Below are 243,793 nucleotides of genomic sequence, written 5' to 3' on the forward strand. Positions count from 1 at the left end.
GAAATGATTTTAAAATCAGGATTTCTTTTCAAATTGCTTCAAATTTATTTTTTCAATCCATTCCAAAATCACATTGACTTTGCTAATGGTAGCCCCTTCGCTTCCAATGCTGCTATTATTTCGGCAACTCTCTCGAAGTACGATGTTATATATATATATGCTTGATGTAGTTGTGGATTTTCTACCAGCTTAATGGATTCAGCATCTTCTGGGTTCAGTGTTTCAAGAACCTAAAATGCAAATTTTGAATCTTTTTTTTACCAAACTAAAATGTTTTTTTTTGTTGACAAGCATAGTACCTCTTTTATTCCCTCCATGTTATCTGCATAAAATGATGCCGCCTTCAACCATGTACCCCATCTGGCTATGATCGGTTCTGGTGGTAACTCCTTATTGAGTATTTTTAGCGTTGTACTCTAAGCGGAGCTTTGATGAAAATTTTGTTCACACAGGATATAAACGAGTTAGCGACATGAAACGATGTTCTTACTTTTTTAGCTATTAAATTTAATCCGTCTGGTAAACAAGTAATATGTATGAGATTCGGATAAAAAACTTTTAAATTTTTACCAGCTTTTATCATATATGCCGCAGCATCAGTTAAGAGTAACAAAACTTTTCACTCATTCCCGTGAGGCCGCAATATACGAATGCTGTCGTTCACAAATCGAGAAACAGTTGCATTATTTACTTCTTCCAACTGTTTACAGGACAAATAAAATGAGGATGAAGATTCCTTTTCGCTTAATGTTCCTACAATCAAATTTCCGACATATGAGAGGATTCTAAACCATTAAAAGCGTTAGAACGTACGCAAAAGACTGAATAATGAAAATTCACCTTTTTGTCACAAGTAGCACAAATTATATCGTTTCCAACAATTTTAAAACACTTTTCAGAAAGGCTGTTAAACCATATTCCTAACCAATTTCTTTTGTACCTGTTGATTTTCGGCATTTCACTACACTTCACTTCAAAGACTGTAGAAAAGTAAAGCAAACGCGCAAATCAATAGCTTAAAATAACGCCAGAGATCAAACTGACAAGAAATTACAGTAACAATATATTACAGAGAGACTTCATATAAAGAAGCTGCACATCTTTGGTGCTCTGATTTAAAGTCGGGCTTGCGATAAGAACAATACAACAATATATGGTAGAGCGTTGGACAAGGCAAAGTAGTATTGCTTTAATTCTTCGATGAAATTCGTGTCCATATATTTTGCATATGTTTTGCATATTTTCGATATGCATTCAAATTCGTTATATTTGAATGATCAAACGTCTAAATAAAAATGTTGGTAACAATCTGATGAAAATATGCAAAATCCGCGATCTAGTAATCATCAATCTTTGACTTTTCTCCGTTAACGGTATCTGTGCAATTTGTCGGGTCTGTCCGTTTCTACGAACTTGTATCTTGACTAGAATTTATCATGGACATCACATCATCATCATCTAATTTGGTGCCTGGAATCGTTCCTAGTGTTCATGTCAAACCGAGTTTGGAACCTGAGCAATAATAAATAATTATGAATGATTCTTATGCAGTCGGAAACGCTTCATTTCAGCTGCTATATATGTATGTACTTATATAAATCTTCACGCACTTATGTATATATGTATATGTATATAAATATGGTACATATATAGAAATTGTTAGATATCTTGCTTACTGAGATTGAACATATGTACACACATATGTTATGTGCCATATAAGTATGTATGTACATATATGCTTAACACAATCAGAATCAAAGAATTATCCAGCTCTCAAAAACTACACACTATTGGAGTGTATAATCCATTTTTTTTTTTTTTTAAGTTAACGCTCAGTGCCCGCATTTAGTTTCTTATCTATTGTTTTTGTTTCATTTAGAATTTTTATTATGAAGCATGAAACAATTTCATCCGTTTGGTTTTGAATTGCATCTGACAGTGGCTTTTGTTGGAGAAGCTGCGTGATAACATCCCGCCATCCTCTCGTAGCCACCCGATGCATTAGCAGCGCTCAACGACTAATGATGACTGTAAAATTTCATCTAACCGCGTTCTCGCCTTGCATTCGATCCCCGATCCCCTTCCCTCTTTCTATCTGGCTCTGCTGTTTCCTTCTTTTTGCCACTTTATCTAGCATGCCCTGGCTGTTGCTGTTAGGGCTGTTGCTAGACCATTGCATTAGTGCGGCAGAGCGCAACATAATGTCGTTGTGCACTTGCCGCGGCTCTTTTTGTGGAAAATGCGGCGTTATTCGAAAGGGAGTCAGAGAAATGGGCTGGTAGCTCTGGCTGCCAGTGCCGTGGCAGGAGCTCTATGATGTGGATTTCATAATTACGTACGCTGAGTGCGATTATTATGATTGTTTCTTAATTCAAGGATTTACAATGTGTGTGCACCAGGGCCGGGCGTATGTATGCGAGGGAGTGGTATACTCGTGGCGCGGGTGGTTTTGTGCCAAGCACAAAAAAGCCAGGACTTTGGATGTGCATTTAATGTAAGTTACAAGCATTTTTATTCATATTAAATAAATACACTTTCTGTGAATATGGAGTAGGTAAATTTAAAAAGATTTCTTTAACTTGGAAGACTTAAAGCTTATTAACGTTTAACTTTCTTTGTATGACTATTTATGTACATGGTCACCTACTTTATGTAGTATATTACGTACATATGTATGTACATGTAATATGCCATGACACATTTACCTTCCTATGTACATACATATGTATATGTGTCGTTTGGATATTTCCTGTGTTGGATTCTTGATTTGCTCATCCGAATAAACATGAAAGCTGGTTATACCACTCCAGCGAATGGAAACCATTCAAACTGTTTAAATTGCCAAGCAAGCGTAAACGTTGGTGTAACATCCCAGTTTAAGCCATCTCATTTGCAAATGTTGATTAAGTACTATCTCTCTAATATCAACGAATACACGAAACCATAGCTTTTTGTGTGGGGTTGGAATAACATCCTGTGACAGACTAGTATTATCTATCTTTTTCACTGATACTCTTCATTGCAAACGAAGATGAGGTTGGCCAATTCGACGTAGTCCACCAAGCCCCCGAATGGTCTTTCTTTTGGTTTGGCAATAAAAACACAGCCCAAACAGAGAAAGAGATTTCAGTTCGGAAAATGCGAGAGAATTGGAACGATGGTGCTTTTACGTAATACTTTTTCTGCTATATTTGTTCCATATCGAATTCAAACCCAGTTCAAAGTTGGGTGTCGAGGGTGTGGTATGTGGTGTGGAGTACCGACAGTCGAGATTCAAGGAATTCTAAAACAATATTTTGGTACCCTCGAGTATTTTTTTATTTAATTATATATGTCCATTTGTATACTATTTATATAGTAATTTACGACGTCGGATACATTTTACAATGTATATATGTATGAATGAGAAATATATGTAATTTTATTTCATATAAAACTCTTTTGTAGCTTTAACTTACCGCCTGGAAAATGTTATTCTTTCAAATTAAGAATTTATAATTTTTTGCAGAATTTTTGATAAATTGATATTAGAAACTTATCAAATCTCTGTACAATTTTATTTGGGAAGGTACCGGACGGTGTTTAACCGCAAAATGCGGTTTTAGGGGGTTTGGTCAAAAGGCTGGACCTTGGGCGTTTATCCATAGATTTTTACGATATTTCACTTTACGATTTCAGCTTGCCTAATTAATAACTTCTGAACGAACAAAGATATCTTCATTAAATAAACTGCATTTGAAAGAAAAATGTTTCTGTCTGCACAGTTACACTGTTCTACGACGTCTAGAGGCTTTACAATATTGTGTCAAAATCTTCCGTCAAATGTTTGCTCATATCAAAATTTTTTTATACTCTAAAAGATTACCGGGATATATTCGATTTGGGAGAAAAATGGATGTGTGTAACGACCAGAAGGAAACATTTCCGAACCCATAAAGAATATATATATTCTTGATCAGCATTAATAGCCTTAATAGCATTAATATCGGATCACTACCTGCGACAGCCCTTTTTTGGCAGTTTTTCATGCAAAACCTTCGTCTCTTAAATCGATCTACAAGCTGAACAACTCAAAAGCACAGAATGCTTAAACTTAGGTAATGGAATATTTAAAGAACACATACAAAAAATATAAAAATTTATTTTTGTTAAATCAAAATAAATGGTTTGTTAAATTAGTTTGTATTTCGAACTGTCTATTTAACGGATCAGTTTTTTTATTGAATATTGATATGTGTACATATGTATATGTACATATAATATGATATGATAAGAATGAATACACCTAATAAAAGATACCAGGAACACAACCACCGGAAAGAAGAAGTTGTGAAGAAAAGTTGAATAAATTTTGGCACACTGAAACAATTTCAAACTTTCAGAGCACATACTATCTCCTAAACTAAAAGTCAGATTATTTCGAAAATTTCAATTTTTAAATGCACTGGAAATTCTCTATTCTTTATAAGATGCGTGCATTCATTTTATCCAAAGCGCTCATCGAATTCATTGAATTTTACCAACTCTTTTCGTCTATAAAAGAGTCACGTAAATTACATGAAAAATAGGTTTTTAAAGTGCAAAACTTTAAAGAAGAAAAATTTAAAGAAAAATATACCGCCATGAATTATTGTATTTTAATTTGAAAAAATTAATACTTCTTGGCGGTAAACTGAAGCTATAAAGATTTCGTGTTTTGTATAGCTGCACTTATCAGCTTTTTAGAATTGCAAAGTTCAATACAACTAGATATCAGATACTTAAATTATGTGAAAAATAAAAGCACTGCTCACAAAAAAATTAGAAAAAAAATATTTCTAAAAATTACCAAAAAAAAAATTATGACACCATAGAAAAAACAAATTTTTTGTAAGCTTTTAAATAAAAATCACAGGTCTAAACGCTTTTTTGGTAATTCTGAGCAAACTGAAGAAATTTTCCAATTTTTTTAATAATTTAATTAATTTAATTCCTTTATGTAACTAATATATATTTACCTTGCTTATTGTTTGGAGTTCAATGGTCAATTAGAATTTACAGGACAAATTTACAACATAAATAACTCTACAAGCGGCAATGACAATTTCTATGATATCAAAGGAAAACAGATGGACAAATTTAATGTAGTTACGGGAGAGGCCACGGAAAGATTCATGATCAGAATAGTTAGAAAGACAGAGTTGAAGATGAAGAGTAAAGTAATCCCTAGACGGGCGGGACGGAACAGCAATATTTATAACACTGATGAGGGCCGTTGATTCAACCCCACCAGAGAGAAGTTTGTGGGGAAAGAGAACTCCATGGCAGATCCTTCGGGGTTTCAGAGAATGGATTTTAATTAGTCGTGGCCGTCTTTCATAAGAAGGATGATGTATAGAAGCGTCCCAATTGATTCCACGGAGCGCAAAGATGGTAGTAGGAGACCAGACACAGGAACCACACCCCAAGATAGGCCGGACATGAGAAACACAAAGTGGTTTTGTGGTATAAGAGTCAGTGAATGTCTTAGACCATCTTTTGATAAAACGAAGGACCCCTTTGGCTTTATTGGAAATAGTTCATTTATGGGAATTAAATCATAAATTGGGTACAAAGACAATGCCCAAGTCATTAACTTTATGCAGACGTTGTTAGGAAATAGTATCGGTTGAGTACTCGGAATGGTATAGCTTGTAGCGAATGTTATGACATTATGTACATTTGGAAATGTTAAGAGTTAGAAGGATTATCAAACACCAATTATTAAAGCGTCAATATCCAATTGAATATATAACGGTGACTCGGGTCCACTATAGGAGAGAGATGGCTACATTGAGGCACAGCCGAGGAGACAAACACCGGATCAAGAGAGAGGAATTAGTGAAGAAACGCTGAGAAAGATTTCAAAGATATGCATTAATCCCGCGAAGAGATAGGTAATGGATAAATCAATTATGATTTGCTGAATCAAAAGCTTCACTTAAATCACCATAAACTATGTTACATCAGTTTGACACTGTTTTAGGAATCCGCCAGTTACACGGGCGGAAAACTCAAGCAGTTTAGTAGAGACAGAGCTACGTTTCACTAGTCCGTGCTGAGATTGCGAAAACAAGAAACTACGGAAGTGTTGGATCTGAGACGTAATAATTTTTTCAAAGAAATTAGAAATGGAATGTAGGTTGGAAATACCATGGTAATTTGAAACATCCTATGTAGACCCTTGTATGTGTATAGGGATTTTGATTGGTCCGCTTTGTACTTGTGCACTGATGTCACAAAAGGCACAAACATTTTTTACAATGCTTTTGGCACATTTTTTGATTCTTGTGTCCCGCTTTCTTGTCCGATTAGATCTGGAAAACCCCCTTGGTTTACCAAAGAGTTATCCAGTCTAAAAAACATAAAATCAAGACTTTATACAAAAATTTCAAGAAGTGGGCTCTCCTACTTCTCACTCTCGTTATGTAATAGCTCGGTCAAACTTTTCAGTTCTTAATGCTCGATGAGAACTACCTATCTCGTTGCAGGATACGTTTTTCTCAGGACCCTAAACAGTTGTACTGCTTCGTAAACAGTAAGCGTAGAACGTCCGCACACCCATCCTCGCTATCATTTTGTAATACGTCGGCAAATAATGATATGGCAATTGCCGATCTTTTTGCCCAGTTTTTCCAAACCACCTATTCTGAGGAAAGCTACTCTGGTCAACCGTACCCATACGGACTACCGAGGTCGAACGCCATTTTCAGTCCCTTGTTAAATGAATGTTCCCTACTTCATGATCTTCGACTAGTTAAGCCGGTGTTTGCACCGGGTCCAGACGGGGTTCCAGGTTGTGTACTCAGGTACTGCGCCGAGGCTCTGTGTGGACCTTTGCTTAAAATATTCACCCTGTCTATTGATTCCTCTTGCTTCCCCCAATCTGGAAGGAATCGTTTATAATTCCTCTCCATAAAAGAGGTAGCAAGTCTGATGCAAAAAATATAGAGGTATAGCAAAGTTATCCGCTATTCCCAAAATGTCTGAGAAGGTTTTAACTCCGGACTTGCAACATCTCTGCAAGTCACTTATATCTCCAACTCAGCATGGCTGCGTTTTGCCTGGGATCGTAACATCGCGCACTGAAGAATAATGAAGAAGGAAATCGGGAAGATTTACATATGTAATTAACAAACCTAAAGAATTACTTAGGAACATGCTTGAAGCTCAAGTTTACATTTGGTCAAGGATGTAGTATTAAATTTAAAAATCTAGACTGTGCAACTGAATTGTTATACTTTAACAAATCCGACTTCGAACCAGATCTTTTAAACTTCTTATACAAACGAGATTTAATATTCCGTAGGTTTATTAAACGCAGAGTGAACCAGCTAAGTTTATTGAAGGGGAAACTAAAGGGAAGTAAGTATTGAAAATGTAAAATACAAAGCAATTGTGACTGGCTCAAATTCTTGAAAGTCATCGAGGAATGGCCAATCGATCTGAGAAAGTGAAGGACTTAAGGAGAAAGTCTGCTTTGTAGCCATTTGAGTCATATTCCATTTACCTGACCCAACGATTAATCGGTAACCAATAAATATTTAACCAACTTGCCTATCTATTTGCGAACGTTATAATTGTACGGTTATTTTTATTTTGTAGGTTAGACTGAATTTTTGTTAAAAACTCTGCTCAATGTTTGGATGTATATCAATAGAAATGCTTCCAATATTGTTAGCTTGATATTTTAGCAACTGCAGATATATATTTAACTCAGCTTGTAGAAAAACGATGAAATAAGTAAATATATTGATTTATCAGAAATTCAAATCGAAGTGAGCTTGCCAAAATGCTGTAGAAATATGAAAAATTTAAGGAGATTCATTTTGATTGGCTATTGTCTTAAGTAAGCATTAATAGAAGAAATATATAAATACTCATCAAATAATAACGTCAATAATACTGTATTACTCAACACAAACAACTAGTAAAAATTGAACGTTGTATGGACAGTAGGGGTGGGCGTTGTCGGATCGGTCTGAAGTTTATCTCCAGACCTATATATACATACATAAATTTATCAATACAATCAACTGTACCTAGTTTCAAGTCTCTAACCTAATTTTTCGAATGTGCATTGGCGCCATTTCTGGAGCATTTTTAGGGCCAAAAGTGGTACTTTTGCTGTCTTCTGAATACGCTACCCTCACAAAACCTTAGGGTGGCGTGCTGATATCGCTAGCTACCGACTAAAAAAGCTTCCTTCCAAAATCGTATGCCACTTTAAACCGATTTGCTCAAGCGTTTAAGAATACTATCCTACTTTGATGGTCGTTTGGGAGGTCTTTCTTTTACTTACTGAGGTGAGGGTTCACTTTACTGAACCGCGTATTTTCGAAATTCCGTATAAAACTGTTTTAAAAAGACTGAATCATGGTGCTAATAATGCCATATCGGCTTTAGTATTTATTGAAATTTTTAAAATTTGTATGAAAAAGAGACGTTAATTAACAGCTAATGAATGTGTTTACACTATAAAAAGGTTTACCGACTGACTTTAAAGATTTGAATTACGCGCGATCAGTTGGTTAACGGGCAGTTTGTTTCCCGTTAACAAGCAGTTTCATACTTGGTTCACATGAGTGTCCAAATTTCACTGTCCGCTACTGTAAAAAATATACTGACTAAAAGTATAAAAGTAAAGCCGCGGCCCTTGCCGTCACAACGTTCCCACTCGTTTTAACTTTAAATGTTTGCGAATGTCCCGTGCTACATCATGGAAATGGCCAGTAATATACTTTTTTTAACAATTATAATTTATATTACAATAGTACAATACAGTACACATTACAACGGGGAGAGGCAACATACAAATTTATATTACGAAAGTATTTTATAGTGCAATATGTGCAAACTATGAAATTACAAAATAAAACTAAACATAAGCCACAAGTTTGATTAAAAATAAGAAGCTTAATTAATTACAAAATCATTTACCATATCAAAGACTCTAAATGTTAGGAATGTATGTGCAATGCCATTATTTGCGTAGCGATTTCTTATTTGTTTTGTAAATGTTGTGGGTAAATTAGACAAAAAAAAATATAACAATTAACTCACTTGGGGCATTAAGAGTGGGGACATTATACTGTATCCATCTGGGGTTATGGGTGTAAACGAACCAGTATCACAAAGAGGTTTGAATATTGTATCGGGCTTAGTATTGGCCGAAGAGTTTAAATTGCTCAATTCCTCACATTCCTGTATTTGATCAGATTGACTTTCCGGCAATTCAATAGAAGTGGCAGGGACTTCAAGAGCAGGAGTTAATAGTCGAGGGTAGTTGGAAATGTACTCCACAACCTCCAAAGCAGTAGGACGTTTGCTTGCTTCCTGGCTCCAGCATGCCTTTAAGAGACCCTCTAGTTGGGGCTTAACACCTAAAGGTATATGCATCGTTTTACCATTCTTAACATATTCAAGCACCTGATTATTTGTTAAACCCTGGTATGGATATGAACCGAATGAAATTACTTCATAGAGTACCACACCGAATGACCATATATCAGAGGCTGGAGTAAACAATCCTAGGGCTAGTGTTTCTGGTGGCATCCAACGAACAGGAAAAAGCTTACGAGCACCCTTTCTGTTATACCTATAATAGTCACTCTCAAACGTTGGACGAGCCATACCAAAATCTGCTATTTTGACAACCCGCTGGGCATTAACTAGGCAATTTCTAAGCGCGATATCACGATGAACGTACTTCTTTTCTGCCAAGTAAGCAAGACCACATGCAACATCCATAGCATACAGCGTAAGACGCTTTGGCGAGATATCAGATTCATCAGTAAACTTCTCTTTCACCATATTCCTGCGAGCCAATAGATAAGTTTTTAAATCGCCGTATAACATGAACTCCATTATTGTATATATTGGTTCATTCTGCAAGCAAACGCCTAGTAGCTTTATAATGTTTTTGTGATCAAATTTCTTCATAGCCTCTGCTTCTGACAAGAAGTCCAATCGATCTTCCATAGACTGCCCAGACTTCAGCGTTTTTACAGCTACAGCAGTCCACTGACCAGAAGTTATCTGTGCTTCTCCACCGTAAACCATTCCAAAAGCACCCTCTCCTAACCGACGGTTAACCACAACATTCTCCTTTGGAATTTCCCATTTATCTAAAGTGTTAGTTTTATTCTGCGATGGAGATAGCAGGTCTATCCCAAACATTTTCATGATCTGTGCCGATCGTTTCAGTTTCCGGCTATATCGTTTCTTCCAAAACCAGAATGACGTAAATGATATTAAAGATATTGCAAGTAAACACAATACTATCGCGAAAACCATAGCAGCAATATCACAGTTCACTCGCAATGTACGAGCTAATCTTGAGAACCGGCAGTCATATCTTCCATCCTCTGGCACCACACCCTTTAACCATAATATATTGTTTAAGTTCAACGATAAATTACCTCCGCATACATGCATACTGGCTCCCTTACCATTTACGCTAGGCTTAAACTTTCCCACTTTTGCAAGACTCGAATTTTTCCACTGTAAAATGTCCAAGTCGATAATACGGGATCCCCCAAGCTCTCCTTGGGCAAAGGACACATTACCGGACAACCCTTCAAAATTAGTTTGCCCAATTAATTCCCTGAACCGATTTACAACCTCAGTATTTCTTAAATAATTGACAGCATATTGGTCCTTAAGGAGCAATTTGTGTGCGGCGATCGCATAGGCCCAAACAGCATCGTACGTAAAGCCCGCATAGTTCGAAGGCTCTCCAGATTGGTTTCTATATTCATCTAACCAAGCCCTTATAGGCTTTCCTTCCTGCATTAGTGCTTCAGGGTTACCAAATGGAGAGTGTCTTACACTAAAGTGACCTTCGATTGCCTGTAAAGGATGTTCATTAAGTAGTTGATTTATTTATAAATAATATATACATCATAATTACATTTCTCAGCTCACTAGCAGTACAGCTATTGTTAACCATTCTTTGCCACATTTGAAAATCTTTTGGAAGCCAAGGTGGGAGAAACCAAATATAATCATCTTGTTGGGTCATCTACATATAAAAGCAACAATTTAAACAAAGTAATTTATATAAACTAATTATACAAACCCCTAACTTGTGCGCTTCACAAAATACGATCGCAGCATTTTGTACATGTACAATGTCTGCAATTATAATTTTAGCATGAGCTTCTTGTAATTTATGTAGATGCTAAAAATTTCAAAAATTTATAGTTATCGAATAATCATCAGTAACACAAACATATGTACCTCTTTCATTTCCATCGGTGTGACAACAGGTTGTAACTTTCGATTAATAATAAGAGTAAAATTTCGAAGTTTTAATTTCTTCTCCATGTGGGACGTATTATCATTGGATTCATTTTCCGTTAAAGATGCAACACGACTCCATTTAAATTTCTCCATGATATCGAGATATGCATCAATAAACAACCGATTTGAGCCAATTGTACGAAAAAAATTTGGATAGGCTTCGCGGTTACTAAAGGTAGCACCTTCTGCTGAATAAGACATTATCATCATATTCATGTGTTTTGAAATACCAGCTATTGGTTCTACAGTTTCGCTACACGCCGGTCCTAAAACACCCAGAATATTTGGAATACTGTAATAGTGTATAAAGGACTTCATAACCATATCCGACTTGCATTGCCCATTGTTTACTAAGATTTCCAAATGATAGCCAGGCAGTATTGTTTGGTCTTTATTAATTGCTGATGCAGCATGTTTTGCTACATTCATTACATTTTCATGTCCTCTATAGGTTATATTAATTGGAAATATACCACCAATCAATAGAGTAATAGGTTGATTGCTTTCCTTCCACAAATTGTAATAGTTTCTATTTTCCAAAAGCCAATGGCATGCAGCTTTATCGTAAATTTCAGTAGCAGAAATACTCAGATCCTTTCGATAATACTTTAGATCCATTCTAATATTTGACAAATGTTTGTCAGATAAATTAAAATACCGTAGTGCATACATAAGTTGCTTGTCAGATGCCAAACTCTTAGCGTAGTATTTTAAAATTGGAGTAAGCTCATATTTGCAACCTGAGCGCTGTAAGTACGTATAATCTTCACATCTTGGCATTGTGATTTGTTGAAAAGTGTTCTGGGCAAAAATTATTTCGGATGGGGTCCAATGCAAAATAATCAGTCTTTTGGATCCATCGGAAAATTTCTGTTCGTACTTTCTGATAAGCCAGTCAATTGTCTCTCTAAACTTCTCACCAATCCAAAGTACATTAACCATCATGGCAGTTTCATCCAACTGATCCTCCACAAAACTAGAATCGTTTCTGAACTCTGCTAATATTGTTACACATTTGTATCCATCGCAGTTCGGATTTCTATATACCTGAGCGCTTAAAAAATTGATAATAATAAATACGTATGATTTAAAAAAGCAGCTATAGTAAAACATGATTTTGTGGAAATTCTGGTGCGTATATGTATTTGAATACATATGTATTTCATAGATAAATAACAAAATATTCCCTGTTTTGATAGTTTTAATTGGGGATATTTTTAGAGCTCTGTGCTTATTTTGCAAGTACATCAGGGGGAACAGAGATCATTCGGCACGAGTGATTCTGGTATTTCTACCAGAAAAAACTAAACAAAACTGAAGTCTGTAGCTAAGAAAAATTATAAACTGATTACTGATTTTATGCCAAACATATATGCTATGTTTTTTCTCAATTTCGTGCTTTCCAATTTACTTTTATTTGTGAATGTGGATGGCGTTCTAGTGAAACGCCCTTAAAGTTAACAAATTATATTGTATAATAAAATTGGATTTTGCTCAAGTTATGTTGGCGGGAATTTGTATATACATAACTGTTTTCAGCCATATGTAAGCACATACATATGTGAGAAACTCATACGGACCAGAACAACTGAACAGAACAACTCCTTACGGCAAAGTCTTAGACAGGCAGGCTCCGGCTTTCACTTACTTTTGCGTGTTCAGCAAAATCGTTTCGTTTTCATTTTTAAGTGCTCCCGTTTTTACAAATTCTTGTCACATTTTCTCATTTGCTGTTAAAACGACAATTTAGTGTAAATTAGGAAAATTATTGCGAAAGTAAAAACCGGAGCCAGCTAGAGAGTGTATTTAAGGAAATAAAATATTTTCAAACCTGCTTATTTGTAGAAGTTCATTTAGTACATTATCTTCCATTATATAGAGATCATAATACGTATTGTTGACATGTTGAAAGATTTCGTAATGTAAGCTTTCGTATGGTAACATGTCCTTTGTACCTTTTGATATCGGTACAAACCAGCCAAACCGACCAAGCGTTATTGAAGCACCCGCATCTAAAACATTCTCAGGTAAGGCACCAAAAGTATATGGCATCCAAGCTTGTAAATTAATCATACTGATATTTGGGTACCGATTATCTCGCCTAGGATTAAAATAACAAAATAAGAAAAATATTACATTTACCACTTAGCATATGACGCATTGTTTTACCTAACTAAATCCAACGTCGTCCAGGCATCATAAGTATTTATCGGAACAATTCGAACATTTCTGTAACCTAACACATCTTTTAAAAACATGAAGAATATACGCGTGATCACCTGGTGTAATGGTCGATTGGTCATTTGTAGTCCAATTTCCAATTCATTAGTTTTTGGGTCATTTGAAATAATATCTAAAAATGAATAATCCATCAATATAATCTTAGTAAATGAGCAAGTTAAAGCTGCGGCGCGCCCACAACAAATACCGGAAATTTTAATATTTTCACATTAAAATATTTATGCCATTGATTTAGAGCCAAAAGTCTAAATATTTAAAAACAATTAAATTTTATATATTTCCTACAAATGTAATATAATATATTTATTTTAAATTTTTTTGTATTTAGATTAAATATGGGCCTCTAAAAAGTGACTTTAATACATTTATACTTTAATCCAAGTGAATTCCTTTCAATTTTACTATGTTTATTTTTGAAAGCCACATATTTCCCTTATGCATGAGTGCCCTTCTTTTTACTACTAATACTTTTTTTCTCTCAGTGCACTCAGACCACTAAATGTTATTTCCTCTACGTAAGGGGCCATGAACTTCTATTACACCATTGAATCTAATATTAACTACCACAAATGTATTACATATTTTAAAAGGCCTTCAAGGAAATTTACAGATGGACTTCATTCTCTTGAGAGACTATATAGACTGTATATGTATTGTAAATAAACTTCGTTTTTCAAGTTTAGCAGCCTTAGAGCCTTTTACGCGGCCTATCGATAGTTGGAAAACACATTGAAGAAAGTAGAGACGAAGAAAAGCTATCAGCTAGAGGTTATGGCGAAAAGAAAAAACGGAAAGACTTTAAGAAGACTAAATGTTTATATCACAGAACCGGTAGACTGCACTACCTTGGCTGCTGCATTCCACACCGTTCTACCATCCCCCAACCTGAAAGGAACATTCACTCGGCCCGCCTAGTAGCAAAATCATTATGATTTTACATTTTTTTTCGTAACTTCAAAACTGGAGATGCCACTGTATTGGTTGACGCTTCTTCCGAGGAAACAGACCATACATTCACATGTACTTAAAATACTCCTATCAACATAGCAACTTTGAGTACAGGGTATAAAACTATTTAAATACTCAATACGCAGGAATGAAGAAAAATTGTCAGTACGTACCATTGTTGTTAACGCAGTGAAATTTAGAACTATCTATTCCGGATGACACCAGAAGGATCACGAAAAATGGTAAAAGGCCAATCATCTTAATGTTACAAATATTTTGAACAATAAAACCATAGCACTGCTCTGTAAAAATAAAAATAAATTCATTAAGAATCCGTTGATCAAAGCTCAAAATGAACAAAAAATTAATTTAAAGTAATGTAGGCCGAAGTAAAAAAAATAATAACTCTAGGTAAACAATTCTAACTTTTTTCATGAACCAAATCGAGTTTTTCTGATATATTTTAAACACAATTGTTTACTAAATTATAGAAATTTTTTCTATAAAATGTTTTAAAAATATAAAATTTCACATAACTTTAACATTACTAAGCTTTTAAATGCAAAATTGATACATGATCAATACATATGTAGATTTGTATCCCAAATCACTTTTTTATCATACAAATTATAATGTACGATCTAAGAAAATATATTTTCATTGAATGGTTTTACATAAATATATCTCAAATCAATTGTCAATCACGCGCTTTGCGTTGGGAATGTGCAAAGAAAATATGTAGATGCATGTCGCACCTTGAAAACTGCCATCGAGAAAATATGGACATAGATATATTGGTTTATAACAGTGGTATATTGAATATGCTGGAAGCACAAATGAAAATAAAAACGAAAAAAGCATTCTAAACGCTGAAGACGAGAATGCATACATCAGAGCCGAATTCCCTGGGATCTACCTTTGAAGATTAGCTATGCGACATGTTCGTCACTGGCACATCTACATACTGTAGTGATTCCATATACATAATAGCTTTATCTTCATATGTCTCCTAAAAGTATGCACTCAAAAGCGGGAAGGGTGGCCATTCTGACTTCAGTGCTGGCACAGCAATAACTTTTCAGTTTAGTACTACGATAAATGAATCCATTTATAGTTATAGTTATAGTTATTTGTATTTTTTGGACATGGACTCACACTTGTTTCCAGTTCTGTGGAACTGTCCAATATTTAATCTCGAATTACCTACAATGGTCGCCAAATCGCTCAAAACCACAGAATCTCAGTATAAAATCATTCTGCATTTTCCCAACCAAGCCCAATCGCAAGATGGAATTGTGGAAATTAAAAATAGGGGTACCGACTTCCAATCGGCTCATCGTTCAATGGTTCAAAAGAGCTTCAAAGCTATAAACTTCGAAACAGCAGTAAACTGAAAAGTTATTGCTGTGCCAACTTTATAGTCAGGCACTCTACATACATATATATATATATATATATATACATATGTATATATATGTATATTATGGCAATATAATATACACCTGTTTTTATACCCGATACTCAAAATGAGTATTGGGGTATATTAGATTTGTGGTATAAGTGGATGTGTGTAACGTCCAGAAGGAATCGTTTCCGACGCCATAAAGTATATATATTCTTGATCAGCATCAATAGCCGAGTCGATTGAGCCCTGTCTGTCTGTCCGTCCGTCCGTCCGTCCGTCCTTCTGTCCGTCCCCTTCAGCGCCTAGTGCTCAAAGACTATAAGAGCTAGAGCAACGATGTTTTGGATCCAGACTTCTGTGATATGTCACTGCTACAAACATATTTCAAAACTTTGCCCCGCCCACTTCCGCCCCCACAAAGGACGAAAATCTGTGGCATCCACAATTTTAAAGATACGATAAAACCAATAACGCAGAGTCGTAGAGAATGACCATATTTTTGTAGACTGCAGAATCTGAATTGGATCGTATTATTATTATAGCCAGCATCAAGAAAACAATTTCATTTTTTCTCGCCCTGACTCCCTCTAACACACACGTAGCATAGGCGGCTTTTCTTAGAGTAAAACATTAGCGCCTAGATCTCAGAGACTATAAATGCTAGAGCAACCAAATTTGGTATCCACACTCCTAATATATCGGACCGAGACGAGTTTGTTTCAAAATTTAGCCACACCCCCTTCCGCCCCCGCAAAGGATGTAAATCTGGGGATTTTCACAAATTTCAGAGACTATTAAGGCTAGAGAAACCAAATTTAGTATCCGCACTCCTGTTAGATCTCACTATACGTATATCTCAAAATTTCGCCCCGCCCCCACAAAGGACGAAAATATGTTGCATCCACAATATTGCAGATTCGAGAAAACTAAAAACGCAGAATCATAGATAATGATCATATCTATCAGATTGCTGAATCTGGATCAGATCAGATCATTTTTATAGCCAAAAGGAACAAATCAATTTGCAGTGGCTACGCAGCGCCCGACGTCACGCTCAGACTGATTTTCTGTCTCTCTCGCACGCATTCTTTGTCGTGTCGTTCAATATTAGCGGCGTCTGCCGGAGGAGAGCCATACTGACTTAGTATCGGGTATAACTGTAGAGTTGCGGTGTCCGCAGCAACTCACAACGTTCACCCTCGTTTTTTTTTTTGATTAACGGATATAATGTCGCTATTTACCAAAATTAAACCGATTAAACGCACTGTACATACTATAAACTACAATTTGCCATTGTTCTGCCACCAGCTAGACAGAAAGCAAAACAACAGCTCACACAGCTTGCATTTTACATAAGGTTTTTATTCCAGGTCGCACCAATCTTCCAGTTAGTGACAAGTTTGAAATACGGCCATTATAAGAGCGCGACTAAATGGAACTAAATCGAAAAACAGGAAATGAATGGGATTCTTTCCAGCTTGATTTAATTTAGAACGGTTCTCTTGGATGCAAAAGAAAATGATCCATTACGTATGTATGGGACATATTTGCACATATGTACATAGTACAAACATATGTGCAAATCTCATAGTTTATATGAATTATTTATTTATTAAAATTCACATCACATATATGTATATATACTATGTACATATATGAATATACGTAATTTTCACCGTACCGGGAGAAAATGAATATATATATATATATATAATATATGAATTATATATATATACATATACATTATACATATAATATTATATAAAATATTATTATTAAATATATAATTTTATTATACTGTATTATATTAGTATGAAGCCAACAAAAAATTAGGTACTGGTGTAGGCTCCCGGCACGGTGACAAAGAATTAAAAATTTTTGATTGACCGATAGATACTAGCAATACTTGTGCAAAGCTTTATCTGGATATCTAAGAAATGAACATAAACACCTTTTGGAAAACCGAAGATTGTGTTTTTGCGGACGCTCAATGAGTAGTGCCAAAATGTTTAAAAAATCTTTTTCGCGGTCATTGTAATAGTATACACACTAAAAAAGTTGTGGTATCTTGCGTCTTAGCAAAATTGTACCGCATTTTTCCAATTCAGTTTATATTTAGAATGAAGAGACAATATTCTACGTAATATACATACATATATATGTACATATGTATATTATCGGATTAGCTGGTGTTTTACACCGAATAAAATATTAATAAATATATACATATGTATGTATGTGTGTCTTCAAAGTATAATTTGTTTATAATTTTTCTTTAAGTTTTGAAATATATGATTTCCACCTTACCTCATAGTAACTCAATTGGTTCTTACCCGTCTAAGGACGGGTTGACTCAAATCAAAAAACTATATTCAGTGACGAAACTGCTTCCATGTGGGAAATGTACGTATTTTAAATATACTACGTCACTATAATTTTGTATATGTCAGCGTTTGTGATCTTAATAAAAAGACAAATAAAATGTATAATAAGAATTTACATATGTGCAAATTATAAATAAACAACATTTTCTTTGTGCGAGTATTTGTGAACCGTTTAATCTAATTTGATCAAAATTATATCCACCACCTATGAATGTCACTTGAACTACATATATATGAAAATATACTTACTTAATTGCGTTGTATTGTTTTATTTATTTAATATATTACTTAATTAATTCTTTTATTTTTTAATTGAATCTGTCTTGACAACTACAAAATGTGGTTAAACCTTTATTCTGTTGAAAAAATATTCAAATAAACACTCAAAATATTTTTTATTGATCGTATCCAAGATTTGTTGTGTTAAAGGTTTTTTGTTCAGTTTTGTTGTATTTGATCGCTGTCGGTGCGAATTGAACGATCAAAAATTAACCATATACATCAATATGTATCATCTGTTTTTAAATATTCATCTTTTTTTTATGTTTAAAGATTTTTTAACATCGACAGAGAGATACGAAGTGGTATGTAGATTAAACCAACAATAATTTTATCTTAAAAAATTAATAATCGGATTAACGCAGCAAGCCACAGATATTTTCAAATGACACTATTTATGTACATATGTATGTATATACTTCGGTTTTAATAAGTATGTGCTTTCGACAAAGCTTGAAAAGTGACTGAAACTGAAAACGCAGAAGCATCTCGCTGAAGCTAATAACAGGCGCATTTTGTCCATGTTTTGACGATCACGAGAACCAACGAAATACTCTTTGTTGTGTTGTTGCATTTCGTTGCTAAGTAAACAAATAATTTGTTTGCTTCAATCAGTTACAAACCATTAGATTTGGAAGGAATTTTAACAGCCAACCACTTTCTAGTAGACTTTTATTAGTTTATTTAAATTCTTGCAAGCTGTGTTCAAAAATGCAAATAGTCGTTGCTAGAGTATAAAAGAAACATAATCATATTTATAATAAAAAATTTGCTTTATATGCAATTTCAAACATTTCAGCTAAGTATTTTGATGACCATTTTCACAATGTTAATTGCTCAGAAGAAAATTGGCATAACATGTATACATACATATGTTGTTAGATGTGCTAATCGAGACTATAAATAGCTGTTACATCCAGTTTGACCTTTATCCATTCATGAGTACCGTGTATAACTGTTACAAAATGAGGATGACAGTATATTGAAAAAATCTTTATTTTACTTTCACGTGACACTTATGTATCATGCACGTTTTCATATATTTCTGTATTTGTATTTCTTGTAATCATTGTTTCTCGTTTCCTGGTCTTCCTCTGACATATCTCAAATTGGCATGTTAAATGAAAATTTTACCATGGTCTAAAAAATTATGAATCGTAGAAGTAAGCATTTTTCAGGATATTAAAAAAAGGCAGATTCTGCTGTCTTTAAAGCCTGCGCCAGCCCAGTTTTTGTATTGAATAATATTAACAATGAATACACCTAATTAAAACACTTAATCAAGAATTATACGTTACATAATTTACATTTATTCTATCTGAAAGATGTAGTGTGTAAGTAAATACAAATTGACCGAATGGTTGCTCTCCAACAAAATGAGCAACTTGAAATACTCATATCTCCTAAATTAAAAATCTGATTTCCTTAAATTTTGCATTAACCAAAGCGCGTGTAAAGTTTCCGACTTTTGTCACCTGATTTCGGCTGAGGCCTCACTGTGCGACGTGTACTCGTACTGCATTAACTTCCCGGTACAGGTTCTTGTCTTCTTGGTCAGGTTGGATTAACACTTCACGAACGCCAGCTCGTTTGTCAGAGAACTGGAAATATTTTCAAGCGTGCTAAAAGCGGCCCATACAAGAACCTTACCGTTCGTGAAGATTGGGTAAACACACTTATCACCGCCGAGGTCATCTTTTATAATTGGTTGGCTAAGCGCCGATTTCAAAGTTCTCTTAACGTAATGTAACTGTTTATTATTGTTTCGTTGCTTCTGCCCACGCTCTTAATTGTTTGGATCGCCTTTCTCGACGTTCGTCATCCAGCGAGAACTCTGAGGTACGCTCGTCTACATAACAGAAGGCCCTTTAAAATCGACGATCATCGTAATCAAACGTCTCGATGCCCATCCCAGTGACCTGGCTGCCACAATTATCCTAAACTAAACCAAAACTCATTGCTATCGCTTTAACACCAAGTCGGTGTTTTTGTTTCAGTGCTCGTAGTGTGCATAGTTGTTGACGGCTGCACATGTTCAGTGCGCTTCAAACTTTGAAATCTCGCTGGGGGCTGTTAAACTGGAAGGCCCGTGAGGCTGTAAGGCTGACCGTAAGAATAACGAGCATCATAACGACCTGGAAAGGGCTCTCGATAAGATCGGTAGTCCCGTGAGAGACGAGTTTGACGGGTGTGTGATTGTGCAAGATATTACCATGAAGTTGGAATTCAATAATGCGGATGCACCAAATCGAAGAGCTCTAATACGGTCACAGTGTATTGCCGGGTTCGCCAAACGGAGTTGACACAGTAAGCACAATATGCCACCTTTTGGGGCATGCCTTCCTCCTTTGTGGATAAGGATCCTGACCTTAAAAAGTGTTGAATCTGCAGCACCTATGGAGCTCCTTCTGGCTATAATATAGATTTGGCTCTTCTCTTGCATTTGTGTGTGTCGCACAAATGTAATCCGATTCCATGCATACAACAATCCTTTAATATATTTTAGTAACCAATTCGTGCGTTATTATTTAAAATCAAGTTGATATAATCGATATCTTCTACCAAACATTTTTGTTACCAATAACGTTCAGGCAATTTATTATTCGCATGCAGTCTAGTGCAAAGTGTATGTATATATGTATATACATATATATATTATACATATTTTATTACTTTATTAATATATATTATATTATATTATATTTATATTTATATTTATTATATTACTAGCTGACCGGCAAACTTCGTACCGCCTAATAGTCGGATTTTTAATTTTATTATACCCGATACTCAAAATGAGTATTGGGGTATATTAGATTTGTGGTTAAAGTGGATGTGTGTAACGTCCAGAAGGAATCGTTTCCGACCCCATAAAGTATATATATTCTTGATCAGCATCAATAGCCGATTCGATTGAGCCCTGTCTGTCTGTCCGTCTGTCCGTCCGTCCGTCCTTCTGTCCGTCTCCTTCAGCGCCTAGTGCTCAAAGACTATAAGAGCTAGAGCAACGATGTTTTGGATCCAAACTTCTGTGATATGTCACTGCTACAAAGATATTTCAAAACTTTGCCCCGCCCACTTCCGCCCCCACAAAGGGCGAAAATCTGTGGCATCCACATTTTTAAAGATACGATAAAACCAAAAAAGCAGAATCGTAGAGGATGACTATATCTTTTAGAGTGCAAAATCTGAACCAGATCATATAATTATTTTAGCCAGCATCAAGAAAACAATTTCATTCTTTCTCGCTCTTTCTCTCTCTAACACACAGGTTTCATGGTCGGTTTTGCCAATTGCAAAATATGAGTTCAAAGATCTCAGAACCTATAAAAGCCAGAGCAACCAAATTTGGTATCCACACTCCTGTGATATCGGACCTTGACCGTTTCGTGTCCAAATTTCGCCACACCCCCTTCCGCCCCCGCAAAGGACGAAAATCTGGGGCATCCACAAATCTCAGAGACTATTAAGGCTAGAGTAACCAAATTTGGTATTCGCACTTCTGTTCGATCTCACTATAAAGGACCCCCAAAAAGGACGAAAATCTGTTGCATCCACAATATTGCACATTCGAGAAAAACGCAGAATCATAGATAATGACCATATCTATCAGATTGCTGAATCAGATCGGATCATTTTTGTAGCCAAAAGCAAGAAATCAATTTGCAGTGGCTACGCAGCGCCCGACGTCACGCTCAGACTGATTTTCTGTCTCTCTCGCACGCATTCTTTGTCGTGTCGTTCAGTATTAGCGGCGTCTGCCGGAGGAGAGGCATGCTGACTAAGTATCGGGTATAACTGTAGAGTTTCGGTGTCCGCAGCAACTCACAACGTTCCCTCTTTTTTTTTTTTTTTAAATTTAAAATTTAAATAATTTAAATCGGTTTAACAGCGGCCCCGAGCAGCTCTAACGCTCTCGGGCTATCCTACTCTCTCGCTCGCGTCTAAGCTTGCAGCATAGAGCCCGGCAATTTGGCCCGTCAGCCCTTGCATGGGCAGTCTTGAGCTAATCGTCGCAGCTATTAGATTAACATCCTCGCATCAATCGATCGCCCAATCATCCCCATATTGTTCATACGCGATAAGTTGGTTTACCTATGCAAATAAATTGTGAATTAAATAGAACCTCTCGACTTTCATTAACTTCAAAAATTGCAATAGTTATTAAAAACGCTTAATAGCTTAACAGTCACTAATAAATCAAAATGAAAATTAAAATTTCAGTTTTCTTATTCTGGTAGGTAATTATTATATTTCATATAATATAAGCGATGTGTTTTCTTAATACGTTGTAATTTATTATTTCGACGATGTAAAACAATATCACGTGACTCCAAATTCTCTCCAACCACAACTATGGCAACTTAATCGATAGTAGGTGCATTAAAACGACCTGCATATTTCATCTACTCTAATAAGAATTTTGTGATCATCAGCAGGAATCATATCCATTGCACTTTTAAATAATGTAATCAATTGAGTGTGTTTTATGAAAAAAGTTTTGTAATTGTTCAACATTCACCTTTTCACTGAATTTTTATGTGCACAACGTAGATTGATTTCTTGTGGACTATTTCTCATAAAATAAAATTTTCAAAAATTCGTAGTGACTATCTGGCACTAACAAAGAACCTGCTCTGTGATATATTTGACATTGTATCTGTAAAAGGAAAAAAATGTATTGTAAAAATATATATGGGCTATAATAGTAATGATTAATAAACATACAACTGCATATACTATTACAAACTATGAAAGTTGGCATGAAATTTTCGGAACTATATTTATTGCTCCAAATTATTGTCATTTAAAAGCAGTTATTTTATTGTTGAATATTCTTTAAAAAGTGTATGGAATTAGGAATATAGGAATGTATAGGAATCCTATTTCTAAAACCAATGAGTATAATGGCTCTGGAGGTGGAAGCAATGCTATCAATGTCACCTTTCCATTTGCGCAACACAATACATTTGCTTCATTTTAGTATTTCAATGCCTTACAATATTGGAAAATTGAGCTCATAGGTCCAATAGCAACATAGAAAACATCGTAACAGAAAGCAGCTCGATTCAAATTTGCACCATTATTAGTCGAATGTCGTGCTTCACGTTCTTTCACGTTCATTGCGATCTTCACGTTCCTGGGCAGTACGATTAGATTGATAATTAAATTTAATCGTTGCATTTCGGGTTCTTCTGCCTAAACTTGTCCGCCGCCCTATAAAGGCATATTTAGTGAGGCACAAACACACAACCCTTTTTTAAATTTATAGAATTTTGTGGCATTTAGATTTAGTCATATAGATGCACAGAAAACAGGCATTTACAGCGAAGAGACGTTATAGAAATTATTGGCTTTTAGATTAAGTAGTGTAGATGCACAGCAAAGAGAATTTAAAATTTTGGAATTTTTCTCTCCGTAAGGACCATCTTCGTACATCAAGAAATATTATAAAAAAATAATAAGCAAAGTCGGTTCAGCTGCTTTCTAGATTTGCGCTTATCAGCACATTCAGCGATTCATTTTTATATTATAGACAGATAGATATGTACATATATATGTATATAAAAGAAATTCGTGTTAGTTACGATGTTAGATGTTAGTTAGATATGTTAAAAACGGCTAAACCAATTTGGCTGAAAATTGGTGGAGCTACCTAAATTTATAAAACTGCTGTAGGATTCTGGGGGATATCCCTTGCGACCGCGATCCCGTGTGACCGGCACCATATTTAAAAAATTCTTAAAATTGGAATTGATTTTGATTGCCGCTTCTTAATAAACCTTTTTTCGAAATAGGATATTTTTTTAGAAAAAGGATAATCATTGAGTTATAAAGTAGATTCGATAGCAATGCGGAAGTATCATTTTCATCTTATCTCAAGTCGTTTAATCGATATTGTAACTGTACTCAGAGAAATAAGCCCTGACCCCGAATATTTACACTTATATTTAAATACTTATGCATTATATTTACTCCGACAGTGGAGATATTTAACAAATATCCTTCACATTGATTTATTTAGATAAACGTTGCATTCATAACTCTTATTTGCGGTCCCTGTTTTTTTATACCTGATACTAAAAATTAGTATAGGGGTATATTCGATTTGTGGTGAAAATGGATGTGTGTAACGTCCAGAAGGAATCGTTTCCGACGCCATAAAGTATATATATTTTTGATCAGCATCAATAGCCGAGTCGATTCAGCCCTGTCTGTCTGTCCGTCCCTATCAGCGCCTAGTGTTCAAAGACTATAAGAGCAACGACATTTTATATCCGGACTGCTGTGATATGTCACTGTTACAAGAATATTTCAAAACTTCGACATTTTTACATTTTGACACTTCGTGCGGCTCGGAGTTTGGCATCATCAGAGGAAATTTTAAATGGGTTTTTTAGGAACTAGGGTTCACACAGGCTGAGTTCGGCTGAAGTACAGCCAGATAAGGCTGAGGCGCGGACAGATAAGGCTGCGCGGCCAGTCGGATAAGGCGAAGGTCAGTCCGGATACCCGCGATGTAACCGTGGGCTCCCAGAGAGGAGAAGTAGCCCGCTCTTTGAGAGGAGGACGGGCAAGATGCAGACGAAATGGTGGGATCGGGCCGGCAGTGGCCCAATGCATGACCAAATCGCCTGTCCATCAGAGTGATTTCAAATTGAGTGGTGATCCACATCAACCGGCGGGAACCAACAGGGAAGGGCGAGTCGTAGCATGCGGATTGGAGTGTCGGGCCAAAGCAGACGCTGAAGTCAATTTGCTCCTAATCAACAGCACCAACTCTGCCGCACCCAGGGAGAGCCCCGAGTGTGGTGGAAACCCGTATTTAAGATAATATTGTTATCCCTAGTCGTAAGTCCTAGCATAACGTAAAATAAATAAAATACAAAAACAAAAATGTCATTAATTTTTAAGCTGGCCTTAGTTAGGCACTTACAGAACATCAAATTGTCGCCACTTTGGTGTCATAAATCATATCTTATTACATTTAAACGGTGGTTCTCTTGAGAATATTAACGCCAAGTTAAAGTTTCAGAACACATTTCTACCATGGTAAATTAGGTCATAGGAGTGTATGGATTTATAAAAAGGTGGTCAAAAGAATTTGATTCTCGGATTATAATTCCATCTACCAGATTATATGCACATCTAATTCCCTTCCTCTTGTTAAATTAATAATACTCATATACCTGTCTCGTAATTAGTAATTTTAGTTGTATTTGTATTTTCTCTTAGAAAGTTTATTTTCGTCGCATATTAGTCTACCATTTAAGAGCGGACTACTCATATGGTGTGGCGCTACATTCCTTTCAGAACCCAGCGGATATCTTGTTCTGAGGCGCTCTGCCATCAGAACTTCTGGAATCGCATCTTTAGTCCCACGGGTTGTTGGTTGTATGTAGATTGGTATGTATGTGAACGATCGATGAACAACGATGTGATTTTGATGGCTACGAAGATCAGCTCGAAACGAAATTCCGTAAAGTGAGAGAACGAAAAAGGGCAATAGAAGGAGAGCGCTAGAGCAGTTCTATTGGTAGCTAAGCCGACAACGAACGATACATAGAGCGTGAGAGAACTGCAGGAAGGAAGCAAGTGGATAGAGAGGCGAAAGAATGGCCGATACCGAGCGTGCAGTGCAAATAGCGTACAATATTGGTGGATTTATGCTACTCTGCTTCACTGGCTACTATTTAAGGAATTTGTTGACTAATATCGGGCTGGGAGACCCAACCCCATCTGCCTGCACGTGGATAGGTACTGCCTATCCATATATGACATGGGAAAGGTGACAAAGCTGATCGTCGGAAAAGATCACATTCGCAGGGCAACCGAACTAGAAGTGATTTTTTGAAGAACAAGATGCTAAGCGCCTGCCAACAACAAGTTGGCAACAAAAGTAAGTAAAAATCGGAGCCTGTATTTCTTGCGCGTGCTCGATAGCTTTGCTCTATTTTCGCTGTGCCTGTTATGCGACGAGAGATATTTCTATACTTCGCTCGTGCCCAGGAAATACCATCGGTTGTTTGCCCAGTATTAATCGATAATTTGTTCGAATCTGAGCAAAAAAAGCAGCTTTTCGGCGAATAGCAGCAAAAGATTTGGTTGACCAAAATACAGGCAGGATTTGAAATCTTTTCCATACAAAAATTATCCCTGATTTGACCGGTGAAAATTTTCGCTCTGAATATAATTCTAGCCTTTCCGCTAGCGGGAGAAAGTGTTACACTGTTTAATGTTTTTTTTTACCAATTTATTCTGTTAGAAACTCAAATTGTTTATGAAAGCAAGAATTAAAACAAGTAAAAATGTATTCATAAGAAGATTCTTCTCGGTTTTTGGTTAATGAAATTTTTGTTGCTGTTGTTTTATTGACCCCCAATACTCATAGTAGTGTTTGAAAACTTGCAGTAAGTTTTATTATTCTGCCTCTACTTACACTTCTGAAAATATCTTAGGTCGAAGCAGCAGCCTGCAATACGAACAATTTTTATCACAAAAACCACTTTGATTCCATAGCAAGAAATATGGGGCCGCTGAGTTTAATAAACATGGTAAACGTCAATTACAAAATATATATATGTATGGCTTTCAGCGAATAGAACCAGATAAAAATGGCAAGAAAAATGACATACAAGATAGACAATGCTAGGGGATTTTCCGTTGCAAAAGCCATTCGCCATGACAGCCAGGAGTGGAAGTTTCCTCGCAGAGACGGTAGGTAATATTATACGCAATACTGTTATAAATCTCATACATGCATACTGATTGTCGATGTCGACTCTTAGCACTGTCCTTAGAGGATATAGCCGCAGTGTAAGAAAAAGCTACCCAGTTTATATAGACCGAGAAAACGGAGTTAAGCAAAGCTACAATTTTGTATCGAACCTAGCGGTTGTGATTTCTGTCTCTCTCTATGTTTATCCCATCTCTCATGACAAGTTTAAACAAAATTGAGAGAGCTCGCTGTCTGTGTTGGTTGTCCAACCAAAATCCCCCTTCCCCGCATAAGCCAACAAAATCGAAGTTTACCGGCAAGGCCTCTAAAAATGGCATAATAAATATCGAACAATAACAAAACTAAATTAAAACTAAACAACGGAGAACAACAACGAATAAAACTCGTAAGTGTGGAGTCAGAGCTGCCGAAAAAGCTCGGTAGCTTCCAACTTTTAGGTGACCCCGACGTGATCTCTGTGGACTTAAACGTGTTTAAACCAATAAGTTAATCAAATCAAATTAAAACGAGGGGGAACGTTGTGAGATTCTGCGACGAATCTCCTCCACAGGATGGCGCTAACATTGCACGACAAAGAGTGGGTGATAGAGCGAGACAGAAAATAAGTTATCACGTGGACGTCGTTCAGTAGCCACTAAAAATTGATTAGACTATTTTGGTTATAACAATTATCCGATCGTATCTCGTACGATCGTTGTATCACTGGATACAACATGTCGTTTCTCTATCACCTATGGTCTCTGAGCATTAGATGCTCATAGGGATGGACAGACAGACATGACTCAATCGACTCGGCTATTGATGCTGATCAAGAATATATTTACTTTATGGGGTCGGAAACGCTTCTTTCTGGGCGCTACACACATCAAATTTCATCACAAATCTAATATACCTCTATATATAGGATGTAAATCCTCTTTAAGATCCTCTCTTTCGCCGTCTGCTTCAGCCTGCACAACGCACTGTCGAGATCAGCTGCATGGAGTTCTAAGCGTGGTTCGTTAGTTTTCTTTGCCTCTTCTTTCGGCTGCATTTAGGTCTCTCTAAAATTCGAGCTCGGAACAGAGAAAAATTTCAATCGTTCGCTCGTGCATTTGGTTTGTTTTTGGGTCGTCACTTCGTTGCCGCAAAAGTGTACATAGAAACATTTTGAACTCGACTGAGCTAACGCGTTGCCTAATTATATGCACTCAAAAAGAAACGTTCGCGTTGCTTCCCAATCTCGCAATTTGCAAAGGAAAAGAGAACGAAAGGGGATCGTCCCGTCTAACTAAAACCAAATTTGAAGTTTTCGCATCGATTGTGCTTTTTGTGAAGTGAAGAGCTTTGTGTTTAAAGACTCTCTGCTGTGCAGAACGGCCTGGTCAGGGCAGAGCTGGAGGAGTTCAAGAACCGTCGGAGGCCTCGCCAGTTCCCACTGAGCCACAAATAAACCCCTTTGCGTGGCACAAAATCGAACATGATAATTATGAAGATTACCTGGGCAGTGACAGGGAATATGAATATCTGATGAATGTGGAGAACGATGATCCCGATCCTGGCAGGATCATTCTCAAATGGGCTAATTCCAATGCAATCAAAAACGATTCTTCGCGCCAAATGCGCTCTGCCAAAGTGGACCACAATGAGGAGTCGGACCAAGAGGGCGACGATTGTACAATCGTAGATCTGGACAATCTCGACGAGTCGACGACAAAGAAACCACATTCCTGCTGGCACTGTGACAAGACCTATCAGGAGCAGAAAACTTTGGATCGGCACATGGCACGCCAGCACGTTGATCCCGAGGTGGAAACAGACTACGGGTTCCGTATTCACCAAGCGCCACATGCGCAATTACTCCAAAGTCCACACGGGGGAGAAGAACGTCAATTCTGAAAACTGAGGCTACAGCTGCCGCATCAAGAAAACGCTGCGCGTTCACAGCTGGGTGCTGGTTTGGGTGTAAGGTGTGCGATAAGCGATTCGCATCTCATTTGGGCCTGCGCAATCGACAGATCGGCCGTATGTGTGCAATGTCTGCAATGAAACCTTCTCTCACAAGTTCCTGCACTCGGATACAAACCAGTTTGTTTACAAGCTGTGCGGAAATACCTATGCCTAGGGCCAGGCGGCCGGATTGTCTGGTCATATGCGCAAGCATCGCAGCGAGGAGCTTAATGGTCGATCATAGAGCGAACAGGAAAGAGATAAATATAGAGAACATACGATCGGAGGGATATGGGATTAAGTTACACACTTTATATACCTTCCAAATCATTTACGACTTTTTTTTGTTATAATTTTCGACTACGTGTAAGAACTCAGACATAGTTTTTATACCCGATACTCAAAATGAGTATTGGGGTATATTAGATTTGTGGTGAAAATCGATGTGTGTAACGTCCAGAAGGAATCGTTTCCGACCCCATAAAGTATATAAATTATTAATCAGCATCAATAGTCGAGTCGATTGAGCCCTGTCTGTCTGTCCGTCTGTCCGTCCGTCCGTCTGTCCGTCCCTATTAGCGCCTAGTGCTCAAAGACTATAAGAGCTAGAGCAACGATGTTTTGGATCCAGACTTCTGTGATATGTCACTGCTACAAAAAACGAAAATATGTGGCATCCACAATATTGAAGATACGAGAAAAGTAAAAACGCACAATTATAAATAATAACCACATCTACCACATTGCCAAATAGAAGAAATTAATTTGTGGCTATGCAGCTCTGACTAAGTATCGGGTATATATTGACGTTGACGTGCAATGACTGCATCTTACAAGAGGCGATGCAATTACTGCACAGTCAAGTAGCCCGTGTGACACCAGCAGATGGCTGTTAGGCGAGGGTCCCAGGCAAAACGTAGCCGTCCTGCCGCCCAACCGACCGAGGAGCGGTTAACTAAGGATGGGAGGTTTACTAATAGCAGTCTACTAGAGTAAGATAGGAGTCTCACACCCGCATCCCAGTTAAGGCCCCGCAGAGCAAAGAGTAAAAAGTTTTTCTGTACTGATTCTATACGGTCCTGGTGTACTTTGTACTGAGGGCACCATAGACAGGAGCCGTATTTTAAGATCGGACGAAGAAGCGAGGTATAGAGAGTCTTTGTTATATAGGGGTCGTCAAATTCCTTTGACCACCTCTTTATAAACCCAAGCACGCCCATGGCCTTATTTACCATGGTAAAAATGTGTTCAGAAAACTTTAGCTTGGCGTCTAATATAACACCAAGATCATCCACTAAGGTAATTCTCTCAAGATAACCACCAAATAGTGTATAGGAAGCCAACAAGGGGCTAGAACGAAGAAATATCATAACTTTGCATTTCGAGGCATCAAGGTGTAACAAGTTTGCACATCATCATGACTGAAAGTTATTGAGATTGGATTGCAAGCGAGAATGAAATGAAATGTCCTTGTACTGGACACAGAGTTTAACATCATCCGCATACATAATTACTCGAGAGTATGTTAATACCGAAGGCAAGTCATTAATAAAGAGTGTGAAGCGTAAGGGGCCTAGATGGCTGCCCTGTAGTACTCCCGAAGAAACCTTTACTGGTAAAAACAGGTGTTGGACAGAATTTCGCTGCCGTTGCAAGGGAAGTTCTTGTACCAAAAAGTAAAAACGCAACCATTCATATGTAAGGTTTATTTGTGACTAAAAAAGGCTCTGCTCGCAGGCAGATAGAGACCGAACGAAATAGAGAACAAAAGGGAGATAAGAGAACGTCGCTTCGTTAGTCTCTCACTCATACATACGTCTACATACTCATATGTCTGTCAATACATGCGGGCATTGCTAGAGATGGTCATTCTTCAACACCCTTCCTCAATGCGTGCATGCTTACAAATTCCATTTAACTCAATTTAAACTTAACAATTTTGTAAATTCGACATGCTTTCTCTTAGGGAGATTCTTGGTCAAGATATCTGCAATCATATCTGTTGTATACTTTAACTTAACTTGACCTTCTTCTACAATCTGTCGTACAAAGTGATATCTAATATCAATATGCTTGGTCCTTGAGTGTTGCACTGGGTTCCTAGCCAGCTCTTGTGCGCTCAGATTATCGCCATATAAGGTAGTTGAGGTAGCTTCATCTCCACAGCCAATTTCGATGATTAAGCGACGTAAGAATATGGACTCCTTACAAGCAGCCGACAGTGCCATGTATTCTGCCTCCGTGCTGCTAAGTGCCACGCTGCGTTGTTTCTCAGATCGCCAAGAAATTGGGCCACCTGCCAAAAAATAAACATAGCCCGTATACGACTTCCGGTTAGTTCGATCGCCGCCCCAATCCGCATCCACATATCCAGTAAGTGGCTGGTGACACCGTTTGTAGTGTAGTTTGAAGTTCATCGTCGCTGCCAAGTACCTCAGAACGTGCTTCACACCAGCCAGATGCTCTGCGTGCGGATCTCTGGGCCAACATTGCAACTGAATGCAAAATGTCGGGTCTGGTTGTGAGTGCCAGCCACATCAGGTCACCAATCATGGATTGATACATGACAGGATCAACCTTTTGACACTGCTCATTAGTACAATCCACCTGGAACCCCGCATCCAACGGAGTAGCCACTGGTCTACATTTGTCCATGTCGTGAGCTTTCAATAGTTCCTTGATGTATTGCGAGTGGCCTATGGTGATAGGACCAAACTCACCTTCAAGGTGCACCTCCATGCTTAAAAACAGCTCTGGAACACCTTTGTCGATACATTCGAACGCATTTGAAATAGCCGATTTGATACCGAGCATGTCCTCTTTGGACTGGCATGCTATAAATAAATCGTCAACATATACCAAGATTAACGATAAGTTAGCTTTCCCTCTCTGCTGGTAGAGACACGGCTCGTTGTCACAGGAAACAAAACCCAGATTAGTCAGGACGCCATTCAGCTTTGAATTCCATTCCCTTCCTGACTGCTTCAATCCATATATTGCCTTTTTAAGCAGCATAGCCTTCGCTGGATAAGCTCGATCAATGTACCCTTGTGGTTGCTTCATGTACACCGTATCGCTCAGGTCACTGTTGCGGTATGCCGTACATACATCCATTTGGTTGACATATAATTTCAATTCTGCTGCTAGCGCAAGAATAAATCGCACGCTCTCCAGTCTGCAGACTGGAGAAAATGTTTCCGCATAGTTTACGCCGTACTGCTGGGAGCAACCTTTTGCCACCAGCCGCACCTTGAAAAGTTCGATTTGACCATCTTTGTCGCGTTTCAGGCTATATACCCATTTGCATCCAACTGCTCGTTATCCTGCCGGTAAGTCTGCCAACTGACATGTCTCGTTTGCCAATAATGCCTCATATTCACGTTGCATCGCTTCGGACCAATGTGATGCATGAATACTGATCAACGCCTCCTCGTAGGATACTGGAATCTTTACGTCGCTGGCAACCAGAGCACCAAGAATGTTGTACTCCTTTCTCGGACGGCCAGGTTTGCCGGTCTGAATCAGCCTTGGTCTACCAGGTCCAACGCGAGGAGCTGGCTCATCTGACTCAACCTTTTCTGTTGCGCTCTCGTACCCATCAGTACCGCTGCTACTGGGATTCTCCCCGTCAACGCTTGCACCATGGCTGCTGTCTCCACCGCTGCTGTCAATGTCATCAGTATCGCCGCCTGACTGCATGCTAACTTCTGCCTTCGGAAGTTCGAATGTGACTGTATCCTTGTCGTCTTGGAGCTCGTCAAAGAGAACATCTCGCCTCTCAATCACCTGATGAGACACAGGGTCATACAGTCGATTGCCTGTTGGTTGAAGTTTACTCTTCCTTGGACCCTTGTCCAAAGCTACTGCAACGGAACCAAAAACTTTTAGATGACCTAAATAAGGTTTCTTACCAGTCCACGCTTCCATAGGCGTCATACCGGTCAGCGCCTTGGTCGGTGATCGATTCCGTACATACACAGCTGCGTTGAGTGCCTCAGCCCACAAGGATTCGCCTAATCGTGACTGGACCAGCATACATCTTTACATTTCCACCAGAGTGCGGTTTGCCCTCTCAGCAACGCCGTTTTGCTGTGGAGTGTACGCCATTGTCAGCGTCCTCTCAATCCCATTAGTTTTCAGAAATTCATCAAACGATTTGTTGACAAATTGAGACTGTTGTTGAGACTTTTTCCCGTTTGCCGTTCAACCAGGGTTTTGAACTCGACGAACTTCTGGAAGACTTCATCCTTTGTCCGCAGGAAATACACAAATATACGCCTTGATTTCTCATCGATGAAGGTTAGAAAATACTTTGATCCAGCAAGAGACTGTGTGCCAAAGGGCCCGCACACATCTGCATGAACTAGTTCCAATATATCTTGAGCTCTACTGGTGGTTGCAACAGGAAATGGTTGCGCATGAATCTTGCTGACCATATATGTTTTGCAATTCATATTCGCCGGGAAAACCATATTTTCAATGCCGCGCACCATTCCTTTGCTGATCAAATCTTTCATACTGCTGATGTTCAAGTGGCCGTACCGTTTATGCCACAGGGCACCATCAGCCTTAACCGCCGCAAAACAGTTGTTTTGTTTTCCTCGAAACATATACAAGTTTTCAACTCTGCCAGACCAATCATTTCTGTGTGTTTCTCGAACTTTGTGAATAACTGTTTCTCACAACACATGTGGCTTGTGGCACCACTATCCAAACACCACATACTATTTTTCAAATTATCTGCGTCCAACGCATTTAATAGACTGCACTTCTTGTTTTCCACTCTTGCTGCCCTGTCCACATTTGCGCTCTCCTTCTTACACTGAGCCTTCATATGCCCGCGCTCAGCACACTTGAAACATATCATTGTATTGTTTCTCTTCTTTTGCGCTCTGTGCGCGGCCGGCTTATGTACTGCGGTATATGCCTTTGCGTATTCCTTTTGATCTTCTGTGTTTTCCTTTCGTTCGCCTTCTTCCTTGAGTTTTACGCATAGAACATCGAAAGTCGGCAGACTGTCGCGCGTCTCTATGGCGACAACGAAATTTTCGAATTGTTCTGGAAGGCTTGACAACAAAACAATTGAGCGCAGTTTATCAATTAGCTCGATTCCTACTGACCCAAGGCCATCAAGAATATCCACGAACTCATTAATGTAGCTTGAAATGCTTTGCCTTTGGTCCATGCGCTTGCTTAGCAATTTATTGTACAGTTGAACCTTTCGTACAGGTCTACTTGGTTGATGAACACTCTTTAATTTGTTCCATGCTTCGGACGACTTACTGCAATTTTTAATGTATCCCAACTGTGAAGTTTTCACACTCAATGTGATCATGGCCAGCGCCTTTTCATCCTTGGCCTGCCAATTCACACCTTCGGGAACATTCGTTGGTAGCAGGTCACCAGATGCCACACTCCACAATTCAGCGTGCACCAACACAGACCTCATTTGAATACACCAGGAGTCATAATTTCGCTCCTCTAATTTGATACATCCCGCTCATTGCTGATTATCGTTTAGTCTCTGAGTCACACCGATGTTAATAGTTCGTAACTAAAACAATCACTTTACTTTTGATTTACAAAATCCGAACCTGGGCCCATAACCTGTTGGACAGAATTTCGCTGCCGTTGCAAGGGAAGTTGTTATACCGAAAAGTAAAAACGCAACCATTCATATGTAAGGTTTATTTTTCTGACTAAAAAATGTTCTGCTCGCAGGCAGATAGAGACCGAACGAAATAGAGAACAAAAGGGAGATAAGAGATCGTCGCTTCGTTACGTCTCTCACTCAATGTGATCATGGCCATATGTCTGTCAATACATGCGTGCATTGCTAGAGATGGTCATTCTTCAACAACAGGGAGTTTTTGAAGAGGACTCTGTGAGACCTAGAACAAAGATAGCTAGAAATCCATCTCAGGAGGTTGGGCGGAAACCCTAAAAGGTCAAGTTTATGCGCTAAAAGGGAAATGTTTACAGAGTCGAATGTTTTACTAAAGTTGGTGTAAATAATGAAAGAGGTAAATTCTAACAAATTCGTGGTGGTTGATCACCGCCTTATAAATCCATGCTGAGTTTGAGATACAAGTGACTTGTGTGTTTCAAGTGCGGAGTTAAGACTTTCTCAAACATTTTAGGAATAGCGGTTAATTTTGATATAGTTTTTTATATAGTTTTTTGCATGAGACATGCTACCTTTCTTATGAAAACTAATTATAAACGATTCCTTCCAGATCGGGGGGAAGCAAGAAGAATCGATGGACAGGGTAAATAGTTTAATCAAGGGTCCAGACAGTGCCTCGGCGCAGTACCTGACTACACAGCCTGGAACCCCGTCTGGACTCGGTGAGAACACCGGCATAGCTAGTCATAGATCATGAAGTAGAGAACGTTCATTTAACAAGGGACTGAAAATGCCGTACGACTTATATAAACCGTATGGATATGGATGACCAGAGTAACTTTCCTCAGAATAGGTGGTTTGGAAAAACTGGGGAAAAAGATAGGCAATTGCCTGATCATTATTTGCCGACGTATTACAAAATGATAGCGAGGATGGAAAATGAGCGAAAATGAAACCGAGCTATTACATAGCGAGAGTGAGAAGTGGGAGAACTAACATCTTGAAAATTTGTATAATGTCTTGATTTCAAGTTTTTTAGACTGCATAACTCTTTGTTGAACCAAGATGGTCCTATATCTAGCGAAACGTCGAAGGTAGGATGGTAGGCGTCTTCAGGTATAGTGAGCGGAAGAGCTCAGGTTAACAACACTTTTTTCACATGATTGACTTGAGACAAGGACAGGTCAATCAAGCCGTCAACAAAGTCATGTCGTGACATGGGAACTAGGTTACTATACTCGTTTACCGAAGACCAAACAATTCCTGGCAAATTGAAGTCACCACGAACTTTCGTGTGATCTTTAGCTGATAGCGAGGAAGAAACAGCGGTTAAAGCGGACAAGTGCTGCTCATATATAGAGATATCCCAACAAGGTGGAATATACGAGCAAGTAATGAATATAGCGAAAGCGGGAAGAATCAGTTTTACACACAGAAATTCCAGTTCCTGTTGAACTAGGACTGTGAAGTTAGAGTCCACTGCAATCAGAACCCCTCCTGCACGTCGAGTCGAACGGTCTTTTCTTAAAGTTGTGTACCGCCCCCCTGAGTTTAATACGCAAGACTCTATCATTCTGATAGGTTACTAAAAGAGAAGTTAGTTTTTTGGAAGGGTGGAAGCAGGACGGGAAGATGAGGAAGTTGAGGCTGAGGTTGACGTTGGCACACTGGCATGATTTGTAGGAGTTATGGGGGGCCTCTTCTTCTTCTTAGCCTAAACTCCTTCACCAAACTGAGTTGCGGAGATGCTTATCTTAAACGAGGCTAACTCCCTGGTATAAGAGAAGTTAAAATGTTTGCTTTAAATAAAAGCAATTACATCATTAGCTGTGAGGTCAGGGGCCAGCCGTGAAACAAAAACTTGTCGTTTTCGTGGGACTCCCACCACTGTTTTGGGCACCACAGGCCTAGTACCTGTGGCAATATCCGGAGGTCCGGAACAACTGATCACTGGTGGGATCGGAATAGACGGGACAGCTAGCATAAATGCAGAGTTGCGGTCACAGCAGCAACTCAAATCGTTCCCCCTCGTTTTTTCTGCTCTTAAAATTTTTGAATTGACAAAAATATATAATATATATATCTACCTACTGTACTATATTTAAATGTGATCGACTAATACACTCCGCGTGAAAGTATAAGTGCGAACGCAGCCAGAACCCAGATCGCTGCATCTCAGATTTCCTTCATGAGGCTGAAGGCTAGAGCAATTTTTGATAGGCTAGAGTTCATACGCACAGAGATGGATAGAGAAAAGCTGAGTCAAACGGATGAATATGACTTGTGAGGACCATTGGAATCATTCGCGGACCTGAAATCAAATATTGCTGTGCCACACACCAGCTTGCCACAGCTGCAGCTACCCAAGTTCAGCGGAGCCTATGCAGAGTGGATAAGCTTCTATTCCATGTTAACAGTATTATTAATAGTGAAGCAGAGCTGACTTCTATGGAGAATTTACAGCATTTGCGCTCATGTTTGAGCGGAGCGTCTCAGTTCGTTGGAGATGGGAGAGGCTAACTACAAACGCTGGCAACCAAGGAAGAAATTGCGGATTGCATAATCCTCCACGAAATTTGTCAGAATTTGGACAGGGCGATTCAATCTAAATTGGAAGCAGCTTTGTCAAATCACCATCTTCCATCCTGAGAAAAATTATCTGCCTTTCTGCAACAAAGAAAGCATCATCATCACTGATTCATCAGCGTGCGCTCCCGTTGCACCCGGGCACAAACCATATGATTGCCAGTTGTCAACGGTTCAAAGGATTATTGCCGAATGATCGTCAAAAGGAAATAAAGAGGCTCTTTCTATGCGTTAATTACCTACGAAAGTGACGTGAAAGATTGTAAATCAGGTCCCTGCTGTACTTGCCAAATCATAACGCCATGGTTAAATTGTGTGTCTCCTTGCCTTAAGCTCTTATATCCCAGAGTCCGTCTGATCCTGTTCGATTAGCCACCGTCGTCGTACTGGTCAAAAACAGCACTGAAACTTTCTTGCTATGTCTTGCACTGTTGGACTCGGGATCGCAATTGCATTTTATAGAACTCGTTTAGCTCGAAAAACTAAATCACTTACCACAATCTCTAGCATAGGAGATGTTATCTTTTCAACTGAAGGTATCTCGGTGTATCTCGTTCTGAAATCGTGGATTTCAGATTAAGCAACTAGCATCACTAGGCTATGTTGCCCAGAAAATTGTGAACAATCCACCTTGGGTCTCCTTTAGCACCGCAGTGTATTGATTCTCTTTTCGGAGCCGGACTTTTCTTCAAGTTGTGTGTGCGACAAATTACCGCCTGGACGGGCACTCGGCCCCAACTTCTCGTCGCTAATGGCAGCCCAATATTCGGCATTTATGAAGGAGTACCTGTCCCTCGATCATATGTTTCTGGTGACCAATGAAGATAGGTACAAGTGCAAATATGTCTTGCCATATCATTATCAGGACGGCTTCACAACAAAGCTGAGCATCATGCTCGACGGCTCTGCAGCTAAGGTGTTTCACACACTGATTTCGTACATTTTCGTTTAATCACATAATCTCATTAATCCGCGGCATGAAAACTGTTGCTCGCGCCTTGCTGTAAAGCGGCCTATCCAGACCTCATCTTGTAAAACACATCATGGCTGACCTACCGAAGGATCGAGTACAGGATATGCCTGCTTGCAGTGTCACTGGAATTGACTACTGCGGTCCTTTCTACTATCGCCTTTCTATCGCTCTGTGGGATCTTCACTATTTTACTGTAATCAAATCTCGTCCGAAAATTGTTTAGTCGGTGGTCCGCTGATGTAGTTTCCTGATCCAGACGTTACGAGTCTTAACTTCAATTGACTTGGTTGCTGGCAAATAGTTGGAGTGAGGAGTATTCGATTCTGATCAACGACGTCGTTTTGTATCAAGGACAAAAACTTGCCGCCGTTAAAGTGACACTTAGCTCGTGTGATCGAAGTCATCGCTAGAGCTGATGGCGCTGTGCGAGTTGCCGTCCTGCGGACCCTATCTGGAACCACTCGTCGAGCTATCAACAAGCTGTGCGTCCTTCCCGTTGAGGGTCTTGTAAATAGCCCTGGTCTTTCAACCGGCGGGAAGTATGTTCGGAGCAGCAGCTGTTATTAGCTCTGAAGACATTTAAATAATCTCTTTTTATATGCATGTGCACCCATACACTAAAACATGCTGGTGGCAAAACAGAACCAGACCTGAGAGAGTTCAAAAAATCCGAAAAAAACTTACAATCACATATTTTTGTCGATGTTCTCTCTGCGCTCTCTCTCTCATGATGACGTCACTCTGGGGTATTGATCGCGCAAGCCAGTGTGTGACGCTTTCGTTGTGTGAACTGGCACATCTATATACTGTATGGTTAGTGGTCCTAGTTACCTAGTAACTATCAAAAACGAGGAATATAATGGAACTTGAATACAAATGGTCCGTAAGTATATTTACGGTATATTTTGAAACTTGAGACGTATATTTCGGTATATTTCTAAGGGTCGGTCACACTGCTCATATGTCATGAAAATCCGATACACGCATTCTTCATACACATTCCCTCAGATCAACCTTAGTATGGACTTACTAAAAAATATAGATAACAAAGAAATCTTTGTCGAGGTAGACCTATGATATTAAAATTTGTTTACCTTATTTTAAATATTTTTACAAGGTTCTTCATTTGGCTGTAGATTACCTTATTGGAAATATAACAGAGAAACAGACGCTCCGGCTGTCGCACAAATATGGATTTCAAAACCCATACGATTTTTTGCTGGCCATTCGAAGTTTATCGGCTTACTACATGAATTACAACTTAGATATCAACAGAGCCGAATCGTCAATTTTATTTTCCTACTTTAGTCCTGAAATGAACCGGCTTGTGCCCGTAGTGTTTGCAGCACGACAACCAGAAGTAGCAACACACAAGTTAAAGTGCTCCAAAGACACCATGTTTTTCATGGAGTCCTTTTCGTGGGATACACGTTTAATATTAGGAGACAGTAGATTCGGTGAAAATGTACATCAAGTAATAACTCTAAATTTGAGCTGCCGGCAAAATAAAACCAAAAGAATCGTATTTTTTGAAATGAATAAGATAAATCTGAACTCGTTTATATGCTTATTAGAGAATATGCTTGAAAAATAAAAAGCACTGAACAAATTCAATTGGAAAAAAAGTTCATTCAATATTTAGAACCATCTTAATGTTATACTTATTGTTTATTTGTAATATTTTTGTTCGTAAAAACAAATAATTATTCACTATTATTTACATTCATACGCCCAAAAAAGATAAATTCATTCAATTTAGAATTCATAAAATCAACTTAAGCACACTTATTTAAAAGATAAGAATTCTTGGCCAAGCCAATTTTACCTATTTATTTGAAAGGCATTAAGACGTTAAAGCGAAACCTCAGCCATACAAATCCATTTCGGACGAATGGGTTCAAATCGGACTATATATCTCGGGACTAGAAAAAAATAAGCATCCGAAACTCAGCTAATCCCCGCCGCCAGATACTGGTTCTTGTAGTAATATGCACAAACTCCAACTACAATAGAAACAGCTGTTGTCACTAGCAAAGACTTTGGTGTCAATAAGTTTGGGAACCAGTGGCTCAAGCTGTAGCTTGGATTTTTGGACACAGAGCGCGTAAGCTTCTTTCGTCGCTCCAGAAGCAGCTTTTCTTCGACGTTCCTCTGTTCTTTTCTATTGTCAGAAGTGAAATATTATAATTTTATTTTGATTCAGAAAGCTGTACTTACTCTTTAAGAATTAGAATTTCAACTTCCTTTTCTATTACAGTCAAGCTGTACTTATCATATAGCTTGCTGGAAGTTTTCAATAGAACTTCAAATGGCAAATCTTCTGGTAGCTGCAAATATTAAAATAAACTTAAATTTCTTTGACTTAATTAAATCAATCATACCCTTGATAAAAGACAATGCACTGATGCCATATCACAGTCCTCCTTAAATATTTCATTTGAACGATGCAGTAAAATCGCTGCCGTCACGAAGATTGGTGTGTACATGGGTGATGCAAGAAAGTAGTCGTATAGACGGACTACAGCTTTGTATGAATTTAAACTGTGTCCAAACCAGGTCAAGTACCACGGTAAAGCGAACAAAGTGCCTACCGTAGAACGTTGAAGAAACTGGTAAAGTTCTGGGTTCTCAAAATTTACAACAGGCCAGATAAACATCAGCCGCCTTTGGGTGGCCTCCATTGTCTCTTGCATGCACTCGGAGAAGTGCGTGGTGGACAGTTGCTCCATTATAGCATACGCCACTTCTTCTCCAGCAACCAGGAGAAATGTAACTGCCACATCATGATAACCTTGATAGTAGCGCAGATTCGGATACTTTTTAATAACCCGTAGTATTAGAACGGTAAGTTGGTCCTGAAGTGCAATACGTTGTTCATATGGTATTCCAGGAGGAAATCTTTTCAGAGACCGATTTACATCCAAGACTACTTGGTTGTATTCAGGGTGGTTTTGCAATTCATGAAGAGTTGGAGCTCGCTCTAACGTAGTCACATCAACGCCAGCCAACTGAGGCCACAGAATCCGTCGCAAATTATCGTTTACCAATCCATAGGACGTCAAGGCTAACTTTTTTAGAGTATTCAAAGATATATTTTGGTTGTCGCTCTGAGCAATTAATTCTTCTATCTCCAGCCGTTTTCTGTGCTCATCATCGTTCTCGGGTGCTGTTCGAAGAGATAGAAATTGTTATTGGATGTTCAATTACATCATTTTAATAATTTCTCATACAATTTTCAAAACTAAGAGCAGGCTGATCGATTTTTATTTCATCAACATTGCTCATTGTTCCCAAATAAGCAATTTCCGTAATGCTCTCGTTAATATAATTTAATAATTTTTTTTTATTTTGCTTTGCAGCAATTTATTTTTATTAATACATTCAAATTTAACATTCGTGAAAACATAAAACATAGGAGATTATATTTATGCAAAAAACAAGATGTGTTAAAGTACAGAAAATTTTTATCGATGTTTAAACGCTTCATCGATACCATATAATAAATGTTCTCACTATGAGAAGATATACTAGTTGCGCTTAAATTCTTAATTTCTTCAGAGTATATACTTTCGATATAGAATAGTGCTCAAACAAGATGAGTTTTACTGGCGAAAACAGGGAAGATATTCGTATGAAAACGATTAAAAAGCATTTCCTGTTTTTAGCCAGTAAAAACCTTTGTTGTCTAAATTACCTTAGAAACCAAAACATATGTAAACCTGGTCATATTCTACAGTCGCCTAAATATACGGCGATTTCGCTAGAGAGATATGTATCTTATTAAAGTATTACGCTTAACGACAGGCAAAAATTTATATTTTCTACGTAGTAAACCTTTATATGCAATCGGGTCGTGTCGGGTTTCGTTGCCCACGCACCTCTAAATAAAAACTGCGGGTTTCATGCCTTTGAACTCAGGAAAGAAATCTGTCTTGTTCTCTTGGAGAATTTTTAACTTGTTAAATATCAAAAATTTTTGTTGGTCAATTTTCTTTCACATTTTTTTAAACACGTTTTGCCTTTTAGTCAATATTCCTGACTGTTTAGGTCTGCATTTCAGATCTGCGCCACGAAGATAACACCTTTTGACGAGCATGGCGGCGTTACCATAGACATGGACAGTTAATAACCACAAAAAAGATTGTATGCATTTCTACTACGTGGAATTAGCGGCTCTTGCTGTGGAGGCGAAGGTCGAATTGTTTTTTATAATAATGTAAGTGAATATAATTAATTAATTATATTATCCATACAGTTGTACATTTTACTGCTTTAATTGTCCCAACATCCTTAATATTAGTCTTAATTCTTTAATTCTTTACTACAAAAAAACATCAAAACAATCAAACCTAACGAAAATCCGTATAATTGTTCACTATTTGCACGGTCCACTGTAGCAGTTTCTTCGTCTACCTATCGAGCTATCTTCGTTTCGTTTCTAGAGTTGTCTCATCAAGTATTGTCGTACGAATAAAATATATAATATGTACAATAAACGTGACGTTTTAAATTCCTTAAGAATCGCAGCAGCTTTGCTTGGAAGTTCGTTTGAACGTTTTGAAAATTGAAACACGATTTGAAATATGTCTAGGCGCGAACTACTAGGCCCCTTACTCTTCACACTCTTTATTAATGACTTGCCTTCGGTATTAACATACTCGAGTAATTATGTATGCGGATGATGTTAAACTCTGTGTCCAGTACAAGGACATTTCATTTCATTCTCGCTTGCAATCCGATCTCAATAACTTTCAGTCATGGTGTTGTGCAAATTTGTTACACCTTAATGCCTCGAAATGCAAAGCTATGACATTTCATCGTTCTACCCCTTGTTGGCTTCCTATACACTATTTGGTGGTTATCTTGAGAGAATTACCTTGGTGGATGATCTTGGTGTTATATTAGACGCCAAGCTAAAGTTTTCTGAACACATTTTTACCATGGTAAATAAGGCCATGGGCGTGCTTGGGTTTATAAAGAGGTGGTCAAAGGATTTTGACGACCCCTATATAACAAAGTCTCTCTATACCTCGCTTGTTCGTCCGATCTTAGAATACGGCTCCTGTGTTTGGTGCCCTCAGTACAAAGCACACCAGGACCGTATAGAATCAGTACAGAAAAACTTTTTACTCTTTGCTTTACGGGGCCTTAACTGGGATGCGGGTGTAATGCGGGGTGTAAGACTCTCATCTTACTCTAGTAGACTACTATTAGTAAACCTGCCATCCTTAGTTAACCGTAGAAAAATGCTTGGTGTGATATTTATGCACAACTTGATCAGGGGTGACATAGACAGCCCTGATCTGTTGAGCCGCATAAACTTCACGATTCCTATTAGCTTACTTGAAATTGTATACCGTTGTTCCTTCCACTTTGTAGATCGAATTATTCCTTGCATGAACCGTTTATAGGCTATTCACACTGACGACCATCCACCATCCATTTCGGGGATGGTCCGTAAGGTTATGCCGTTCTGAAAATTTCCCAGTTAGTCCACCATCCAGCTTGGATGTTCCTAAACCGCACGTTTTTATGCGATAGTTAGCCGATGGTTTTCAAATGCAACTCTGTAAAATTGTCACTCACAACGAAAAAATGGTATTCACTGCGAAAACGTAAACAATGATTGTGACACAATAATCAAAAAACAACAACAATCATGCCCAATGGCTCGGATGCATTCAAGGCTGGCGATGAGATTGAATGCGGCATGGCCGAGACTGCCAGGCTGAAGTTGCAAGTGTGTGGCGAATAAATGGCAGACGACTGCCAACATAGAACAAATATTTGTATGCTCTGTAATTGCTTTGTTATGCATAATTTATTCTTTAATAATGAGTTTTTTTTCGGACATTATCGAGTCGAATCTGGACGGATCATGTACCTCTAGCACCTTTTCTGGCTACAAAGGCCCCCGCAAAAGCGAACCAAAAAAGTCGACACTTCTTGGATGGCAGAGATCGCCAGAGAGCGGTTCGAAGAGCAGAAGGACCTTCACAGGAAGAAGGAAGAACATGATATGAGGCATGAAAATATAGCCTCATCCACACGCAAAAAAAATTCCAGAATTATTTATTGGAAGTGCTGAGAAATATAAATAAATAAGTTTATAATTTGCATTATGGTCTAAACAATATTTTGCGATTGCAGATCGTATCTGTTCTGCTGACTGATTAAAATCACCACAACTGTTGCTGCTATCGGGCTCTTCCGCGCAAATTTAATGTACTTGTTTAGGCATAGGCATTAGATGTTTTTGACGGATGGTGCATGGTGCCAGTGTAAATCGGAGTTTCACATCTGTCAAAAAATCCCACCATTCCCCCGGGATGCACTCAGTGTGCAGAGCCTATAAATATCCCATAAAAACGTACTGCCCACACAGTAAATCTACAGGAAACGGTGGTATTTTTTCACAGATGTGAAACCTCTATTACCACTGGCACCATCCACCATCAGCAATCCATAAGAAAAAACTGAGGACGAAGACAACGTTTTTGGCTAAATTGTGATATATCACATATTGAAAATAATAAATTGGCGATTTTTTTGGCTATAATAAAACTATACACATAAGCTCTATATAACGTTACTCTTTGGAATCCCTTTAAAATTGCAGCAGGAAGTTGGCTTGGCCTTGGCTGCTTCTAATTTGTTGGAGTATCTCTTGCTTTTTTTATGAGAGTCCAACGGATAACGTTTATTGTACATATATGTTATGCTTCATTATATCGAATGAAATGACCAATTTAAAATATTTGAAGTTTCACAATTGAGACCAAAAATTGGTTGTTTTATGCTCATGACTGATGATGCCAGTGTGAATCGGCTCTTCACATCTGTAAAAAATCTCCCCGGTCCGCCGTTCCGTTCACACACATACCGATTTGTGTACATAAGTTATATAAGTTTTATATTTAAATCGAACTAAAAATCAATTCGCTAATGCAATTTAGTGCAACGGAACTTTCGAAGCGGAGCATTGAGATCGGCAAGCTCTTATTTAAGCAGGGCAAAAACACCAGTTCGTACGTGCGAACAACACTTGGGTCTCCTTGGAAAAGTCGGAAAAACGGAAAAATCCCATCCAGCTCTTCCTAATTTTTATACCCGATACTCAAAATGAGTATTGGGGTATATTAGATTTGTGGTAAAAGTGGATGTGTGTAACGTCCAGAAGGAATCGTTTCCGACCCCATAAAGTATATATATTCTTGATCAGCATCAATAGCCGCGTCGATTGAGCCATGTCTGTCTGTCCGTCTGTCCGTCCGTCCGTCCGTCTGTCCGTCCCCTTCAGCGCCTAATGCTCGAATACTATAAGAGCTAGAGCAACGATGTTTTGGATCCAGACTTCTGTGATTTGTCACTGCTACAAAAATATTTCAAAACTTTGCCCCGCCCACTCCCGCCCCCACAAAGGGCGAAAATCTGTGGCATCCAAAATTTTAAAGTTACGAGAAAACCAAAAACGCAGAATCGTAGAGAATGACGATATCTTTTAGACTCCGGATCTGAATTGGATCGTATTATTATTATAGCCAGCATCAAGAAAACAATTTAATTTTTTTTCTCGCCCTGTCTCTCTCTAACACACACGTAGCATAGGCGGCTTTGCTTAGAGTAAAACATTAGCGCCTAGATCTCAGAGACTATAAAAGCTAGAGCAACCAAATTTGGTATCCACACTCCTAATATATCGGACCGAGACGAGTTTGTTTCAAAATTTCGCCACACCCCCTTCCGCCCCCGCAAAGGATGCAAATCTGGGGATATTCACAAATCTCAGAGACTATTAAAGCTAGAGTAACCAAATTTGGTATCCGCACTCCTGGTAGATCTCACTATAAAACGTATATCTCAAAATTTCGCGCCACCCCCTTCCGCCCACACAAAGGACGAAAATCTGTTGCATCCACAATATTGCAGATTTGAGAAAACTAAAAGCGCAGAATCATAGATAATGACCATATCTATCAGATTACTGAATCTGGATCAGATCAGATCATTTTTATAGACAAAAGGAACAAATCAATTTGCAGTGGCTACGCAGCGCCCGACGTCACGCTCAGACTGATTTTCTGTCTCTCTCGCACGCACTCTTTGTCGTGTCGTTTAATATTAGCGGCCTCTGCCGGAGGAGAGCCATACTGACTTAGTATCGGGTATAACTGTAGGGTTGCGGTGTCCGCAGCAACTCACAACGTTCCCCTTCGTTGTGTCTACATCTTTTCACTGCATTAAGATTTGTCTTTAGTTTTTTAAATAATACAAATCGTTTGCATAAATATGCTAAACTGAATAATTTAACAGATCGGCACACTATTAGTAAACACAAGTTAATTTACGTTTCCATTAAAGTTGTGTGGTTTTTGTGTATAAGGTAAATCACAAAAATTTGCTCTACGAATCAGGCAAAGTAGAAAAATGATACGAGAGTATATACATAAGAAAGCATTAACTATGAACGACTAAATGCTAAACTAAGCAACTAATTTTGAATGCGCATGCAGAACATGTTTGGTTGACTAGAATAGTGAATAGTGAAGTTTATGCGGCTCAACACATCAGGGCTACTTACGTCACTCTTGATCAAGTTGTGCATAAAAATCACACCAAGCTTTTTTCTACGATTAACTAATGATGGAAGGTTTATTAATCTACTATAGTAAAATGGCATTCTATCACCTGCATCCCAGTTAAGATCCCGCAGAGCAAAGAGTAAAAAGTGTTTCTGGACTGTACTTTGTACTGAAGGCCCAATAAACAGGAGTCGTATCCTAAAATCGCCCGAGCTAGCGAGATATAGAGAGTTTTTGTTATGTACGGAACGTCAAATTCCTTTGACCACCTATATCAAATCGTACACGCCCATAGTCTTATTTACCATGGTAGAAATGTGTTCAGAAAAATCTTAGCTTGGCTTATAATATAACAACAAGAACGTCCACCAGAGTAATTCTCTCAAGAGAACCACCAAATTGGGTATAGGGAGCCAACAAAGGGCTAGAACGATGAAATGTCATAACTTTGCATTTCGAGACATCAAGGTGTAACAAGTTTGCACAACACCATGACTGAAAGTTATTGAGGTCGGATTGCAAGCGAGACTAGAATGAAATGTCCTTATACTGGACTCAGAGTTTAACATCATCCGCATACAGAAGTACTCGAGAGTATGTTAATAAGTAAGGGGTAAGGGGCCTAGATGGCTGCCCTGTGGTACTCCTGAAGAAACCCTTACTGGTAAAGAGAGGGAGTTTTCGAAGAGGATTCTTTGAGACCTGGAACAAGCTAGCTAGAGATCCACCTCAGGAGCTTGGGCGGGAAACCAAAAAGGTCAAGATTATCGGCTAGAAGGAAATGGTTTACAGAGTCAAATAGTTTACTTACGTTTGTGTAAATAACGGCTGCAAGTTACTTTAAAAGCCTTTAGTAATGAAAGACGTGGTTGATCGACGCCTCATAAATCCATGCTGAGTTGGGGATATAAGTCACTTGCAGAGATTTTGCAAGTGCGGAGTTAAAACCTTCTCAAACATTTTAGGAATTGCGGATAACTTTGATTTACTTTTATAATTTTTTGCGTCAGACTTGCTACCTTTTTTAGGAAGATTCCATCCAGATAGGGGGCAAGCAAAAAGAATCAGTGGACGGAGTGAATAGTTTAAGCAAGGGACCATAGAGAGCGTCGGCGCAGTACCTGAGTACACAGCCTCTAGCCCCGTCTGTGCCCGGTGAAAACACCGGCTTAACTATACGAAGGATTGCAGGCGATGAAGTAAAGAACATTCATTTAACAATTAACAATATTTCGACCTCGGTAAAACGTATCAGTACGGATGACCAGAGTAGCTTTCCCCAGAATAGGTGGTTTGGAAAAATTGGGCAAAAAGATCTGCGATTTCCTGATCATTATTTGCCGACGTATTAGGTATCATTTCCTAATTTCCGAGGATACTGTTTACGAAGCAGTAACAGTGCTTAAGGTCCTAAGGAAAACGTGTCCTGCATCGAGATAGATAGTTTGTAACGGTTGCGGTTGGACAATACCGATTCAAAATAGGTTATCGCTATGGTGCTCGGATATCGCATGCAATAACCTTGGGCCAATTATCGCTGCAGGGCATAGTATAGTTGGGGTGGGTGCAAGCAAGCTCGAGGTAGGGAACAGCTGAGCTGAGCTGCCGTAAGTGCTGTGCAGCGCATCGCAACGGAGCTTTCGAAGCCGAGCTTTAAGATCGGTAAGCTCGTATTTAAGCAGTGCAAAAGCACCAGAACGTTCTCGTTCGAAAATTTGAATCTGTGCAGCCGGTGGCTATCTCCGCTTCGGTAAAAAAATATATAACTAAATCGACCACGTGTAATCCCAAAAGAAAAGAAAAGTAAGAAAATAAAACCCAAATAAGTGCCACAAAGACAAACCGAAAAGAAATAAAACGGAACGGGGAAAGTCCCACACGGTGGGCGCGCCGCAAAAATCGGGCGACAATTAATAACCGTGCGCCGAGAAAACTGGCAAGAAACTACCCTGGCGAAAAGTGCATATTTGCCTCGCCTCGCCAGCAAGTGTTGTTCTTGGTGCAAACCCGTGCGTCCCACAACTCGGCCAGGAGAACCCAACACTCGTGTCTCCGTGGAAAAGCCCGCAAAAACCGGTATGTAAAAGTGCCCTGTAGGGAAAATTTAGATTTTTTTCTTAGCCCTCGTGGTTTTGGTTCTGTTTCGCCCATAGGGCCCTGGCCCCGAGCGGTAGCCACCCGGCTCTACCAAAGTTCTGCCCCCACACCAAACTCCCACCCTTGACGGGAGTTCTCTTCGGGAGCCGACCTTGGTGTGGGGCCGAGATTATACTCCTGCGGAAATCGTTGGAACAGCTCACCTTAAGCACTGTTACTGCTTCGTAAACAGTATCCTCGGAAATTAGGAAATGATACCTAATACGTCGGCAAATAATGATCAGGAAATCGCAGATCTTTTTGCCCAATTTTTCCAAACCACCTATTCTGGGGAAAGCTACTCTGGTGACATAACCTCCACCGGTCTGAGCCCTTGCCCCATACATAACCTATGCGCCGGCCCCATGCGCCTGATGTTGCGGTGCATAGAGGGCATAGAGAGCACCCGCCTTCCACCGTATGCTCCACTAACTCACTTTCGATCCGTTACGGATCCTGATGATGCGTTGTAGCGTAGTGTAGCTTTAATTTTCTTTTTTTGTTTGGTTCCTTCTGAACCCTGCTATTCTATGTAACTTTCATTAACTCTGCGTCACAGTCCTGCCTCGATAGCCGTGAAAGTTCTCCAAACTTAATTTATTTTGATGGTTGAAGAAAAAACACTTAATAAGAGATACAACAAAAATAAATAAAAAAAAGAAAAAAACCCAAACCTTTCAAATATCATCTCGACTTCCATCTCGAGACCTCATGCCAGCGATATTTTTGGAACTCACAGACGAAAGCCCCTAGTATTTTCGGGTACGCCCTACGTATAATTGTGCAGTGTAGTTTTCGTGGGGCAGGTTTTTTTTCTCCAATTCCCACTACTGTCTCTACCCAGTTGCGCGCTGGTGTGTAACGTTGTTACATAACTTTTTGGCGCCCAACGTGGGGCACTAGAAGAACATTTATAGATATTGTAACTTTAGCAACAATATCAGCGATCGGCTCGTTCCACATTTTGCTCGTTTGTATTCATATGCTTAATGCTGACTTTAGTTTTCTCCGAACGATCTTATCATCGCTCCGATACAATTCCAGAATATTGCGGATTCTGTTTGGAACCCAATACTTATTGTTCCTCTGAGTCTTGTTTTGTTCTTAGACCTTGACAAGCAATGAGAGCATCTTTCAAGAGGCGATGCAGTTACTGCACCGTCAAGTGGCCCGTGTGAAACCAGCAGAAGGCTGTTACGCGCGGATTCCAGGAAAAACGCAGCCCTCCTCCCGCCCAACCGACCGAGGGGCGCTGCCGCATGACGCACGGTGCGTAGCCGAACCGAACGTGAACATGCAAGAAAGATAGCTATTAGACTAACATTCGAGGAAAATTAGCAGTAAACTTACTAAGAAACTAAGAAACTAAGCATGCAATCAAAATACAAATACCACTACAATTACTAATTAATAGAAAGGTGTGCAAGGATTAGTAATTTAATAAGAGGAAGAGAATTAGTGGTGGATATAATATGGTAGAGGGAATTATAATCCGAGCATAAGACCCTAAACGGTTCATGCAAGAAATATTTCGATCTACAAAGTGGAAGGAACAACGGTATAAAATTTTTAGTCAGTCTAATAGGAATAGTGAAGTTTATGCGGCTCAACAGATCAGGGCTGTCTATGTCACCCGTGATCAAGTTGTGCATAAATATCACACCAAGCATTTTTCTACGGTTAACTAAGGATGGGAGGCTTACTAATAGTAGTCTACTAGAGTAAGATGAGAGTCTTACACCCGCATCCCAGTTAAGGCCCCGTAAACCAAAGAGTAAACATTTTTTCTGTACTGATTCTATAAGGTCCTGGTGTACTTTGTACTGAGGGCACCAAACACAGGAGCCGTATTCTAAGATCTGACGAACAAGCGAGGTATAGAGAGCCTTTGTTATATAGGGGTCGTCAAATTCCTTTGACCACCTCTTTATAAACCCAAGCACGCCCATGGCCTTATTTACCATGGTAAAAATGTGTTCAGAAAACTTTAGCTTGGCGTCTAATATAACACCAAGATCATCCACCAAGGTAATTCTCTCAAGATAACCACCAAATAGTGTATAAGAAGCCAACAAGGGGTAGAACGATGAAATGTCATAGCTTTGCATTTCGAGGCATTAAGGTGTAACAAATTTGCACAACACCATGACTGAAAGTTATTGAGATCGGATTGCAAGCGAGAATGAAATGAATTATCCTTATACTGGACACAGAGTTTAACATCATCCGCATACAGAAGTACTCGAGAGTATGTTAATACTGAAGGCAAGTCATTAATAAAGAGTTTGAAGAGTAAGGGGCCTAGATGGCTGCCCTGTGGTACTCTCGAAGAAACCTTTACTGGCAAAGAGAGGGAGTTTTTGAAGAGGACTCTTTGAGACCTGGAACAAAGATAGCTAGAGATCCATCTCAGGAGGTTGGGCGAAAACCCTAAAAGGTAAAGTTTATGCGCTAAAAGGGAATGGTTGACAGAGTCGAATGATTTACTAACGTCGGTGTAAATAACATCCGTCTGTAAGTTACCTTGAAAGCCTTTAATAATGAAAGAGGTAAACTCTAACAAGTTCGTGGTGGTTGATCGCCGCTTTATAAATCCATGCTGAGTTGGAGATATAAGTGACTTGCAGAGATGTTGCAAGTGCGGAGTTAAAACTTTCTCAAACATTTTAGGAATAGCGGAAGTCGTCGATTCTAAGACGAAGAGAATCTGAATCAATTCCGAATTGATAAAGTAAATCCAATGTGGACACATCTTTGTTGTCTGGAATGTGTATATATGCTGCTTGCGTATTCATACCGAGATTCAAGCGTATTCAAGCGAGATTGGTTTAGGTCGCGTTCTCCAAACTACAGTTAATTCAGCGGATTTTAGCTTCAATAGATTGAATTGTGAGGTTGATTCGGATTTGGTATTCGGATTTCAATCGAAATTGTTTCCAAACAAGCCGCAGCCGAAACCAACGGAATTACCAGGTCCCTAGCAGTCTCGCCAAAGCTTTGGAGGTAGCACAGACTCCGGCAAGTGGACATGGTCACCCAGAGAAGGGATAGGTATCCGAGGGTAATGGCCACAATACCCAACTGGGCCAAATTCCAACTGTAGGTTCAGTCCCGGTTGAACGAACCACCAGGCCAACTCGTTCTAAAAGAACTCGAGTGGGTTTGTCGGGATTGGATGCAAGCCATAGCACCAACCAGACTGAAGCTCCGTCAGCCAATGTCGCTACTCACTCTAGCCCTTGGGAAGCGCTCAATGCACGGACAGCCCCTCCAAGCCAGGGCATGGACTTGAATGTCCTCCGCACTGTTGCCAGAGCCATATCCACTTTGCGGATTTAGCCGCCAGCGAGTCCGCAGGAAGTCTATGCTAGGCCAAATATCGCATCACCAGTTTCATGTATAACCAGCAATTTTTTCCTGCGAACGGCCAAGACGGCCGACATTATGCAGAAGTGGAATGTTCCTTTTGATGGTTCTACCGAAGGGTTAAGGGAAGAAGAATTCATTTACCGAGTCAAAATATTAACAGATGAAACCTTGGATAGCGATTTTCTCGGCCTTTGCAAACATTTGTACATCTTGCTGGCTGGCAATTCGCGCGATGTGCATTGCAGTATCGATGGTATTTTTGCCCGGTTGCCCAAGGCAAATATCATAACCAAGCTGGACCTAAAAGATGCTTACTGGCAGATCGAACTCTCTGAGGATTCCAAGTCACTAACTGCTTCCACGGTCCCGGCAAGGCTTTTATACCAGTTTAAGGTTATGCCTTTTGGCTTGTGTAACGTTCCGTCCACTATGTGTCGTTTGATGGGTGAGATCATTCCTCCGGACTTGCGTTATTGCGTCTTTAGATACTTGGACGATCTTTGCATCGTATCTGCAGATTTATCTTCCCATCTAGCAGTCCTGGTACGACTCGCTGAACAGTTCAGAAAAGCTAACCTGACTCTGAATATTAAGAAGAGTCAGTTCTGTGTCACAATCGTAAATTATCTTGGATACGTCCTCAGTAATGGAGGTATTTTCACTGATCCCTCCAAAGTGGCTTGTATAGTGAACTGGCCCCCGCCGAGGAATTTAAAACAGATTCGCGGCTTTTTGGGGTTTGTGGCTGGCATCGTAGATTCACCCTGAATTTCTCTGAGCTATCCTGTGCTATCACCGCTCGGTGACCATTTCTTCTTTCCAACACGAAGGAGTTTTTTTGGACACCGGAAGCCCAAGTCGCAATGGAATCTTTCAAAACCGTGTTGACTTCTGCTCCGGTGCTCGAAAACCCAGACTTCGAACAGAAATTTTTCCTCTACTGTGACGCTAGTGATTTTGGTATAGGAGCGGTGCTAGTGCAATTAGTGGATCTGCAGGAAAAGCCAATAGCGTTTATGTCGAAAAAACTAGGTCGTGCGCAACGTAACTATAGCGTTACGGAGCGCGAGTGCCTGGCCGTCATTTTGGCCATCGAAAAGTTCTGTTGCCGTCTGGAACTACAAGAATTCGATGTGGTTACTGATCATTCAAAAATTAATGTGGTTAATGCGCCAGAAAAACGTGTCGGGAAGGTTAGCTTGATTGATAGTTAGATTGTAGCAATTTAAATTCTCGATATCGCACCGAAAAGGAAAAGATCACATTGTCCCCATGCTCTATCCCGATTACATCCTTCCTTTCAGGATGAGAGCTACCAACAGTTAAAAGAACAGTATAAGAAAAATTCCGATCAACTGACCAATCTGAAAATTATCGATCAATTTCTGTACATTCGAATACAGTCGAACTTGGAAGATATGGGCCCCCGAGCGATTGAAGACCGACGTTCTTAAACAAGCACATGGCAATCCTACCTCAGCGCATGCCGGCATGCAAAAGACCATAATAAAGTTCGAAGGAGTTTGTTTTGCTTAGCTAAAGATGTTCGAGAGTATATTCGTAGTTGTGATGTGTGCAAAGCATGCAAAGCTCGTAATTATACTCTGCGGCCACCCATGGGAAGCCACATACCAACTTGTCGACCATTTCAACGATTGTATATAGATCGGCTTGAACACCATCCACGCAGCAAAAATGGACATGTTGGTTTGCTAATTGTTTTAGATCACTTCAGAAATTACCATTGGCTACATCCTCTAAAGAAATTTACTTCCGTAGTAATCCAAGAATTTCTGTTAAAGCTTATTTTTCATGCATATGGTGTGCCTATTGTTAGCGACAATGGAAAACAATTCAAAGCTACAGAATTCAACGCGTTCTTGACACAGCTGGGAATTAAACATTCGTGCACTGCACTATACTCTCCCCAAAGTAATGCGGCGGAACGAGTAATTCGTTCACTGTTAGCTGCAATGGGATGATAGGAGGAAAATAACAGCCTATGCAGACGACATAAGCATACCTATTACGGGTGAATGTCCATCGACCCTCAACTTTTCAATTTTTTTTATTTTTTATACAAGATACTCAAAATGAGCATTGGGGTGTATTAGATGTATGGTGAAAATGGCTGTGTGTAAGTATATGTATGTAAGATATTATTTAGAGTATTGTTTATTCGTATTATTATCGCGGTGGCCTGGTATGTGTGCTTACAAAAGTTCTTAATGTTACGGCTTATTTCTGCTGATTTTCTGCTGCTCCTTGAGTCGCGTCCGTATGCTGATGTTCTCTCCTTTTCACTGCTTCGCTCGGTTCCTCTTCTTCTCTGTCCGCTGTTGATCTGCTGCTGTTACAACTGCTGTTGCTGCTCATCAGCTGTTGCTCTGCTGCTGTTATTACTGCTGTTGCTTATCCCCGCTGCCCCCTCAATAGGCCAGCTGGCCCACTCCTTCTTACACTCGGTCATCCTGATTAGTCATCAGTCCCTGATGACAATGCGTCCTCGTTTTCTACATAAAAGCTCCATAGTTTCATGTTATCATTGCTTGTGGTCGTGTTGCTTGGTCCTTCGACGTCTGCTGCCTTCCGAACAATATAGCGTCCGCCTCGTTTCACGTTGGTTATTTCGTATGGCCCTAAGAATTCGCTGGCCATCTTTCTTCCGGTTACAAATTGTGTTCTACGTATGGCTACGAGATCTCCGACCTTGTATCCGTATTCGCATTTCCGCTTTTTATCGAACTATTCCTTGTATCTGTCCTGGGCCTGCTGAATATTTTCTTTTGCCTCTTGTCGCATCTTTTGTCTCTTGTCTTCAAAATTATCAACCATCTCTTTTTCTATTAGCTGAAGTATGTCGCTATCCGGTCCACAACGTATTTTTACCCCGATCATCAGCTCAAATGGACAACGCTTTGTAGACACATGAACAGTGCCGTTAATAGCCCTCTGAACTCCAGGTTCCTCCGACGACAATTTGGAAATGATGCTCAGAATAGATCGGTTTACGCGTTCAATTTGTCCGTTTCCTCTTGGTACCCCTGTGGTGCTCCATATGTGTTCGATGTTCTTTTCCTTGACAAACTCCTCAAAGCTTGAAGATGTAAATGTTGCTCCACGATTGCTTACTATGCGTGCCGGATTACCAAATACATCAGACCACTCCCTTAACTCTTGAGAACTTCGTCTGCTCCTGTTGTTTTTGTGGGATACATCCATACTGAAGCTATCAACCATTGCGAAGATGTACTTGTACTGCTTTGAAGTAGCATCCATAGGCCCAAGGTGATCCACGTGTATAGTATACAGCGGCTGTGATCCTTTGTCGATTTGATGCAGAAATCCCTCTTTTTTGCCAAGCTTTTTGTTGTAGATTATACATTTCATACAGTTTCCTATGATCTGCATTACTTTTCCTTCCAGATGTGAAATCCAATAGCTCTGCTGTACGGTATGCATTGTTTTTTGAGCGGCAAAGTGTCCTGCGTTGTGAGCGTCGGTTATTATTTCTTTTTCGAATGACTTCGGTATTGCCAGAAGTCCGTGCCTTGCACCACTTTGTATACGAGACCAGCTTTCAACTTAAAGTTGTCATATGGTTTACTTTTCAAAATTTCGGAAACTGCTTTGATCATCGTATCCTCCTGCTGGGCTTTCTCAATTCTTTCTGTGACTTCCCAAGATACCATCATGACATCAATTGGGTACCTACTCAGGCAATCATGCTTCAGCCGTTCTCCTGGTCTGTGTTCCACTTCAAAGTCGTAGTCCTGCAAGTACAGGACCCATTGGGCTACCTCCCGCGGAACGTCCTTCTTGCTTAACGTGTGCTTGAAAGCAGCGCAATCCGTTAAGAGCTTAAAGTTGGTTCCAAGTATGTACTGACGAAATTTTTTGCACGCTAGGAAAATTGCTTTGGCTTCCTGTATATAGCTATGCTGTCGTGCTTTAGACTCCGAGGTTTTCTTACTCCAGAATAAGATCGGATGCAATTGTCCTTCGTGCCATTGTAACAACGCCGCTGCAAACCCGTCCTTTGACGCATCAGTGTGTATCTCGGTTTTTGCATTCCTGCGATAAAGTTTCAAGACCGGCTCTTTCACCAATGCTTCCTTTAATGTAGCGAACGCCTGCTGCTCCTCCAGACTCATTTTAAATGGGACATCTTTTCGCAGTAGATTGGTCAGTGGTTTGGCGATTAGCGAATAGTTTCTTATGAATTTACGGAAAAACCCAGTTAATCCTAAAAACGACTGCACAGACTTTATGTTTTTCGGCATCGGGAACTTGCTGACGGCTTTGGTTTTCTCCAATCCAGGCTTGATTTCACCTCCTTCAACTTGATAACCCAAAAATGTAATGGTCGACTGCAGAAATCGGCACTTCTTCCACTTCATCTTCAGCCCGTATTCAGCTGCAGCATCAAAAACCTTCTTCAGCTTTCCCAGGAATTCGTCGGCGGTTTCAGCGTGTATAACGATATCGTCCATGTACAGGTCAAGAATGTTTTCATTTATAAGGTTTTGAAATACAAAACTTATAAAACGGATGAAAACTGCTGGCGAATTGCAAAAACCGGAAGGCGCACGGTTGAACTCAAAGAGGCCTTCCTTCGTTATGAAAGCCGTATATTTTTTGATGCTTTCTTCCACAGGAACGTGGAAAAACCCATTTTCTAAGTCCATGATGGTGAACACCTTAGCATTTTCCAGTTTTTCCAGCACCTCTTGAACGATTGGAACGGGAAAGCAATCTTTCAAGACCATCTTGTTCAACTGACGATAGTCCACGCAGACCCGGCTGCTCCCATCCTTTTTCTTGACAATAACAGTCCGACTGGCGAAATTTGATGATGAGCGTCGTATTTTCCCAGCGTTGGCCCATTCATCGATCTGCAGCTTGACAACGTCGGCCTCGCTGATGGCCACTCGACTTGGCGAATGTCGAAACGGCGCTATTTTCTCGTCCGGTACGATCTTCAGCATGATCGGGCACACTGCTCTCTGCTTCTTTTCAGTAATCCTGAATCATTGATTGGTCGGCATCTCCGAGCTGCGATGGAAGGTTTATGTCAGTATTTGCTTCGACCACTTTGTAAATACTTATCTGTTTGGTGTCCTCAGTTTCCTCCCCCGACAGGGGAGAAAACTTATATCCTCCTGGCGTTGTTGTCATTGTGAACTTGGATATAAAGTCGTGTCCAAGCAACAATTCGCATCCGACGGCATAATCAGCCACCACAAGGAATTTGTGTGCCAGTCGCATTCCGTCGATCTCCACTTCTGCCGTAAACTGCCCAGCGGAGCGTGTGATGTTGTTTCCAGTCTGATTGCAGCGGAAACACTGTAATGCACCTCGGCAATCCTTGCGTAGATGCTCCTGGGATCCACAATTGTAGCAGTGTTGCTTCCTTTCATATTTGGTGAAATTGGACTTCTTTCCGAACGGCTGTGAGTCTTTTTGTTTCGGGGCAAAACCCCCATCTACCGCGAGCGCTCTTTCGTAGATTTCTTACTTCTCTCGCAGCTGCTTGTATGAGCTGCATCCATACAAGGTGTACTTATAATCCGTTTTTATATTCAGTCCGTCGACAATGTATCGAATGTCTGTTGTCCCACGTGCAGCAATTCGTTTCATATGTAGTATATATTCGTGAAAATTTTCGCCGGCAATCTTCACTCGCATAGACAATTGATTGTGAATTTTCGCACTGCTGACACGCTCACACTCGAACTCCTGTAAAAGTTTGTGACGCAATTGGCCGTACTCATTCACTGCTGTGGACTCGAGAAAAAGAGCGGCTGTACCTGTCATTTTTGCTCGGGCTTGCACGTATTTTTGTTTGTCATTTAGTCCGTATGCTTCAGCGTTTAGCTCGAAGTTAATAAACCACTGCTGTACCGACATATTTTCTCCGTTGAATTCTGGAATAATTTTGGCAAAATTTTCCACTACCAGCCTTGCATCATTTTTCTTGTCTATTTCATCAGCATTTATTTTCATCGAGAGCAGTTGAACCAGCTGTTGGAGCGTCTGTGTGTTTTCTTTTAGGAGTGTTGACCTCATCGCTTCCTCGTTCGCGTTTTGCTGGCGATTGATCCTGTTTGCTTCTGATCCACTTGGGCCTTCGTTTTGCTGCATATTCCCGGCTGGTGGTCCACTTGTATTTTCCATTATAATTCTACTGCGCAATACTCTTGCGGGCAGCCGGCTTGAAACAACCCTTTTTTCTCGGTTATTCTTTTCACCCACTCGCTGTCTCGCTTCCTCTGCTTGCTGCTTCTGAGAGTCAAATGCGCAGTTTTTTGCACCGAATTTTTGCTTTTCCGTCTTGCTTCGTCTGCTGCCGGCTTCTGAGACATGATTTTTTCCACTTTACACAGCCAGTACGCGACTGGTTGAGCCCCCAAATGTAAGATATTATTTAGAGTATTGTTTATTCGTATTATTATCGCGGTGGCCTGGTATGTGTGCTTACAAAAGTTCTTAATGTTACGGCTTATTTCTGCTGATTTTCTGCTGCTCCTTGAGTCGCGTCCGTATGCTGATGTTCTCTCCTTTTCACTGCTTCGCTCGGTTCCTCTTCTTCTCTGTCCGCTGTTGATCTGCTGCTGTTACTACTGCTGTTGCTGATGCTGTTACTACTGCTGTTACTGCTCATCAGCTGTTGCTCTGCTGCTGTTATTACTGCTGTTGCTTATCCCCTCTGCCCCCTCAATAGGCCAGCTGGCCCACTCCTTCTTACACGTATATATTCTCAGTATATACTATAATACGGTATATATATACAGTATAAGAGCTAGAGCAACGACATTTTATATCCGAACTTCTGTGAGAATGACCGTATCTATGAGATTGCTGAATCTGGATCAGATCGGATCATTTTTAAAGCCAAAAGGAGCAAATTAATTTGCAGTGGCTACTCAGCGCTCGACGACATGTTCAGACACGTTCTCTGTCTCTCCCGCACTCACACATTGTCGCTCAATGTAGCCATACTGACAATGTATCGGGTATAAATGTAAAGTCGCGGTCTCCGCAGCAACTTACAACGTTCCCCCTCGTTTTTTTTATTATTATTAGTATAATTTTTTTCATTTTTTATTAGAAAATAATATAACTGATGCAAATTATGTTGTTTGCTGTTACTGATAGAGAAACTTATATAACAGTCAGAGGAAAATTTACGATGATTTAAAAAAAACAAAAAATAAATAGATCCGTGCCATCATGAATGCGGTCGACGAATTTTGAGAGGGATATTATTTGGTTTAATTATCTGTCCAGGTCCAGATCCGCTCCATATTGGAACGTACACTCAGGGAGTACTCTTAGGGATCCCGCGAGATCGATTAAACTAGGCTCACCCCAAAAAAACACAATTCAAAAAGTACAGCAAGTAGTAGAAAGGCTGAATAAAGCGCTTTACGCATCCAAGAAGAAGCTCAGCAACACGTGGGGCCTGTCACCTGCTCCAATGCACTGGATCTGCATATCCGTGTTGCGACCACCTCTGCTGTGCTGGCAAGCTACCGAAAATAAGACGTACCTTAAGCTTTTGGAAAAGACATCATGGACATCCACACTCGTCTGACTCGCCAACTCAGCAAACGAGCGGTTGTTCAGGGTTTTCGTCCTCTTGGCCTGTTGGACTTCGGTGGTGGTGTCTTCCGCCAAGCGTTGCCGCTTGCTTGGGGCCTTGGCTGCGCCCTAGCTGGCTTTTTCTGGGTAGTAGTCGGGGTGGACCGTTTTGGCCCACCGCACAGTGGGCGAAACGGCCAAACTAGTGACATTAAATTAATAACAAGCGTAACTTAAGAGAATCTTAATGAATGTTGATTTTTGAATGTTAGCATGGTTGTAAATAGCCGGATGACTGTACCAAATTTCAGTAGAATCGGTCAACTATATTTTCTGGACGTTGACATGCAATTGCTGCATCTTGCAAGAGGACTGCACCATCAAGTGGCCCGTCTGAAACCAGCAGAAGGCTGTTACGCGAGCATGCAGGAAAGATAGCTGTTAGACTAATATTCGAGGAAAATTATCATTAAAGTTACTAAGAGAACAAGGCATGCACTCAAAATACAATACCACTACAATTACTAATTACTAGAAAGGTGTGTAAGGATTAGTAATTTAATAAGAGGAAGAGAATTAGTGGTGGATATAATATGGTAGAGGGAATTATAATCCGAGCATAAGACCCTAAACATTTTTCCCCCAAGCATTTTTCTACGGTTAACTAAGGATGGGAGGCTTACTAATAGGAGTCTACTAGAGTAAGATGGGAGTCTCACACAGTTAAGGCCCCGCAGAGCAAAGAGAAAAAAGGTTTTTCTGTACTGATTCTATACGGTCCTGGTGTACTTTGTACTGAGGGCAGCATACACAGGAGCCGTATTCTAACATCGGACGAACAAGCGAGGTCAAATTCCTTTGACCACTTCTTTATAAACCCAAGCACGCCCATGGCCTTATTTACCATGATAGAAGTGTGTTCGGAAAATTTTAACTTGGGGTCTAACATAACACCCAGATCATAGACCAAGCTAATTCTCTCAAGATAACCACCAAATAGTGTATAGGGAGCCAACAAGGGGCTAGAACGATGAAATGTCATAACTTTGCATTTCGAGGCATTAAGGTGTAACAAGTTTGCACAACACCATGACTGAAAGCTATTGAGATCGGATTGCAAGCGAGAATGAAATGAAATGTCCTTGTACTGGACACAGAGTTTAACACCATCCGCATACATGTTTACTCGAGAGTATGTTAATACCGAAGGCAAGTCATTAATAAAGAGTGTGAAGCGTAAGGGGCCTAGATGGCTGCCCTGTGGTACTCCCGAAGAAACCTTTACTGGTAAAGAGAGGGAGTTTTTGAAGAGGACTCTGTGAGATCTAGAACAAAGATAGCTAGAAATCCATCTCAGGAATTTGGGCGGAAACCCTGAAAGGTAAAGTTTATGCGTTAAAAGGGAATGGTTTACAGAGACGAATACTTTACTAAATTCGGTGTAAATAACATCCGTCTGTAAGTTACCTTGAAAGCCTTTAATAATGAAAGAGGTAAACTCTAACAGGTTTGTGGTGGTTGATCGCCGCCTTATAAATCCATGCTGAGTTGGAGATATAAGTGACTTGCAGAGATGTTGCAAGTGCGGAGTTTCCAAAAAACTATCTGCTCTTTTAGAAACTTATCAGAATTTTAGAGACTTACGTAGAAAGCTCAGAATTCTTTTCCGGGATAGTGTTGTATTTGCTTCCTACGTTATTGTGTTTACTGAAACCTGGTTAAAGCCGGACATTCTTAGTTTCGATGTTTTGGCAGGTCGGTACACAACTTTTAGAAAGGACCATTCGTCTCGACGTGCAGGAGGGATTCTGATAGCAGGGGACTTTAATTTCACGTCAGAACACTTCACTGTCCAAGTTAAACAGGAACTGGAATTTCTGTGTGTAAAACTGATTCATCCCGCTTTCGCTATATTCATTACTTGCTCGTATATTCCACCTTGTTGGGATATCTCTATATATGAGCAGCACTTGTCCGCTTTAACCGCTGTTTCTTCCTCGCTATCAGCTGAAGATCGCATGATAGTTCTTTGTGACTTCAACTTGCCAGGAACTGTTTGATCTTCGGTAAACGAGTCTAGTAACCTAGTTCCCATGTCATGACATGACTTTGTTGACGGCTTGCTTGACCTGCCCTGTCTCAAGTCAACCATGTGCAAAATTCCTTGTGTCGATTGCTTGATCTATGCTTTGTATCGGATCCGACCTTAGTGTTGTTAACCCGAGCCCTTCCGCTCACTATACCTGAAGACGCCTACCATCCTATTTTGGAATTGTCGCTAGATATAGGACCAACTGTATTGGATCGGTCGAGTAGGCTACGTGAACGTGTCCGATGCTTTCGTAAAGCCGAGTTTGCGAAGCTTAATAACCTCATACTGACAGAAAGCAACACACAAACAACAACGCAAACGCACAGAATTTATATAAAAAATTAAGCAAAACAAAAACACGTCTGGTCACTACGAAAGAGAACGGACCAAATGAATAGTTCTGATCCTTCAAAATATTTAAAGATTTTATCATACCATTCCAAGGATAGTTTACCATTGTAACTTATGTAATTTTAAATTTATTTATGTCTTCTTCAAAGTTGACATCAAATAGCAAATCCTTAACTTCTTTATCCAACTCTATATTTTCTTTGGAAAGCATCGACGACCATTTTGATAACTTTGAAATTATAGGATCAGATGTAAATAGAAGAGCATGAATTCCATCGTATTTTTTTGTGAAAACTTTCGGGTGTGAGCATTTTAATTTTGCGTTTCTCAATAAATAGCTTGGAAAAATATTTGCGTTTTAAAGTTTAGTTTTCGTTTTTACTATCTTATACATATGCATTTTTCGTGAAGCGCCCATCTACATTAATCGCCAAAGCTTCCTCAGAACTGAATTTAATAGGAAGTTTGGGATCACTGCTAGCTCACTTTATTGTTTGTGCCACGACCTCTTCATCTGAACTGAGCAATGATATAACTTTAAAAGCTCTGAATAAATGTTATTCACAAAAAAAAATGGTATTCACTGCGAAAGCGTAAACAATGATTGTGACCAAATGCCCAAAAATAACAGCAATCACAGCAAAAAACAGATGAAAAAAGTCGAAAGCTGGAAAATAAATATAAAATGGAAGAAAAAGGAGCAGCAAATTCGAGTGATATATTAAAGATATATTGTTTATTTATTTATTTGATTATAATATATAATAATAATACACAATTCAATAAATAAGAGAACAGCAGGCGGCAGGCTGATATGTAGTGCCACTTTAGAGACCTGCTAATAGACATTTGGCAGGAAATCATATAAGATTTGCGTGGAGCACGACTAAATTTGGACCGAGCGGGGGTGCTCCATCTGAGTGGCAGCACTACGAAAAGCTTAACTGGTTTCTGGGATGCTACCGGATTAACAACATGGAACAGAGCACATTGGACAACCATAGTAAGTTAAATTGAATATATTTTTTAACAATACACTAATAAAAGGTTTTCATTGCATTTGTTAATGAGTTTTTTTCTGACATTATCGAGGTGGATCTGGACGGATCATGTAGCTTCAGCACCTTTTCTGGCAAAAATGGCCGCCCGCCAAAACGAACCAAAGAAGACGACACTTCTTGGATGGCAGAGATCCCCAGAGATCGACTTGAAGAGAAAGAACGACCATCACAGGAAAAAGGAAGAGCATAATATGAGGCAGGAAAAGATGGCCGAGGAACTCATCAACACGCAAAAAAAATTCCAGAATGATTTATTGGAAGTGCTGAAAAATAAAAATAAATAGGTTTCTAATTTGCATTTCTACACAATATTTTGCGATTGCAGATCGTATCTGTTCGGCTGACTGATTAAAGTCATATGTTCACATATTTTTCTGTTGAACAACAGCCGAAATAATTGCTAAATCTTCATCATCCTTATAATGGATACAATGGATGTAATGGAACAAAAATTGTATATCTTCCGCGCAAATTTAATATACTTGTTAAGGGCATCAGCTTTTTTTGACGGATGGTGACAGTGTGAATCGGAGTTTCACATCTGCTAAAAAATCACATCATTCCCATCAGTGTGCAGAGCCTATTAGCTTTGTTGAATTTGGTTTTTAATGAACAATCTGCCAACCATTGCTTGTTATGTTTTTCGAAATGTGGCAATGTTACATTAAATATTTTCCATTTTTGCAGCAACGTTCTTAAAAATGTTTTCTTGCATTTTTTTTTTATTGTAGTTCTTGTGAATTATCATTATTATTAAATACATTTGAAAATATGTAATTTTCAATACCGAAGTGAAAAAATGGTTCGTCTTAGCACGGACATTTTCCAAAAATTAAATTAATATTATTTTTATGCAGATCATTTTGGGCATCCAAATTCACAATAAATTTGAGAATGTGTATAATAAAAACAATTGAAACCAGATCGCACCCATCTCACAAAATGCAAGCAATGCAATATATGAGAGAAAAACAAAATTGCAATTACTTTCATATTCTGTAAGGTATTGAAAATTGATTCCACACAAAAGTTTCAACAGACGCTAGTCCTGGAATTTGGACCAATCTTTCGAGGCAGAGGCTCCAGTTGCCAGGGTTGTTAAGGGGTCCGCGGCCGCAAGGCGTCTGCCAGCCGCGATATCGCTCTGCATGGCAGCCACCACGGGGCTGAGGCCCCTGGGATCCCACACGTGGATTGGCACAATTGGCTTTTCGGACCTCTCCTCGCTGCGGCTACTGCTTGAAGACGGTGGTCCGACTGAGTCTTCTTCCCCGTTTTCCTTGAGTCTGGTTTCCCAGGCGTTGATGTAAAGGGATGGTCTTGTCTTTCCGGTAATTTAGAAGGAGTACCTAGGTTCTTTGCGGTGTTTTTAGCTTGGCATTGTTGGTCCCACGATTAGGCGGGAAGGCGTTAGTCATCCGAGGCATAGCCCGCTTGCCCTGGGAACCCTAATTTAAACTGGAGGTCAGTAGGTATCCAGAGTCCGCATATTTTCGACCGGGCACCCCTTCGGCCATGCATCCCTCGGCATATAAGAGTGTCACCTTGGATTGTGGTAATTTCACTAAGAGTTTTCTTCTCTCCGCCCGACTACCATTCGCCAGCATCCTGACAGAGACATGACCATACCAGGACCTATTTCCAGCCGCCCTCACGGGAAGAGTATAGTCGCACTTCCTCCGGAGTTTACATTTACGGCGGGTGACGGTTCACTCGCAACCCTCTGTATCATAGGGGTGTGGGACACAGGGGAAACCCTAACTCGGAGAGGCTGCGCCTCATGCCGAACTTACAGTTGTGCAAGACGACCCGCCATCCGTTTATCCCCCTGTAGCATCCAATGGCTGACGGCCTGGTATTTTGTAAGGCACTAGCAAAATATAAAAATATTCTATATTCCGCTGCGGAATACGGCGTGTGGTTGGAAGAATTCTGAGTACTAAGCTTAAATAGACAGAAAAAAAAAACAAACGAGGGGGAACGTTGTGAGTTGCTGCGGACACCGCAACTCTACAGTTATATCCGATACTAAGTCAGTATGACTCGCCTCCGCCAGACGCCGCTAATATTGAACGACACGACAAAGAGTGCGAGAGAGACAGAAAATCAGTCTGAGCGTGACGTCGGGCGCTGCGTAGCCACTGCAAATTGTGGTGCTTCTTTCGATATAAAAGTGATCTGATCTGACCCAGATTCAGCAACCTGATAGATATGGTCATTATCTATGATTCTGCGTTTTTAGTTTACTCGAATCTGCAATATTGTGGATGCAACAGATTTTCGTCTTTTGTGTGGGGCGGAAGGGGGTGGGGCGAAATTTCGAGATATACGTTTTATAGTGAGATCTAACAGAAGTGCGGATACCAAATTTGGTTACTTTTTTCATCCTTTGCGGGGGCGGAAGGGGGTGTGGCGAAATTTTGAAACAAACTCGTCTCGGTCCGATATATTAGGAGTGTGGATACCAAATCGGGTTGCTCTAGCTTTTATGTTCTCTGAGATCTAGGCGCTAATGTTTTACTCTAAGCAAAGCCGCCTATGCTACGTGTGTGTTAGAGAGAGACAGAGCGGCTATAATAATAATACGATCCAATTCAGATTCTGCAGTCTAAAAGATATGGTCATTCTCTACGATTCTGCGTTTTTAGTTTTCTCGTATCGTCGAAATTGTGGATGCCACAGATTTTCGCCCTTTGTGGGAGCGGAAGTGGGCGGGGCAAAGTTTTGAAATATTTTTGTAGCAGTGACATATCACAGAAGTCTGGATCCAAAACATCGTTGGATCCAGAGCTTAAGGAGCCCGGACCTTCCAGATCATCTTCCACCACTGTAAAGTAGCATCCGATACCCTCGGGGGAACACTTGACATCTGTCCGACAAAAGCTCGCAGACTGTGATTCGATCGAAATGGAACTCGATATATTTTGTAAGTAGAAGATTCCACCTCTCCAGCCTTCTAACTAATTGATTTCATTATCTCCTTCAGCAACAGTGGTAATTAATTAGGGTTGGTAATTGACAAGAAGTTAACTGGAACCTAAATGTCAAATAAAGCTCGCTATACGAGCTGACTACAAACAACATCCAAGACAGGGAGTATATTTGTTCGCCAATGGCGACTTGCAAGCTTATTACACAATACAACACCATATTTACACTTCGGGCCAAACCTACTTTTTCTGATAGATTTATGGCTTTAAATTTTCTAAACGAAATATGGTTTTTTTATACCCTCTACTCAAAAAGATTATAGGAGTATATTAGATTTGTGGGGAAAGTGATGTGTGTAACACCGAGAAATAGGCGTTTCTGACTCCAAAAAGTTTCCGATTGAGCCATATCTGTCTGTTCGTCCCCATGAACGCCTTGCTCTCAGAGGCTATAAGAGCTAGAGAAACCAAACATTGTATCCAAATTCCTTTGATATCTCACTGCTACAAATGTATTTTAAAATTTCGCCCCGCCCTCTTCCGACCCCACAAATAACAAAAATCTATAGCCTCCAGAATTTTTAAAAATACAAGAAAATTAAAATTGCAAAATTGTTCTCAAATGTATTTATTTCAGAGTTTGAGCTTCTTATTTCACTTAACTTTAGTATCTTTTATCTGTTTTTATTGAACATTGCCATTCCGGATAGCTGATAAGTGCAGCCCAAACACTTCTTAGCTTCAGCTTATTAATGTTCGTTCGCTCATCCTTGTTATTGACACCTAATTCGACGCGACCCATGTAGATGATTTTATGATCGCTTATTACTATTTGTGTCCTTTTTCTCAAGTTCCTCCATCAAATGGACTGTATTTTTTATGGGATGATCTGTGTCGCATCTTGTTCATGCTCATGAATATCTCGCCCGCGGTCCGCTTGAGATGTAATTACGCCGTTACGTACCTTCCAAAATTCCATTTTACCTGATTTAAAGAAACCTGATTTTAAAAAACTTAAGTATTCGAGTTTGAAACGATACCAGAAACGACGCCTAGTTAATGTTTAATGTTTAGAGTTCAACTATGTAGAGTTAAACTGTATAAAAATTGGAATGTAAAAATTATAAAATTATCATAATACAAGGCAGAAGAAAGCTAACTTAAATTATTCATTAAAGAAGATTTGACTTTAGGAGCGCAAGCATCATAGGAAAAACGGTGGAAAAATTTATTGTAATCAGAGAAGTTTGAAGGACAGAGAGGAAGACGGTGAGGAAAGTAATGCCTAGTCGGGCGGGATGGTGGGATGACAGCAATTCTGATAAGGCTAATGAAGGCCGAGGATTCAACCTCGCCTAGGAGAAGTTTGTGGAGAAAGAGAATTCTATGACAAGTCCTACGGCTTTCAAGCGAGTGCAAGTTAATGAGACGCAACCGACTCTCATAAGAAGGAAACTGACGAGAGGGGTCCCAATTAAGTCCGCGCAGGCCAAAGATAAGGAATTGTTTTTGAACGAACTCAAGCATATCTTGATATTTTTGGTAATGGGGAGACCAGATACAGGAACCATATTCCAAGATATGCCGTACAAATAACACGTAAAGTAGTTTAGTGGTATAGGGGTCAGAAAATTCCTTCGACCATCCAAATAGCGGATATATGAGAATTAAAACATAAGTTAGGTACGAAGATAATGCCTAAATCATTAACTTTGTACAGTCGTTCCAAGGAAATGTTATTAATTGTGAAGTTAAAAAGGTAAGGCTTGTTGCGATGGAAGGTCATGATGTTACATTTGGAAATGTTTAGAGGAAGAGCGTTAATAGTACACCAATTGTTGAGAGCGTCTAGATCCGATTGAAGAAATAACGGGGACACCGGGTTGCTGTCGGAAAAACATAGCTTGACATCATGAGCATACATTAGAACTCGAGAATTAATTAAAACTTTGGGAAGATTATTGATAAAGAGGTTAAATAATAAGGGCCCGAGATGGCTACCTTGCGAAACACCCGAAGAGACAAAAACTGGTTTAGAAAGAGAAGATTGGAAGCAGACACGCTGAGATCGATTGCAAAGGTACACACAGAGAAAGCAAAGATAGTTTGTGGATGGGGAGATTATGATTAACTGAGTCGAAATCTTTACTAAAATCAGTATAAACTACGTCAGTTTGGCATTGCTTTGCAAATCCGGCAGTTACATAGGAGGAAAATTCAAGGAGGTTAGGCGAAACTGAGCGACGTTTTACAAATCGGTGCTGTGATTGTGATAACAGGGAACTAAAAAAGTGTTAGAGCTGAGAAGTATTAATTTTTTCGAAGAGCTTAGAAATGGCAGATAGATTGGAGATACAACGGTTGTTTGAGACGTCTGATTTAGACCCCCTTTCAGGGGTCTCTCAGCAAGCTCGAGAGAGAGGTTGAACAGTTTTAAGAGAGGCACGCAAAGTGAATCCGCACTAAGTTTAAGCACGGCACTGGGAACCAAATCTGGACCAGTGGAGAAAGAAAATGTACCCGATTTTCAATTAGTTAGAAGGCCATCATAATCGATAAAGGGGGGATGGATACAACTTGTGCCATTTAAAGGGATATAATGAGTGCGCGTCAGGATAGTCGTTAGGTGAAGCGAGAATAGAGGCCATGTTATTAGAAGGAGCAGAGTAGCAACGTTGAAAAAATTAAGGAAATAGGTTAGCAATATCGGAATTGTTATCTGCTTAAGTACCATTTAAGTGTAAAGAAGAGGGATATTGTGAAGAATTAGGTTTAGAGTTAACAATCTTAAAGAATTGTTTAGGATCTCGTTTAAAGTTGAGCTTGCATTTAGACAAATAACTGTTATAGCATAGGATATTACAAATGGAAAATTTAGATTTAGCAATTGAATACTTAGAAAAATCTGACTGAGAGCCAGACAGTTTAAACTTCTTGTCTAAACGAGATTTTATATTCCTTAGGTTTATTAGCCGCAGAGTGAACCAAATGGGGCCAGAAAGATTCTGAGAGGGGAAACTAATGGAACAAAGGTTGTAAAGATGGAAAAAACAGTGCTGTAGAATGCGTAGTGGCGGGTTCGATCTCAAGAAAGTCGTCGAGGAATCCATCAGAGAAAGTGCGCTGTTCAAAGGGATAAAATCAGCCCTCTTAAAGCAAAATATAGCCAAAAGCTTTATGCAGCATTGGTGGGACCAGGAGAAGGCAGCTGAACATCAATTTCCAGGGTGGGATGGTAAAAGTCTTCGGGACCGTTTATTTGACCCAATGATGAGTCGGACAGAGAATCAACGAAATTATGCTGCTTGAATGGGAACATCTGGTTGAAGTCTTCGGATGAAGACCAGGAAATATTTGGAAGATTGAAATCTCCGAGGACGATAGAACAATCGGGAATTAAGTTGGGACGAAACAGTTTGAAAATGGACTGCGTTAATCATGTAGGTTGAAAATTGAGAGGACGGTGGGATGTAAGAACACGATATAGATAGATTTATTGAGGAGAGTCGTAGTTTAACCACTATAATTTCAATATTGCTATGAGCTTCGACAGAAAAAAGTTGGGATGTTATGTCAAAGCGGACAGCAATCAGGACACCTCCACCACGAGATGGACGATCCGATCTATAAATGTCAAATTTGTCAATAATGATCTCGGAATCAGAGATTGAGGAATGAAGCCCGGTTTCGGAGAAAGCGTTAATGTCGGCCTCAAAAGTTGCACTATCAGTATTTAACTTGTTGAGATTGCTGCACAAACCACGAACGTTCTGAGATTGTTGAGACGGGAGCAGTGGACGGAGAGGTGTTAGTTGGAAGAGTAGTAGTTATGGAAGTTGAGATTGAGGGAGCCTCGACATTCCTCCGGACGGCAGCGTTAGCGGCTTCAAGTATGACCACAGAAGCGCTTGCGACGGCTTCCTCGTTGACTTTCGTTCATAATGTATCTATCAATAAACAACGAGGGGGAACGTTGTGAGTTGCTGCGGACACCGCAACTCTAAGGTTATACCCGATACTAAGTCAGTATGGCTCTCCTCTGGCAGACGCCGCTAATATTTAACGACACGACAAAGAGTGCGTGCGAGAGAGACAGAAAATGAAGGACGGACGGACAGACAGACAGGGCTCAATCGACTCGGCTATTGATGCTGATCAAGAATATATATACTTTATAGGGTCGGAAACGATTCCTTCTGGACGTTACACACATCCACTTTTACCACAAATCTAATATACCCCAATACTCATTTTGAGTATCGGGTATAAAAATTAGGCATTACCTAAACTTAAGACCACCGAAGAAATTTTTCCTCGTGAAGGAAATTTTCTTGGAATCATTTGTCTATAAGAAAATTTATAAAGAGAAATGGCTATGTAGAAGTGCAAATTTTAAGGTTTAGCCTTTAGCACTATCATGAGTTTAGTATTTGACAAATTTATTTATTTATTTGTTGGGTTTCAAAGTAATAAAAAGTTAGACTTAGTTGTAGAATAAATCGTAAAAATATCTAAATATATGTATATACAGACGATAACGGTGTTTCATAGAAAAGTCTTCTTTCTTGTGTAGTTTTTTTTGTAGTCTAGGAATGATTTCTTCCTTCGAAATATTGCAGCAATTAAAAATCATTATGGAAATGAACAAGGCAAAACAATGTTATGATTGGTACTACGTAACACGTTTTGATTGGCATCCATAGAATTTTGTGGGTCTTTGTATAGGAAACGAGGGGGAACGTTGTGAGTTGCTGCGGACACCGCAACTCTACAGTTATACCCGATACTAAGTCAGTATGGCTCTCCTCCGGCAGACGCCGCTAATATTTAACGACACGACAAAGAGTGCGTGCGAGAGAGACAGAAAATCAGTCTGAGCGTGACGTCGGGCGCTGCGTAGCCACTGCAAATTGATTTGTTCCTTTTGGCTATAAAAATGATCTGATCTGATCCAGATTCAGCAATCTAATCGATATGGTCATTATCTATGATTCTGCGTTTTTAGTTTTCTCAAATCTGCAATATTGTGGATGCAACAGATTTTCGTCCTTTGTGGGGGCGGATGGGGGTGGGGCGAAATTCTGAGATATACGTTTTATAGTGACATCTTAAAGGAGTGTGTGCACCAAATTTGGTTACTCTAGCCTTAATAGTCTCTGAGATTTGTGGTTGCCTCAGATTTTCGTCCTTTGCGGGGGCGGAAGGGGGTGTGGCGAAATTTGGACAGGAAACGGTCAAGGTCCGATATCACAGGAGTGTGGATACCAAATTTGGTTGCTCTGGCTTTTATAGGTTCTGAGATCCTTGAACTCATATTTTGCAATTGGCAAAACCGACCATGAAACCTGTGTGTTAGAGTGAGACAGAGCGAGAAAGAGTGAAATTGTTTTCGTGATTCTGGCTATAATAATTATACTGAAGGGGACGGACAGACGGACAGACGGACGGACGGACAGACAGACAGGGCTCAATCGACTCGGCTATTGATGCTGATCAAGAATATATATACTTTATAGGGTCGGAAACGATTCCTTCTGGACGTTACACACATCCACTTTTACCACAAATCTAATATACCCCAATACTCATTTTGAGTATCGGGTATAAAAAGACGTCCCCAACCACCGGATATTGCCATCACAGGTACCAGGCCTGCGGTGCACAAGATACTGGTGGGGGCCCCACCAAAACGAAAAGTTGTTGTCTCACGGTTGGCCCCTGACCTCTAATGATGTAACTACTTTATAAATAAAAGCCGTCAGATTAAATGTGGAGAAGATTATTTCCTCTTATGCCAGGGAGATAGCTTCATTCAAAATAAGTGTGTCCCCATCTCATTTTGACACCATTTGCTCTGACTGAATTTTTGGACCTCCGAATGTTAGAGGCTTACGTAGTGAGCTGAGCATTATTTTCTGCTTCCCACGTTAATGTGTTTACCGAAACCTGTTTAAAGTCAGACATTCTTCTAAAAAGGACCGTTTGTCTCGACGAGCAGGAGGGGCTCTGATTGCAGTGGACTCAAATTTTACGTTGGAACACTTTACAGTGTAAGTTTAACAAGAGCTGGAATTCTTGTGTGTAAAACTTATTTTTCCCGCTTTCGTAATATTCATTACTTGCTCGTATATTCCACCCTCGACATACATCTCAATTTATGAGCAGAACTTGTCCGCTTTAACCGCTGTTTCTTCCTCGCTATCAGCTAAAGATCACATGATAGTTCTTGGTGACTTCAACTTGCCAGGAACTGTTTGGTCTTCGGTAAACGAGTTTAGTAACCTAGTGCCCATGTCACGACATGACTTTGTAGACGACTTGCTTGACCTGTCGTGTCGATTGCTTTATCTGAGCTTTGTATCAGATCCGACCATGGTGTTGTTAACCGAGTCCTCCCGATCACTTTACGTGCAGACGCCGACACAAATCCGAGCTTGCGAATCTAAATAACGTCATTAGGGATTTTAGGGATTAGTCCGCCTTGTACTTGTGTACTGATGCTATAAAAGGCACAAACATTTTTTTGTGTCCCGCTTTCTTATCCGACTATATCTGGAAATCCCCATTGGTTCACCAAAGACTACTGTAACTGTAACTACTATAACTTGTAACAATTCCACGATATATTTCTATACGTGAGTAGGGGATGGATTGGAGGGGATGTCGAGGTCACGGCCGGTGGGGATTCTTTGGTTCCGTGCTCATTCGGTAACTTGGGGGGGTTCGTTTGACCGCGTCTCGACTCCTACTACATAAACTTCAAAATGTTAGAATCCCGTGACTCTACAGGGAGCGAACTCCGAAAACAACACTATGCCTCTTCCGAGCATAGCGGACATTACATGGCACAATCATAGGGCGTACCCGAAAGTACCAGGGGCTTTCGTCTGCGTGTTCCAAACTCTCGCGGGCGTGAGGTCTTGCAATGGAAGTCGACCCACACGATTCTATACCCACCCTTCCATGATTTCCAGGGGTGCGAAGGTTCTGGAAATCCCTAATATTCTTACAATACCCCATTAGGTCACCCTGTCCCTAGGAAATTATAAGTCTACTCCATGTTCATTGCTAATACAATTCAATATATTTCGTTGTACTTCATCATAGACATGTTGCTTCAATCAAAACTAGCAAACCAAGTTTCACTTCTTAACATAACAGGCTTAATCCCTAAAAAAATTTTATAGATATAGGTATACATAAATGGTGGAGTATAATTAGATAAGATAGGAATATAATATAAGATATTAGAAATAAGTAAATTAGGTATGTATAAAGGAAAAAAAATAAAAATCAAAAAAAATTATTCAAAAGCAGCAGGGGTCATACCAGCGATCAGCAACGGTGAGCCAAAACGAAATTTAATTTAACTTTATAAATTTATTTAAATTTTTTTTTTCTGGGTTGAGGAGATTTTTTTTTATGTTGGTTAGTGCATTGCTTGGCTACGTCTCCATGCATTAAAAGAATGCAGGGAATGCGAGCAATGCAAGCTTAGCAGCATTGGCACCGAAGAGACCGAAAAGCTTCGAGCGTGTGGAACGCAAGCGTTGCGCTCTCTTATCAGCAGCGGCTGGCCGCTTTATGATTAAATCGTTCGGTCTCCAACACGCAAAAACAAATTCCGTTTTGGGAACTGGCATCTCTATGGGGGGGTGATCTCTATGCCCTCGATGCCCTCTATGCGCGTACATTAGATATGGCGGAAGGGTTAGGGCCGGTGGAGGTTATGTCTCCGGGCAGGTGGATGCTTCAACGACTCCAAAAGGGGAAAAAAAATCTCGGCCCCACACCAAGGTCGACTCCGAAATGTACTCCCGTCAAGGGTGTGAAATTGGTGTGGGTGGGGCAGAACTTTGGTAGAGCCGGGTGGCTACCGCTCGGGGCCAGGGCCCTATGGGCGAAACAGAACCAAAACCACGAGTTCTAAGAAAAAAATCTAAATATTCCCTACAGGGCACTTTTACATACCGGTTTTTCCACGGAGACACGAGTGTTGGGTTCTCCTGGCCGAGTTGTGGGACGCACGGGTTTGCACCAAGAACAACACTTGCTGGCGAGGCGAGGCAAATATGCACTTTTCGCCAGGGTAGTTTCTTGCCAGTTTTCTCGGCGCACGGTTATTAATTGTCGCCCGATTTTTGCGGCGCGCCCACCGTGTGGGACTTTCCCCGTTCCGTTTTATTTCTTTTCGGTTTGTCTTTGTGGCACTTATTTGGGTTTTATTTTCTTACTTTTCTTTTCTTTTGGGATTACACGTGGTCGATTTAGTTATATATTTTTTTACCGAAGCGGAGATAGCCACCGGCTGCACAGATTCAAATTTTCGAACGAGAACGTTCTGGTGCTTTTGCACTGCTTAAATACGAGCTTACCGATCTTAAAGCTCGGCTTCGAAAGCTCCGTTGCGATGCGCTGCACAGCACTTACGGCAGCTCAGCTCAGCTGTTCCCTACCTCGAGCTTGCTTGCACCCACCCCAACTATACTATGCCCTGCAGCGATAATTGGCCCAAGGTTATTGCATGCGATATCCGAGCACCATAGCGATAACCTATTTTGAATCGGTATTGTCCAACCGCAACCGTTACAAACTATCTATCTCGATGCAGGACACGTTTTCCTTAGGACCTTAAGCACTGTTACTGCTTCGTAAACAGTATCCTCGGAAATTAGGAAATGATACCTAATACGTCGGCAAATAATGATCAGGAAATCGCAGATCTTTTTGCCCAATTTTTCCAAACCACCTATTCTGGGGAAAGCTACTCTGGTCATCCGTACTGATACGTTTTACCGAGGTCGAATTACTAGAGAATTACCAGTCGAATTACCAGAGAATTACTCTGGTGGACGTTCTTGTTGTTATATTATAAGCCAAGCTAAGATTTTTCTGAACACAATTCTACCATGGTAAATAAGACTATGGGCGTGTACGATTTGATATAGGTGGTCAAAGGAATTTGACGTTCCGTACATAACAAAAACTCTCTATATCTCGCTAGCTCGGGCGATTTTAGGATACGACTCCTGTTTATTGGGCCTTCAGTACAAAGTACAGTCCAGAAACACTTTTTACTCTTTGCTCTGCGGGATCTTAACTGGGATGCAGGTGATAGAATGCCATTTTACTATAGTAGATTAATAAACCTTCCATCATTAGTTAATCGTAGAAAAAAGCTTGGTGTGATTTTTATGCACAACTTGATCAAGAGTGACGTAAGTAGCCCTGATGTGTTGAGCCGCATAAACTTCACTATTCACTATTCTAGTCAACCAAACATGTTCTGCATGCGCATTCAAAATTAGTTGCTTAGTTTAGCATTTAGTCGTTCATAGTTAATGCTTTCTTATGTATGTATATACTCTCGTATCATTTTTCTACTTTGCCTGATTCGTAGATCAAATTTTTGTGATTTACCTTATACACAAAAACCACACAACTTTAATGGAAACGTAAATTAACTTGTGTTTACTAATAGTGTGCCGATCTGTTAAATTATTCAGTTTAGCATATTTATGCAAACGATTTGTATTATTTAAAAAACTAAAGACAAATCTTAATGCAGTGAAAAGATGTAGACACAACGAAGGGGAACGTTGTGAGTTGCTGCGGACACCGCAACCCTACAGTTATACCCGATACTAAGTCAGTATGGCTCTCCTCCGGCAGAGGCCGCTAATATTAAACGAAACGACAAAGAGTGCGTGCGAGAGAGACAGAAAATCAGTCTGAGCGTGACGTCGGGCGCTGCGTAGCCACTGCAAATTGATTTGTTCCTTCTGGCTATAAAAATGATCTGATCTGATCCAGATTCAGTAATCTGATAGATATGGTCATTATCTATGATTCTGCGCTTTTAGTTTTCTCAAATCTGCAATATTGTGGATGCAACAGATTTTCGTCCTTTGTGTGGGCGGAAGGGGGTGGCGCGAAATTTTGAGATATACGTTTTATAGTGAGATCTACCAGGAGTGCGGATACCAAATTTGGTTACTCTAGCTTTAATAGTCTCTGAGATTTGTGAATATCCCCAGATTTGCATCCTTTGCGGGGGCGGAAGGGGGTGTGGCGAAATTTTGAAACAAACTCGTCTCGGTCCGATATATTAGGAGTGTGGATACCAAATTTGGTTGCTCTAGCTTTTATAGTCTCTGAGATCTAGGCGCTAATGTTTTACTCTAAGCAAAGCCGCCTATGCTACGTGTGCGTAAGAGAGAGACAGGGCGAGAAAAAAAAAATTAAATTGTTTTCTTGATGCTGGCTATAATAATAATACGATCCAATTCAGATCCGGAGTCTAAAAGATATCGTCATTCTCTACGATTCTGCGTTTTTGGTTTTCTCGTATCTTTAAAATTTTGGATGCCACAGATTTTCGCCTTTTGTGGGGGCGGAAGTGGGCGGGGCAAAGTTTTGAAATATTTTTGTAGCAGTGACAAATCACAGAAGTCTGGATCCAAAACATCGTTGCTCTAGCTCTTATAGTATTCGAGCATTAGGCGCTGAAGGGGACGGACAGACGGACGGACGGACGGACAGACGGACAGACAGACATGGCTCAATCGACGCGGCTATTGATGCTGATCAAGAATATATATACTTTATGGGGTCGGAAACGATTCCTTCTGGACGTTACACACATCCACTTTTACCACAAATCTAATATACCCCAATACTCATTTTGAGTATCGGGTATAAAAATTAGGCATTACCTAAACTTAAGACCACCGAAGAAATTTTTCCTCGTGAAGGAAATTTTCTTGGAATCATTTGTCTACGATTCTGCGTTTTTGGTTTTCTCGTATCTTTAAAATTTTGGATGCCACAGATTTTCGCCTTTTGTGGGGGCGGAAGTGGGCGGGGCAAAGTTTTGAAATATTTTTGTAGCAGTGACAAATCACAGAAGTCTGGATCCAAAACATCGTTGCTCTAGCTCTTATAGTATTCGAGCATTAGGCGCTGAAGGGGACGGACAGACGGACGGACGGACGGACAGACGGACAGACAGACATGGCTCAATCGACGCGGCTATTGATGCTGATCAAGAATATATATACTTTATGGGGTCGGAAACGATTCCTTCTGGACGTTACACACATCCACTTTTACCACAAATCTAATATACCCCAATACTCATTTTGAGTATCGGGTATAAAAATTAGGCATTACCTAAACTTAAGACCACCGAAGAAATTTTTCCTCGTGAAGGAAATTTTCTTGGAATCATTTGTCTATAAGAAAATTTATAAAGAGAAATGGCTATGTAGAAGTGCAAATTTTAAGGTTTAGCCTTTAGCACTATCATGAGTTTAGTATTTGACAAATTTATTTATTTATTTGTTGGGTTTCAAAGTAATAAAAAGTTAGACTTAGTTGTAGAATAAATCGTAAAAATATCTAAATATATGTATATACAGACGATAACGGTGTTTCATAGAAAAGTCTTCTTTCTTGTGTAGTTTTTTTTGTAGTCTAGGAATGATTTCTTCCTTCGAAATATTGCAGCAATTAAAAATCATTATGGAAATGAACAAGGCAAAACAATGTTATGATTGGTACTACGTAACACGTTTTGATTGGCATCCATAGAATTTTGTGGGTCTTTGTATAGGAAACGAGGGGGAACGTTGTGAGTTGCTGCGGACACCGCAACTCTACAGTTATACCCGATACTAAGTCAGTATGGCTCTCCTCCGGCAGACGCCGCTAATATTTAACGACACGACAAAGAGTGCGTGCGAGAGAGACAGAAAATCAGTCTGAGCGTGACGTCGGGCGCTGCGTAGCCACTGCAAATTGATTTGTTCCTTTTGGCTATAAAAATGATCTGATCTGATCCAGATTCAGCAATCTAATCGATATGGTCATTATCTATGATTCTGCGTTTTTAGTTTTCTCAAATCTGCAATATTGTGGATGCAACAGATTTTCGTCCTTTGTGGGGGCGGATGGGGGTGGGGCGAAATTCTGAGATATACGTTTTATAGTGACATCTTAAAGGAGTGTGTGTACCAAATTTGGTTACTCTAGCCTTAATAGTCTCTGAGATTTGTGGTTGCCTCAGATTTTCGTCCTTTGCGGGGGCGGAAGGGGGTGTGGCGAAATTTGGACAGGAAACGGTCAAGGTCCGATATCACAGGAGTGTGGATACCAAATTTGGTTGCTCTGGCTTTTATAGGTTCTGAGATCCTTGAACTCATATTTTGCAATTGGCAAAACCGACCATGAAACCTGTGTGTTAGAGTGAGACAGACGAGAAAGAGTGAAATTGTTTTCGTGATTCTGGCTGTAATAATTATACGATCTGGTTCAGATTTTGCACTCTAGAAGATATAGTCATCTTCTACGATTCTGCGTTTTTAGTTTTCTCGTATCGTCGAAATTGTGGATGCCACAGATTTTCGCCCTTTGTGGAGGCGGAAGTGGGCAGGGCAAAGTTTTGAAATATTTTTGGAGCAGTGACATATCACAGAAGTCTGGATCCAAAACATCGTTGCTCTAGCTCTTATAGTCTTTGAGCATTAGGCGCTGAAGGGGACGGACAGACGGACAGACGGACATGGCTCAATCGACTCGGCTATTGATGCTGATCAAGAATATATATACTTTATGGGGTCGGAAACGATTCCTTCTGGACGTTACACACATCCATTTTCACCACAACTCTAATATACCCCAATACTCATTTTGAGTATCGGGTATAAAAATTAGGCATTACCTAAACTTAAGACCACCGAAGAAATTTTTCCTCGTGAAGGAAATTTTCTTGGAATCATTTGTCTATAAGAAAATTTATAAAGAGAAATGGCTATGTAGAAGTGCAAATTTTAAGGTTTAGCCTTTAGCACTATCATGAGTTTAGTATTTGACAAATTTATTTATTTATTTGTTGGGTTTCAAAGTAATAAAAAGTTAGACTTAGTTGTAGAATAAATCGTAAAAATATCTAAATATATGTATATACAGACGATAACGGTGTTTCATAGAAAAGTCTTCTTTCTTGTGTAGTTTTTTTTGTAGTCTAGGAATGATTTCTTCCTTCGAAATATTGCAGCAATTAAAAATCATTATGGAAATGAACAAGGCAAAACAATGTTATGATTGGTACTACGTAACACGTTTTGATTGGCATCCATAGAATTTTGTGGGTCTTTGTATAGGAAACGAGGGGGAACGTTGTGAGTTGCTGCGGACACCGCAACTCTACGGTTATACCCGATACTAAGTCAGTATGGCTCTCCTCCGGTAGACGCCGCTAATATTTAACGACACGACAAAGAGTGCGTGCGAGAGAGACAGAAAATCAGTCTGAGCGTGACGTCGGGCGCTGCGTAGCCACTGCAAATTGATTTGTTCCTTTTGGCTATAAAAATGATCTGATCTGATCCAGATTCAGCAATCTAATCGATATGGTCATTATCTATGATTCTGCGTTTTTAGTTTTCTCAAATCTGCAATATTGTGGATGCAACAGATTTTCGTCCTTTGTGGGGGCGGATGGGGGTGGGGCGAAATTCTGAGATATACGTTTTATAGTGACATCTTAAAGGAGTGTGTGTACCAAATTTGGTTACTCTAGCCTTAATAGTCTCTGAGATTTGTGGTTGCCTCAGATTTTCGTCCTTTGCGGGGGCGGAAGGGGGTGTGGCGAAATTTGGACAGGAAACGGTCAAGGTCCGATATCACAGGAGTGTGGATACCAAATTTGGTTGCTCTGGCTTTTGTAGGTTCTGAGATCCTTGAACTCATATTTTGCAATTGGCAAAACCGACCATGAAACCTGTGTGTTAGAGTGAGACAGAGCGAGAAAGAGTGAAATTGTTTTCGTGATTCTGGCTGTAATAATTATACGATCTGGTTCAGATTTTGCACTCTAGAAGATATAGTCATCTTCTACGATTCTGCGTTTTTAGTTTTCTCGTATCGTCGAAATTGTGGATGCCACAGATTTTCGCCCTTTGTGGAGGCGGAAGTGGGCAGGGCAAAGTTTTGAAATATTTTTGGAGCAGTGACATATCACAGAAGTCTGGATCCAAAACATCGTTGCTCTAGCTCTTATAGTCTTTGAGCATTAGGCGCTGAAGGGGACGGACAGACGGACAGACGGACATGGCTCAATCGACTCGGCTATTGATGCTGATCAAGAATATATATACTTTATGGGGTCGGAAACGATTCCTTCTGGACGTTACACACAGGCGTTATGCCTGGGGCCAAAAGATGCTGAAGAAGGACCGCGAGATGCGGAATCTGTGCCATCAGCTGCACTCCAGTCAAGAAGCTCTGGCCAAGCTGAAAGCGGAATCAGAGCCACGGCAAGGAGCGCTGAACGACTCAGTCAAGAATCTGAAGAAGGAATTCATATTTGAATTCGACTCTATTCAATCAATCGATTACAAAGTTGGACTTGGTCTAATAGAACCATGTTCATATTTGAGTGCGATTCTATTCAATCAATCGATTACAAAGTTCAAAATTAAAAAAATTAGGCATTACCTAAACTTAAGACCACCGAAGAAATTTTTCCTCGTGAAGGAAATTTTCTTGGAATCATTTGTCTATAATAAAATTTATAAAGAGAAATGGCTATGTAGAAGTGAAAATTGTAAGGTTTAGCCTTTAGCACTACCATGAGTTTAGTATTTGACAAATCTATTTATTTATTTGTTGGGTTTCAAAGTAATAAAAAGTTAGGCTTAGTTGTAGAATAAATCGTAAAAATATCTAAATATATGTATATACAGACGATAACGGTGTTTCTTAGAAAAGTCTTCTTTCTTGTGTGGTTTTTTTTTGTAGTCTAGGAAGGATTTCTTCCTTCGAAATATTGCAGCAATTAAAAATCATTATTGAAATGAACAAGGCAAAACAATGTTATGATTGGTACTACGTAACACGTTTTGATTGGCATCCATAGAATTTTGTGGGTCTTTGTATAGGAAAAAATAACAAACAGATTTTATGCAAAAATCTAAACCATACATATATAAAGAAAAAATATAAGTAATAATAATTTCACAACTATTAATTTGGGTTCCAGAATTCAATAAACGGAAAGCACCAGTTACTGTTCATTCAAAATAAATTATTTGCATTATTTAGGCATTTTAAGCTTACATAGTAACTAAATTTATATATTTTGATAAGGTCCTTTGGTATTGGAATGCAATCATTTGCATGAGTTTTAAAATAACAGCAATTCTTAGTCTAGAAGTACAAAAATGAATGCTATCATTGGTTTCATCCCAGTTTACAGGTCAGACAAAGCTTATATTGACATTAAGAAATCGACCCCTATTCTTTTTTGTGTTTCATATTTGTACATACATACATACATATATAATATAAATTATTGTGCAATTATTTGGTATTACACTAGTCAGCAGATAAATGTTATAATCGATCTCGTATAGACTTATAAACATTTTGGAGGAGCTGATTTATAGAACTTGGGTAAAATGGTACACTGTTTTATTTGAAAAGTTTTCCAAGGATTTTCCTTTTTGAAAAATTGGTTACATAAATAATAGAAATGATTTATATTTCGTTTTTAAAGAATAGAGTAGAACCCCAAAATATACGTTTTCAGTCAGAGGGGGTACTTTAATTAATCAGTATAGGTCCAGCTTTCCCGTTCTGATGCAATTTTTGTTACACTGCATTTGGAAGTCGCATGTATTCATCACAGATTTGCTTTCCATATTTATCGGCAAACTCGGCTAACTTCCCAAAAGCAGTGTTATAATCCCATAGTATTTTTCCGTTCTGTGCGCTAATCTTCGCATGATTCCTAATCTGCAGTAATACTTCATTGTACAACGCATTCAGCAAACCCGATAAATAATTTTGTTTTAAAATTAAAATAGTTAATAGAATCTTAAAGTCATAATATAGTATTTTCAAACATTTAAATGTTTTGACGGATGTATGATTGAATATAGACATACACGTGGGTATAATGGCCATAACAATAGTTAGCTAAAATGTCTTTAAAAAATTGTTGCAGTTGATTATACGCCATAGGTATGTATCTTTAAGCTGTGTAAATAAGGAAAAATTAAGTAAGTAAGTGTTCTATATTCGTGTTATATTGATTGCATCAGTAATAGACTCCCTTCTTAACAGCTGTTTCGTATCATTTTCTATTTCAATCGGCGATATTCCTGCACTTCTGTCATTTAAATAGGGAGTATCTTCCTCTACAATTTTTTCGAGAAGTATATCACCAGAGTTATTCATACCTAAAACATAAGTTCAATAAATAAATTGAATAAAGGATAAAAGCGATATACGCTAACAATTACGTCCAACTATCGGTCCGTTAGATAAGTTATCCGAAGATGCGCAGTTTACGACTGCGACATCTGTGGGCGAGTTATTGCGGCCGCTTTTTTGTAAGGCTACAGCTTTGCGAGCATGGCGCGTGGTTAGCACACCAGTTTCAACATCTCTTTCAAGGCGGTGCCCTGAAACACATATGCATATGTATATCTTAAAAAAGTAATATAAAAAAACTATGTCTTACCAGAACGTGATCGAGTAAGCTGCCGTTGTACGTAGTCTTCGAGATCCTCCTCTTCCTTTCTACTTATGAGGCAATTCAAAACTAACAAAAATAGTCCAAGTCCAAGGGAAAATAATCCTGTGCAAGTCACCTCATTCCACCACGCAGAGCTGGAGCCTGAAACAATCCGTAAAGCTCAACATATACTCGTATCCGAATATTTTGAAAATATATGTATGTATGAGTGAGTATATTACTTACTAAACACATTCCAGGACATTGTTTCATCTGGAATAATTCCTGCCCCGATAAGAAAAACTCCAAAAACAATGAACACAATACCAATATGAAGCATTCCAATACTGGTGACAACCTATTATATAAAGAAATGCATTATACTTGTGTTATTAAAACATTACTTTCTAAAAATCAACCTGGCTGTCAAGCATTCCTGGTCCAGGCTTGGCCGCATGATGGTGATGATATTTGCGTCTCACAGACCCACTGGGTGAATGGAATGTTTCGCCACTCTCGGAGCTTTGAGTGCTATACCTCCGTTCTCGAGCTCTTTTCTGTTCATCTCTTCTTTTACGCTGGCGCTTAATAGCCATAGCAGAATGTATTCCAACCGAATGCATATTCGTCCTACAAATCGGGTAATGTTTCAAATATTTGTATTTTACTCTTAGATGTCATTTTTTCAATTGGGAGCAAAGTGTAATAGCCTTCGTTCTTGTGTCGGTTTCACGTTTCGACAAATAGATTGTGTTGTGCCAATTAAAATATTTTCAGAATGGTTAAATACGGAGAGGTAAAAGTTGAACAGTTGAAAAGGAATTGTCTGAGCGGGGCTTACCGACGAGCGGCTTGAAAGCCGAACTGCAGCTGCGGTTGGAAGCTGCAATGGAGAGAGCAGGCCTCAACGTCGACAAGAAAATCTATAAAAACTCAGAAGTAATTCAGCGTTTGGATGAAGAGATCAAGCAAGAGATCACACGTCTTGATGAGAAAATTCGACAAGTGGAACATCGTCTCGAAGATCGGCTCGAGGACCGATTCCGTCGATTGGAGTTGGGTGTTCCTGTCAACAACATGACAGGACAACAACCGAAATTCAGTACACCTATTTTTGGGGGCACAACAACATTTTGCGTTTTCATGACGCGATTCGAGATGTCAGCATCGAAGAATAATTTGATGGAAGCTGACCGCGCGGCCTCTTTGGCGCTTCCTTTGAAGGGTCTTGCTGCTGATCTGCTATAATCGATTCCCGACGCAGATAGATTAAATTACGAGGCTGTTAAGCGTGCCCTGGAGCGTAGATATGGAGGTGACCACATGCGGGAAGTTCCCTTGGAGCTGAAGGGCAGGAAACAATATTACCGCGAGTAGCTTCAAGAGTTCGCGAGATACATATAGCGACTATAGCGACAAGAGGTGTCAAGAGGTATTTAACGGAAGATGCTTCATTTGCAACCAAGCGGGTCATATGTCGCTGTATACAAAAAGAACGCGATCCTGGCCCATGGAGCGGAAATCATCGCAGGAACAAAGGCATATACAAAAGTTGAAACCAGAGACCCCCAGACAGATTTCTTAAACTAAAACAAGCCGGTACAGAGGGCAAGGGCTGACTCATACTACGAACTGTCCCACAATTCTCGTTTCCTAGTTGCAGCGAAACTCGAATGACGTCATGGATAGAACCGAGCTGTTACTAACTTTGAACACAGGTGCATCTCATTCTATAATAAAGAGAGGTATTGTTAAAGGAGAGATATTGTTAGAGCCAAGAGGAGTTCAGCTATAGCGTTATAGAGTTAGAGTATAGAGTTATAAACAATTTTCGTTTCCTAGTTGCAGCAAAACTCGAAGGACGTCATGGACAGGTGCATCTCATTCTAAATTAAAGAGAGGTATTGTTAAAGGAAATGTGGAGCCAAGTGGTCAGCTATAGCAGCGCCACGATGAGCTCAATCAAACGAAGGAGGCCATTGAGAAGCAAGAACAGCAACTGCAGCAAGTGGAGCATTAGTTTTCTGAAGTTAGGCAATTGGCGGATCAGGTTTCAGGCTTAAGCAAGAGCAAAGTCTATCTGAACTAGAGGGCTGCCGAGCCACAGTCCCAGATACAAAAGGATCTTCAGCTAAGCGAAGGCTAAGGCTGAAGCTGGAAAAGCAGTCCGAAGCAAACTAAATCCTGCTGACGAACTTCGCATTACTGGGAAAAAACCACGAATCGACCATTGGGCAAATGGAGCTAGAACTGCAAGTTCCAATCACAGTCGGACAGAAGTAAAGAGACCTTATAGACGGTCGAAGACGAGCTGAAGCGACTGCAGCAGCAGTTGGCAGAGTCCGGTGAGGAGGGCAGCATACAGCTTGCCAAGCTGGAGAAGGTCGCTGAGCTGAATGTTCAAACAAGAAAAACTGAGGCAGCTCTCGTCTCCAGCCAGGCAGATATAGAGTCGAAGAACAGGATGCTGGAAACCACAAATGCGGCACTGGAGAAGATCAACAAGAACTATGCGGAAACTCGAGCAGAGGCCTCCCAGTTGGAGGAACGTCTCCAGAAAATCTAAGAGCAGCTCCAATCCAAGCTGCAGGCAGAAAGAACTTCGTCGAGCATCCTTCACATCAAGAGGACTAAATTCAGCGAACAAATGGCCAGCAGCCTGGAGGGTCTGCCCATTAAGACCGATGCCTGGGGCCAAAAGATGCTGCAGAAGGACCGCGAGATGCGGGATCTGTGCCATCAGCTGCACTCCAGTCAAGAAGTTCTGGCCAAGCTGAAAGCGGAATCAGAGCCACGGCAATGAGCGCTGAACGAGTCAGTCAAGAATCTGAAGAAGGAACTAGCCAAGATCCAGGTGGACCAATATCAGTTGAGCTGCGGCACCAAGGAGACCATCAGGGAGCTGAAAGACCGCCTAGAAACCACCAACACGGATCTCCAGCACAAGCAGAAAATGGCACTAGAAGATGCTCAAAAGATCAGCGATCTAAAGACACTGGTGGAGGTCATTCATATGGCCAATTCTACTACGTTCGGGACGTGCAATATTAGGCGGAGGGCAGTGTAACAAATGGAAATTAAGTAGGCACGTAAAATCCCCAGTACAATAAAGCCTCCGTTTAGTAAAAATAATTTATGGTTTTTAGGAAAATATTATATTAGGAAAACATTTTAGTTTTACCGTTAATTACGCCTGTTTTAACGCCCAGTCCACTTTGGCTTTTCTTCCAAAACAATTTTTTAAGGTCTGAGAATATATAAATATATTAATTTTCATATTCATAAATATATTAAGTTGATTTCTAGCTTAGTTCAAAAGTTATAAGCCCCTGTGCAACGTCGTATTTCGTAGCTTCAAACTGATCTGAAGTCTTCCACATCGTAGCGGATTTTTGAAGGCTCGATTATTTAAGAGCACCACAAGAAAAAGTAGCGGAATTTCTGGAAGACATTTCTGGTTCACTAGTTGCTTCCAGTTCGCACAAGTATTACCGACTGCTTGAACGAGTTTTTTACTTTTTTACTCATTACTCACGCATAAGTACTAAGTACGTCACTAAAAAGACATGCCATTGAGGATTTCCAAAGCTTTCACAGAGTAGGGATGGATTCTTGTATCGCTATGAAAATTATAAAAATTAACTGAAGCCCAAAATACCAAACGCCTTTCGAGATGAACGATGCCGAAGAGCTTACTTCAGATAAGACTGTTCGGAGCGGCAGCCGTCAATAGCTCTTAAGACATTTCAATAATATCTTTTATATCTTGTTTTCTAATTTTCTTGAATTGTCTATTATGGCGCTCATCCTAAAAACAATAAGCAATACGTGCTCCACCATAGAGCTTTATACCACTTTCTACCACTAAAAAGGGATCAAAATGCGACAAACACAATTGGGATCTCGTCTCTTATGGCTCAGGGGCTCTACCTTATGTGTGATGGGGAAAGTGTATTTTCTTGGCAAATATGCAACAAATTTCTTTGAACACAGTAGTGTTGTGTTGCTCATGACTCACGAGTGACTGAACAGAGTTCTTTTTTGTTCACTTGTTCTTCTTTGCTCTTTTGTTCTTTGTTGTTCACTTGATCATTTTTGCTCACTTGTTCTCTACTCACTTTTTGCGCAATTTTCTCCTCAAAGGGCATTTTGCGTTCTGGCAGTTGTTGCTCATATTTGCTTTTACTTCACACTTTTTGTATTACCGGCAAAACTGTTTATTCTTTTGAAAATTCAGATTGTCGCTAATTCGAAGTATATTCGATACTTCGAAAGTATAGTAAAATTTGGAATCATTGCAATTTTTTTTTTAGTTTTAAATGTTTGATTAAAATTAAAATGTAACGTATTTTATTTGTTTCAAAATCTCTGGTGCTTAGTGATCTGTGCGTGAACAGTGAGCAAGTGAGCAACTGAGCAATCTAGGTGAGCAAGTGAGCAATATGAGTGAGTTGACTCACTAACTCACTTACTAAAAAAGAACAAGTGAACATGTTCCCCAAAATGTGCAATGTTGACCCAATACTAGAACACAGCCAACTCTATGTCGTAGATCCGCAACCAAGGAAAACTTCTTCGAAAACTTTTATCCGAACCATATAGATCAGATAAACCAAAAAAAAACCCTGGTTGCAGCCTAAAAACTTGAAAAATAGCACAGTGCTACGAAACGAATTTATTTGAATGTAAAATTCTAAAAATAGTCATAAGACCAGGCTTACAATCTAAAATTGGTCAAGTTGAAATTACAAATCAACTGTAGCACGGTTTAATCTGGCCGAACTAATATACATATGTACATATATACATACATATGATGTGAAATATGGTAGCTGAAGAGATCCCCAAATGCAACGATTTTACTTTATAAATCAAACCAAAACTGCAGCTACAAAAAAATTTCAATCTACACATATACATATGTATGTACATTTGCGTTTTGGTCTTTTACAACTTACACTTTTGACCTACTTAAAGCCTTGTTCTGCTCCAGCCACACCCAAGATCAAAATATCAAATTACTAATTAAAAGTTTCCAGGTCTTGGGTTTGCCAATAATTTCAACAGGTTTAACTGGGTGTTGAACTTGTTGTGTACTTATGTAGGTATGTACTAAATTAATAAACGCAATATTCCGTAACGCAGGACACTTCTGCATGTGGATGTACTTGTACACATGTACATAAATACGAATTACTAGTGAATCGCATTTATGAACCAGACGGTAATTCCAAACACAAATACAAATACTCACAAACATAAATATAAAATTTATAATGTACTCCCAATTTCAGTTTTAGTTTGAAAGACCCATAGCTATACACCAGTATGAGTAGGTATGCATACACACATACATAATTGGTGGTGGTTTCACCACCCCCTTGTACCGTCCTGTGAATTGCATTCTGGCGCTTTTTCCTTTGTACCAGATGACTTCAGCTATCCCACTATCTCACATTCGTTTATTCTCACCTTTTGTGCGTAATTTCCTTTGCCTAACAGAATGAAGAACTTTTTTTTAATTTTTGATCAATATAATAATGCATTATACAAAACATAGCACGACAGTCCCAATCACATTTTATTACCGAGTAAATAGTTAAAGTTATTATTTATATTTTATCGATTTTTGCTATGTACCAAAGTTGTGTGACCCTTTTATGTGTGATTCTGTATTTGGGCGAAATTTCTTGTTATCAAAACATGCGGCTTTGACATAAAGCAGGGGTGTAATTTTTATTAGTTTTTTATAGAACGGAATAATTATTTGTTATATTTTTTTATTGAGTGCAATTTATTTATTTATATATATTTTATTTACAAGCAAGAACAACGGTTTATACATGACAAATATGTTTCACTTGCACTAGTGTGCATTTTTCCCCAGAACTGAAAGTGAAATATCCTTTAGTATTAAACAAACTTAAAGCTAAATAAAATACCATTGATAAACTTCAAAGCTCTAAGAGATGTTGGTTCTTATCCGAACTTAAAGAAGCTTTACTCTCATACCCATTTAGTTCAATCAAAAACAAAATTACATACATACATATCCATAAATGGTGACACTACAATTAAGAACTATTTACAACTGTGACGAATTAAAAATGAAACCTTTTATTACAAATATATAAATATAAAATAAGTGAATGCATATGGTCTAATTTAAATCAAATACTTGTTTAGCACAATGGGTGGCACTTTCAAACGAGAGTATTGTGCTTTGAAACGTCCTTAGCTTCTCAATGTATAGTTTGTGGAGTTTCGTATTGGCGCTCTTATAGTAAACGCCATCAATTAGTTTTGCAGTTACGTAGGAAAGCCAAAGCACGTTTGTTTTAGGGGCAAATGAAGCCCAATTGTTTCTAAAAAATATAATCAGATATGATTGTAGACTAGTTTCCTTAGTCCATTACTCACTTTAGCTCATCCCGCATCAGTCGGTAAATATCATATTGATAGTCTCCTGACGCCGCAAACAGTTCCTCATCGGAAGACAGATCGTTAAAATTGCAAAATTCGTCTATAGTTATTCTTGATAGAGTGTAGTCAATGATTGTAACTTTCACCCCCTTCGAAAATACTTTCAGATCCTTGGTGTGAAATTTATAAGAAATTTCCTTCTTAATAGTTGGTTCAATTAATATGTTGCCCCAATGAAGATCACGATGCTCAAATTGGCACTCTTCTTCTCCAACTGCCAGGGCCAACATTATCTTAAAATAGTTAATATTAACCACTAGTAACAATCGAAGTATTTCTATAATCTTACCTGTTGCAATACATAATACGACTGTTCAGCATTTACAAATTTAAAACTGGACATGTCTTCTCCAGAAAACTTCAATTCTAAAACTATAAATAGTTGGTCATCTGCAAAAATTCTTGGGTGATCATTTTCAGACTCCTTTTCCTCGTCGTAACTTTCCCAAAGTTTTATCAAATGTTCCGGGTACTTTCCTTTAACTAAAGATACCTAAAAACAGGTTTAGTTATCCAAATATTATCCTAAACTTGTATTACCTTGTATATATTTGCATATCCATGAGTAGTATTATTTTTTCCTAATCTTAGGCTGCACATTTTCTTAGAAATTAAAATTTCTGGCAAAATTTGCTCAAAGGTCTTTTGCAATTCTCCGTTAACTTCAGTAGAACCTTCAATAGGTATTACCTTTAGGACAACGTCACAGTTACGCGTATCTCTTTTTTTCCGTTTCATAGTATACTTAAACACTTCGCCATAAGCACCTTCACCTATTTTCTTGGTATTCATCATTTTTGATGGTGCATAGACAACTTCAAATCGAAGCGGCTTACGCTGATCGCAATGTTTCAGAACTTGGCTCTCATAATCAGTAATTATATTATTGCAGTCATTTAAAAATACCGATTTTCGTCCTTTAGAAGGGCTGACTTGTCTAGATGCGCGGGCAGTGAGTAATCGGGAGTTGTCGCTTCTGTTTAGAGTAGGTTCAACTACTTGCGTTCGACGCCAAGAATTAAGAGATTTTCGCCACTTTCCTGGCTGTAAAACAAGGGAAGACCGAATTCCAAGTTCGTCAGACTTCTTTTTCGAGTTCCTAATCGTTTCGATCGTATTCTTGGATTCTACTTCGAAGCATACTCGTTTTTTTATGTGCAGTTCTACAAAGTCCTCCACACGGTCAGTATTACGGTTCAGAATCCACGGTTTTTCAGTATAACCACCAAAGCCGTCAAGTTTCATTCCCGTGATAGGTGATATACCGCAGTGAAATAAATCAGTTCCTAAACGTTTTCCAAACGGCGTTGAAATGGAGTTACAGCTCGTTCCAAACTTTTTTAAGACATCACAGCCATCTAAAATATGTTGCTCAGACCCGGCCTTCTTGTCGTTTTCTAAAATACTGTGGTTGCTGTTTTCTACACTGGAATCAAGGTTAAATGATGCTCTAACATTCGTTTTAATTATGTTGAGCAGTCGCAGTTGCCTGTATGAAATTAAAAGAATGATTGTTCTGCAAGATAACTAAAAAAACACAATTCTTACGGCCGGGGTTCCAATAACTTATCAAATGAATCTTTCCATGCTTCATCCTGCAAAGTATCCTCCATCTTGACTATGTTTCTATAAATCTAAAGTCTACTATTTAAATTTATCACTTCAATAGAGATGTGAAATACATACTTCGATTATTTAATGTCTTTTTGTCGGAGCCGCCATATAAGTATTTAGATCATTAGGGTGCTCCCGTACCTGTTTAATTGATAAATCACATATCCGTCAGCAAGCAATAATGGTATTCTTGAAAGTGCTACCAATATGCTTCTGACTTTTCAGAACAACGCCCCGCAGTTGTTTTGGTATCTACAGCGGAAAAAAAACTAAAAAACGAAACAAACTGATATTACACCAATTCTTTTCTACGGCATAGGTAGTTTATTTGATTATTGTTCTGGTTTAAGTTTGCTATCGTGAGTTTTTTCCGCGAGTTTACTATCGCTATCGAAATTAAGCAGTAACGCAAATGGAGTGGTAACGCTGGCATTAGGTTGTGTTCTAGCATTATGAAAACAGCAGATCTGTGTTTTGATGGCAAGCAACCGAATTTTGCATATAAACCAAACAAAAAGGACGAAATATGTAGGAGTACCAAAGAAGGGTCTAAGAAATACTCTAATTATATGTATATTAATATCCATTACTTACTTATGTACATAAGTAATCTTTTCCCCCAGGCACAATTTAAGGTGCCAAAATGGCACTAGCTTTGGTACGCGTCATACAGATCTATTTAATATTTAGCATGGAAAAATATGTTATCCAAAGGAAAATTAAAAAGCCTAATGACGGTGGTCACGGTTAGGATAGGTTAGGTCACTAACCATACAGTATGGTACATTTACATACATACAGTACAGTACAGTACACATACTGTATGGTTAGTGGTTAGGTATAGATGGCTGCTAGGCTCGTTACATTTCGGTCAGATTCGGCCAGTGGTGGCACCGCTTGGGGTATACCCTTTCCTATCCAGATGTTCTTAAAAGTTTACAATCTTCCAAGGCATTTCTGAAATGTCGGCTAAGAAGGGCGAGCCCAAGTATTGTTGACTTCTTCTGCTGAAAGCTGGACAGGAGCCGAACAGGTGTTTCACCGTGTCCTCTTCTCCTTTGTCTCTATAGATACGGCAATTGTCATTATATGGGACACCCATCCTGTTTTTCAATATACTGTTAAAAAACGTCTGCCTGGTCTGCATAGCTCAGAGTGGTCCTGTCTATGGTCGGCCAAGTTTTCCGAGTTATGACACATCGTGGCACTAATTGCCACGTATTGTCTATTTAGCACTTGTATTGGATTTTTATGAGCCATATGAGGCCAATGGACATAATTGGCATTCGAATATCTTCCTTTTCTTGGTGAAGGGGGCAGAAGCAGCTAGTCTGCTATACAGTTGCCCTTCAATATCCTCCTGACCCGAGGCTGATAACAAATTGCTGAGCTATCTCGTGAAGAGATTTGCCGAGTTCGAGGAAATCGTATTTTCCGATTTTATCGCATCTTGGCTGTCGCTATGAATGTTTATCCGAGTTGCCATAACGGTAACAGCTTAAAGGAAGTTCGGAGCTTCTCTGATTAAAATGACTTTCGCTCATGAGACGCTACAGTGATCGGGAAGCCTGAAGATTTGCCCTTTGTTTAGCTGTTCGGAGTAGATTCCTCCTCTGACCCTGTTGTCCAGCTTCAATCCATCTGTAAAGATTATAGCCACATCTTTGCCCCCGTCTCTGTGAGGGATGATTGTATTGGAGGCTGTCACTGTGTACTCCCTTGGAACACCGTAGTCCATTTTTGTAATGACTGTGTGCTGCGATGCCCGTTGTTTGGTGATCGTCGGTTTTGATATTGTAAGCTACCACTCAGTAACTCCGTAGAGTAGCATTTATCTAACTATTGCTAGATATATCCATTGGAATATTCTTGGGTTCATGCCCCATTTTAGGCTTTTTTGCATGTTTTAAGGGGTGTCATAGCATTCTTCACTCTGTCTTTGATGTTCAGGTTACAATTAAGGTAATAACCAGTCCTAACGTAAGTAGCTGGCACTCTTGACGAAGGGAGCCTGCTTCCATTTATTGTGCGGTAAAGAGGTGGAACCTTGTATTTATTTGTGAATAGCACGAGTTTTGAGGGATTTACTCACATTCCGCGGGATTCTGTCAATTCTGACAGTCGCGCGAGCTTTGCGATCGCAGAGTGTTTGAAGGTATTTTTCCGATGGAATAATTGCAATGTGGTCGGCGTATGCAACAACAATGCAGCCTCCCTTCCAGGTCGCATAATATCTTGTTGCTAAGTTCCACAGAGAAGAGATAGGAAACCACCTTGTGGGGTATCTTTGCTGACAACCCTTGACTGTGTGGACGATCCCATCGATGTCACCGTCCTGAATATAAGCAATTGGTCTATGAGCGTCACGAAATTATGGTCCTCCAGGACCGTCTGGACTTCCGTAGTGGCACCCGGTACGACGTTATTAAAGACCCCGCGATATCGAGAAAAAATATTAATGAGTATTCTTTGAGATGCCGAAACTTCTCTACCGGTAAGCAAGTGGTGCGCATGACAGCATCTGAAGACTTATAGTTGTCCTCAGTAGTAGCCCGACGACTCCCTCAAGAGCTTTGAGAAGGAAGGACGATGGACTTATTGGTCTAAAGTCTATTGGAGTTAGGTATGGACCTTTTTATACGCGAGACTCAAAATGAGTATAGGGGTATATTAGATTTGTGGTGAAAATGGATGTGTGTAACGTCATGAAGGAATCGTTTCCGAACCAAATATTTTTGATCAGCATCAATAGCCGAGTCGATTAAGCCCTGTCTGCCTATCCCTCCCTATGAGCGACTAGTGCTCAAAGACTATAAGAGCTAGAGCAACGAAATTCAGTTCTTGTAACAGAACATTTCAAAACTTCGTCCCGTCCACTTTTGCCCCCACAAAGGGCGAAAATTTGTGGCATCCACATCGTATCAAAGATACGAACAAACAGAAAACGCAGAATCGTAGAGGATGACAACTAGAGTGCAAAATCTGAACCAGATCATATAATTATAGCCAAAATGAAGAATACCATTTCATTCCCTCTCGCTTTGTCTCTCTCTAACATACATGTTTCATGGTCGGCTTTGCCTATTGTAAATGTGAGTTCAAGGATCTCAGAGACTATAAAAGCTAGAGCAACCTATTTTGGTATCCACAGTCCGAGTTGACGAGTTAGTTTCAAAATTTCGCCACACCCCCTTTCGCACCTGGCAAACCCGAATATCTGGGGCATCCACAAATCTCCATCCACAATATCCACATTCCTGTTAGATCTCACTATAAAACGCATATTTCAAAATTTCACCATACCCCCTTCCACCACCACAAAACAAGAAAATCTGTGGCATACACAATATTAATAAAAAACGAGGGGGAACGTTGTGAGTTGCTGCGGACACCGCAACTCTACGGTTATACCCGATACTAAGTCAGTATGGCTCTCCTCCGGCAGACGCCGCTAATATTTAACGACACGACAAAGAGTGCGTGCGAGAGAGACAGAAAATCAGTCTGAGCGTGACGTCGGGCGCTGCGTAGCCAGTGCAAATTGATTTATTCCTTTTGGCTATAAAAACGATCTGATCCAGACTCAGCAATCTGATAGATATGGTCATTCTCTATGATTCTGCGTTTTTAGTTTTCTCAAATCTGCAATATTGTGGATGCAACAGATTTTCGTCCTTTGTGGGGGCGGATGGGGGTGGGGCGAAATTCTGAGATATACGTTTTATAGTGACATCTTAAAGGAGTGTGTGTACCAAATTTGGTTACTCCTTAATACTCATTTTGAGTATCGGGTATAAAAAAATACGAGAAAACTTAAAACGCACAATCATAGAGAATGGCCATATATATCAGATTGCCGAATCTGGATCAATTTGCAGTAGCTACGCAGCGTCTGACGACACGCTCAGACTGATTTTCTATCTCTCTCGCACGCATTCTGTGCCGTGTAGTTTAATATTAGCGGCGTCTGCCAGAGGACGTCCATACTGACTAAGTATCGGGTATAACTGTAAAGTTGCGGTCTCCGCAGCAACTCACAACGTTTCCCCTCGTTCTGCTTTGGGAATGAAGACTATTTTTGCCTTAAGCTAAGCTTATGGTATTGTCCCCACTGCCAATATCTTCCTCAAGATACATTTCAGTCAGCTTATGTTCCCCTTTGTTAGTTAAATAAATAAGGATGTGATCAAAGTTATCAAAGTTACCGACCCTTCACTACAGAGATATGTGCCTTGATGGTTGTTCCATCAACCCCCATGGTACACTCTGAGGGGTTAGTTTTCGAGATGATCTTGAGAAGACTTGCCTCCTCTGACGTTCCCTCGATTTCAAAGCAACATTTTTGACAATAGGACCTGTTTACTTTCCGGGTTTCCCGCCAGGGGGGTTTCTTTTCCACATAGGTTTGTTTGGGGGGCAAGCTGCCAGTCCAAAAAATTTGTCCCAGTTGGCTTTCCAATATAGTCAGTAGATTTTGGTCTTCCGAGGGATAACATCGTCTCGATATACATGGGGTCATGGAAGGAGTGGTCCTCTAGGACTGTGCAACTCTTGACTATGTCAATAAGTTTGTGAGAGACTAAGGTGGGGTCAATGACATCCTGTCGGTTTTTTTTTTTAATAAACGTAGCGTCGTTGCCCCGAGCACAAATTAATAAATTAGATTTTAGGATGAAGCTTAAGAATAACTCACCGCTTACATTTGTGTCGGAGCTTTCCCATTGGTTGTAGTGAGCTTTGGCATTGCAGCTTATTAGTAGGCCTTTTATCTCGTGAGGCAGGATAACATCCGACTTCATGTGCAGCTCTAGCTCACCGCCATATTTTATCCATTACTTAAATTACTCACACATTACTCACATCCAAGCGGATTATTTGGCCAGAAGATGCTGGCTCCAGCTCGTTATTAGGCGCTTCGATCTCCGAGCCAACGTCCTGCTTAACTGGGTTGTCGACTGGTCGCGCCCCGGCCGCTTCGTCCGCTCCAGTCTACTGCACCGAACTTCGCCCCAGAGTTGACCTCATCGATTTGAGCTACCGCTGCTTTATAAAGCTTCACGGAGCGGTCGTCTTCGAAGGCAATGATTTTATTATTGCCCTGCAACCAGCCCATGTCTTTGGTGGCTCAATGGCCCACGCTCTTTACCGAGGATCTCGGAGCAGCGGTTGGCCAATGCCGCTTCCACCCAGTTCCACTGACTTCTGGGTATCCTCCACTCCCTAGGGGTCTCTTTGGAAAGTGGCCTTTTCGCTTGAGGAGCCACCATTACCGTAAATGGCAAATCATCCCCCGGCACTTTATCAGAAAGTCGGGCAGCTGCAATGTTGCTTAACTGCCACTCCATGGTGTCAGTTTTGGGAGGTGCTGACTAGGTGATTAGCCCAGTCGTTAACTGGGAGCTCAACTGGGATGCCTTGCCGGGCAACGTGAATCTCTACCCGAGCTAGCCGTTCTCGTTTTCTGCAATTCGTGGGAGTGTCACTCCCCAAACAGTGGGTCGAATAACACACTTAGTGCGGGCCGGTGTGTAGTAGGTATGGTTGGGATTTGCTAGGTAGTGTGTACGGACGGGAGTGTGTGAGCTACTTATTACGAGGCAGCACTAGAAGCGCATCGTCTCTTTTGCTTTTTTGCGAAACCCCACTGTCTGCCCGGGAATGCTTATTTTTGGCACTTTCCCTAGGGATGTCCGCTTTTTCGTAGCTGACCTACCTACCGAGGTTAAAGAAAAATTGGCGATGAACTCGACGACTGAGCGACGAGCCGACAAATGAAAGAATGCGCAAGCAGCGGACAGTCGCTGATAAGAGAAGCGAACGCTCTGATGACAGGACCGAAAAAACGAGACTGGATCCAGCTCATGCTGACATACGGAGTATAAGATCACACCATCGGCCAAGTATAGTTCGGAGGAGAAAAGTAATGACCAAAGCCTCTCAAAGGTATTCTGTGAAGCGCGTGAAACTAAAGCAAAGCCGGGGACAGCACCACAAGTACCGTCTGAACCTTGAGGAGAAGTCTAGACTATACAGAAGAGAGGGCAAACATAGAAATGACAAAGAGAACCTGCACCCGGGTCTAAGGATGATAACCCTTGAAAGCGATGACTGAGGCGAGAGACCAGCATCGTGTAAGTACATCATAAAGGAACGACGCACAGAATGATAAGCTGAAGATGGACGCGGTTGCAGGCAACGTCGGTAGTCTACCAGAGGTTGAGGCTCAGGAACGGCCAAAGATCAGAAGATAAGCTGCGACTATCAGGACAGAACTCAATGAGTCATAGGAAGGTCAAGATGGAGGAACAAGCGTAGTAGTGGGGAAAGTTTTTTGTGCGGAATTAGCCGGAAATATCCGGACTAGCGGTAAAAGTTCCAAACAGTTCGAAAATACCAAATCATAGTTCACACTACCGAAAGAGAATCATTGAAAGGACGAAAAATAAACATCTAGGTTAGAGACGTAGGAAAGAAAAAGAGTCAACGGTAATCAACGTAGCATGCTTCATTGACCGTTCAAAAAAACCAACAGACCAGCTATCCCTGTTTTTGCAGTTAGTCACTTAGCAAAGTCTGGTGACATACAGCTTTGATAGGCAATACACACTGGCGACCATACACTATGTCCGTAATAGACTATTCCCAAAGGCGATCATCCACCATTCATTTCTGGGATGGTCAGTAAGGTTTTGCCGCTCCGAAAATTTTCCAGTTATTATACCCGATACTCAAAATGAGTATTCGGGTATATTAGATTTGTGGTGAAAATGGATGTGTGTAACGTCCTGAAGGAAGGACCCCATGAAGTATATATATTCTTGATCAGCATCAATAGCCGAAGGGATTGAGACCTGTCTGTCTGTCCGTCCGACCGTCTGTCCGTCCCCTTCAGCGCCTAGTTCTCAAAGACTATACGAGCTAGAGCAACGATGTTTTAGATCCAGAGTTCTGTGATAGGTTAGGTTAGGTTAACCCGGACGGCCCTCAGCGGGGCCACGCATATGCCAATATGAACCGTCGCGGGAGTATTTATGTGGTTTTAAAGTCCCCGAGAATCGAGGTGTTTTTAGCATAGGCCAGCAGTTTCTGTGGCGTCCTTTTGGAGGCATCTTCCAGTGATGCCAGCACTGGGGCGCCCAGGTATCTCCTCCTTGCCCTTGAGAGAGCCGGACAGTAGCAGATGAGATGTTCTAGGGTTTCGATAGCCCCATGTTCATCACATTTCCTACAACTGTCTCTGTTGGTGATGCCTAGCTTAGCTGCATGTGCAGCAGCCAGACAGTTACCTGTAAGTATTCCCACTAGCAATATACAGTCCTTTCGTGGTAGGTGAAGTAGGTAGTGGCTAAGTTTCTCGTTGCGGTCCTTGCACATGATTTTCGATGTTCTGCAGGCAGTGGTACTCCTCCACCTACTTACGGGTTGTGATCCGGCCTGCTTTTCTAGATCGCTTTGCAGCGCTCCAAGGGAGACAGGCACGTTCTCGGTTCTCGTATTCGCCAGCCCGACGCCTTCCTTAGCTAGTACGTCCGCCGTCTCGTTTCCTTCGATGCCTTGGTGGATGGGAATCCAGTAGATCCTCACTGACTTTGTCGTGCTTAGGGTATCTAGTGCCTCCCTGCTCGCCAAGACATTTCTGGAACTGACTGCGGACGACTGCACGGATCTTATCGTCGCTTGGCTGTCGACGAATAGGTTGACCGCATCGTGTGCTCGTTCTGTGAGGAGAGCGACCCCCGCTGCTTTCCCGATGGCAAAAACTTCTGCCTGGAATATGCTGCATTGGTGCGGTAGCTTATACGACAGCCTTATCTCAGGGTCTGTACAGTATAGGCCCGCTCCTACTCCTCCGTCCATCTTGGAGCCGTCTGTGTATATATTGAGGTGCTCAGTTTGGTCCCTTCCAATTTTCCAGTCTTCAGGTCCCAAAGATGTGGTTGTTTTGACGTCAAGGCAAGTTTGGGGGGTCATGTAATCAGTTGATATGGACATCTCCCTGCCAATTGAACTGTGCCCGTATCAGGCGAGCGTGAATGTCCAGGGGGTCGATTCCGAGTACAGTTTCGAGTGCTTTTGATGGGGTTGACCTCAGCGCCCCTGTAATACAGAGCAGAGCCTGTCGCTGAGTCTGTTCCATAAGCTTATGGTATGTCTTCTTTTCAGTAGTCTGCCACCACACTAAGGCTCCAGCAGAGTTGATTGAACCACCGAGATGTAGATCCAGTGCATTAGAGCAGGTGACAGGCCCCATGTGCTGCTGAGCATCTTCTTGGATGCATAAAGCGCAATGGTAGCCTTCTTCACCCATTCCACAACATTGGGCCTCCATGCCAGCTTGCTGTCCAGTACTGTGCCTACGTATTTCACCTGTGATTTTGGAGTCAGCCTAGTTTGGTAAATTTTCGGGGGGGTCCATATCGGTACCTTGTACATCTTGGTAAAGAGGTTGAGGACCGTCTTGTCCGTGTTGATACTGAGTCCTACCTCTCCCGCCCACTCACGTATCTCCCTGAGTGTACGTTCCATTATGGAGCTGAGGGTCGATGGACATACACCCGTAATAAGTATGCTTATGTCGTCTGCATAAGCTGTTATTTTTGGGGCCTTCCTTTCAAATCTCTTAATGAGGTCGTCGACCACCAAATTCCACAGTAGTTGCGACAGGACTCCACCTTGAGGTGTGCCTCTGTGTGCCCCCTTTACCATGGAAGCAGTGCCCCACTCCGATTGCACCCGTCTACAACTTAGGAGGTTTTTGATCCAGACGTTGATTGCAGGGTGTATGTTATTCGCTTCTAGGCGACTTGTTATTGCGGTTGTGGCCACGTTGTTGAATGCTCCTGAGATGTCCACAAATGCTCCCAAAGCATACTTTTTGTTGTGAAGGGCGCTCTCGATGGTGGCTACTAGCGAGTGTAGTGCCGTCTGCACTGATTTCCCCTTGGTGTAGGCGTGTTGGTTTGTTGACATCAGTCCCCCTACCTCATTCCTGATGTGTAAATCCAACAGCTTTTCTACTGTTTTTAGTAAAAAGGGGGTAAGGCTTATCGGTCTGTAATCCTTGGGAATCACGGGGCTGCTTCCGGAGCCGAGCGGTTTCGGACACTTTCTCAATGTTGGAGCAGAAGTTTCTCCACGAGTTCCTTTGTGCCTTACGTATTTCCTTCTTGTAGCTCCTAAGTAGGATTTTATATTCCTCATTGACAATCTCTTCGTTCGCTTGTTTGGGGATCTTGAAGAATTTCTTGAGGTTGTTCCTGTGGAGAGAGAGATCTCGGTTCCACCAGAGTGGCTTGGACCTCCTCTTCGTTCTCGAGGGTTTGCACGATGCATGGTAGGCGATCAGAAACTCGTTGGATAGAGTCTTTGGGGACTTCTCTATATCCTCCGCGGATTTCACTGAGCCCGGACTCGCGAGCTTCGAAGTAACTGTCTTTTTAAACTTTTCCCAGTTTGTATTCCGGGGGTTTCTAGAGACTATTACCTTCGGAGAATGTTTGAAGTTGCACTTAAAATGAATGTACTTGTGATCTGAGAAGGTGGGTCTTTCAAGGACCCTCCAGCTAGATACCGTAGTACTGTTTCCCGTTGCAAGTGTTAGGTCTGTTAGAGTACTTTAGTCCGACCACAGAGTTGCCTGACGCAATCCACGGCTCCTGGACTAAAGCTATGTCGGCGGGTCCATTGCTCCATGGCAATGAGGAGCTCCGCCGACGCTACCTTACTTTAATGAATATTGAGTTGCAGCACCCTTAGCGTCATGGGTGGCTAACTCAACCTCGCACGACGGGTTGACTATGATTTTCAGGTCACCGTCCTCCTCCTCCTCCGAGTCGTCCAGCGCAAGACCCTGGGCGGCCTCCACTATGGTCTCCAGACCTAGGTACTTCTCGACCTCGCCTGTCTGGAGGGTGTGCGCATCTTTGTCCTCGGGGTGGCGCTTTTTCGGCATCTTCCCGAGCTTGGGATACAAAATGTCCTCCGCCTCCTTGCTGATCTAGAGTCATTATCTCGTCATTACACTTGAGGATTTTTACCCCGTTCAGCCATCCCGCTCCATCGAACGTGGGCATGGGAGCGCTAGGGTCCTCCTCCATTCGCGAGAACAGTGCCTCGACGAGCTGCGCGTGGACTAACTTCCACTACGCCGCCGTCATCTTCCCGTTCTCGTCGCTGCGGTCGATCAAGGCCACAATGAGATGTCTCTTGGACACCTCGCTCATGGCCTTCTGTCTCGGCTTCCTTGTCTTCGGGGTCTTCTTCCCCTTTGGGAGGTGGCCACCTTGGGCTCGCGTTGCCGCTTGGTCGCCGGAGTGTCTTTGGCAGCACTCTCGATCGAGCGTTGCCTCTTGGTGGCCAACATCTCCTCCACCTTGTTGGCGAATCCACCGTTTGTTGCCTTCATCTGGGGCAACTGCGCGTAGTGTTCGCGGCCCTCCTGTACCCGTTGCTCAGCCCAGGCTAGCTTGGACTTCTCCTCTTGGGAGATATCCGCCTTGCCCCGGAGCCGGCTCAGTAACTTGAGGGCCGCCTTATACTGGGCTTTTACCTTCAACCCCTCCCTGGAAGGCTTCGGCCCTTCCCTACGCAGGGAGCTGGTACCTGGTTCCGGCGAGCGGAGAAGGCTTTCCTCTTCGGTCTTGCTAATGGATAGCACGCTCTCAAGGTCAGAATCTGCGTCGACAACGGCACCCGTGCGGATCATTTTTGTAAACAAAAGCAACAAATCAATTTGCAGTGGCTACGCAGCGCCCGACGTCACGCTCAGACTGATTTTCTGTCTCTCTCGCACGCACTCTTTGTCTTGTCGTTCAATATTAGCGGCGTCTGCCGGAGGAGAGCCATACTGACTAAGTATCGGGTATAAATGTAGAGTTGCGGTGTACGCAGCAACTCACAACGTTCCACCTCGTTTTACCTTCAGTCTGGGATGTTCCTGATGGACCTAGCAAGAGTTTGGGCTGAGGTTCAACAACAAAATAATTTCTTTTACCAACTTATAATGTTTCTATAAATAAATAATGATGATTATGATGACTATAACTTAGACGAGGATGAGATGCTTGACTGGTTATCGGCCTGGGTATCTGCCCTAAAAAAAAAACAAAAGCCATTAAAGCTGTGGTCGTTTGTGATTGCTTCTACTTAATTCAACCAAAGTTTAAAGTACAAGGACATATTTTATGTTTTTAAAAACCACGAGGCGTTCTCCAAAGAGAGTTTTTGAATGGAGAGGCCCTGCTTTGATATTTTAGTGAATCGGCTGGAACTGCTGCGGAAGAAGGACACGAGCTGACGAGCTGTAGTTCCATTGGAAAAGCGCATCACCGTTGTGCTATAGACTGTGGGCTCGTTCTCTGAGTCCCGAACCGTTGGCAGGCTTTTCGGTGTGGCTTCAAACAGTGTGTAATATCCTGCAAGAATTTGGCAGAGCACTCGTCCACGAGTTTTTGGAGGAGTGCATGTCGGCCAATTACCTAACTTCCGACAAAATTAATTAGTGCGTAAAGGAATTTGAGGCAATTGGGTTTCTAGTTACCTATGCGTAATTGGTAAGAAATCTACAGATGCTGATGATCTCCATAGATGTCAGATCAAAATAAAACCATCAGCAGCTAAGGGCTACCATAACAATCGATGATACACCAAAAGTCAAGCCTTGGAAAACGGATCGAAGCATCGGCATTACTCCAAGAGAAAGCTCCAAGCTCCAGCCCCTTCTGTGGAACAGCGCTGGAAGGCGCTGGTAGAAAATACGTTTGGACATTTAAAGGCCAGACCTCGAATAATCGGAAAAGGCCTTGAAAGCCACCACAACTATAATCAGTCAGAAGAACAGATTCGATTGCAATCGCAAAATATTGTGTAGACCATAATTAAAATTAAAAACTTATTTATTTTTTAACAGCTGACTTACACTGAAACTACGCCCTTTGGAAGCTGACAGGACGCTACAAGCGGCAATCTACACCTTCTGGAAAGGAAGGCTGCCGGACGACATATAATAGAAGAGCATTGATGGATCTCCCTGTGGCGCCAATCACTTTTCAAGAAATCTCGAAAGACATAAAGAAACTGAAGTCCAAGAAGGCCTCTGGCGACGATAGGATTGGCAATGTTGTGGCAAAGGCGCTACCAAACAGATCTGTTGTTAATATTTAACGCGTCGCTAAAATTAGCAATTCGGCATACCCGAACTGCACATACTAGACGGCTTCCAAAGCAAGCATTACACTGTAGCTTACCTGGATATTTCGCAGGCTTTCGACCCAGTGTCGCACGAGAGACTACTCGCTAAAATCAAAGTGATGCTCAACCCTCAGCTGTATGAAGCTATCAAAAGCTTTCTGCCGGAGAGGACCTTCCGTGTATGATTCCGTCCAGGATGGTGTAGCTTCTTTGACCAAGACCATCAAGGCAGGAGTACCGCAAGGCACCGTGCTTAGGCCGACACTGTACTGCTTATTCACCCACGACACGCTAAATCCGACAGTAAATCTAGTACTGACGACACAGCAGTACTCTCGTGGGCATGTGCATGTGATTGCCGCCAAAACTAACCTTGCAAGGATCATGTCGTTCCAGAGTTTATTTCTACGTAGGATCTCCGGAGCTGAGTGGTATATCCGTAACCAGGACATTGGCAAGGACCTTTTTTTATTATCTTTTTTTTAAATCATCATAATTTTTCCTGACTGTTGTATAAGTTGCTCCAAAAGTAATAGCAAACAACAAATTATATTATTATTATTATTTTATAAATAAAATACAATTCTAAAAAAAAAAAAAAATAAATAATATACGAGAATCATCTCTAAAATAAAAAAATATTCTATAAGAAAATATATTTCATTTAACTTTCTGTGGTTGCCTAATGTGTTCTGATCAATGAGTTTAGCTTATCATAATTCTGCCTTCCAGATGGAGCACCTCTGCTTGGCCCAATTTTTTTTTTTTTTTCAAGCCTGCAAATATAGTAGGTTTCACAATTTCTTGTTTGCCAAATAAAATAATACCTACTTGTATTTTTTGGTCATGTTTTCCAATTTGGTTCTAATTTCTGACCATCCCAGATCAAGCCCAGCCTCCTTCATGAAAATGAACATCTCCATATACACATGGGAATTCTTGCGAGCTCCCCCCATACGTAAAATTTGTCTAGCCAAATATCTATGACCAAAAATGTGCAAAATGTTGTGATCAGAAAATGGCAGTAGTTTGTTAGCTAAACATAAATGTGTATGTACCTATGTATGTGCTATATAAAACTATTTAAACTATATAAAACTAACAATACACTCATATTGAAGTGGACTGCGTGGATGGAAAATCTCGTTATGAGCATTTGAGATGATAATACTAAGGATTTAGGGGAGGAGAAAAAATTCCGTCAATGTCGACCAGGACAGATTCAAAAGCAGTTTTAGAATTCTTTCTGCAACCAAGGAGCATTAAACTACTTCTGGAGATTCTAGATCAGACGCGTTTTTGTTTTGCGCTCCGCATATTTTCCCTTTGTTTTGCATAAACAACCGGTGTTTTCATAAATACTTAGACTTTAATTAACTTCCTAACCGGCCCACAATCTGGAAATCTATTCTATTCCGCGAGTGCATGCCTTTTGATTTGTGTTTAAACATTATTTATTTAACTTCTAATTTTTCGGCGTCGGCTTTCGTGTTTGTGTTGTTGCCGTGAGTATGCATTACATTGCATTACAGCTCTCATCTCCCGTCTTGTAGCTTTTGTTGTTTTATCACTCTCTTGCTATCACCTCAACTTCAATAACTGTTCTTTCTTTCTCGCTCTCATAACTTTCTGTTCAGTAGCTCTCTCTCTCTCACTAGCTGCTGCTGCTGCTGCAACTGTTCTCCTCTCCTCCTACTAGCGTTGTCTGGCACACTGGTTTGATAGCCATTTGTTTTGGAATATTATTTGATTTTAATTATGCTCAGATTTTGTTTAATGGAGTTATTTCTGGTATGTGCCATAAAATCGTGTCGGAAAGAGATCACCCATGATCAGCCGAGTTTACCCTGCTGGCTCTGCGATAGCGTAGTGCACGCAAAATGCGCTGGGTGTACGGGCCTCGTGGGCGGTGCCATATGAGTCTCCGAGGCGTAAAAGGGTCACTCCACGGGATCTGCAAGTGCCAGCCGCCACTTCGCAGCCGTAAAACTGACTCCGACCACTCCAAGTGTGCAGCAGTTGATCTCGTTTGCCACTCCAAGGGAAACGACAGCTGCTGGCGATGCAGATTCGGTAGCCGAATTCATCGCTTCGGTGAACGTGCAGCCAAGTACATCTGTAGCGTCCTTGTCCATGGTGTCCGCAAGTTCGTTTTTAGTAACGTATCAGATAGTCAGAGGCTTACGTAGTAAGCTCAGCATTCTTTTCCGGGATAGTGTTGCATTTGCTTCCCATGTTATTGTGTTTACTGAAACCTGGTTAAAGCCGGACATTCTTAGTTCCGAGGTTTTGGCAGGTCAGTATACAACTTTTAGAAAGGACCATTCGTCTCGACGTGCAGGAGGGATTCTGATTGCAGTGGACTCTAAATTCACCTTGGAACACTTCACAGTCCAAGTTCAACAATAACTGGAATTCCTGTGTGTAAAACTAATTCTTCCCTATTTTGCTATATTAATTACACTCGTTTTTCTCTGGGCCATAAACAGTTTTACTGCTTCGTAAACAGTAAGCGTAGAACGTCCGCACACCCATCCTCGCTATCATTTTGTAATACGTCGGCAAATAATGATCAGGCAATTGCCGATCTTTTTGCCCAGTTTTTCCAAACCACCTATTCTGAGGAAAGCTACTCTGGTCATCCATATCCATACGGTTTATATAAGTCGTACGGCATTTTCAGTCCCTTGTTAAATGAACGTTCTCTACTTCATGATCTTTGACTAGTTATGCCGGTGTTCTAACCGGGTCCAGACGGGGTTCCAGGCTGTGTACTCAGGTACTGCGCCGAGGCACTGTGTGGACCCTTGCTTAAACTAGTCACCCTGTCCATTGATTCCTCTTGCTTCCCCCCTGGAAGGAATCGTTTATAATTCCTTTTCATAAGAAAGGTAGCCAGTCTCATGCAAAAAATTATAGAGGTATATCAAAATTATCCGCTATTCCTAAAATGTTTGAGAAAGTCTTAACTCCGCACTTGAAACGCACAAGTCACTTGTATCTCAAACTCAGCATGGATTTATAAGGCGGTGATCAACCACCACGAATTTGTTAGAGTTTACCTCTTTCATTATTTACACCAACTTTAGTAAAACATTCGACTCTGTAAACCATTCCCTTCTACCGCATAAACTTGACCTTTAAGGGTTTTCGCCCAACCTCCTGAGATGAATTTCTAGCTACCTGTGTTCCAGGTCTTCCAGAGTCCTCTTCAAAAACTGCCTCTCTTCACCAGTATAGGTTTCTTCGGAGCACCACAGGGCAGCCATTTAGGAAACTTACGCTTCACACTCTTTATTAATGACTTGCCTTCGGTATTAACATACTCTCGAGTAATTATGTATGCGGATCTCTGTGTCCAGTATAAGGACATTTCATTTTATTCTCGCTTGCAATCCAATCCCAATAACTTTCAGTCATGATGATGTGCAAACTTGTTACACCTTGATGCCTCGAAATTCAAATTATGACATTTCATCGTTCTAGGCCCTTGTTGGCTTCCTATACACTGTTTGGTGGTTATCTTGAGAGAATTAACTTGGTGGATGATCTTGCTGTTATATTAGACGCCAAGCTAAAGTTTTCTGATCACATTTTTACCATGGTAAATAAGGCCATGGGCGTGCTTGGGTTTATAAAGAGGTGGTGAAAGGAAATTGACGACCCCTATATAACAAAGACTCTCTATACGTCACTTGTTCGTCCGATCTTAGAGTACGGCTCCTGTGTATGGTGCCCTCAGTACAAAGTACCAGGTCCGTAAAGAATCAGCCCAGAAAAACTTCTTACTCTTTGCTCTGCTGGGCCTTAACTGGGATGCGGGTGTGAGACTCCCATCTTACTCTAGTAGACTGCTATTAGTAAACCTTAGTAAATCCTTAGTTAACCGTAGGAAAATGCTTGGTGTGATTTTTATGCACAACTTGATCAGGGATGACATAGACAGCCCTGATCTGTTGAGCCGCATTAACTTCACGATTCCTATTATCGAATTATTCCTTGCATGAACCGTATAGGGTCTTATGCTCGAATTATAATTCACTGTACCATATTATATCCATCATTAATTTTCTTCCTCTTATTAAATTACTAATCCTTACAAACCTTTCTAGTAATTAGTAATTGTAGTGGTATTTGTATTTTGAATGCCTAGGCCTAGGTCTCTTAGTAACATTAATGATAATTTTCCTCGAATATTAGTCTAACAGCTATTTTTACTGCATGCTCGCGTAACAGCCTTCTGCTGGTTTTAGACGGGCCACTTGACGGTGCAGTAATTGCATCGCCTCTTGCAAGATGCAGTCATTGCATGTCAACGTCCAAGAAAAAAATTGCTAGCAGCCAAGGCCAAACCAACTTCTATAAAGAGCAGAATATAACATAAATGGATTGATTTATCAAAGCCAATTAAAAAGCCATATCACAAACATAAAATTGTTGAAATTTTGATAATTCCGACCAGCTGCTTAGAAAACCCTCACTGTTCCTCCAGGATGTGCTCAGGGGGCGAAGCGTATTACTAGTACATGCATTCTTTACCAGAATACCATTAACATTTAAAGTATCGAATTGTCGTCATACAAATTGTCCGTCTGGTACTCTTTTTCGTTCACGAATTTTTCATCGCAGAAATGTCCTTTTTCAGCGCAATAATGTCTCTACATTCTTTCCTTCCTTCAATAAACTTACGTTGCATTCCATACTCACTTACGTTTTCTGTATTAACTTTTTGTTCAAACCTTAATTTAGCCAATCTTGTAGAAAATTGAATCATCAATCGGATAAAATTATGTGTTCAGAACTGAAGGGTCTATCTAGCTAATAATATTAAATCGAATATCAAAATCGAGAAATATGATTTCCAATCATGGGCAGAGAACGATTAGCCATTGTCCACCAGTGGGTATTAGAATACTCTCCACGAAAATTATGAATCTTAAATAATTTTAACGCAGTTTAGGTGAAAAATATAGTGGTCTTTCTTATGCAAAGATAAAGAAGAGTTATTATTATTAGTATTATTTTCCGCGGATTAACTAGAACTGTTATCATCTTTAAATAAAGGGGGTTTAAGTGGGCTAAGTTCGTTTTTTCATTAGTATATTTACGCTATATTTTGAAAATGAGCGGTATATTTGTGAGGTTCAAACGGTATATTTGATATCACTGATATCTACAGAGTACCATCCCTAGTCCGCGGACACTTGGTGCACATGTATATTTGTTGAAATGTGTGGAATTTTTTGTGCAATTAATCAGAATACAGCTGGCTGTCTTGATCTAACTGATACACTGAAAACTGTCTTAAATAACCGTGGCCCAGATGTGCAGGATGAGCTACGGCTGGATAACATTCTACTCTCCGGTAGTGTCTTGTGGCAACAAGGAGAGAGTATACAAAAACAGCCCGTAATCGAAGGGGATTGTGTATTGTTGTTTAATGGAGATTTGTATAACTTGGAAAAACCAGACTCAATGGCAGACACATTTTGGTTAGCTAAGAAGTTGTCTGATTGCCACTGTGATGAAGAGATACTTTCTGTGCTCAAGGTGTTGGAGGGACCATATTGTTTGATAATATATAACCGGCGTGAGGAAATGCTTTACTTTTGCCGGGATGCTCTGGGAAGAAATTCATTGATTATAGAGCATAATCAGCAAGAATTGCATTTACTGAGCACCTCATTTTACTCGGATATCGATCAGTTATCAACACTTGAATTGCCTCCGTTGGGACTGTACAAATTAAAAATTGATAACTTGAGCAGCTGTGTACTATATCCATGGCAGCCCCTGAATGCATATACACATCAGCAACTCATCACGCTTGATTTGGCAATGGGCTGGAAAACGATAATCAAACGTACAATATCACCAGATTGGTTGTTAAAAAGCAAACTGGATTTCGGCTATGACTTTTACAAAGTTCCATATGTCGAAAACCATGAAACACTTTATGAAAACCTGCTTAGTACTCCTCAAGTCCAATCAGCATTAGCAACATTTAATAAATTACTTCAAAGTTCTGTAGCATCACGAGTTCAAACGGCCCCTTTTTGCCGTAATTGCTTAAAGATTGGCCAAAACACTAGCATATGTACACACGCGAAAGTGTGTATCCTTTTTTCTGGTGGCATCGATTGCACTGTCTTAGCCATCCTGGCTGATAGATATGTACCAGATGGAGAGCCGATAGAACTTATTAATGTGGCGTTTGAAAGAATAACTGCTCCAAATACAGCTGATACACAGGAATATTGGAATGTTCCTGACCGCAAGACTGCGTTACAATCATACAATGAGCTAAAACGTATCTGTCCCAAGCGGTTCTGGATCCTGATAGAAGTCAATGTGACACGCCAGGAGTTACAGCTTCAACTCTCACAACATATCCGTCATCTTATATATCCGCTGCAGACTGTTTTGGATGAGAGTCTAGGCTGTGCGTTTTGGTTCGCTACCCATACTGTACTATCATCTGCCAGAGTTGCTCTCATAGGTAGTGGTGCCGATGAGTTGTTCGGAGGATATACTCGCCACCGAAACGCTTATAGACATTGTCTGGGCGACGAAATAGAGCGTCAGCTTGTTGTACAGAATGAACTTGAGAAGGATTGGCAGAGAATACCTGCTCGAAATTTGGCGAGAGATGATCGAGTTATTGCGGATAATGGGAAAACAGCACGTGCACCTTTCATTGAAGAGAATGTAGTTCGGTTTGTTCGGTCTCTAATGCCGAAACAGAAATGTTGCTATAGCTTCCCTGAAGGGGTCGGTGATAAATTGCTGTTAAGACTGTATGGATACCAATTGGGTCTGCGGGACGCGGTACTGCTGAAAAAGCGAGCTATTCAATTTGGTTCACGAATTGCTGACAAAAAGCAGCACGCAGCACAGAATTCTATTTTCTTAAAGTTCAATCTTGCTAATTCGTTGGAAAATACCTGTTGAAATAAAAACGAACTTCACAAATTGCACCAGAGTTACATCTATGTTTATTTATTTTCAGTCGCTTGGAGCTACGATGTTTACACATTCGGGGCTATTTACATACATATGTAGAAACAAACGGAGGCACTTTGCTATGTCGATTTAGCACGGATGTTGATTAATAATATAATCGGTTTCTCATCCGATCAAAGACCTGTCTGATATGTAGGAACATAATACCCCCGTATTAACCCCTCAATTTGTTTATTTATATACATATTTATTTGCTAATGAATTTCGGGGAAGACTTATTATCTATCGCACCTCATAATGATCAGCAGGTGTTACCTTCAGGACCCACAGGGAACGCGTTGGACGCACAGCCCTCCGGATCATCTCGACAAAACGTGTTATTGTTACTGTCATTTATGTCAATGGAAGAAAAGCTTTCAAGCATTGATGGATTGGGCAGGCTGTGGTAAAGTCCTTTGTTTTTACTTTCAAGACCAAAATGAAGTTGTAACTGATGACGAATACTCTCTTTTTCATTTGCACGATTGCGTTGAAAATCTTCCTCCACTCTAAAATGAGAATGATTAGAAAATGATTTATAAAATATAAGACAATTACCTTTTTAAAGCTTCAACCTCGCTTCTGTGAATATTTTCAGTATCGACATCTCTTGTTGATCTATCTGAATACAACTTCTCCAATAAGCGGACTGGATTATGAAATGTAAATCGCTGATGAAACCTATCAGCTAATTTTACATTCGTTTCAGTTGCACTCTGAAATTATACTCTTTATTTTGAGGAATTTTCATTTTTTTTTTTTTTATACCGTAATTGGATATATTGGAGTTCTATCTTGCAGGTTTTCAGGTACGTGGCGTTGTCGGCTTTGGAAATGACGACTGGGTTTTGTTTTGCAAGTTTCTAGTTCACCTCTGGAGCTATTGTAAGCGGGCTTGTCGTTGTTTCCGGGCAAATACATTACGTGCTTTCCCCCAGCTAGTGTTTTTAGTGATTGTTGTTCAATAACAGGCAATTCCTGGCTATTATTTGTATCCTTAATTCTATTCAAGCCAACTCCATTTTTGCCGACATTTTTATGCAGCATCCAGTTCTCGAAGCCATCAATTTTTGTTGTAGAAATACCCGTAGTCGGAATATTTGAGATGGAAGCCTGACAACCCGGCCGTTTGCTGAAAAAAAATTCAGGCTTTCTCTTCCGAAGGCTTTTGTAAATGCATACCTATAAAAAAGGATCCAATTAATTAATGTTGAATCGTTTGTATATCTTAGAATACTAAACTGACATCATTTGACTTTAAATTATCAAGCTTCCGCGCATGTTGTAAGTGACCATCTCTAGGCAGGGAAAGACTAAAGGTGTGGAGGGGTGATACCGAATTATGGGAAGATATTTTTGACTTGCTACCGTAGAATAATAAAGCTTCTCCCTCACATTTAGAGCGATAGTCGTCCGAGCTCGAGTCTGAATCTGTGACGAGATTCCCCGCTGTATCATCAATTTGATCGCACAGGTCCTGTTCAGGCGTCCATGCATTTTGCAACTTGTTTATTTTGCGCACATGTCTTATTTCGTAAATAATGCTCGGTTGAATTGGTAACTCGTTTTTTTCCGTTTTTTGGTAACCATTTGGATCTGATATATTAATTTCTCTATCAATCTGAACGTCATCATCAAGAAGAGTGCGCCAAGCTAACGCCGGGCTAAAGGACGGCGTATCAAGTTGGCGACGTGGCAAAGTAGGACGGATGCAAAGCCGCAAGCCGTTATCATCAACGCTGTCCTCTTGACTTGTTGACTTTTTATACTCAATATCGTAATTTGGAACGAAAAGCAGCGATGTACCTTCATTTGAATTCAAGTTTTTCTCGGTATTATGAGCAGTTGGGATAGAGACGATATTCTTCCCGGTAGAATCTGGCTGAAGTCCATAAATTGGTTGCATAATTTTGTTTTCTTGAGAATCTTGCCGAGTCTCTGTGATAGTGTTGACATCCATGCCGAAATAAAATGTTCGCCTGTGTTTTTGAGCTTCTGTATCTTTTTTATTCGGAGCAGGATTCATGGATGATTCTTTACTTGAATGGTTATTGTGTTTGTAATGCGTTTTCTTTTCTCCAGTGCTTTCTGTGTTAACATTAGCCTCCTTTGCATTTTTGCTTCTTATTATAATCGCGTCTGAACTTTTTTCACGCCTGTAAGCCAATTTCGACTGATTTATGGGTACATTTGGCCTGCAATTTCCACCAACAGAGTTTCGCTCCGCACTTTTCCTCTTAAATGATAAATTTGAACCTTTATTTACTGTAGGTAGTCGATCTGTATTTTTCGAAAAATGAGTTTGTCTGCCCTGTTCATTTGTAATCCTCACACTTGTAGAGATATCTTTTTCCGCTGTTTCTGGATGAACGGCTGGTACAATAATTATTGATTCGGTAGGCACTTCTGGAGCCCTACGTTTTTTAGTATACTTGTTCTTTTTCTCCGATCTAGCTATGGATTGATTCGTCGCAGTTTCTTTATTATTTTTGTTCACGAGTTCCGGTTCTGAATATGTGTGGCGTTGCATTTGGGTCAAATTCGATTTTGTATTTGATACTAAATTGTCTTTTTTGTAATTAGCTTTAACATGATGAAGCGTTTGTGAACGGGTAAACTCTGTCTGCAATGAATGATTTGTAGATCCGGCTATGAAGGTCCGCGATCGTTGCATTGGCGCATTCGTTGGGCATGAAATAGGGTTTTCACTCAGCCTTCGACCGCTGATCGTACCTCCGGAATTGAGTATTGCTCCATTTGTAGTGGCTCGTAAGTGAAGGCTCTTGTCAATCCGTGGAAGTACTTTAAATTGGACATTTTCATCTGTTTTATACTTTATTACCTTCTGACTGTTTGACGTCGGAAACGACCTCCGCCATTGCTGGCTGTACCCTTTCTGTGGAGTAGGACTCGACCTTATATCAGGCTTTGAATAGTCGTAATGACGATGTGAGCTTTGCCGAAATTGTTGTGAGAGATTTTTAGCATGTGGGCTGGGGTCCGTATTTTGTCTCTGGATGTTTAATTGATGGGAGCTGCCAGAATTGCCCATTTTAATGTGCCTACAAAATATAAGTACGAAAATATGTTTTTAGTTACTTGTTGACCTTATGTGTTGTATTTTGTGTTTACGCTGTATGTTCAACTTATAGGTGTAAGAAACGCCCTACTATACTATTCGTTCCGATGTTCCGAGCTACTCAATCATCCCAAAAAATCCCAAAAACCAGCTAAATACAAATGCTTTTGGATATATGTATGTATGTATGTAGCTGGTTTCTTATCAAGTACCTAGTGTGTAAATATGTATATTGGTGTTATACCATAAGTGTTTCACACTTAAGGTCAACAACATTTTATTGAATCCTATTTTAATACATGACAAGCCAAGAGTTTTTTTGGCCTCATCTTTATTTTCATCCGTATCATTCACGAGTGCGTACATATGTAAACAAACATATACATACATACATGCTTAGTAGTTGATCTTTAGAGAAAGTAGGCTATACGCATGTATGTATTTACAGATATGTACATACATATGTTGACACGAACTGAAAACTTCGGTTTCATTAACTATGAATATCTAATGTATAATAATGTGTATAATTGCAAATAATTTAGTCATTTTGACGCAATCTTTTGATCAAGAAAACGAAACTACATACACATGCACATGCGAATAAGAAGACTTGTGTAAACATACATACATACATACACAACAGAATGTTGGAAATGGTTACATTCTGTGCCAAGTCAACAACACAAATAGTTCCAGTTCGGGACATTACTCACAAATTTAAAAATATATTGTAAATGGAAAGACTCACAAAAATCTTTCTCATGAACTACATATGTATGTATATGCACAACTTTCTTTTCATTTTCACCAAAAGTTTTTATTGCAAGATTCGCTGAAGCCGCATTTTTGTTTTGTATTAGAATATACACCAGACTGCATTCCATATTGGATTTTTGTAAAATTTATTGTCGAAATAATAGCAAGTGGTTAGCTGGGAAATAAATACAAAGTAAATAAAATGGGAAATTTTTTTACGTTTTGTTTGGAACGACCGCCAGTGACCGCACTCGCGCATGCGCTTTCACAACACGTTGATCTCGTTTGATCAAAGCTCAGCGCTCCACTGTTATTAGGAGTGAAAAGCTTTTTTTCTCTAAGAAATACCAAGTTTTTTTCGAATAAGATATCATTTCAGTTGATTTTACCAATTGAAACAATTGTTTTCAAAATTGAATGTTAAGCTAAAAAATAGTTATGTCAGCTTTTTATGATCGATTTTTCATTAAAAACTTAAAAACGCACTAATAACTGTCAATTACTGGTTTCCGCTATTAATGGTTCTGATTTGGAATTTATTAAATTGTTATCTTCTTCTTTTATATATGTACATTTGTAAATAAAAATATTAATTTGGTTTATTTAGATTTCAAAAACTCGCAGTTCTGCACCGATTGAGTTAAATATTGAAAAAATATATGTATGTCGACAATAAATCGTTAATTTCACTGTATATACATACATATGTACACATTTTCATCAACCTAACATCAACCGCAACAATAACCTAGCACCATCACAGTCGTTAATTTTAAGTTTTAATATTTTGTCACCGCTGTATAAATAAATAAATAAATTTTCAAAATATATATAAATACATAAATAATTATAACATAAATAGATAAATTCAAAGGGCATCGCATTTTGTTGAGTGTCATACTTGCGCATCAAATTTTAAATCATTCGTCCGTTTCTCTCTTTCTGATGCGAATGAAAAGAATGAATGAAGTTGCACGTGGCACCTGGAATTAGCAAATACAGGATATACAAAACAACAGTTCTTCTGATATTGCGGGGAAAACTTCTAAGAAACATTTCATAATTCTCCAAAAATTATAAGTTAAGGGTATGTGAGCCCAGAAAGCGGCAATGAAATATAAATGCCAGCAATTCTTAAAACGTAAAATACACGAAGATTACGAGAGAATACCCATAAATTAAAGTACGCTGGAACATCAAGACAAAACATCAACATAAAAGGAAAAAATTAAAAAAAACATCCCTTTAGTACCAGGCAACTAGTTCCGCACTGGTTCCGCACTAGCTACCATTCTCACCTCCCTGGTTCCAGATCGATTACCCGCAATGTATTTCAGCGGAGAATTTAACCACTAACCATACAGTATATAGATGTGCCAGTTCATACAACGAAAGCGTCAGACACTGGCTAGCGCGTTCAGTACCCCAGAGTGACGTCATCATGAGAGTGTTCTTTGCATGTGTTAGTACACACGCAATATGTTTGGGGACAAAAATATATATTTTTTTGACTCTGGGGTTCCAAAACTAGTAGCCCAGCGTGTGACAAATTCTTGTATGAACTGGCACATCTACATATATACTGTATGGTTAGTGGTACTCGTCTACAAAACAAGCCTTTTTATCGTTTCCGTTGTTCTTGCACGCTACGACTTTTTTCGGTTCTGATTACTCGTCTTATTCTACTTGATATTACATGTCTTACATTACAATTGTCTGTCCGTGAGTAAACACTTCGAAAACAGATTAAATATCTGCCATCTCTTATACCGGTCGGTATGAAATATTCGATATATTTATATATCAACAGTGCAGCAGATGATCTACAAAAATATTTATTACGCAATAGGTTGGACTTAAGTTTGTCTACATAGCTAGTCTCATTCAAATTTGAAAAAATGAGAGTTTCTAAAGCAGCGCGCTCCTGTTTTAATACATTACGGTTAAAAATGAGACCGCCTTCAATGACCCGGTCACATTTTACGTATTATCCCACAGCTGCGGGATCTGGCAATGCGAAAAAAATGAATATGTTTAGCGCAATAAATAATGCCATGGATTTGGCTCTTCAAGAAGACAGCACGGCATTGCTGTTTGGAGAGGATGTGGGCTTTGGTGGAGTTTTCCGGTATTGAAAAAAAATGTTCAGCAGTTTTTTGTACCTACATATATCTAAATATTTTTGTATCCAACAGTTGTTCTGTCAACCTGAGAGATAAATACGGAAAGGATCGAGTTTTTAATTCACCATTGTGTGAGCAGGGAATCGCAGGGTATTATAATATAAGATAATTTCAATTGTACTTACATATATTTCAAAACAAGACATTAATATGTCATATTTTTCAGTTTTGCAATCGGTGTAGCTAACGCTGGGGCTACTGCAATAGCTGAAATTCAATTTGCGGATTATATATTTCCAAGTTTTGACCAGATCGTGAATGAAGCCGCTAAATATAGATATCGAAGCGGCGGCCTTTTCGACTGCGGTTCATTAACCTTTCGGGTTCCGTGCGGAGCTGTGGGTCATGGAGCACTCTACCATTCCCAAAGTCCTGAAGCATACTTTGCTCACACGCCAGGTCTTCGCGTTGTGGTAACTATATAAACTGTAGCTTACAACAAGGAAAACTAAAACTGGAAGTATATAAATGATTTAAAATAGGTTCCACGTGGACCGATTAAGGCAAAGGGTCTGCTGTTAGCCTGCATTCGCGACCCAAATCCCTGCATAGTTTTTGAACCAAAAACATTGTATCGTGCAGCTGTTGAGGAAGTGCCTACAGAATATTACACCTCTGAGCTAGGCCAAGCGGATATTTTACGGAATGGAAAAGACGTGACACTTATTGGCTGGGGTACACAGGTCCATGTTCTTTTAGAAGTATGTCCCAATATATGTACATGGTTATTTCATTTTCTTCGGATTGTTTAATTAAATTGTTCTTTAGGTTGCAGAGTTGGCAAAAGAAAGACATAATATTGACTGTGAAGTTATAGACTTAGTGTCAGTTTTGCCTTGGGACACTAATACCATTTGTAACGTAAGCAAGAAACAGTATTGTTTTAAAACTTTTCATCAATATGTATTTTAGTCTGCAAGAAAAACCGGCCGTGTTGTAATCGCACATGAAGCTCCGTTTACCCAAGGATTTGGCTCTGAGATAGCTGCATACATTCAAGACAAGTGTTTTTTGAACCTTGAAGCGCCAGTTAAGAGAGTGACCGGATGGGATACCCCATTTCCACACGTTTTTGAGCCTTTTTATCTGCCAGACAAGCTGCGTTGCCTGGTAGCTGTAAAAGACATTGTCAACTATTAAAGCTTCAGAAGCTTCAACAACATTTCAATCGAAACGGATGCATTTATTTACCCTTATTTTTTACTGTAATTGCTATGTAACAACATGTCTGCCTCACATGTGACAAATAAAATGTTTGTTTTTAAAATGTATTGGAGCTGCCCAGCATTTTTTAAAGATATTTAAAGTTCCAAAAACCGCGATTTCTGTACCGAGTTAAATAATTGGGTTTCTTTAAAACTTTTTAATGTTTAGTTATGCTTGCATTTTAGAGCTGAATGTTATAGATAGGCTAGATAACACTTATTATTAGTAACAAGAAAGACAATCTGGCATAAATTCAAAAATTTAATGGAAACAAAGTCTTTTTTGAATGATACGTAATCTTAATGCAGCAGCCCTTCAAATCCAGATCTTCGATCTGCTACGAGTTGGTACTCAAACAGCGGGAAACTTTTTCTTGTGTTTGTTAGCTGGAAAATGTAAATTTAAAGAAAAAGGGAATGTACAAAATGCATCAGAAAGGCCAGAGTATGTAGAATGTCTATATGAAAAAAGACTGTTAGTTTTGTTTGTGCCTTGCAGAATTGGAGAAAACTTATTGCCTGTCTATTGAGGTCCACAACATTTTTCGTGCCATCTTGTGCCACTTACTAACTATTTTAAATTAATGTTAAAATTATATATTTACTAATGTGTGTTAAATTAACTGCGAACCTTTTGCGACCGTCATACCTTCATGGGTATTTTCATTTTTTAGGTTATGCTGAATTTTCTAAGAAACCCTGCTCAATATTTGGATATACGAGTATATCAATAAAAATGCTTCCACTGTTGTGAGCTTGATATTTAAGCAACTGCAGACATAAACTTAACTCAAGCACGGCACGGAGAAAAACGATGAAACATGTAAGTAAAAATAATGATTTATCAGAAATTTAAATCGCAGGAGCTGGCACAAAAAGCTGCAGAAATAAGCAAAATTTAAGGAGATGCATTTATAATGTGTAACGAACCTAAAAGGTTTCGATACAATCCGTACCCCGACTTATAATGAGAGCATCGCACCACACCCCGCAACCAACGCCCCCCTCCGCAAGCAACCACCGATCAACACGCGCCAACTCCATAACGATGACCAAAGACATCAGGTCACGGGAACTTTCCCCACTCCAGGCGAAGCCATCGGCCGAGTGCGGTCTTCCGGGTTCATCGACGGAGGAAAGTCGACGCCGCGAAAATCTGCGACGATCACCAAGAACGGCAAAGTGCCCCCCGACGCGGAAGTGCATTTGTCAATCCCGCAGACCCAGCAATACGGGCCTATAAAAAGACGGCGACGAGAACCAAAGAGCAACTTACGCGGAGACCCGGTCCGGAGTACAGACGCGGTACCCGGAATTCACGAGAAGACATCCGCGACCAATTAAAATAAGTTCATTTAAACTGCTAAGAAGTACAATAAAGTGTCGAATTATCAAAGTAAAAACACCCGATTGCGTAAGTTCACTCCAATTAGTCGAGGCACGAGTCCGAGTCCACGCAGCTGTTTCGTATGCACGACGAGCGACGCCCATTCTAGCCCCGATCCACCTCTCTACGATAGGCCGCCCCCGACGCCGCCCTTAAGGTTCCATCCATTTCTACAAATTTCTTGTGGATTGACCCCTGGACGGGACTGAGCTTACCTCAGCCTGAAATAAGTCTATCACAAATGAATATTGTCTTAAATAGGCATTAACAGAAGAAATCACGATAATAATATACATATAACCCAACAAAAAAACAACTAATACAAATTACACTTTACATGGGCGGTAAAGGTGGGTTAAAAGTGATCTCAAACAGCTTTGTTTTTAATTAAATGAAAAATCGGAATACCAATGATTGAACGCATAATTAAAGAAAAGTCAGACGTCATAAAGCGTATGGAGGATCTCTCCTCAACTCAACTGACACTCATGTTGTTAATGTGACGGAACTTACCCATTACCAGTGCCATGAATTTCAAGTCTTTCCGGATCTGGCTGGACTGTAATCCAGGAGGAGTCAACGGGAATAAGACTTTAATCGCAATTGGACCCACTACAGAGTAGGGTTCGGAAACATACGAGAGAGCTTCTTCCTGGTATTGGAAAAAATTCATTTCAGATTTTAGTGGAACAACGCGCTAATGCTCGCTATATATGAACATATAAATACAAATTTGTACAAAAACAGAAAAAAATTGTACATGAAAATAGAAACAAAAGTTTTTTATGAAATGTATATGAAAATATAAATACAACTTTGTATGAAAATAGAAACAAAAAGTTATATTAAAATAGAAACAAATATTTAAAAAAAAATATATAAGTATTTTTTAAGAAAATACGTTGCTCCAAAGCTGTTCCGGGCGCCGGAACCTAAGCGAACCGTCCCGGAGTCCCCACAGCGCGTCAATCGTCCTGGTCCGCAAAAAGGACGGGAGATGGCGCATGTGTGTAGATTATCGGCAGCTAAACGAGCGTTCTATCCCGGACGCGTACCCGCTACCCAGGATCAACTACATATTAGAGCGACATATCATCACGACCCTAGACCTGAAAAACGGGTATTGGCAGATACCACCAATGGCCCGCGATAGCCGTGAAGCCACGGCATTCACGATACCCGGCCGAGGATTATACCAATGGAAAGTAATGCCTTTCGGTTTACATTCCGCGGGAGCCACGTTTCAACGGACCCTCGACGCCGTTATCGGCGCAGACATGGAACCATTCGCGTTCGCATATCTCGACGACATCGTCATCGTCGGGAAAAGCTTCCAGCAACACCTGAACAACGTGAAAGAAGTTTTCGCACGACTGCGGAAGGCAAACCTACGGGTCAACACGGACAAGTGTGCCTTCTTCCAACGCCGGATAAAATACCTTGGCCACATGATCAGCGAAGAAGGTATCCACACTGCCGGGTGGTACCGCAGATTTGTCCCAAACTTTGCCACCATAGTCCAACCAATGTCACTGCTGCTGAAGAAAGGGAAAGCATGGACATGGGGCCAAGAACAACAAGGCGCCTTCGACGAGCTGAAAACACTGCTCACCACCGCACCGGTACTCGCCTGCCCAGACTTTAGCGTCAAATTTTCCCTGCAGACGGACGCAAGCAACCTTGGAGTAGGCGCGGTCCTCCCCCAAGAGATCGAAGGGAAAGAGCGGGTCATCGCATACGTCAGTCGACGCCTCAACAAGGCAGAAGAAAACTACTCGGCACCGACAAGGAATGCCTCGCCGTCATCTGGGCGATCCGAAAACTGCGATGCTATCTCGACGGCTACCGATTCGACGTCATAACCGATCATCTCGCACTAAAGTGGCTGAATACCCTCGAGAGCCCTTACGGTAGCGTAGCAAGATGGGAGCTCGAACTACAGCAATACCAATACGACGTGCATTATCGGGCCGGCAACCAGAACGTAGTCGCGGACGCACTGTCAAGACAACCATTGGAGCATCGAGGAAGACGACACAGCATGCACCTGGCTGAAACAAAGGATCCAACAAGTCCAAGACGAACCCCAGAAGTACCAGGACTACACGCACGAAAATGGGCATCTATACCGCTATCTAGGACACGGAGACGACGACGACGACCACATACCGTGGAAACTATGCGTGCCTAAAAACGGCCGGACGAGAGTACTCCGCGAATGCCATGACGAACCAACGGCAGGACACCTTGGCTTCCGGAAAACCATCCTGAGGGCAACACAACGATACTACTGGCCAGGACTACACCGAGACGTGCGACGTGCAGGGCTGCGTAAGCTGTCAGAAGTTCAAAGCCACGCAGCGCAAGGCCGTGGGCAGAATGCTCACACGTAAAGCCAAAGAACCCTACGCCATCCTGTGTGCCGACTTCGTCGGACCATTACCACAGTTCAAGCACGGGAACACCATCTTACTGGTATTCTTCGACACTTTCTCCAAGTGGGTGGAACTGGTACCCCTCAAGAAAGCGACAACAGCAAACCTCGAACGAGCCTTCAGAGAACGAATACTGTGCAGCTTCGGCGTGCCAAAACTATTCGTCTGCGACAACGGAACCCAGTTCACCAGCCGATCGTTTGGAGCATTCATGCGAAGCGCAGGCGTAGAGCTGCAACACACAGCCCCGTATTGCTCCCAAGAAAACCCGACGGAGAGAGCCAACCGGACTGTGAAAACGATGATCGCCCAGTTCGTCCACGACCACCAGAATACATGGGACGAGCTCCTACCCGAGATGACATTGGCGATCAACTCCAGCGTCTCCGAGACGACCGGATTCAGCCCGCCTTCCACCTGCACGGAAGAGAGCCGCGACTCCCCGGCGCCCTCTACGACGAAGTCTCGCCCGGGACAGGGAGTACGACAGAGGCGGCCACCAGCAAAGCGACGAGGCTGAAAGGAGTATTCGCCGAGCATTAGCTATATATGAACATCTAAATACAAATTTGTACAAAAACAGAAAAAAAAATTATACATGAAAATAGAAACCAAAGTTATTTATGAAATGTATATGAAAATATAAATACAACTTTGTATGAAAATAGAAACAAAAAGTTATATTAAAATAGAAACAAATATTTAAAAAAAAAATATATAAGTACAAATTTTTATGAAAATACGTTGCTCCAACCACAACAGAATACTAAGTGAAACCTTTGAATGAAAGGGATTTCCGTTTTAGATCAAGATCGTGAGCTTTACGACTTTTTTCTACTCAGATTCAATTCAAAAAATGTTCAACATAATGTGGTAAGATGAATTTTCATTACGGTTGTGGAGATAATGTTTTTTATCCCCAATCGGCCGACTAATTATTTCAATTAAATAAAACTCGGCGCAGAAATAAAATTGCGATATGTTCTTTAATGCGTGACATCCAAATTGCAAGTGTGGCTTGCCTGCCCTTTACATTGCCGCTCCGATCGCTAAGCGCAGCTTCGATCGGCCGACGTCGGTAGGCAGACGCAAAGCGGAGATAGCGAAGAGCGAGCTGGCAGAGAGCGTTTAGCAGGGCAAGCAAGCGCAAAGCTTTAACAAACAAATGAGTGACATAGACATAAGTAACAAACAAAATAAGCGGCTGAGGGCCAAGAATTAGGTGCTATTTGGCAAGCAGCTAATCGGCTGGGTTCTGCTCCGAACAACGGTTGTTTATGATTTTTCTTTGTTTTAGATAGTATTTTAATGTTTCCGCTGAATATTTTTTTTGTTTGACGGATAACATTTTTCCTTGTCTGAACATGTAAACATGACTTCAGCTGAACTCGAAGTGCTGTTACGGAGCACCTTTTAGCACGGAGTGTGCTGCAGCGTTGCCAAACGATGTTCAACGATGCTTATATTACAGGTCTATAGTTAACATTGTGATGTAATAATATACCATGTATTCAAAAAGTATAGTGGTGTCAAAGAGCTGGCTCCAAGCTGTCTTCAAATTTTCTTGAAAAGCCAAAACAAAGAGCTCAAAAGCTATCCGTTCATTCTAGAACTAGGAGCACGTATGAGATTTTTTACAGCGCGCTGCCGAAAAATACCCTTTACCTTTGTTCAGGCCAGCAGCAAATAATTGCCAAGCACTGTGCCAACAACGTGCGCTCCGGTCCCAAGTCGCGCTCTCGCGCGTTTGGAGGATCGCTCGGGAGATTTTACGATCCACTACTCACCGCAGCATCAAACTTAGAGAATTAGACTTAGAGTTAGTACGCTTCCACCCCCGATTCAAACGGCCGATCTACCGCGCGACTACATATACACAGCGACATATATCTACCACGAAACACAAAGATCTTTTATATTTCTTGCGACGGCTACTAGGAGGTTCACTGGATCATAAACTTCGTCATTGGAATTTGTATATTGCTATGATACTGAAAACACTTGCCTTCCAATATCATTTTCTTATTTCGTTTATATTTTATATAGTAAAAATGGATCTGTGTACCACCCAGAAGGGAGCGTTCGGGCGTTGCAAAGTATATATATTCTTGACCAACATCAAGAGCCGATATGTCTGCATATCCGTCTCCCAGTAGGCGAAACGACCGATCTGGCGAATTACTTACATCTCATCTGATGACGCGTCGATGTTAGCGTCATTACCCCCGATGACATAGGCGATGACCCGCCATACGCTGAACTGTTGACTTCAATATGGAGAGGTCCTAGGGCATACTCGATGGCATTGTCATCTAGCAGTGCATGCATTTCATAAGCTATGACTTTAGCATGCCTTTTATAAGCAAATTTTTTAGAAAAAAAAGAAATAGATTTATAAATAATTAACTTCACGAAAGAGAAATACTTGTATACTTGTAAGTTAGTAAGTGGACTTCTCTAAAGGTAACAGTGCCCAAGTTAATACTGTGGGTGGGTTTAAACCTAAATGTTGTTTGTCGTAGATACCGCAAATATTTATCGCGTACTACCCAACTTTGGAAGTATTGTGCAGAGCGATAAAATAGTGTACCTGCTCGAAGGCCAGGACAAAGACCTCAGGGTAATCGACTTACGTGTCCGTTTTCTTTACAGGGCAGAGGGTGGCATACAGATTGCCCATTGTAAATTTGGCGGGGATCTACCGAAGATGTGGTATCCTTCGGAAGCACTCGGTAAAGGAATGAGCTGGAGTGCGACGAAATAATAGCCCCAAATTCTTCCACACGCCAACTTTTTTTTATCCCGATACTCAAAATATTTGATTTGTGTTGAAAGTGGATGTGTGTTACGTCCAGAAGGAAGCGTTTCCGACCCCATAAAGTTTATTTAATCTTGATCAGTGCTAGTGCTCTAAGATAATAAGAGCTAGAGCAACCAAATTTTGTATCCTCCTGTGATATCGAACCTTCACAAGTATTTTTCAAAATTTCGCCCTACCCCCGCAAATGACGAAAATCTGTGGCATACATAATTTTAAAGATACGGGATAATTAAAGATAAAAATCATAGAGAAGGACCATATCTACCAGATGCCGAGACTGGATCAGATCAATTTGCAGTGGCTACGCAGCGCCCGTTCTGAGTACACGTTCTGATTGATTTTCTGTCTCTCTCGCACGCACTCTGTTTCGTTCAATGTTAGCGTCGCCTGGCGGAGGAAGTAAGTACATAAGTAAGTGACTAAGTATCGAGTATAAATCTAGAGTTGCGGCCGTAGCAGCAACTCACAACGTTTAACCTCTTTTTATTTATACGGTATTTTATTTATTGAATCTTCTCTCTTGGAGACTAACGATAAATAGGCAAATCTTAATCTAAAATATTTATTACTTAATTACAATTAATTATTTAGATAACGGCCCTAACTATTTTTGCTGGGAGTCGTAGTCGTGTATATCTAGTATGCCAAGTTAAACACTGCGCAAGTCTATTAGGATGGGCCAGAAGTTTGACCTGAAATTTTGCTTTCCCTTGGTCGATTTCATCTTGAACAGATCCTACATTTTGTTATGATCCGCCTCTTTGCCACCCTGGCCTATCGTTCCCAGCTAACTCACGGGGGAGTCAGGGGTGTTTCCGACCCGATTAGCCAGGGGACGGATTGAACAAACAGGAGTGCGGATACCAAATTTGGTTACTCTAGCGTTAATAGTCTCTGAGATTTGTGGATGCCCCAGATTTGCATCCTTTGCGGGGGCGGAAGGGGGTGTGGCGAAATTTTGAAACAAACTCGTCTCGGTCCGATATATTAGGAGTGTGGATACCAAATTTGGTTGCTCTAGCTTTTATAGTCTCTGAGATCTAGGCGCTAATGTTTTACTCTAAGCAAAGCCGGCTATCCTACGTGTGTGTTAGAGAGAGACAGGGCGAGAAAAAAAAATTAAATTGTTTTCTTGATGCTGGCTATAATAATAATACGATCCAATTCAGATCCGGAGTCTAAAAGATATCGTCATTCTCTACGATTCTGCGTTTTTGGTTTTCTCGTATCTTTAAAATTTTGGATGCCACAGATTTTCGCCCTTTGTGGGGGCGGGAGTGGGCGGGGCAAAGTTTTGAAATATTTTTGTAGCAGTGACAAATCACAGAAGTCTGGATCCAAAACATCGTTGCTCTAGCTCTTATAGTATTCGAGCATTAGGCGCTGAAGGGGACGGACAGACGGACGGACGGACGGACAGACGGACAGACAGACATGGCTCAATCGACGCGGCTATTGATGCTGATCAAGAATATATATACTTTATGGGGTCGGAAACGATTCCTTCTGGACGTTACACACATCCACTTTTACCACAAATCTAATATACCCCAATACTCATTTTGAGTATCGGGTATAAAAACTATGTCTTACCAGAACGTGATCGAGTAAGCTGCCGTTGTACGTAGTCTTCGAGATCCTCCTCTTCCTTTCTACTTATGAGGCAATTCAAAACTAACAAAAATAGTCCAAGTCCAAGGGAAAATAATCCTGTGCAAGTCACCTTATTCCACCACGCAGAGCTGGAGCCTGAAACAATCCGTAAAGCTCAACATATACTCGTATCCGAATATTTTGAAAATATATGTATGTATGAGTGAGTATATTACTTACTAAACACATTCCAGGACATTGTTTCATCTGGAATAATTCCTGCCCCGATAAGAAAAACTCCAAAAACAATGAACACAATACCAATATGAAGCATTCCAATACTGGTGACAACCTATTACATAAAGAAATGCATTATACTTGTGTTATTAAAACATTACTTTCTAAAAATCAACCTGGCTGTCAAGCATTCCTGGTCCAGGCTTGGCCGCATGATGGTGATGATATTTGCGTCTCACAGACCCACTGGGTGAATGGAATGTTTCGCCACTCTCGGAGCTTTGAGTGCTATACCTCCGTTCTCGAGCTCTTTTCTGTTCATCTCTTCTTTTACGCTGGCGCTTAATAGCCATAGCAGAATATATTCCAACCGAATGCATATTCGTCCTACAAATCGGGTAATGTTTCAAATATTTGTATTTTACTCTTAGATGTCATTTTTTCAATTGGGAGCAAAGTGTAATAGCCTTCGTTCTTGTGTCGGTGGCACGTTTCGACAAATAGAATGGTTAAATACGGAGAGGTAAAAGTTGAACAGTTGAAAAGGAATTGTCTGAGCGGGGCTTACCGACGAGCGGCTTGAAAGCCGAACTGCAGCTGCGGTTGGAAGCTGCAATGGAGAGAGCAGGCCTCAACGTCGACAAGAAAATCTATAAAAACACAGGAGCAATTCAGCGTTTGGATGAAGAGATCAAGCAAGAGATCACACGTCTTGATAAGAAAATTCGACAAGTGGAACATCGTCTCGAAGATCGGCTCGAGGACCGATTCCGTCGATTGGAGTTGGGTGTTCCTGTCAACAACATGACAGGACAACAACCGAAATTCAGTACACCTATTTTTGGGGGCACAACAACATTTTGCGTTTTCATGACGCGATTCGAGATGTCAGCATCGAAGAATAATTTGATGGAAGTTGACCGCGCGGCCTCTTTGGCGCTTCCTTTGAAGGGTCTTGCTGCTGATCTGCTACAATCGATTCCCGACGCAGATAGATTAAATTACGAGGCTGTGAAGCGTGCCCTGGAGCGTAGATATGGAGGTGACCACAGGCGGGAAGTTCCCTTGGAGCTGAAGGGCAGGAAATAACCTTACCGCGAGAAACATATAGCGACTCCCACGCCTGGCTTACAATGATGCTCAAGAGGTGTCAAGAGGTATTTAACGGAAGATGCTTCATTTGCAACCAAGCGGGTCATATGTCGCTATATACAAAAAGAACGAGATTCTGGCCCATGGAGCGGAAATCATCGCAGGAACAAAGGCATATACAAAAGTTGAAACCAGAGACTTCCAGACAGATTTCTTAAACTAAAACAAGCCGGTACAGAGGGCAAGGGCTGACTCATACTACGAACTGTCCCACAATTCTCGTTTCCTAGTTGCAGCGAAACTCGAATGACGTCATGGATAGAACCGAGCTGTTACTAACTTTGAACACAGGTGCATCTCATTCTATAATAAAGAGAGGTATTGTTAAAGGAAATGTGGAGCCAAGTGGTCAGCTATAGCAGCGCCACGATGAGCTCAATCAAACGAAGGAGGCCATTGAGAAGCAAGAACAGCAACTGCAGCAAGTGGAGCATTAGTTTTCTGAAGTTAGGCAATTGGCGGATCAGGTTTCAGGCTTAAACAAGAGCAAAGTCTGTCCGAACTAGAGGGCTGCCGAGCCACAGTCCCAGATACAAAAGGATCTTCAGCTAAGCGAAGGCTAAGGCTGAAGCTGGAAAAGCAGTCCGAAGCAAACGAAATCCTGCTGACGAACTTCGCATTACTGGGAAAAAGCCACGAATCGACCATTAGGCAAATGGAGCTGGAACTGCAAGTTCCAATCACAGTCGGACAGAAGTAAAGAGACCTTATAGACGGTCGAAGACGAGCTGAAGTGACTGCAGGAGCAGTTGGCAGAGTCCGATGAGGAGGGCAGCATACAGCTGAATGTTCAAACAAGAAAAACTGAGGAAGCTCTCGTCTCCAGCCAGGCGGATATAGAGTCGAAGAACAGGATGCTGGAAACCACAAATGCGGCGCTGGAGAAGATCAACAAGGACTATGCGGAAACTCGAGCAGAAGCCTCCCAGTTGGAGGAACGTCTCCAGAAAATCTAAGAGCAGCTCCAATCCAAGCTGCAGGCAGAAAGAACTTCGTCGAGCATCCTTCATATCAAGATGACTAAATTCAGCGAATAAATGGCCAGCAGCCTGGTGGGTCTAACCATTAAGACCGATGCCTGGGGCCAAAAGATGCTGCAGAAGGACCGCGAGATGCGGGATCTGTGCCATCAGCTGCACTCCAGTCAAGAAGTTCTGGCCAAGCTGAAAGCGGAATCAGAGCCACGGCAAGGAGCGTTGAACGAGTCAGTCAAGAATCTGAAGAAGGAACTAGTCAAGATCCAGGTGGACCAATAGCAGTTGAGCTGCGGTACCAAGGAGACCATCAGGGAGCTGAAAGACCGCCTAGAAATCACCAACACGGATCTCCAGCACAAGGAGAAAATGGCACTAGAAGATGCACAAAAGATCAGCTATCTAAAGACACTGGTGGAGGTCTACTGACATAGACAGCCCTGATCTGTTCAGCCGCATAAACTTCACGATTCCTATTAGACTGACTATAAATTTTATACCGTTGTTCCTTCCACTTTGTAGATAGAATTATTCTTTGCATGAATCGTTTAGGGTCTTATGCTCGGATTATAACTCCCTTTACCATATTATATCCAACACTAATTCTCTTCCTCTTATTAAATTACTAATCCTTACACACCTTTCTATTAATTAGTAATTGTAGTGGTATTTGTATTTTGATTGCATGCTTAGTTTCTTAGTAAGTTTAGCGCTAATTTTCCTCGAATGTTCGGCTGGGCACCGTGCGTCATGCGGCAGCGCCCCTCGGTCGGTTGGGCGGGAGGGGGGCTGCGTTTTGCCTGGGATCCGCGCGTAACAGCCTTCAGCTGGTTTCACACGGGCCACTTGACGGTGCAGTAACTGCATCGCCTCTTGAAAGATGGAGTCATTGCATGTCAACGTCCAAAGATAATGGTATCGAATTGAGTTGTGGGTACTCTTTTTCTTATAGGAAGCTATCTATCACCTTAAGCAGACAGCTTACCCTTTACTGCTAAGCTACTTTGAGTGTGAGAGACTGAGTAAAAAGATAACGTTCCAAGGCAGCGGAGTTATCCACAGAAATTGATTTCTTCGTTATATTTATGCGTTGGCAAATTTCCCGTATTTCCCAAACAGTATTTTGCTCCTGTAGATATTTCAAAACGTTTAGACAGAGATATTTCATAAAAAATGGAAAATTAAATTTCAACAAAAAAGTAAAAAAAATAAAATTGCATTCTAAATAAACAATTTACAACTGCGATACAATTATGATACATAAACAGAAGCTTCTTTTAAAAAGATACATTTTCTTTGAATTTTTATTATCTCTGTAATTCTGCCTTTTCGGAGATTGGCTAAGCATTAATTGTCCGGATTATCAAGATTATAATGTTGTTGATTATTGGAGACGAAATTAACCCGACGAAATAAGTATAACCAAAGACTATAAAATACCAAGATGTTGCATGAGCGACCAAAAAGCTGTTCTATGGCGGGTCCTAACATTAGAACCCAAAAGGCACGAGGGAGCGCGCGGGGTTTCAATTCCCTTTTCGCCTGTACTTCGTCTCTACCGCGACCCCGCTGCCCATCGGTTTCGTCTGTTCGGCAATTCTGGACTCTCGAGCCTCAGCACCGTCGAAGCGGTGGTCGCGGATCGCCGATGTCTTTGGAGCGGCACAGTGGGACCTTTGGCCGTCTCAGCTTGCTAAATTTGTTAGTGAATATGAGTTCAATAAATATTTGCACACTGAAAAAATGTTAAACTTTGAGTGCTTATATCTTCTAAACTAAAACTATCTTGAAAATTCGATTGGAAAATTCGCTATTAGATGCGTACATTAAATTTATCTAAAGCACTCATACAATTTTTTTTTACTATTTCCGCCCCACTGTGCCGCGCCAAAGACATCAGCGACCACGCTGCCCTACGGTTTCGGCAAGCAGACGATTCATATTTGGTTTTTGTATTCTTTCTCTCGAGACACACCGACTCGACGCTGACCGAGGCATTGACGAAGCCGAGTAGCATTTCGGAGGCGAAGGTAGCGTAAAAGAGAATTGAAGTAATAGCCCCGCGCGCCCGTACCATGAAGCGTCAAACGAAAATTGAAAAATAATTTGTTCCTCATGCAACATCTTGGTATTGTATAGTCTTTGGTATAACAGTGGTATAATTTATTAAATTAACATTATTGGTGCCTATCATTTCAATTTGACAATAGTGTGCAAATAACAATAACAAAACTTACGATTAAATACTTTACAAAGAGAAAAAAGTTAATATTGGAATATATGTATGCATTAATGACTTCATTATTAAAAAATTCTCTAAGAGCCAGCGTCTGCATCGTGATGTGCACGTGAAAACTCGTGTTGGGGAAGAGATGTTTCACTATTTATCCCGCTTTTGTTTACTACAAAAAAAATCATAAGACATACTTCATTAATATCAGGATAGTTTAAGAATTTAATGTAAAGAATGATTACAATAAAAATTTTTCCTGGTTTTTTTTAGTCGGCATGTTTTTGTCTTTTTTTCAATCAAATTATTTAATGGAAAAAGCATTATTGTTGTGATAAATAACTGTTCCATTACTTTCTAGCCATTGCGATTCCTAGTCCCAAAATGCCGCCCAGCACAAGGGCAGCTCCTCCAGCAACCGCCATCCCCTTTGCAATTTCCTTATCGCTCTGTTTTTTAATGTATTCCTGCGAAGCATTATTACCAGGTTAAATTTAAACATTGGTTCCTTAAGTATGTATTGTATTCATTCACCTCTAGAGAGCGCACTTGATCGTTTGATTCAATCTCCAGGAAGGCTTTGCAATACTTTAAGCCTTCAGTATAATTTTTAATACGAGCGTTTCCGAACGCTAGGTAATAAATATAATCACGCCTTCCGTCAGGATGCGTTCGTGCCAGCTCTTCCAGTATCATAATACCCTATATACATATATAGCAAAAATGTACATTTTTAACTCGCCTTTTGTAAAATATATCTCATTCTATGAGTCACCTTTCTTATGTCGTTCGTATAACGACTACGCACCAGACAAAATGCATATCTGAAAAGTTTTAAAGAAAAGAGAAATGTTTTAGTATGAAAATTTTGTTGCCAAAATGTCAAATATCAGGGCACGTACTCAAACTTTGTCTCGGAAGTTACTTCTCCGTCCAACTCGAGCTCATGGTGATATTTTTTTTCAAACCTCTGTAATAAGGAAGTACTGCAATAAACGTTAAACAAAATGGTATAACCGCACCTCCAAATCTTCTTGTGGTACTACATCATTTAATAGCTCGTCCATTTTTTTTTTGTTTGAAAACAAAGAAAATTTTTCACGAAAATTGTTAGTTGTTAAGGGTTGTAGTGTGACCACCCGCGGACCTTTCGGTGAAATATACCATTTGAAAATACCGATGAAAAAACCATTTTCATTTCCCAAAAATACCATTAAAAAATTTTGTATAAAAAAAACATAAAAAATGAATTATACATTTATGTATATGTGTATTATGCGCTACGTAGCGACCGAAAATTAATTTGTTAATTTTGCAATCTATTGTATGTTTTTAATTTTCCCATATCTTAAAAATTATGTATGCCACAGATTTTCGTCGTTTGCGGGGAGGAAGGGGGTAGGTCGAAATTTTGAATTACACTTGTAACAGTGAGATCGAACAGAAGTGTGGGTACCAAATTTGGTGACTCTAGCTTAATAGTCTTTGAGATCTGTGGATGGTACAGATTTCCGTCCCTTGCGGCGGCTGAAGGAGGTGGGGTAAATTTTGAAATACACTTGTGCAGATTCGATATCACAGGAGTGTGGATACCAAATTTGGTTGCTTTAGCTCTTATAGTCACTTGGATCTAGGCGCTCACTTTTAGCGATACGCAAAGTCGACCATGATAAGTGTGTGTTAGAGAGAGACAGAGCGAGAGAGAATGAAACTGTTTCTTTCATTCTGGCTATAATATTGGTACGATCTGGTTCAGATTTGACAGTAGATATAATCATTCTTTACGATCATCATTTTCTCGTTTCTTTAAAATTGTGTATGCCGCAGATATTCGTCTTTTGTGCGGGAAATGTCTTTTGTGTTTTGAAATACACTTGCAACAGTAATATATAAAATGTCGTTATTCTAGCTCTTATAGTCTACGAGCAGTAAGCGCTCATAGGGACGGACAGACAGACATGGCCCAACGACTCGACTATTGATACTGATCAAGAATATATGTATGTATGTACATACATATATACTTTATTGGGTCGGAAAACAGCATGCAACCAGGATTTAATCAAGAGTTGACTGATTTCGAACAGCAAATTGATAGGACCATTCCATCTTACTGCGTTGCTGTGGTGTCATTAGTTGTTTGACTAAATTTAATGATTCGAAAGGATGCTACCTCTCAGGAACTGAATCTCCAGATTATAAATAATACACACTATTTACATTTTGTAAAAAATGTTATCTTAACATGTTTCTGTAACATGCTCGTTCGTCAATCTGGCAACGCCAACAGAAGGAACCATATTTGTTCTGTATTTTATGACTTGAAATCTTTTTCTACACCGAAAAAAAGTGGAATCCAAAACTTTACACTGGGTGTGATTTTCATTTTGAAACAATAATCACACTTAAGGCGCGAGATCGTTGCTCTCATTAAAAAACAACAAACACAAAACCTTCTCAATTTAAAGTTAGGTTACCTCTCTGTTTTTTTGTGGACCTTTTTTTAAACCTTGTTTTGGACACAATATAATAGCAAAGAGTTAATAAAATTAGCATACCCTGTGAAAAATTGATTTAGCAATCGGATAAAATTATGACTTCCGAGCTGAAGGTCTCAGCCAGCTAATCATATTTGACGGAATATCAAACAAGAGGAATATGTATGATATTAGTAGTTCGACCTTAAAAATTCGTCTGTATATTTACGGTATATTTTAAAAATGAGACGTATATTTTGGTATATTTCTGAGGCACAGTCACACTGCATAATTTTTCTGTCTATTCTAAAAAACAGAAAACACTATTTAGTAGATGTTTATTGAAATATATTTTACAAATGCTGTTTTCTTCATATTTGTTCAACAGTGTACGGTTATGAAGTTACAAGAAAACCAAAAGGCACATTAAGAGATAACCTAGTGAAACTCAAGCATACCCTTACCCACACACAAGCAAATGGAGCAGCAGCAACACGTCTCAAAGTTGTTTGTCTGCACGGCGGTTGATTGTAAAGATGATATCGAGGAGGTACGAAACTTAGATCAAAAAAATTGTACATTTGAAATAAATAATAATCTCTTTCTTGTTTATTTAGAAATTTGAGCGATCTTACACTAATCTGCAGCAACAAATTGCAGGCCTTAGTGATAAGGAGATGCACGACATGCTGTCGCAGTTTGTTTGTAAAGACAAACAGCATGACGAAATTTCAATTGGCTTCCTTTATATAATGCTAACTGACCCTGGTATGGCTCCAAAAACGTATCGAGATATAACTCTTGTGTCCAGGGACGGCATGAATGTGATTGTTTCAAACCTTACCTTACTTGTCGCTGAGAAGTATTCTAAGCTCACAGAGGTTGCCCGCAGACAGCTTATCTGGGTATTACGAGAATTTGTGAAGCACCAGGTACTCAGCGTCGAAAATGTAATTTGGAACTGTTTACGACAAGCTGGCGGAGGAGATGCGTCTCACAGAAACCTGTTTCTCGTGGAGAGTCTGCTCGATATATTCATAGAGTACAGAGCATGGCTGGAAGCCAATCCGTTTCTCGTACAATCCACAGTTTACAGCTATGTCCGCCTCATAGAAGACCATGCTAATCCTGCCCTGATATCACTTCGTCAAAAGGAAGTAAAGTTTACAATTTCATTGATTCGGGAACGTTTCCATGATATCATTCCACTAGGAAGAGACTTTGTACGGTAGGTGTATAAAACAGTTAAATAATTTAAAAAAAAAAATATGCGAGTGAACCCTCGGCATGCATGATATTTAAAAAATACTTATTGTGATTGTTTATTTTTGTAATTACCTGTTTTAAAGTTGTCTTTATAGCAAGTATCAGATTGTAATTTATCTAATGAACTGACAAAATTCCCAGAAGCTTCTGCACAGTATTAAATAACTTTTTTTTTCATTCAAAAATGTTTTGTAAAATATACAACATAAAACATTCAAGAAGCAAAAAAACATTTGGAAAGAGTCGTCTAATATTTGTATTCTATTTATTTTTTCCAATAGCCTTTTACAAAACGTAGCGCGCATTCCCGAGTTCGAACAATTATGGCGGGATATTCTCTACAATCCCAAGAGCTTACATCCAACATTCAACGGGATTTGGCAATTACTACAAATTCGGACAAGCCGAAGGTTTCTGCAATGTCGCCTCCTACCAGAGATGGAACGCAAATTACATTTTTTAGCATCGTCTGTAAAATTTGGCAATCAGAAGCGCTACCAGGATTGGTTTCAGGACAAGTATTTTGCCACACCTGAGTCGCACAGCTTACGCTCAGACCTCATCCGTTTCATAATTAATGTAATTCATCCGACTAACGATATGCTCTGTTCGGACATTATACCGCGATGGGCGATCATAGGCTGGCTCATCTCATCATGCACAAACCCAATAGCATCGGCCAATGCAAAGTTGTCATTGTTTTATGATTGGTTATTTTTCGATCCAGCCAAAGATAATATTATGAACATAGAGCCCGGCATTCTGGTGATGTATCACTCCATTAGAAATCATCCATTTGTCAGCAGTACGCTTTTAGATTTTCTGTGTCGCATTACAAAGAACTTTTATGTGAAGCATGAGGATAAAATTCGAATGGGCGTATACAATTCATTAAAACTTATACTTGACAAACAGGTTTGGTGTAAAGATATATTTCTTAGCCGTTTAAATACTTAATAATTATTATTTACAGGTAATACCAAACCTACAACCGCTATTTGAATCGCCAAAACTTGACAGAGAACTTCGCAATTTAATACGAGAAAACTTCAGGGAATTTGTGTCGTCTTTTCCAAACCTATCTCAGCCCATTTATCCAACGCCACATCCTATTCAGAGTCAAATTTTTAAAAAAGATTTTCAAATGATGCATGGGGGTCAGTGTTCGTATTCCATAGTATATATCGTTTAAAGTCGTATCATAATCATTTTTATTTCTTCAGAAAATTATGATATCGCTGGAACTGTGTTTTCTACTAACAGTGGATCTGTCGTATCGCTAGTAGATGAGGACAACAAAACGGCTATGCCGCCATCAGAGCGAGAAATTGAAGGCATTTTCAGGGACCAAGACGTTGAGAGCTTAGGAAGGAATAATAAAAACGATGAAAATACCGATGACGACGACGACTTGCCACTTTCAAAAGTCAGATTGCGACAGATTACAAAAAAAAAACAATAATTTAATTAGTTTTCCTTTTCAGGTCAGACTTAAAGAAAAGCCAAAGGTTGAGCTAGCCGAAGCAATTGCCGAATCATTTGAAACTTTTATTACAAAACGGAACTCATTTACTTTTGAGGCATTTTTAAAAGATTTTCGTTCCTTACCTGCTTCTGCCTTTGAGGAGTTTCAGCTTAGTTATGTGATCTCGAATACCGTTTTAATTCTTCGCGAAACCTTACCCCAGCAAAATATATTCTCGGAGAGCAAGACTGATGAGAAGTTTTTGGCAAAGAGCATTAGCTATCCCATTTACGGTCTGTTTCGTTTTCTTTACGAAAACGATGAGAAAAGCAAAAAACCATTTCAAACAATGCTATCTGAGATATGTGAGCGAATACCTGAAACAGGATTTTTGTTTCTCTATTTTATGAAGATTCACTGTAAGTTGCAAACCCGCAAAAATTCACAACTGTCATATCAGTTCAAAACGACCGTATATCGACAAATATGCGATGCGGCTGATGACAAGATTGGCAACTGCCTGGTCAGAGACCTCGACCTGCTTGAGAAGGAAAATACAACCATTTACTTATGGCTCTTGCCTGACATCTATCGAGAGTTTAAGTCAATCGCCACCAATAACACTGAGCTATTGCGGATTACCCTGCGATGCATAGATGCAAAAAATGTTCGTGACATAATATACTCAGTCGCGCAAGGCAAGCTCACCATATTTAAACAAGATGGGCTGATTGATTGTATTAGAGAGAGTTTAGATTATGAGACATACGAACAATTCTGTCTGTGGCAGCTCGTTCAAGCACATGATGTACCCTTAAAGACTATTCAGGTAAGCAGTAGTTGTGATCTCAACTATTCTATTTTTATACCCGGTGTACCTTATTAACTCACATTATACCGACTGAGTACCGGGTATAAAAGTAGAAGTTCACAATGTTTCCGCTCGTCACGCTAATAATTTCAAACTTTTTAGGACCTATTGCCAGAATTAGAAGCGGCAAATCATCCGGAAGCACTAAGTCATTTTCTCTTACTTTTAAAAAACGAAGAGCCGACGAATGAAATAATTCGACTTATGCTAAGCAGGGAAGCTAAATCAAGGGGAGATCCCTTTGTCACTTCGGCGTTAAGGTAAACGTATACATTTGCCTACATTTGAGTAATATATTAATATGAAACTATTTTGTTGATAGGTTTTGGTGTCAGCGGTACGAAGAAAAGCTGTCTGAAATCATTGCATCTTTGCTAACATCAAAATATCCTAGCTCATCGCCTAACAAAAGAAAACGACCATCTAAAGGTAGTTCCGTTGCCAGCAGTACTCCCTCCGCTGATCAAGTAGGTTTATTACATAGAATCAGGATTTACTAATTACTCTTTTTAAATTTTGTGCTTTAAAAGGTATTAAACCATTTAGAGCATTATAGAAGAAGTTGCAGGCACGGCACAGGTACCGGGCTATATGTTCATGACATGATGCAGCGGGCTTTGCAATCGGCATATTCTCATAGTAATGAAAGCACAAAGGCAAGTACTCAGTACATATTTGTAATCTGGTTCATATAATACAATATAATCCTATAGAAACAATTCAGCGATCTATTCGCATTGGCAGCGGAAGACGAAACCACTGCCGTTGGCCGCCGTGGCGGGAGCGGTCGAGGACGTAAGCAACCAGTTAGTAAAAAGGACGCAAATAATCACAGCGCAGGAAATAAAAAAAATTCGGAGATCATTAAAACTATATACTCATCCGATGAAAACTCGAGCGAGGTATGGAAAATTTGATATGGAACACTGTAACATTTAAAAACTAATACTTTTAGGAGGATTGGTCGAAACAGAAAACTACACAGGCTGCAAAGAAACGGAAAAAAGTTATTAATGAGTCTGACTGACAGTTTGAACGTCAAACTCTGGCTTCAGTCTCCATTGTATGCTTTGACGAAGTGAATTATATGAAAAACGAAAAAGAGTTTTTCAACGACATTAGTTAAGTTGAAAAGTGTTTCATAAGATTTTATAATTAATAAGTAAATAATTAGTAAAACAAACTATAGAATTTTTTGAATGTTAAAATTGTAACGTTATATTTTTTTATTTTCAATAAAAAAAAAAATGCTTATAGATCTTTTAAAAAAATTACGGATGGTCACAAGGAAATGAGACGTGTCTATGTATAGGATCTTCACTAATAATAATATAATATGTTGTAACTAATGGGCAGATTAAGTAGGCTGACTGTAGGGTCGTCATTCCAGATTGATTAAAAATAGTTAGTCTTGGCTGTTTGAAACAAAAAATTCTTTTGAAATAAAGTTTCCCTGTTTAAGTAGATAATAACTCTTTGTCTCCGTTCTGCATCCGTAATAAGAACCGTAGGAACGTAACAAATAGCGTCAGATGTGCGGAATGTTCAAAAATGGATCAGTTAAAGAAAGTATTGGCAGAGCGGGGCTTACCGTTTGAAAGCCGAATTACAGATGCGGTTGAAAGTTGCAATGGAGAGAACAGGACTCAGTGTTGAAAATTACGAGTTCTTGGATGAGGCTCCAGGTCGACAGTGGAGGAGAACCAGCCGGCATCGGACAATGGGCAGATGATGGCGATGTTGCATCAGATGATGCTGTAGATGAAGGGTCAAGGTGACCAACAGGAACAGATGATATTGCACCTGAAGGATCAGGTAAAGGATCAAAGGGAAGTCCATTTACAAAGACTAGAAGCTATCGCAAAACAGATGGAAGATAAATGGGCCAACTTTGACAAGAAACTCCAGGAAAACTCACAAGCAGTTCAATTCAAAATGTCAGCGTATAAGAATAATTGGACTAAATCTGACCGCGCAGCTGCCTTGGTGATTCCCGACGCAGATAAACTGAATAAAGAGGCTGTTAAGCGTGCCCTGTAGCGTTGCAGCCAGTCAGGTGTTGACTTGTGAGGCATCACTCTTAATATGCCGTTCATCACCGAAAGCGCATATGTTACGAACTGAGGTGAATGATCGATTGTCAAGAAACGAGGGACATAGAGTATTCAAGCTTCATCTGAACTAAAACAGAATATATGATGAGACAATGCAATGATCGACAAAACGGTGCCAGATTCCGGGAAATGAAAGACTACCCTGAGAAAATAATGGACTCGAGATTTGAAAACGGATCTAGAGCACGAGTCATTGTAGCTGATATCATAGACGACATCAGAATATGAGTACATTTTATGACCCGTTATGGTTTTGCTCTACATCGAGGGAAAGAGTTCCGAGCTATGAGAATGCACAACTACCTATATGTGCAAACGGTGACTACGGGTACGTGAGATTTTATTTTTTATATATTATTAATATATTAATATACATTTTTAGCCAAAACGTTTCGTTTGCCCCGCATTTTATTTTTAAAAATCTTTGTAACTGAATTTTTTTCCTAGACTTCTTAATAAGTTACTTCAAAAGTAACGGTACACATAATTTTATTTTTTTCTTGTCTGTGATCATTTATTATAAAATACATACTATTTATCTAGTCGTAAAATAAAAAAAGTTTCGTTTTCGGTGCTCCCGTTTTCACAATTTTTGTATCAATATACATATTTCAATTTCTCATCTACGTATTTTGCCAAAAAAAAATATCTGACCTGGCTTCTTCGAAAATATGCAGCGTGATAAAAAGGACTTTTTTCAATTTCTTTTCTTAAAGCAAAATGACGACAGAAAGTACGCGATTTAAGAAGATTAAGATATCTTAGATGCAACACCTGACGAGCTGAGAGTAACAGCATGCATATTGAAAATTCAATTGCTAATGGTCAAATTTTTTGCACCAACATTTTGAAAAATGTGTCGGGAAACAGGTTCTGTTGTTCCGATGTTCTGTTACGCGTAAACGCCAATGTTCTGATAGCCAAATAAGGCTGCGTCAGCTGTCTGCAAGAAAACGAAAAATATTGTTGCCCGGACCAGTTATTTCCGAGCCAAATTTGAGCTTGTGTTAAGAACAATTTATAGAAAAGACACAAGCTAAATTGCTCTGTCAATTTTTTGCAATTAAGATGAGCCCGTCTAAATAAGTCCTTTTTATGAATTTTTCAATTTGTGTATGGAGCTAAAAATCAGCTGAGAAAATAACTTTTATCGATTTCGGATTTCAGTTATCGGGCTACAAATCAGCTGAGAAACAACCTTCGTGTGTACAATAGTGTGCAACTAAGTACAGTAAAATAGTAAATATAAATAAATAAATAATATGCATGATACAATATATAATATATATAATCAGTGTAATGTACATGTTACTTTTTCGATATTTTACTTTTTAGCTTTTTCCACCGCCGATTCATACCAATTGAACTACATGCACACATTAAACCGCACATGAGTTTCTCAAATGGTTCCGACACGTAAACGTATAGTGATAATTATTTGCGTAGTCGTCATACTCGGCTGTTTGCTACGAATTTTACTTTTCAATTCTCCCCTGCCAACATTATCGGTAAGTACATATGTAAACGTTTTGTTTTTTTTATTACTACTGACTTAATTTCCATTCTGTGCAGGACCAGGAAAATTATCAACGGACCATTGGAGCGCCTGTGCTAGTTAAGGTTTTCTATGAGGCATTATGCCCAGACTCAAAGTACTTCCTTACAAAACAGCTACTTCCAGCATACGAGGCTGCTGCACCAATAATGGAGGTGCTACTTGTTCCTTACGGCAAGGCGACAACAAGTGAAAACGATGGCAAATTAAGTTTTGATTGTCAACATGGTCCTACAGAATGTCAGGCAAATATATATCACGCGTGTGCGTCTGAAGCAATTGAAGATCCGCTAGTTCGGTTACAGGTTGTATCCTGTATGATTCGAGACAATCGTTCCCCTCAAGAGGCAATGCGCAAGGTAATTATGGCGTGATGCTCCTCAAAATATTATATTGTGTAGGATAGGACCTTAAAAACATAGTATAAACATTGATTTTGGAAATAGCCCATAAAATTTATTAGATAACAGGAAAAAACTAAAATATTCCATTGGTGGAAACCAATTTATCTCTTCCAGTGCGCGAAACAGCACGTTGATCTCGTACAAAAATGTTATGACAGTAAGCAAGGATCAGAGCTGCTGAAACAGAATGGAGAAGCCACACATTCCCTCAGGCCACAAGTAACATTTATTCCAACTATAACAATAGATGGCTACCAGGGTAGACAGGCATCTATTTTAAAAAACTTGCTTTTTGAAGTGTGTAAAGCTGCCGGTGACACAGATCAAGCTAAACAAATATGCAAAAACACTGTGTAGGGCAATTGTTTCCAGCACAAAATACAGCATATTCTATGCTTAAGAGACTACAAAGATTATCATTTTAACCAACTTTTAATTCTAACAAAACATAAAAATATGTAAATACACAATTTCAATAAAAATAATTGTACATATAAAAATATATATATATGTGATTAAAGCTCCTTTAGTTTTGTCATGTGCTTATAATTGAATGATCGACTTGAATATTTACATCATGGCTTGCTATGTACTCTTCCACATTGGGCTCGCAATTTACAGCAATTAAGAACCTTTTCATAAGGCAGCACTTTGTGTCGCACAGATTTAATGCAAATTCAATAGTAAATATAGGGTTGTTTTCGCTGCTAAAATCATTTTTCAAAACTTGTGCCTGCAAGTTACACATTCCATTTTTCAGGCATCCAGATTTTTGATTTACCTCCAGTGCACTATTCAACGTTCTTATCGTCCATTTTTGTGGAGCTTCTTCTGTAAACTTAAGCTGTGGTGAAAGTCGAATGTTAAAGTTAATCGTGCTCTTTCTACTACAATGCAAAGGCAACGCACTAAGCATATGTGGTTCGCCATTCTTTGGCAGAAGTTGCGGAGCATCTGTTTCACTAGCACAGTCAACTTTGTTAAAATCTAGTAAAAATGGTCGGGCTTTTAAAGTTAACAAATCAATTATTTGTATGGCGTGATTATTAGTATCTGAAACCAACAAATTCCTCCCTTCTGCGTCCAAGCATAGTCCAGCTGGCTCGTTGAAAATCAAAGGCGTGCCTCCTTGACTCTTTATAGCCAACGTCGAAACACAGTTCGTCTCCGTGTCAATAACTTTAATTTTATGATTATATGTGTCAGCCACATACACCTTGTTGTCCGCATCACTATGTGTAACTCCAAGCGGATGTTGAAGTTTTGCATTAAAAAGCTTGCCATCGACATCGCCGAACGCAAAAAGGTTCTGAAAATTTTAAATATGTACGTGTTTTTAATGGTCGTTTCTTAATAATACAACTTACCAGGGGGTTGCGATCCCCTCCAACTACTGGCATCACTTTTCCATCAATCATAGATGCCTTTCGTATGCTAGAGCTTTCGCTGTCAGCTATAAAGAGAAAATCCTTTGACATGGCCAGGCCAGAGGGCTGCGCAAATGCAGCGTTCTGTGGATATGAGTTGTTACGATTTTCCTCCAGACCGTTGCCGATTAACGACACACAGCAAAGTGGTTCGAACTTGCGAAATTTCCACCATATAATACCTTCTGGAAAGTATCCCCAAATCTGGTGGGTTCCGGCCATTGAGATAAGTATAATAGTTTTTTCAGGCACATTACGCTCGTCAAGATGAAAAGACATATCCATATCACGTGTGCGAAATACAGCCAAATCCCAAGGCGAAGATAAAGCCTGCAGCGGCCCTACACGACCACCAATCCGTTCGTTTCCTTGATGCCCTGTACCAGCAAGGGTTTCTACTAATTCATTTTCTAGCGATATTTTTCGGAGTGCGTGATTTTCGGTATCGGCAACAATTAGCGTGCTCTCATTAAGAAATGCCACGCCCTGAGGACTATTAAAACGTGATAGAGCCAATTTACCATCAACGAAGCCAGCCTGAAGACCTCCGATCTTATGTTCTACGACACCATCAGCAGACACCACAAGTACCCGATTGTTACCAGCGTCAGCTATTGCGTAGCGACCTAACGAACTTCGAGCAATTTTAGCGGGAAAACGCAAACTAGACGTCGGATGCAAATGACTTGATAGCTTCATAGGTAGACTGCCTAAGTTTATTTTTTCCTGTCGGCTAAAGAAAGATAACGCGGCACCAATAAACTCCTGCATGAATATCCCATGTCCTTCACCCATAAGTAACAACATGGGCAAACCAGTCGGACTCAACACCATTATTGATGGCCAGCAGCGTACACCAAGAGCACGCCACAAAGCGGAACGGGAATCGTTTACAATGGGATGCGTGATTCCATATCGATCTACAGCAGACAGTATGTTTGCAGTAGTGCGCTCGTTCTCAAATTTCGGACTGTGTACACCGATAACTACAAGTCCGCTTTCAATGGGAAATCGCTCTTCTAGACTATGCAGCTCTGGTAATACGTGCATGCAGTTTATGCAACAATAGGTAAAGAAGTCTAGAACGACAACTTTTCCGCGCAGACCTTCTAGAGATAAAGGTTGACTGACGTTAAACCAATCCAAATCTAAGACCATATTAAATAAATATTTATACAAAATTATGATTTCATTCAAACTCACCTGATTCAAATTCAATGTTTGTAGACTTTAGCTTAGCAATGGAGTTGTCGTCGTCCCATCGCTCAAGATAGTCAATAAGTACTTTCACTTTTTCTTTCTCTCCATTGGTGTTGCGGTATGTTTGCTGTAACTCATCTGTTATATATGTAACGATGTCGATTGGCGGTAGATCGTCGGAGTTATCCATTTAAATAAATTTTTAATTCTGAATGGTACAAAGAAATAGTGGAGTATATATATTATACATCAATATATCGATATATAGTGTGATATTTATCGTTTCGGTGCATTCAGAAATAAATTCGACAATATTTTTAGAGGGGGAGGTCATGAGTGACCAGCACAACCAAATAAGTATGTAAATATTTAGGGTATTTCTTTAATATTGTCAGAAAACATATGGCACATTATTTTTGTATAATTTCGTTACAAATATGTTTGTATGTTACAAATGTTTTTCCAATAATTGTTTCAATTTTCAGAACCAATTTTGTTGGTTTGGTGAATATGAAATTCACTATCACAATTGTCAGCACATGAGATGTAAACAGACGAAAAATTCTAAGTATAGCATTGTTAGTATAACAAAATAATAATATAAGTGCGTGTCACATGTTGCAATAGCAGAATAGCAGAAAAAAAGAAAACGATTTGATCATCGAAATGGCTATTGAAACGTGACCTAGACCTAGACCTAGACGTGACTTAATCACAAACATTATGCTATCTCTTTCTTCGCAGAAAATTTGGGAAAGTCCAATGTCATAACGCTATAAACAAACACAAACAGTGTAACCGTAGAGTATGTGCACTCGGTCACACTATGCCCCGAGTGAAATATATGAACAATTTTGTCGCCAAAAAAATTTAGCTTAGCTTTATATTTAGCTCACATACCCATTACATCGGCATTTTTAGAGTATTATGAAAGTTTTTGAAGAATTTGGCACCACGGAAGAACTCTTACAAGTATAAAAGAAAAACCAAGGTTTTGGTCTGAATTGTGAAATTTCACAATTTGAAATAAATAAATTGGCGATGGAATCGGCTATAATAAAACTAAACATATCAGAACTATAGAACTAGAACGTTACTTTTTGGACGCCCTTAAAAGTCTTGGTGCTTGAATTTGCGGAGTATCAGCAATGTTGTAATTCGAAATCTTTATAATGGGATATACTCCACTTCAACTTGTGTATTTTTTTTTGTTTTTAATAGCTGCAAAGTAATAATATAAAAACGAGCGTGAACGTTGTCTGGAAGAAGGACTTTTAATATTAATGTAAAGAAATAGGGTATAAAAATGTCCATACCACCTATTGACAAGCAACAAGTGTTCAAATTACGTAACAGTTCATACCATTTACGTGCTTTACATGCTTTTATTTTCGATTGACCTTTGCCTAAACCTTACTTACATGCAAACCAATGAAGAAGAGTTTTTAAAATTAGTCAGTCTCGTAGAAAATGTATTCATCAATCAGAGAAAACGATGTGTTCAAAGCTGAAGGTTCCAGCTAGCTAATCAAAATCGAAGAATATGATTTCCAATCATGGAAATCACGATTAACCCATTGTAGAATAGTATACACACAAAATACACACCACGAAAATTATAAAACTTGATGAAGTTTAGCGCAGATAGTGTGGTACATTTTTTTAAAAATAAAGAGAAGGGGTAGGATGCATCTAAAAGAAGAATTAGATATATGTATTATTTTCCGCGCTTTTACGCAAGTTGTTTACCTGTTTAGATGCAGGGAGGTTAAGTGGGTTAAGTTCTCTCTTAATCGGTATATTTCGGTATTTTTCCGAGGGTCAGACCGTATATATATCAATAAATCCGCCTGCTGCTGCTGCCCCAACAATATTTCTCGCTTTTCTTGGGGAAAAGAAGCTCGTTCCGTTAATTATTAGAAAATATTTTCGGAAAAAAGATCACCTATAAATATATATAGATATATATATAAAATATATATTAACATATCGATATACTTTGTTTGGGATTGTCGTTTCGGTATAAATTACGTAGTATGGAAAAAAGTAAACATACATTTCAAAAACGGACTAAATGGACAGAGGAATGTAAAGTTAAAAACAACTTTAGCATTCTGGTAACAAATTTAAGGCTCTTAAATTTCGTTTTCCAAAAGGCTCTAAGCTTGAGGTCGCGTGTGAAAAATGAAAAATCAATCGGTCAAGAATGCTTGCTGCTTAGTTCGTTAAAAATGAAAAGCACACATTTCGCGGTCCTAATTACTATCCTCGTTTTTGCTAATGGTGCAAATGTGGGCCTCTGTTCCGTATCAAAAGGTGACAGTGCTAGTGCTGAGCCTTCAAAAATACCCTACCAAACCCTAGAAAACAGTAAAAGTGTTGACTTAAGATGGATGTCGGTGTCGTCATCACAAAATCAAGCAAGGCAAGTTCTCGCGCAAGAATAGTGATAACTAAAATGTCTGTATGTGCATTCAATTCGACAAATACATATGTACATAAATATGCCTGCATGCACATAGTACCTACATACATATGTTTGTCGGCGTATGCTCATATCATTAAGTAAACATAATGAATAGCCCTGGCTCTTGCTTCGATTTCGCTTTCTGTCATAGGGCTTATATGTGCATATGTATATACATATGCACATAGGTATGTATATAGAACATATTTATCAGGATTTTTCTTTGCTCTGCTGACATAATAACAGGTCGGAATGATTTTCTGGGTAGCGTTTTCAGCAAGTTTACAAGAATGTTCTTTAGGATAAAACTACTTAAAAAAAAATTAATTTTCAATTATCGAACGCTACATAATGTTCTCAGAAACCAAAAATAGCTACTTTTATATTACGTATTCGTATGATCCGTCCAAGGTTTTGGTCATAATTTTTTAAATATACACATACACTTATGTACATATGTATGTGGCCGTATTATTTAGTATGTAACAGTTTACAGTTCCATTTGAGAACAAGTAAGGGCTCAGCTGTTGCTCAAAAACTATGGAAAAGCACTTTCAACTACAGCTGTTTAGGTTTTTTTGCTCACATCTTCCGAATATATGTAAATAAAGTGTTGTTTTCCAAAAGTAGGTCGAATTAGATTAAGAATTAAATAAGTTCCTCTTCCAAGGACGATCGCTCTGCTATGGCAGCTACAAAATATAGTGGTATGAATTAGATTCTAATTATCTGAGTTATGCATGTATTTACACATTAAATTTACTTTAAAAATGGACACCAGTTCCGATAGGAGCTCAAGACTTAACAAGTATATACGATGTGTATACAAATATGTACTGTAGGACTCTGATTTCTTCTCTGCATTGCTTACTTCTGACCATATTCTGGAATATCCTATTTAACATATATTTGTATACATATGTATGTACGTGTATGTATGTATAAATATATTTCTTCCTTGACACACACTTTTTTTGTATATTCTAAGCAACTTACCAAACTCTCTAAAGCATTTCGTCTTTAAATGCATGATTCGTTTAAATGTACGTCACAGCCAGCGTGACCAACATGCTTTCATACATACATATGTACGTTCTTGATCAGCTTGGGCTGCTTGGGTATATCAATGGCGAAGACACGGGATGTGTCCTAAAAATATTATCATCTAAGTTAATAATTGTAATAATTGTAACTTCTTAGTGATCTTTCTTCCGCTTAAGATTATGGCCAAATTATAATACAAGCATTTTAGCTGAAAAGCGTGTCTCCCCAAACAATACTCGCATGTACAAACATACATATATTTTTTAAGCGTGGGGAATAATTTTAAGAATCATATTACAGATATAAGGTCGGAATTACTTGAAATCAAGGATGGAACAACCATTACGGTGAATTATGATTCCCCATCAATCATCTCACAAATCAAACGGTAAATTAACCTTGAAATCAAAAAAATCAGAAAAATATACTGTAGGAAAGCATAATTATTTTGGCATATAGTCAAGTTTTAATTGAATACTAGTGCCGCATCATTGAAAAATGAAGCCCAGCAACCGAGAAAGAAGTTTTAAAAAAAGAAAAGTGCATATATGTAAGAACAGGTGCAAAATATCACGAATAAGGTAAAACGACGATGTTTTCAACACTTTCGTAGCTGTTTCAGATCCTTAGCTTCATCGCTTAAAAATGTTCTTTAGAAATATTAAAATTACCAGATATTCTTTCCAATTTGTATAATTATTTTACAGAAAACTAATGATTCTCTCAACTTTAATAATAAGACAACAAATAATGATAAACCCTATTTTTTAGAGGAAATGAATTTCAAATGTATATCTAGTACAAGATTTGTATACCGAAATTGACCATTCAACCTACAGTATCGATACGAGCCAAATATAAATTGATAATCGCGAGTAGGCAAATGTGCACTCGCAACAAAGTTCAGCTTTCAGAACGTGAAATTTACTAAATTAATACTACAATTTAATTTACGAAAATTTCTTTACTTGCTCAGTAGATAAGATTTTACAAGCTGAAAAGTCCGAAGGTCCCACTGTTCAACGCTTCGAGTCATTTTTCTGATTTCGGACTCGTATCGGTGGTATCCGAAAAAATCTGGATTTTGTCAGTGTTAGCCAATGCTCTTGCTGCTGATTCATGATTGTGTATGCCCATGGCTATGTTTGCACACCCATATTCTTTTTCTTTCGAGGAGAGAGAATACATGTACGTACATACATACATACAGATGTTCATATGTAGGCTTATACACGTACATAAGTACAGCGCACCAGCAACACAAATGAAGTGGAATGGTTTCTTCCAATGATAAAAAGTCTCTTGCAAGAGACTAGAACATACAGGGGTTCCTAGAGCCCAAGCTCAGGCAAACCGATGGACGGACATTTCGGGTATTCTTGGAGAGGATATAATGTAATTATTCCGCATGTTGTTTCATATATGTATGTACATATGTATGTATATCTTCATATGTATGTACATACATATGTATGTAGCTCAGACCAATTCAATTCACATGCGACGGCTGTACAAAGTCGCATTAGTTGCTGCCCCAAAAATCGTGGATCTGAAAATCAATCTTTTCCTTCTTGCTTTAACATGTGTATGTATATACCTATATATGTATGTACATCTAAGAGATTACGTTGAAAGTGATAAGGGATATCTGATAGTGACGCTGAGGATAGGTTCCTTTTTAGTTTAGTTTAGTTTTTGGGTAATGACGCAGGTTAGTACTTCATACTTCGTATCTCTATCTTCACTAATTGACATACCTTGATCAGTACTCGAATGAAATGCTGCCTCATCAAGGGGCGCAGCAGCTACGGAATAAATTATTTTCGTACTTCGCGAAATAGGGATGAAAAAAGGCAATCGACGATCAGTTTAATCTATATATCTAAAACATAGTGTTAGGCTGCGGTCACATCTAATTCTTTCCTATGGCAACTATATGAAAACTGTATTAGTCAGCATTTGCCAAAAATTAATCGAACGTCTGTAACTTGCATTTTCTATAGTTCGAACTAAAACGGGTGGCAGCATTGTTCAGCCGAAGTCAATAGAGACAGATTTCCATATACTTTTGTCCCGATTGGCATATCATTTCACGAACTTTGATGTGAAAACCTTTTAAATAAGCAAAAATGTACTATTCATATTTATATTAGATTGGAGCGGAAAATGGATGTGTGTAACGCCCACAATGATTCGTCTCCGACCCCATGAAGTATTCTATATTCTCGATCAGCATCAATAGACGAGTCGGTTGAGCCATGTCTGTCTCTCTGTCTGTCTGTCTGTCCGTCTGTCCGTCATTATGAGCGCCTAGATCTCAGAGACTATAAAAGCTAGAGCAGCCACATTTTGTATCCCGATTCCTGTGAAATCGCACTTGTACATGTGTATTTCAAAATTTTTCAACACCCCTTCCGCCCCTGCAAAGGATGAAAATATGCGGCACGCTCAATTTTAAAGATGCCAGAAAACTAAAAAACTAAAATGAAATCGCAGGGGCTGCGCGACGCTTTCCACGCGCCTTCTCATTCCCTCTCTTCTCCTCCGGCGGAGTAGAGCCATACTTACTGAGTATCGGGTATAAATGTAGTCGCTGCCCTAGCTGCGACTCCCAACGTAATAAATCCATCAATGATCCCCGATCAAGTTGTGCTTGTGAACGCGCCCATTTTCTCCCAATGGGTAAGATAAATTAGCACCAAGAGAGATGAGTGATGAAGAAGAATAAAATATGCATAGATACTCGTACTGGATACCGTGAAAATGAAAATGTAACTTTTTTAAATTTATTTTTGCACTTGTTTATTTTAGCATACGTATTCGGAGGGAGGCCGTAAACCCAATTCGAATTTTTGGTATACGATTGGAAGACGGTACAACCGAGACGAACGATGGCATACCAAGTGTATTGACTGAGAAAGACCACAAGTTTCGAATTTTTGGCAATGGTTTACAGAAAAATACTCTTATTACATTCACTAATGTGGAGAATGATTACGGAGGTCCCTGTCTGAAGCCGGCCACTGACCTCTTTGCTCCCTTAGAAGTCTCCAGCGATGGCTTTTCGGCCACATACTCGGTTAAATTTCCAGCGGCCAGTAGCATATATTACATTTGTGCTAAAAACGCAGAGGATACAAAAGATGTGAGTGCAGGGTTGTGCCTCGAGACCTTTGAAGACCATCTAAGTATAATTGTAAATTTTCACTTACAGCACAGCACAGCTGTAACCACCACACCTCTTGAGCATCAGGGGAATTCCAAGTGGCTGAAGATAGAAACGCATGAACCATTCTTACCCATCTGGCTGGCAATAATGATCATCCTAGTTTGTCTATGCTTCTCCGCCTTGTTCTCAGGGCTTAATTTGGGCTTGATGGCCATGGACCGCACCGAATTAAAGGTCTGCCACTCTCTACTAGTGATAAGCGCGACCGTTGAACTAAATCTATCTTACCTTTACCTATATATATATGCGTGCATTAATTAGATACTGCGAAACACTGGCACGGAAAAAGAAAAAAAATATGCAGCAAAAATAGCCCCCGTCAGAGATCAAGGTAATTATCTGTTGTGCAGTATTCTCTTGGGTAATGTGTTGGTTAACTCAACCTTTACCATTCTACTGGATGGTTTAACGTCTGGACTTTTTGCTGTTATATTTTCCACACTGGCCATCGTACTCTTTGGTGAAATAACGCCTCAGGTGGGTTTTTAAATTAATAATACTAAGTTAACCATCAAATACCAATGCTGTTTTGCGTCTAACTATTAGATTTTACTGTACTTGAGTGGGTTATTTATGCAAATAACTGAGAGACTCCGAACGAAATTTGTTTAGCCAGATTCGGCAGTTCCTTTTAGGAATAAATCATAACACTCTTCAATATAATTGGGCTCATTGTGGTAGCATGAAGAAGAAATGTGGAAAGGGTCAACAAAAAATGCATAAATTTTATATTAGCTTTCAACATAAATAAATATTACCAGAGAGTCAACAGGGTACTAAGTAAAAAGAATCAGTCGAATCCTAAAGCAAAGGGTTCTCTCGAAACACGAAAGAATCTAAGGATTTTATGGATAACACTACTGACCTTTTTGCTACCTCAAAATTTTTGAGTTAATGTCAGTGAAACCGCTCGTTCCCTCCTTGGTAGAATAGAAGCGATAAACAAATGCAAAGCCGCGTTAGAGTGCTCCAAAAAAGTATTGAGACTTGCAGGTTTTTCCACGCATCCATTTTTTTTAGAGTTAGTTCTTTTTGTTACATAACTTAAGTATATTACGTCTGCTTGTGTTGAACTTTGCAACTCAGAAATACGACTTTTGTACCGTTCGGCACCTTTGGCTCAGTATTGTTTTGAATTTTCTCGAAATACGACCATTTTTGTTTACAAAAAATACCACAATTGTTTATTTGTAACCGTACTAATAGGTTATATGAGGGTTCCAAACGGTATGAAACGGTTAAATGCAATTTTGGGAGGTTTGGTCCAACGGGTTCACCTTAACCGGTTATCCATACATTTACAAACGACACATATAACGACGCTTAATTAATCGTAATTACCTATCCACATAAAATATAAAAGCGCAGGAAAAAATTCTGTTTCGACTTTTCAAAAGTTTTAAAAACCAAAATCTTGAAGGATAAAATTATAAATCTTCATTTGAAAACTTAATATTTTCCAGACGGTAAGTTGAAGCTACAATATGTTTGGGTAAAATTTATAGCGGCATTTACCAGCTTTTCAGAATTGCAAAGTTCAGTAACCAGATGTAAGATACTTAAGTTATGTAAAGATACAAAACTTCTAAAAAGGATTAAACAAAAAGCCGGTTTCCAAAAGTAATAAAAAACCTTAACATGGAAAACATTCATTAAAATAATTCATTAAAAAAATTTAAGGCCCCAAATCTATCAGAAAAAGTCGGTTTGGTTCGAAGCGAAAATTTGGTGGTGCATAGTGTAATTAACGGTAACTACATCGTACACATATGTATTTTTAATAATATTTTGGAATTTTGTAATGTATATGTATAATAAGTATTACACAACATGTTGTATTCATTTTACAGGCTGTGTGTTCAAGATATGGATTGGCTGTTGGAGCCAAAACCATATTAATAACAAAAACTGTAATGGCTATAACAGCGCCCCTGTCGTACCCTATTTCTCGCATTCTCGATGCGTTATTGGGTGAAGAAATTGGCAATGTTTACAACCGAGAACGATTAAAAGAACTTGTTCGTGTAAGTACCGAATGCAATGCCTGCCACAGATTTTCCAAGACACATTTCTACAACTATGTACAAACAAAATTGATCATACACTGTATAGGTCACAAACGATGTCAACGATCTTGATAAAAATGAAGTGAATATCATATCGGGAGCTCTGGAGCTACGCAAAAAGACGGTAGCAGACGTGATGACACACATTGATGATGCTTTTATGCTTTCATTAGAAGCTGTGCTTGACTTTGAAACTGTATCTGAAATCATGAACTCTGGCTATTCCCGCATTCCTGTCTACGATGGAGATAGAAAAAATATTGTGACTTTGCTCTACATTAAGGATTTAGCATTTGTGGATACCGACGACAACACTCCACTGAAAACATTGTGCGAATTCTACCAAAATCCGGTTCATTTTGTATTTGAAGACTATACCTTGGATATTATGTTTAACCAATTTAAAGAAGGCACAATAGGTCATATCGCATTTGTGCATCGCGTTAACAATGAAGGGGATGGGGATCCCTTTTATGAGACCGTTGGGTTGGTTACTCTCGAGGATGTAATTGAGGAGCTTATCCAGGCGGAGATTGTTGATGAGACAGACGTGTTCGTTGATAACCGCACAAAAGTTAAGCGCAATCGTTATAAAAAAGCAGATTTTTCAGCATTTGCCGAACGCCGCGAGGTGCAGGCCGTACGGATATCTCCACAACTAACACTGGCCACCTTTCAGTACTTAAGCACAGGTAAAAAAAAAAAACAGTCTAAATGGGACTATTGGGACTGTGAAACGACTACAAAAAACTCTTTCAGCTGTTGATGCGTTTAAAAAAGATGTCATTTCGGAACCAATTCTCCGGAGATTACTCAATCAGGATGTTTTTCACAATATCAAAGCGAAAGGAAAAAGTAAAGACGACCCTAGTCTGTACATATTCACACAAGGCAAAGCTGTCGACTTTTTTGTACTTATATTGGAAGGCCGTGTGGAAGTCACTATTGGCAAGGAAGCTCTGATGTTTGAAAGCGGCCCATTTACTTATTTTGGCACCCAAGCATTGGTCCAAAATGTAGTTATTGGTATGTTGAAGTTTTGTTTGTTACAAAGTTATTTTGTGCATGTACATATTGATGATAAAGGTTTTAAATTGATTTAATATTAAAATACAATCTATGTTTTCTAGATTCTCCGACGCAAATGGGATCTTTACAGTCGCTGAATATGGATTCTAAAATTCGACAATCCTTTGTACCTGATTACTCTGTTCGCGCTATATCAGATGTGATATACATTGCAATTAAACGGGTTCTATATCTTACTGCCAAAAAGGCCACATTATTGGAGAAAAGTCGTAAATCCGGAACATTTTCAAGTGAGACATTTGACGATGAAGTGGAACGTCTGCTGCACTCGATAAGTGAAGATGAAAAGCCACGATTCTTAGCGGCGAATCAGAGCACGAGGGCTTTGTCTAAGCCCAACCGAAGTTTAACTTCGTCCCCAACGAATATTGATTTATCTCATGACGAGAAGAGCAATAGTCCTAGTGTGCACAATCAAGGTGACCAAAGGATTGGCAACACTGAACCCACGGAGGATGCCTCAATGAGTAGTCTCGTTGCTTCAGATGTAGGAGACCTTCAAAATGGAGAGCAGGATGACAGAGATGCGACCGCTGCTTCCACGCCTCTTCTTCCAAAACTAGAAGAGCAGCCCAAATAGGCCTAAGCCCCAATAGCAATTTCAAGGCACATTTTATTTATGAGCTTATTGCAGAAAATCAAATTTCCCGTAACTATCCATCACATGTTCAATTCCAAATTCGAAAGAAGCCTGCCTGTTTCCGCAAATATTGTTATTATATGATATTATTGTTTGTTCTGTTCTTTCTTTTTTATCCGAATTTAGTCAATCGTTGTGTAATGACGGATTATGTTGTGTTTATGTTTGAAAAGGTATTAATTGGGACCTTTTTGCCTATATTTGAGAAATCAATGGCTACATCCAGCTGTAGTGCATTTTCGTAATACTAATAAGCAAACAACAAATATTTATATATATATAAATGTACTACATGTATAATGTGTTACCTCGTAAAATACGTACTTAAGATGTTAATTTGGCTCCGCCTTTTATCCTCACTTTCTTGCACTCTATTTCTATAGAATGTGTTTAAATTTATTTAATGCTTTAAACTGCATATATGTTCAAAAGCTTTAATAGCATATCACTCTAATCACTCTCTATCACTCTAAAGCTTTCAAAAGCCTGCAGAAATGGAGTCCTAGTTCATAGCATAGCCATAGCCCCATGGAATGCCTATAATTACATTATGTTATTTTCACTTCAACTACTGTATTAAAAAAGCAAAAGCATAGGGGCTTGTGAAAAACTAAACTCTTTTCGTTGGCCATTATTGGACATTTATTTAAATTAAATTTTAAAAAACACATCAACAAAAAACACAAATCGATGTAAACATACACACACACATACTCTATGAAAATAAATCGCTAGGAACAAAAGAAGAAAAAAACCCAAGTAAAGCATTGGTACTTCAATTTATATTCGTTTTTGTATAGAAAGCTATTCCTTAATTGTTAAAACTGTGTCCCTCGTTATCGATTTTGAATCTAGAACCATTTTTTGACAGACGACCTATAATGCTATAAATCCTCAATCTTGCAGATAGATTTCAAGTCCATGTCATTAATAAATATTTTGTCCCTTCCTTTCCTGTAAAGTAAAATACATACATATGTGTATATTTGGCTGTTAGTTAAAACCTCGAGTTTAAACGGAATATACTGACATTGAATACGAAGATGTTACTCAGAATTGTATATGTAACTAAGAACATTTTCAATTGATTAATTATAGTGAAATTAAAGAGAAAACTATTTTGAAATTAACTCTATTTTTCTCGCCGTTCAATCGAATCGAAGGATACATACATCTTACCTTAGCAGCTAATTCCTATGGATACGAATTATAAGGAATGATAGCTTTGTTGAGGGTGGTCTGGAAAATACGGAATGTATTATTAAAAGCCACAGAGATTGAAGGACGGTAATGTCAGAAGGTAGCATGATGACAGAAACACCCTATGAATGAAACCAGGGTGGGTTCTTAGATGCGTAAGATTTAAATGCGAGATGCAAACACCGCGAGTTCAATATACCCTTTTACTATACGACTATTTCACATCTATCACAGCTAAGAACTCCACAAGTAAATTAAATGTATCAAATGTGTAACCAAGAGGCTGCTTACTTAGCCATCAATACGTTTCAGAATTTATAGAATATATTCAAATTCGAAGTAATCAAAAAATGAGCGGTCTCGAAATTAATAAATCCAAAACTGTCGAAGAAGGTGATGCTAAAACCATCGATCGTCATATTTACAAGCAGGGCCACTGCATGGAAGATGACGTCTATACGTGCTTGCTTAGACGACATGTACATAGATATCCCGAAGATGGTAGCCACAAGATGTGGGTGCTTCCACAACTAATAATACTCTTCTCAACTGGAGATGTAAGCCAGGTAACTAAAGCAATTGTAAAGGATATGATGCACCCGATTGGGAGTGGCCTGGTCGCCAGCGTTCTTGTGGAAGAATCGATACGTGAGGAGGTGATTCAAAAAATTGGTGCTAACTTAAAACCAATGGATGAACGGCTGCACCAACATCCAAATTACCTGAGATCGCTCAAGCTCATAGACCGCATGAATTGCTCAACCATACACATAGAGGAGTACGAGGACGGGGACACTGAAAAGAGGTATAGCCACATAAAGCCTGGTTCCCCCGTAGTGGTATTGGATTTCCCGCAACACTATTTCGGTGACAAACCGACAGCTGTAATAACTATGAGCACCTTTCGAAACTTCAATGAAGTTGTAAAACTATACAAACGGGAGGGTTTGAGCTTCGATTCGGTTTCTGTGTGGTCACTTAAGTTGGCACAGTGCTTCGAGCTGGTGACTAGGCTGCCGGAGCCCTTACACTGGACCTTTAATAGTATGAATGTGCCGGTTGACTTCCTGATAAAAACTCCTCAATCGAACGGATCAGTTTCCGTAACCCAAAACATGCACTACGAGCTCCATGCCATCAACGGAAAATATAAAACAATTGCTTTTCCAATTTGTCACGACCTTGAAAATTGATATTCTGCGGAATCAATATACCATGTAATACAAATTTATAAATAGAGGAGCCCAAATGACTCGACCGATTTGTAGGAAATGTTTGTTGAGAAACCCACCTAATGGTGGGTATGAGAATAGGTCGCAAAGTATTTTTTAACCTTCCTACCACCATCCACCTTATTTACACTCGATACTCAAAGAGCATAAGTGTATATTAGATTTGTGATGGAAGTGGATGTCTGCGACACCCAGAAGGAGGCGGTGCCGAATCTGGATCAGTTCAGATTATAGCCAGAACTTGCCGCTGCTCACAACGTTTTCCCTCGTTTAATCTGGATTTTAGTGGTTTTGTCTGAACAATATCTAATTCTATCAGGTATGATTTAATCTATTTGTATGACGTGCTTTGTGACTGTGAAGGTTTGCGTTAAATTTGCGTTTTATTCCATTGGGCCGTAAAATAGACACGCACAGAGAAAATGGCAGACAGCACCAAAAAGTGAATTAAGCATTTATATTCGCTTCGTTTCACCGTCTCGGATTCGAGTGCAAGACATCTACTGAATAGTTCGCTCATCCGAAAGTACTGATTGGTGCTATGGAGAAAGAATGTCCCCATGTCAAGCGCTCAAATTCAAATATGGGTCAGATGGTATGTGTACCTACCTGTTGAGACACTACCAGAACTTTTGAATGGTTTGCTCATAAGCACGGATGTAGATTCAAACCAATTCATGCTTCCAAATGATATCCTTCGGAGCAACAGAAATAGCTCACAATACTGATGCAAATGATATTTTCCCTTTCCCATAAAATACAAGGTTGCAACATCCATTGGCGCTTGGTTCTAGGGGTTCTTGATCTGCGCTATCACCAGATCTTTTCCTAGTAAGCATTATGTTTTGCCAGGCTTACCGCACAAATCAGGAAAAAGTGGGAGCCAAGCCCTCTAATTGTCGGGCCGTGCTCCGGATAAACATCTGGCATGAGGCGGGCGGCATTTCAGATTTACGACCCGCATAGAGTTGTACGATCTGTACGATCAGTAAATTAAAATGTGTCTGTTTGCGTTGCATTCGTATTGTTGTTTACTGTTTTTTCTATGTTATTTGATTTTTAAATCTAATTCAACTCTAATCTATTAGCATTTTCTGGGATCCACTTCCTTTTGGCGGTCTGTCTGAGGCAGAAGGGGAGCAGCCGTTGGCACCGGGGAGCCCCTAGGGCACGGTGATGCACTGTGATGGAGGTTGTGCAGTCGAGCGCTAAGATTAAAAAGCTTTACCAGAAACGGCTAGGGCGGAAAAAGATAGGCCACAGGATGGACTCGGGTGAGCTATGTCTGTTATGCGACGGAGCAATAAGTATATACGAAAAGGAAGGCCTTGAGCTGGGCAGGCAGCTTGTGGACCTCTGTCCCCCTCTGTACCCACCGCAGAATCCCGGAAGAAAGAGAACGGGTAACTTTGTACAAATACTTAATGAAAATTTGTACCAAGCAGGATAGAGTGCACCAGCGAAAAAAACGGGAAAAGCAAAACAAACATAAACCATCCGGAAAACTGCACCCAAGCCATTATCCTGCTCAGCTGTGTTGACGACTTTCACAAGGTTGTGCTGGCCTCAAACGTTCCTCCCTTCGATGGTCATCTCCAGTTGCAGCCACACGTCAACACCCATCTAGCGAAAACCAAGAACAAATTACATTAGAATGTCTTTGGACATTGAGACAACAGCTTGCGTGTTTAAAATACATAGGAAAAAGAGAATACATATTCGAATAATTGAACCTTTTTTTTGCTTTTGATTTGATTTAATTTGAATAATTAATAAGAGGAATAAACTTAAGATGAGCGCTGCTCCCCCACCAGTGCGGAAAGGGCATGTTTATAGTGGCAAAAATATACAATTTAGATGAGACTCTTAATTTTCATTCATCAGATCATACCTTGATTCAGCTCGGCCGTACACTAAAAAGATGGGCAGATCCATGGGTGATGCCTTAACTGCAGGTTAAGTTGCCTGCAACTTACAGCGTAAGTACTGGTTATACCCGATACTCAAAATGAGTATTGGGGTATATTAGATTTGCGGTGAAAATGGATGTGTGTTAAGTCCAGAAGGAATAGTTTTCGACCCCATAAAGTGTATATATACTTGATCAGCAGCAATAGCCGAATCGATTGAGCCCTAGTGCTCAAAGACTATAAGAGCTGTTACAAGAATATTTCAAAACTTTACCCCGCCCACTTCCGCCTCCAGAAAGGACGAAAATCTGTGGTATCCACAATTTAAAAAAAAAAACGAGAAAACCAAAAACGCAGAATCGTAGAGAATGACCATATCTTTTAGACTGCAGAATCTGAATTGGATCGTATCATTATTATAGCCGGCTTTGCTTAGAGTAAAACATTAGCGCCTAGGTCTCAGAGACTATAAAATCTATAAAAGCAGCCAAATTTGGCTGTTGTTTGTTTCAAAATTCGCCACACCTTCCGCCCCCGCAAAGGACGAAAATCTGGGGACATCCACAAATCTCAAGACTCTCTCAGACTATTAACGCTACAGTAACCAAATTTGGTATCCGCCCTCCTGTTAGATCTCACTATAAAACGTATATCTCAACATTTCGCCCCACCCCTTCCGCCCCCACAAAGGTCGAAGATCTGTTGCATCCACAATATTGAGGATCCGAGAAAACTAAAAACGGAGAATTATAGATAATGACCACTGGTGGGAGTCCCACCAAAACGACAAGTTTTTGTTTCACGGATGGCCCCTGACCACACATCTAATGATGTAATTGCTTTTATTCAAAGCATAATAAAAGCCGTGGGTTTAAAGGTGGAGAAATTCAACTTTTCTTATGCCAGGGAGATAGACTCTTTTAGGATTAGCACCTCCCCAACTCAATTTGACACCATTTGCTCCGCCAAATTTTGGCCGGAGCATTAGGTGGTGAAGGAATTTAAGGCTAAGAAGAAGAATGGCTCCCCATATCCCTTACAAATCTTTCCAGTGTGCCACCCTCAACCTCAACTTCCCGTCTTGCTTCCACCTTTCCAAAAAACTAACTTCTCTTTTAGTAACCTATCAGAATGTAAGAGGCTTGCGTAGGAAGCTCAGCATTCTTTTCCGAGATAGTGTTGCATTTGCTTCCCACGTTACTGTGTTTACTGAAACCTGGTTAAAGCTGGACATTCTTAGTTCCGAGGTTTTGGCAGGTCGGTACACAACTTTTAGAAAGGACCCTTCGTCTCTACCCTTCTATCAAATTGCTGAATCTGGATCAGATCAGATCATTTTTATAGCCAGAAGGAACAAATCAATTTGCAGTGGCTACGCAGCGCCCGACGTCACGCTCAGACTGATTTTCTGTCTCTCTCGCACGCATTCTTTGTCGTGTCGCTCGGAATATTAGCGGCGTCTGCCGGAGGAGAGCCATAACGTTCCCCATCGTTTTTGATGGTGTATATCTCCATGTTGGATAGCGTGCAGAGGATCTCGATGAGTACCTCTTCGTCCTCGATGCCGTCCATGTCCGCCACCAAGCCCCTGCACCCAAAGACTACAGACTATACTGTGCATTGAACCCAATGACAGTTGCAGGCATCGGAAAGACGGTGAATGCCCTGCGGAAATTCAACGGTGAGGTTGGGGTCATGGTGGCCGCCGAAGAGGAGCCCGCCGAGCCAACGACATCGGCAACAGCAACTACTAGCCACGAGGAGGATTCAGGCAAATCGAATGGGCGGAGGTCCAGTGAGGATGACCAGTACAAAGGCAGCAATTCATCCAGCGGCGGCGAGGACGGACACAGCAGCAGCAAGCGAAAGTCCGAGCATGACGACAGCTCCAAGAGTAAGTCTGAGAGCAGCAGCAGCAGTAACCATCACTCGAAGAGCTTAAAGTCGGACAAAGATTCGGACAAGAAACACAAGAGCAGCCGCAATGTACATAATGTTGAATAGATCGGAACATAACTTGAATAATGCCAGAGCTGACAATGTTATCTTGTTTAGCTGAAATACATGTTATGCTCGCTTCTTGCAAAAGCTTGAGGTTCTTAAGAGAGCACGGGTGTCTGAACTACACACCTATCGACGTGCTCCGCGCAGATGTGTTCGCTGCTATCTCATTATATCCCGCAGTTTACTGGGATTCAAGAGCACGATCACGTCCTTTAATCACCTAGACTGACTAGACTGTAATCACCTAGACTGAAGGGCATGTCATAGAGATATCACAAGGGCGACAAAACGGTAAATGTGTTTGAAGCTATAGCTGCTTACATTGCAATAACATCACCCGTGATCAAATTATAAATACAAATTACATCCTTCTACATCTATTAGGATAGCATGGTAACATTACATTTGAATTCCAGTGAAGAAAAAAGTTTATTTTGGACTGAACCTTTTATGATCATAGAGCTTAGTATCATCCGCACACATGAGTACTCGAGTCTACCTGAATGATTCTTTCTCTGCACTGCAGACATAGCGCAAAAAAAAACGAGGGGGAACGTTGTGAGTTGAGGTGGACACCGCAACTCTACAGTTATACTCGATACTAAGTCAGTATGGCTCTCCTCCGGCAGACGCCGCTAATATTCCGAGCGACACGACAAAGAATGCGTGCGAGAGAGACAGAAAATCAGTCTGAGCTGACGACACGGGCGCTGCGTAGCCACTGCAAATTGATTTGTTCCTTTTGGCTATAAAAATGATCTGATCTGATCCAGATTCAGCAATCAGGTAGATATGGTTATTCTCTATGATTGTGCGTTTTTAGTTTTCTCGAATGTGCAATATTGTGGATGCAACAGATGTTCGTCCTTTGTGGGGGCGGAAGGGGGTGGGGCGAAATTCTGAGATATACGTTTTATAGTGAGATCTAACAGAAGTGCGGATACTTAATTTGGTTACTCTAGCCTTAATAGACTCTGAGATGTGTGGATACCCCAGATTTTCGTCCTTTGCGGGGGCGGAAGGGGGTGTGGCGAAATTGTGAAACAAACTCGTCTCGGTCCGATATATTAGGAGTGTGGATACCAAATTTGGTTTTTCTAGCTTTTATAGTCTCTGACATCTAGGCGCTAATGTTTTACTCTAAGCAAAGCCGGCTATGCTACGTGTGTGTTAGAGAAAGACAGGGCGAGAAAAAATTAAATTGTTTTCTTGATGCTGAAAACTCCTCAATCGAACGGATCAGTTTCCGTAACCCAAAACATGCACTACGAGCTCCATGCCATCAACGGAAAATATAAAACAATTGCTTTTCCAATTTGTCACGACCTTGAAAATTGATATTCTGCGGAATCAATATACCATGTAATACAAATTTATAAATAGAGGAGCCCAAATGACTCGACCGATTTGTAGGAAATGTTTGTTGAGAAACCCACCTAATGGTGGGTATGAGAATAGGTCGCAAAGTATTTTTTAACCTTCCTACCACCATCCACCTTATTTACACTCGATACTCAAAGAGCATAAGTGTATATTAGATTTGTGATGGAAGTGGATGTCTGCGACACCCAGAAGGAGGCGGTGCCGAATCTGGATCAGTTCAGATTATAGCCAGAACTTGCCGCTGCTCACAACGTTTTCCCTCGTTTAATCTGGATTTTAGTGGTTTTGTCTGAACAATATCTAATTCTATCAGGTATGATTTAATCTATTTGTATGACGTGCTTTGTGACTGTGAAGGTTTGCGTTAAATTTGCGTTTTATTCCATTGGGCCGTAAAATAGACACGCACAGAGAAAATGGCAGACAGCACCAAAAAGTGAATTAAGCATTTATATTCGCTTCGTTTCACCGTCTCGGATTCGAGTGCAAGACATCTACTGAATAGTTCGCTCATCCGAAAGTACTGATTGGTGCTATGGAGAAAGAATGTCCCCATGTCAAGCGCTCAAATTCAAATATGGGTCAGATGGTATGTGTACCTACCTGTTGAGACACTACCAGAACTTTTGAATGGTTTTCTCATAAGCACGGATGTAGATTCAAACCAATTCATGCTTCCAAATGATATCCTTCGGAGCAACAGAAATAGCTCACAATACTGATGAAAATGATATTTTCCCTTTCCCATAAAATACAAGGTTGCAACATCCATTGGCGCTTGGTTCTAGGGGTTCTTGATCTGCGCTATCACCAGATCTTTTCCTAGTAAGCATTATGTTTTGCCAGGCTTACCGCACAAATCAGGAAAAAGTGGGAGCCAAGCCCTCTAATTGTCGGGCCGTGCTCCGGATAAACATCTGGCATGAGGCGGGCGGCATTTCAGATTTACGACCCGCATAGAGTTGTACGATCTGTACGATCAGTAAATTAAAATGTGTCTGTTTGCGTTGCATTCGTATTGTTGTTTACTGTTTTTTCTATATTATTTGATTTTTAAGTTTAATTCAACTCTAATCTATTAGCATTTTCTGGGATCCACTTCCTTTTGGCGGTCTGTCTGAGGCAGAAGGGGAGCAGCCGTTGGCACCGGGGAGCCCCTAGGGCACGGTGATGCACTGTGATGGAGGTTGTGCAGTCGAGCGCTAAGATTAAAAAGCTTTACTAGAAACGGCTAGGGTGGAAAAAGATAGGCCACAGGATGGACTCGGGTGAGCTATGTGTGTTATGCGACGGAGCAATAAGTATATACGAAAAGGAAGGACTTGAGCTGAGCTTCGGCCAATGTACAGAGCTGGGCAGGCAGCTGGTGGACCTCTGTCCCCCTCTGTACCCACCGCAGAATCCCGGAAGAAAGAGAATATCCCCAGATTAGCATCCTTTGCGGGGGCGGAAGGGGGTGTGGCGAAATTTTGAAACAAACTCGTCTCGGTCCGATATATTAGGAGTGTGGATACCAAATTTGGTTGCTCTAGCTTTTATAGTCTCTGAGATCTAGGCGCTAATGTTTTACTCTAAGCAAAGCCGGCTATGCTACGTGTGTGTTAGAGAGAGACAGGGCGAGAAAAAATGAAATTTTTTTCTTGATGCTGACTATAATAATAATACGATCCCATTCTGTAGTCTAAAAGATATGGTCATTCTCTACGATTCTGCGGATTTGGTTTTATCGTATCTTTAAAAATGTGGATGGCACAGATTTTCGTCCTTTGTGGGGGCGGAAGTGGGCGGGGCGAAGTTTTGAAATATTTTTGTAGCAGTGACATATCACAGAAGTCTGGATCCAAAACATCGTTGCTCTTATAGTCTTTGAGCACTAGGCGCTGAAGGGGACGGACAGACGGACGGACGGACAGACGTACGGACGGACAGACGGACAGACAGACATGGCTCAATCAACTCGGCTATTGATGCTGATCAAGAATATATATACTTTATAGGGTCGGAAACGATTCCTTCTGGACGTTACACACATCTTCACCAAAAATCGAATATACCCCAATACTCATTTTGAGTATCGGGTATAAAAGTAGAGAGAGAGGCTATGAGAAATTGTTCGAAAATCGATGTAGTATATGTTTTCAACTGAAATGACTCTGATTGTTTCGTTTATCTTAGTTATATCGACATTTGGCCAAGCAAGCTATGATCACTACCGTCTTCCTCAAACTTTGCAACCACGGCACTACAACTTGCGTGTTTTAACACACTTGGAAGACGAAACTGGGCTATCTTTTTCCGGTGAAGTGGAAATAGAGCTGCGTGCATTGCAGCCCACCAACAACATAACTTTGCATGCTGGCCCGCGTCTGCAAATTACCTCAGATCAAACGAACTTGTATTACTTAGATGAGAGCGGCAATAGGACAAAGATAGGCGTAAGAGCTGTGGAACGCAACTCGAAATATGATTATTATATACTAATGCTGTGTAAAGTACTGGAGCCGCGCCAAAATTATGTGCTGTATATACAGTTCTTCGCCCCGTTCGTGGGAGGAATGTCTGGCTATTATGTCAGCTCGTACAAAGATCAAAAACGTAATGAAACAAGGTGAGGATTAGCTATTGAAACACCAATCTGCAGGTCCTCCACCATCGTTTATATGTAGGTATTTGTCTGTGACACAGTTCGAACCCGCTTATGCGCGTACCGCCTTTCCCTGTTTCGATGAGCCGGCGTTCAAGGCTACGTTCAACATTACTCTCGGTCATCACAGGAAATACGTGGCTCTGAGTAATATGCCCGTCACAAAGAAGATTTCCATGTAAGTGGTTCAATAGTTAGGGTGTACCCTGATTCTCAATCAGATTTATGATGACAGATCTGGTCGTAAGAACTGGCTGTGGACGATTTTTGAGCAAACGTTGCCCATGTCGTCCTATTTGGTTTGCTATAGTGTTAACGACTTTGCGGGACTCAAATCGCAAAGTACCTTCAGTGTAGACTTTACCACCTGGGCACCTGCTTCAGCCATTGCGCAATGCAAGTATGCTGCCCACATCGGTCCACGCCTATTGGACTATTACGAACGTATATTTGAAATAGACTATCCTCTTCCCAAAGTAGACCAGCTGGCAGTGCCGGACTTTAGCGCTGGAGCGATGGAAAATTGGGGTCTCATAACGTACCGCGAGGCGGCACTATTTTATGCGCCGGAAGCCTCCTCTGAAGTGGACAAGCAGCGTGTGGCGAACATCATTGCCCATGAGCTAGCCCATCAATGGTTTGGTAATCTTGTAACAATGAAGTGGTGGAATGATCTATGGCTCAATGAGGGATTTGCCACTTATGTAGCCACATTGGGCATGCAAGAGCTGTGCAAAAAGTGGCATGCTTATGCAGAGGAGTCGCTGGAGAATATGATGGTTGTACTTAACTCAGATGCGTACCATACTACACGTGCCATTTCCCAGTCGGTGAGCAGGGCTAGTCAGTTTGCGGAGCAGTTTGACCCTATCACCTATCGCAAGGGTGCAGTCATCATCCGTATGATGCACATGTTTACTGGCGATATGACATTCCGCAAAGGACTCAACTGCTATCTGAAGCGGCACGCATACGGCAACGCAGATCAAAATGATCTGTGGCGGTCACTCTCGGAAGCTGCACATAAATTCGGAAGTATGCCTAGGTATCTGGACGTACAGAGGGTCATGGATACTTGGACGCTGCAAGCTGGCTATCCACTGATCACAGTACATCGTGACTATGTAAGAAACACGATGTCTATCAATCAGAGGAGGTTTCTCATAGACGGCTTAGGCAAAACTATGGAAAAGGACAATTCCATTTCCAAAGGGTGTTGGTTTGTTCCAATAAGCTTTACTTTGGCACGCAGGGCCAATTTTACAGCAACGGAACCACGAGTATGGTTGCAATGCGATAGCCAAGTTAACGACATACCTCTCGAGGCTCGATCGCCGCTGGGTGCTGAAGCGGATCAATGGCTTATCCTTAACGTTCAACTGACGGCGCCTTTTCGAGTCAACTATGACACCGTAAACTGGCGACTCATTATTAAAACATTACATGGGGGTGATTTCCGGCGTATTCATACCATGAACCGTGCCCAGCTAATTAATGATGCTCTGGCTTTATCTTGGAATGGTCATCTGTGCTATAAGATTGCCTTAGACCTGCTTAGATATATCAAACAGGAGCATGCGTATATGCCTTGGCGCGCCGCCTTAGATCATTTGGAAACAATTTACCGGATCATAAAGCAAACTGCCGACTTTACCCTTTTTCAGGTATGAATACTTTAGAATTTGGATTAAGATTGTAGTGTGACTGTAGTACTATAGTATAGAAAGGAAGCTAGTGATCAGAATCAGTTCGAGGCTTTCACAAAAGCATAATTGACTTAAGTAGTCCCATTTTAATTAATTAAATTTGTAATATCAGCCGGACTAATTCCGATGGATTCATATAGCTGTATTTCTTTTTTGTGTAGGCCCGTGAAAACTATACCCTTCGCTTATTCTTTGTTGTATTAATAAGCCTCGAACTAATTCTAAAGTGTTTAATTAGCTAGACGTAGGAAAATTAGGTGAGAGCCTTTAATTTTCAGTAGCCTTAGCCACAGAACTTTATGAATGATTTGCTGAGACCGATTTACGTTTATCTTGGTGGAATGGAAACACAGTCAAAAGGTCACCATGTCGCTCACAAGACATTGATTAATCAATGGGCATGTCGGTTGGCTCTTTCAGATTGCCGTAAACGTGCTGTGCAGTATTACCATCGCTGGTTTATTTCAAACGATCCAGATCTGGTAAATCCCGTACCTCAAAACCTTCGATCGGTGGTTTATTGTGCAGCCCTGCGGCAAGGCGATGAGTACGACTGGAACTTTTTATGGCAACGCTATTGCAACGCAACGGTGGCCAGTGAGCGACGATTGATACTTCAGGCCCTGGGATGCACACGAATAGTATGGGTGATTCGTCGATATCTTGAGATTATTTTCAATGAGAATTCGTCAATACGCAAGCAGGACATTTCTTTAGCTTTTGGAGCCATTACGCGGAGTCACATCGGATTTCCTTTGGCCAAAAATTATTTTATGAATAATTTCACTCTGCTGACGAAGTCGTAAGAGACCACCATAACAGCTTTAACATTTAAATCTATTCAATCGCTTTGCAGTTTAGAGTCGAATTTCCGCGAGCTAGCTGCGTTGCTTCTACAGATAACTCAACACATAAGTAGCCCTCACGATTACAGGGAATTAAAAATGTTCATCGACTGCCACAGAAAACTCGAGAAGCTAGCCACACGCAGTGTAAGGCACGCTGTTGAGCACGCCCAGGTTAACTTACACTGGCGGCAGAAACAACAGTCAGAGTTCACGCGGTGGCTCAAAGCCCGCTACTAACTAGGAAATACGGCTTATGCACTTTTACATCCCATGATTTGTATTAAGATATCCTCTTTAGGCTTCCAGCTCCCAAGCACCGGTTGGTTTGGTTCGAACCAATGCATATTACGAGTAATATTCATTAAATAGCTCCGAAATAGTCATTAACCCCATATCAAAAGATAAACAGATCTTAATTGCAAAAGCTGAAGTCTGAAAGTCTTTAGTTTCTAGTTTTAAAGCAGAGCTTCTAGCTGAAACTGTCCACAGCTTTGTTGCTGTGCACGCACTTCCATACATACATATGTACATATGTCAGAACCGTAACGATCGGATTTATATTTCTCGGAACTAAAATTATTCTTTGTGTATTCTGGTCTGTTTTCCAAGAATTCACTGGGGGGGCAGTGTCACGTTTTATTCTCATTTTTAGCGTACTCATTAGTAGCCATACTATATTCCGGGACGTGACCAGGACGAGGCGCCTTCTAAGTAGACCACATTGTATAGTCGTATATTCATGATGAATTGGCAGTCTTGGACAACTGAGGCCGCAACGGGTGATCGACGACATTGCGTCCGTGAGGGAGTGACTACTAAGCCAACCGCACCTGGGGGCTGCACAGACGAGCAGTTCCTCCTGGCGTTTCTGCGTGAAACAAAATTCAGTCTGCAGTGATCCAAGGAGAAGTTCAATCGCTTATACACGCTGCAGTCCTCCATACCCGAGGTTATCAACGAGTAGCGCATGGCCACAGACTGTGGCCTGTGGTGCTCGACATCCTAAAGATGGGGTGAGTTTCAGTATCGGGTGCAGAGCTGTGGCACGAGAGAGGAGATTCATTGCAGAGTGCTGCTGCTGTCGAGCCAGGGCCATGCGTGACAATCATTCGTGCCGGCTCTTACGACACCAGCAACTACAAGTTCCAGGACATCATGCAGCTGGGCTCCATGATTGGGGAGATCATGAGGATCGAGGACGAGATCGCATACCCAGAGGCCATATTCCAAATAGATAGTCTCGAATACCTACCCATATACCCTATAGCCTGCATTTCAAGGGCTCGCAGAACTTTGGCACAGCCATCGTTCTTCCTTTGGGTCTGTTGGGTCATTCCGTAAAGTGAAAGTCGGCTGAATCTTAACCGATTGGAAGGAATTAATCAACAGCAATGGCGTTTATGTGCATAAATAATAAATTAATTTAAGCATAAAATATTGTTCAAATTCACTCATGTATCCGAACAACTGATCTCTAAAGAAATCATATAAAGTAGACAAGTTATGACTGTTCGGGTGTAAACAGAGATCTGAAATCCATTAAAAAATACTACAGCAAAACACAAGTTGAGAATACACTTAACCAACGTAGTCCTAAAATAACACTAATGTAAGCATGCACTCAAATAGACATCCGCAGTAAAATGTATCCCTTGCGTAGTCTAACGATAATTATAGAAATACAAATTGTACCTTCTACTTCATTGTCAAATCACATATAAGGCTCTGATTTTAAGAATAAAATTTAGTTTGAACTACAACTCAACTAGTTCATGGAAAAATGTGGCAGATCGAATTTTGGGAACTATGGTGCTTCGATTCGGCTGCAGCCGAATCTATTAATTTAAGTTTGAATGAGAATTTCTTAACGCTTTTTTCGAATTCCAAAAATGTATAATTTCCAACTGTGAGGCATTGTACATACAATTTGGCAGCACGTAATTTCTCGATAGTGCTTTCTTTTAACCCAATCATCGTCATTTCGGAATCTAGCCTGTGGTTTCATTCCGATTGAAATTCGGCCAGTTGGAGCTGGAAAATTTTGCGTAAAGCTCTAAAAAAAATTACACAAAATGTGAATAATTTGTAATTTTAATCCAATGGTTCAATGGCAAGGCGGATGAGATTTTGTAAGTACTATGTAATTAATGTATAAAATATGTACACAGTTCTCGGGGATGTCTAGAATTGACTGCGCCTAGCACAGCTCTCGATCGGAATCATCGATGGTCAATCATCAGAGTATATCCGGTATTGGCAAAGTTCCCCTGCAAAAGATAAAAGTAGCTGAATTTATAGGTATGTATATGTACCTACTGCATTGCTGTACGCACCCACCATCTGCGGTATAGCGAGAGGTTCTGATCAAGATCATTTGAATAACTAATTGCCTCCATTATTTTTATAGGCACACAGGCGTAAAGATCTCACGGCTCAAATCTCCGAAGTTTAAATGTTAGAAGTTCGTTATCCTATTTAATCAAACTAAAAAGGATCGGGAATATTGTCCCTATCTGAAGTCCCCCAGTCCCACATATTTAGTTTTCTCACCCGATCTGGGCGATTCAATCCATTTTCACATCAACTGTAGTTTCTATGGCCATAATATAATCCTTACTATACTAAAAATCGGATCTCGCGACGAATTTAGTGTTAATCTAGTTTATATCATCGTCATCATCGTAGTCGTCCATTTCGTCGTCATACTGTCGGGGTCCACGGGTCACAACTTCTATACTTACATGACACACAGCTCTTCTAAAGTGGGAACACTCAAACGAGATTTATCTTTAATTTAATTTGAAATTCGAAGCAATTCGTCCTGTTTCACCTTAAGCCGTCCGTGCCTATACCACCTGATATGCAGCAGTTTATCTGCGTCGGGTATCAATTGCAGCCCCTCAGCAGCAATATCCCTTCAGGGAAAGCTCAATTAGTTCTAGTTCGATCTCTCCATCATTTGACTTCCATATGAACCGTGGATCTGAAAGGTGAATTTTACGTCACGGGCCTAAAATATCTTCAAATCCCCAAGATCCTAAGAAGATTTAACAGTAAGAAAATGTTTCTGCATGGCTTTCAATGAAACAATCAACTTTTTCAAAATCTTTTTCAGAAAAAAGGTTCATATTTTAATCAATTTCAGTTAACAATAAATTTAACTGGTAAAGTCCTTTTTAGCATATTCTGATTAATTTTCAGGGCAAATTGGTTTGGGCACTAGCGCCAATCTTTAATGGTTTTGCCAGAGTCATATGTCTTCTGCTGAATTGTTCCTTCACCGACTCTGGCGTGACAGTACTTGCTATCTCCAGATATTGCACTGCTCGAATCTGGCCATTTTCTAGCACTGGCACGAGTCCTACACGAAGTCCCGGCACGACTTGTCCGTTACTTTGAAATTGTCCCTGAAATAATCCCGTCAGAACAATCAGCACAAATAAACGCAGCTCCATTGTTCAACTGGTTCGGATGAGTATGAGCACAGACCTCTGGAAAAAGCTTTATATTTTGTACTCCTCGCGGTGGGTTACAACTCTTGGTCTTCCTCCCAACCAGGGTGATTGTTCTGTTTCAGCGGTCATGATCCGCAAAGGTTGAATACCTCGACTGGAATAATTTAGCACTCTTCCCCAGCTCCATAACCAGTCGACACTTTTTGAAATGCTCATTTATTCATTCACACGAGATTTGACTCCTAAAGTCCCTTGCAGACTGCATTATAATTATTTACATCTAAAGGGAACATTTTCCACCAAGCTGTAATTAAATTCGTTTCTTCAATCTACGTCAGATTCGATAAAACCCATATGACCATGTCATTCCGTCTTTAATATTGCATACATATAAATACATACATATGTACATGTATATCTGATCCAATTGATATATTTTAAACTTGTTATGCTAATTAATTGATGTGTTAATTACAGGTAACAACAGAAATATTTGGATATCCATTGATGCATTTGTTATTCAAGGCCAATCTACAAATCTACAATCTTAAACTTCCAGTATCGTTCCGACATGAGCATAAGTATTTTTGTTCCTTAACTAAGGCTAAAATCACTCGCAACTTGTTTTGGATTTCGTTTGTTAGCTCCACCATATCGGAACCGGTTGGTACTCAAAGTGAGCAATAAGCGCAAAAGAAACGAGGGGGAACGTTGTGAGTTGCTGCGGACACCGCAATTCTACAGTTATACCCGATACTAAGTCAGTATGGCTCTCCTCCGGCAGACGGCAGATATAGTCATTCTCTATGATTCTGCGTTTTTAGTTTTCTCGAATCTGCAATATTGTGGATGCAACAGATTTTCGTCCTTTGTGGGGGCGGATGGGGGTGGGGCGAAATTCTGAGATATACGTTTTATAGTGACATCTTAAAGGAGTGTGTGTACCAAATTTGGTTATTCTGGCCTAAATAGTCTCTGAGATTTGTGGTTGCCTCAGATTTTCGTCCTTTGCGGGGGCGGTAGGGGGTGTGGCGAAATTTTGACACAAAACGCTACAATAATTATACGATCTGGTTAAGATTTTACACTTTAGAAGATATGGTCATCCTCCACGATTCTGCGTTTTTGGTTTTATCGTATCTTTAAAAATGTGGATGCCACAGATTCTCGTCCTTTGTGGGGGCGGAAGTGGGCGGTACGAAGTTTTGAAATATTTTTGTAGCAGTGACATATCACAGAAGTCTGGATCCAAAACATCGTTGCTTTAGCTCTTATAGTCTTTGAGCACTAGGCGCTGAAGGGGACGGACAGACGGACGGACGGACAGACAGACAGGGCTCAATCGACTCGGCTATTGATGCTGATCAAGAATATATATACATTATGGGGTCGGAAACGATTCCTTCTGGACGTTACACACATCCACTTTTACCACAAATCTAATATACCCCAATACTCATTTTGAGTATCGGGTATAAAAAAGTAAAAAATCTGGCAGGTTCCGGTTTTCACTTACTTTTGCGTTTTCAGCCCCAACGTACTGCCACATGTACTGCTAAACGCACAATTTAATGCTGTTGGGCGCACAGTGTATTGTGTAGGGTATTGCGCTGATAAAATCGTCTATTATGTGTAACTACATTCTATGTATCAATAACCGACTCGGGGTGCGCCAGCTGTCAGCACAAATTCGAAAATTATTGCTGCCCTCACCAATTATTTCCGACCAAAATGTGAAGAAAATTAGTTATAAAGAAGGTAGCTTAAATTGCCTGGTAATGGTGTCAAACTTATGTTAATGCGTCAATTAGTCATCTATTTTTTCATTTTGCGATTAAGATTCGTTTTGTTGTACGAAAAGCTGTTTGCTTTTAATTTTTTGCAAGGAAAATGTTTCCATTTTGAAAACGGGAGCTTGCAAAAGAATATGGGAACATATTTGAGAACATATTCCACCAACAAATATTTAACAATGGTCTTAGGATGTAATGTACATCTTAAATTAAATTAAGTCTTTATAGGAATACAACAAAATTGCATAGGAGAAATATCAATTACGAAAACGTGACGTCGTATTTATATCTAAACCCAAAACCAAAAAATATTTCAACAGAATAGAAATGTCAGTAAAAAAGCAACTACGTAAAAATTATGATAAAACGAATGCGATGAAATAAATTACTATCTGACACATACGAATAAAGACACAAAATTTTTTATTTTGCTTCGAATTTAAATTTAAACAGTGGGTGAATTGACCAATCTAGCATAAGAAACTTCTTTTGTGAAATGCGGAATTTTTAAAACTTTTTTTTTAGAATTCTTCCAACAGATTTAAGTTTTGTTTTTTTTTTGTAATTTATCTTTTATTTAAAAACTTTCAGCTACGCTACGCAGATTGTGAAGTGAAAAATGTTTTCTGTATTTTCTGAGGTAGGTACTTTCGAATAGTAATTATTTTTAGATCCGCGAGTAACAGCCCTCTGCAGGTGTCACACGGTCTACTTGATCATACTGCACCTAATAAACCCGCGGTCATACTGCTGGTCGGCGTCGCAGTTTTTTACTTTTGTTTGAATTTTAAATTGAATAAAAATTTAGCAAATAAAATAGCCATTTAAATTCGTTGCGTCAAGTGTTACATATTGTGTGACTAATACGTCCCACGCATAACATAACCCGCAAAAGAAAATAAACAAATGCAGTGTAATTCACAGCTTGTGGCCGCGTCATGTGTCATAGCGCTATTGATGTCGACGGCGCAGGCAGGACTGCAGCCAGGTGGCAAGATAATCGAACTGGACGAGGATAATTGGCACTTGATGCTCAAGGGAGAATGGATGATTGAATTCTTTGCCCCTTGGTGCCCGGCCTGCAAGAACTTGGGACCCACTTGGGAGCGGTTTGCACGCGTTGCAAAAGATGTCAAAGTGGAGGTAGCCAAAATGGATGTGACGTCGTCGAAGAAGAGCCGGAAGACGAGAAGGAGGACGATGAAGCCGATGATGATGGTGAGCCGGAGAAGACCGACAAAGAAGTAGCGAAGCAGGGTGGCGATGCCGTGCCAGAAAAACTCGAAAAGACAGACCAAGTGCGCAAGCGCAAACCTCGTAAGGCGGATTAGATCCAGTCGGTCTCAGTAATTGGACCAGCAGCAAAAGACTAACGAACTGAAATAGAATCGAGAAAAAAATCGCATTTTTCAAAGCAAATCGTTTTCACATATACTTTCAGCATGTCAGGTCCTCTGCTCTGCGCACAAAAAAAAAGATTTTCCACACTTAATACCAGCATTAAAAGCAAAGCCAGTTTCCACGTGCTATGGCACCTTAACATGTATTTCTTAAATATGGAAACTATAAACGAAACGTAACAATAACTACTTTAACCTTAGTCGTACACTTTCATTTTTGTTGCAAAAGCCTTGTGTTCATAATTGTTTTCCTTCTCGATAATGTAATAATAAATTCTCTAAGCATTTCATTATGTATTTGAATTTAAATCAAATTTCAAAAAGGATGTAATTGCATCTCCACTTGAAAGATGCAGTAATTGCATATCAACGTTCAAATTATACAGCTTTAGAAAAGAGTAAAAATGTTGTGCTGCACTTAATGCCGTTTGCTCGACCTTCGTAGTTATATATTTAAATCTTTTTCAAATCTTAAAGTAAATGTAAATAGCGACGGGAAACCAAAATATTTGTCGTTAAGGCCAGACAATTAAAACTGACAAGTCAGCTGAAAAATAGCACCAAGAATACAAAGAAGCTGTTCAAAATTAAAAAATATAAGAAGTCAACTTTTGCAAAAATGGTGTATCCTGAACAGCACAGTGACAATAATTTTATTTGGTTGCTTTATTAAGGCTTTTGTTTATACGAATACATAGTTTATGGAACTGAACTGGCCTGTCCCAAAACACATTAAACCGCCTCCTCCGGAGTAGTGGACTACAAACTAATAACTGACATCTGGCGCACTCCCGTGCGATGCGACGCGGATTCGTTTGGGGATAAATACGAAGACGAAGTACGAGTATACGAAAACATACGATACGATACAATATACAATTAGGGGTGTAAAATAATAACTCAACGTGTATAAAATAGAAACAGAACAGATCTACAAACTAGGGTCGATTCGGTTAAAGCAAAGCGGTCAAGCGGATACGCGGCTAACGGTAGCGGGTAGCGGATTGTCGGATGACCTGAATGGCATCATCCAATTACGAAACATTCTTCTGTTCTTTTAGTTTAAATCTTAGTTATGGTCATGCCACCGGGAGAGGAGAGCCCTGCCCCGCGGCGGAGATGCCATTTACTGTTGTCATTTGGGGGTAGACTATGGACCGATGTGGATCCGGGGGCTCAGCGCGCCAGCTGTATAATGAGCGCCGCGCACATCTCGAAGAATTCCATGGTATGGTGGCCGGTCGGCTGGAGCGGCATCAACCCGGTCACGCTAAGCGGTGGCGGTGTGAGGCTCTCCATGATGACGTCGTCCCCTTGTTCCACCTCTTCATTGGTGAGGGACTTGAAGTCGAGCAGATAGCTCTTGGCGTCCACTTGGTACAGCTGCAGCGACATCTTCGAGAACTTGCCCGTCTTCACGTTCTGCCGCCTCACACGGACATGGTACGGATTGATGATCTTCCACTCGTAGTTGAGCGCGTTCATGGCCCGGTACACCTCCAGCATTATGTCGTTGGGCTTGCTCTGCGATCGTATGCCCAAATGCCACTTGGCCCGCTTGATGGGTGTACCGCCGCGCGCCGTCTTCTCGGGGAAGGCAGCGCCGCCCGAGTTCTGCACGGACATGGCCAGCTGGCGGTCGCGCATCGGTGCGATTCTCTCCGGATGCGGTCGTATGGCGGCCAGAACGCTGCTGCTCGGCGGCGCCACTCCGGGTGGCACAGGCGTGGCGCTGCCCGAACTGGCGGCCGTTCCGCCGCCCACAGTTACCGTGGCCAGAGGCGTCTGGCCGGAGGCTTGTCCTGGGGTCTCGTGCGATGCATGGGTGGCGATTGGCGGCGGCGGCGGGGACCCGGCCACAAAGAAGTTATTGATCTCGTTGATCTGGTTGGCGGTCAGCGAAGCGCTTGTTGTCGATGATCAGGTGGTACGCGATGGCCAGCTGGTCGTGTGGATCGCCGCTGAGCAGCGAGTTGTGCACCTCGAGCTCCTTGACCCCGAACTTGGTGCAGACCTCGGCCACGGCATAGGTGTCAATGACATTCGAGTCTTGCTCAATCGACGAGGGGAAGAGGTAGGCGGGCAGCTACTTTTGGAACCACTCGTGCTTCTTGATCTCCTCGATGTTAGCCCGCTTGAGGGGATCCACCTGCAGCATCTGGCACACCAGATTGACCACCTGCTTGTTGAGGTACTCCGGTATGGGGAAGATGCCCGATTTGATCTTTTGGAAGAGCGTCGGCACGTGCTCGTCGTCGAAGGGCAGCGTGCCGCAGAGCAGGGCGTAAAGAATGACGCCGCACGACCAGATGTCCACCTCGGGACCGGCATACAACTTGCCCGAAATGACCTCGGGCGCCGCATAGTTGGGAGAGCCGCACGAGGTGCGCAGGAACTCTCCGTCCAGCATCATGTTCGATAGCCCAAAGTCAGCGATCTTCACGTGCATTTGTGGTCGAGCAGGAGGTTCTCCGGCTTCAGGTCGCGGTGCACAATCATGTGCCGGTGACAGTAATCCACGCCCGAGATGATCTGCTGGAAGAAGCGGCGCGCCTGATGCTCCTGCAGCTTGCCGTGTTTCACGATGTAGTCGAACAGTTCGCCGCCGCTCACGTACTCCATGATCATGAAGATGTCCGATGGGGTGGAGATCACCTGATAAAGCTTAATGATGTGCGGATGCCGGAAGAGCTTCAGATTCTGGATCTCTCGCCGAATCTTACCCACCACATCTAGGCTCTTAAACTTCTGCCTGTTAAGAATCTTGACGGCGACCTTGACGCGCGTAATCTGATGCTCACCGATCTTTACCTTGCCAAAGGTGCCCGTACCGAGCGTGGCGCCCAACAGATAATGGCCGATTTTCACTAGCGGCTGGCCATTGACGGTGCCCGCCGGCGCTGCCTCAGCGGCCGCAGCCCTCGTCTGGGGCATTTCGCTGTCGCGTCACTGCGGCGGCCACTCGAATTGAGTTACCAAGCCACTAGACGGAGACGCACTAAGCTGTCGCTGCAGTAGCAGCAAGTGGCAAGCACTGTCCGAGGGAGGGTAGAACGTGAGCAGGAAGAGGGGAGCGACGAGCGGTGGAAGGTCGTTATCTCGTTTATTGCGTAGTCCGCTATCCCCTCTGTGGCGCTGTCGTTGGTCACTGTCTTGCGGTGATTGTTTATTCTATATATTTCTGATAACTCTCAGTTTCCAATCCTCTTGGGTGAAATTCGATGCCGTGGGGCAGCTTCGTAGTCGCCAATTGTGTATTGTAGCGACAGATTAACTATTGCTTAAAGTTTTTTGTGGGGCTCTTCCTCTCGTTTAATTGACATTGACATAATGAATCTAAATATTTTTTTTGGTTATTATGAGTGGCTTTATTTAAAAATTACGCAAAATAAAATGATTTTTGAAATGTTTTAAATTCAAAATTTTCTTTTGTGGCGTCCATCACCAGGGACAAACTTTCGTTGATGGAGGTAATGGCAATGTGTCGCATCCATATTGAAGGCCGCGATAACCAGCACCTTCCATTTTTTGTGCCAATTCCAATGTAGATGTAATTCATCCAGAATTACGACGAACGGATCACTCTCGGACATTTGCAGGTTATGCAGAATGTGTATTTCGCTGGAATTCAATTGTGCGGAGCGACTCTCCCTCGTTACGTGATTTAACGCGTGCTCCTCGGACAGCTGCTCCTCGGACAGCGTCCGGACAAACGGCAACAAAAATTGATCCATTATTTGAGTAACTATTTATTATTTGAGTAAAACAACAATAGTTGCAACACAAATGTAAATCAACACACACACTGATTTTTCAGCTTTTAATTCGCGTCCTGTTCGATCTTGTCCGTTGTTTCTGACGCACACATACAATTCAAGTAAGCTTCACGTATTACGCATGTATTGAAACATAACGGAACATTGCGAGAAAAATGATGGAGTGGACCATTCTATTTAACATCCATTGCAGGAGAACGTTTGCCCCCCTTCCACACTGCAGCAGCGCACCTCGTACTTACACAACATCATATTCAACAACAACCTCCGCCCGGTAGCATGTCTCCTGGCAACAACAACAACAGCGTAGGAGGAGGAGGTGGTCCGCGAAAGAACATGCTCGGGAACAGCAAAAGCAACAATCAAAATCCTCATCTGTCGCCGGCCGGTGGAGGTCTCGGACTGCCCACTTCGCTGCAATCGGCCTCCTCATCGGTATCGGAAACGCTAGCTCACTCGCTAAACAGTGCCAACTCGGGTCCTATCGGCCGCCTCTGCCAGTCGAAGTTCCAGTCCTGTCCGGCCCGGTGGGAAGCTGCTGTCTGTTGTCCAGCCAGAAGACCAGAGACAATTGCAGGTCCTTAAACAAGCAGCTGCCCTGGAGCTATTATTCCCACAGAACGTCGATACTTCCCATTCCTGCCGTTCCATTTATTACATATTATTTTCTTATTTACTTATTAATGAAGTATGAAGAATTATTTCCCCTCGCCGGCGCCAAGGGGAGCTTATCTTTTTCTACAAGCTACACCAATAAATCAATAAATAAATAAATCAAAATCGCCGAATCGGTATCAGTTCAGTTCTGTTTCACCAAAGACTATACAATAGTATAGTATACAATACAAATACAATAGTATAGTCTTTGGTTTCACAAAACTTGACTTGACAAGGTGCACTAGCCATACAGTGTTAGTACGCTTAAAGGGCGCGCACCTGTATGGAAAGTATGTATGTATGTACATATGTATGCGAGTATGATGGCTAAATCTCGAAATCTTGTAAGAAAGACATGCACTCAATTCGAATTTTTTTCTGGTTCGTTGCTTTGATTTAGAGTATTTTAAGGTATTTCAACTTTTTAAAGAAGCTTGCTTTTGAATATGCTTATGCAATGTAATAGCCGGATATATTTATGTACATACATATGTACATAAGATGTTTATAATTTAATTAGAAAATTTATGGGTATTGTCCATGAGAGTATTCATGGTGCGACATGCCTCTACATTTTTGTCTTGCATATTCCCGTCGGAAAGCGCGCTATTGACAATTGATTTGAAATACATATGTACATACATATACATATGTAAAGCCATTCCATTTATATTTATGCATGTATTTTTTTTAGATATATATTTTTTTTCTTATAACGTATATTTAGATACATCATTATTTTAGTTATAATAAACAAAGAAGTCGAGAACCGATTGCGTTTACAAAAATTTGTATAATTTATAATCAACCAAATAAGGAAATAACTGTGTAATTATATTATTGTAATATTTTATATTTTGTAATACAAATCAAACAAATAACAGCTCCCTAAACTCATGCCTAGCCAAAACTCTGGACAAAATCGTCGCAAAAAGGCTGTGGTGGTTTGTTTTAAATAACAACCTGATCCACAACAACCAACTAGGGTTCAAAAGAGGCAAATCTGTACTAGACAGTCTACTTTATGTAGACCACCTAGCTACCAGAGCTATCGCCCTGAAAAAACACCTCACAGTCATCTCGCTAGACTTCACCAAAGCCTTCGACAGAATTGGTATTCACACAGTATTAAACCAACTAAAAAAATGGAAAGTAGGGCCACGAATACTTAATTATGTTAAGAACTTTATGTCCAACAGGAAAATCCTCGTCAAAACCGGCAGAAGCTTATCAAATATCTTCCCTCTAAATAACGGCATTCCCCAAGGCTCCCCAATCTCCGTCATCCTTTTCCTCATAGCTTACAACTCACTCACCGATATCATCTCCCTCCACAAACAAATCAAATTTTGCGCGTACGCCGACGACTTCCACCTACTCATCAATCACAACAAACAAAAAAGTCCCACAACTAACCTCCAAACAATATTTAACCAAATAGACGACTGGTGCAATCACTCAGGCTCAATCCTCTCTAAAGAAAAATCCCAACTCCTCCATATATGCCGCAAACACAACTGCAAACCCAAGATACTCACCGGTGGCACAACCATCCAAGCTACCGACACACTCAGAATCCTTGGCCTCACAATCAACACCAAATACAACTGGATCTCCCACATCAACAAACTCAAAGTTGACCTTGCTAAGCCACTAGGCATTATCAAACACCTCTCGTCCCTAAAATACAACTGCCACACCTCATCTCTTGTACAGATTATCAAATCCCTAATCATATCCAAAGTCGACTTCTGCCTCCCCATATACGGTTACGCACCAAACAGCCAGCTTAACCGGCTGAAATCTACGATAAACGCAGCAACAAGAGCCGCCCTGGGTGCATTCCGCACCACACCCACTAACAACCTTCTATCCGAAGCCAACATACACACCTTGGAAAACAAGCGAGATTTTCTAACTGGCAAAATATTTAAAAACCTCATCCACGCTAAAGACACCCCCCTAAACTTACTCCCAAAAAACCAAAAAAAAAACACAGACTGCTTAGCACGATTGACAGATCCAAACAAATTTTCCAGAATAACCTCATACCGTTCTCCCCGATTAAAACCTCCAACACCAATAAATTCAACACGACAACCATCCTTAAAGCAACCAACATCACCCTATCCAAACACGATAAAAACACCACCCCCCCAATAGTCTTCCACCAACTCTTCCACTCCATCAAATCCAACCTCCACCAACACACCTTCCTATACACAGACGGGTCCAAAGCAGCAGGCATTACCAGCTATAGCATCTGCAATGAGACATCAACCATAAAATCCGGACTACTTCCACAGTACTCCTCAGTCCTTTCCAGCGAAATCATAGCTATCCACGAAGCCATTTTACTAAGCCGCAACAAACGCGGAAGATACGCTATCTGCACTGATTCACTCTCCTCTATATCCGCAATTACCAATCCCAACAACTCCTCGTACTACCCCACCACAATCCGTAACCTCGTCACCAAACTTTTCCCAAAAATAACAATTATATGGATACCCAGCCACATTGGCATAAAAGGGAACGAAATTGCTGACACCGCAGCCAAAACTACCTCCAAACTACCCCTCATATATACCCCCAATCATAATTCTAACGACATCTCACTATTCCTTAAGAAAATCCTCATATCCAAACAAACAGACCTCCTCACTAAGACTTCCCCCTGGTACCAACAAGTTATCAACCTATCTTCCACTCACCCTCCCCCCAAACTCCTAAACAACCTTAACAGAAGACACCAAGTCATCCTAAATAGATTAAGACTAGGGCACACAAGACTCACCAATGCCCACTACATGGATAAAACATCCTCCAACGCATGCCCACTGTGCCTCAACCCAACCATAGACATAAGACACATACTATACGCATGCCCCTCCCTCTCTCTTCAAAGATCCTCAATATTCCATAACACCGACCCCATGCAATACATCTCCAACCCTAACAACAAAAACGCAAAAATAATCCTCAACTATCTAGACCAATCTAAAATCCTTCACAACATATAACCTCATAAACAACCATCCCTGTACATATACATATACACAATTAGTATTTTAGATAATAACTCCTCCACAACATATAATAACGTATAGAAACAACCCTGTACATATGTATATAAGCACATACATCCTCAAACGTAAATTAATACTATAGTGAGCTTAAGGCCTCAGCAGCTATAGCCCCACACCCTGTTAATACCTAGTTTTAACTAGTTATTAGCTTTATATAAATAAATAAAAACAGCTGTTATTGTTTTTTTTATTTTATTTATTTTATTTTATTACAGAAACTAGTTAGTCTCTGTTTAAAGCAATTTTAACAATATTTTCAGCTTGTTGTCTTCTTACAGAGACCAAAAATAGGTATCGCGATCGAGATATATACAAGACACAAATCATAAGCATGAATATGTCTAAAAGATATCAATCTGAGAAAAGGTCTTTAGTAATTACGTTCTTAAACAGCATCTTCATAATAAATTAACTAAATAGGGTATAAAATGGGCCTTCCTCCGGTTGACAAGCTGCAAGTAAGAAATAACGTGACATTCCATACTCACTTACTTTGTCACTTTTTTTGTTTGACCTTTTTCGTTTAAACCTTGTTTTACACAAAAACCCAAAAAGAGCAAGTATTCAGAACAAGCCAGTCAAGTAGAAAATGGATTGATTAATCGGATAAAATTATGTGGGCAGGGTTGAGGGTTCTATCTAGCTAGTAGTAACATTTCAAGGAATATCAAAAACGAAGAATATGTATAATTCAACTTGAATTCGTCAATATAATAACGGTATATTTCTGAGGGTCGGACAACGTTGGCAACTCTATGGCGTGAAATTTGGTCACACTAAGCAGACTAATTAAATGGCCGTGGTAAAATGTGCATACTAAACCGTATTTATTTTGTACAAAATTCGATTAATTATATGTTTCCATCACCGTAAAAAAATTCGAAAAATTTGGATTGACTTTTCCAAGAAGAGATGAGATAATGTTATAAGCTTGAACAGATCAGCTGAGCCCGTGAGAAATATACCGAATTCGCTTAAACTGCGAATACACTATGCAAATTTTATCGCGGTCAATTTAACCTCTTGCTACTTAAATCTGAACAATCGACGGACGACAAAATCCAATGCAAGACAATTAAGTAGAAACTTGATTCATCAATCGTATAAAACTATGTCAGCATAGCAAAATGTTCTACCTAGCTAGTAATATTCGACGGAATATCAAAAACGAGCAATATGTATAATGGAACTTGAATTCGTTAGTATATTTACGGTATTTTTTTTATGAGACGGTATATTTTGGTATATTTCTGACAGTCGGACGGTATATTTTAACGATAAATCCGCGGTCACTGATGGCGTGCGCGTGAAATCGACGGACGGGTCTTTCGTTTTTCGCGTTTTGTTTTTGTATATATTTTGAACAAATATAAGTATAGAATTGTGTACATAGTGTAATATTTTTGTAAATATACGTTTCTACTCAAAAACGCGAAAACATATTGCCACTATAACCAAAACGAATGACTATTGTCATGTAACAGCCGACACCTATAACACCAAACCAACAAACCCAATTCAAAATAAAAGAGAAAAACGTGCGTCTCGTCAGTTTATGTTTGTATGCACATGTGTGTATGTGCGGGTGTTGACAGCCCTCTCCAAGACGAATTTACATTAACTAAACAGTTACTTTTAAGGTGAGTGGGCAATGAGACACCTTATGTCGACAGGCACACTAAAAAGAATATCTCAAGGTATATATGTATGTATGTATGCACATATGTATGTAGGTATCAATTAAATTAATACCTTGGAACAGCTGACGCATACTCGTACACAGCAAAAGTCTCGGCAACAACAACAACAGAAACGGAAAACCATTACCTTGCCCCAGCAACATCCCAGCCACCCTTTCTCCGCCCACCTTCCCATCGTGCATGTTCTCTTGTTTGTCGGCCAGTGAGTCGCCTCAGCCTCAAGGGCGTTGAACCACAATAACAACAGGCAATCGTGGGACAACGCGTTTTCGCCGTTGCTGTTTCGCCTTTGTCCGATTTCCTTTTGCAAGCCGGGTTCCATTCCATTAAAAGGAAGTAACAGTAGCCCTAACCTTTTCCCATCCTCACTCGTGTTGCCCGATACGGGGATGGGGTACGATACGCCCTCCCAAGTGTTAGTGGGGACTCCATCGGTGAGGCAGTGTTGTTTGTGCTGTATGCGTTGCTATCGCGCTTTATTTTTACTTTGCTTTTCACTCGAAAATGTATACCAATGTGGGTCAATGCTGCGCACATGTCCGTGTATTATATGGTACATTTAGTTGAACTGTACTTCGTTGGAGGGATATAACCGCTTGATTTGTCGCCAGTTCATTACCACCTACCCGCTACCCGCTGTGTTGGCTAATCTGATTATCACTGAGCCGAGAATTGCAGTCGAACAATTTCGTTGCGGTGGTGTTCCCGTTTTTAAATGATCGTTTTTAACGTTGCTTTTCGGCAATCTGTGCAAAATCTTTCAATTCTCTTGAATCCCTTGCATCGTGACTACAGCTGGAACATTCATGCAAATAATTTTCTGCTTGGACATACATATGTACATACATATACATATACGTGCATGCATATATACTCTTGATCGGCGGGGCCAATGCACTCGAACAGCTGTTGCTGCAGGCTGCAGGAAGCGTATTTCATTTGCCTTTGTTCATTTTTTGATTGTTTTGTGACGAATCCGACAAAAGACTATGCCGAGTCATGGCGTCGTCAGCATGTCTGGAGGCCTTGTCTACCTGCACTTGGCTTAAGAAACACTTCGTAGTTCCGTTCCCGAAACAGTTGTGACCTGTCTCAACAAAGCCGCTGCAGCGACCCGTTTTAGTGCTCTGTAAACATTATTAAATGTGATTTTTCCAGGAACTGGATTAAGCCTGGTCAATTTTATCGTTATCGACCGCCGCTGGCGTCGCCTCTGCCTCGCCGCTGCCACTAGCCGACAAGAGTGATCCAAACGATCGTCCAACTCGATCCGGACGGACTGTGAAGCTTATCTCTCCAACTTCTAGCCCGTTGTATTGTTACTGTTCCGAGAGGAAAATCGGTATACACCGCATAAGGAAATCGCATAAGACTCTCGCAAGTAGCGCAGGAATGTAGCTTTTATCAGCCGTTGGCAACCGACATTGGCATAACGGGCGGGATGATTCGTGACGCGGCGCTCCTTTGCTTATAAAATGTTTAGAAAATTGGCCTTAGAATATTAGAAAAGTTCGCAAATGGAACAAGTGTACAGGTCTACACAGGAGCGCATGAACACTGGCAATGGATAGCCATTAAAATTGGATGCAATCGATTTTCACAGCTGTTGCGCTTCTCACGTTGGCAATTGATCAAAAGTTATTATTTTCTGTTTTCAAACATATGTATATTGAATGTACAATGTATGGATGTACATATATGTACATATGTTGTAGATATGTACTATGTAAATGTGTATATGGACCAATACGAACGCAAACGACGCACAGATTGCTTGCTAATAACACTGAAAGTCTCAAAAGGCATGCTAAAACTGGTTTCTTGTTTATTGTTTGTTTTCGCTTTGTCTCGCGCACAATCAACAATTTAGTATGATTGATCCGCTTCAAGAGCCTCCTTTGCTCCAATGATCGCAATTGGAGAGCGCCCCAGCGATAAAAGAATACATTTGTTTATGTATGACAAATTCTAGAGGCTAGCCCTCGCGTTCACTTAAATGGAAACTCGCGTAATTGCTTCCAACGCATTTTAATTGGAGAAGCCAATTGAATTGGAAACTGTTACCAGTGCCAACAAAAATTTATTTTCATTTACTCTCTGCGGTAGCCGTTCAGGAAATGGCCTTCAATACGACCGCGCAAACGACCATCAGCCCCTGCTGCTGGAACCAACAAACGCAGCAAAAAACGAACGGGAACGTTCTGTCTCGGTACTACTTCATGCCTGGTACTCAGTCAGTATGTGTGTTGCCATCTCTCTTGCTTTCGGCAGTCTCTGGTCATTCCCTTGATTCTGCGTTTTTGTTCTCTCGTACGTTCAAAATTGGGGATGCCACCATTTTCGGCCCTTGTGGCGGCGAAGTACACTTGTGACAGTGTGATATTACAGGAGTTGCTCTAGGAATTGCGAAATTTGGTTGCTCTTGCTCTTTTAGCCCCTGGGCAGTAGGCGCTCATAGTGACGGACAGACAGACATGACTACATATGTATGTATCTACATATATATCGACTCGGCTATTGATGCTGATCTATATACCGCCATACTCTTCGAGTACCAGGTATAAAAAGCCTTATCAGCGAAACTCGACTCGAGTCGAGCAGCGATCTGTCTGGGTCTGTGCGTGAACTGCATGTATTTTTTGTTTTTCCATTCTCGGGCATTCGCTTGTGCGTCTGCCTGTCGCCGGTTATCTCGGTGAATGCGAATAGGAAATGGGAGCAGTGGGCTCCAGCAGTGGGATTCTTGGCGATTAATATCAGATATGGCTGAGTTGTGTAAAATGATGTTTCAGTTCAATTGATTAAGTGCTGCCTTTCATCCGAATTTCATATAAATCCTACAATATCCGAGGCTTACACTGCTGTGGCACACTCTCAATACTGGGATCGCTTCGGTTTTGAGTCGGACGATGACGATATCGACTCGGCTATTTTTAATGATAAATCCATACTTGCTGCGTACCGGGCATGAGAAGATATTTCGAGCGTACGACGGACATCAGCAGCAAAGTCATGATGGAATAAAAGTTTGTTACGCTGCGTAGATGATGAATCCGGAGTAGAAGGTGCATATAGATTACTTGCAGTACGCAAGACCCCAGATTTTGAGGCAGACGAAACGTATTCGAGTAAGTGCAGACTAAGCATTCATCACACCTGGTACCTGTGGGAGCTCCCTCCTCCGTAAGCAGTTTTTTGTGTGTTTTGCACCTCTCAATACCAGTCATGTGGGAGTGGGAGGAAGTTTTCCTAGATTCGGTGGACCAATCAATGGATCAATGTCTGCTTTGGAGTTCCTCAATTCCCAATGTGCTTGATGTTTCCTTCTGCTATAGCTTTACCATGGTCCTGCACCAGCCGAAAAACATGACTTAAGACACGATCCACGTATGCTTTTAAGCTTTCATTACACCCCACCAACAAAACAAACAACAAGAAAAACATGTTCTCTCTCTTTCTCTTCTTACAGACCATGCATAAGGAAAAAGTTATAAGTACACAGAAAGCAAACAGCAAAGATCATAAGTTAAATGGAGCCAAAAATGAAAATAGTAATAAAAAAGGTCAGTAAACTATACAAAAACAAAAAGAACAACAACAACATGAACCATCAACACTGGATCCATCATTTACAAAATAAAAACCTTTAAGGCTGTAGCATACAATCCATCGAAAGTCCATACAGCTTTTGATTGCTTGAAGAGGCTGGTGTATGTACGTGGGTTTAAATTCGATTTGTTATCGTTATTGATCGATGACCTCCATCGATCACATCCATGTCATAACAAACCCACAAAGCCTTAGACATACATAACCTATGCATGTACCTATAATGTAGATATGTATTCTATCGTTTACTCGCAGTGTGAGATAGAATGTAGGAGACTCGTCGACCCCTAATGCTTACAGGTTCTTGATCAGTGCCAAGGTCAACCCAGGACCCATATGTATAGTATGTATTGTATACATATATGTATGGTCTATACACAGAAATAAATATAAAAAGAAAGAGTTATTGGAGGCATTTATGGAGTACCTATGGGTTCAATCTGTTCAATAAAGATGGGCATCGGGCGTACTCGATCGATTATATGAGCAGATCTATTTAAGGGTATTTTATGCTTCATTTGATCACATTTCGGCGATAAGAACTTGTCTTTCAAGGACATTAACATTCAAGAATTAACGTCGGTCATTTGTATCTGTGAAAATAAAACTCGACTCGAATCCGCGCCTGGGATCACCAATCAACGCCATCACCAGGACAGGGATAACCGCTAATATTTGTATTTATTAGATTAGTTAAAGTATGAACCCACGTTCGAATGCGACGATTGCCGGATAATAAATAAATTCTGCACTGCAGGCGTAATTCTGCCGGGCCTCTGTCCGGAAAACAAATTTCTTGAAAGATATAGACGTGTAAGTGGCTCGAACTTCGCGATTTTGTTTTATTGCTGCACTTATGTAGCACTACTTGAGTAGAGTTAAGTAGAGGCAACGTCAATCCATTCTAAGTAATCCATTAACTCTCTTCTCGACTGCCCCACAGTTAGCTTACTCAACAAGAAAGATGACAGCGAGGAGTACGATCTGGTGCCGCCCGACGGTGGCTGGGGTTGGCTAGTACTGTTTGGTTCCTGCTTGACCAACATACTCATTCCTGGCACAATCAAGAGCTTCGGGGTACTCTTCGTTGAGTTTGTAGAGGAGTTCAATGCGACTCCGACAAAGGCCTCGTGGATCCCGGCAATATGCTACTTCCTCTACAGTTCGTTGGGTAAGTTTCCAGCTGTCACGTGTCCCTTTTCACTCATTGATTGCTCATTCCAGGACCTGTATCGAGTATTCTTTCTGTGAAGTATTCATATCGGACGGTCACCCTGCTGGGAGGAGCGTCAGCATCTCTGGGAATGATACTCTCCTTCTGGGCATCGTCAGTTGAGTATTTGTATATCAGGTGAGCCAATCGAATCACATTTGGTTTCCAAAACTGAAGTATTTTCTGTCGTTCCGTCATTTAGCTATGGAGTCCTGGTGGGGATTGGCGCTGGGCTATCTTTTCCGCCCACAGTGTATATTGTAACGTCTTACTTTGTAAAGCTGCGCGGACTGGCCAACGGTCTGTGCATCTCGGGCAGTGCTCTGGGCAGCATTATTCTGCCGCCTCTGCTGCGCTGGCTGCTGGAGACCTATGGCTACCATGGCTCCTGTTTGATTATGGGCGGCATCACACTGAACGTTTTTGTGGCTGCCCTGTTCTACGAGCCCGTGGAACAGCACATGGTTCGAGTGCCCCGTGCTCGCCAGGCACTAGACGACATACCCGAGGAGGAAGACATCGGAATAGTGATGAAGTTCGAGAATGTCGATGAAACGGCAACCAACCACGAGCAGTCTGACAAGCAGCTGTTGCCTTACAATTCGCCACCATCGCCGCTCTATCTGCCCGACGATGACAAGCAGCAGTTCGTGAGAAGTGCCTCGGAGGCCGTAGTCCAGAGCTACGCAAAGCCCGGCGATGAGTTCCAGCCTCGCACTAGGAAGATCAGCACGCCGGTGAGACTGCCCCAAAGAAATCAGACATTCACGCCGGGCCAACTGAATTCGCAATCATCGCTGTACGCCGTGCCCGAAGGTCGCTCCAGTTCCAAGCTCACTCTGAGGAATTTGTCGAGGTCCCGACTGTCGAAGCGGTCGCCTTCGACAAGCAGCTTCTTGTACATCAGCACACCGTACCACGGCAGCACGTTGTCCTTTCAGCCAAAGGAATTCTCATCGCATTTGTCGCTGCGCTCGGTAGGTAGCAATGGATCAGCAGTGGACACAACTGGCCAAGACAAGGCCCAGGCAACTGACGACACTCAGGGAAAGACGCAGTCCTCGCAGCGATCCAAGTTCTTCGACCTCAGCCTGCTCAAAGATCCCATGTACTTGGTCATATTAATCTCCAATTCGACGAATGCCATCAGTTACACAAACTTCATCATTTTGCTGCCCAGTTTTGGCGCTGACAGGGGCTTCAATAAATCGTTGGCGGCCTACCTGCTTTCTGTTGTATCCGCCACGGACCTGATTGGCCGTATTGGCGGCTCAGCTCTTTCGGACATGGGACTAATTCCCAAGACCTGGTACTTTGTGGGCGGCTTGTCCATATCGGGTCTTTCCCTCACGCTACTGCCATTTGCCTCCTCCTACAGCACGGTTTGCTTTTGGTGTGCCCTCTTTGGCCTCGCTTCCGGAATCTATGTGGGAATCACCGCGGTCATAATGGCTGACATGCTTGGCACAGAACGCCTGACATCGTCCTATGGCATCAGTCTTTTTATTAACGGCATCCTTCAGTTGGTAGGCCCGCCACTGTGCAACTACTGGTACGAGGCCGTTGACGATTACAATCCGCTCTTCCACGCCCTGGGACTAACGCTACTCGCGGGTGCTAGCCTGTGGAGTTTCATGCCATGGATAGAGCGACGCAAGGCCAAAGCTGAGGAAAAACTCGAGGCACAAATCGACGAGGAAGCTGTCGACGGTTACTGAACGGGGATAACGTACAATTACAATTAGATGTTAAGCTTTAAACAGCGTACAAACAGTGATGGAGGAGGAGTTTAGCTAATCAGGAAAATCAGGATCAGGAGTTGAAGAGTGCATTGAAAGTTTGGAAACTGTTAATTTGGTTCTTCCAGCATCTTTTTCGTCTAGCTGATAAGTCTTAACTTAATATTGTATAACTATTACAATTATTGTTTACTTAATACCAATATATTTATAGTCTAGGCAGTATAAACATAAGCCCGGATGAAACCGATGAATCGCAAGTGTGTAGCAGAGGAGAAAGCTAAAGTTTTATAACTATTTTTTCTATAAATATGCCAAACAAAAGAAAAACTAAAAAAATGAGAAAAAATATAATTGAAAAAAGGGAAATACATATCTATTTGAACTCTTTATTGTTGTCTTTGATGCCGAAGAGCCCAGAACTGAGTATGGTCTCGGTTTATATTTCGTTCGTGCAAATGTCTGTAGCAGGCGGAAGAAAACTATAAGTATCCACGGACAGCGAATACGTGGATCAAATTGATTTGAATTCTAAGAATTCCATTGAACACTATTGTTAAAGGTTTGAATGGATAGCCACTTGCTTTTCTTTTTTTTATTTATTTATTCTGCGAATAACGATCACATTGCATGCAGGGATAAAATATGTATAAATCATGGTATACTGATAACGAGGATATATATGTATGTATGTATGTTGTATATGTTTTCGAATGGCACTAAGTGCTGTTAGATTTTGACTTCAGGAATCCCCTTGAGCGCAGAAAGCGGACAATAAATGGAGTGGCGCCTAACGTAATGCTTATTCTGGCAGGAGCAAAAACTTTGTGAACGGCATAGGCCACCACAAAGGTGCTGCCAGTGGCCACCTTCTCCGCAATCGCAGTTGAGGTAATTCCGAGGAATTCCAGAACGGGCACCAAATTTATTCCACTGAAAGGAAGGAAAACCACATTAGTTGGTGAATTTTTAGTGCCTTAAAGAACAAGTTAAAAGCAGGCAAATGCAAATGAGCGAGTGATTACCGCCTTACCTGGACACCAGTAAATAGAAGCCTCCAAGCGAAATTAAAGAGATGCCCACATGGAATGTTATTATGGTAGTGCCATACTCCTTGAACGCCTGTTTCAGTTTCTCTTTTTTCGTCAATTTAGCTTCCGTTGGGGGATCTTTTGTTGCTGAACTCGCCGGCGGTGGAGTCGTTTCGGAAGAGGGTGGCGCAGAATGTGTACTATAGTTGCGCCGGGTAGAAACGCCTACAGAACATGAGCCACGCATGCGAGCGATTTTGTTTTATGATCATCATTAGAAATGTCCCGAATGAAATATCAAATATGTACAACTAGTAAGTTAGTAAGCGCCTGCTGGCATGCAAGTAGTCATTCAATTTAAACAACAGATTGAAGGATGCTCACCTCTGCTGGTTCCAAGGGTTGCATTCTGATCGTAGCTTCCCCAATCTGCACGAGCGCTATCACGAAGAGAGCTGTAATGGGAGCTATGGAGGTTCTGCGATGTAAACTTATATTCCTGCGACCACTGCCCTCCAGGCATGTTGAGATGCGAGAACTTGTGCATTCCTCCAAATGGTGTGGGAACATTGCTCTGCATCACCGAATTAAGGCTGATGGATCCGAAGCAGTCGTACGACTGGACATGGGGATCCTGGTACCCTGAACCGGACAGGCTGGCGCTGCTGCTGTTATCCGTGGTAATGTCGATGGTTGATATGGGTGCCTGTGCCATCATTACTGTGCAAGTGATGTCTCTGGAGCGCTGTGGTGAGAAGCGTGTTGTCTCAGCAGCATCCACGTTGATCGGGAGAGGGAGAGCAGCAGCGGCGGCATAATTTTGTATTTTAGAGCTCGTATGAAAAGGTTGAACGGCTATATAAGCAGTAAGGATAATTAATATTCGAAAATATTTTTATTTTAGAGGTACTGCGCTGTTTAGCAGACCAGGGTACAAAGTTCAGCTGAATATACACATGCAGACACATTATGTACATACATATGTACCTCCTACTTTGTCTGCGAGTTAATTTCAATCTATGACATCTGTCGAGGCTGATTCTATTATCTGCCAACTGATTGTCCCAATGGACCGTGCGAGTGTATGTGTGTAATGATTTTAAACTTTGTGACCTCTGGACAAGAATCCACTGCCGCTTAACTCACCTGTGTATCTCTTTAAATTCTGTATTCCGCTGCCAGGTAAGCGTACTGCATACACCATAGAAGCTCTGCCAGTATTTATAAACATTTTAAGCAATTGACTGAATTAATTACGTGCAAGCGAAATTGTCACACTGCCAATAGGAAAACAAACGTAAAACGTAAACAACGGCACCCGCTCTCCAGAGTTGTCATAAACCGGTATTAGAGAGGAGCGATCTTTGAGTATCGTATGAATTGAATATGGCCATATGACATTAGACTTTGTCACTAACTGCTTGTATTTATTTCCCACGCTCCCAACACGGTGGTCAGGTAAAATCGTAGATTTGGTAGAAACTGGAAACAAAAGCGAAACACGAATTTTCAGTTTTTATTGTGTCCACGCATACATTAAAATACGCTAGAACAGACAAAATAGAAACGTATCAGACGCTAAAAGTTAAAAGAACACACGCAAATGGGCTGCTGGGCTGGCTGGCTGATGACATGATGCGACTCGAGTCGCCGAACGAACGGGACAGCCTACCAGAGCCGAACGCGTCGGTTCCTAGAGCCGAAGACCTGGCATACAACTAATTCCTTTGGTACATTTTCGTTGCATGAACAGTTACATCTCTATATGGTTATAACTGTTAGGAGTTCGACTTGGCCGAGTTAGCTTTTCTCTTCTCAACTGAAAGCCATTCTGACGCATATGTATGCTCTCTCTCGCTCTCACTACATGTTTTTCTTATAAGTCTGTCTCTGTTTTTGCAGTCAGTCAGGTAGCAAAATCGAATGTCAACTGGCTATTAAGGAATGCGATACGTAGAGTAATGACGTTTGTTACGAAGAATGCTTCTTCAGAAGATGGTCTCCATCTCTATCCAAATGTTCGGAGTGTTTTTTTAATACAAATATTGAATTAGAAACTCATTTATTTACATATGTGAAGATCATGATGTTCCCTTAAAATTACTTCCAAAATAATATACATATATAATTAAACTAAGCAATTCATCCGCAGACGGTGGTTTTGCATGTGAAAACATATGAAGTGTGTGGAACTTTACTTGTAATACTAATATTCAATTAAACTTAGCAATTCATCTGCAGACGGGTCTGCCTAGATTTAGCAAATCAATAAAAAACCTGCCATGGAAAAAGGCCTAGTTTCCTTAAGCACATGGTTCCACCTTGCTTTTGGGGTAAATCTCGAGACCGCTTCTGAAATCGCCAAAAGCCTGTGGCAGGGTTACAATGTTCTTCATCTCCTTTTTCTGGTTACTACCGAAGATATAGTCCCCATCGATTATCTCGTTAAAGTTGTCTCCCACCTCATCCAACATAGTACGCGCAGGGGCATGTCCTCCATAGATGAGCTCGTCTTTCCTCCACGCGAAAAGAGTTCGCTCTGAATTAGTAGATGTTCGCGATATTCGTGGTTGTTATGTGCACGTCGTGAGCATTAAAGCGGGGTATTCTCGTTGAAAGACTTAAATCCGCCTAATGGAAAAGATGAACGACTCAGCACTCTTATAAATTAAAATATATAATATGATCATATACTTGTATGTATCATAAACAATTTTGTTCGAGAAAATAACAGTGCAAAAGTTGAAGAAACATTAAAATAGGTAGAACAATTTAATTTGTATTAATAGATTTCCAGGTATAGCCATTGTATGGACAGTAATACAAATTCAGATGAAAGGACATACATATATTTCTTTAAATAGGTTGGCGGTGTAGATGCCGAGTGAAAATTATAAAAGTGCAAAAGTAATCAAAACGCGTTTTTTTTTTTTAATTTTTAGAAACAAATTTTGGGGATATTTTGCTAATTCTAAGTATGGGTATGTGAACAAATCAACCAGGTCTACAATCTCAATCTCATGCAACCATTGCCCAGTCTAATTAGAGCAAGTCATATAGATGCATTCCGAAGTGACTTCTCTTTATTATCCGGATTGTCAGACAGTTCACCAAGCTCGTTCCGATGATTTTTTTTTTATACATACTTGGTAAGATATATATATTTTATCAAAATAAAAAGTATATTTTAAGGAAAAACCGTTCAGAGCTGTGCAGACTAGACTAGCTTCCATACAAACTGGAATATTTCATCTTCAAGGGCATAAAAGGTATCTCGCCTCAAGACTTCCTTAATTAATTCCTTCGAGAGAATTTCGAAAGAGTCGTGCTCTCAGGGCTGGGTGCTTCCCAAGCCCTCAGGTCGCACTATCTCGGACAATTGAAACTACAAAAATAACCGAAAAGGGGACAAACGGACTCTACTCGACAAAAATCGTACATGTACTCCCCTCAACATAGACATGGACCATGTTGAGGTGTCGGTGTCTTACCTCCGACGTAGCCACCTACCTGAGATCCGGATCAGAATATTTTTAATCTCCAAGCGATGTGCCGCAGTTTTCTCACTCTCTCGTTTTTGTGGTTTCTCTTCCCCCCATTTAAACCTGCAGGTCAGCTCTAAATGTTCTGCTTTTTCCCAGATCCTGGTCCTTTTTTTCCAAAACCGAACTTCGCAACAATTTCTCAGTCAATCGGCTACGCGTTCGCGTGAGCCTCCGTTGCGGGTTTTTTTTTATCTGATCCCCTTCTTAGCTTATCAAATTCATCCGTGCCACTGATCCCCAGCGTTCCTTTCTATTGCCCTTGGACCAAGTTCAAGGGCATGGGCTGATTTGGGATGCTGGCCACTCTCTTTTCTTTGGGGGTGTGGGTGAGTTGGCTGCGGGACTCCGTTATGGGATAAGATCGAAAATCTTCTTTCATAGCTGTGTCTGAAAATAATTCCCTAGGCCTATCGACATCTTCGAACGCAACACGTCAAAAACGTTTGTTTTGTATTTTAATATGCCACCGAAAATAATGAAAATTGAATCAATTTAGCGCAGTTCAGGTGAAATATATAGTGGTTTTTTTAAGTTCAGACGAAAGATGGAAAGATTTTTCCGCCATTTACTTCAAGTCGTTTATCTGTTTAAATAGAGGAGAATTTGGTTGCCAAGTTGGTTTTTTCATTGGTATGGGATTGTATATTTCGGTATATTTCAGATGGTCGGTCATACTGCTCATATGTCATGAAAATACGAATTATTTACAAATTTTGAAAAACAAGTGGTATAGAAACTTCCATACGCAGGTTTTTTGAATTTTCGCTCGCATCGTAGTTACGTGCATAATTTTTTCCAATGGATTGGATTTTAAACCTTTTCGCTCATTCACTTTCCAACAATTTCTATTTGGCGCGCACCACTCGGCTCTTTTTAATTGCTTTGAATCGGTAAAGGCTCTCTTTTTCGCTCTCTTTGAATCGGGTATGAAGCTGTAGCATTGTAAACGAAATTTCCCAACCCAACAAGAAATGTACGTGATGGGTCGCCTTCACGCTCTCCAGGTTCTGCCATGTTGGTCAGTTTACCGGACCCCAGGGACGAGTATTAAAATTGGTATGGGAAAATATATATCAAATATATAAAAATAACCTCTTTTTTATATATTTGATAGCCCTTTTCTACAAGTTTAAATATATCGTACATGAACGGAACAGGTTTTGGTAAAAAAAAAACGCTTTTCCAACGAACGACGCGATTTTTTCTTTCGGCCAATGAAAATCGTGAAATATGCATATCGTGATCCCGAGTATCGGGATCAGGATATATACAAAGGAAACTAATCAAAATTCATGAATGGGGTCTAAAATATATCAATTTGAGAAAATGTATTTATTAATTATTCTTTAAGCCACAAGTAAGAAATTACGTGATATTCCATACACACTTGGATAATTAAAAATAATAATTAAATATATTACTTAAAAGTAGCTAATCTTGTAGAACATTTATACGTCAATGGCCTAAAATCATGTGGTCAGAGCTAAGCGTTTTAGTTCATCTCGTCAGTATTATTCAACGGACAAACGATTTTTCTCTTAAGTTTTATTTATTTGACAACGGAGCAAGTATTTAAGAAAAGGCAGTCAAGTAGAAAATGGACTCATTAATCGGATAAAATTATGTGGGCAGGGCTGAGGTTTCTATCTAGCTAGTAATATTCGACGGAATATCAAAAACGAAAAGTATGTGTAATAAAACTTGAATTCGGCAGTATATTTACGGTATACTTTTAAAATGAGACGTATATTTTGGTATATTTCGGAGGGTCGGTCACACTGCTCATATGTCATGAAAATGCGAATTATTTACAAATTTTTGGCGATACGTGACGTGAAAGACGCGTAATAGAATAATTTGATTAAATTATTAATATCACCGACGGAGCCGTTAATTATGTTGTAAATTGGTGGAGTGCGGTCGTGCACGAGTGTCGATTCTTCTTTTTTGGAGAAGTGGTGCAATGCTAAAATACAAAATAAGTGCGAACTTTGCCGCGGCGGTTGTTTTTTGGTCGTGGTCAAGATATGGTTTGGAGATGGCGACGTTACAACCAAACCAATAAACTCGCAACGAATTAGCGATTCTAATTTTAGCGTGTGTAGCAACAATAAGACAATTACAATATCACACAGAAGGGAAGAAGTCAACAACAACTAAACGTTCAGCTGCAGCAGCTGTCTGCATGTGTGAGTGTCTAGCGCGTCCGTGTGTGTGTGTAGAAAGTGTGCACGTCAGGCGTTGGCTAGTCATGTCCAGAATTACATTGACCACGTTAACACACGCAGGCAGAGGTATCAACAACAGCGGCAGCGATAACAGCAACAACGATACCCGCACAGGAACTCTGACACATCTTATGGAAGAGCACCAGCCGAGAGCGGGAGCAGGAGGAGCGACAACGCCTGCGGGCGGACTGATATCAGATGGTGCGGAACGACTACGACGTCAGGGCAGCCGACTGCAAACCTCGCGCTTTGCCTGCCTACGATGTTGCGGCAACTTTCTCACCTATCTGGTGCGCTTGCGCAGCACGCCCGAGGAGCTGGAACAGCGCTACAAATCCAAAGAGATTGATAAGTTTTTGGAGAAGGAGAAACATACATTTCGGCGGCAGGTAAGCTATATTTTGGACTTGGAATCGACCAACTGAACCCCAAAAAAGCCCGGAATCCCTATAGTCCCGTCCCTATATTGATTGGTCTTTTAATTAGCATGAATGTGCGTATACCCAAAAACATATTCGACTAAGCTCCCTTCAGCAGATAACCTCTCTGGCAGCAAGCAAAAAAAATTCGTCAACCAAGTTTTCACTTTCCGTTGTTGTGTACCGCGGGGATTGGCTTTTACTCCGAATGTAGCCTCTGGGTTTTGTTGTTGCATCATTTGATCCAGTCATCAACGAAGTTATACTCATACAAAAGCCATTCAATTAACTCAATCGTCTGTTTGCTTTTGTTGGTGTGGGGACTTAAATTATTGTCATATGTGGTGCCATTGTCGCCTGTAGTCATGGATATGGTAGTGATAAGTCTTATTCCAGGTAAAACTGCTGCTGTTGGGTGCTGGGGAGTCTGGCAAGTCAACGTTCCTCAAGCAAATGCGGATCATACACGGCGTCAATTTTGATTCCGAACTGCTGCGCGAATACCAACATGTGATATACCAAAACGTTATAAGAGGTGCGTAGCTGTCTGTGGAAAAGTATATGTACATATGTGCAATACTGTTGATCCAATCCAATAAACATATTTTTAAGGAATGCAAGTACTGCTAGACGCTCGGGAAAAACTGGACATCTCCTGGGGAAACGATGGCCGCGAGCAGGACGCTAACGATGCCAAATTAATGGAATGCAACGCAATAGAGGCCCTCAGATTCATGGAATTTGCACCGCTAATACGCCGCCTTTGGCAGGATCGCGGCATTAGAAGAGCTTACGAAAGACGGCGTGAATTTCAAATTGTAAACTTTTACTGTAGCTTTTATTATTATATCTGAATGTTATATTCCTTATCCGGCTCTTTATGCATTTTGCAGAGCGATTCCGTTAGCTATTTCTTAGACGAAATCGACCGGCTGGCCAAACCGGATTATGTCCCCACGAACAAAGATATATTGCACTGTCGCAAGGCAACCAAGGGTGTCTACGAGTTTTGTGTTAAAGTGCAGGTGAGACTCTACGAGACATAGATTTAGTTTGCTTTGCCAGGACGCATGTATTTACGTTGTGAATTGCAGAACATTCCATTTGTGTTTGTCGATGTGGGCGGCCAGCGGACGCAGCGCCAGAAGTGGACAAAATGCTTTGATACATCCGTCACATCAATTATATTCCTTGTATCTAGTTCAGAGTTCGATCAGGTTCTTGCCGAAGACAGGTACATATGAACTGTTCCAAATATTAAGCGAACATCAAAGAATAACTAAATGTTATATTATATTCCAATCTATAGAAAAACCAATCGCCTTGAGGAGTCAAAGAACATATTCGATACCATTGTCAACAATAACACCTTCAAAGGTATTTCAATTATATTATTTCTGAACAAAACGGATTTGCTTGAACAGAAAGTACGCAATCCAGAGACTGATATACGCTGGTACTATCCGCAATTTAATGGGAATCCGCACTCCCTTTTGGACGTCCAAAACTTCATACTGCAAATGTTCATGAGCGTTCGCCGCAGCAGCAGCACCAGTCGGATCTACCATCACTTCACTACTGCCATAGATACGCGCAACATCAATGTTGTGTTCAATTCGGTCAAAGATACGATATTGCAGCGTAATTTAAATGCTTTGATGCTGCAGTAGTACTATTCGCAATTCGATCAACTTCTTTCGGTGTAGTCCTGAACAAGAACCAGAACCAGGTCTAGGGGTTTCGCGCCAGACTGACAATCTTTTTATAGTTATACATACATATGTACACATATACAAATATGTCGTGTATGCATTTACATATTTACTGCACATATCCATATAACGAACGCAAGTGCCAGCTGTCAGGAATCTTTAATTTTTTAAAGGGCCGCCCCAACCCAAATTGTTGTTAACTTTTTAAAATGGTTTAATTATTCATTAATTTTGTATTAAAGGAAATTTTATTATTTTTTAGCATTTACATATAGTATAATCTACTTTATTTATGCACAACTGTATATAAATTATTTTGTATGTGTTCGTAATCGCTTCCTGATCCTGCTATCAAACAGACTTCAACGCCATATGCATACATAAACTAACCAAAAACTTATAATACGTGCTCCCATTTTTTGTATCATGTATTTAGGTAAATTCCTCTTTGCCTTTTGCTACAATAACTTTTTACAAGCGAACATATAAATTAGTCGAAAATCGAATATATTGCAGTATATAAAAAGTGAGAGAGAACGAGCCTAATGTTAAGAAGCGCGCTTTCTCATAGAGTAAAGTCAGCAACGTAACCAACAAATGTACCAATTAAATGAAAACGATCAATATATAATAAATGGAACCAATCGAATTCAAATGTAATTTAAATAAAGATAAATATTTACTTATATTCTTAGAGTTACAATATTTACCTAACACATGCATAGCCATATTTTAAGTGTATTATTCATTTTAATTTAAATGCGGAAATGGCTCCAAGCGCAATTCTGATCTGCCAGATGCTTTATTTTGGTTTGACTGGATTGGAATCCACTCGGGATGTTGCGGCCAAGAAGCGTTTAATAATTTATTTGAACATGTTCGACGACATTAGAACTGAATAGCAATACTAGAGCAAATTGGGACTCTTCGCAGTTCTGTTTATTTAGGGTCTCTTATCAGAGGATTAATCTTGTCTATACCATACAAAGGATATGGAATTTTCAGAGATATTTTAGAAAAATACGTATGTATATGTAGGTCTTTTGTATCTATGTCATGGGCTATCGAGATGATTTAGTTGGTTGGCTGTGAACACTAAGCTGAGCTTGCCTTGTGTTACCCATGACCCGTATGCCACGCCGTGGACTTTATCGCTTTTTCGATTTTGTCCTGTCATCTCACAGTGCTGCAAGTGTATTTTAAGTTTTCTCCACGCCCAGAAAAATCATTCAATCATAGATAATGACCACCTCCACCAGTATGTCATTTTTGCATCAATCCTAGCTGTGCGGAGGAAGCATTCCTTCCACTCTCAATTAACCATTATAGGACCCTCCACTACAACACACTGCTTAAATTCCTGTCAATGACGTTAATGCAGCCGTTAGACGTATAGAACGTACACCTGAATAAGTTGCAGAGCGCAGACATAACTAATAATATTGTCAGATAAGGACCGTCTTCCGATGAATTTTGTTATTGTTGTGCATGAGTACCATCAATGCAGACGGAAAAAACTTTCCACTATTTGTATTTTCCTGTGGTGCCGATTCCAAACTACTTATCGGTGCTACGCTGCGTATTGTTTTGAACGAAACAACTGACAACTGTTGGTGGTTATTTAAGACCATGCTTGCATGTCATTCGTGCATGGATGGGATGTATGTATTTCATATGAGGAATGGAATCGAATGAACACCTACTGATCGCTAGGTTACTTTAACATAAAAGGAGTATACGCAGTTTCTCAATCAAACACGCATTAAATAGGATAAAAACCAGGGTGCCCACAGCCGGTAACATCAACGAACCGGAAATCCCATCCTTTTTTCCAAGAGACCAACAAATTATGGGATGCATTCATTTTAGATAAACGACGATAAATCTCAAAATTCAAAGAAATCCTGCAAACAAAATTAAACTCTCATTTTTTTTATATATTCACTTAAAAACTGTTTTTTTTACTGAACATTTTCTTTTTTTTCAAAATTGTGGTTGCCACAGAATTAAGTCTTTTGTGTGGGCGGAAGGGGGTTGGGCGAAATTTTTAAACACACTAGTAGCAGTGAGCTCTCTACAGTGAGCAAAAAGAAATACACTTGTAACAGTGAGTTCTGCAGTGAAAAATTACAAATAGTTTTGTAACAGTGAGAGCTCTACAGTCAGGTCTAATAGTCTCTGAGATTTGTGGATGCCCCAGATTTTCGTCCTTTGCGAGGGCGGAAGGGGGTGTGGCTAAATTTTGAAACAAACTCGACAAGTTCCGTTATCAAAGGAGTGTAGATCACAATTTTGGTTTCCCTAGCTCTTATAGTCTCTGAGATCTAGGCGCTAATGTTTTGCGCTAAGCAAAGCCGGCTATGATACGTGTGTGTTAGAGAGAGAGAGAGACAGGTCGAGAAAAAATTACATATGGCTATAACAATGATACGATCCAATTCAAATTCTGCAGTCTAGAAGATATGAGCATTCGCTACAATTCTGCGTTTTTGGTTTTCTTGTATCTTTGAAATTGTGGATGCCACAGATTTTTGCTCTTTGTGGAGGCGGAAGTGGGCGGGGCGAAGTTTTGAAATATACTTGTAACAGTGACATATCACAGAAGTCAGGATACAAAACGTCGTTGCTCTAGCTTCTATAGTCTTTGTGTACTATGGGCTGATAGGGACGGACGGACGGAAAGACAGACATGGCTCAATCGCCTCGGCTATTGATGCTGATGAAGAATATATATGTATATACTTTATGGGGTCGGAAACGATTCCTTCTGGACTTAACACACATCCATTTTCACCACAAAGCTAATATACGCCTATACTCATTTTGAGTATTGGGTATAACAATACTCAGATCAGTAGGGTTTTCTTGCTGTCCAAGTTTACATAGGTGATGGTTGCCCACAACTAGAGAGGGCCGCAACCGGCATAATTCCCTTAGTTTTTGTTTGTTTTTTAAGACTTCTCTTAAAATTCTTAGAGTTTGCCACAAAACTTTTAATTTATGCAAATTGCACAACGATATCAACTATTTGTATTTTTGAAGTCAATTCTTGAAGATATCCAGTGCTTAAATAAAAACTTCCAAAGTAACAATCCCAATTCGACAAGACTGCTAGGGGATTTAATGTTGGCTATTAGCTCGCTGAAATCCAAAATTATACCTCCTGTTAGAAAAGATATGTCGTTTGGGTACAAGTTTGAAACAAAAATAAAACAAATTAAGGTGAAACAAATATATTACTGAAAATAATATCTGCATTATCTGAACTGATTCTGTTGTTGCGTTAATACATCTAATTTTTGTTGCCAGACACCTTTGATATATTACGGCCGCGACTCTACATTTATGCCCGATACTCAGTAAGAATGGCTCCCCTCCGCCAGAGGGCGAAAACATTGCACGACGAAGAGTATGTCAGAGAGATACTGAAAATGAGTAATCTCGTGGACTGCGCTGCGTAGCCACTGTAAATTGATTTGTTCCATCTGGCTATAATAATAATCTGATCTGATCTAGAATCTGGTCAATACAGTCATATACGAACTCTGTAGATCTGCGTTTTCAGTTTTTTCGCGTCTTTAAAATTGTGGATGCCACAGACTTTCGGTGTTAGTGGGGGTCCGGTCGAAATTTGGAATACCCTTGCAACAGTGCGATATCACAGAAGTCTGCATGGAAGAACAGGCAGACATAGGTACATCGACTCTGCTATTGATGCTCATCAAAAATGTATACACTTTATGGGGTCGGAAACGTTGTTTTCACAGCCATGGCCAAATTTCGAAGTTGGGCGAGTTTTAGGCCAAGTCAATGTGGTCAAAAGAAAATTAAGCAGTTTTCAACACTTACAGACGTTAAAGATTGATTTATTGTTAATGAAACAAGATACACGTATATGAAGTATATTTTTTTTCTCAGAAACATTGATATGTATTCTATAGCATATATGTATATTATGAAATAAAGAAACTCATTCCACACCACCCAAGAGGTAGGGTTTTTTGAAGCGTTTTTTTATTAAGTAGTGTCCCCAATGGGACACTAATCCCCTACATTTTCTTTGGGGGCCCCTTAATCTTTCTTTATGGATGTTAAGATATCAGAACTTGGACTATTCTGCCTGCAATGGGTATGGCAGAAGGTGGTTCAGTAAGATATAATTGTTTAATCACTTTCGCCAGAGCCCATTTCCGGGTTCTTCCGGCATCCTCCAAAGCATAGCTTTTGCAATAAATAAATTAAAATTGGCTTGAATTCACTTAAAATTTTCTTACCGTAAGCATCGCACAGATTTTCGGGAGGATTCACTGTTTCAATGATTGAGAACTGCTGAATCTCAATTATTAGCATTAAAAACGATCAGCATTTCTACTTTAACCAGGACTAGTCGCAAGTCTCGGTTGGCATTGATGACTATTTAAATGAGCCTCTGGTCGAAGACTATGGAAGCACTCAGGGAGATGACAGCGATGCCGCGGACGGGCACACCTACTTACGCCGTTTGTACAGAGCTAGGGTACAACTGTCTCAAGCAGCTTCTCCTTCGGAAAGAACCCGGCCTCATCGAGTTACGTGCCTATTGGCGATCAGGAGATTATGGAGCACAAGAAAAGAACTACTACAAAGAACTACTGGACAAGCAGCGGCAGGTCATGCTCGATAGGAAAAAGGTTCCGAGAATGGGCAGCGCGAAAAAGAACACCAAAACACTTTCGAGTGTATAGGAAAACCTCCTTCCCTAAGAGGGACTATATCAGTAACCGGCGGTCCCCTTGCCAAAAAGACTGCAAGTATTCAATAAACATTACAAATAAACCAAAATTAAATTATACGTATTTTATTTTTATTTTTAATTAGGGCATACATATGTACATATATGGGAACGAGAACTGCCGTTGTCGTGTGGCGTTAGTACCTTGGGAAATAAGTTTTTGCCGTTTCCTTTTCGATGTGGGCATGCACCATTATGCTCAGCTCATATGTATGAAAGAGCGAGTAAAGTAAGAACAAAGTAATCTGGTCTGATGAGCAAGTGAGGTGGCTCAAAGGGGGCCTAGCTGAGGCCACCGGACGGGTCGCAGGTTGCGGATAGCGAACGACCTACCTATATACAGGTCATAAAGGTAGGTCAGCTGCGAATAATCGGACATCCCTAGGGAGAGTACCGAAAATAATAGTAGCAACACTGACGATGCGCTTGTGGTGTCGCCTCGTATAAGTAGCTCACACACTCACCTATCCCTACACACTACCTACCCACATTCAGCTCACACCGGGCCGTACTAAGAGTGTTATTCGACCCGTGCCGAGAGTCAGCCTGGCTGGGGGCCCGGTATATAAAACTAGCCCAGTCGTTAACGGAGAGCTCAGGGACTTGGCAGCCCCCTGTTCTAAGTATGCCTTATCCGGGCAACGTGGATCTCTGCCCGGACGGACCGTACCCTTTCTCTGCAGCTCGTGGGAAAAGAATGGAAGATTTTAAAAACAAACAAAATGAGTTTGGCACTCCCCAAATGCCAACAGGGAGCAATCCCAAACAAGGCAGCGGCCCAAAGGCCTGGCCCGACCCGTAATGCTAGGGAGAGCCCAAAGGGGTCCCATCCCGGTGTCGGGGTTGGTGGTGAATTGGCTCCCAAAACCGATACCTTGGTGCCTTGATACCAGAGTACCCCCCCCCCCCCCCCTCTGAAAAGACATGGGCTGGTACCAGGGCTGCATAAAAATCGTAGCCTGTGAAGTCGAGCGCTCCGTACAGCTGTACAAAGCAGCGGTAGCGCAAGTCAGGGAAGTCTACCCACCAGCTCGTCGCTGTAGACTGGAGCGAAGTGCCCAGCAGACCAAGGGCGAGAGTCTGGGTGCCCGCCTCCATGAAGGAGTCGGAACGCATCCAAAAAATGTTGCAAAGATGCAACCCCCACCTCCCAACAGCGGAGTGGAGGTGGTCAAAGTTGAGACGACACAGGGCCCCACAAACCAGGCGGTGGTCGTCCTCAACAAAGAGTCGCTGGCCCCGATTGAGACTGCCAAAGGCGAGCTCAATTTTGGGTTCAGCTCTGTGACCGTAAAGGCCTACAAGTCGGATGCGGCGGCCGGGGCACGTCCTGTCGACAAGCCAGTCGAGCACCCGACGATCACACAGAGACAGACCCAGAGGCGGCAAGCCTAAAGCTGAAAGGAACACATCTGCAAAGTCGTGGCCTATGCGGACGACGTTGCGATTATCTTCTCTGGGAAATACCCCCAAACACTGCGCGACTTAATGACCACAAAGCTAGCGCAACTGTCGGATTGGACAGAATCGGGCGGTCTAGGAGTAAACCTGGAACCTGAATGTCAAAGACAGAGTGAAGAAGGCAATGGCTGCACTCTACACATGCAAAAAAGCTATTGGGCTAAGATGGGGTATGATCCCAAGCATAGTCCAATGGATATATCAAGCTATAGTTAGACCAATACTACTCTACGGAGTTACGGTGTGGTGGCCGGCCCTGTCAAAAAGGGCGATCACCAAGCAACTGGGCAAAGTCCAGCGGACTGCCGCCCTATGTATCAGCGGAGCTCTTTGCACCACCCCATATGATGCGCTAAATGCCATCCTATGCCTACAGAGCCTTGACCTCGCAGGAAAGGAACGGGCAGAAGCAGCAGCAATACTTCTAAGAGACTCAGATCAATGGGTGACGCAGTGCATAGGTCACTCAGCCATATTAAATAATAGCAGTACCGTCCCCTCAAAAACAGACTACCAAGTTCCAAGAGAGTACACAGTCACTCCCTTTGACATAATCATCCCTCACAGAGACGAATGGCTCGAGGGACTCCCAGGCCCAGATGGGGCCATAAACATCTTCACAGATGGATCAAAGCTGGACGACAGAGTCGGAGGGGAAATCTACTCTGAACAGCAAAACATAAGGCATTCCTTCAGACTCCCAGATCATTGCAGTGTCTTTCAAGCGGAAGTCATAGCAATCAGGGAGGCTCTTGACTGCTTACAAGCGGCTGCCGTTACGGCAACCAAGCTAAACATTTATAGCGACAGCCAGGCTGCGATCAAATCGCTAAGCGCGATTTCCTCGAACTCGGCCACCGTGGTAGACTGCCGCAAATCTCTGCACGAGATGGCTCAGCAATTTGCTATTAGCCTTATTTGGGTCACCGGGACATCGAGGGCAACTGTATAGCGGACGAGCTGGCCAGATCTGGCACTACAATCCCCCTTCTCCAAGACAAGGAGGATATCTGTATGCCAATGGCCACCTGTAAGCTCATTATAAGGGAGCAATACAAGCGACTAACAAACGATATGTGGCCAGTGCCACGATGTCGCACAACTCGGCAAACATGGCCGACCATGGACATGAAGCGCACCTCCGAGCTCCTCAAGTTAAGCAGGAAAAGGTGCAGCGTAGTCATACGTTCCCTCACGGGACACTGGCTAATAGGCACCCACGCTAACAGGCTGGGTGCCCCACATAATGATTTTTGTCGCAGCTGTAGAAACGAGGAAGAGGAGGAGACAGTGGAACATCTGTTCTGCTCCTGCCCAGCTCTCAGCAGAAGAAGGCTACAGCACCTGGGCTCAGCCTCTCTACACGACATCTCAGAGATGTCCAAACTATGTCCCAGGAGGATAGCGAACTTTGTGAGAGCATCTGGATGGGATAATTGCTGACAGGAATTCTCACAACGCAGGAAGGAATGATCCTATGCGGATCCTATCCTAAGTGTGACGGGCTGATTTTTACCTTTAATCGATTTCAGCTTAGAAAAACCAGCTGAAAAACCATAGTTCAAATTAACAGCGACACGTTATTGGTATGTTAATGTTAACTTAACTAAAATGCCTTCTTTGTAGTCGTTCCCCCTTTGGATCGAGATTGCGCATTTTACCAATTTCACCTCGGGATGACAAGCTGCAAGAAAGAAATAACGTGACATTCCATACTCCCTTACGTTGTCACTGTTGTTTTGTTTAAACCTTGTTTTAGACACAATAAATAAAAATTGTACTTAAAAGTAGCTAATATTGTAGAACATTTATACGTCAATGGCCTAAAATCATGTGGTCAGAGCTAAGGGTTTTAGTTCATCTCGTCAGTATTATTCAACGGAAAAACGATTTTTCCCTTACCTTTTACATATAGACAACAACCAACCATGTATTTAAAACACGCCAGTTAAGTAGAAAATTGATTGATTAATTGGATAAAATTATGTGGGCAGGGCTAAGGGTTCTATCTAGCTAGTAATATTCGACGGAATATCAAAAACTAGCAATATGTATGATAGAACTTGACTTCGACAGTACATTTACGGTACATTTTTAAAATGAGACGGTATATTTTGGTATATTTCTGAGAGTCGGACAATAAGTCCGCGGTCACACTGATGTTAACTTAAAAATGGTAAATATGGTTTTTATTAAGAAATGAAAAATAAAATTATGCAAAATACTAATAATAAATTGAAGCAGGCCAGGTAAACTTCATCAAAAGACACCGCGCGGGCATATACCAGGTTCAACTCGGAGCAGCACGGGAAAAAAAAAGAAAATTCCGAACTTTGTACCCGCGCACATTCCCAGTAAGCAGCAGCCGGCAATAGGTAATTTTTAATTAATTGTTCGGCTGTTAAAAAAACCTCTGCCATGCCATTTGGAAACATTTCGGGCTGATAACAAACGTAATCACATTTGTGAATTTTAGCGTTCCGCTCTTTGACAGACCAGCTAGTAAATGTTTCGTGGCTGACACCCGAAACCTGACACCCAGCCCAGCAGCAACAGGTTCCAGGCCGACGAGTCAATATTTTGGGACCACTTTTAATCTACCATCGACCAGGTGAGCCATGCTGCAGCATCTTGCAAAATCGTCAATCTGCAATTCACATTCACCTTGATGGCGTAACAAATGACGTCTCGGTATTCTCTGATTGGCTGAGACTATCACAAGAGTAGACCCTAGATTAGGGCCCCAATCCAATAATCGTCTAGGTGCAAACTCCAACAGTTGATAGGCCTTGGCTAAATATGTTTTACATAAAACAAAATCTGAACTCAAACTGTGTTTCAGAAATAAACCTTTTGGAATCACTATGGCAACCGTCGAAAAGGTGTCCACGGAGCGAAAGGCGAATCCGGCCAAATCTTTCATCACTGGCGGCTTTGGTGGAATCTGTAATGTTCTTTCTGGGCACCCGTTAGATACCATAAAGGTGAGCTATTTTAACTACTGCGAATAACAATTTGGAATATATTTTTTGTACTGCAGGTACGTTTGCAGACAATGCCGCGGCCGGCGCCGGGTGAGCAACCACTTTACAAAGGCACCTTTGACTGTGCTGCGAAAACCATAAAGAACGAAGGTGTTCGCGGGCTCTACAAGGGCATGTCAGCTCCGTTAACGGGTGTTGCACCTATTTTTGCCATGTGCTTTGCGGGCTATGCGTTGGGAAAACGTTTACAGCAACGGGGGGAGGACGCCAGGCTCACCTACTCACAAATTTTTGTCGCCGGTTCGTTTTCGGGCCTCTTCTCCACGCTGATTATGGCACCGGGAGAGAGAATCAAAGTCCTGCTGCAAACGCAACAGGGGCAGGGTGGTCAGCGTAAATATAATGGAATGATCGATTGCGCTGCGAAGCTTTATAAGGAAGGAGGACTGCGCAGTGTCTTCAAGGGCAGCTGCGCCACCATGCTCAGGGGTAAGTACAGCTCACTTTTATCATTTCCACTCTTGGCTGTGTGGTTACATTACATTACAATTATATTCAAGTTCGGAGTAAACTTAGAGCTAACTTAGAGTATGATTTAAATGGTTAAATCTCATTCGACATCTCCAATTCGAGCGGCTCCGGGTGGGGCTGCTGATTCTGTTGCCTTAGCACAAACTGCAGCGTGTTGCGTTGCTTTGTAGGCTTGTGTGTTATTTTCCTGGGCGTAGCCTTCTTGGATTGCTCCTCATGCAGCTCGACCTTCCGCCAGTGGGGCAGCGGCAGCCCTCTTGTTCCGATCCTGTTGTGACTTGGCGGCTGAAGGATTTGTATGTCGCCGCAATGGAGTTGCTTGCGGAGAACGTAGTATACACTGCGTCCATTGTAGTTTGAGCAGCGGGGGACGAGACTCCTATCGGTCTCATAGGGGGCCTCGTGTCTGCACGAGAGGGGATCGCCATTTATGTCTTTTACACACCTCTTTACAATGGGCCCCCGTACCACATTGGTTAAGTATGGTTTCCAGTATTGCATCTGGCAGCTGCATTGCCACGGATTCTGATCGAGACGAATCACCCGGACAAGTGGCAGCCGAAAAAAACTAGTGGGCAGTGTTTTTAGCTGATTTCCTTGCAGCTGGACTTCCTCAAGCCTCTGCTGGTCGTCCAGCAACCCATGGGGTATATTTGTAAGATTGTTATGGCTCAAGCTGAGAAACTTCAGTCGCTTCACGCCCATAAATGCATCCATGGACAGTTCTGAAACGCCACACTGACTAATGTCCAGTTCCCTGAGGTGTTCCATGCCTGCAAATACATCAAACTGTAAGCTGTGGATTTTCCCACGCAGCTTAAGAAACTCCAGCCTATAAAGACCCTGTAAATTAAGGTTCGAATTAAAAGCTGTTACGAAACTATTTTAAAGAGCCTTGCTGACCTTAAACACTCCCTGTTCTAGCGTTTCGGTGGAAACATTGCCAAGTATTAGAGTGCGTAGTTCGTTAAGGGAATCAAATTGTCCATAAATGAACCAAGTGCGCAGATCCAAAGCCGCCTGATCGCTGCCCATTCGAAGTTCTCTCGTATCGTTCATCACCCAAAACGTGCCAGGAAGGATGTATCTAACAGGATTGCTGCGCAGATCTGCCTTCTGCAACTTTGGCAAGGGCGGAAAACTTAATTCACTTAGGCGCTCCAGTCGATTATCAGCTAAATTGAGTGTCTCCAGCTGGAGTAAGCCAGCCAGACCCAGATAATGCAATCGCCTTAAGGAGTTGTGGGCTAAGGAGAGACTCTTCAGCTGCAGAGCTCCCGAGAAAGCGAACGGGGGCAACTCCTCAATGCTATTCCTCTCCAGATTGAGGTCCCTCAGTTGGGTTAGTCCATCGAACATTTGCCAGTGCAGTTTGTCCAGCTTACAGCCCACAATGCGCAGCACTTCTAGTCTGCCCCATCCAAAAAAGCTGGGCATCCTGGTCTGCTTCAGTCGTTGCATGTGCTGCTCATAGGTGACAATATCAGAGGCGGCATCCTCAAATTGCAGTGGGTACTTGGTGGAGTATTCGCTGGGCGGAAGGAGCTCACTCGGCGGCTTATACTCATAGTCGTCACTGGGTAGTTTGGAGAACTTTGGACGTTGCAGCCGATCGCTGGCCTGCAACCTGATATGCTCAAAGTTGGCATACTGCAAGAACTCCAGCGGATCATCGATGATTAGAGTGGCTCCGGTTCCACGGATTTCGAGAGTTCTTAGCTGATTGAGTGGCCGTAAGCTGCTGGTGTTTACTGCGAAATGAATTATAAATTACTGGTATACCTATCCGAATAAAAAGTCGTTACACACCTGCCAGTTGGTTTTCCACGTTGCCCGTGTAGAGCAAAATCAAGGCCTGCAAATCCGTTGGCAAGTAATCCCGAAGCTCCTGCCACTCGTCTTGGGACTGTACCAGGCACGTCGCCAGTTTTGTGTGTGTGGGCTGCTGCAGGAAGCTATCATCACCATAGTCCCTGGCCATGTGATTGACCCAACGAGCAATGGGCAGCTCGTTGAATGCTTCCAACTGACAGACGCATTTGCCTGGGCAAGTGAGAACTTCAAGGTTCGGCTCGGACTCAGGCCGTAGAACATTGCCCAGCGCAGATCCATGTATCGGCTATGTTTAGGCATAGATACCAGTATACCAGTGTTCTCAACATACAGCCCGAAGGCAGTAACTTACCTTCGTCACCATTAGAAAGATCAGCAGCATCTTGCACCCTATCGCACCGTTTGACGAGCCCTGGACTATCCCCCTCATCTTCATTCTGGCGTCACGCTTTATTCGACGAATGCCATTAATAAACTAAAACGAGACCGCAGCGCAACTGCCACATGCCTGAACAATTACTGAGAGATGAAGGCGGTTCCCATTTGAACTCCAAGTATTGTTTTCATATTATTCGTCGTCTCTGCTTTAAAGGAAGTCGCCGATAAGAACATCCTCTGCTGGGATAAGAAACAAAATAAGAAAAACATGAATTGTATAACGTGTACATGTGTAGCACTCGTATATCGAGATATTCGCTTATATGTATGTACATTGATGGTATGAGCATTTGGGCGAGAAAGTCCATCGGGCACAGATAAAGCGCAACTAGTTCGACTGATGAAAAGTGAAACGCGCCAGGTGCACACTCAATTTTGCACTGTGCCCGAGGTCCTGCTGCTTTAGATGGCTCTGATGCCTGATGACTTATGCTCTGTGGAAGATTCAGAACCATCCCCTCCACCTCCTCTCTGTATTTGTCTGGAATAACACTATTATATGGGCACTCTTTAGCGCAGATGCTGATAAAAGTTTTCTGTACTTATGTACTGCTCGTACTGCTGTGACAATTGAAACAATTAATTGTATTATATTGATAGTATCACTTAAGTATGTACATGTTATTCATTTAGAAGAAATATTGACACAAGCTCATTGCTAGATGGATCCGATAATTAGGAATTCAAGACATTGGTCAAAATACTTAGACTTGCCACTTACCAACGGCTCGAAAATGTTTAAAATACTTGTATTATTGTGTAAGTACATCAAATCATTAGTAGATTCGATTGTAAAAGTTAGATAATTTTCGCACGTTTAATTTATTGAATAATACATCAAAACAAAACCATGTTTTTAGATTTGCCCGCCAACGGACTATACTTCCTGGTATATGAGTATATACAGGATGTGGTCAAGGCAAAATCGGAAACAGGCCAGATTAATACTGCCTCAACCATTTTTGCTGGCGGCGCTGCTGGGATGGCGTACTGGATCTTGGGCATGCCCGCTGATGTCCTAAAGAGTCGCCTGCAGTCCGGTGAGTACTTTTGACCAAAAACTGCTTTCCTTTGCAGGTGTACTAGCTAAGTACGTTTATTCTTATATTACAGCCCCTGAGGGTACTTACAAACATGGCGTTCGCAGTGTATTCAAGGACCTGATTGTCAAGGATGGTCCACTGGCCTTGTACCGAGGCGTTACGCCCATTATGATTCGCGCATTCCCAGCCAATGCGGCCTGTTTTTTCGGTATTGAGCTGGCGAACAAATTTTTCAATGCCGTGGCACCACAGTTCTAAATGCAAACAGTTTGTTTTCTCTCTTGAGAACGTTATGAATATAAAAATATTCAGTTAAGTAATAAAGTTATGTTAAATAAATGCATTTTTTGATATGAAACGATTAAATAATAATAACCGGAGTTTGTACTTTTATAACGTCAATGTAATCAATGTAAATGTTACGATATAAAATGTAAATGTGTCTACATTCATATGTAATTACAAAAGCAATTCCACCCTCGTAGAGGGTTCCCGTGATCTGTCCCGTCCGAGTGTCTTCGGTTTCTGCAGTTATCTTGAAAACGAAAAATTGCCCAGAGTCAACCTTAGTACCAATTGTGCGGTTAATTAAGAGTTATAAGTTGGGGCTATGGTCCATTTAAACGTGTCTTTTGCGACACCATGGAAATACGAGTACTAATAGTAATCTCGATAAGCGTAAATAGACTGTTTGATACAGACATTTCTGTCTATATAGAAACTATAATGTAATTTACTATTCCATTTTTTGAACTAGTAATACAGAGTATTTTTCTCAGGAAATGATTAGGAAAAGAGCTAACAAAATGGGTCAATTAAAAAATGGGAGCTATGAAATCTGAAAACGTTTCATACGATAACAATATACACATCTGGTCATTAAAATTGATATGGGCATTTCCATGAAACAGTCCACCAAGGCCAAAAAATCGCGATATTATTTTCTAAAAATGTTGAAACTCGACCTTAGCACCAATTATAGGCTTCGTCAAGACCTACTTTATAATAGGGAAACCATTTGGAAAACCCGTCTTATTTTGATCTTTTTAAAAATGGTAAAGTGTACGATTGTCCCGATTGGAAACAGATAGGCGAATACAAATTTCATTAAAAATCGAACGAGACATGATATGACCGGACGGAATGGGACAACAGCTGGGTCTTAACAGCTTAACCAAGTCCAGGTTCGCCGTCTGTACTTCATCCCATTTGACTTGATTTGAAAGGACAGTTGCCGATAGAAAATTATATTTTATGCAAGCAGCGGGTAATACCTTGTACATATATTATTGCGCTTTTCTTGACATTCTTATTAATTGATTCGGTTAACGAACACTACATCCCCCATTACATGTTACTCAGTTTTTCAAAAACTGATCTGATCTAATAAATGTTAGATAACCACAGCGCTTGATGGGCTTGATGTAACAGCGCGGCAATTAATAGTATTTATGAGGTGGTTTTGATTGTTGTGCGATTGTTATTATGTGAAATATTTAAGTGTTCTTTCTACTTTACAGATCTACCCGCTAATGGGCTATATTTTCTCAGCTACGAGATACTGACCTCTGAGTACAAGCGACGCTATGACAGACCCAACGTGGATCTATTTCCGGCCATCTTAGCCGGTGGAATGGCGGGCATTTTCTATTGGATCGGGGGAATGCCAGCCGATGTGCTTAAGAGTCGATTGCAGTCAGGTTAGTTAAGCTCACCTTCGAGTGCTGACCAAATCTTACCCAAAACTTTAACCGAAGCTCCTGAGGGGACATACAAGCATGGGATACGAAGCGTTTTCATGGATCTCATGAAAAATGACGGTCTACTGGCGCTGTACAGAGGTATTACCCCGGTAATGTTGCGCGCCTTTCCTGCGAATGCGGCCACCTTCTTTGGTATCGAGCTGGCCAATGCCTTTTTTCGTATTGTGGCCCCAGACTTTTAGAACATTAGCTAATGCTTTAGGTCAGCCAGTATTATAAAATATATCAATTTATATAGCGTTTTAATAAAGTATACAAAACAAATGAAAAAATTGAATTATACAAATTTGTTCATAACAGCTAATACAAAATATCTGTTTTAATTAACGATTTATAAAAAAGGTTTAATATCTGAGGCGAGGCTGTTGGTTGGGACTTTAATGACTTCTACTCTCCTGGAGTGCTATTTTACTTGATCCCCCTCTCGTTCTTGCTCGCTTTCCTTCTCTTCTTCTTTACAATTTTAAGAGCTAAGTTTTTGTTGAAAAAAGGCGCTTAAAATAAAAAATATTTAGCTTTATCAAAAGGACAGAAATGTATTGTTTCCGCCTTATTAAGCTATTTTACGGTCATGATTGTCGAAATTAAATAGCTGTCGCTTCATGTTCTCATTTTTGGATATAGTATACGGGGACAGTAGCATGGGCAACACATTAAGCGACTTTAGTTCGGGGAGACGAATATTGAGTACATTTTGATTTGGCAGTTGCTGTTCCGATTGATTGCTCCAAACGGGATCGATCCAAAAAGGTAATTTCTGTCAAGAGTAATTTGAGAATACAAATATAACCAATGCAACATTTAGGGCATCATATCTTACCTCTGGGGGGTGCCCATCAGGATTGGCTGACTCATAGATGGAGCCCATCGACGTTCCAGTACAGCTAACCAAATCATATAGATCGCCAGATGCATTTACCGAGTGCTGCACAGCGGAAGGTTGTAGTGGATGCTGCATCTGCTGAGGATAGAAACTAGCCTGACGGCGATGCCATAGCTTTCCCGACGAGTGCGCGTGCGGAGTGCCGGGCATTATGGCAGTGCTAGATGTAATGTTGGTCAAGTCTCCGGCTCCAAGACTACCGTTCAGATCTCCAGATGAGTTGAACGAACTGTTGAACAGCTGGAGGGACGAGTTTAGGGAGTTCTCCTTGTTGCAGCAGCTGTTGCACAAGCTAAGGTTTCCCGCACTCGACCCAAAACTATTCAGCAACGAGGAGTTCGCACTCGGTGGTGAGCACTTGGTGTTATACTGCTCCTGGTAGTTCTGGAAGCTGTTAACCTGCGGCTTGAAGGACGCATTGGATGCACTAGCCACACTGTTCGCATATTCAGTTTTTCGGGTTTTGTGCGGCGGCGGCGCCTGAGCAGGTGGTGGACGATTGTGTTCGCCCAGGGGAGTACGGTAGGGGCGCTGCGCCTTGTGCTTCGCATAGGGCAACTTCAGGGAGCCGAACAAATGCTGGTGACTGACACCCGAACTGATACGCACTGTAGACGGAATGAGGGAGGTACAGAAGGTGGAGCACGAGTAGGTCAGTTCACTTACACTCGCAGTTCACATTCAGTGACACATCGCTCCTTTCCTGCGTGGGTCCCTTGTTAAGCGTAAAGAGATCCTCATGCGCGGCAACCACCGAATATAAGTTGGGAAATCCATACTCAAAGGTTGTGCTGAGCCCACAGTCCAGTCCGCTCTTGATCTCGTACAGATACATGCTGGGCCGTTGTTCCAGCATTCGGACTATCGAGATCAGAAACCTCATAAAACTGGTAAGGCGAACGCACTGCTGATCGGTTTCCTCGTAGATCTGGAAAGACGGCATGGTCAATGGGCTAAAAGCTCTAGGCAATAGTTGTACAAAGGATGGAGTATAGTACTCACCTCGATGCTGTGTCGCATGGCAAGCAAAGCCGTCTCTGTAAGCTGGATCGTGTGTTTTGCGTTGAATTCGCTAATGAATTGAGCTTTAGGGAAAGGCTCGGGGGCAGGCGATGCTAACGAGCTGGCAGATTGAACTGTAGCTGATGGCGCTGCAGACTCTTGCTGCAGTAGATGCTTACAGGCCCGATAACACAGCTGGCGGAATTCCAGATCATCATTGTGACAAATCAGCCAGGTGGCGTTGTCCTTGTGCTGTACCTCCACATAGGGCAACAGCTCGATGGCTGTGGCTATATCCGATACACCCAAGGTCTGTGGCTGCATCTGGTAGCCATACTTCTTCTTGTGCAACTTCAGCACCTGCTCTAGTCTCATGCAGTTCGTGGAATTGCCAGTGATATTCCGAATGAGGTCCTCGCACTGCTCTGCAAACACACGCCTAGCCACCTTTGGCGAGAGGAGGATTTTCTTGTCCTCATCACCGGTCAACTCCATTTCAACCACACCATGAATGGCGTCCATGAGGTCGGCCAGCTTCAGGAACCCGTAGTCGCTGAGGCGACACTGGTATGCGAAGTGATAGTGATACGAACGTACGAACTTTTGAAACAGTATTGTGTACTGGAGGGAGTTCTGGAAGAGCTCCACCATTTCCCCCGCAAAAACACAGGTTTTTTCGAGCTCGCTGTTTGTCTGCTTGCGCTTCGGCATTGAAATGAGTATGTCCTTTCCCTGCTGCACGGTGCTCAAGACCACAATATTGGAGTTGACCAGGCCATCCAGAATGTCCACAATATCGCACACTCCATAGTCAGTTACGTCAAAATTCCGACTCTGGGTCTGAGCAAAGATGCCCGGTAGTTGGGACAGAAGAACCGAGTTATTACCATGCGCTCGTAGGACCCGCAACAGGTCGGACGTGAATCTACGTATCTGAGTTCGATGAGTTAGAGTGATCTGGCGATTCTCTCCGTCACCCATTATCTGGACCACGGAGGACAGAGCCTCAAAGAGCTCAATGAGCTTGGTGTAGCCATAGTCTGCAACTCGACATTGCTTGCCAAAATGATTGTGATATGCCGGGATAAAGCGATTGAACTTCATCGTCGACTTCGGCGACATCTTTACCAGTTCGATAACCTCGCGCGAAATCTGATAGAGCGGATCAGCGACAGAGTTCTTAAAGTAGCTGCCGCCCGAGAGATTCGAACGGTCGCTGCCATTTAAACTACTCGAATTCGAGCCGCAGGAGGTGGCTCCAATCGAGGACGTCATCTCCTTGTTCAGCTCCAACCAGCCGAGAATCTTAATGCCGAAGTTATTCACCTGTATCTGTATGCCCTGGACACAGCAGACCAAGTGCTCCAGGTTGACACCGCTTTCGTTGGCCATAATCGACACCTTCAACTGTCCCTCAATACAGTGAAGGAGAGTGGCCACGGGTATGTCACCTGGATGATGCTTGAGCAGCGGATAAATGAGCTTCTGGATCTCTGAGATGGTCATAAACACGTTGGGCAGCGGCTCAATATCCTGCTCTGCCCATCCCTTGTGCTGCTCCTTCTTGAAGTGAACGGTGCAATAAGGGACACTGTGCTGCAGTCCCTCCATTAGAGGTGAGCTCTCCAAGGTGTTTACGAGCTCTGGCTGCAGACTAATAAACTTATCCTCGTTGTTATCCGAGTTGATGGTACAGATGTCCTGCATTTTGTACAAATCCAGAACACTGATTGAGGTTTTGAAACGCGACTGGAAAAGCTCTCGGAACTTATACATCGGCAGTGTATAGTACGGAACATCCTGGGGAAGAGAAAAAGAGAAGCACAAAATGGTAAGACAGAAAACACAACTGAAATGAATATGAATACAAGTATACGAGTATACGAGTATGCGAGTATCCGAGTATGTGGAAATCTAAGTTTCTCGTACCTTCAGCAGTCCAGCGACCTGGCAACGCAACGTGTTGACCTCGGTCAGAGAAGAGTCGCGTGTGTAGCTGACCAGCATGCGCTTGTGCCCAATCTTCTTTCGATGCAAATTGGACACGACCTGTTTGGCAAACTTGGGAGAGGGAATTTCAAAAATAATTTAACAATTCGGGAGATCAGACAGTGGGGCGCTCACATAAAGATCCGGCACAGTGACCTTGGCATAGGAGCTGCCCTCAAAGATCAGCGACACCACCGGCGTGATGGGCTTCAGTTGGTTCATAAGGAAGTTGCGCAGACTTGACTCATCCAGTGAGTAGTCCAGATTGGTAATTTGCAGAGTGACTGCATCACTAGGATCGGTAATGGTGGCGTAGGCCTGACCAGACCCCTCCCCAATGCTGCTGGCTTGGTCCGTAGCAACACTGCTGCCGACTGAGGCGCTGATAGTTGGGGGAGCTGCCGTCGGGGCCATGGGCAGGGGTAGAGGGCACATGCTGTTTGGCTGATAGACGGACTCGTATGACTGATACGTCTGGGAGCCACGGGTCAAGCTCAAGGTGGCCGCCCCAACCTGTTGTTGCTGCTGTGGATGGTTGTGCAGCAACGGATGACCGGTTACGGCGGCAACAGCCGCTGCAGCCGCGCAGGAGCGACTGTGATTGTACGGCATATAGCGATTTCGGTTGAAGCAGGAAGCGCTACCATTCATATGAGCATGCTGGCACACATCCAAGTGGGTCGGCATAGGCGTGGACGGAATACTGGCGTACTTCCCTGGCAGCATTCCTGGTGGCTGCATGTACCCGGCCAATCCGTTACTGTTGTAGTAGCGCAATCCCCCCGCTAGACAGGCTCCGGCATTGCTGAAATCCGCACAAAGTACGCCCGGTGCCTGTGCCTGTGCCTGTACCTGGGTCTGTGCCTGCGACTGCGCCTGTGCATAGAAAGCAGTCGGTAGTTTTCCAGCCCTGTCACACGACCAACTATTTGGTTGAAAAAGATAATAACAAACGTATTTACCATAGTAATCTAATTAATACATATGCATATGTACATCAGACGTTTCTTAGAATTCAATATAATCGGAATGCAAATTAATGTTACTGCATTACTCATGAGTACTCTAAAATGTATTGCATACATATGTACATTTGTATGTATGTATGTATGTACCTATACAAACGTTCGCCCATGTTGGTGAAAGCAATTGCGCTGCCGGTCGGTTTTATGCTGTGCCCAGTGGTTCACGTGCTGATATCGGTGCTTGGCACGCCTCTGGTAAACCGGGTACGTCTGCGGTTTACCTGGAATGCATACAATTAGAGAAAAACCCACGAACGGATAATTTTGAGATTCATCTTGAAATTATTGTATGCATTTTGGTATATAATAATATTCTGACGATGGAATAACAACATTTAAATTGTGTTATTCATTTGTGTCATGCCTTTGCGCGGGGTGTGGGGGGTCCAATAAAACTGTTAACATGAAATGATTTTCATTCGCATATCAATTGAATAAATGGAATTAAAATGAAAAATGGGCTGCTCCACTGTTGTTGATAGTGTCATGTCAGCACACGCTGAAAGAGAGAGGTGCAGGTAAAGAAGGAGAACGAGAACGAGATGGAGAAGGGGAGGGAGGGAGAGAGACGGCACTCAACAGCTTCCCGCGCAAAACAGTTTCAAGGCATGCTTTTCGTTTCGTTGTTGTTTTGCTCACCTAACTGTCCAATAGGACAGTTAGTTGCACAGTGGACTCAAATGTAAGGGTAAAGAATAACATATGTATGTATGTACATAATTGTCGAGTATGCATTTTATTAAAGGGCTATTATCCAAGTGCTTGGTTATTAGTTAGAAAAGTTTCTATGTTTTAGTTTTTTTTATTAATTTTCATTTCAGAGCAGTGTCGTGTCGAGTATTTCGCCGCACCGATGCTTTTATTTCTCCCATACAATACAAAAAACTTTTTCAAATACTGACTGACTGACTTTTCAAATTACTCACTTGTGCCACTGAAATGCTCAAAATATAGACTTTCCTCCGCTTGAAATCAATAATTATGATTTCCGTTATAGTAAGTTTAGGAGTGTTCTTCGAGCACCGCAACAATGGCAGTTAAGAGCCGATAAAAAATTATTAACAACAAAATCAATTTCACAGTATTGTAGATAAGAAAATCAATTAATTGACAAATACAAATAAAAAGGTCTCGTTAAATTGAATCGGTTGCTTAATGAGAAGATCGTTAACTTTAGATAAAAGAATTTATACTCGGATAAAAGAGGTAATAAAGAAAACAAAAATGTGCGAAATATAATAAACCGCGTGTTCTTTCGCCGGGCACCATACAAATTCAATTAAAACACAGAGGGACAAACAAATATTCGCTTGCGATCACTTGGACATCTGAGGCGACTGGAAATGGTTTGGCGCGGCTTTATCGCCATCATCGATTTACTGATGAGTGGAGTGGCTGAGCGGCGTCACGTGTGGAGAACGAGAGAGAGGTGTCTGGAGGCTGGAAGGTGTCAAGCCGCTTAGAGTTGCCAGACGGGGCAGGGGGCGTCCCCTGGCGCTGGTGGAAAACCTTGAACTGATGCACTAGCCTGACTCTTTTCGGCGTGGTCAGTGACGGTAAAGGGAAGCTGTACAAGAAACATATTTATGTAAGTGCGGAAGTTGGGCGTCGAACTCCCTTCACTTCCTCTTGCAACGCTCTAGATTTGCGTCATACACTGTTGAGATATGTATCATCAATGCACTTTCATTACAGAACACGGTCCCAACGCATTCGATTTGCATTAATGGTGGGTTCCAACCGCAGCCGCAGCCGTCCGGTGGTATGTACATACATATACATACATACATATGTATGTATGCGAGATCCCTTGTGTAACCTCCCCTCTGATACAAAATAGCACGGAAGACTATAGTAATGTTCGGGATTTGCTTAAATTTGAATAAATACAGTAAACTATAAATTAATAATAATAAAAAGGTAAATGAGTCCAAAGGAAAGTTGAATACATGCTAATGGATTACCTAACCCATAATTAAACGCAATCAAATCTGAGCAAACTCATTGTGGTGTGGGCGTTTCTCTACACAAAGTACAATTACTTATCCATACATATGTACATACATGTATGTATACATATGTACATATCTATAATTTATTTTTATTTTTTATTTTTTTATTTATGTGCGGTGCGTATACATACATACAATGTATGTACATATGTACAATGTATGCAGTTTTAAAGAACTTCTGCTTTTTCATCTTTATTCAAGGTCAAAGCAGGAAAAGTTAAGGGATTTCCAGTTAGGATTAAACATACGTATGCATGCATGTACATATGTATGTACTTATATACTTCAATATGTACAATATTAACATTCTGTTCTTAATCCAAGTTGCTAATCGTTTTAAGTAGGGCATATACCGACCAGCATGTCCATGTTTATGTTCGTTCCAATGATATGCTTCCTTCTTAGAGAGAGGGGAGAGTGGAGAGGGAATGAGGTACAGAGAACAAGAGAAAGACCAAAGTCTCTCATCAAGTCTCTCTTTTCGGATTTCTGCTATCGTACTTTTGCCTTTAGATTTCCTTTTGTTTCTGCGTCGCCGTTTTCGTCTGCGTTCAACGACTTCTCTGTCTCTGTCTCTGGCTGTGGCTGTGGCTGGGATACTTTACTATTTTGATTAAACATTTTCTTTGAAGTCTTTCCTTTTCGTAAAGTCTGCCAGTTAGTCGGTTTTGTTGCGTGCGCCTGTGTGTAAATCTTGTGTGTGTGAATAAAAATAATGAAATAAATAAGGAAATAAATGAGGAAAATGAGTTCAGGGATTTGGGTAATTGGGCCTACGACATTTCACGGCGTGACAAAGGCAAAAATAAACCGACTTCAATAGTGCACAAGCTGATTAACCATTTAAATAGAAGCGCTCCGATCCACTTGTGTGTGGCTTCGTACATACGAACATACATACTTACCCGTAGTGTGTATGCATACATGCACGTATTTTAGCCAGGGAGGGGTGCAGTGCGCGATCAGGAGCATACCGACTCCTGAGTAGGGACAGCTGTTTCGGCTTTTCCGAAACTTAAACATATGTACATCAATGTACACATGCCTTGGACAGACGCTCGTTCCTGTGACTTCCATTGTCATTGTCTGTTCCTCTGCCTGTTTTCTTGACTGTCGAGCTTCTGATAAGCTCGGCATCGTTTTAAAAAGCTCTGCTCGCGAATGTACTAAATTATAATACACTTGCATGTATGTATGTAAATTCCGATGTCGGGCATTAAATAACGAAATTTTATAAAAACATTTCAATCCCCCAAGATGTTCGGGAAATCGAATCATTTAATTGCTAGCAGTCACCAGTAGCCTATCTTGTAATTGCGCGCCGCGGGTAATCCGAAATACCGGCTCCCATTCCAGAGGAGCCTTCTCCTTCAGAGACTTACCGTAGGCGGTGTGTGCGTGAAGTACCATAATCCAATCAACAATTAACAACAACAAACGCCCACAATCAAAGTAACAACAATGTTAACGACGCAAAAGAGTAAGTTACGATACACTACTGCAAAAATAAGTTTAGAATACGCAAATAATATTATTTGAATAAGGGATTGTACAATTCGTGTTTGATCTAAAAATGTTAGAACTGTCGGAAAGTTCAAATAAAATCCAGCAAAGAATATGTTAGTTAAACTTTGTGATAGGTTAGTTACGTATTAATGTTCGATTCTCAGGAGTCAACCTGAAACAGTTTATAAATGCAGTTTCCGAACAAATCGATCAGTGCCGTACCCGTACCTGCTGATTGTGGATTATTATGCATATGCATGTACATACATACACGCATACATACCTACACATGTATGTACATTGTATATAGTACGTGCATCAAGTGAATTAATATGAATTGAGATCGCGATCTTTACATTTTGAGATTCTCTCTATTTAAATGTGTACTTTTAGACAGTTTTCTAGATTATTTCAATTAATTTATATATTTTTTTAGCTGGGTTCACTTGGGTCGCCATCATTGATTGACAATTATACAACACCAAAAGTCGAGCGTTTCGAGATTGTCCAGAGATCAATGTACTCGCTACCGAGTGCCAGATATCCCAGTAATCAGGGAGTAAAATTTTCAAAAAGGGTGCAATAATGGGGAAGGAGTATCCATGTAAATATTTTGCATATGCTCAAATTTAAATTTAAATTTTGACCTACTCGTAAGCACTTGCTAAATCCGAATGAAATAGAAGATAAATTAATTTCCTATAATTGGCCCATTCGTCACAGTCTGCGGACCTCCCCATGGCGATAATTAAATTCTCACACAATTTGCTTAACTAATTTTTTCAAAATGAATGTCCCCAACAATAATCCATATAATTAGAGCATTGTTTATGGGTATTTTTATGAGCCCCAGCAGCTTATAAATGTCTTCATTATGCTCGTACATTCGAGCTCTACTTAGCAATTACCAGTACGCTTTTTTGTTTAATTATTGTACTGGACTGCGCTGCGCTTATGGGTATTAATGGACTTTTAAATGCGTGTAAGCTGTGTACCCGACATAAAACAATTTGATTGTCGCTTAAATTGATGAAGTACGTCTGTATGTACATACATATGTACATACATACATGTGTACATATATATGTACAATGTACATATGTACGTAAGCTGCTGCCTGGATGGTCACTGAGTCGTACTTGAGATGCGTGAACTTGAACTTGGCTCGACTCGCAGCACTGATAATACCCAATCCAGCCGATCAATCAGAGGTACATATGTATGTATACGTACGTATGTACGTATGTACGTACAAAATCGTAGTTAGCAACGTGTTGTACGCTGACTTGCGATGGAAAAACTGTTACAAGGCCATCAGCATCCACCGACAACGATTGCCGTGCTCGCCACGGGAACGAACGAGGAATTGAGCGTAATGCTTAATTTTTGTGCTATGTATTATAATTTTTAATACGTACTCGTATGTACAAAAAAGTTTATTATGCCTTATACCCAAGCCCGAAGCCCTGATACGTTTAATTTGCGGCGCAGAACAAACGAATTTTGTAATTTACATTTTAAAACGCAACCAATAGGTTGTTCGAAATTCTTCACAGCATTTTTGGGGAATGAATTGTTGATTCACCGGTAATTTTGTGCAAACTCATGATTAGCCAACTGAAATACGCAAAACATGAACAAAACAAAACAAAATCACACGCTCCGGATGGTCTCCCTCCTGAAGGGGTACTTACAAATTGTCGTAAGGTTTGGCAGGCTTAGCGAAAGAAATAACGAAATCCGAACAAATTCCGAAAAGCGCGCCGAATTCTATATATGTACATATGTACTTTGTTGATCGCCGACGGCCATTAAAAGTATACATTGAAATAAATGGCGTTGAAAATCACATGTGAAGTGAGGAATATGGTGTCAAAAATCCGTAAATCTTTTTAACGGCTTGGGGGCTGGTCTCTGCCACTACGAGTTTTCTTATTCCCATACCTACCCCGCCTCCAGCTTCAGGAAACAAAAAAGGAAACACTCTCCCACGGGTTTTTCGATTGAGTGAGTCAAGAGTCCAGCCATATCCCATATAGAAGGCCAATCCAGACGACTTCAACATAATATTCGATATGAAAGATAGCCGGACATCGCTAGATCTGATCGTCTTGCCGTAGAATGACCAATGTTGAACAGAAAACATCTGTACAAGGGTATACTTTCCTTATGATTTTGATATGTAATTAGATCCTCCATTGATCTGTTTCATCCACACTTCAAGAGCATTCGAGCATCGTTTTGCGATCCCGCAGCTTGTCTCGATTCACATACACATGTGTGTACAAATGTACAATTTGTTATGCCAATAAGACAAAGTTCTTTGCACAAGCTTCTTAAAAAATAGAAGATGGAAAAGAGATAAAACATCATCATCATCATCAGCAAGCAGCTCTGCGACACTTCAGCAGGGCAAAGCAGAAAACTGCTGACTAGATACATATGTACATATGTACATACTCACGGGTATTCTCGTACATAGCGTACATACATATATAGAGATGTACAGACGTATGACAGCTGGACCTGTTCTTCGATCGAGTTGTTGCCTGTATCATTGAAGTGTTTCTGCAAAATACCTGCCTTTTATTTTTGCGTTGAATATTCATAGCTCATTGCGTACGTTTTGGCTGGGATTGCTTCATTTGTTTGTTTGCCACGGGAAGTTCCTTGACTGCATCAGCCTGACAAAGCAGAAAAGCAGACGTATGTACATATGTGTGTGTGCACACATCCATACCCACATTGCGGATTTGGATAACGATGTCAGATTGAACTCGGCTGGAACTAGTGGAGCGATGACACTTAATTAACCCTGGATCGTCATCCTTATTTAATGTAATTCCTTATTTGAAGTACACGTAAAAAGTAGTTGTTCTGACAAAGGATGTCGGATGACGGGTGACGGGCGACGGGTGACGGCTTTCTGATGGTTTCGGGGACCTAGCGGAGCCCAAAAGCCGATAACGTTTCCACGCGCTTCGCTTCGACATCCCGTTGTCGTTTTGCATTACATATGAGTGTATAAGGTATGGGATTGGAGTACTCCAACAAAAAGCGGCAACCGGAACAAGTCAAACACCCAGTCCAAACGTATTATTAAACTCTAACGTTCCTATTGCTGTCGATCCAGCCGGAGCCGGAGCCGTATCAGCTTTAATTACCGCCGTGTTTGCACTTGAAGAAATCAAGAATCGATTCAGAAACAATGTTAATTGATAATTGCGGGATAATTGCAGTAGCATTAGCAGCATGTGTTGATCCGGCCGAGCTCAAAGTACGCTTCGCCCAGTACAGTACAAGTTGTTAGACACAAATTTGGCGTCCGTTTGCAAAAATTTGCATGCCTGCTAGTTTACAAAGTCTTCCGATTTATGGCATTGCTCGAAGTTCGCTTGTACTTTTTCTCCACTCGGCACTCGACACTCGCCACTCGCCACTCTCCACTCGACACTGGTACTCATTGTTTTGCACTTTTCTTGATATATTACGAGTGCTTTCTGATATTACTGATTAGATATCTCATCAGTTGTTAATGGGTGTGATGGGCCGGAGGGTGGGGGGAGATGAATTGGATACGGGCTATGGCTATACTCGTATCATATCATCAATCAAGCAATGAGCAAAGCGGATGGAAACAAGTTCTCTAATATTAGCAAAAGCCTTTTTGACTGATCGCCTCTCAGATACGAGTTCAAATGATAGGGAGAGCTAATGATCGACAAATGATTTAACTAGGGAAGCGAACAAATCGGCTGTCGTCTGTCTATTCTAATTGATTACAAGTACAGTTGCGCCGCATCCAAATTGCATCCCCAAGGTGCTTATGCATACCTGGAGGGAACCTTCTCATCAACAACTCATCAACATACTCGGGCATACCCTACACTAGGTTAACCGAAAGCTGTGAAAAACTGTATTTGGCGACCTTTTAGGCAGTAATTATGCTAATAGTCGATCGTTTTCAAGTGCACTTGAACAGAGTCATAGATTTCTAATGAGGAATAATCAAAAAATAAACAACTTTTTTATCACACTAACTAACCTAAACTAACCTTTAGAAAATCACTTGAAATTTAATAGACGGTAGTGCGCGATAGTAAAAATCTTTTATAATGTAGGAAAGGACGGAACTAGCCATTTTTATTAAACCATACCAATAGCTGTAGTCAATAAGAAGGCGCCCCAAATGCTACTAAAGGCTTTGCGTACATCTGAGGTAAACCTCAGTGCTTGTTCTTTGGATTCGAATAGGCTGCGTTTCTGCCTGGGGTCCTATGTAGGTCCTATCCCGTATAAGCTGGAATGTGCCATTTCTCAGAGCCAAATGTACATCAAATACTTCAAGCGTACTTATGCAGTTTTGGCATTCCAAACCTTTTCGCAGTACAATAAAATATTATACAAAATGCCCACATCAGATCAATGTATATTCCGTATACTTTTTCCATTTTGAATCGCATGCAAATGTGTCATTGAACTACACGATACGATGCATTTTCCAACAGATAATTAAATTGATTATTAAAATTTTTCTGTTTTTGTTGGCTTATTGTTCATAAATTCGTATTTCTTATTTAAACAATTTCCGCATTGACGTTTCGTTTGCCGTTAATCTCTGATTCATTAATAGGGAATATATGTACATACATACAAGTCTATCAGCAGCAACAACAATAGCAAAAACAAGAACAGAAATAACAACAATAAAACCCCCAATACCGTTCAGAGAAAATGTCTAGTTTCCAATCGAGAGCCTGAAGAGATATCAATCTATTTCATTGTTTAACCCAGGCCCTGGCCTTGCCAAAGACGTTTGAACTCTCATTTTTGATAAAAAAAAATTAATCAAAAAAAAAAACAAATACAAAATATACAACAAAAGGAGGGGGAACGTTGTGAGTTGCTGCGGACACCGCAACTCTACAGTTATACCCGATACTAAGTCAGTATGGCTCTCCTCCGGCAGACGCCGCTATTTTTAAACGACACGACAAAGAGTGCGTGCGAGAGAGACAGAAAATCAGTCTGAGCGTGACGTCGGGCGCTGCGTAGCCAATGCAAATTGATTTGTTCCTTTTTTCTATAAAAATTATCTGATCTGATCCAGGTTCAGCAATCTGATAGATATGGTCATTATCTATGATTCTGCGTTTTTAGTTTTCTCGAATGTGCAATATTGTGGATGCAACAGATTTTCGTTTTTTGTGGGGACGAAAGGGGGTGGGGCGAAATTCTGAGATATATGTTTTATAGTGAGATCTAACAGAAGTGCGGATACTTAATTTGGTTACTCTAGCCTTAATAGACTCTGAGATGTGTGGATACCCCAGATTTTCGTCCTTTGCGGGGGCGGAAGGGGGTGTGGCGAAATTTGGGCACGAAACGGTCAAGGTCCGATATCACAGGAGTGATTACCAAATTTGGTTGCTCTGGCTCTTATAGGTTCTGAGATCCTTGAACTCATATTTTGCAATTGGCAAAAAATATGTATACTTTTTGGGGTCGGAAACGATTCCTTCTGGACGTTACACACATCCACTTTTACCACAAATCTAATATACCCCAATACTCATTTTGAGTATCGGGTATAAAAACCCAGACCACACCGCAAAAATGAACAGAAATTGACAAACAAATTGTATACAAGTTTAGAATAAGATTGCACGTCTTGAGAGCGTGGGTACCGGGTGCCGGTGTCGGCCAGCTGTTTCTTTGCGACTCTTTGATTCAAAATAAACGAAAGAATATATACTACATTCTACATTCTACAAACTACTTACAACCTGCAGTGCAGATGTGATGGGTTGTGAGTACAAGGTGATGTTTTCATTATAATAATCGTTGCTGCTGCCTTGATTATTTGTTTTCCATTGCATTTCCCAGAATTTGCTAACAAATTGGAATCGCAATTAGCCAGTTTTATGCATTCATAGCTAGCTAGCCAGCCAGCCACATATGCCATAATTAAGAGCTAAAAGCTAGAGAGTCATTTTTGAGTGGGCATTTTTGAGCGTTCGATATCCTATAGAGTGTAGACTGGAGAGTGAAATCCAGATCATAGTCAATCTAAGACAATCTTTGCTTTAAAATATAGTCTATATAGTCTATGAACTGGGTGAGACCCGTATTGTATTAGAAAATGCAAGGCAGGAAAAGAAAGGACCGCCCTGCCTAGAACCTAGAGAGGCCTCGCATGCCAGTGGACGGATCTAGCGGCGAACAGGGTATCAAAATTAAATCTGTTACTGATATGAGTTGGCGTTAATTGGCCATTTTCCAGTTCATTGTGCGGATTGGATCGGATCGGTCCCATTGCATCGCATTCCGTACTGGTTCCGTTCGGTGCGCGGGTCCATTTGGCGGATCGGTCCCAATTAGCGCGTTTTGCTGGCTTACTCCCTTACCCTTACCCTCATTAATGGTAGTGTTAGTCCAGTCGCCGTTTTCGCTCTGATTTAATACTACTCGTAATTGCGACTGGCTTTTGGAACCACTGCATCAACACAGTCAGAGGGTTCACAAGGGTCAGGAGTTATTAGCAATCTCCGGCACTATCATTAGTATTGATAGCACTGACGTCGCGCTGTTTCGCCCTGGAACGCCCTAGGACAGCCACATCTGAATTGCGAGCAGGTTCGCGCTTCTTGGCTCATGTATATTTAATTACCAACGAAATCACAATAGTTGCAGGTGCCCTACCCTCTCCGCGCAGCTCAGCAGACCCGAGCGCAACCCAAAACCAAATACAAATCCAAATCCAACAAATTAAAACGATTTACATTAGATTTGGGAACAGAAATAGACAAGGGTTCAATTGATAATGTTAAGCAGGCAAGTGCAATTTAAATTGGGGCATACAGCCCAAATAAATAAAAACAAACAAAGAGCAAACCCATATTGCGCGTATGAGGAGGGACCAGAGCGACTGGAGACCAGACCTGACAAATCCAAATTGTATGTACGTGCAATGCAAAGTTCTTCTGTTACGTCACTTCGCACTTGTACTTTTTGGGGAACAGAACGTCATTCTAGAAGGACTTCTGAAACTTCTGGAATCACGCCCGCAGTGATTCCGCTAGCTCTAAAACTGAGGGACTCCTATGAACCGACGGACATTCGACTGCTGACTGTACCACATGCGGTCGGAGACGTTTCGTTCTCTGTGATGCAATGCAAGCACCTGGTCAACAGCATAGTACCGCCCGCTGGGGTAGCAGCGGAAAATCTGCACCAATTGGTATTTGGCATACGCATATGTCCATATGCATACTACGGACTCCAATATTTACATACATACATATATGTAGGTACCATTCAAATAAACAGTGCACCCAATACTTAAAATTGAGAAATCCATCCGATCGACATTAACCAGCATTCTTCATCAGTGCAGCAGGCAGCAGGCAGCAGGCAGCTCACCTCCCAAATACGAGTACGACTCTCTGAGAGTACGTATATTACTGTCCCCACCTGTGACAGCCAATCGAGCCCATATCAGGCCACTTAAGTGTTACCAAACGCGTCGGTATGGCGAGAGGCGTGTTCCAAAACCGTTCAAAGTAAATCAATAGTTCCATTGTCCACCCTGCAGACAAGCCACAACGAGTTCCAGCTCTCCGCCGGGCTATCATTAGCCTTTAGGCCACTGTTAGTTCGTGAAATTTCTAAGCCAAACAAACCGAAGTAGACGCTGATTTTAGACCACAGAGACTCTGGCCATAAAAGCTGAATGTAATTTGTCTTTTATTAAATGACAACGAAAATGAAATAAACAAGCGCTGGACGCGACTTTTGAGAAATACAAGTATTCTGGCGCAGACACATAAACAACGGAGACTTTGTTTACGGACGGAAAAATAATGAACATTATTTGAACTGCGTATTTGGACGGATATCGAGACGGACTCGAGCTCCACTGAATATCGTTAAATTTAAACACCGAAAAGTTTTCCATGCTGACCAACCACGCGTCATATGAGTAATGTGCCGTCCAAGGCACGGACGCGTCAGCTCAGCTGGAATGGTATTTCCCCAAAGCCCCCAAACCCAGTCCCAGGCGCAGGTCGAGGCCCAGATCGGATCAGGCCGGCTATAGCATCTTAGCCAAGATCCAAACAGGTTTGGACTGAAGCTTCTTCTAGCTCTGGCTTCTGCTTTTGCTGCGGCATTTGCTTCTGGCTTAGATCGATCAGAAGACCGGCTCAAAACAAAGCAACAGCTGAGCGAACTGCTATCTGATCGCTACGTAGCCTCGGCGGAGGTGTCAACGTAACGTAGGCCGCGAGGAGAGACACGACAGAGACCCTAGACGGGTTCGCTCGCGCTCCCCTCTCGCACTCGCACTCGCACTCACACTCGCATTGGCACTCTCACTCTCTCGCTGGCCTTTGGCAGCTCTCCCTCTCTAGATGATCTTACTAAACTAAAGCCGTACGTTACCTGGTCGATCGCATCACGTCCGTGTTTTCATTCATAAGCGAGCATTGCTAGCGAATGGACGCCAACGCGCTTAGGCCCAAGTCCAGCTACAAGATACAAATAAGATAAGATACAAAGGGAATTCCATGATCCAGGAGCTGCAGCAGCAAAGGCCAACACTAGTTTTTAAGTGCCGCGGCTGAAAAGATCATTTGAAATATTTCAAGCAAAGTGTAATAAATGTGCTAACAGAAAACGAACGAGAGTAAAAGTACAAGTAAAAGTAAAAGTAAAAGCAAAAGCAAAAGCAAAAGAAACAGTAAAATAAACTTAAAGACTCGCAAATCAATATACATATTTATGTTCCCCGAAGTACCCAAACACAAACTGTTATTATGAAGGACTTTGGCAAAATGTTTGCGCGACGTTATAGTGCAGTTTGTGTGAGCGATGAAGAGGCCAACGCCAACGCCAGTGGCCACCAACAACATCAATCGATGCCGATGCCAACAGGATCCAGCATGTGCGCGTTGCCTGAGGCGGATCCTGCCGCCGCCGCGTCCGCTCTAGCCGCTCTGCAGAGGGCCCAGCGCCGGAAGAGCCTAAAGGCGAATCGATCCATGAAGCCGATGGACATCCTGGGCAGCTTCTTCAATGAGCCAAACCAAGGCAAACGCAATCGAGTTCCCACACGTAAGTTGCAATAATTCGAGTACTCGTAAGGGGCCACTCTTAAAGCCCTCGAGCTGTAGTTGTTCTATGCGATGCGTTCTATGACTAGAAATTTCTACACGGCATCCTCTTCCGACAAGTGCTCGTGTGTGCTCGTACTTCTTCTGCTGCTGCCTCGGGTTCGGGTTCGGGTTCGGCGTCTGCTTCTGTGCGTCTGAAGATCATTTGGAGCTGCATTAATTATGAAAAGTTGTTGTCCGAGGCGTTTTTAATCGCGTGCTTTTGCCACATGCGGAACAAATAAACAAGAAACGAAACGAAACGATACGATACGATACTATGCGTGCCGCTCACAAAAAGCCATCGAAGCTGTTTAGCATAGCACTTTATGTTTGTTGTTGCATTGATTAGCAAAATTCGAAAATGAACAACAGCCGAAACCGATTCGACAATGACATAGTTTGGTTTGAAATCTTCTCGAACTATCTTGGCGAAGCTACCAGCCAAGCAAGATCGGAAAGAGCGGTCCCAAAGCATTTGCGAATCAATTGCCAGTTGCCAGTTGCCAATTGCCAATTGCCGATGCAGTTAGACCCTGAACTTGACCATAACATGCTCGTAATCGAGACAAATGCCACCTTCCATACATGTATGTTTGTTGGAGCCGTGAGGCAAGTTCAAGTTTCGAATTACAGCCGATCGAAATATAAAGCCAGCGGTCTGACAACTCTGGCAGCAGCCGCCGGCAAGGGGGCGACGCGACAGCTACATATGTACATAGATATGTACATACATACATACATACATACATATGTACATACGTATCATCGCCGACCTCTGATTGCAGCTGGCGACCTAGCTGTGTGCTTGTACATACATACCTACATACATATGCATGCGGCACAAACGAAATTCGGCAAAAACTTTACCTAGAACACAAATCTTGATTACTCGTATTTTCGCTAAAGTCGCGAACAGCACGAATTTTCGCACACTTTTATTTGCAGAACGCGATATGTACATATGTATATTCTGAAGAAAAGTACAAACACTTAATAATTCTATGCCAAGAGATACACAGGCGCACACAGGCATCTACTCTACGAGCATGTGCACCCCATTTGCCTTCAAGTGATGTGAATATTGGCTAAAGCATTCGTCGAGTACTTCCTGATACTTTTTGTCCGATTTTAATTAGAGAAATTGAATGTGTTATGGCCAGAGTGATGTTGTACTGCAAATATATTGTGGAGTGATGGAGGTCTGGGAATAATTTTGATCTGTAGTTCAGTTTGCCAATTATTTATTGATACGAGAGCCTAATCGACTGAAAATTGAGACCGTTTAGCCGATACTTGAATCAAAATTAAACGCTGAACAGAGCCCTCTACTCCGGAACGGAAATCACACAGCTTTAATTAATAGACACGGGGTCAGGGTTCAGGTAGGGTAAGAGCAATTATTGTTTGATTTTCACAATTCGTTACAAGTCCAAAAGAACCGTGTCTGCAATTAAATCTTTAATTGTCTGTCTTTTGCCAGAACTGCTCTTCTTTCTGGAAGTCAAACATCCAACACGTTCTCTCGTTGAATTGAACTTACAATAGGGCCTACACATGATAGATACACATGTATCTGCAAATTAGCATATTATACGTACTCGTATGAATGTATGGCTATGGCTTCAGTTGAGATGAGCTGAAGTGCGTATGTAGAGTGTGTAGCTAAATGAATTTATGCACAATCGATACGTTTGTAGGTACATACAACCACATAGTTGCCGCTGGGGGCCAAAGAACAGGTTGATATGGAGATATGATATGATATGGAGATCAGTTTGGCCAAGAGCATTGACACGGGCCACCAAAGTCTATGAATCAGACCCCATCAGTCCCCCGGCAAAGCAAACACACAGAAGAATAGTCACAATTGGTCGACCCCTCAAGACACCGTTCTAGCCGCAGAGTCCAGAGATACATACATACATAGTCGTAGGGGAATTGCAGATGCTTCGCCATTCCACGAGCAGAGTGCAATGCAATGCCAGAAACTGGATTCGGAGTGAACAGAAGACACAATGCAAATGAATATTCGGTCGCGATTTGATTCGGAATTTCGACGGCCTCACACTTATTGTTAATTTGGGGGCGCTCCCAGCCCCAGCCCCAGCCCCAGCTCCAGCCCCAAGCCGAACCGAACAGACAAGTTTCGCGCCTCGCTCGCATAAATTGGCCGGCGAACAAATGTGATGTGGCTTGTTGCGGTTATCAAAGGCAAATGCTTTGCCTCACAATAAATAATTTCAATAAAAAAGTGCCTGTTCATGGCCAAACAGGATTATCGGATGGGTTTTATTTATACGTTATACGCTATACGCTATTCGCTATTCGCTATAAGTTATTTTTGTTCTTGTTCGACTTGCAAAATTATTTATGCAAAAAAGCGGACACATAGATAATTCCGAAATCACAAAGAAGACACCAAGAACACACGCGAAATGAAATTCGAAAAACTGAATAGATCCCCAGACATTCATTCTGCAAACACACCATATTGATTGAGACGCATCAAGTTATGGGCAGACGGATCTGGCGGTGATTAAAGAGAAGGGAGCCAGCTCCACTGGGTGGGCACGGTGGTATGCGTATGTTTAAGTGGCAAAACGAGTTTGGGGCATGGCATCCATAATTATAATTACTGGGGGACGAGTTCTAGTTTGCGCTTAATTTCGAAATACCCCACGCCAAAGGCGGGTGTGCAGGGGACGCAGCGGACAACAAAAATCGAATGAGCCCCACTAAAAAAGTTTGCCAGCAATTGTGACTCAGCCCTGGCCAGAGATGGCGACATGTTGCAGCATCCAGCATCCATCTGCTTACGATGCAATCAATTGGCGGCAGCTTTGGCTACACCTGTCAGCAGTTTCAAAAGCTCAATAGAAGCTCTTCAACGCTCCAATGCTCCAATGCTCCAATGCTCCAGCGCTCCAGACCATCCCTACTCTTAGCGTATGGGGCTCTGGGTAATTCCCCGCTACCTCAAGCACAAATATTGCCAAATCACCGTTGAGCAAACAGAGATCTCTAGCTGGGGACTGTGTGCTGGATCATGATGATAACTGTCAGTGAGCAATAAAAGTGATTCATGGCGTGAAGAAGAAGAGGTGTCCCACGGGGATGCCAGGCAGAGAAGGTGCTGTAGACCCCGATTCAAATGGGTTAAGTGTGCGAGGTGAAGCAACCTGGAAGTGTAGTCGGAGGCGGAGGCGGAGGCGGAGACGGAGACGGAGACGTCAGAGCCGTCGGAGGCAACAAGTTCAAGAAGTGTCTCCATCAGCTGCCACTTTCACTTAGCATTTTGCCAAGTAACCTTCGTGCTGGATGATTCAATGACCTTTGATTGGCTGACGTCATCGCAATAAATCTAAATTGTCTGAAGACCCCAATCAGGTTTCAATGATGCTGACCCGCAAAAAAGTTTTGTTGTGGCCGTTAATCGCCGAGCGGAGTAGCCAGGAAGCCCCGCCACCATCCCGCCACCATCCCGCCCCCATTCAGTCAGCGTTCTTGCAGCTTGACGAGAGCCAAACAAAAGACTTCAGGCACAAACTTGGCACAAACTCATTCGAGTCCACCCTTCTCTATGCTGGCCCTCCCCTAGAGCTCGAAGCCGAAGCCGAACCCGAACCCGATCCCGAACTGAAGCGGGTTAGCGTGCACGGCGTGTGTGGAGTGCCAATGGAGCGGCGCATTCCCACGAGCAGGGCCAGCTCGGTGGGTGGCAGGCCACAACAGCTGGCGGTACGTGCCCGGCAGTCCAATCAGAACTCTCCGAAACCGATACGAGTATTTGGCAAAACAAACAAAGCAATTAAACAAAGAGCCACACAGCACAACATAATTTGCATGTACAGGTACAATTTCAATAAATACGAGTATGTACTCGTACATCTGTACGACTGTGCGACTGTGTTTAAATATAGCCGAGTTCTTTGTTCATCATTTTTGACGTTTGCATCTAGCCACAAATATGAAACGGTCTCCATTGCATACAAAGCGATTAATTAAGTGGGAGAGATGTGGAGTGGTTGCAGCAATGCGACCGTCGAATACCCTCACGCAACGGAATCATAGGTTCCATGAGAGTGACAGCTCGGACTGTGGCTGATTCCCCCTTCAAATCATGGTAGGACCAGGTGATGCTGCTATTGGGCAAGGTTGGGGGGAGACGGCAGCTCGTCGAACCGCATGCCATAGCCAAAGCAACGCCCTCGGGGCCATTAAACACCACTTCAAAGGAAATGAAAGTTCCCGAGGGCCCATCGGGCCCCAGCGAGGCACTCACTCTTAGTTTGATTTTGACTCTGGGCCGGTGAACACTGCAGATACGAAAGCCCCCATCCTCATCTCCATCATGACTGTGGTACGCCGCCATATGCGGCGGCAGTCGATGAAAGACTTTCTGGGCGCACTGTACTCGCACCGTCGCTTCTCGCTGGAGAAGCTCCGCCACTTCCAGCAGTTGCGGAACCGACGCCAAGTGATATGTAAGCCAGAATCAGAACCAAGCATACGAATCCCAGCAGGAATACAAGTTGGCCGGGGATCCGGGGGCGGGTCCGAGGGCGGGTCCGAGGATCTTCTATTCCAGAAGTTCCAGAGAGTCGCTCCGCTCCGCCCAACCAAGGCCACACTGATACTAGGCAAGCAGCAGCACAAATATTTGCCATTAAATACTTGAATAGGGGAGTGGAGGGAATTAAGCTGTGAAAGGAAAATCTGCTCCAAACTGGTTGCCGCATAGAAGGGCCTACGACGATCCCCGCAGCAGGACAGGACCCAGAGATCGTTGAAGTATATGGAAGGGAAGGTGAAGAACACGAACAAGAGAACAAGTTCAAAGCCAAAGCCAAAGCCAAAGCCAACGTCAAAGTCAAAGTCAGAGTCAGAGTCAAAGCCATTACCACAAGGAACACGAGACAAAGCAACAGAACGACCCGGGCAAGGCCACAACGAAGTCGATATGCTCTATGCGGTCGATCGCGTCACAAGTGGTTTGCTGTGCTGATTCATCGATGTATCAGATCTCGGCCTATTGCCAGACGATTTGTTGTGTGCATGAGTTATCGTATGTGTTTCGTTAATCAATTACGCGAGTTATAAGTGGTTCGCAGTACGGGATACGGGAGTTCTGGGAATCCCACAGCTGAGGCAGCTAATAGGACTAATAGTGTCCGCTCGGCAACAGGCCCATCGAGGCCCTGCACTCCGAATAAGTATACACATCTTTCTTCATTTTTATAGAGTAGGTATCTCATTAAGGCCCAAACGAGTCGAGGCCCTAGCCAGAGATCAGTAAAATTCCAGTGGAGTGCACAACACACCTCTCTCTGACGGCTGACGGAATGATAATCAGCAGCAACCAGTTCTGCTCTTAAGGTGGGCACCTTAAGAAGGCTTATTTTATCGGCAGATCTTCTCGCATCACGTGTCCTAGCCACGCATTTAAGTATTGGATTTACATGCATATGGCCACAACAATAGATGAGATACATCGCTGCAGATGCAGATGCAGAAACTGCCTGGGCATCGGGAGAAACGGGTGTACGGGTGTACGGGAGAAACGGGTAGACAGGTTAGCGGGTTGGTCAGGTTGTCCATTTTGCGCACTCTCACATGACCATAAGCATTTTGCTGTTGACGTCGTGAATGCTGTTATTCTGCTGCTATTTCAATGAAGACATTTATATGCACGCATTCAGAACTGACGGGCATCGTGACTAATAGGCCATAAAATTCAAATAATTTACACTACGTACACGCTAGAGCCACATATGTACATATGTATGTGACACATTGCACAAGACGTATGTAAGTACATATCTCGCACTCTCTCGTACGGTCTCTCGCAGTCAGCAGGAGATCAGCAGATCAGCAGATCGGCAGATCGGCAGATCGGCATAATCGTCCGATCAGCTGCTGTCTACAGCTGTCTGCGTCTGTCATGTACGGCATAATGCAGTTCCCTGCAATTAGCATAACTCATGTCAGAGAGGCGTAAGAGTGTCGCGAGTGTCAACAGACTCCATGCGGCATGCCACTGCGCGTCTCAAGGTCGACTTTAGCGACATGCAAACAGGAAAGAAAGGCGCTACACTGCAGCTTCATCCGTAGCTTTCTCGAATGCGAAACGATTCAAGTTCAGTTGAATACATATTTGTATATGTACATACCATACCCTGTACATACCGGGCCGTGCAAATAATCGATCTTTCTGTCGAGAAATGCTCGGACACTCGGAGTAGCATTTCGGAGTAGACCGATCAGAATACATATGTGTGTACAATGACGATCAGTTTTGGAAACTTGGACGCTAATATTCTATGAATATTCTATTTTTACCTTCCTCGATTTTCGCGTGTGGTACACGTGCCTGGCTGTTTATGCATAATGAAATTGGATTTTAATGAACTTAATGAGGAAATTTATATGTATTGAACGATCTTTCATATTGTATCTCTCATTTTGCAGGCGCATTTCTGCTTCTAGCGATTGGGTTTTTGGCCATAACAACGGCGGTGCTGGTTAAAGTATTTCAACCCTACGATTTGATATTCAAATGGGTAAGTCCAATAAACAGAAACTAAAGCTTTTAACTGCCGGCCTTAGCCTTTGTCAAATTGTTTGCCAATTATGTGAGTATGCCCCTATTGGAGGCCCGCGACAGAGCCCAGGCCCCCAAACCGCAGAGACGCAGAGCCGCAGAGCAGCCTTCGGTGCTGGCACGTACCTTCATAAATGCAGCTCGTTTAGGCGCCTGCAAGTTGGCAGTTGGCGCGTTCTTGAACTACTCGGGCGACAGCTCTCTGAACTCTTTCGACGCTCTCTTTGCAGAAGTTGATAATGGCTGACAAGGGCGAGATCTTCAATCTGTGGGCCCAGCCACCAGTCGATTTGTATATAAAAATCTACCTCTTCAACATAACCAACGCCGAGGCGTTCCTGGCCGGCCGCGAACAGCTCAAGGTGGAGCAGGTCGGTCCCTACGTGTACAAGTAAGTAATCCGCGAATTTGTTGGAGCTTTGACGTAATTTTGTACTCACTCGGCGGTTTGATTAGGGAGATAATGACTCACGAGAACATCACGTTCAATGAGAACAACACCATGTCCACAACCCCCAGTCATCCCCTGGTCTGGCAGGAGCATATGTCCGAAGGTCGTCGCGAGGATGATGAGGTGATAATGCTCAATATTGCAATGCTGGTGAGTACGAGTATATGTTGATATCTCATATCTGATTGGATGCTACTATCATGTTAAGGTGAACCTTCTTCAGGTAAAAGGCAGTAGGTACGGGGAGTCCAGTGAAGATTGCCTGTCATTGCCATTAGCATATTCAACAGGTTCTGTCATTGCGGCAGACTCGCTCCAATGAGATGTGTATAATCAAGCTCAGAAGCTATACTGGAGGAAGCCGCTTTACGTCACGAACCACTTGTGCAAGCCTTCTGAAAGGCTCTCCCTCTCTCCCTCTCTCTCTAGAGTGATGTAATTTTCCGTCCCAATTATGGCTTGTTCATTCACTTGTAATATCCCGTAATAGAGTAGGTGGGCCCTATCGATATCTCCATATGCAAATTGGGAGACACAAACAGACAGTACCCAGTAGACAGAAGACAGTAGCCAGTAGCCAGTAGCCAGTAGCCAGTACACAGTACATAGTACACACACAGAACAGAAAAACAAACAGCCAGGCTGTGCGATCGCGTGCCGCGCACACGATGAAAAATACTCATTTCCGCTGTGTGGAGCAGCATGAAAAAATCAACAACGAGTACTCCTCTCGAAGCAAAGTGGGGAGTGGGGAGTGGGGCAGCGGCAGCAGCAGTGGGGCTCCCTGCGCGCATTTAGGTCAATAAACGATTCACATTAACAGCCTCTACAGCAGCGCAAAAAAGTACTGGGAACCGGCTAAATGGCGGGCAATTAATTAGCGAACAAAGGGCCTGGCAGGGCAGTGTCTGCGGGACATCTAAATTTACTCCACCGATGAACATAGAGGAGGCTGGATACTGGAGACTGGAGACTGCAGACTGCAGACTGGAATCGTTGCCTTAATCGATAGCTGGGAGGGGGGCGTGTTCGCTTTGTCAAATGATTGGCAGCAATTTTCTCTGACGTTTGACGCTCGGGTCAATTGCAAATCGTAAACAAATTTAATATGTATATGCACCTATAAAAACTATAATTAATTGTCGTCTTTGCGATGTTTCAATTACAAGTATTCTAAATTAACATAGAGATAAAGTCGCTTAATTTATGCCTGATTCCCGGCTTCTAGGTGATGATTAAGGAGACAATCAACTGCAAGAACTAAAGAGTGAAGAGGGAGAGGGAGTGGAAGGGGGAGAGAGGGGGAAGGGATCCGGGTCCAGGTCCAGGTCCAGATCCAGATCCAGAGCCCGAAACGTTGAATAATGCATAGGGCCTAGTTTGTCGATCAGTCAATCAATCCATCAATCCATCCCGCAGCACAGGAAATACGTAATTTGTATTAATTAAATGTAATATTTATTGACTGTAATAGCCTGCAGTAACGAGCCGCTGAGACCGATATTAGATACTATTAGAACCGGGATGGCAGTTACACACATGAACCTGATACTTTATACCTTATACCTTATACCTTATACCACATGCCTGAATCACAACTGCACTTTATCTGAGGAATCTTAGCACGCGAATCATAGATGCTGTACGCAAGTGTCTGCCTTCGAAGCGTAACATATCCATTTACATACGTGTGTATATCCTTTTTCAGGCCATCTCCCACCTGACTGCCAGTCACCCGTTCTTCGTTCGAATGGCCCTGAAGACCCTCTTCGTGAGCACTCAGGCGGAGCCCATCGTTCGGACCACTGCCAAGGAATTCATGTTCGGCTATCCGTCGGCATTGGCCAGGCTCGGCAACACCTTCCTCCCCAACTGGATATCCTTCGAGAAGGTCGGGCTCATCGATCGCATGTACGACTTCTCCACGGATTTCGAGACGTTTTACACGGGCGTGCCGAACCCGGCACTGTCCGGCCTGTACGCCACATATCGCGGGGAAACCACTCTGCCCCAGTGGGAGGGCGATCACTGTAGCAACATCGAGTACGCCTCAGACGGCACTAAGTTCAAGAGCTTCATCGAGCCCAACGAGACGGTCAAGTTCTTCAGAAAGAGCATGTGCAGGCCCATCAATTTGGTAAGTTTTCAGTGCTATTCCCAGGGTCGGACGCGTAAACTAATTGTTTGAGAATTGAATTGTGAATTTTGCAGTATCGTGTGGGCGAGCAGAGAACGTTTGGCAGCCTGAAGGGCTATAACTATGTCTTCGAGGACAACGCCTTTGACAACGGGGCCACCAATGAGGCCAACAAATGCTTCTGCCGCAAAGGTAAGACTCATGGCGTTATGTCACTTTGTATGTCAGATTGTACGAGTATTATTTAAGAAATCTCTTTCCAATTAATACTCGTAATTGCCGAGTCTCGAGCACCAGTTCCAGTTTTCCACTGGCATTACTGCAGTTAATTGATCTCCGAGTACTCGAACTCGTAGCATATTTTCCAGTTTGTATGGAAAGTTTCTGTTTACTAAAGTACAAAATAAAAAAATTCCGTAAAATTGAGGCAGTGACGCACGTGCGGACCACGCGTGCCGCCTACAATATGTATTATTATTTTTTTTGTTATTATTATTTTGCTTCTGTATTTTGCAATTTTAAGCTGTGTGCCTCAGACAGAGACACGCTATTAGCAACAACTCTTGGGAGTACTCTTGAGATACGTCTAGGAAACGTCGCGGATTGTCATGGAAAAGTTTGGGCACTGTTGCTCTGTTGCTTGGGGCGACTGGGGACGGGGACGGGAACGGGAACGGGGACGGGGGACTGGCGACTGTTGTCGAGAATTGTTGACTCACTCCTGTAACAATCCTTGTCCTGCATCTCTCTATTCTCCACAGGTGACTGCCAGCCGGTGGGACTGATTGACGTCACTGACTGCTACTACGGCTTCCCCATCTCCCTCAGCTTCCCCCACTTCATGAACGGCGATGTGGGGCTGCAGCAGAATGTGACCGGCATGAATCCTGATCCGGCCCAGCACTCGTCGGCGTTTGTCATACAACCGGTAGGTGATACACGATCTCGACCTTGGCCTGGCCAAAATTCTCGTACGAGCAAAAACTGGAGTGAATGCCGCATTGCCGCCTTGCCGCCTTGCCGCCTTGCCGCCCGTTGTGTTCTTGTTACGGCTTATTTCGCAATAACGCGGATACTTTCGATGTGTCAAACGAATCATCAGTGTCACAGTGACTGGAAGCTGTTTGACTAAATGAAAAATGCCAAAAGGAAGGTTTCAGTAGGAGTTCGTTCGAATTAAATGTCATAATTAACTCAAAGTAGCGATAGTTGAGGTGCCCCGTTATTCTGTTGCCCGTTATCTTTCGATTTCCTCTTCTTCCGACCAGATTGGAGAACTCAACGATTTGAGGCTGTACGTTGTACTCGCATTTACATTTCCGGCTAATTAAGTAATCGTTAAAACTGGTTGATTGGCACGATTTAGCCGCTTTTCAGCGGAATCTACAGGAAGTCAATATGAGACAGGCGGGAGGTGTAGAGCAGTAGCTACTAGCTTAAAGGCCACGAAACATAGGTAATATGTTCTTCCAACCATGGATTCCAATGCAATCCCAGACACATCGAATGTGCACAAGTGCTCACTGCTTCCGCTCAACTGTCCTATGTTCAATGGAACAGTTAATTGCCTGATTAATTTCAATATCATGGCCAACTGAGCCTTTGCCTTGGGTCTCACACCCACCAGCCAGATGACTAGTAGTTGGAGTCGGAGCTGGAGTCGCTGTCCAGCTCTTAGCGCCTCGGAATATTATCGAATCAGAGCAAGATTTGATCAATTGATCAGTCAGTCAATAGCAATTTCGCCTCAAGTTTTACCGGTTTTTCGAAATGAAAAATACAATGAATAAACCATAAGCAACAAAACGGAATACGAGTAGCAACAACACAACAACAACAACGGCAGACGTCAAAATTCGCGAAAAATTCGATAAATCACTAAGGACAACTACCACATCGTACATGAATATAGCCGTATGCTCAGGCCTACATTTAAGCGCAATTAGCCAAAATTAGGCCAAGTGCAGCCGAAACGGTGTCGTACTTGGAACCCACCATATATTTACTCACAATTTTAGCTTTTCGTTATTGTCAATTTCAGGAATCCGGTCTACCACTGTCTTTGTCCGTGAAAGTTCAGATCAACATGCACTTCAAGGATCTGAGCAATTTCCCGACAGTCGCCAGGTTCAGCCACCTGACCGCACCGATGCTTTGGTTCGAAATTGTAAGTACTAACCCGGAGTACACATATCTATAGTATGATACATACTATAGTATCATCTGGAGCGCGGGACTGATCTATTCCGTCCTTTTCAGATGATGCCCAGTCTGCCGGACTCACTGGACTCGCGATTCAATTTTTACCTGAATATCTTGCCGCTCGTCAATCCTCTGGGCTTTTGGATTGCTCTAATTATGGGCGTGGGTCTCTTGGGCTACGCCATTACGAGGGCCACCCTCCACATGTCCAGCTATGCCCGCCAGGCAGCCAATATCTCTGAGGGAAAATACGCCCGAGCGAATCTTCTTCAAAATCTAACGGGAGGTGCCACCAATCAGGTGTACAGTCCTTGTGAACTCAAGTTGATAGACAATTCGGCGGGTGCCAACAAGCAGCATGTGATCGGACGATCCACTGACGAGGACTTGGCCTTCCAGGAGCGTCGTCGCAAGTCGGCATACGCTCTGGACATGGAGCCGGCCCTGTCAGACGCAGGAGAAAGCAGCGACGAGGGCAACGAGTGCGATACTCTCACCTTGAGCCGCAACTCCACGACATCCAGTTCTTGCATAGAAATCGAGCACTGCAATGAAGAAGACGACATCTGCATAGAGTGCTTCGACGAAAATCCTCTGGATTCAGAGCTGGCCACGAGGACTGCGGACGGGGCCGAGGCCAAGCATCAAGTGAGTGAAGCTTTCTGCTGATTAAGGGGGTACGGGTACGGGAATCGTGTAAGAAGTGGTCTTAAATAGGCAAACGCGGCCGCACTTATGCGAGCACTGGTCGGTTATATCATTTCATCTGGAGAGCCACCGCCTTGTAAGGAAATCGACGCCAAGCCGTCTAACATGTCTGCGGCGGGCGTTGATTATTCGAATCTGTTGTTTATAGACGAATTTCTTGCACGTTTAATGAAATACGTTAAGACAACCAGTCGGCAGCAGTACTCGTAAATGAATTGATGGTTTGCAGACCAAACCCGTTTTCGGTCCATCGACTGTCCGTAATCTGCGGACCAATTTCGCACACGGCACGTTCTGAGGGGCCAGCGCGGGAATATCTCATAGCTGTTGGATAACATTGATATGTTAATTAACCGGAGTGCTTTCTTTTCTTCTTTTAGTTGGCCGTCAGCTTCGTCAGCAGCGGATTCGCCAGCTCGCCCTCCTCTATTCAGAGCTCCAGCTCCCATGTGAATTTTGACAGCAGCGATGGGAAAGGCTGGGTGCCCTACGCACAGCCCCATCAGTTTGGGGGAACAAGCCCGAAACACGTTTAGGATTTTTAGTTGGCTGGTAGATTATGTTGTCGGTAGTTTTAGGTTCATCGTAGCGTCGTATTTCGGGCATATTGGGCATCAACATCGCTGTTTTGGTTTTATATAGCATTTTATTTAGTGTAAATAATATAAAAGCCAAGTTGCTGTTTTAATACTGTGATAGCTTTAGAAAACAAAAAAAACGATAGTCGTTGTCCAAATTATCCAGGAAGAACAGAACCCATACATCCTATGTAAATAGCCAGTTTTCGATACCATTGTTAAAATTAACAGGGGTATGGTATGGCATTGTTTATGTACATATACGAAATTTTAGTCTTAGCCGTAGTCGCCTCCATGAGGCGACAACCATAATTTGAGTTTAACTATGAATTAAAGCAAATTACACGATAAACATCAGTTAGTTGCTCAAAATAGCTGTGATGTTGCATTGAAGCAGAATTTAATAAGCAGGACTGTACGTTTTGCTCTAGAATTGTAATTGTCTTAGTTTTAGTGATGTAATACTAATAATAAAAGCGACATTTTATTTAAAGTGGAAGGAACTGCTTTTTTAAGTTTGAATACGATTTATTGGAGCCTCTAGCGATAACAAAGTATCGTTGTGGCCTATGGAAATTCTACTCTCGCAACACTGTTTTGTTCCCCAACTCTTCTCAGTATATGTTGCTGGGTAGAGAAGAGGCGCAACATCAGTTGGATTTTGAAACGGTCCGACAAAAAATATTGATCGATTGTACAATCTAATCTAC

The 243,793-nt window shown here is 41.2% G+C and overlaps 26 protein-coding genes, 2 long non-coding RNA genes and 2 pseudogenes across 64 annotated transcripts; 15 read left to right on the forward strand and 15 right to left on the reverse strand.

Annotated features, from left to right (window-relative positions):
* Positions 1-8,756: 8,756 nt before the first annotated feature.
* LOC26533469 (insulin-like peptide receptor) lies at positions 8,757-11,290 on the reverse strand. Its single transcript, XM_033380051.1, has 4 exons — positions 11,260-11,290; positions 11,099-11,154; positions 10,931-11,041; positions 8,757-10,869 (listed from the first exon to the last, which is right to left on the reverse strand). The coding sequence occupies exons 3-4, from the start codon at positions 11,039-11,041 to the stop codon at positions 9,073-9,075; spliced, it is 1,908 nt and encodes a 635-aa protein (XP_033235942.1). The 5' UTR covers positions 11,099-11,154; positions 11,260-11,290; the 3' UTR covers positions 8,757-9,072.
* Positions 11,291-12,469: 1,179 nt separating this feature from the next.
* LOC26532677 (uncharacterized) lies at positions 12,470-17,304 on the reverse strand. Its single transcript, XM_033380052.1, has 4 exons — positions 17,158-17,304; positions 14,685-14,813; positions 13,492-13,675; positions 12,470-13,423 (listed from the first exon to the last, which is right to left on the reverse strand). Exons 1-4 carry the CDS (start codon positions 17,186-17,188, stop codon positions 13,129-13,131), a joined length of 639 nt encoding a protein of 212 aa, XP_033235943.1. The 5' UTR covers positions 17,189-17,304; the 3' UTR covers positions 12,470-13,128.
* A 9,902-nt stretch (positions 17,305-27,206) lies between these two features.
* On the forward strand, positions 27,207-29,535 carry LOC6899560 (zinc finger protein 34-like; annotated as a pseudogene).
* Positions 29,536-39,375: 9,840 nt separating this feature from the next.
* On the forward strand, positions 39,376-40,047 carry LOC26532749 (uncharacterized). 2 transcript variants are annotated; one of them, XM_015188931.2, is made up of 2 exons: positions 39,376-39,498; positions 39,551-40,047. In XM_015188931.2, the coding sequence occupies exons 1-2, from the start codon at positions 39,400-39,402 to the stop codon at positions 40,025-40,027; spliced, it is 576 nt and encodes a 191-aa protein (XP_015044417.1). In that variant the 5' UTR covers positions 39,376-39,399; the 3' UTR covers positions 40,028-40,047. The 2 variants fall into 2 exon arrangements, with proteins under 2 accessions (XP_015044417.1, XP_015044416.1); XM_015188930.2 differs by having other exon boundaries at positions 39,389-39,498; positions 39,570-40,047.
* Positions 40,048-40,230: 183 nt separating this feature from the next.
* On the reverse strand, positions 40,231-41,932 carry LOC6899356 (TBC1 domain family member 20). The gene is made up of 4 exons (XM_002136137.3): positions 41,664-41,932; positions 40,815-41,599; positions 40,651-40,760; positions 40,231-40,594 (listed from the first exon to the last, which is right to left on the reverse strand). The coding sequence occupies exons 1-4, from the start codon at positions 41,716-41,718 to the stop codon at positions 40,381-40,383; spliced, it is 1,164 nt and encodes a 387-aa protein (XP_002136173.1). The 5' UTR covers positions 41,719-41,932; the 3' UTR covers positions 40,231-40,380.
* Positions 41,933-81,911: 39,979 nt separating this feature from the next.
* LOC26533936 (uncharacterized) lies at positions 81,912-88,998 on the reverse strand. Of its 3 annotated transcripts, none has more exons than XM_033379844.1 (6): positions 87,179-87,296; positions 83,480-83,690; positions 83,307-83,418; positions 83,067-83,222; positions 82,846-83,007; positions 81,912-82,782 (listed from the first exon to the last, which is right to left on the reverse strand). In XM_033379844.1, exons 1-6 carry the CDS (start codon positions 87,232-87,234, stop codon positions 82,616-82,618), a joined length of 864 nt encoding a protein of 287 aa, XP_033235735.1. In that variant the 5' UTR covers positions 87,235-87,296; the 3' UTR covers positions 81,912-82,615. The 3 variants fall into 3 exon arrangements, with proteins under 3 accessions (XP_033235735.1, XP_033235734.1, XP_015044239.2); XM_033379843.1 differs by having other exon boundaries at positions 82,840-83,007; positions 87,179-87,289; XM_015188753.2 differs by lacking the exon at positions 87,179-87,296 and adding an exon at positions 88,533-88,998 and having other exon boundaries at positions 81,978-82,782; positions 82,840-83,007.
* Positions 88,999-89,161: 163 nt separating this feature from the next.
* Positions 89,162-91,252, reverse strand: Haspin (haspin). Of its 3 annotated transcripts, XM_033379841.1 has the most exons (6): positions 91,230-91,247; positions 91,092-91,177; positions 90,084-91,032; positions 89,833-90,036; positions 89,481-89,776; positions 89,162-89,425 (listed from the first exon to the last, which is right to left on the reverse strand). In XM_033379841.1, exons 2-6 carry the CDS (start codon positions 91,154-91,156, stop codon positions 89,221-89,223), a joined length of 1,719 nt encoding a protein of 572 aa, XP_033235732.1. In that variant the 5' UTR covers positions 91,157-91,177; positions 91,230-91,247; the 3' UTR covers positions 89,162-89,220. The 3 variants fall into 3 exon arrangements, with proteins under 3 accessions (XP_033235732.1, XP_002135785.3, XP_033235733.1); XM_002135749.3 differs by having other exon boundaries at positions 91,092-91,250; XM_033379842.1 differs by lacking the exons at positions 89,162-89,425; positions 89,481-89,776 and having other exon boundaries at positions 89,889-90,026; positions 91,092-91,252.
* Positions 91,253-108,502: 17,250 nt separating this feature from the next.
* On the forward strand, positions 108,503-110,328 carry LOC6899750 (asparagine synthetase domain-containing protein CG17486). The gene has a single exon (XM_002135750.3). It carries the CDS (start codon positions 108,576-108,578, stop codon positions 110,295-110,297), a length of 1,722 nt encoding a protein of 573 aa, XP_002135786.2. The 5' UTR covers positions 108,503-108,575; the 3' UTR covers positions 110,298-110,328.
* A 195-nt stretch (positions 110,329-110,523) lies between these two features.
* Positions 110,524-115,453, reverse strand: LOC26532077 (uncharacterized). 7 transcript variants are annotated; one of them, XM_033379542.1, is made up of 6 exons: positions 115,358-115,453; positions 115,088-115,169; positions 111,595-113,410; positions 111,117-111,530; positions 110,907-111,064; positions 110,524-110,857 (listed from the first exon to the last, which is right to left on the reverse strand). In XM_033379542.1, the coding sequence occupies exons 2-6, from the start codon at positions 115,093-115,095 to the stop codon at positions 110,611-110,613; spliced, it is 2,643 nt and encodes an 880-aa protein (XP_033235433.1). In that variant the 5' UTR covers positions 115,096-115,169; positions 115,358-115,453; the 3' UTR covers positions 110,524-110,610. The 7 variants fall into 7 exon arrangements, with proteins under 7 accessions (XP_033235433.1, XP_033235437.1, XP_015044242.2 ...); XM_033379546.1 differs by lacking the exons at positions 115,088-115,169; positions 115,358-115,453 and adding an exon at positions 114,406-114,521 and having other exon boundaries at positions 111,744-113,410; XM_015188756.2 differs by lacking the exons at positions 115,088-115,169; positions 115,358-115,453 and adding an exon at positions 114,406-114,521.
* Positions 115,454-115,728: 275 nt separating this feature from the next.
* BckdhB (Branched chain keto acid dehydrogenase E1 subunit beta) lies at positions 115,729-117,640 on the forward strand. 2 transcript variants are annotated; one of them, XM_002135751.3, is made up of 6 exons: positions 115,999-116,314; positions 116,382-116,459; positions 116,536-116,782; positions 116,852-117,070; positions 117,138-117,230; positions 117,282-117,640. In XM_002135751.3, exons 1-6 carry the CDS (start codon positions 116,085-116,087, stop codon positions 117,507-117,509), a joined length of 1,095 nt encoding a protein of 364 aa, XP_002135787.2. In that variant the 5' UTR covers positions 115,999-116,084; the 3' UTR covers positions 117,510-117,640. The 2 variants fall into 2 exon arrangements, with proteins under 2 accessions (XP_015044244.1, XP_002135787.2); XM_015188758.2 differs by lacking the exons at positions 115,999-116,314; positions 116,382-116,459 and adding an exon at positions 115,729-115,775 and having other exon boundaries at positions 117,282-117,636.
* An 8,139-nt stretch (positions 117,641-125,779) lies between these two features.
* LOC117184005 (uncharacterized) lies at positions 125,780-126,442 on the reverse strand. Its single transcript, XM_033379855.1, has 3 exons — positions 126,224-126,442; positions 126,051-126,162; positions 125,780-125,966 (listed from the first exon to the last, which is right to left on the reverse strand). Exons 1-3 carry the CDS (start codon positions 126,425-126,427, stop codon positions 125,800-125,802), a joined length of 483 nt encoding a protein of 160 aa, XP_033235746.1. The 5' UTR covers positions 126,428-126,442; the 3' UTR covers positions 125,780-125,799.
* Positions 126,443-130,335: 3,893 nt separating this feature from the next.
* Positions 130,336-131,575, reverse strand: Fis1 (fission 1 protein). Its single transcript, XM_001352236.3, has 6 exons — positions 131,426-131,575; positions 131,306-131,373; positions 131,179-131,227; positions 130,938-131,105; positions 130,758-130,870; positions 130,336-130,575 (listed from the first exon to the last, which is right to left on the reverse strand). The coding sequence occupies exons 1-6, from the start codon at positions 131,468-131,470 to the stop codon at positions 130,554-130,556; spliced, it is 465 nt and encodes a 154-aa protein (XP_001352272.3). The 5' UTR covers positions 131,471-131,575; the 3' UTR covers positions 130,336-130,553.
* Positions 131,576-133,128: 1,553 nt separating this feature from the next.
* On the forward strand, positions 133,129-137,609 carry IntS3 (integrator complex subunit 3). Of its 2 annotated transcripts, none has more exons than XM_015188937.2 (11): positions 133,129-133,430; positions 133,498-134,108; positions 134,428-135,061; positions 135,120-135,303; positions 135,370-135,572; positions 135,631-136,440; positions 136,585-136,742; positions 136,805-136,949; positions 137,013-137,138; positions 137,196-137,384; positions 137,438-137,609. In XM_015188937.2, the coding sequence occupies exons 1-11, from the start codon at positions 133,359-133,361 to the stop codon at positions 137,507-137,509; spliced, it is 3,204 nt and encodes a 1,067-aa protein (XP_015044423.1). In that variant the 5' UTR covers positions 133,129-133,358; the 3' UTR covers positions 137,510-137,609. The 2 variants fall into 2 exon arrangements, with proteins under 2 accessions (XP_015044423.1, XP_015044424.1); XM_015188938.2 differs by having other exon boundaries at positions 137,456-137,609.
* A 2,113-nt stretch (positions 137,610-139,722) lies between these two features.
* Positions 139,723-141,059, forward strand: LOC117184109 (gamma-interferon-inducible lysosomal thiol reductase). 2 transcript variants are annotated; one of them, XM_033380314.1, is made up of 4 exons: positions 139,723-139,822; positions 139,932-140,104; positions 140,169-140,510; positions 140,670-141,059. In XM_033380314.1, the coding sequence occupies exons 2-4, from the start codon at positions 140,000-140,002 to the stop codon at positions 140,910-140,912; spliced, it is 690 nt and encodes a 229-aa protein (XP_033236205.1). In that variant the 5' UTR covers positions 139,723-139,822; positions 139,932-139,999; the 3' UTR covers positions 140,913-141,059. The 2 variants fall into 2 exon arrangements, with proteins under 2 accessions (XP_033236205.1, XP_033236204.1); XM_033380313.1 differs by having other exon boundaries at positions 139,727-139,835.
* On the reverse strand, positions 140,969-143,481 carry LOC117184108 (NHL repeat-containing protein 2). Its single transcript, XM_033380311.1, has 3 exons — positions 143,186-143,481; positions 141,923-143,130; positions 140,969-141,864 (listed from the first exon to the last, which is right to left on the reverse strand). The coding sequence occupies exons 1-3, from the start codon at positions 143,370-143,372 to the stop codon at positions 141,091-141,093; spliced, it is 2,169 nt and encodes a 722-aa protein (XP_033236202.1). The 5' UTR covers positions 143,373-143,481; the 3' UTR covers positions 140,969-141,090.
* Positions 143,482-145,010: 1,529 nt separating this feature from the next.
* Positions 145,011-154,388, forward strand: uex (metal transporter uex). 2 transcript variants are annotated; one of them, XM_033380303.1, is made up of 8 exons: positions 145,011-145,607; positions 149,505-149,838; positions 149,908-150,096; positions 150,184-150,399; positions 151,773-151,946; positions 152,035-152,680; positions 152,748-153,014; positions 153,119-154,388. In XM_033380303.1, the coding sequence occupies exons 1-8, from the start codon at positions 145,219-145,221 to the stop codon at positions 153,655-153,657; spliced, it is 2,754 nt and encodes a 917-aa protein (XP_033236194.1). In that variant the 5' UTR covers positions 145,011-145,218; the 3' UTR covers positions 153,658-154,388. The 2 variants fall into 2 exon arrangements, with proteins under 2 accessions (XP_033236194.1, XP_033236195.1); XM_033380304.1 differs by lacking the exons at positions 145,011-145,607; positions 149,505-149,838; positions 149,908-150,096 and having other exon boundaries at positions 150,182-150,253.
* Positions 154,389-154,873: 485 nt separating this feature from the next.
* Positions 154,874-161,465, forward strand: LOC6902765 (uncharacterized). Of its 2 annotated transcripts, XM_033380312.1 has the most exons (2): positions 154,874-156,015; positions 161,307-161,465. In XM_033380312.1, the coding sequence occupies exons 1-2, from the start codon at positions 155,268-155,270 to the stop codon at positions 161,399-161,401; spliced, it is 843 nt and encodes a 280-aa protein (XP_033236203.1). In that variant the 5' UTR covers positions 154,874-155,267; the 3' UTR covers positions 161,402-161,465. The 2 variants fall into 2 exon arrangements, with proteins under 2 accessions (XP_033236203.1, XP_002133277.1); XM_002133241.3 differs by lacking the exon at positions 161,307-161,465 and having other exon boundaries at positions 154,874-156,189.
* Positions 155,633-167,068, forward strand: LOC6902764 (aminopeptidase Ey-like). 9 transcript variants are annotated; one of them, XM_015181404.2, is made up of 7 exons: positions 161,611-161,759; positions 163,622-164,054; positions 164,113-164,268; positions 164,326-164,486; positions 164,571-165,754; positions 166,084-166,598; positions 166,653-167,068. In XM_015181404.2, the coding sequence occupies exons 2-7, from the start codon at positions 163,927-163,929 to the stop codon at positions 166,879-166,881; spliced, it is 2,373 nt and encodes a 790-aa protein (XP_015036890.2). In that variant the 5' UTR covers positions 161,611-161,759; positions 163,622-163,926; the 3' UTR covers positions 166,882-167,068. The 9 variants fall into 9 exon arrangements, with proteins under 9 accessions (XP_033236197.1, XP_015036890.2, XP_033236196.1 ...); XM_033380306.1 differs by lacking the exon at positions 161,611-161,759 and adding an exon at positions 155,633-155,722 and having other exon boundaries at positions 164,326-165,754; XM_033380305.1 differs by having other exon boundaries at positions 164,326-165,754.
* Positions 167,069-168,617: 1,549 nt separating this feature from the next.
* LOC26534296 (uncharacterized) lies at positions 168,618-169,277 on the forward strand. Of its 2 annotated transcripts, none has more exons than XR_001451466.2 (3): positions 168,618-168,773; positions 168,830-168,942; positions 169,052-169,277. It is a non-coding gene; the product is annotated as an uncharacterized lncRNA (long non-coding RNA). The 2 variants fall into 2 exon arrangements; XR_001451464.2 differs by having other exon boundaries at positions 168,851-168,942.
* Positions 169,278-169,734: 457 nt separating this feature from the next.
* LOC26533253 (uncharacterized) lies at positions 169,735-170,125 on the reverse strand. Its single transcript, XM_033380316.1, has one exon. The coding sequence runs from the start codon at positions 170,097-170,099 to the stop codon at positions 169,842-169,844; it is 258 nt and encodes an 85-aa protein (XP_033236207.1). The 5' UTR covers positions 170,100-170,125; the 3' UTR covers positions 169,735-169,841.
* A 2,502-nt stretch (positions 170,126-172,627) lies between these two features.
* LOC117184111 (thioredoxin-related transmembrane protein 1-like) lies at positions 172,628-173,582 on the forward strand. Its single transcript, XM_033380315.1, has one exon. It carries the CDS (start codon positions 172,799-172,801, stop codon positions 173,138-173,140), a length of 342 nt encoding a protein of 113 aa, XP_033236206.1. The 5' UTR covers positions 172,628-172,798; the 3' UTR covers positions 173,141-173,582.
* A 362-nt stretch (positions 173,583-173,944) lies between these two features.
* LOC117184110 (5'-AMP-activated protein kinase catalytic subunit alpha-2-like) lies at positions 173,945-176,624 on the reverse strand (annotated as a pseudogene).
* Positions 176,625-182,061: 5,437 nt separating this feature from the next.
* On the forward strand, positions 182,062-189,448 carry hrm (solute carrier family 16 member hermes). 3 transcript variants are annotated; one of them, XM_001356262.4, is made up of 5 exons: positions 182,062-182,454; positions 185,984-186,077; positions 187,067-187,294; positions 187,348-187,474; positions 187,539-189,448. In XM_001356262.4, the coding sequence occupies exons 2-5, from the start codon at positions 185,987-185,989 to the stop codon at positions 189,052-189,054; spliced, it is 1,962 nt and encodes a 653-aa protein (XP_001356298.1). In that variant the 5' UTR covers positions 182,062-182,454; positions 185,984-185,986; the 3' UTR covers positions 189,055-189,448. The 3 variants fall into 3 exon arrangements, with proteins under 3 accessions (XP_001356298.1, XP_033235444.1, XP_033235443.1); XM_033379553.1 differs by having other exon boundaries at positions 182,062-182,352; XM_033379552.1 differs by lacking the exon at positions 182,062-182,454 and adding an exon at positions 182,494-182,511.
* Positions 189,449-189,638: 190 nt separating this feature from the next.
* Positions 189,639-191,442, reverse strand: LOC6902763 (uncharacterized). 3 transcript variants are annotated; one of them, XM_002133239.3, is made up of 4 exons: positions 191,253-191,442; positions 190,491-190,961; positions 190,109-190,331; positions 189,639-190,008 (listed from the first exon to the last, which is right to left on the reverse strand). In XM_002133239.3, the coding sequence occupies exons 1-4, from the start codon at positions 191,335-191,337 to the stop codon at positions 189,795-189,797; spliced, it is 993 nt and encodes a 330-aa protein (XP_002133275.3). In that variant the 5' UTR covers positions 191,338-191,442; the 3' UTR covers positions 189,639-189,794. The 3 variants fall into 3 exon arrangements, with proteins under 3 accessions (XP_002133275.3, XP_015036885.2, XP_015036886.2); XM_015181399.2 differs by lacking the exon at positions 190,109-190,331 and having other exon boundaries at positions 189,869-190,008; positions 191,253-191,440; XM_015181400.2 differs by lacking the exons at positions 189,639-190,008; positions 190,109-190,331 and adding an exon at positions 190,389-190,417.
* Positions 191,443-195,403: 3,961 nt separating this feature from the next.
* Positions 195,404-198,659, forward strand: cta (Guanine nucleotide-binding protein subunit alpha cta). Of its 3 annotated transcripts, XM_015181397.2 has the most exons (7): positions 195,404-195,840; positions 195,940-196,268; positions 196,695-196,833; positions 196,911-197,116; positions 197,192-197,323; positions 197,393-197,532; positions 197,608-197,968. In XM_015181397.2, exons 1-7 carry the CDS (start codon positions 195,837-195,839, stop codon positions 197,966-197,968), a joined length of 1,311 nt encoding a protein of 436 aa, XP_015036883.1. In that variant the 5' UTR covers positions 195,404-195,836. The 3 variants fall into 3 exon arrangements, with proteins under 3 accessions (XP_015036883.1, XP_002133274.3, XP_015036884.1); XM_002133238.3 differs by having other exon boundaries at positions 195,405-196,268; positions 197,608-198,659; XM_015181398.2 differs by lacking the exons at positions 195,404-195,840; positions 195,940-196,268 and adding an exon at positions 196,621-196,639 and having other exon boundaries at positions 197,608-198,659.
* Positions 198,660-206,361: 7,702 nt separating this feature from the next.
* On the forward strand, positions 206,362-213,098 carry colt (carnitine/acylcarnitine carrier protein colt, mitochondrial). 3 transcript variants are annotated; one of them, XM_033381002.1, is made up of 7 exons: positions 206,362-206,418; positions 206,487-206,617; positions 206,719-206,853; positions 207,085-207,226; positions 207,283-207,715; positions 210,889-211,068; positions 211,142-211,429. In XM_033381002.1, the coding sequence occupies exons 4-7, from the start codon at positions 207,107-207,109 to the stop codon at positions 211,327-211,329; spliced, it is 921 nt and encodes a 306-aa protein (XP_033236893.1). In that variant the 5' UTR covers positions 206,362-206,418; positions 206,487-206,617; positions 206,719-206,853; positions 207,085-207,106; the 3' UTR covers positions 211,330-211,429. The 3 variants fall into 3 exon arrangements, with proteins under 3 accessions (XP_033236893.1, XP_033236894.1, XP_002133271.2); XM_033381003.1 differs by lacking the exons at positions 210,889-211,068; positions 211,142-211,429 and adding exons at positions 212,592-212,771; positions 212,829-213,098 and having other exon boundaries at positions 206,365-206,418; positions 206,484-206,617; XM_002133235.3 differs by having other exon boundaries at positions 206,367-206,418; positions 206,484-206,617.
* On the reverse strand, positions 207,753-210,129 carry LOC6902760 (platelet glycoprotein V-like). Its single transcript, XM_002133236.3, has 4 exons — positions 209,943-210,129; positions 209,567-209,876; positions 208,661-209,508; positions 207,753-208,600 (listed from the first exon to the last, which is right to left on the reverse strand). Exons 1-4 carry the CDS (start codon positions 210,024-210,026, stop codon positions 207,830-207,832), a joined length of 2,013 nt encoding a protein of 670 aa, XP_002133272.2. The 5' UTR covers positions 210,027-210,129; the 3' UTR covers positions 207,753-207,829.
* Positions 213,099-213,124: 26 nt separating the features above from the next.
* Marf1 (meiosis regulator and mRNA stability factor 1-like protein) lies at positions 213,125-219,321 on the reverse strand. Its single transcript, XM_001356259.4, has 8 exons — positions 218,660-219,321; positions 217,824-217,954; positions 216,844-217,633; positions 216,649-216,780; positions 214,720-216,519; positions 214,384-214,645; positions 213,655-214,325; positions 213,125-213,591 (listed from the first exon to the last, which is right to left on the reverse strand). The coding sequence occupies exons 2-8, from the start codon at positions 217,841-217,843 to the stop codon at positions 213,388-213,390; spliced, it is 3,879 nt and encodes a 1,292-aa protein (XP_001356295.4). The 5' UTR covers positions 217,844-217,954; positions 218,660-219,321; the 3' UTR covers positions 213,125-213,387.
* Positions 219,322-219,844: 523 nt separating this feature from the next.
* Positions 219,845-220,742, reverse strand: LOC117184260 (uncharacterized). Its single transcript, XR_004469575.1, has 2 exons — positions 220,651-220,742; positions 219,845-220,438 (listed from the first exon to the last, which is right to left on the reverse strand). It is a non-coding gene; the product is annotated as an uncharacterized lncRNA (long non-coding RNA).
* A 47-nt stretch (positions 220,743-220,789) lies between these two features.
* Positions 220,790-243,582, forward strand: LOC6902757 (scavenger receptor class B member 1). 4 transcript variants are annotated; one of them, XM_015181395.2, is made up of 11 exons: positions 220,790-220,933; positions 221,003-221,225; positions 236,875-236,966; positions 237,238-237,398; positions 237,464-237,608; positions 239,167-239,595; positions 239,670-239,787; positions 240,357-240,523; positions 241,637-241,762; positions 241,855-242,445; positions 242,886-243,582. In XM_015181395.2, exons 2-11 carry the CDS (start codon positions 221,207-221,209, stop codon positions 243,039-243,041), a joined length of 2,004 nt encoding a protein of 667 aa, XP_015036881.1. In that variant the 5' UTR covers positions 220,790-220,933; positions 221,003-221,206; the 3' UTR covers positions 243,042-243,582. The 4 variants fall into 4 exon arrangements, with proteins under 4 accessions (XP_015036881.1, XP_033236892.1, XP_002133269.1 ...); XM_033381001.1 differs by lacking the exons at positions 220,790-220,933; positions 221,003-221,225 and adding an exon at positions 221,822-221,855; XM_002133233.3 differs by lacking the exons at positions 220,790-220,933; positions 221,003-221,225 and adding an exon at positions 229,721-230,365.
* The last annotated feature ends 211 nt before the right edge of the window (positions 243,583-243,793 follow it).

Source organism: Drosophila pseudoobscura, chromosome 4 (genome assembly GCF_009870125.1).
Source record: "Drosophila pseudoobscura strain MV-25-SWS-2005 chromosome 4, UCI_Dpse_MV25, whole genome shotgun sequence".
In the NCBI taxonomy this organism is placed as follows: domain Eukaryota; kingdom Metazoa; phylum Arthropoda; class Insecta; order Diptera; family Drosophilidae; genus Drosophila; species Drosophila pseudoobscura.

Excerpts from the sequence above, each read along its gene's own strand:
- LOC26533469 (XM_033380051.1), bottom strand. The coding sequence starts at position 11,041 with ATGACCCAACAAGATGATTATATTTGGTTTCTCCCACCTTGGCTTCCA. Across the intron at positions 10,870-10,930 it reads CTGCTAGTGAGCTGAGAAAT|GCAATCGAAGGTCACTTTAG; the intron begins GTAATTATGATG and ends CATCCTTTACAG.
- LOC26532677 (XM_033380052.1), bottom strand. The coding sequence starts at position 17,188 with ATGTACAGTGCGTTTAATCGGTTTAATTTTG. Across the intron at positions 13,676-14,684 it reads TCACTGCGTTAACAACAATG|ATATTATTTCAAATGACCCA; the intron begins GTACGTACTGAC and ends ATTCATTTTTAG. Across the intron at positions 13,424-13,491 it reads ACGACGTTGGATTTAGTTAG|GCGAGATAATCGGTACCCAA; the intron begins GTAAAACAATGC and ends TTTTAATCCTAG.
- LOC26532749 (XM_015188931.2), top strand. The coding sequence starts at position 39,400 with ATGAAAATCCGATACACGCATTCTTCATACACATTCCCTCAGATCAAC. Across the intron at positions 39,499-39,550 it reads ACAAAGAAATCTTTGTCGAG|GTTCTTCATTTGGCTGTAGA; the intron begins GTAGACCTATGA and ends TATTTTTACAAG.
- LOC6899356 (XM_002136137.3), bottom strand. The coding sequence starts at position 41,718 with ATGAGCAATGTTGATGAAATAAAAATCGATCAGCCTGCTCTTAGTTTT. Across the intron at positions 41,600-41,663 it reads TGCTCTTAGTTTTGAAAATT|CACCCGAGAACGATGATGAG; the intron begins GTATGAGAAATT and ends CTCTTCGAACAG. Across the intron at positions 40,761-40,814 it reads TGCATTGTCTTTTATCAAGG|CTACCAGAAGATTTGCCATT; the intron begins GTATGATTGATT and ends TAATATTTGCAG.
- LOC26533936 (XM_033379843.1), bottom strand. The coding sequence starts at position 87,234 with ATGAGCAACAACTGCCAGAACGCAAAATGCCCTTTGAGGAGAAAATTG. Across the intron at positions 83,008-83,066 it reads GCTTACTCGATCACGTTCTG|GGCACCGCCTTGAAAGAGAT; the intron begins GTAAGACATAGT and ends TATGTGTTTCAG. Across the intron at positions 82,783-82,839 it reads ACCGATAGTTGGACGTAATT|GTATGAATAACTCTGGTGAT; the intron begins GTTAGCGTATAT and ends CTTATGTTTTAG.
- Haspin (XM_002135749.3), bottom strand. The coding sequence starts at position 91,156 with ATGGAGGATACTTTGCAGGATGAAGCATGGAAAGATTCATTTGATAAG. Across the intron at positions 90,037-90,083 it reads GATATGCAAATATATACAAG|GTATCTTTAGTTAAAGGAAA; the intron begins GTAATACAAGTT and ends ACCTGTTTTTAG. Across the intron at positions 89,777-89,832 it reads CGTATTATGTATTGCAACAG|ATAATGTTGGCCCTGGCAGT; the intron begins GTAAGATTATAG and ends AACTATTTTAAG.
- LOC6899750 (XM_002135750.3), top strand. The coding sequence starts at position 108,576 with ATGTGTGGAATTTTTTGTGCAATTAATCAGAATACAGCTGGCTGTCTT.
- LOC26532077 (XM_033379541.1), bottom strand. The coding sequence starts at position 114,193 with ATGAGAAAGATTTTTGTGAGTCTTTCCATTTACAATATATTTTTAAAT. Across the intron at positions 113,411-114,143 it reads TACAATATATTTTTAAATTT|GCACATTAAAATGGGCAATT; the intron begins GTGAGTAATGTC and ends TATATTTTGTAG. Across the intron at positions 111,065-111,116 it reads CTCCAATATATCCAATTACG|AGTGCAACTGAAACGAATGT; the intron begins GTATAAAAAAAA and ends GTATAATTTCAG.
- BckdhB (XM_002135751.3), top strand. The coding sequence starts at position 116,085 with ATGAGAGTTTCTAAAGCAGCGCGCTCCTGTTTTAATACATTACGGTTA. Across the intron at positions 116,315-116,381 it reads GGCTTTGGTGGAGTTTTCCG|TTGTTCTGTCAACCTGAGAG; the intron begins GTATTGAAAAAA and ends TGTATCCAACAG. Across the intron at positions 116,783-116,851 it reads CGCCAGGTCTTCGCGTTGTG|GTTCCACGTGGACCGATTAA; the intron begins GTAACTATATAA and ends GATTTAAAATAG.
- LOC117184005 (XM_033379855.1), bottom strand. The coding sequence starts at position 126,427 with ATGCATTCGGTTGGAATATATTCTGCTATGGCTATTAAGCGCCAGCGT. Across the intron at positions 126,163-126,223 it reads CAGGAATGCTTGACAGCCAG|GTTGTCACCAGTATTGGAAT; the intron begins GTTGATTTTTAG and ends TTTATGTAATAG. Across the intron at positions 125,967-126,050 it reads AATGTCCTGGAATGTGTTTA|GCTCCAGCTCTGCGTGGTGG; the intron begins GTAAGTAATATA and ends GGATTGTTTCAG.
- Fis1 (XM_001352236.3), bottom strand. The coding sequence starts at position 131,470 with ATGGACGAGCTATTAAATGATGTAGTACCACAAGAAGATTTGGAG. Across the intron at positions 131,374-131,425 it reads TACCACAAGAAGATTTGGAG|AGGTTTGAAAAAAAATATCA; the intron begins GTGCGGTTATAC and ends TCCTTATTACAG. Across the intron at positions 131,228-131,305 it reads ACTTCCGAGACAAAGTTTGA|ATATGCATTTTGTCTGGTGC; the intron begins GTACGTGCCCTG and ends AAAACTTTTCAG.
- IntS3 (XM_015188937.2), top strand. The coding sequence starts at position 133,359 with ATGGAGCAGCAGCAACACGTCTCAAAGTTGTTTGTCTGCACGGCGGTT. Across the intron at positions 133,431-133,497 it reads GTAAAGATGATATCGAGGAG|AAATTTGAGCGATCTTACAC; the intron begins GTACGAAACTTA and ends TTGTTTATTTAG. Across the intron at positions 137,385-137,437 it reads CCGATGAAAACTCGAGCGAG|GAGGATTGGTCGAAACAGAA; the intron begins GTATGGAAAATT and ends TAATACTTTTAG.
- LOC117184109 (XM_033380314.1), top strand. The coding sequence starts at position 140,000 with ATGGTTCCGACACGTAAACGTATAGTGATAATTATTTGCGTAGTCGTC. Across the intron at positions 140,105-140,168 it reads CTCCCCTGCCAACATTATCG|GACCAGGAAAATTATCAACG; the intron begins GTAAGTACATAT and ends CATTCTGTGCAG. Across the intron at positions 140,511-140,669 it reads CTCAAGAGGCAATGCGCAAG|TGCGCGAAACAGCACGTTGA; the intron begins GTAATTATGGCG and ends TATCTCTTCCAG.
- LOC117184108 (XM_033380311.1), bottom strand. The coding sequence starts at position 143,372 with ATGGATAACTCCGACGATCTACCGCCAATCGACATCGTTACATATATA. Across the intron at positions 143,131-143,185 it reads AAACATTGAATTTGAATCAG|ATTTGGATTGGTTTAACGTC; the intron begins GTGAGTTTGAAT and ends ATATGGTCTTAG. Across the intron at positions 141,865-141,922 it reads GAGGGGATCGCAACCCCCTG|AACCTTTTTGCGTTCGGCGA; the intron begins GTAAGTTGTATT and ends TAAAATTTTCAG.
- uex (XM_033380303.1), top strand. The coding sequence starts at position 145,219 with ATGGAAAAAAGTAAACATACATTTCAAAAACGGACTAAATGGACAGAG. Across the intron at positions 145,608-149,504 it reads TCATCACAAAATCAAGCAAG|CATACGTATTCGGAGGGAGG; the intron begins GCAAGTTCTCGC and ends TGTTTATTTTAG. Across the intron at positions 149,839-149,907 it reads ACGCAGAGGATACAAAAGAT|CACAGCACAGCTGTAACCAC; the intron begins GTGAGTGCAGGG and ends TTTCACTTACAG.
- LOC6902765 (XM_033380312.1), top strand. The coding sequence starts at position 155,268 with ATGAGCGGTCTCGAAATTAATAAATCCAAAACTGTCGAAGAAGGTGAT. Across the intron at positions 156,016-161,306 it reads TCCTCAATCGAACGGATCAG|TTTCCGTAACCCAAAACATG; the intron begins TTTCCGTAACCC and ends CGAACGGATCAG.
- LOC6902764 (XM_033380306.1), top strand. The coding sequence starts at position 163,927 with ATGCTGTGTAAAGTACTGGAGCCGCGCCAAAATTATGTGCTGTATATA. Across the intron at positions 165,755-166,083 it reads CCGACTTTACCCTTTTTCAG|CCACAGAACTTTATGAATGA; the intron begins GTATGAATACTT and ends CAGTAGCCTTAG. Across the intron at positions 166,599-166,652 it reads TTCACTCTGCTGACGAAGTC|TTTAGAGTCGAATTTCCGCG; the intron begins GTAAGAGACCAC and ends ATCGCTTTGCAG.
- LOC26533253 (XM_033380316.1), bottom strand. The coding sequence starts at position 170,099 with ATGGAGCTGCGTTTATTTGTGCTGATTGTTCTGACGGGATTATTTCAG.
- LOC117184111 (XM_033380315.1), top strand. The coding sequence starts at position 172,799 with ATGCAGTGTAATTCACAGCTTGTGGCCGCGTCATGTGTCATAGCGCTA.
- hrm (XM_001356262.4), top strand. The coding sequence starts at position 185,987 with ATGCATAAGGAAAAAGTTATAAGTACACAGAAAGCAAACAGCAAAGAT. Across the intron at positions 186,078-187,066 it reads TGAAAATAGTAATAAAAAAG|TTAGCTTACTCAACAAGAAA; the intron begins GTCAGTAAACTA and ends ACTGCCCCACAG. Across the intron at positions 187,295-187,347 it reads CTTCCTCTACAGTTCGTTGG|GACCTGTATCGAGTATTCTT; the intron begins GTAAGTTTCCAG and ends TGCTCATTCCAG.
- LOC6902763 (XM_002133239.3), bottom strand. The coding sequence starts at position 191,337 with ATGTTTATAAATACTGGCAGAGCTTCTATGGTGTATGCAGTACGCTTA. Across the intron at positions 190,962-191,252 it reads GAATTTAAAGAGATACACAG|CCGTTCAACCTTTTCATACG; the intron begins GTGAGTTAAGCG and ends CTGCTTATATAG. Across the intron at positions 190,332-190,490 it reads AACCCTTGGAACCAGCAGAG|GCGTTTCTACCCGGCGCAAC; the intron begins GTGAGCATCCTT and ends CATGTTCTGTAG.
- cta (XM_002133238.3), top strand. The coding sequence starts at position 195,837 with ATGTGTGAGTGTCTAGCGCGTCCGTGTGTGTGTGTAGAAAGTGTGCAC. Across the intron at positions 196,834-196,910 it reads ATACCAAAACGTTATAAGAG|GAATGCAAGTACTGCTAGAC; the intron begins GTGCGTAGCTGT and ends CATATTTTTAAG. Across the intron at positions 197,117-197,191 it reads GACGGCGTGAATTTCAAATT|AGCGATTCCGTTAGCTATTT; the intron begins GTAAACTTTTAC and ends TGCATTTTGCAG.
- colt (XM_033381002.1), top strand. The coding sequence starts at position 207,107 with ATGGCAACCGTCGAAAAGGTGTCCACGGAGCGAAAGGCGAATCCGGCC. Across the intron at positions 207,716-210,888 it reads CTGCGCCACCATGCTCAGGG|ATTTGCCCGCCAACGGACTA; the intron begins GTAAGTACAGCT and ends CCATGTTTTTAG. Across the intron at positions 211,069-211,141 it reads AAAGAGTCGCCTGCAGTCCG|CCCCTGAGGGTACTTACAAA; the intron begins GTGAGTACTTTT and ends CTTATATTACAG.
- LOC6902760 (XM_002133236.3), bottom strand. The coding sequence starts at position 210,026 with ATGAAGATGAGGGGGATAGTCCAGGGCTCGTCAAACGGTGCGATAGGG. Across the intron at positions 209,509-209,566 it reads CGTGGAAAACCAACTGGCAG|TAAACACCAGCAGCTTACGG; the intron begins GTGTGTAACGAC and ends TTCATTTCGCAG. Across the intron at positions 208,601-208,660 it reads TAGAACAGGGAGTGTTTAAG|GGTCTTTATAGGCTGGAGTT; the intron begins GTCAGCAAGGCT and ends CTTAATTTACAG.
- Marf1 (XM_001356259.4), bottom strand. The coding sequence starts at position 217,843 with ATGGGCGAACGTTTGTATAG. Across the intron at positions 214,646-214,719 it reads CCATGCGACACAGCATCGAG|ATCTACGAGGAAACCGATCA; the intron begins GTGAGTACTATA and ends CCGTCTTTCCAG. Across the intron at positions 214,326-214,383 it reads ACTGAATGTGAACTGCGAGT|TGCGTATCAGTTCGGGTGTC; the intron begins GTAAGTGAACTG and ends TTCCGTCTACAG.
- LOC6902757 (XM_002133233.3), top strand. The coding sequence starts at position 230,068 with ATGAAGGACTTTGGCAAAATGTTTGCGCGACGTTATAGTGCAGTTTGT. Across the intron at positions 240,524-241,636 it reads CGGCGTTTGTCATACAACCG|GAATCCGGTCTACCACTGTC; the intron begins GTAGGTGATACA and ends TGTCAATTTCAG. Across the intron at positions 241,763-241,854 it reads CGATGCTTTGGTTCGAAATT|ATGATGCCCAGTCTGCCGGA; the intron begins GTAAGTACTAAC and ends CGTCCTTTTCAG.